The sequence below is a fragment of the Neolamprologus multifasciatus genome, chromosome 6, assembly GCF_963576455.1.
Source record: "Neolamprologus multifasciatus chromosome 6, fNeoMul1.2, whole genome shotgun sequence".
Classification (NCBI taxonomy): domain Eukaryota; kingdom Metazoa; phylum Chordata; class Actinopteri; order Cichliformes; family Cichlidae; genus Neolamprologus; species Neolamprologus multifasciatus.
In genome coordinates, this window is record NC_140444.1 from 37,413,703 (window position 1) to 37,700,142 (window position 286,440).

General features: G+C 44.3%; 15 protein-coding genes, 5 long non-coding RNA genes and 1 pseudogene across 31 annotated transcripts in view; 8 read left to right on the top strand and 13 right to left on the bottom strand.

Annotated features, from left to right (window-relative positions):
- Positions 1-29,535, bottom strand: part of LOC146517622 (glycine receptor subunit beta-like) — a 60,025-nt gene extending 30,490 nt beyond the window's left edge. Inside the window, exons 1-4 of one of the 2 annotated variants that reach the window (XM_085164031.1) lie at positions 27,672-29,534; positions 23,622-23,804; positions 18,080-18,209; positions 9,033-9,139 (exon numbers count right to left, since the gene is read on the bottom strand). In XM_085164031.1, the coding sequence (XP_085020157.1) occupies positions 9,033-9,139; positions 18,080-18,209; positions 23,622-23,640 (256 nt within the window). In that variant the 5' untranslated portion in view covers positions 23,641-23,804; positions 27,672-29,534. Of the gene's footprint in view, positions 1-9,032; positions 9,140-18,079; positions 18,210-23,621; positions 23,805-27,671 lie in introns of both variants that reach the window. The other variant, XM_085164033.1, reaches the window with a different exon arrangement.
- On the top strand, positions 5,769-7,313 carry LOC146517623 (uncharacterized). Its single transcript, XR_014874732.1, has 2 exons — positions 5,769-5,861; positions 5,918-7,313. It is a non-coding gene; the product is annotated as an uncharacterized LOC146517623 (long non-coding RNA).
- LOC146517624 (uncharacterized) lies at positions 9,148-11,933 on the bottom strand (annotated as a pseudogene).
- Positions 29,536-31,459: 1,924 nt separating the features above from the next.
- On the bottom strand, positions 31,460-49,644 carry ndufs8a (NADH:ubiquinone oxidoreductase core subunit S8a). The gene is made up of 8 exons (XM_085164070.1): positions 49,515-49,644; positions 48,870-48,924; positions 47,680-47,745; positions 46,253-46,342; positions 44,593-44,701; positions 42,242-42,305; positions 40,861-40,989; positions 31,460-32,063 (listed from the first exon to the last, which is right to left on the bottom strand). The coding sequence occupies exons 2-8, from the start codon at positions 48,910-48,912 to the stop codon at positions 31,932-31,934; spliced, it is 633 nt and encodes a 210-aa protein (XP_085020196.1). The 5' UTR covers positions 48,913-48,924; positions 49,515-49,644; the 3' UTR covers positions 31,460-31,931.
- A 35,153-nt stretch (positions 49,645-84,797) lies between these two features.
- Positions 84,798-88,633, top strand: LOC146517626 (uncharacterized). Its single transcript, XM_085164067.1, has 2 exons — positions 84,798-85,226; positions 87,595-88,633. Coding segments are annotated over exons 1-2 (858 nt in total). The 5' UTR covers positions 84,798-85,225; the 3' UTR covers positions 88,452-88,633.
- A 2,074-nt stretch (positions 88,634-90,707) lies between these two features.
- Positions 90,708-108,423, bottom strand: pex6 (peroxisomal biogenesis factor 6). Of its 3 annotated transcripts, none has more exons than XM_085163997.1 (18): positions 107,805-108,423; positions 106,707-107,312; positions 105,584-105,753; positions 105,412-105,495; positions 104,619-104,724; positions 102,871-102,992; positions 102,617-102,719; positions 102,275-102,477; positions 101,926-102,112; positions 101,654-101,730; positions 100,863-100,980; positions 100,145-100,350; positions 99,953-100,014; positions 99,439-99,547; positions 98,161-98,277; positions 94,273-94,350; positions 93,860-93,999; positions 90,708-91,005 (listed from the first exon to the last, which is right to left on the bottom strand). In XM_085163997.1, the coding sequence occupies exons 1-18, from the start codon at positions 108,324-108,326 to the stop codon at positions 90,869-90,871; spliced, it is 3,147 nt and encodes a 1,048-aa protein (XP_085020123.1). In that variant the 5' UTR covers positions 108,327-108,423; the 3' UTR covers positions 90,708-90,868. The 3 variants fall into 3 exon arrangements, with proteins under 3 accessions (XP_085020123.1, XP_085020121.1, XP_085020124.1); XM_085163995.1 differs by having other exon boundaries at positions 102,617-102,722; positions 107,805-108,420; XM_085163998.1 differs by lacking the exon at positions 106,707-107,312 and having other exon boundaries at positions 102,617-102,722; positions 107,805-108,422.
- Positions 91,464-93,853, bottom strand: LOC146517628 (uncharacterized). The gene is made up of 2 exons (XR_014874733.1): positions 92,914-93,853; positions 91,464-92,882 (listed from the first exon to the last, which is right to left on the bottom strand). It is a non-coding gene; the product is annotated as an uncharacterized LOC146517628 (long non-coding RNA).
- Positions 108,424-115,264: 6,841 nt separating the features above from the next.
- Positions 115,265-131,625, bottom strand: galnt7 (UDP-N-acetyl-alpha-D-galactosamine: polypeptide N-acetylgalactosaminyltransferase 7). 2 transcript variants are annotated; one of them, XM_085164013.1, is made up of 15 exons: positions 131,215-131,625; positions 128,205-128,316; positions 127,786-128,104; positions 125,984-126,150; positions 124,117-124,247; positions 123,035-123,114; positions 121,874-122,056; positions 120,884-121,001; positions 120,673-120,795; positions 120,346-120,461; positions 119,815-119,917; positions 119,264-119,362; positions 118,924-119,052; positions 118,751-118,781; positions 115,265-116,471 (listed from the first exon to the last, which is right to left on the bottom strand). In XM_085164013.1, the coding sequence occupies exons 1-15, from the start codon at positions 131,335-131,337 to the stop codon at positions 116,365-116,367; spliced, it is 1,941 nt and encodes a 646-aa protein (XP_085020139.1). In that variant the 5' UTR covers positions 131,338-131,625; the 3' UTR covers positions 115,265-116,364. The 2 variants fall into 2 exon arrangements, with proteins under 2 accessions (XP_085020139.1, XP_085020138.1); XM_085164012.1 differs by lacking the exon at positions 121,874-122,056 and adding an exon at positions 121,536-121,718 and having other exon boundaries at positions 131,215-131,624.
- LOC146517630 (uncharacterized) lies at positions 122,477-123,027 on the bottom strand. The gene is made up of 2 exons (XR_014874728.1): positions 122,864-123,027; positions 122,477-122,819 (listed from the first exon to the last, which is right to left on the bottom strand). It is a non-coding gene; the product is annotated as an uncharacterized LOC146517630 (long non-coding RNA).
- Positions 131,626-131,838: 213 nt separating the features above from the next.
- Positions 131,839-134,680, top strand: LOC146517631 (uncharacterized). Its single transcript, XR_014874731.1, has 2 exons — positions 131,839-132,467; positions 132,511-134,680. It is a non-coding gene; the product is annotated as an uncharacterized LOC146517631 (long non-coding RNA).
- Positions 132,093-140,968, bottom strand: LOC146517632 (ankyrin repeat and SOCS box protein 5-like). Of its 3 annotated transcripts, none has more exons than XM_085164055.1 (7): positions 140,675-140,957; positions 135,868-135,947; positions 135,673-135,780; positions 135,444-135,597; positions 135,225-135,359; positions 133,029-133,220; positions 132,093-132,940 (listed from the first exon to the last, which is right to left on the bottom strand). In XM_085164055.1, the coding sequence occupies exons 1-7, from the start codon at positions 140,916-140,918 to the stop codon at positions 132,801-132,803; spliced, it is 1,053 nt and encodes a 350-aa protein (XP_085020181.1). In that variant the 5' UTR covers positions 140,919-140,957; the 3' UTR covers positions 132,093-132,800. The 3 variants fall into 3 exon arrangements, with proteins under 3 accessions (XP_085020181.1, XP_085020182.1, XP_085020179.1); XM_085164056.1 differs by adding an exon at positions 138,076-138,170 and having other exon boundaries at positions 135,444-135,780; positions 140,675-140,813; XM_085164053.1 differs by having other exon boundaries at positions 135,444-135,780; positions 140,675-140,968.
- Positions 140,969-148,957: 7,989 nt separating this feature from the next.
- Positions 148,958-158,204, top strand: spcs3 (signal peptidase complex subunit 3). The gene is made up of 5 exons (XM_085164091.1): positions 148,958-149,209; positions 149,577-149,650; positions 150,121-150,197; positions 154,364-154,479; positions 157,992-158,204. Exons 1-5 carry the CDS (start codon positions 149,067-149,069, stop codon positions 158,122-158,124), a joined length of 543 nt encoding a protein of 180 aa, XP_085020217.1. The 5' UTR covers positions 148,958-149,066; the 3' UTR covers positions 158,125-158,204.
- A 2,271-nt stretch (positions 158,205-160,475) lies between these two features.
- kdm2aa (lysine (K)-specific demethylase 2Aa) lies at positions 160,476-178,556 on the bottom strand. 3 transcript variants are annotated; one of them, XM_085163993.1, is made up of 26 exons: positions 177,605-178,403; positions 175,078-175,216; positions 173,978-174,056; positions 173,844-173,890; positions 173,276-173,454; positions 173,075-173,181; positions 172,912-173,005; positions 172,611-172,764; positions 172,425-172,540; positions 172,207-172,333; positions 171,872-172,101; positions 171,713-171,790; positions 168,141-168,268; positions 167,811-167,934; positions 167,586-167,714; positions 166,582-166,665; positions 166,156-166,404; positions 165,426-165,458; positions 165,228-165,333; positions 164,528-165,151; positions 163,800-163,953; positions 162,075-162,326; positions 161,826-161,989; positions 161,614-161,760; positions 161,283-161,501; positions 160,476-161,072 (listed from the first exon to the last, which is right to left on the bottom strand). In XM_085163993.1, the coding sequence occupies exons 1-26, from the start codon at positions 177,644-177,646 to the stop codon at positions 160,891-160,893; spliced, it is 3,987 nt and encodes a 1,328-aa protein (XP_085020119.1). In that variant the 5' UTR covers positions 177,647-178,403; the 3' UTR covers positions 160,476-160,890. The 3 variants fall into 3 exon arrangements, with proteins under 3 accessions (XP_085020119.1, XP_085020118.1, XP_085020117.1); XM_085163992.1 differs by lacking the exons at positions 166,156-166,404; positions 177,605-178,403 and adding an exon at positions 178,415-178,556 and having other exon boundaries at positions 165,426-165,461; XM_085163991.1 differs by lacking the exon at positions 166,156-166,404 and having other exon boundaries at positions 165,426-165,461; positions 177,605-178,402.
- Positions 178,557-178,735: 179 nt separating this feature from the next.
- Positions 178,736-185,837, bottom strand: stx3a (syntaxin 3a). The gene is made up of 10 exons (XM_085164066.1): positions 185,523-185,837; positions 185,017-185,091; positions 184,814-184,913; positions 184,665-184,739; positions 184,502-184,572; positions 184,158-184,266; positions 183,543-183,616; positions 182,326-182,460; positions 181,754-181,864; positions 178,736-180,352 (listed from the first exon to the last, which is right to left on the bottom strand). The coding sequence occupies exons 1-10, from the start codon at positions 185,550-185,552 to the stop codon at positions 180,275-180,277; spliced, it is 858 nt and encodes a 285-aa protein (XP_085020192.1). The 5' UTR covers positions 185,553-185,837; the 3' UTR covers positions 178,736-180,274.
- A 2,275-nt stretch (positions 185,838-188,112) lies between these two features.
- Positions 188,113-191,226, bottom strand: tmem109 (transmembrane protein 109). Of its 2 annotated transcripts, none has more exons than XM_085164075.1 (3): positions 190,954-191,226; positions 190,680-190,770; positions 188,113-189,818 (listed from the first exon to the last, which is right to left on the bottom strand). In XM_085164075.1, exons 1-3 carry the CDS (start codon positions 191,050-191,052, stop codon positions 189,445-189,447), a joined length of 564 nt encoding a protein of 187 aa, XP_085020201.1. In that variant the 5' UTR covers positions 191,053-191,226; the 3' UTR covers positions 188,113-189,444. The 2 variants fall into 2 exon arrangements, with proteins under 2 accessions (XP_085020201.1, XP_085020200.1); XM_085164074.1 differs by having other exon boundaries at positions 190,680-190,782; positions 190,954-191,222.
- Positions 191,227-191,320: 94 nt separating this feature from the next.
- LOC146517637 (uncharacterized) lies at positions 191,321-194,294 on the top strand. 2 transcript variants are annotated; one of them, XR_014874725.1, is made up of 4 exons: positions 191,321-192,459; positions 192,560-192,740; positions 192,873-193,003; positions 193,349-194,294. It is a non-coding gene; the product is annotated as an uncharacterized LOC146517637 (long non-coding RNA). The 2 variants fall into 2 exon arrangements; XR_014874726.1 differs by having other exon boundaries at positions 193,410-194,294.
- An 890-nt stretch (positions 194,295-195,184) lies between these two features.
- Positions 195,185-212,708, bottom strand: tmem176 (transmembrane protein 176). Its single transcript, XM_085164071.1, has 7 exons — positions 212,559-212,708; positions 199,212-199,340; positions 198,655-198,765; positions 198,519-198,575; positions 198,261-198,404; positions 196,362-196,478; positions 195,185-195,917 (listed from the first exon to the last, which is right to left on the bottom strand). The coding sequence occupies exons 2-7, from the start codon at positions 199,335-199,337 to the stop codon at positions 195,858-195,860; spliced, it is 615 nt and encodes a 204-aa protein (XP_085020197.1). The 5' UTR covers positions 199,338-199,340; positions 212,559-212,708; the 3' UTR covers positions 195,185-195,857.
- A 9-nt stretch (positions 212,709-212,717) lies between these two features.
- Positions 212,718-223,290, top strand: LOC146517639 (uncharacterized). Its single transcript, XM_085164080.1, has 6 exons — positions 212,718-212,827; positions 217,758-217,824; positions 217,918-218,028; positions 221,634-221,690; positions 222,695-222,844; positions 222,971-223,290. The coding sequence occupies exons 2-6, from the start codon at positions 217,762-217,764 to the stop codon at positions 223,076-223,078; spliced, it is 489 nt and encodes a 162-aa protein (XP_085020206.1). The 5' UTR covers positions 212,718-212,827; positions 217,758-217,761; the 3' UTR covers positions 223,079-223,290.
- A 1,801-nt stretch (positions 223,291-225,091) lies between these two features.
- Positions 225,092-240,911, bottom strand: LOC146517640 (uncharacterized). Its single transcript, XM_085163844.1, has 4 exons — positions 239,386-240,911; positions 239,224-239,286; positions 234,510-239,124; positions 225,092-225,232 (listed from the first exon to the last, which is right to left on the bottom strand). The coding sequence occupies exons 3-4, from the start codon at positions 238,410-238,412 to the stop codon at positions 225,092-225,094; spliced, it is 4,044 nt and encodes a 1,347-aa protein (XP_085019970.1). The 5' UTR covers positions 238,413-239,124; positions 239,224-239,286; positions 239,386-240,911.
- A 7,912-nt stretch (positions 240,912-248,823) lies between these two features.
- vps37c (VPS37C subunit of ESCRT-I) lies at positions 248,824-259,764 on the top strand. Of its 2 annotated transcripts, none has more exons than XM_085164059.1 (5): positions 248,824-249,152; positions 249,752-249,861; positions 251,806-251,977; positions 253,615-253,697; positions 255,799-259,764. In XM_085164059.1, exons 2-5 carry the CDS (start codon positions 249,769-249,771, stop codon positions 256,513-256,515), a joined length of 1,065 nt encoding a protein of 354 aa, XP_085020185.1. In that variant the 5' UTR covers positions 248,824-249,152; positions 249,752-249,768; the 3' UTR covers positions 256,516-259,764. The 2 variants fall into 2 exon arrangements, with proteins under 2 accessions (XP_085020185.1, XP_085020184.1); XM_085164058.1 differs by having other exon boundaries at positions 248,828-249,362.
- A 2,167-nt stretch (positions 259,765-261,931) lies between these two features.
- On the top strand, positions 261,932-275,205 carry cd5 (CD5 molecule). The gene is made up of 6 exons (XM_085164079.1): positions 261,932-263,422; positions 269,103-269,258; positions 271,204-271,326; positions 271,951-272,001; positions 274,253-274,318; positions 275,082-275,205. The coding sequence occupies exons 1-6, from the start codon at positions 263,371-263,373 to the stop codon at positions 275,150-275,152; spliced, it is 519 nt and encodes a 172-aa protein (XP_085020205.1). The 5' UTR covers positions 261,932-263,370; the 3' UTR covers positions 275,153-275,205.
- Positions 275,206-286,440: the final 11,235 nt, after the last annotated feature.

Here is a 286,440-nt window from a genome sequence, read left to right on the forward strand (position 1 = left end):
CATCCTCTCGAGCTCTTCTCTGAGCCCTTGGTATTTCTCCAGCTTCTCGTGTTCCTTCTTCCTGATATTGCTGTCATTCGGAACCGCTACATCGATCACTACGGCCGTCTTCTTCTGTTTGTCTACTACCAATATGTCCGGTTGGTTAGCCACCACCATTTTGTCCGTCTGTATCTGGAAGTCCCACAGGATCTTAGCTCGGTCATTCTCCACCACCTTTGGGGGCATTTCCCATTTTGACCTCGGGACTTCCAGGTTATACTCAGCACAGATGTTCCTGTACACTATGCCGGCCACTTGGTTATGGCATTCCATGTATGCCTTGCCTGCTAGCATCTTGCACCCTGCTGTTATGTGCTGGATTGTCTCTGGGGCATCTTTACACAGCCTGCACCTGGGGTCTTGCCTGGTGTGATAGACCCCAGCCTCTATGGATCTTGTACTCAGAGCTTGTTCTTGTGCTGCCATGATTAGTGCCTCTGTGCTATCTTTCAGTCCAGCCTTGTCCAGCCACTGGTAGGATTTCTGGATATCAGCCACCTCCTCTATCTGCCAGTGGTACATACCGTGCAGGGGCCTGTCCTTCCATGATGGTTCCTCGTCTCCCTCCTCTTTCTTGGGTTTCTGCTGCCTGAGGTATTCACTGAGCACGCTGTCAGTTGGGGCCATCTTCGTGATGTATTCTTGGATGTTCGTTGTCTCATCCTGGACTATGGTGCTGACACTCACCAGTCCCCGGCCCCCTTCCTTCCGCTTAGCGTACAGCCTCAGGGTGCTGGACTTGGGGTGAAACCCTCCATGCATGGTAAGGAGCTTTCTTGTCTTTATGTCAGTGGCTTCTATCTCCTCCTTTGGCCAACTTATTACCCCAGCAGGGTACCTGATCACGGGCAGGGCGTACGTGTTGATGGCCCGGATCTTGTTCTTACCGTTCAACTGACTCCTCAGGACTTGCCTGACCCTCTGCAGGTACTTGGTGGTTGCAGCTTTCCTAGCGGCCTCTTCATGGTTCCCATTCGCCTGCGGGATCCCCAGGTACTTGTAACTGTCCTCTATGTCTGCAATGTTGCCTTCTGGTAGTTCAATCCCCTCAGTTCTGACTACCTTCCCTCTCTTTGTTACCATCCGACTACACTTCTCCAGCCCGAACGACATTCCAATGTCATTGCTGTATATCCTGGTAGTGTGGATCAGTGAATCGGTGTCTCGTTCACTCTTGGCATACAGCTTGATGTCATCCATGTACAGGAGGTGGCTGACAACTGCTCCGTTCCGTAGTCGGTATCCGTAGCCAGTCTTGTTAATGATCTCACTGAGGGAGTTCAGGCCTATGCAGAACAGCAGTGGGGACAGAGCATCTCCCTGGTAGATCCCGCACTTGATGGTGACTTGTGCTATGGGCTTGGAGTTGGCCTCTAGTGTTGTACGCCACATCCCCATTGAGTTCCTGATGAAGGCTCTTAGGGTCCCATTGATCTTGTACAATTCTAGGCATTCCAGTATCCAGCTGTGGGGCATTGAGTCATAGGCCTTCTTGTAATCAATCCAGGCAGTGCACAGGTTGGTTAGTCTGGTCTTGCAGTCTCGGCTGACTGTTCTGTCTACCAGTAGCTGGTGTTTTGTGCCTCTGGTATTCTTGCCAATTCCTTTCTGTGTCCCGCTCATGTATTGACCCATGTGCCTGTTCATCTTAGCCGACATGATGCCTGACAGGAGCTTCCATGTAGTACTGAGGCAGGTTATTGGTCGGTAGTTGGAGGGGACTGGTCCCTTCTTGGGGTCCTTGGGGATCAGGATCGTCCGACCTTCGGTTAGCCATTCCGGGTGTCTCTCATCAACTAGCAGCTGGTTCATTTGTGCTGCCAGACGCTCGTGGAGTGCAGTCAGCTTCTTCAGCCAGTAGGCGTGAACCATGTCGGGCCCTGGTGCTGTCCAACTCTTCATACTGGAGACCCTTTCTTGGATATCTGCCACTGTGATGGTTACTGGACCCTGTTCAGGGAGGTCGCTATGGTCTGCCCTCAGATCCACTAGCCACTGAGCATTGCCGTTATGGGTTGCGTCCTTCTCCCATATGCTCTTCCAGTATTGCTCCGTCTCCAGCCTTGGTGGTGCTGTTCTCTTATTATTGTTCCCTTGCCACTGAGAGTACACCTTTGCTGGTTCTGTGGAGAACAGCTGGTTTATTCTCCTGCCTTCTATCTCTCTGGTGTACCTCCTCAAGCGGCTGGCCAAGGCTGTGAGTCTTTGCTTGGCAGTTTCCAAGGCCTCAGGTATGGACAGCTTGCTGTATTTCTTATGCACCTTCTTTGTCGCACCTTTCTGCAACTCCGTTAGTTGGCTAACCTCCCTCCGTGCTACTTTAATCTTGCCCTCTAGCCTCCTTCTCCATGGAGGGTACTGCCCCTTGTGGCTGTTCAACTTGTAGTCAAGCATCTCACTGATCACTGCTGCCGTATTGTAGATCAGCTTGTTAGTGTCGGTAATCGTGGCTGTAGGTATCGTCCGTAGTGCTGCATTAACATCATCATGTGTATATGTATGTGTATATATGTATGTGTATACATGTGTATATATATGTGTGTATATGTGTATGTATATGTGTGTATATGTGTGTGTATATATATATATACACACATATATATATATATATGCGTGTATATATATATATATATATATGTATATATATATATATATATATACATATATACACACACACACACACACACACACACTAGGGATGCAACGATACCAATTTTTTCAAACCGATACGATACCGATACTTGGATCTGAGTACTTGCCGATACAGAGTACAAAAACCGATACTTCTACCACACACAAATGCAATGAATTGGAAGACAGGTTTTATTTTATTCGCTGCCGATAAAAAATAAAATCTTAATAAAAATGACCACAAAAAATTTTGAAGTGAAAAATAAGCACTTCTGTTAAATTATTGCAGAGTCTCCTCATTGTAATTTAACAAAATATCACTGAACTATTGGCACTGTCCCGAGCTTTCACAATAATAAATAAACACTTCTGTTGAGAATAAAATAAATTAAATTAGGTTTGAGAATAAAATAAACTTTTAAATTATTGCAGAGTGTCCATATTGTAAACAAACAAACAAAATAACGAAAGTATTTGGCATTGACAAACAAACTCCTCATCTGCCCGTGGATCATCAGTCCACTGTGCCGTTAAATCAAGGACTAATATCGTGCACACACTGCTTGTCTTTACCTCTTCAGTAAGTTTTCGCACCATTATCTCCCTGATGTATAGGCGGTTGGGAATTTCATATCGCAGCTCGAGTATGCTGAGAAGAATCCTATGTTTTCTACGACCGGCATTGGCTGGTCATCCAGAGCGATAAAATGAGTCAGAGCCTCTGTTATTTTAACTGCCCGTGGATTTTCTCTTGACATTTTCATCGCTTTTCCAAAACCTGAGTTAAAGTTGGCTGTTCCACACTGCTGACATTTTGTTTAGCCTAGCTACAGCAGCCTCCAGTTTCTCTTTTTTATCTGGAGCCGCCAGTCTCACTCGCCTAACCCTGTGCCTTTTTAGCGCGGGATGTCCCCCTAGTGGCCAATCTAAAAAACTACAACAGAAATGACAAGCCACCCTCTAATTAATGAAATAAGTTAGTATCGGTTCATGGTATCGGTTAACTTTTACGAGTATGAGTACACACACATTTTACAGTATCGGCCCCAATACCCGATACCAGTATCGGTGCATCCCTTATATATATATATATATATATATATATATATATATATATATATATATATATATATATATATATATATATGTGTGTGTGTGTGTGTGTGTGTGTATATGTGTGTGTGTGTGTATTATTTGTTCATGCAATTTGTACTAATCTCTTGCACAATCTCAGTCGCACTTTTACCTCTTTAACTTAAAAAATAAAAATTAGGTTATCATTCTCAGGGGGAAAAGCAAACAAAACACAACCCACATGTATTTAATGAAATTGGCAGACTTAACAATAGCAATTATGATGGACATGTGCATACTAATGTACTCATATAAAACTATTTGTATTATAAACCAATAAACTTTTTCACTAAAAATTGTGATTGAAAACACCCATCTACCTGTGCAGTAAGTAATATGTGAGAGGTATATGTAGTACTTAGTACTATAGTGTTATAATGACCACTGGTGTGTGTTTTATGTTATTATTTAGAAATCACTCTATACACTTTGACTGCCATAAGAAGCATTGATGGGACCATGTTAAACAAATGGCCCTGACTGCCTTCTTTCACTTAATCATCACTAAATTTAGAAATATCCTGACTCCGTGATGCTGACAAATTAGTTCATGCATTTGTTTCTTACTGAATTATTGTGATTCCTTACTATCTAGCACTTGTATTAATGAGGACTCAAAAGTCTTCAAGTATTATATCATCTCAATATATCATCCTGCTGTCAGACTAAATCAGGGATTATACTTTCTGTCTCCACTAAGGTCCGCTTGAGTTCCAGTGACGTAAATTATCATCATAAGACGATAAGTATGAGGATCCATGCAAACACAACTGCCTGTTTTTTGTGACCATGTGAACTCCTCCACAGAAAATTTACATTTCAGTAATTATGCATTCACTCAAAAGCAACTTACGACTGCTGGCAACTTTTAAGGTGGGATGTTTTGATGCATATCAATACAAGAGTTGTGATTGTTCAGTTGGCCTTAATCATTGTATTAGTGTTGTGTAAATGATGACAGGAGACATCAAAATGACAGAGCAAGCTGTGTTTTGGGATTTTTCTTTTGAAGACTTTGAAATTCATCCTCATGGCAAAAGTCTTTCTTTACATTTAATGAAATTTAGATTGAAAAATCTATATAACATTTGCATAAGATGATACTTGTCAAGATGTTGTTGGTGTGTAGAGAATGCTGATTGGACTGAAAGACAATAACCTTTTCTTCCTCCACTGACGGTGACATATGACTTTATTCAACAGAAGATCAAGGAAGTTATGAAACTAGTTATAAAACAGCTAAAGCCTTCCTTCTCTTTGCTTATGTTTCACAGTCTTGCCCACCCCACCCAGATCACAACGTTTTCTACATGCTGTCTACCAAAAGACACAACTCAGCAAGAAACTTGTATATTCCTCCCACTGACCTGCCCAACTCTATCCATTATCAGTATAATATTTTACTGCCAAAAAACAGTAAAACAATCTCGTGAGCAATGTCATATCTAGATAACTAGATTAGAAATTGCCAGGCTGTAAATACTGTTGAACAGCTAGCAATGCATACACGTATTCTAGAGTACTTTAGGTATAAGTAGTTTGATAGCATCTCTTCTTTTCTGTATCCATCTTTCAAAGCTTGTCTTTAGCCTCCCTCCTCTTCTGGCCCTATTTAATGATTTGCTTGCACGAACAGAGCTGCTAATGTTAAAGTCATATCCTGCATTCTTCACTGGCTCGTGTCTTTATCAGTAGTGGCTTTCAAAGGGTAGACTTACTCATAGCAGTGACAGGACATTCGCTCTCCCTACCCCCACCCCTTTTCAGTGAGTGCTTGAATTACAGTGCCTGATAGGAAAGCTGTCACTCGAGCAAGGATTTTCTTTTTAGCCACTATTTCATTTTCTCCCACTCTGAAATGGATTCCTTATCGCTAGTAATGGTGTTTGGCGGTTGATTTTATACACCTGTGGCAATGTGGCTACACCATCTCTGAATCGAGGAGGGGGTCAAAGGGTACATCTGTCACCATCTCACAATGGTGTGATTGCAGCCATTCCCCAACTCTCTGTGAATGGTACTCATGGCCATTGATCAGTGGTCTTTGATCAATGGTCATGACAATTTCCATATTAATGAAGAAACTGACCTCAAACCCATTGTTTGCCAGTGGTGGTAGTTTCAGTCATTGTGCAAATGTACTGTTTATAAGGTTGGAAACCTGCAGTCAGCTGAGACTGAAGAAGTCAGTTGGATGAGTGACGAAACGTTTCTCCCACTAAAAAATCCATGCCCATGTGAACAGAATCAACTTTTTGGGATTTACTTACCTGATTGAGCATGCATCAAGACAAGGCTGACATGGTTTGGGCATGTACAGAGAAGAGATAGTGGATGGAAGGAAGGAACAAAAGAAAGAGACCTCAGAGGAGGCTCATGGATACATACAGAGGGCTGATGTGACAGAGGAAGATGCAGAGATAGGATAAAATGCAAGATGATCTGCAGTGGTGACCCCTACAGGAAAAAGCTGAAAGATGTTTGTACTATGAATAGTTGAAAGTGTTGGATTTTTTCCTTTTTTGATACTTTATTTTTATGGGTTTTTTTAAACATTATACAAGGGAGATAGAGAGTATCAACAAAACAGAACATAAAAAGAAAAAAATGAATAAAATAAAATAATAATTTAAAAAAACTGGACTGGAAAAAAATGGACTTTTTCCTATAAATTAAAGTAAAACTTTTTTTCACAGAACTGTCGGACATAATAACAATTTAAGTTCAATGGTAAATTTCATATCCAGCTTTTTTTCTGCTTTGTTTTTTAATCTACAGGGTGGGCCATTTATATGGATACACCGTAATAACATGGGAATGGTTGGTGATATTAAAGTCCTGTTTGTGGCACATTAGTATATGTGAGGGGGCAAACTCCTCAAGATGGGTGGTGACCATGGTGGCCATTTAGAAGTCGGCCATCTTGGATACAACTTTTGTTTTTTCAATAGGAAGAGGGCCATGTGACACATCAAACTTATTGGTAATGGCACAAGAAAAACAATGGTGTGCTTGGTTTCAACGTAACTTTATTCTTTCATGAGTTATTTACAAGTTTCTCTTTGTTCACAGTCGTCGAAGAGGTTAACACGTGAGGAGCGGATCTAAATTGTGTTGATATCTGGTGAACGCAGTAACCGGGTCATTGCAGCAGATTTCAATGCAAGACACTCTACGCGACCACCCATCTCCCATGCTACAGTTAGCAAACTGCTTGCTAAGTGTCGTGAAACTGGTTCAGTGTTGGATTTTCCAAAATGTGGACGCAAGAAAACTGTCACTAATGAAGAAACATCAGTGGTTGTCCTAGCTTCATTTAGCAAGAGCCCACAGCGTAGCACTCGCCGCATGTCACTGGAGAGTGGCATTAGTTGAACATCCCTTCGGCGGATATTAGCTACTCACAAATGGCACCCTTACAAACTCCAGCTACTGCAGCATCTCAACGAGGATGACCCAGATCGGCGCACAGAATTTGCAGAATGGGCAAAACAAAAATTGGAACAGGACCCTCAGTTCACGCAGAAGATTTTGTTCAGTGATGAGGCAAACCTTTATGTAAATGGTGAAGTTAACAAACAAAACCACCGCTATTGGTCTGACACTAACCCCAAGACTGTTGGAAGAACAAAAGTGATGGTTTGGTGTGGTATATGGAGTACAACGATAGTGGGTCCATTCTTCATCAATGGAAACCTCAAGGCCACTGGATATTTGAAATTGCTACATGATGATGTGTTTCCTCTTTATGCACTGAAGCTGGCATGTTCCCTGAGTTTTTCCAGAAAGATGGTGAACCACCACATTATGGGTGCCAGGTCCAAGCATTCCTAGATTAACAGTTTCCTGGAAAGTGGATTGGTCACCGTGGGCCAGTTGAATGGCCCCCAAGGTCTCCCGATCTGACCCCCTTAGACTTTTATCTTTGGGGTCATCTGAAGGCAATTGTCTATGGTGTGAAAATACGAGATGTGCAGCACCTGAAACTACGGATACTGGATGCCTGTGCTGGCATTTCTCCTGCGGTGTTGCTATCAGTGTGTGAAGAGTGAGAGAAGAGGGTTGCATTGACAATCCAACACAATGGGCAGCACATTGAACACATTTTATAAGTGGTCAGAAACTTGTAAATAACTCATGAAAGAATAAAGTTACGTTGAAACCAAGCACACCATTGTTTTTCTTGTGCCATTACCAATAAGTTTGATGTGTCACATGGCCCTCTTCCTATTGAAAAAACAAAAGTTGTATCCAAGATGGCTGACTTCTAAATGGCCACCATGGTCACCACCCATCTTGAGGAGTTTGCCCCCTCACATATACTAATGTGCCACAAACAGGACTTTAATATGTATCCATAGAAATGGCCCACCCTGTACTTTGAAAGCTAGGGTTTGTTTTTTTACTTGTTATCTTGTTAGGTGCTATAATCTGTTGTAACCTCTGCTGCCCTCTTGCTCACGTTTCTCTTCAAAAAATAGTTTTTAATCTCAATGTGTTATATAAGTGAATAAATAAATGAAGAATATATACAAACAAAATTCACTCAAATTCATGATTATTTTATGGCATATCATAAGACATAAACCACACTAATGGTAGTTATCAGACATAAGAGAGTCAAAAAATGTAAAGTATTTACCTGAACTTTCATAAAGAGATTTATAACGATAGATTTGTATGTGTTATTTATCATATATTTAACATACTTTCCAGATTCTGTCCAGTCTGCATTCAGCTTTCTTTTCATGATACCTGTTTGAAAAATGGGGTCCTTTAGCTAAAGGTATCCCATTCAATAATCATTTTATAATCAATATATAGTATTACACAATGGGACACTGTCTGTACTGACAAACTGTTTGAAATCCCTACACTTTTCATATATGGAAGGAAAAGCATGATTCCAATTTACTATAATAGAGGCTTATACAATCGTGCCACAATCAATAGAGGAGCTATTATTAACAGGTGGGATTGATAGGATTTGACCAATGTCACCATGCACATCTGCAATAGAATGTTGAAAAGATTTATGGTATGTATTATGCATGTGTTATATGTCAGGAATGTCAGTGTCATGACCATTTCAACATATTTAAACCAAAGTTTGTCTAAACAAAAGTCATGAGTGCAGACTTTGCATGTATTTTGGGAAATGTGTTTTGACTTGATGAAAAGACAAATGTAATTCTGCATGGTGGTTGTATACACTGGAACTTTACCTTGAAAGTTAGGTCTTATTCTTGGGTCATAACTGACCATCAGACGATTCAAAATGTTGGAGGTAGAGTTAGCTGGAACCTGTGCCAAATCTTCTGGAGACAACTGCCTGTTAAAAGAGGATGATATTGGAGAATAATTAATATGATTTGAGCAGATGATAGATAAAAGTAATGTAAATAAAATAATTTAAATCTAAAATACTAAAAGTGTTAGAAATGATGGTTTCTTGATGGATACATATGACTTCATACTTCTGGGGGTGCCACAAGCAGGCAGCGGCTGATAGTGCTCCGGCTAATTCAGTGTCCTTGTAATCTGTAAGCTGAGGACCACCAGGTTCAGTATTTTAAAGTTACATATAACACATTCACTCATCGATTCAGACAAGTACTTTTTCTGTGCTTAAATGCTTTCTAGCTAACATTCATACTCTGATTAATGCATTGTGACGCAACTTGGGGTTAGTATTTACCAGACAAAAAAACAGTCAGGGATTAAACCACCAACATTCCAATTAGTGGATGACCTGCTCTGCCATCTGAGCTACAGCCACCCCTGTCCTAATGGTCTGAGTGCATGTGATATACACTGTGAAAACCCAGACAGAGCATACTGCATCCTGGCAGTGAGCTACCTCCTGGTCTAAGCCACCAGTGGGAAGTGACTGTAGCTCCATAAACTGAGATAAGTTGAAGTCAGATAGAGTCTTTGACAGAATGCAGGGTTAGAAGAGGCTCTTTGGAACTGAGAACTCTGCCACCTTGCAGAAGAAGGGAGATCCTAGGCTCCCCTGGACCCGACCATTCTTGAGCCCCTAGTACATCTGGACAGGCTACTTTACATCTCCTCTGTCAAGTCTTCCAAGTCTGCTGCAATAGTTGGCCTCCTAGTGGGCCAAAATATCTGAAGGGTTAACTGGCAGTTCAGCATTAGTTAGAAAGCCATCTATAACCTTGCAGTTCCTGCTGCTGCGGGTGGCTTTGCTGAGACAGGCTGAGAAATGTTCTTGGTCGTGCATGTTAGCAAACCTCTCCTACATAGAGAGGACCATCTGTGCAAAACAGCGGGTGATTCATATTGTCTTCACACCAGGTCTTTTAAGTCAGGCAGAGGCTGCAACTCCATCTGCAAGGGTCGACACTGTGTGGGTTCCTCAAACTCAGATGCGAATGCCACAGGGTTCTCAGGTTAAAATCCAGGGCCCTGGTTGCCCTACCATTAACCTCAGAGACAACTGCGAGGTGAGCGTGTGAGCATATATATATATATATCTGCAAGCAATGCACTGGCTAGGGATCACAACCAGAATCAGAACAGAAAAAAAAATGGAATAGTAATCTTGGATGCAGATTCATTAAGTATTGTGATGAATCTAAATACAGATGTGGAGTTGGAGCACTGGTCCTGTGATGCAGTCAAAACAACATGGACCTGAATACTCTCAAAAGCCCAGATAGGTTTGCAGAAAACATCATTAGTGCCGACTTGCTCTCGATTCAGGATTTGTAGAAATCTGAAGTCAGGAAACGACAAGACAACAGTGCAGACCCATCACACCCTGGTCACAGACTCCAATTTTTCTCCTATGCTAGGCGCTGTTGAAGCACTGTATGCCAATACAGACAGACAAGCAGATATCTGTACAGGCCATACTCACATAATATCTGTACTGAAATAACATCCATGATGCTAACCAAAGCATGCTGTTTGTTCACACACACACACACACACACACACACACACACATATATATCAGAGGCTTGGGAGCTTGAGAGTCCTACGCAGTATCGCTGCTGTTCCTAGGACTGCGCTGTTCTGGACAGAGATCTTGGATGTGGTTCATCTATCACTATGGCTGTCTTCCTCTGCTTGTCCACCACTACTATGTCCGGTTGGTTAACCATCAACAGGTTGTCTGTCTGTATCTGTGAGGAAACAGTTTAAGAGCCTGAATGCTCGTAAAGCTCCCGGCCCAGACGGTGTGTCTCCTGCCACTCTCAGACACTGTGCAAACGAGCTGCCCCCAGTGTTTTCTGGCATTTTCAAATCCTCACTGCAGGCATGTTATGTGCCTGCCTGCTTCAAGTCCTCCACCATAGTCCCTGTCCCCAAGAAGCCAAGGATCACTGGACTAAATGACTACAGACCTGTGGCTCTGGTCATAAAGTCTTTTGAGCGCCTGGTTCTCTCCTATCTCAAGACACTCAAGGGCCCCTCCTGGACCCTCTGCAGTTTGCATACAGAGCAAACAGGTCTGCAGATGATGCTATCAACATGGCTCTACATTTCATCCTGCAGCATCTGGACTCCCCGGGAACCTACGCCAGGATCCTGTTTGTGGACTTCAGCTCTGCCTTCAACACCATCATTCCAGACCTTCTCCAAGGGAATATGCCTGATCCCATCTGCCGGTGGATCACTGACTTCCTGACGGACAGGAAGCAACATGTGAGGCTGGGGAAGAATGTCCCGGATTCCCGGGCAATCAGCACCGGCTCACCTCAGAGCTGTGTTCTTTCTCCTCTGCTCTTCTCCCTGTACACCAACTAGTGCACCTCCAACCACCAGTCTGTCAAGATAATTAAGTTTGCAGATGACACCACAGTTATCAGACTCATCTCGGACGGGGATGAGTCTGCCTACAGGATGGAGGCTGAACTCGGGTGTCCTGGTGCAGCCGCAACAACCTGGTGCTGAATGCCAAGAAGACAGTGGAGATTATTGTGGACTTCAGGAAGCAAACATCCCGACTCCTCCTCATCATCCTGACTGACACCCTCATCACCACTGTGGACACATTCTGCTTTGTGGGTACCATCATCACCCAGGACCTCAAGTGGGAGCCCACCATTCCCTCCGTCATAAAGAAGGCCCAGCAGAGGATGTATGTCCTGAGGCTGTCAGGGTCCTGGGTCTCCTGACCCAGCATGTTTAGTTCTTTGTGATTTTTGTATTATTGTACTTGTGTGAGTTATTCTATGGTTTCTAGTTTCGATCCCTTGCCCTAAATGTTTCTCTGTGTCCCCTCTGTTCTCTGTAAGTCTGTGTCTGCATGTTTGAGTTTCCCTCTGTGTCTTTCGGTTGTTAGAGTCCTCTTCCTTATGGTTTATGTCTCTGTGTTTCTTAGTTGCTGTCTCCACCGTGTCAAGTTCGCGTCTCTGTGTGATACTTCCGTTTTACTTTGATGGTCCGTGAATGCGTCCTGCTTTGCTTGTCTCGTCAGTCCTGATTTCTCCAAGCTGTGCCCTCCTTCTGTGTCTCATTCCCCTCGTTACTTCCCAGTGTATTTAAACCCTGTGTTTCTCTGAGTCAGTGGCGCGTCATCCCTCATGCTGTGTGGAGCTCCCTGAGTCTCACTGTGAGTTTCCAGGTTAGTTTAGTTTGCTTTTGTATGACTTTCTCCTGCCAGCAAATAAAGCTGAGTTCTTTGTGTTTAAACCTCGTGCCTGAGTGCCTGCATTTTGGGTCCAACTCCTGCCTGCCATAAGAACAGTCTCTTCCCCTCTGCTGTTGGACTCATGAACAATAACCATAAGACTGTTCCCACCACTTGCTCAAACACATGACCCTGTATTGTGTTCTCTGTACCTGTTCCATTTTTGCACTGATCATCACCTGCATTCATGTATATATCAATCTGCTTAGCACTTTTTATTTTTATTTAAATATTTCTTTTATCATATGTCTCGCACAAAGTACCGCAGCAATTTCCTAATGTTGTAAATCTGCTCAGATCTACTCACTCAGTTCAATTCACTTCAATTCAATTCAATTTTATTTATAGAGCATGAAATCACAACAACAGTCAGCTCGAGGTGCCTTATATAGTAAGGTAGATGCTACAATAATACATACAGAGAAAAACCCAATAATCATAAGACCTCCAATGAGCATCCGCTTTGGCTTGTGTGCATTATATATATATATATATATATATATATAAATATATACATATATATATATATATATATATATAAATATATATATATATATACACATATATGTATATGTATGTATATGTATATATATGTATATGTATGTATATGTATATGTATGTATATGTATATATATGTATATATACAAGCCTGGGAGCTTGAGGGTCCTGCGCAGTATCTTAGCTGTTCCCAGGACTGCGCTCTTCTGGACAGAGATCTCCGATGTTATTCCCGGGATCTGCTGGAGCCACTCGCCTAGCTTGGGAGTCACCGCACCTAGTGCTCCGATTACCACGGGGACCACCGTTACCTTCACCCTCCACATCCTCTCGAGCTCTTCTCTGAGCCCTTGGTATTTCTCCAGCTTCTCGTGTTCCTTCTTCCTGATATTGCTGTCATTCGGAACCGCTACATCGATCACTACGGCCGTCTTCTTCTGTTTGTCTACCACCACTATGTCCGGTTGGTTAGCCACCACCATTTTGTCCGTCTGTATCTGGAAGTCCCACAGGATCTTAGCTCGGTCATTCTCCACCACCTTTGGGGGCATTTCCCATTTTGACCTCGGGACTTCCAGGTTATACTCGGCACAGATGTTCCTGTACACTATGCCGGCCACTTGGTTATGGCGTTCCATGTATGCCTTGCCTGCTAGCATCTTGCACCCTGCTGTTATGTGCTGGATTGTCTCTGGGGCATCTTTACACAGCCTGCACCTGGGGTCTTGCCTGGTGTGATAGACCCCAGCCTCTATGGATCTTGTACTCAGAGCTTGTTTTCTTGTGCTGCCATGATTAGTGCCTCTGTGCTATCTTTCAATCCAGCCTTGTCCAGCCACTGGTAGGATTTCTGGATATCAGCCACCTCCTCTATCTGCCGGTGGTACATACCGTGCAGGGGCCTGTCCTTCCATGATGGTTCCTCGTCTCCCTCCTCTTTCTTGGGTTTCTGCTGCCTGAGGTATTCACTGAGCACGCTGTCAGTTGGGGCCATCTTCGTGATGTATTCTTGGATGTTTGTTGTCTCATCCTGGACTATGGTGCTGACACTCACCAGTCCCCGACCCCCTTCCTTCCGCTTAGCGTACAGCCTCAGGGTGCTGGACTTGGGGTGAAACCCTCCATGCATGGTAAGGAGCTTTCTTGTCTTTATGTCAGTGGCTTCTATCTCCTCCTTTGGCCAACTTATTACCCCAGCAGGGTACCTGATCACGGGCAGGGCGTAGGTGTTGATGGCCCGGATCTTGTTCTTACCGTTCAACTGACTCCTCAGGACTTGCCTGACCCTCTGCAGGTACTTGGTGGTTGCAGCTTTCCTAGCGGCCTCTTCATGGTTCCCATTCACCTGTGGGATCCCCAGGTACTTGTAACTGTCCTCTATGTCTGCAATGTTGCCTTCTGGTAGTTCAATCCCCTCAGTTCTGACTACCTTCCCTCTCTTTGTTACCATCCGACTACACTTCTCCAGCCCAAACGACATTCCAATGTCATTGCTGTATAGCCTGGTAGTGTGGATCAGTGAATCGATGTCTCGTTCACTCTTGGCATACAGCTTGATGTCATCCATGTAGAGGAGGTGGCTGACAACTGCTCCGTTCCGTAGTCGGTATCCGTAGCCAGTCTTGTTAATGATCTCACTGAGGGGGTTCAGGCCTATGCAGAAGAGCAGTGGGGACAGAGCATCTCCTTGGTAGATCCCGCACTTGATGGTGACTTGTGCTATGGGCTTGGAGTTGGCCTCTAGTGTTGTACGCCACATCCCCATTGAGTTCCTGATGAAGGCTCTTAGGATCCCATTGATCTTGTACAATTCTAGGCATTCCAGTATCCAGCTGTGGGGCATTGAGTCATAGGCCTTCTTGTAATCAATCCAGGCAGTGCACAGGTTGGTCAGTCTGGTCCTGCAGTCTCGGCTGACTGTTCTGTCTACCAGTAGCTGGTGTTTTGCGCCTCTGGTATTCTTGCCAATTCCTTTCTGTGTCCCGCTCATGTATTGACCCATGTGCCTGTTCATCTTAGCCGATATGATGCCTGACAGGAGCTTCCATGTAGTACTGAGGCAGGTTATTGGTCGGTAGTTGGAGGGGACCGGTCCCTTCTTGGGGTCCTTGGGGATCAGGACCATCCGACCTTCGGTTAGCCATTCTGGGTGTCCCTTGTTAACTAGCAGCTGGTTCATTTGTGCTACCAGACGCTCGTGGAGTGCAGTCAGCTTCTTTAGCCAGTAGGCGTGAACCATGTCGGGCTGGTGCTGTCCAACTCTTCATACTGGAGACCCTTTCTTGGATATCTGCCACTGTGATGGTTATTGGACCCTGTTCAGGGAGGTCGCTATGGTCTGCCCTCAGATCCACTAGCCACTGAGCATTGCCGTTATGGCTTGCGTCCTTCTCCCATATGCTCTTCCAGTATTGCTCCGTCTCCAGCCTTGGTGGTGCTGTTCTCTTATTATTGTTCCCTTGCCACTGAGAGTACACCTTTGCTGGTTCTGTGGAGAACAGCTGGTTTATTCTCCTGCCTTCTATCTCTCTGGTGTACCTCCTCAAGCGGCTGGCCAAGGCTGTGAGTCTTTGCTTGGCAGTTTCCAAGGCCTCAGGTATGGACAGCTTGCTGTATTTCTTATGCACCTTCTTTGTTGCACCTTTCTGCAACTCCGATAGTTGGCTAACCTCCCTCCGTGCTACTTTGATCTTGCCCTCTAGCCACAAGGGGTACTGCCCCTTGTGGCTGTTCAACTTGTAGCCAAGCATCTCACTGATCACTGCTGCCGTATTGTAGATCAGTTTGTTAGTGTCGGTAATCGTGGTTGTAGGTATTGTCCGTAGTGCTGCATTAACATCCTCTAGCAGACCTTCTGAGGGTACTTCACGTAATCTTGGTAACCGGCTTCGGGGGATCCAGGTTTCAAGCTTGGCCATGATCCTATATTTCAGGTCAGTTCCTCTCGCACTCAACGATCCTTCTCCTGTCGCACTTGGGGCTATGTACCCAATCTCGGGTGGGGGTGATGATATCTCCCCCCTGACCTGGTGTCCTGACTCCTTCTTGCCGTAGCATTTATGTTGTACCTCGTCAATCTCTAGCTGTGAAAGCAGTCCCTTCTTTCGAATGTTGGAACACTGAGCTACTAGCTGTTTCACCGTCATTGTGGATGTTTTCATGTGACGTATGACCCTGAAGGTAAGCGCGTCATGGACAAAAGTAAAACAGTATGTTGGATGTGCCACTAGTGATGGGATTTCCGGCTCTTTTTAGAGAACCGGCTCTTTCAGTTCGGCTCACTAAAAAGATCCGGATCTTTCGGCTCCGAACCGGCTCTTCAGGTTGTTTTGTTGCTTTAATTAATTTATTATTAACAATAATATAAAATTATGCACAAAAGGAATTACTAATGTAAAAAAAAAAAAGTGGTTTTATTTATATATGTTTATATATAAATATATGCGGTGGCCCCTAGAGACAAAACACATACAAACTCCAAAACACATTTCTAGCATGAACTGAACTTCCAAACTTCCAAAACAGGGCTACCTAGATCACTTTAATTACACAATTGAAAGCATGAAAGCATATGTGTATTGTTTGTGTATTTATACACAAGCATTCATATATAGTCAAATAATTTAAAAAAAACACATTAATTTACCTGTTACTACCACACACCAAATCCGGTCGTTGGTACTTGCTGGCTTGTGTAGCCACTAGGTAACAAAAGCTCAACACTGCCCCTAGCATCCTGGAGCACTTCTGTTGTCTTTTGTACATGCTTTGAGTTTTTATGTGCTTTTGAGTTTTTACGTGTTTTGGAGTTTGTACGTGATTTGAAGTTTGTATGTGCTTTGTCTGTAGGGGCCACCGTAAATATACTTTTATTTATTCACTCCACATAAAATGTAATAAATAAATCATATAATACAAAAATCAACTATTCACATTTCAACTTTTAACTATTTTAATTTTCAGCTTTTTCCTTTTACAAATTTAAAGTGAAACAACACAAAACACTGCAAACCACAACACAATTAAATATAAATTATAATATGAAAACAAAAAGAAGATGCATATTCTCTGTCATATGGACCTGCATGAATAAACTTTCTGAATCCTTTATCATCTGCAACTGAAAATAGTTGTGGATGATTACTATACCTTTCTAATGTGACATTGTTGTCCCTGGCTCTTTCTCTGTCCCTCCCTCCCGCTCTGTTCCTGTGCTACTGACTGTAACTACCACCCCTCCCCCCTCTTCCCAGCGTAAAGCACAAGGCTCGCATGCTGAGTGAAGCGAAAAAAAGTGCGAGAGAGAGGGTGAGAGAAAGAAAAAAAAAACCCACAGCTCGCGATAAGGAGCCGGCTTGCGTCGTTCACGTCAAAGATCCGGCTCTAAGAGCCATTTTGTTCGCGACTGACCCATCACTATGTGCCACGCAATGCTCAATTGGTGGGAATTAGTGCGTTAGCGCAGTTTGCGGGGCGATCCACGGTAGCTCGTTAACGGAGATTTGCTGTGTTGTGGCGTTAACGTCATTTCCGATTAACGCTGACAGCACTAGTGGGAACACAACGAATATGACTGCACATTTACTCCGACAGCATCCTAGAGCAAAGACAAGTGGAAGCAGACAAAAACAACAAGCACGCATGCTACAAACTTTACCCGAGTCATTTAGACAGCCGTTAGCACATGATTCTCCTTATGGGGACCTGATATGTTTAATATGCTGCTGAGAATATAGCCCAGAAGAAGAGTATAGTATAGCTTTTATTTTGGAAAGAGACATTTCTCTGTAATAAACTCTCTTTTCCAAAGATGAGTGATTTCTCCATCAGATAGATTTATTTTTTTATTACTTTGTTGTTTCAGCAACATTAAATTTAAAAACTGTACTTTTGAGTTATATTTATCATTTTAATAAATGACAAATTAAAAAGGCATGAACATTTTTTTTTGTATCGAAAAAATATCGAACTGTGACACCATAGTATCGAACCGAACCGTGAATTTTGTGTATCGTTGCACCCCAATATATATATGTGTGTGTGTGTGTGTATATATATATATATATATATATATATATATATATATATATATGACAACTGTATGTTACTCACGATGGACAGACAACTTGCTTTCCTTTTTTTCCTTTCTTTGTGGATTTTCCTTCTTTACTTGAGGCAAGTTGCCAACAGCAGAGCAGCAAAAGCAGCAAAATCACTGGCCTCAATCCAACAGCCATGGTGCCTGAAACAGAGTTTAATACTGGCCTCAGTACATACAACATATAGCTTAAAAAAAGAACAATATTGTTGCAAACTTAGCACAAGATTTCACCACATGTAGGAATCCACTAGAATTTATTTTTTATGCATATCATAATAGATGTGATTACGTTTTGGAAATACATCACTTTGTTTGAGACTCTTTACAGTATTTATCTGTGACTATGCTATCACATTCAGCTTAAAGCTTGAAAAATACTTCACTGAAATTTGTCCTAGAAATGTTCACTGAGTATAAAACAGAAAGGAAATAATAATAATAAAGCCAGACAGAAATAATAATGAAAATAAATAATAATAATGATCTATTATTGCTGTGTCCCTTATACACCTAGGAGTGGCAGCACCATTTATATTCGCCTCATCTCAATTGGATATAGTTATTCAATTCCTTAATCCATATATCTACGGTCAAGGATATTTTTTAAAAGCAGGATGCCACTTTCTACATGAAAATGGTATATGTAGGTTTTTGAGATGCCTCACTTGTAGTATTTTACCATTATATTTTATCAAGATATTTAATGTGACAAAAAATCATGTTAAGAAGAAATAAATTCATAGCTACATAAATCGCTTTTTACATTCTTTGGTTTTATACATGTAGCTTAAAGTATATGTACTAAAAGTCTGTATACTCAGTAATGCAGCATTGGTACGTTTTGGTAGGATGGCCGTGATTGTCTATGAGTAACAATAATAATGACATGTTCAGTGACCTTTCTGACACAGTTTGTGCACAGTTGCACAAACTGTGTCAGAGGTGCACAGTTTGCAGCCAATCAAAAATGTTCAGTGTGATTGCCCTTCCTGATCTGTAGGTGTCACTGGCTCTGATGCTCCCTGAGCTGACCACATCAAAATACAACATCCTCTTCACTATAAACTGAAGAATTTTGTGGCACATGTTGAAAGACCTCAGCTTCCTCGGAAAATAGAGCCTGTCCATAGAATGTTTTTTTGTGGGATAGTAATGCTAATTCCAACATTTCAAATTTATGAATGTTTTTGCTATTGCTATATAAACAATTAATATTTGGTTAAAGTTTAACTTTCATTCAAAGGTTTTCGGAAAATATTTTGCAACTTTTTGGAAAATTATTTAATTAATAATAGCCCTTATACATCCTCCTCATTCCATCTGAAGTTGATCACCATTTCTTTGTCTTTGGCCTTATTAAAATTCAGAAGATGATGAGTCAATAAAATGAACAAGATTTCTGTACTCCTTGCCCTTGCCCATCACTTTAAAAGAGCTATCCAAGCACAAGCAAAATACCCAAATTAAACACTCTGTTGTTGTTTACTTCTGACCAGTTACTGGGATCGAAGATTCTCTTGCCCTTTCTACCAGCAATGTGAATGTTTGTCTTTAATAAAAAACATGAATACAATAAATATATAAATAATCACAAATCAAAAGGAAAGGTTCTTTTATTCAGAAGCATTATATGCTGTACATCAAAATTCTCCTCTTTTTTATAATGATAGACTGACAGATAATTGAGGAAATATTTTAAATTTCTCCAAACTCCTCTGATACATCGAACATGCAGACCCAAGCTTGTTTCACCATTGGCATTTATTATCAGTGGAGTGATTGTAATAGCACCGGATGGCTTATATAACTGTTTTATTACACCAATCTCATCACTGCCAATAACAAGCTAAGTAACTGGATGCTGCCTTAATTTACCTAGTCATAGTGGCTTATAGGAGCGTGTGTGTTTGTGTGTCATAGTTTTTTAAACATGCATCCATCCATCCATTCATCCATCCATCCATCCATCCATTCATTCATTCATTCATCCATTTTCTTCCAGGGCCTGGTCACGGGGCGGTAGCCTAAGTATAGAAGCCTAGACTTCCCTCTCCCCAGCCACCTCCTATAGCTTATCCGGGGAGAACACCAAGGCATTCCCAGATCAAGCGAGAGAATTAACCTCCTGGGTCGGCTTCCTCCTGGTGGGCCATGTCAGAAGACTTCACCCTCACTAAGATTATGCCAGTGAGGATGACTACTACCACTCAGCGTCCTCCTCAATTTTGCATTTTTCTTGTGTTGTAAGTGCTATTTTCTAGTTTTTTGGCAACAACTAACCACCTATGACAGACAGACTCTTTTAGACATCCTACAACATTCATAATCTGGGACCACACTGGTAGCTTAACTTGGAAACAGACAACACTTTCCCCTTTTTCCAAGATTCTTCTAGCTAACATCCAAATTTTGGAAAAAAAATGGATGAACTGCTTTCCACAGCATATTATGGACTGCAATGTCTTTATTTTTACGGAGGCATGGTTGGATGCCTCAATCCCTGAATCGGCTATTCTTCCTTCTCCATTCATCGTCAGGACTGGACAAAGGAGGTGGGTAAGTTGAGGAGAGGTGGCGTGTCTATAATGACTAACAAGCAATGGCGTGTTTCATCAAAGTGCTCCCCTGATGTTGAACACCTCATGATCAAATGTGTTCTGTACCGCTGTTTATATTTTTTCCCCCTACGCTGACGCTGTGTGGGTGCTGCCCAAGCTGTATGATGTCAACCACTGGCAAGAAGTACTACACCCCAAAGCGACAAAGCCAGCCTGAAGAAAGTTCTGCCATGTAAGCTTTCCAACATGAATTAGAATAGAATTCAACTTTATTGTCATTGCACATGTCACAAGTACAAGGCAACGATATGCAGTTTGCATCCATCCAGAAAGTGCTTTAGCAATAGATATATTACAAAATATATATTAGCACTAAAATCGATATATATATATATATATATATACACACACTACAAAAATGGGTCTATTATGGGTATGTTACAATGTACATGGTATGAAGGTATGTTATGAATATGCTATAACTATAAGTATGTACAGGCTGTACAGAGTGTACAGGCTATGAACAGGATATAAATATGAAAACTATACAGAGATATGAAATACGAAACTATACAGAAATATGAAATATGTTATAAAAGTTGAAGAACTATAATTATTGTATTGTACAGAATGATTGCCTATAAAGCATTTACAGTAGTGCAGTTTAGATCAGTGAGATATGTGGCTGATTTAAACAGTGGTTCTACAGTGGCTATAACATCCTGGATCACCTTTAGACCCCTTTCACATGTGCCTATAAAGCCCACCTTTCAGCAAATCAGATTACTCCTCAGTCCTGCTGCTACCAGCCAATAGGCAGAGGCTGAAGCACGAGCAACCAGCAACAATGAAATGATCGGGTTCAATGCTGAACCAACTAATCACACATGGTCCTGCATCACTGCTTCCACACTATGTACTGGGAAGTTTTTCAAACTGCTGCCAACAATAACGTAAATAACCACACAAACTGCTTACTGGATACATCCACAAATGAATCTGTGTGGTTGACGTTGTCTCAAACATCAGGCGCATGTGGAGTGGGCTAAAAACCATAACACATTTCAAGGGGAAGAGCTACAGCACAGTGGAGATGACTGGTTCCCTACCTGAGGAGCTGAATGACCTTATAAACAGTACCGTCTGTGAAGGTTCTCAGTCATCCAGGTCATTGTAGTCAAAGGAGCTTGCAAAGAAAAGCGTCTGGACTTCTTTAAGTTGCTTAAAGACATTTCACCTCTCATCCAAGAAGTTTCTTCAGTCCTAAGGTCAAATGGTGGAGAGTCCCAGATATAAACCCACTAGGTTTAAATCTGGGACTCCCCACCATTTGACCTTAGGACTGAAGAAGCTTCTCGGATGAGAGGTGAAACGTCTTTAAGACATTCCTACAGTTTAACTAATTGGTGTGTTTTATCTGGCTTCGTGAATAGATAAAGTTGTCGTCTGCATAGCAGTGACAATGCGTTCTATCCCTTATGATACTGCCTAAGGCAGTGGTTCCCAAACTTAACTTAAAATACTGTATAAAGCACCTTGAGACGACTGTTGTTGTGATATGGTGAGTATAAATAAAATTGAATTGAACTGAGTATTTTTTTTCCTCTTCAATGGTTAAAATTTTATTTGTGAAGAAATTCATAAAGTAATTATTAGTTAAGGTTAAACAAATGCTTATCTTAATAGAGCTCTGACTTTGTGTCAGTCTCAGGATCTGAACTGTCACATCTTTCCAGATCTTTTAGACCTATTTTATAACTACAAGACTTTTATTCTCTGTAGCTGTTTTATAAGGTTTAGGCAAGAAATTCTGACTTTAATTTTCATGGTTTGATTAGGTTTGAACAACACAACTATTTGGCACCTAAAGTACACAATGGCTGCACAGTGGAACTGCAGTTAACATTGGTAACATTACTGCAAGTTGGTTTCTTGTTCAGACCACACATGGCCTCTGTGTGGAGGTTGTACGTAATAGGTTTCCTTTAGCCATTCTAGTTTCCTCCCACAGTCCATAGACATGCATGTTAGATGACCGGTGATTCTAAATTACTCATGGAATTGTAAAATGTTTCAAATGTACAGAATAAAAGCAAAACAGCAATAGATTTGTATTAAAAGTTAGAGCTGGTTAGTTAAAATGTTACTTCCATTCAATCTGCAAAAAGCTTTTTCATCCACTGTTACTATGGTGACAACTCCCACCCCCGGTGGTGATATCAGACTTTGTCTCAAATTTTTCAGGGCTTGGTTGGATCACTTTTGTTTAGCAATGTGACTCCTATTCTTTTATTGTTTTAAGAAAAGTTATTTTCTTCAAGAACTTTTGGAAAGAGATTTTTCTGGTTATATTGCAAGACTGACACTGAAGGTGACAAACACCTTGTTCATCAGCAAATATAGCAAAAACAGTAAATAGGTTCATGGTAAAATATATCACCCCCCTCCCCTTTTGTCATCTGTTTGCCCATCTAGATTGAATAGATGCCCTTTCCATCTATAAGATCATCCATCAAAGTAATATATCATTTATTTACAGCAGAACTATATCTATTGGTGACCCAGCCCTCTGCATCTGACATTGAGAAGATTAAGTTAGAAGAATAATCATTCAGATAAACTAGTGGAACAGAGAAAGGGGAAGTGACAGAGAGAAGCATAGCATGTAGGGGAGGTGGGGGGTGGGTACTGCGGCGTTAGATCACACTGTCGAGATGCAATGACACAGCTCACTGATGCTGCTGTAGTTTTACATAGGAATTGCTCTCCGGTGCAAGAAAACTGCAAGTGTAGCAAAAACTCATACATCACAGGTACAAAATGTACAGGGTCTCAAGGACAGGACAGTACTAAAGCCTTTTGGTATAATATGATTTACAACTATCTGTTATGTTCTCTCTTCTCTTTTTCTGTCTCGACTATGCGCATGCAATCTGCCCTACAACTGCAGCCACAGAAAACAGTCAGAGATATTCAGCATTCCTTTGATTCTTACCTTTCTTTAGTTGGGCCATTGATTCTGCTGCATTACTGAGATTCAGCGGTTAGTCAGGGTGATGCTGCTCTGGCTAGAGCTAGGCTACATCCTCTCTCCCTCTCCTTCTCTGCTGCACTCTCTGGTGCATGTTCCTTTATCTGCACTGCTCTTGTCGTCTATTCCAAGTTCCTGTCTGTCTGGCTAGAGGAAGTAGCACAGTAATGTCACTGATTAACAGCTCATGAGTAGGGAATTTTATACATATTATATTACTTGTGTGCTAATTGCTTATTTATTTATTCCCTTTTTTAAAACATATTTAACAAATGGAGAAGAAAAGAGGAAGCAAGAAGTCTAAAATCTATCTACAACAGATTAACAGTATTTGAAAGTTATACCCCTAAAAACAGAAAGAAAACCCAGCAAAGACCTGACACAGCACCTGAGAGATGCATCTGGACAGTCAGATGGGAGCGTGGTTGTCAAGAAATCATTTTTAAGGAAAGACATAGGGTGAAAAGGTTAAGGTAAACACAACAACAACAAAAAACTTTGTCAAAATGTTTGATGCCGTGATGAATCCAAATGTGAAAATTTTGGTTCAGATTGTTGGTAATATATATGGATTATGAATGGGGGAGGTTGTCAGCAAGGAACAACAGTCACTGTCTACAGCCAAAACGTTTTGGATGCTTGGGTTGGTTCCTGCATTTCTTCCTATGCTTATATAAAAGAGGGATGGCCTGGCTCCACTTCCTCCCTCTGTACTAATGTGAAGAAAACTGCCATCTTGCATTTTTACTGCCACAGTATGTGTAGTAGTGATTTGGGGTGGAGTTGCTGCAACAAACCCCGCCCACACATCTGACCACAAACACACCCCTTGCACTTCTTATGTTGTCAAGCTGCTTGAGTTTTAACACCCAGAACTGTCACCAGGGAAAAGCTACTCCACGTGTATTTAAGCCCTGTTTTCCTTCATTCTTTGTCATGTTGTCCGATTACGTTATCCATATCCATGCTTCTTTGCCAGTGAGTCTTTTCCTGATATCTTTAGTTATTTTGTTTTTTTCCAGCAATAAAGCTGCATTTTGAGTCTAACGTCTGTGTGCCAAGTATTGTATTTTGGTCCTACACTGCCCACCACACAGCCTACCCCATGACTAGAGAGAGACCAGGAAACTCACGGTGAGCATGGATTAGAGAGGAAGTGTCAGAGGCTGAAGATGGCATGGAATATAATCCATGCAACCGAGACCAAGAAAAAACTGATGAGGACAAATTCAGTGATGAAGAGGATTGCCATGATGAGACTGTTGTCACGTCAACAAGTCAAAGAATGGGAACTTATCCCCACCTGAGAATCAACTTGGGCTTTTAGCTGAAACTCTAATTTGAAAATAATGGTAAACTATAGTGGTAAACATGGAGGTAAGCCAGAAAGACATCAAAGCATACATGAGGGGGTTTTTTTTATTTTCAGTGGAGATCCGAGAATGAATCTACCAACAGTTTATGGATGTAGAGTTCAGTCGGACAATTGTTTGGGCCACCATGTTACTCTATAAATTTTACATGTTGACAGGTTTGTGGAGCGCCAGCCACTCATCTATATCCCATCTTTCAGGAACCCATAGATAGTGTTCCTGAAAAGAGGTAATTTTAGTGTAATGTTGGAATCATTTGGTCCATACACAGCTAAAATATTCCTGGTCACTTTGACAGCTGTGATAAACAGTATACTATGTTTGATCTGGTTATTATAGTCAAAATAGAAATGATGTGTTTCGACTCAAATATAAGGCATATAAAGTCATATTAATGAGACATACGGGGTCATAAATAACAGAAGTTCAAAAACTTTAGTTGATAAAACAATCTAACACGACAAGAAGGGAAATATATCTATTATTATAGCTTTTATGATGAGTCGTAATGAAACAGTCATTTTTAACTGTGAACACAAAATAGTTTAACATAAAACGAACACAAGGGTTAATTAAAGTAGTACTGCACACAATTAGAAAGATTCAGTTGTCCCTTATTATCCCAGCAGGGCATCCAACAGCCATCAGAGGGTAGGTGTTGTGATGGAAAGTTTCTAGTTCATTCTTATATTTATTAGTAGGTGCTTAGAACTTCTTGTATTTCTTAGGTGAGTCTGTGTGTCAATATGACCTGGTGTAACTATGCTTAACTACTTTTTACTATGTTATCTGCTGACTGTTAGGGCATAGAAGGATGAAATTCCCAGGGAAACCAGTGCCAGGTGCTTCCTGGAATATGGATAGCAGGAGTTGCTCCCTGCCCAGCAACAGCGGGGGTTGAGACAAGAAGCTGTTGTAACTGTAGTGATGCACCAGGAGTTGTGTGTGAAGGTATAAAAGAGGCGGCGTGACGTCTCAAGGGCAGAGCTATCCTGACTGCATAACTGTGATGTTTGCAGTCTGTTTGCTCTCTTGCATCCTGTAATTAAAAAGCTTTGGCCACAGCTGGCCGCGTTGCAGACTTTACTAACAGGAAATTCCAAGACAGTGTTCATTTCCCAGATCTTGTTCTTCAGATTTACCTCAATGTTTGCAATGTTGCCTTCTGCTAGTGCAGTCCCCTCAGTTGTGACTACCTTCCCTCTCTTTGTTACCATCCAAATACACTTCTCCAATCTGAATGACATTCCAGTGTCATTGTTGTAGATCAGGGGTGTCAAACTCATTTTAGTTCATGGGCCACATGGAGAAAAGTCTATTCTCAAGTGGGCCGGACTGGTAAAATCATTGTATATATAACTTAAAAACAACAACTTCAGCATAACATAGCTATTAATCATAAAACATCTCAAGTTATTTGAAAATTCTGAGGACAACGAACACACAAACACACAGTGCCTCAGTGATTCACAGAACTGTTTCACAGATCACAGAACTATATCAGGGTGTCACTTTGCAGGCAGCAATGTAGATAAAAATAATGAAATCCTGTTCCTCAAACAAGTACAAGAACCACAGAACAGGTTAAATATATAAATCAAATATAATCAATTAGAAACAGTAGCACATCAACATAAAAGTATATAAACATAAAGCTGGAGCCTGAGGACAGTGTGTCCAAAAGCACAACATAGCTATTAATTACAAAACATCTCAAGTTATTTGAAAATTCTGAGGACAAAGAACACACAAGCACACAGTGCCTCAGTGATTCACAGAAGTATATCACAGATCACAGAACTACATCAGGGTGTCTCATGCAGCACTTTCAGTGGGGTTGCATAGTTTATTTGACTCCTGATACCTGGCATCTTTTAGCTTTCACCAGCTCATCAATATCAGGCTTCACATCCTGAGCGGCAGCTAACTTCAGGATGTGATTCAAGTGCCTGTGCGTGAGCCTTGAGCGCAGTTTTGTTTTATTTATGCTCATTACAGAGAAAACCTGCTCACAAAGATACGTGGTTCCGAACATGCACAACAGTTTTGCTGCGAGGGCTGTCAAGTTGGGGTAACCTGGCAAGAGATTCTGATAGAATGTGTTCAAGCCAGCTGCGGCAAATTTGCCCTTCAAATCCGAGTCACACTACAAGTCTATTATTTCAAGTTGGATCCTGACGGGCAGATCAAAGGGATTCACGGTGAACGGCGAGCAAAAAACGTTGAAGTCTTTCTCCAGTTCACCAAAAATCTGAAATCGTTGCTCAAACTCTAGTAACAGTCCCGTTAGTTTATCTTTAAACCGCTTCATATCTGCCACACTTTGGATCGTGCACACATTTTTCAGACAGGGGAAGTGAGCTGCATCACCACCAGCGAGCTGCGTCTCCCACAACAACAGCTTCAACTTAAAAGAACGTATGCTGTCATAATTTTGCGTGACAACTTTGTTGCGTCCTTGCAGCTGTTTGTTCAAATTATTCAGGTGCTCTGTAACATCCACCATAAATGCAAGGTCCTGCATCCATTCTGCAGAATGAAATTCTAACACTGATTTGCCCTTTTCTTCCATAAACTGTTCAATTTCTTCTCGTAAATCAAAGAAACGCCTCAGCACAGCACCTCGGCTCAACCATCTTACCTCAGTGTGGTATGGCAGGCCATAGATGTGGTCTTTCTCTCTGAGAAGACTGTCAAACTGACGGTGATTGAGACCTCTGGATCGGATGAAATTAACAGTTTGGATGACCACCTTCATGACGTTATCCATTTTCAGTGACTTGCAACACAAAGCCTCCTGGTGCAAAATACAGTGAAAAGTCCAGAAATCACGTCCTCCATTTGCAGATTGCACTTTATCTCTGAACTTTTTTACAACGCCTGCTTTCTTCCCGATCATTGAGGACGCACCATCTGTAGCCAGGCTGACAGCGCAGGACCAGTCCACTCCGACCCTGTCCAGCGCGCCGACGAGTGCGGTGAAAATATCAGCTGCGGTCGTTGTATCTGTTATCGGTACCAACTCCACGAACTCCTTGGTGACGGTCAATGTATCAACAACTCCGCGGATGAAAATTGCCAGTTGTGCAACATCTGTAATGTCCGTGCCTTCATCAATTGCAACTGAAAACACAATAAATGACTATTTTTTTTTTTGCTTCAACTGGCTGTCCAAATCCGCTGAAAGATCAGAAATCCTGTCGGCAACTGTGTTTCTTGTCAGACTGATATTTGCAAAGGCCTGGCGCTTTTCAGGGCACACAATCTCCGATGCCTTCATCATACATGATTTTACAAATTCACCTTCACTAAATGGTTTTGAAGCTAGTGCAATTTCGTTAGCAATGAGGTAGCTAGCTTTCACTGCAGCATCACTGATGTCTGGGCTGTGAGTAAACACAGACTGCTGTTTCTTCAGACCCGCCAACAGTTCATTCACCTTCTCTCTTCTCCGCTGTCCTTGGAAGTTGTCATATTTGTCGGCATGAAGACTCACATAGTGGCGACAGAGGTTATATTCTTTCAGCACTGCAACATGCTAGGAACACACCAAACATACAGCTTTCCCATTCACTTCCGTGAATAAATAGGAGGATGACCATTTTTCTTGGAACACTCTGCACTCTGCATCCACTTTTCTCTTTTTTGACAGAGACATATTGGGGCAATGAGGGTGCCAAGCACATCAGGTTTAAATTTCGTGGGCAAAATAAAGTAGCTCACAATTGCTATTGCGCCATCCAATGGACACAATTGGAACAGCAGTTTCTTTATTTAAAAATTGCTGCTCATTTTTATACTTTACAAAATCATCTCACGGGCCAGATTAAACCCGTTTGCGGGCCGTACGTTTGACACCCCTGTTGTAGATCCTAGTCGTGTCAGTCAATATATATCTCGTTCACTCGTGGCATAATGCTTGATGTCGTCCGTTCTGCAGTTGGTAACCACAGCCAGTTTTGTTAATGCTTCTAATCTGGGCTCAATCAGGTGATTATTTATGCTGCAGTAGATCAAGGCTGCTGGGGGATTCCCAGGGGATGGATGGACTACTTCTTCTTCACTCACCTTTTTTTTCACACTGTGTGTATACACTACTGTTCATTTAATCAGTTATTTTTAATCTCTGGCTGTTTTCCACAGTGTTTTTTTGTCCCATCTCCTCTGCCCTCATTCCTAGCTGATCGCAGCAGATGGCCGGCCTCCACTGAGCCTGGTTTTGCCAGAGTTTTCCTTCTAAGGCTACGTTCACACTGCAGGTCTTAATGCTCAATTCCGATTTTTTGATCAAATCCGATTTTTTTGTCTGCTTGTTCACACTACAGATAAAATGCGACATCAAACGTGCTCTAGTGTGAACGCTCAAAGCGGCCCGCATGCGCAAAAGAAGACGTCACACACAACGCGCTCTGTTTAGACCCAGAGCAAACAGTATTGTTTAACTGATGGCCCTTAATATAAAGACTTCGGACTTCACGTTTCCCAATTTTTGCTCTAAGTTATTTTGTTATTTACATAATAATGTAAATAACATTATTTACATTATTATTATTTACATTTACATAATAATGTAAATAACCTAATAATGATCCTTATTGCTGTTTTAGAGAGGAGCGGTACTTCAAAGGATAGTTGCAGATTTCTGTCAGAATCTGCAGATTATACAGTACAAATAAAATGTTCACGTTTCTCCAACGTTGTCTTCCCAGCAGTTTCACTGGATGGCCAGGAAGCGTTCGCGATGTCTTCTCCGGAGCTGATAATTGGCGTCTGTCTTGTGTCAGTGACGTAAAAGACGGATTTAATGCGACCTGACCATTCAAACAGCGGTCGCTTTCTAAAACATCAGATATGTATCGGATTCAGTACCACATACGAAAGTGACCCAGATCACTTTTATGAGAGCATGAGGGTGGGAATGGATGTTTGTATCTGTGTGTGCCTGTATGTCTGTGTCTATATGTCAGGTTGGGTATCAGACGCCACCTCTCTGAGGACATCTCAGGCACTCCAAGGTTTGGAGGTCTATCTCCCCCCACCACTTCCCCTGCTGGGGGCGGACTCCCTCAGACATCGGTGCGTTGGTGGTTCTTTGTGTCCGGGGATGGGCGTCCCAGGTACACACCGGCTCACTCCTTGGCGGCTGCTTATCGGGGCCTGGAGCCTGGGGCTCGCTCGGGCCACTTCGGAGGTGGGGTGCCCCCGGCCTCTCGGCCTGGGGCTCGGTCACTCAGGCACAGCTGGCTTCCGGCGGAGCTCACGGGCACGTCACTGCAACCCCCCCTGGCTTCTGCTCCGTGGCTGCTGAATGACCCCTCATCTGGGACTCTCCTCAGCTCTTTCTGGGACAGTGGCACGGTTGCCCCTCTGTTGGTCTTCCTTGGTCTCTTGTGTTCTGAGGGCCTCTGGATGTCTGGAGTTCTGATCTCCTCCATACCTGCTTCATGCCCTGGAGGACGGGGCTGTGGCCCCCCCACACCCTCTAGCAGATCATTACATGAAGGAACCTTTTTAAAAACAAACAAACAAGCGCGTCCATGCTCAGAGGTGCACACACGGGTGATCACACACACAAACTACACCCTTTTTGGCTCCTACCTCAATGCACACTGTGTGCTGTCGATCTTACGTGCTGCACAATAATGTTTAATATTTAGTATTTACTGTCATATTCCCATATATCATTGTGATGTTATTTATTCTATTACTCTCGTTTTCTTCTGCTTGTTTTCTTTCTCAACAGGTGATCCAGGTGATCGATATATGTATTTTTTTCTTCTGCTTATTCTGTTGGTTTTTGTTTTTTGCCCTTCTCCCCCGTTCCTCTTCTCAGCTGTTTTTCTTTCCCTCTTTCTTTCTCCCTTTTCTTTCCCCCAGTCAAGTCTGTCCCGTATTCAGCAAGTGAAAATAAAATAAATAATAAAAGGTGAATCAAATGGACCATCACGGCAAAGCAGGGATGGTCAATTTGGTAAAGTAAATCCGTTGGGCATCTTTCTTCGCCTTTAGACAATAATTCTGATGGCAAAAGAGCCAAACGGGACAGGCAAAAAATAAAAAAAAATAATAAAATAAAATTAAAAAAAGAGAAAGAAAGTGACCCAGATCGGATTTGAAAATATCGGATTTGGCCGTTCACACTGTCATACCATGATCGGATATGGGTCGCATAGGGTCAAAAAAAATCGGATTTGATGCGCTTTCGCCTGCAGTGTGAACGTAGCCTAAAAGGAAGCTTTTAACATAAAGCTAGTCACCAAGTGCTTGCTTGGAGGTCGTCTGATTGCTGGGGTTTTCTCTGCAATATTGTAGGGTCTTTACCTTGCAATATAAAGCACCTTGAGGCGGCTGTTGTTGTATTTGGCATTATATAAATAAAAATTGCATTGAAACATTTTCTGTACATCGTTTTTCCACACTTGAAACAACTTTCTCCCAGAAGGTTCTTTATTTGCTTGAAAGTGGAAGCAGCATGATGAACATACAACTCACTAGATGATAATCCATACACCCTTACACTGACAGTGAATATGAAATCCAGATTGCAGTCTACCCTCGGGGTACATGCTCACACTGTCATAGCTTGACTCAGTCTACATGTTATTCAATTCAATTTCCACACAAAGTATAGTCTTCATTGAACGATAATATACTAGACCAGGCTGTGATAGCTTTAGACTCCTTACACAAATAGTCAGTGAGGTATTGATCGTTCTACAATAAATATCGAATAATATGATACTGAGGATATTTATGTTATGTTTAAAATAAGAATGGACAACAAAACGAAATCTAAACTGACCATCCATTTCCTCTGCGTTTGAGTCAAAATGTGTGTGGGGCGCAAAAGATGGTTCGTGTATACTGTACATTTGTACACCTGCATGTCTGTGTGTGATGTCTATCGATATAGGTAATCAGCTTGTATGTTGGCAGCAATCTCTGCTTCCCACTTGTCTCCATTGTTGAGGAGTTTTTCCTTGTTGTAGAGCAGTTCTTCATGAGTTTCAGTAGAAAATTCAAAGTTAGGACCCTGAAAAAAAAGAAAAAAATGGATTACAACAGGTCTGCAAACACGAGGAGAGGAACAGAAGAAAATAACAGAAACAAAATGCAGAGAAAAGAGACTGCAAAGAATAAAAATAATGAAAGCACAAACAAAAAGATAAAGATCTTTGCAATAAAAATTACTGCCAACTTTTATTATGACTCTGCCCGTATTTCAGCCCTTTTCAGAAAGTGTAACTAATTAAAAAATTTTTTTTTTGGGGGGGTTGAGACTTTAGTCGATAGACACAGTGACGAGAGGACAGGAAAGTAGGGGTAGAGGGAAGGGAAGACCTGGGCCGGCCGCTCCCAGAATATATTTCTAAAGGTGATACTGACATGAAATACTCATTAGATATCAGTACCAACCCATCCCAATCTGCAAACGCAAAAAACTCAAACCACAGATGTTCATATATTACGTGTAATAATGAAAAAAGTATTAAACATGCTTTACTGAAATTTGTTTTAACACTTTGTGCAAAAGCCTTTGTTGGTAAAACAGCTTCAAGGCTCCTTCTGTATGGAGAAACTAGTCGCAGGCATTGCAAAGATGATTTTGGCCCATTTTTTATATCCTGACGGTTCTGTGGGCCCATTCTATGAATTCTTCTTTCCATAGACTTTCAGTTTGATTTAGGTCATGTGATTGGCTGGGCCATTCAATTCAATTCAATTCAATTTTATTTATATAGCGCCAAATCACAACAACAGTTGCCTCAAGGCGCTTTATATTGCACAGTAGATCGTACAATAATAAATACAGAGAAAAACCCAACAATCATATGACCCCCTATGAGCAAACACTTCGGCGACAGTGAGAAGGAAAAACTCCCTTTTAACAGGAAGTAACCTCCAACAGAACCAGGCTCAGGGAGGGGCGGGGCCATCTGCTGCGATCAGTTGGGGTGAGAGAAGGAAAACAGGATAAATACATGCTGTGGAAGAGAGAGCGATTAATAACAAGTATGATTGAGTGCAGAGAGGTCTGTTAACACATAGTGAGTGAGACAGGTGACTGGAAAGGAAAAACTCAATGCATCATGGGAATCCCCCGGTAGCGTACGTCTATTGCAGCATAACTAAGGGAGGATTCAGGGTCACCTGGTCCAGCCCTAACTATATGCTTTAGCAAAAAGGAAAGTTTTAAGCCTAATCTTAAAAGTAGAGATAGTGTCTGTTTCCCGAATCCAAACTGGAAGCTGGTTCCACAGAAGAGGGGCCTGAAAACTGAAGGCTCTCCCTCCCATTCTACTTTTAAATACTCTAGGAACAACAAGTAGGCCTGCAGTGTGAGAGGGAAGTGCTCTAATAGGGTGATATGGTACTACAAGGTCATTAAGATAAGATGGGGCCTGATTATTTAAGACCTTGTATGTGAGGAGCAGGATTTTGAATTCAATTCTGGATTTAACAGGGAGCCAATGAAGGGAAGCCAAAACAGGAGAAATATGCTCTCTCTTTCTAGCAGCTTTATTTTCTTCCTGTGCAACTGGCTCGGCTGTGTTTGGGATCATTGTCCTGCTATAGCTTCCACCCTACGTTCATCTTCATCATTCTGGTAAATAGCAGCAGATTTTTATCAAGAATGTCTCTGTACATTTTTCCATTAATTGCATCCATTCAGTACTGTATGCTGAACACAGGCCCACATCATGACGTTCCCATCTCCAAACGTCACTGTGGGTACGTTGTTTTTGGGGGTGATATGCAGTACCTTTTAACTTCCAAACAGGGTTATGGCATCCAAAGAGTTCAGTTTTGGACTGTTTTCCCCCAGTATTTCACAAGCCTGTCTGAATGTTGTTCAGCAAACTTTAAGTACTCTCCAACATGCATTTTCTTAAGCAATAGATACTTGCATAGTGAGTATTCATACAGGCCATGGCAGTTAAGTGCATTGCTTATTGTTTTCTTTGAAACAAGTGTACCTGCTGATGCCAGGTCTTATTGTAGCTCTTCACAAGTGGTCCTTGGCTCTTGCACAACAATTACTGAGAATTCTTTTCACTTCTCTGTCTGAAGTATTGCAGTGAGCACCTGGTTGTGGTTGCTTTACAGTGAAATTATGTTGTCTCCACTTCTGGATTATGGGCCAGTGGTCACTGGAACCTTCAGGACTTTAGAAATTCTTCTGTAACATGACATCAGTATGTTTTGCAACAATAATCTTGTAAAGGTCTTGAGAAAGCTCATTGGTTTGATCTATCATGAGCTATTTCTTGTGTAAATCACTGGTAATGAGACACTTTTTTTAGGCCATCAGTTGGGACCGAACCAGCTGACATTATTTGGCCCTATTGTCTTTCTTCTTGTGTTCAGTATTTTTCCCTGTGTCATTTCTCATTATTACACATAATTTATGGACAACTAAGGTTTCTTGGTATATGTGGATTGGATGGATCGTTATCGACATCTGATGAGAATTTCATGTCAATAGTACCTTTAGAAGTATATGTGACGTGTTCATGTTACTTATACATGAATGATAGAGAGAGACAGATATATAGATAGAGATGGGTAGATATAGATATACAGATAATATTTGTGTTTGTTTGAATAGTTCTTAGTTGTAACAATGTTTTTCAGCAATAACTTGTATACCATTGGACAACCTGTTTTTCCCTTTAAATACTGCAGACACAATTGACTAATGTGCAGGGTCTATGCTTACTAGTTGGTTTTTCATGGGTACAACCCATATACTCAACTCTGCAGCTGAACCCACAAATGCAATTGTTTACAAATGTGACAAATTTAAGAGGAAATAAACAGGCTTTCCAACCAGACATGATGTATTCCCAAGAAACATTTTTAAATCCCAGAAATAATCAACCAAATTTCCTCATTTTTTGTGCCTGGTTTATATAACAGTATGTTTGCTGTCCCATTACAGACAGCACAGTATTAGAGCTACTCCATGCCAATTAAAACTGCCTAACTGCTGCTGACCCTCTACCGCTCGTCCATTGAGAGCCTGCTAACCTACTGCATCACGGTATGGTACGGCAGCTGCACCAAGGCGGATAGAGTGAGGCTTCAGAGTAGGGCTGGGCGATATATCGAGTTTTTTTAAAATATTGATATATTTTCATACGAGATATAAGATGTGACAATATTGTTTATATCGATATAGTATATGTTACGTTATAATTATACTTGTGGAGCCGCAAGTTTGCCTCTCTTTCGTCCACTTTTGTCTCTACGCTGTGTTACTCTGCCTCGCCTCTCCTTCACTGAACACAACTCCCCCTCCTCCCCCATAGCTTCACCTGCAGGAAACAACAAGACGAACACGGCAAATCTCCGTTAACGAGTTACCACGGATCACCCCGTGCATGGGGCTGGATGGCGTCAACGTGTTAGCGAGCTAACCGCGCTAACGACATGCAGCCCACAGTGGCTGCATGACCTAAAATCCTTTCATTTTCTCAAAAATCGACAGCGCGCCTTATGTATGAATTTTGGTTGTGCTTACTGACCGCGAACCGATTTTATGTGGTACACAGCGCTCAGCAATCTGTCAAAAAATGTTTAGTTCGACTTTGGTGAGCTGCACCGCTTGATGGATTGTCGGAGCATTACGGCTACCGTAGTCCGGAGCCACGCGGAGTGATACGTACTGTGCTTCAACGTAATATTACCATATTTTGTGTGTGTGTGTGTGTGTGTGTGTGTGTGTGTGTGTGTGTGTGTGTGTGTGTATGTATATATATATACATACATACATACATATATACACATATATATATATATATACATATACATATATCCTTTTCCCTATGTTAATACTGTCCATATGTACTCCATTTTTTTAACCACATCTAATGCCTAATGACATTTTTGGCTCAGCCCAAAACAGCAATAACATGCACATAAGCCTAACTACCTAACTGAAGTTCCCATCATACACTCCCTTTCTTTTTCCTTCACATAAGAACAAGAACAAGACCTTGAGATCCTTGAACACCCCCCTTTTGAGGCAGCAACTCATTCCCAGCTAGAGTGGGCACTAATTGCCTTGCTGGCTGAAAACCACGGCCTCATATTTTGAGGTCCTAATTTCATCCCAGCCATCATTTGATAAAGCCAACAGAACCACATCACTTGCAAAAGACAAAAGACCCTGAGACCACACAACCTAACACCTTCTGCACCTGGTGTGTAAGAATTATAGACTGAATTGATGTCAATGAGCAGCCTCTGCAGAATCCAAAAACCACTGTGAACAAGTTTGACTCACCACAGTTGTAGGGGGTCTAAATGGACTATCATTATGGGCACCTAATGCCTTGCATTCCCCACAGAGGAAGTTGTATTTTTATTCGTAAAGGACTTTATTAAAAGTGCTCCCTATCAAATATTTTTGTGCCTGAATGTTTCTGGTAGAATACAGTTTTTTAATTATTTTAGAGACAATGATCATACAACAATATAGATACATCTTGGATTTAACTTCCTAGTAGTTTGAAAAAAGACAAAAGATAAAAACATAATTAGTTGAATCTCTGTCTACAGCACAGCAAACTGCACTTTGTACTGTTTGACTTTGTCAAAATGGTGACATTGCTCGCCATATTCCCCCGAGCTTATACTCGCTAGCGAGCAGAAACAAATTAATAAATAAATGTTTAAATACCTATGAAATGTAAGATATGAAAATTGCATAGACGATTAGACAAATTCTTAAATAAATATAAATTACTCTCTGACAGTCAATATGGATTCAGATCAAAAAGATCAACATCTCTGGCATAAATTGTACTGCACTGGGTGAAAAATTATTTAAGTGACAGGAAACAATTTGTGAAGCTGGGTGTCCATTCCTCATCATGCTTGGACATTGCTTGTGGTGTTCCACAAGGCTCTGTACTGGGTCCAAAATTATTTATTATTTATATAAATGATATTTGCGAGGTATCTGATATATTAAAATTAGTATTATTTGCAGACAACACAAATATTTTTTGTTCTGGGGGGAATCTAAAGGAGCTGCTGGATACAATTACTTCAGAAATGTGCAAAATTAAAAAAATGGTTTAACAGGAACAAAGTATCGCTAAACCTTAGTAAAACTAAAATAATCTTATTTGGGAATTCCCTTAGAAATGCACAAGTGCAGATTCATATAGATGGTGTGGAAATTGAAAGAGTACTTGAACATATGTTTCTAGGTGTGATTATAGATGATAAATTAAACTGGAAGTCTCATATAAATCATATACATAACAAAATTTCACATTCTGGACCACAAATCACTCCACATTCTCCATTGTTCCCACCGTATTTACATTACTGTGCAGATGTTTGGGGCAATACTTACAAATGTTTGCTACCATTAATCTTTATATTACATAAAAAGGGCCATAAGGATAATCCATAAAACTGGTGTGTGTGTGTGTGTGTGTGTGTGTGTGTCTGTGTGTATCTACAAGGTACACACCTGGATCTACAAGGTCCGTGTCAGGTGTTGAGGAACCAGGACACCCTGACGAGAAGTGGGCTACTGGAGCAAGAAGGTATCGGTGGGCAAGAGACGAAAACAGGGCGTTGTTGGAATGCTATTACGCAAGTAACCCTGGCGGAAGGGGTTACATGAATAGGATGAGGGACCTATGGATTCTTCGATACCCAACATCCACAATGACGGAACTAGTAGCTCAGTGTTCCAACATTCGAAAGAAGGGACTGCTCTCACAGCTAGAGATTGACGAGGTACAACATAAATGCTACGGCAAGGGGGAGCCAGGACGCCAGGTCAGGGGGGAAATATCATCACCCCCACCTGAGATTGGGTACCAAGCCCCAAGTGCGATAGGAGAAGGATCGTTGAGTGCGAGAGAAACTGACCTGAAAGATAGGATCATGGCCAAGCTTGAAACCTGGACCCCCCGTAGGCGGTTACCAAGATTACGTGAAGTAACCATCACGGTGGCAGACATCCAAGCAAGGGTCTCTAGTATGAAGAGTTGGACAGCACCAGGCCCCGACATGGTTCACGCCTACTGGCTGAAGAAGCTGACTGCACTCCACGAGCGTCTGGCAGCACAAATGAACCAGCTGCTAGTTGACGAGAGACACCCGGAATGACTAACCGAAGGTCGGACGGTCCTGATGCAGGCAAATGGGAACCATGAAGAGGCAGCTAGGAAAGCTGCAACCACCAAGTACCTGCAGAGGGTCAGGCAAGTCCTGAGGAGTCAGCTGAACGGTAAGAACAAGATCCGGGCTATCAACACCTACGCCCTGCCCGTGATCAGGTACCCTGCTGGTATAATAAGTTGGCCAAAGGAGGAGATAGAAGCCACTGACATAAAGACAAGAAAGCTCCTTACCATGCATGGAGGGTTTCACCCCAAGTCCAGCACCCTGAGGCTGTACGCTAAGTTTAAGGAAGGAGGCCAGGGACTGGTGAGTGTCAGCACCACAGTCCAGAATGAGACAACGAACATCCAAGAACACATTGGGAAGATGGCCCCAACTGACCGAGTGCTCAGTGAATACCTCAGGCAGCAGAAACCCAAGAAAGAGGAGGGAGATGAGGAACCATCATGGAAGGACAGGCCCCTGCACGGTATGTACCACCGGCAGATAGAGGAGGTGGCTGATATCCAGAAATCCTACCAGTGGCTGGACAAAGCTGGACTGAAGGACAGCACAGAGGCACTAATCATGGCAGCACAAGAACAAGCTCTGAGTACAAGATCCATAGAGGCTGGGGTCTATCACACCAGGCAAGACCCCAGGTGCAGGCTGTGTAAAGATGCCCCTGAGACAATCCAGCACACAACAGCAGGGTGCAAGATGCTAGTAGGCAGGGCATACATGGAACGCCATAACCAAGTGGCCGGCATAGTATACAGAAACATCTGTGCCGAATATGGCCTGGAAGTTCCGAGGTCAAAATGGGAGACGCCCCCAAGGGTGGTGGAGAATGACCGAGCTAAGATCCTGTGGGACTTCCAGATACAGACGGACAAAATGGTGGTGGCTAACCAACGACATAGTGGTGGTAGACAAACAGACGGCCGTAGTGATCGATGTAGCGGTTACGAATGACAGCAACATCAGAAAGAAGGAACACGAGAAGCTGGAGAAATACCATGGGCTCATTGAGTGCTGCACGGAGAAGATCTTGGAGAACGCACGGCTGCCGTGAATACTCAGAACAAGACCTCTGAGGGAAAAACTCGATTACATCTGGAGGGGCTAGCTCGAATAACACCTTTGAGCGCAAATTCGATCACATCTTGGGGAAGTGCACTGCGGTCGTGAGTTCTCAGAACCTGCTCTTTAACAAAAAGAACGACAACATCACGGAGCGTAAGTTTGGATAACATCATAGAAAGCTCACGGCTCTCCAACGGGAGATTGAGAGACCAGTGTTAGACTGTTAGAATAGCTTTGAAATTCATATGAGTTGTTCGCACTAAAGTAAAAACCATCATCACTTCATGCGGAGACCCCTTCGGCGCCAGCTGCGGCCTCAAGGCTGGAGCTGAACAAAACACCCTGACAACGACTGTGTTTAGACTGTCCCCCCCATTCCATGCAAGGCCACCTTGGTTGGCTGGAAGACTGTTTACTTAGCCTGGCAGGATTAAGGACACTGTCTCAGCTGAACTCTGGAGACACACACACACACACACACACACACACGCACACACACACACACGCACACACACACACAGCTGATCCCCCCTCCCTTTCCAAACGCCTTCGATGCTTGTGCCCTACCGGGGAAGATGGCAGTCGACTGGACCAGCGCAGACATGCTGCAGGACCGGATGCCCTGTCTACACCGGCTCTCTCTTACCCTTTACCCACCCCTGTTGCTTGTCTTGTGTTTCTATGGTGTATTGATAGTCATGTGCTTTTTGTGCTGAGGTGTTTTTTCTGTTATCAAACTGTTCTGTTATCAAACACTAGGAGCTCAGTCTGAGTGGAGTTTTTTTTTCTCCTCCTCTTACCTCATGTTATATATTTTCGTTGTTTTTTTCCTATCAGCCGACCTTTCTGACATGTCTCCCGAATGTGATGTTTGTGTAAAGTTGGTCAGAAGGTTCCTTTGTAAGTGCGCATGCGCCATTAGCGTGCTGCCTGCTGTAACCCTAATTTCCTTCGGGATTAAAAAAGTATTCTGATTCTGATTAGCTCGAGAGGATGTGGAGGGTGAAGGTAACGGTGGTCCCCGTGGTAATCGGAGCACTAGGTGCGGTGACTCCCAAGCTAGGCGAGTGGCTCCAGCTGATCCCGGGAACAACAATACATGACATCGGAGATCTCTGTCCAGATATATATATATATATATATATATATATATATATATATATTTTTTTTTTTTTTTTTTTTTTTTAAATACACGTAACTCATAATGTAATTGACCTTAGAACTGAAGAAGCTTCTCGGATGAGAGGTGAAACGTCTTCAAGCAACTTAAAGAAGTCCAGACGCTTTTCTTTGCAAACTCCTTTGACTAATTGCAAGGAGGTACTTCTGTAGTCTATTGATTACTAGATAGTGGAAAAGGGGTGGGATTAAATAAGCTTATGCTTCTTCCTGCTCCTTTTTGAACATCAAAGTTATTTGTAGTTGTGGTTGCTCGTTTTCCTTTTGTTTTGCTTTGTTTATTTATCTCTTTTTAATTCTATGTTGTTGTACTTTTTCAATATGTTCAAAATAAAGATTCAATCATTCAAACAATTAATCAATCAGTCAATCAAACATGCAGTGGGGCTACCCACACTATCCAAGACTGTGCTATGCTGTGGAAAAAGACACACCTCTACAATGGCATCCACAGGACATGCCTCCTGACAGAAACCGCAGTAGATACATTTGGTCATGTCAATGTCGTAGCGAGTTGTCCTCCTGCTGCCATCAGCACGCGTCTCTGCCTCTATGGTGATGGCCTGGAAAGGAAAATTGTTAGCGATGATATCAACAGCGCTATCTGGTATTTGTACTAATAATGAATACAAACATTCATTCCCCAGTATACAGTACTGTGCAAACGTCTTGACCCTCCTATCTTTTCTTTTGTTTGTTTTTTTGCTTCCATGGAGCGATACATTCAAATCAAGGCTCTACTCTGATTGCATCCTTAATGAGTGGTCTTGAGTAATAGTTCTCCAGGGTTTCTTTGGACATTACCGTTAGTTTCGGGGTATAAGCCGCTACTTTTTGCACAAGCTTTTGTGCAAAAAGCTCGTTTATAAAGCACAGTACATGTTTCGTACTTGTAATTACCGGTACTTGTGCATATACGTAAAAAGTTATGCAAATATGTACCGGTAACTTGTTTTTCAAAATATTAATAAAAGGGATGTGGTCCCAAACAGCCATCTCTTTCCTGACAATCCCCTTTGTGCATATTCTCTTACATATGGTAAGTAAACATTAAAACACCTGCTGCTTTTAGTCAGGTGCGGCTAATCTATGTACAAAACAGGAGTTTTCCCTAATTTTAGCTTGTGCAGCTAATATTCAGGTGTGCTTTTTCAGTCCAGTCCTTGACTGAAAATGACTTTCAGAGGACAAAGGTTTTTTAAGACACTTTTAACACTGATTTTTGAATCATTCAAGCAATAAAAAAGCACCTAACTCCGGGGATGAACCAGTGTTGTGTCTACACATAACAGACAACTTAGCAACAAAACAATTTGAGATTGCATCCTTTCAGCCTGTCACATAAATCCATTATTTAGTCCTATATTTCAAAGACAACAGTTTGAGAGGCGTGAAATACGATTTTTACAGCAACAAGATTAGTTCTAAGAACTGCTAACCAAGAACCTGGCATATCTCAGCTAAGTGGGCTAATTTGAGGAAATTGGACAATTAGGGAACAAAAAAAAAGTGGCAGGTATCTGAAAGTCATATAAAAAAAATCCAGCATAGACCTGACACATGAAATGACAGATGCATCTGGCTCCCATGGTTCACCTATCTACTGTTCGCCAAAGCCTCAGAATTGCTCTCAGTCTAGGGTGGCAAAATACAAAGAAATGATAGGTGGCTCAAGACTTTTGCACTGTATCATATACATGTTCAGTTATACAGTTGAGGTCCTGTGAGGACAGTTATGCTGCAAACATATCTATAGCCAAAGTTGTTTTTATCTCATTCATATTTGTTCACATAGGTATGACTATTTGTTTATACCTGGGCAGGACAGATTGCTTCACACAGCTTGCAAGCAATGCAACGCTCTTCTCCTGAGGGATACCTGTTTTGACACATTCCAAAAACTAGGTGAGGTTTGATTACTAATACAGTGTTATCTCAGAGCCTCCTATAAAAACTCAGATGTATGGAGGTGTTTTCAGATACTATTCAAAGATGCTAATAGTTTAGAAAAAAAGTTAAATCTAAAAAGTTACAATGTTTTTCTTGCATTGCATATGATCCTCCTTATATAAGAAGTTACTGGTAATTTGTTAAACAGACACAAACACACTGTATTGTGTGTGTGTGTATATATATATATATATATATATATATATATATATATATATATATATACACATACACACACACACACACACATATATATATGGGGTGCAACGATGCAATGTTCATGCCTTTTTATTAATTTGTCATTTATTAAATTTTCACGGCACATTCTGCACCACCTCTCTGTGCGTTCATCATTTGTTTGAAGCCAGCTCACCTCCTGCAACCACTTTTCCGAGAATACGCGCTTCTTTTGTGGTTCGAACTCCTTCTGACATTTCTTTGGAGGTGGAGGAGCACCACAGTAATTGCTTAAAGGAGCTTCTTCGACATCTTTAACAGTTCTAAACAAATGTCTGTCCTCCTCCAGAAAATCTTATGTACGCAAACACGCGTTGCAACTTCTTATCTTGTGCGCGTTTTTTATTTTGACAGCGAATGCGCACCTGCGGACCACTTATGTGCAGCCCTGGTTATTTAGCTCGTCATATTGCAGCCACAGAAATTCTTTTGTCCATGAAACCATAAAGCTGCACTTTCTTTTTGCCTTATAGTCTGATTTGTCATAACTTTTCCGTTTTGTCCCTTCTTCACCCTGACCTGTCTTATTTGGCTCAGCAGGACTAAAATATATATCCTGCTGCTTTTACACACGCACTCACACAACGCTCAGCGATTCTCTGCGCGATCAACCTCTCACATGTTTAAGCTGCGGGAGATTTCACTTGTCATGTTTGCATAGTAAGCTAACGATTGATAAGATGATGTCAGAGGAATTGGTGCGCAAATTATCATCACTCACCAATCAGTGCTGTCGCTCTCTATACACAGTTCGCGCGATTGCAAAGTGAAAGCAAAAAACAAGCGCAAATTCAAACGCGATTTCAATATGTCACATATTGACAGTGGCCGATGCCAATGACATAATTACCCAGCTACATTTCCGAAAGAATGCAAAAGCTTGACATATATTTTTCCTTCCTACAATAGGCCGACGGGCAGGGCAGGGCAGCCCGACTGGAAAAATCGCTAGCCTCGGGACGTCGGGCTAGCGATTTTGCGAGCTCTGTACCTGATTGAGGAATCACTCATCTTTGGAAAAGAGAGTTTATTACAGAGAAATGTCTCTTTCCAAAATAAAAGCTATACTATACTCTTCTTCTGGGCTATATTCTCAGCAGCAAATTAAACATATCAGGTCCCCATAAGGAGAATCATGTGCTAACGGCTGTCTAAATGACTCGGGTAAAGTTTGTATGCGTGCTTGTTGTTTTTGTCTGCTTCCACTTGTCTTTGCACTAGGATGATGTCGGCGTAAATATGCAGTCATATTCGTTGTGTTCCCACTAGTGCTGTCAGCGTTAATCTGAAATGAAGTTAACGCCACAACACGGCAAATCTCCGTTAACGAGCTACCGCGGATCGCCCCGTGTGTGGGGCTGGACGGCCAACACGTTAACGAGCTAACTGCGCTAACACACTAGTTCCCACCCATGTAATTGAGCATTGCTGGCACATCCAACATACTGTTTTACTTTAGTCTATGACGCGCTTACCTTCAGGGTCATACCTCACATGAAAACCAAAATAGTTCCAAACGCCAGATCTGAATGAGGGTGGGGGAGGTTCAATTTGCCATGTTGCACCTAGCCTAGCTTCTGTCTCGCTAGCTTGCCCTGCGCTCAGTGAATCTGCGTTCGACTGATCGGCAGATCCACTGAGCGCTCAACACAGACAGCATCGTCAGAAGGAAAGTTGATAAAATAAATTACAATGTTGTATTGTTCGATACATATGCGTACCGAACCGAAAGCACTATATCGAACGGTTCAATATCGATACGAGTATCGTTGCACCCCTAATATATATACACACACACACACACACACACACACAAACACACACACATATATATATATATATATATATATATATATATATATATATATATATATATCTCAAAGCACCAATCAATGACTATCAAATTTATTATTCTGACATCTTATCATTGCTACGAATCATATTACACTGACTGGTGTTTGTCAAATAATCATCCTCACCTGCGCAACGCATGTTCTCCTCTGAAGCGTGGTGACAGAGGTCCTTTTTCAAACGGGTAGTTAATGGTGGCAGGCTCTCTGAACAGGTAGCTCATTGTCATGCCTAGACCTGGCATTACAATAAAACCGCATTTTCAAATGAGAACACTTACAATTATTAACACCTCCATGAAAATTTTATGCATCTGTATCAAAAAAATTCCCCATCTTTTATCTCTCAAGCTCAGGTCCCCTGCCAGTGGCCTTGGAACTTGAAGGTCATGCACCTTTGCTGTTCCTAGGACGGCGCTCTTCTGGACAGAGATCTCAGATGTTGTTCCTGGGATCTGCTGGAGACACTCGCCTAGTTTGGGGTCATTGCACCGAGTGCTCCAGTTACCACTGGGACCACTGTTACCTTCACCCTCCACATCTTCTCGAGCTCTTTTCTGAGCCCTTGGTATTTGCCCAGCTTCTCGTGTTCCTTCTTCCTGATTTGCTGTCATTTGGTATCACTACATCTATCAGTACGGCTGTCTTCCTCTGTTTCCCTACCACTACTACGTCCAGTTGGTTAGCTATCACCAGGTTATCCGTTTGTATCTGGAAGTCCTACAGGACCACCATTTTGACCTCGGGACTTCCAGGTCATACTCGGCACAGTATACTATGCCGGCCACTTGGTTATGGCGTTCAATGTGTGCCCTGCCTGCCAGCATCTTGCACCCTACTTATGTGCTGGATTGTCTCAGGGGCATCTTTACACTGTGCTGTCTTTCGGTCCAGTTTGCATCTCCTCCTTTGGCCAGCTTATTATCCCAGCAGGGTACCCGATCATGGGCAGGGCGTAGGTGTTGATAACCCGGATCTTGTTATTACCGTTCACCTCACTCCTCAGGACTTGCTGTCCTCAATGTCTGCAAAGTTGCCTTCTGGTAGTTTGATCCCCTCAGTTCTGACTACCTTCCCTCTCTTTTCTGTTACCATCCGACTACACTTCTCCAATCCGAATGACATTCCGATGTCACTGTTGTAAATCTTGGTGGTGAATCAGTGAATCAATGTCTCACTCACTCTTGGCAAACAGCTTGATGTCATCCATGTAGAGAAGGTGGCTGACAATTGCTCCATTCCGTAGTCAGTCAGACACCACATCTCCATTGCGTTCCTGATGAAGGCTCTTAGGGTCCTGTTGATCTTGTACAGATTGAGGCATTCCAGGATCCAAGTGTGGGGAATGGAGTCATGGGCCTTCTTGTAGTCAATCCAGGCCAGTGCACAGGTTGGTGAGCCCTGTCTTGCAGTCTCGGGAGACTGCTCTGTCTACCAGCAGCTGGTTTTTCGCTCCTCTGGTATTCCTGCCAATTATTATTTTGAATTATGTTTTAGGTCGGTGACGTATTGGAAGATAAATTGACGTTCCAGACCCAGTTTTGCTGCTAACTGCTTGAGGTTTTATTTCAAACCATTTACCATTGAAATATAACATCCAGATGCACAGAATCAACTTACTGGGACAAAAACATTAAAATATCATGGGGGACTAATGTTATCTTCATCTGTAAGATAACAAATACAAAGAACATTTTCCATGAAGTGACAGTACCCCAACTACTTCCACTGGTAAAGGAAAACACAAACATCCAATTATTTGTACAGGACAGAGAAACATTCAACTGACCTCTGAAGAGCTCTGTCCACAGCAGTGTTTGTGCTGCTCTGTCTGTGATGGACTTCATGTCGACAGGGATCTCCTGAGCATTCACATACTCTTATGTAGAGAAAGAAAGGAACACACACACACACACACAGCCGAAACAAAATAATGGTAATACGCCCAATTTACATGAGTGTAAACTGTAAAATATCAGTGTAATTCATAAATCTTTTTTGTTTTTTTGTCAAGTGCAGGCTGTTCTGTTCCTCATATACCAATTTGTGGCATATTTGGGCTTTAGGTATCATATCAAAATTAAAATGACAGGTCCAACAACTAAAGCTCCTAAAAGTCACCAAAGCTGTTTTCAAAGGCAGTGCAGGCTTGAACTTTTTTTGGACCTGACATGACAGCAGTACCTGTGAGAATGACAGTATTTACCTCTCAGTGAGATTGGACTTTAAATGTTCTTTAATCCTGACTAGGGCTGTGCGATATGACCAAAATCTCATATCCCGATATAAGACATCTATCGTCCCGATAACGATATAAATCACAAAAACTTAACATTTTCTGTAAACTCTGTGAATCTTGGGCAGCTCGACTTGTGTGAAGTGTTTCCAGCTGGGTGTCGTGTACCTGGAGTCGAGTGTTTTAACCAATGCATGAAACGATACATTTTTAGACACAAGTTGTAACGGACGCCGTTTTCTTTGTGAGTATTTATTACACGGCGTGCTGTGGGGAAAAGCCTGTTCTAACGTTTGAGTCTAAGGTTTATTTTTTAGCACCTGACGGCTCTTTGTTGCTTCTCATCTGTAAATACTCTACATACTCTTTCATGTGATTCAGTTTATTTTGAAAAGTCTCAACAGGATCTTGACCTTTATTGTGAAAGGTTTATGTAGAAAATAAACAAGCGGACACACAATGGTTTTACCGTCATTGTTGCTAATGACAACGCATAAAAACAGGCGCTTGTCTGTCCGTAGTGTGGTTATATTAAATATAAGAGAAAGAGAGAACTTTAAGAAATTAATGTAGCCACTACAGTGACCATCAAAACCATGAAAAAAATATTGCCGTAAACAGTTTATTTTGCGATACCATGAAACAAACAATAGTGTAAAAAGAAACGATAGACGTTTTTATATTGTCATCCGATATATATTGTTATATCGAACAGCCCTAATCCTGACCCTACTAAAGAAATCTGTGTGATGTCGGCTTTTGCTGAAAGAACACATAAACACACAGAGTATTTCCAGTAGTCCAAGCTTTTCTAAAGCTGAGTACATCCTTCTTCAGGATGTAAGAATGTGAGGAAAGCCCAACTAAGGAAAACATCCTGAACTAAATTCTAAAACTGTCTGAAGTCCATGTGTGAATGAAAATATCGTGGTACAGCCTCTGAAAGCCCTTGAATTGAGTTGTGTTGTAGCAGCACTTACTGAATCCGTCCCTTTGTGCCGACAGACTGAAGGACCTTGCTAGATTCTGGCTGGCCACAAAAAAACCTGAAGGTAAAAACATTTCAGAAAAGATAAACAGTAAACCTACTACAATGCAGTCAACTTGACACTACAGGAACCAGTCTAGAGTGGAGTAATACAATATAACTTTCCATCAACACACAGTATAAATCTTTCTCACTTTTAGCTTCTGTCCAGAAAAATTTAAAACTCTTGTGATGGTAAATGAACTGCTAATCATATTGCTGTTTTCTATTCTTGCCTTACTACTGAGCACTAAAAGCACTTTAAGCTTGTACTGTTTGCTTTAAATATCAGCATTAAACAACAACTAACTAGCTTTTATTGTCTCTTCACTGAACCTAGCAATAGTTATGGATATCACAACCTAATCTACACCAGTCAAATATAATCCCTTACATTAAATAATACAACAAGACTACAAACAAACCAACTTAGTCTACATTCCAATAAAGTGAACAGCCTATTGTTGTCATACAACACTGACTTTGAATAATGAAATGTTTATAAATCACTTTGCTTTTCAAGACATCTCTTTATGGTAAATACCCAGATGACATCAGCAACAGAATAATGTTTCCTTTCCTGTCACCTCTTTCTTACATCTCTCTCTACTTGTAAGAATGAATTTATCACACAATAACTTCCTTGTAAAAACAGAAACGTTACCTTTAGGTAGCAGAAATATTGTGTTAGAGTTAAACTTCAAAACTACAGTTTCCTTATTGAGGTGTTTGACATTACCTGCTACTTCTAAAGCTTAAAAAAGCATTTAATGTGATAATGCTCACTCTCATTCTGTGCTAGGGCTAGGCTGCAACTTTACCGACATCTGTATACATCAAGGGTCCCCAACTCCAGGCCTCGAGGGCCGGTGTCCTGCAGGTTTTAGAGTTCACTCTGGGTCTACACACCTGAATCAAATGATTAGTTCATTATCAGGCCTTTGGAGAATGGCAAGACATGTTGAGGAGGTAATTTAGCCATTTGAATCAGCTGTGTTGGATCGCGGACACCGGCCCTCGAGGCCTGGAGTTGGGGACCCCTGGTATACATAAATGCATGACAGGGGTGAGAAGTAAGAAAGGATATGTGGCAAACAAGGCTCTCTGAATTGTTGAGTGTATAAGAATGTAAGGCCGTCATACCTGGCCTTGATGCAGAGTAAAGTACACGCAGTGTTGCAGCCATCACGTCTTAAATCTGAAACCAGACATCAAAGTTTATGCATTAAGTGTAATAGTTGAAAGAGAACACAACGTGGATAATATTAACAGATTAAAGTTCATTTTTATTTATTTTTTTTATGGGAAGGGGGCACAGGTAAGTTATGCCATATGAAACAATATGCATGCAAACGTTTATTAATCCTGTATTGTTACTTTCTAATATTAGATGTAATGTACAATGCAACATATCCTTTCTAGATTATATAACAATATCAACATTTGGAAATAAAAGTACTTCGGCAGAACTCGATAGTGACGGTGATTACTAAAACACACACGTCATGACAAATTGACAACCAACTGCCCATCATTTAATACACAATAAATACTAGCAGAGTTTAGTTTGCCTTCCAAACGGAACGTAAGCGATTCTTGCTAAGCTCACCTGTTTCTTAAACTAAGCTAGCACTGAATAGCAGCCGATTTGGAGCGCACATTGTCAAGGACTTTTGCACATTTCAATTTAGCTAAATTGCTGTATCTATATCCCATCCTATATAAACCGAGCATGACGCCAAATCAACAATTCACTGTCATAAAATAACTTGGAAATTGTTTCTCTACCTTTAAGGTTTTTGAAATGACCGACACGTCGGTACTTGGCCTTCTGAACCACAACAGCGGAGGATTTGAGGAACGGACCCGAGATTACAGGAAGTTACACGGGATGACGTCACAAATACGTTCGCAAAGACGAATTGCTGCCCTCATGAGGCGCTAGAGTGTCGGTGCACCTGACATTAACTAACGTTCCGGTTAGATGACCTGCTCTTGCTCTACCACCTAAGCTACGACCACCCCTGTAATAATGGAAACAGAGTTGTGTTCCAGAGGATTACACTTGGCTGCCGTTATTATCATTACTTTATTTTATTTATTTAGAGGAAATAAATTATTTACAGCTTAAGTGGTTGAAATTCTGTTGTTCCCTTGGGACTATGTCATAAAGCTAATAAAGACAAAGTTTGTGGTAAAAACTATTGTGATAATTAGGTTTAGATTCAGTAATAATAACTTTGGTTAACTTACCTACTGAAAAAAACATGACAGCTAAGATAAATTAATAGTTCTAAAAGGTTTCTATAAGGTGAAGTCATCTGTTTGCTGGGAATACTGTGAGGTTCTGTGGACTGAGACTCAGATGGAGCAGAGGATTTATCCAGAGCAGCTCGCATAATTACAAACTTTTCCACCATAAGACCCTGAACTCTGTAAGTAACAGCTCATCTGTTGAGATGTATACAAACACCAACATTCAGATGAGCTTTGAATGAACCTTGTGTGATATGTGGTTCTTTACAAAAGAAAAAGAAAAAGAATTCAGGCTTAAAATGTGCCATCTCATCAAGATCAAGTTTTTCAACATGTTACAGGAGTATATGTACTGGAAAAATCAATTAACACATCATCATGGACACAGTGTCTTGGATCATTGACTTAAATATTTCATTTCATTTGTTAATTGCTATGTGTAAAAAATTACATGAAAATAATTCAGTGAAATTTTGAGAAAATTTCAAAGACTACTAAATGAAATGCAGTCTTCTGTCTCCCTCTAGTGGTGGTTAATCCACTCATGACCAAGGCAATTTGGAAATCTAAAGCTAACATTTTAATGTCATGTCAGACTAACATGTAGCGTGAGCAGCAGAGATATTGGAAAACTAGAAGTTACTATATATTCTTATTGTATTTATATAAAGATGCATATATTATATATACTGTAAATACCAAATATTCAATTTTCTGTATTGCTATTTTTTTGCACCATATCATCGAGAAAAAAATCCTCATCTGTGTAAAAACTTGGCAATAAACATAATTCTGATTTTGGTTCTGATTATGCATAGTATCCCATTTTCAAAGGCTCAAATGTAATTGAGAGAGAACCAAGCCTGTTCCTATGTGATATCATGAATCATTGAGAAGATCTGGAGCCCAAGATTTAATTCCAAATGTTGAACTTTCACTGAATTCTCAATATGAGATTGTTGCAGGTTAAGGAGCGTTAAGGCGGATCTCCAACCTCAAAACTCATAATAAACCCAAAACATCTTGTGAAGAACTGTGTTCAGTAAGTCGGTGTATCATTGCCAAGTCTACAGTCAAGAGATACCTTCATGATGAGAGGGGTTTACAAAGATATTCAAAACAGTGGTTACACAAGAACACGATTTCAGGAAAAATCTCAATAAAACAAAAGAATAGAAAAAAAAAAGGGAAATAATTTCTTTGGACTTATGAAAACAACATTAACTTGCTAAGTTCATGATCCGAAGCATACCAAATCACTGTCTGGAGGCAATGTTGTGGTGTGGATGTTTAGGTGCTAATACAACAGTGTCAGTGTTTATTGATGGGGTTGTTGCAAAGCAAACAGTCCCACTATATGTTTTGTAGGACAAAAAGTTTCTTATCGTGAATGCCAATTTAATATTCACAGTATTGAGATCCAAATCTATTATTGTGAATGCTGATTAAAGATTCACATATTGTCATGTGATTCCAGGTGTGGCAGACAGGGGTGGAGCCTCAGCAGACTCCCCCTGGGAGTAATCAATATACTCCCAGGTAAGCGCCCAGGGTGTGATGTGAGTGAAGTTGCCGCCCCCCCCCCCCCCCTCTTCAAATCCAACAAAAGTGGTATCAAACGTTTGTGCTACGTTTGTGCTACGTTTGTGCTGCAAAAATTTTCGTTTGTGCTGCTATAATTTTAAAGATATTAATAAAAATTTCTAGAGGTCATCAGAGGTCAACCAGCCCCCCCACATTAATTAAATCAAACAAAATGGGTGTCAATCAACTGTGCTACGTTTGTGCTGGTTTGTGCTGCTAAAATTGTTGTTTGTGCTGCTTCTGTTTTAAAGATATTAATGAAAATGTAAAGGTCAAAAGGTCAACCAGCCCCCCCACATTACCCAAATCAAACAAAATTGATGTCAAACGTTTGTGCTACGTTTGTGCTGGTTTGTGCTGCAAAAATTTTTGTTTGTGCTGCTATAATTTTAAAGATATTAATAAAAAATTTCTAGAGGTCATCACAGGTCAACCAGCCCCCCCACATTACCCAAATCCAAGAAAAGTGGTATCAAACGTTTGTGCTACGTTTGTGCTGCAAAAATTTTTGTTTGTGCTGCTATCATTTTAAAGATATTAATAAAATAACATCTTGATGCATGTTTAATCATCCAGGTAAGTAAGTCCCAAAAGGTTGATTCTGTTCATCTGGACATTTTCAGTTGGAGAAACGTTTCGTCACTCATCCAAGTGACTTCTTCAGTCTCAGCTGACTGCAGGTTTTCCCAACCTTATAAACACATGTGAGTGAAGTTGGCCCCCCTACCTTCTTCAAATCGAACAAAATTGATGTCAAAGACATGTCCTGCAAATTATTTTGTTTGTGCAGGTTATGTTTCTCTAATTTTATACACAGTACATGTACAGTGAGAGAGAGATGTTACATCTGTCTTCACTTGCATCCCAGTCACGGAAGCGTTGGAGGTAGTTCATAAGAGATTACAGGATCACCCCAACCTCAGCAACAGGACCACTCTCAGCACTAATCAGTTGTGTTTGCTTTTGGAACTGTGTCTTAATTCCACCTATTTTGCATAAGGGTCAGTACAGGCGGAAACCTAGGGTGCCATGGGTTCCCCCAGGCCCCTGGTCAAAGTCACCAAACCAGTTCGTAAGCAGGTACAGGTGTGGCCAGAAGGGTCCTCAGAGGCACTGCAAGACTGCTTTTCCACCACAGGTTGCCACACACGACAACACCACAGACTTTCAGACTATAGAAACTGTCATTGCCTACATCCCAAAATGCATCAATGATGTCACAGAGACCAGGACTATCACTGTCCGGGCCAATCAGAAACCATGGCTCACAGGTCAGGTTTAAATGCTCCAAAGGTTGAAAAATGCAAGCCTTCAGAGCTGGGAATTAGGTGAGCCTAAGAACAGCAAGGGCAAACCTGTCACGTGGCATAAGCTAGAGCAAAGCTTCAGCGACAGCAGAAATACTTGGAGGCAGTGGTAAGGAATACAAACCATCACAGACTACAAGCCCACTCTACAGACCGTGGTGACACAATCCCCAGACAGTGTGTGGAGATCCCTTGCCAAAATTAGTACACGCAAAGCTCCAGGTGCTGATAACATCCTTGGACGAGCACTGACGGACTATGCTGTGGAACTCACAAATGTCTTCACAGACATCTTTAACACATCACTAGGGTCAGGCCGTCGTTCCCACATGCCTCAAAGCCTCCACCATCATTACTGTACCCAAGAAGTCATCTACCTCCTGCTTTAAGGACTACCATCCTGTCAAACTCACCTCCATCATTATGAAGTGCTTTGAACGGTTAGTCATGCATCAAATCAAATTATCGCTTTCCCCCAACCTGGATCCCTTTGAGTTCGCATACGAACCAGTGGTGGTACAAAACGCTCAACTGATGATGGAATTTCAACTGCCCCTCACTCAGCCCTCACACATCTGAACACTAGAGACTCATATGTCAGAGTGCTGTTCATAGACTTCAGTTCAGCATTCAACACCATCATTCCCCAGCAACTCATTCACAAACTGGATCTGCTGGGGATCAGCACCTTGCTGTATAACGGGCTGCTAGATTTCTTGACAGGAAAACAGCAGACAGTACGGGTCGACAGCAACACCTCCAGCCCAAGAACACTGAATACGGGGGCTCCCCAAGGATGTGTGTTGAGCCCCCTTCTCTTCACTCTGCTGACCCACGACGAGATCTACTACAGGGGTGAAGTTAACCATCTGGTAGAGTAGTACAGCAACAACAACCTGTCCCTCAATGTGGAGAAGACCAACAGCAACTCTACTTCCTCTGCAAACTGAGAAGCACAAAAGATTCAACCCCCATTATGAGCACCTTCTACAGAGGCACAGTTGAGAGTATCCTCACCAGCTGCATCACTGTGTGGTATGACTCCTGCACTGGGTTCTGCAGGAAAAAATGACAACGGGTAGTGAGAGCAGCCGAGAGCAGCCGAGAGCATTGTGGGGACCTCTCTTGCCTCCCTCCCCAGGAGATCTACTGCACCTGCCTCATCTGGAAGGTCCTCTCTATTACAGGTGACTCCACTCATCCCTTCAGTTTGCTGCCATCAGGAAGGATACTGAAGAGCCTCCGGGCCAGAACACACAGACTGAGAGACAGCTTCGTCCATTGGGCTGTCAGGATGCTGACCATAGCTGTGTCCCAAAACGTCGGCTGCATCCTTCGGAGGACCCGGCCTTCGCGGTCTACGTGGGCCGGGTCCTTCAAAGACCGAGAAGGCCGGAAGTGTGAGGCTGTGAAATGGGACGGTCTAGCCTTCAGATTTGCGTCACCACTGTGTCGGTGGAGTTTAATAAACTCGGCCGTCTGCTCTTTGCTATCTAAAATATAACAGGACACTGGCGTAAATTCTCGACCGTCTCACACTTCTGTTTAATCAGTTTTCTGTTTAACGTTTATTCATCCATCCATCCATCCATCTTCATCCGCTTTATCCGGGGCCGGGTCGCGGGGGCAGCAGCCTAAGCAAAGAGGCCCAGACCTCCCTCTCCCCAGCCACCTCCTCCAGCTCATCCGGGGGAACACCAAGGCGTTCCCAGGCCAGCCGAGAGATATAATCTCTCCAGCGTGTCCTGGGTCTGCCCCGGGGCCTCCTCCCGGTGGGACATGCCTGGAACACCTCACCCAGGAGGCGCCCAGGGGGCATCCTTGTCAGATGCCCAAACCACCTCAGCTGGCTCCTTTCGATGTGGAGCAGCAGCGGCTCTACTCTGAGCCCCTCCCGGATGGCCGAACTTCTCACCCTATCTCTAAGGGAGATGCCAGCCACCCTTCGGAGGAAGCTCATTTCCGCCGCTTGTATCCGCGATCTCGTCCTTTCGGTCACTACCCACAGCTCGTGGGCACGTGCTTCTGGCACGTTTATTCAGCTGTGTGAAAATCCCACAGGAACCCACTCGAAGGATTAATAAAGTTTTATTTAATATAATAATCTAATAACTTTGATCTCAGCCAAACCGATTTACTCCGGAATGTAGAAATGTTTAGCTTATTTTAGAGTTTAGAAATGTGTTAACATAGAATGTAGAATTATTGTAGAGACACTGACACTGCCCTCAATGTAATAAAGGCCTGACTGTGTCATGAACTTAGGAGTAGATTGTAGAAGACCCCTCCCCCAGTTGAACTGTGAAAGGTCTCAACATTTGTAACTGGATAACTGTGGTCTGGAAGGGAAATGGGTTTTATGACCTCTAGGGAGTCACCTACACCCACAGTGTTTTAACTGTCACGCACACTCACTCACGTGCACACACATACACACAGGTATGCGTACACAGTCACACACGAGCACTCACATAGACACAGACACAGAGTTTGCAGCACACTGTGGGGGGGGGGGGGGGGGGGGGGGGCGCGTTTATGATGGGGTCGACTCTATAAAGCTGGCTGTAACTAACAAAGGGGTGAAGATTTTGCAGAGGGACACACCGGCCTCGTCTTCCCTTCTAGAAGTGCATGCTTAAATGAAGATGAATAAAGATGAATAAAAGTTTTGTGAAAATGACTAATGAGTCCGGTGCCGTCTCTGGATGCTCAAGGAATTAAAAAGAACTGGGGTAAAACTGATTTTGCAACAGGAACAAATAAAACAATTGCATTTTTAAGTTATCCGAGTGACTTATATCATGTTTAACCTGAGTAGCGAAAGAGCGGGGGTCTTTCGCTACATCTACACCACACTCAGGCCCTGATGTGGTGTAGATGGCCTCAGCAGGCCACCTACACCACACCAGGGCCTGTGGCTCTGGCTAAGGCCATCTACACACCACCAGGGCCTTAGTTGCCAGTTGAGGCCACCTACACCACAAAAGGGCCTGTGCTTCTGGCCGAGGCTATCTTCACCACACCAGAGCCCTGTGCTGCTAGCTGAGGCCACCTACAACCAGTGTTGGGACTAACGCGTTATTAAGTAACGCGTTACAGTAACTACGTTATTATTGTGGTAACGAGCACGGTAACTAGTTATTATGCCAAAATCAGGAACGCGTTAGTCGTTACTGGGATTTAGATAGGGTCGTTACTCGTTACTTCGTGTGGTGGCTATCGCGGAGCTTCCACAGATTCAATAACATTAGCAAGTGGTGGAGGCAGCAGGTGGAGGAGGGAAAGGGGACGCAGAAGGAAAAGAGACCCGAGGCGGCCGCCGGTCCAACTTCAGGTAAGAAGTTATGACCTGCAGTCTATCTGGGTCAGATATAAACCAAGTTTAGGTGGAGTTTATTTTCGTTATTCTGACTTTTTCCGTAGTGCGTACTAGCTAGCATGACGGCGTTTCTATACAGCTGGGTGGGTGCTATGAAGTTAATGATGTTGAACTTTATTTTGTTCATAAGTTCATAAGTTATTAGAGTTGCCAACCGTCGACGGTTGGCAACTCTAATAACTCGCGTAATATTTTCTCTGAATACCAGACGGGATCCCGTCTGGTATTCAGAGAAAATATTACGCGTTTCTTATTGAGGTGAAAAGGAACAGTTTGTCCCGGACCTACAATGAAAAAGACACAAAGCTGGAGTTATTCTGTGTCTTTGCTGCACAGCTGCCTCTTCTTCTTTCATTCTCCCCCCTCCCTCTCCCGTTTCTACTTCAATCATGAAAACTGATCAATGATCAGCTGATTGGCTCTCTTGTTTGTTTATCGCCCACTTTGCGCCAGAAAGAAACCACCGGATGTCGCGTTAAACAGCAGCAGCACGTTTAAGCTTGATCAGCTGTTGTTAAAATTTATTTAATATTAATTTCTAGTATCAGCTGATGTTTGCTGGAGCCACAGCTGCAAAAAAGCTGCTGGTCATGATATCGGTTTGGTTATCTGGTGAGAGGGAAACATGAAAATGAAACCAGGAGACGTCCTTACTGAATCATCAGAGCTGAACAGGTGATGGAGAAACAGGTTTACCTTTTAGGTGACATAAATGAGTTGAAGGGAAGTTATGAACTGTTTCTGAGAGACAGATAACCCCAGGATCCTTTTTTAGGTAGCTGACAGCTGGTAACTGTGCAGGTGCGGGTCTAGCAAAGTTTCGCCAGGGGGGCAGGTGGGGCATTAACAGGGAGAGGTGGGCACAAAGAAATACTTTTCTTTCTTATTCTCATTTAAAATGTCTAGCTTTTAAAAAATAATTATCTGAATCTTACAACAAACGATTGATAGATTGATGCATATATACCATCAAAACAATGTACATCACTGTCACAACAGTGTTTGTTTTCATTCAAAGGCTTTATGATTTTTCCTATAATGGTGGGCTGGTCTCTAGTCAAAATGCCCGGGCTGATTTTTTGTCCCAGTCCAGCCCTGTAAGCAGCTCATCTGCAGTCTGGTGTTACCTACATCTTCCTATTCAGGAGGCAGAATTTCCAAGTTCTGAGTACAATCAAAGCACCACGATTGCAGTTTTTGTGTTGGATGTAAAAGGCGCACATGACGCTGTGACGTAGGCTAGAATTATGGCAGCAGTCAATGACGGTCCAGGCGTGGGATTTCTCTCGTGGAAATATGCACATTATATTTTCCTTTCTATTGGTAGGTGGCACAGTGCACTTGTGGCAAGTAAGCAAGCTAGAAGACTGGCAAAGTTATGGAAGCAACACATTAACAAGATAATTCTGAGTAAAACCAAAGTTACTTTCCCTAGTAACTAGTTACTTTGAAAGTAACGAGTAACTTGAAGTAACTGAGTTACTTTTGATAGAAGTAACTAGTAATGTAACTAAGTTACTATTTTAAAGTAACTTACTCAACACTGCCTACAACACACCAGGGCCAGTGCTGCTGGCTGAGGCCACCTACACCACACCAGGGCCTGTGGCTCGGGCTTAGGCCACCTACACCACACCAGGGCCTGAGTTGCCGGCTGAGGAAACTTACACCACACCATGGCCTGTGGATCTGGCTGAGGCCATCTACACCACACCAGGGCCTGAGAAGCCGGCTTAGGCCACTTACACCACACCAGGGCCTGAGGCTCTGGCTGAGGCCATCTACACAACACCAGGGCCTTAGTTGCTTGGTGAGGCCATCTACACCACACCAGGGCCTTAGTTTCCAGCTGAGGCCACCTACACCACACCAGGGCCTGTGCTTCTGGCCGAGGCTATATTCACTACAGCAGGCCCTGTGCTGCTGGCTGAGGCCACCGACACCACACCAGGGCCTGTGGCTCTGGCTGAGGCCACCTACACCTCACCAGGGCCTGTGTTGCTGGCTGAGGCCAACTACATTTCACCAGGGCCTTTGTTGGTGGCTGATCCCATCCACAATACACAAAGGCCTGTGCTACTGGCTGATGCCATCCACGTTACACCAGGGCCAGTGCTACTCGTTGATGCCATGCACATTACACCAGGACCTGTGTTGCTGGCTGATGCCATCCACAATACACAAGGGCCTGTGCTACTGGCTGATGCAATCCACATTGCAGCAGGGCCAGTGTTGTTGGCTGTGGCCATCCACATTACACCAAGTCCAGTGCTCCCTGTGAGGCCATCTTCACAACACCAGGGCCTGTGCTTCTGGCTTAGGTCATCTTCACGACACCAGGGCCTGTGCTGCTGGCTGATGCCATCCACATTACACCAGGGCCTGTGCTACTCGTTGATACCATCCACATTTCACCAGGGCTTGCGTTGCTGGCTGATCCCATTCACAATACACAAAGGCCTGTGCTACTGGCTGATGCCATCCACGTTACACCAGGGCAAGTGCTCCCTGTGAGGCCATCTTCACCCCACCAGGGCCTCTGCTGCTCGTTGATGCCATCCACATTGGAGCCTGTGGTGCTGGCCGATATCATGCACATTTCACCAGGGCCAGTGGTGTTAGCTAAGGCCATCCACAATACAGAAGGGAGTGTGTTGATGGCTGTTGCCATCCACAATACACAAGGGAGTGTGTTGCTGCTAGTTGCTGATGCCATCCACATTTCACCACGGCCAGTGGTGTTGGCTGAAGGCATTCACATTACACCAGGGCCTTTGGTGCTGGTCAATACCATCCACATTTCACCAGGGCCACTTTGGTTGGCTGAGGCCATCCACATTACACCACTGACTGTGATGCCAGCTTCTACCATCCACATTACACCAGGGACAGTGCTTCCTGTGAGGCCATCGCTACCCAACCAGGGCCTCTGCTGCTCGTTGATGCCATCCACATTACACCTAAGCCTGTGGTGTTGACCAATATCATGCACATTACACCAGGGCCACTGCTCCCTGTGAGGCCATGTTCACCACACCAGGGCCTGTGTTGCTGGCTGATGCCATCCACATTAAACCAGGGCCTGTGCTACTGGCTGAGGCCAACTACAATTCACCAGGGCCTCTACTACTCGTTGATGCCATCCACATTACACCACGGCCTGTGCTACTGGCTGAGGCCAACTACAATTCACCAGGGCCTGTACTACTCGTTGATGTCATCCACATTACACCAGAGCCTGTAGTGCTGTCCGAAACCATTCAGATTTCACCAGGGCTTGTGTTGCTGGCTGATGCCATCCACAATACACAAGGGCCTGTGCTACTGGCTGAGGACATTCACATTACACCAGGGCCTGTGGTGATGGCCAATACCATCAACATTTCACCAGGGCCAGTGCTGCTGTCTGAGGCCGTCCACATTACACCAGGGTCTGTGATGCCGGCTTCTACCATCAACATTTCACCAGGGCCAGTGTTGTTGGCTGAGGCCATCAACATTACACCAGGGACAGTGCTTCCTGTGAGGTCATCGTCACCACACCAGGGCCTGTGCTTCTGGCTGATACCATCCACATTTCACCAGGGCCTGCGTTGCTGGCTGATGCCATCCACATTACACCAGGGCCTGTGCTACTGGCTGAGGCCAACTACATTTCACCAGGGCCTGTACTACTCGTTGATGCCATCCACATTACACCAGGGCAAATGGTGCTGACCGATATCATGCACATTACACCAGGGTGTGTGGTGCTGACCAATACCATCCATATTTCACCAGGGATAGTGTTGTTAGATGAGGCCATCTACATTACAACAGGGCCTGTGCTGCTGTCTGAGTCCATCTACATTTCACCAGGGCATGTGTTGCTGGCTGATTCCATCCACAATACACCAGGGCCTGTGTTGGTGGCTGATGCCATCCACAATACACCAGGGCCTCTGCTAGTTGCTGATGCCATCCACATTTCAACACGGCCAGTGCTCCTTGTGAGGCCATCTTCACCACACCAGGGTCTGTGCTGCTGGCTGATGCCATGCACATTAGACCAGGGCCTATGATTCCTGTGAGGCCATCTCCACCACACCAGGTACCATCCACATTTCACCAGGGCCAATGTTGTTGGCTTTGGCCATCCACATTAGACAAAGGCCTGTGCTGCTGGCCATCCACATTACCCCAGGGCCTGTGGTGCTGGCCGAAACCATCCACATTTCACCAGGGCCTGCGTTGCTGGCCAATACCATCCACATTTGACCAGGGTCTCTGCTACTGGCTGATGCCATCCACATTACACCAGGGCCTGTGCTACTTGTTGATGCCATGCACATTACACCAGGGCCTGTGGTGCTGGCCAATACCATCCACATTTCACCAGGGCCTGCGTTGCTGGCCAATACCATCCACATTTCACCAGGGTTTCTTCTACTGGCTGATGCCATCCACATTACACCAGGGCCTGCGGTGTTGGCTGAGGACATTCACATTACACCAGGGCCTGTGGTGCTGGCCAATATGATCCACATTTCACCAGGGCCACTTTGGTTGGCTGAGGCCATCCACATTACACAACGGACAGTGCTTCTTGTGAGGCCATAATCACCACACCAGGGCCTGTGGTGCTGGCTGAGACCATCTTCACCAGACAAGGGTCTGTGCTATTGGCTGATGCCATCCACATTACATCAAAGCCAGTGCTTCCTGTGAGGCCATCTACCCCACACCAGGGCCTGTGCTACTGGCTGATTCCATGCACATTACATAAGGGCCTGTGCACCCTGTGAGGCCATCTTCACCAAACCAGGGCCTGTGTTGCTGGCTGAGGCCATCTACATTTCACCAGGGCCAGTGTTGTTGGCTTTGGCCATCCACATTACACCAGACCCAGAACTCCCTGTGAGGCCATCTTCACCCCACCAGGGCATCTGCTGCTCATTGATGCCATCCACATTATGGCCTGTGGTGCTGGGCGATATCATGCACATTTCACCAGGGCCTGTGGTGTTGGCTGAGGACATTCACATTACACCAGTGCCTGTGGTGCTTACCAATACCATCCGTATTTCACCATGGCCAGTGTTGTTCGATTAGCCCATCCAAAGGGCCTGTGCTACATTTCACCAGTGCGTATGTTGCCGGCTGATGCCATCTACATTTCACCAGAGCCTGCATTGCTGGCCTATGCCATACACATTACACCAGGGCCTGTGCTCCCTGTGAGACCATCTTCACCACACCAGGGCCTGTACAGCAGTCTGAGGCCAACTACATTTCACCAGAACCTGTGTTACTGGCTGAGGCCAACTACATTTTACCAGGGTGTATGTTGCTGGCTAAGGCCATCTACATTTCACCAGGGCCTGTGGTGGTGAAATGTAGGTGGGCATAAGCCATTTATTGTGGCTAGACATGGTGTGTTGTAGATGGCCTCAGCCGACAGCACAGGCCCTGGTGTGTTCTAGTTGGCACCCGCCAGAAGCAAAAGCCCTCATGTGTTGTAGTTGGCCTATGCCAGGAGCAGAATGCCTGGTGTGGCTCAATTGTTTTTTCCTAGCAGTACAAGCCCTGGTGTGGTGGAGATGGCCTCAGAAGGTAGCACAAGCCCTGGTGTGTTATAGATGGCTTCAGCCACCAGCACAGGCCCTGGTGTGTTCTAGTTGGCATCAGCCAGAAGCAAAAGCCCTAGTGTGTTGTAGTTTGCCTATGTCACGAGCAGAAGGCCTGGTGTGGCTCAATTGGTTTTTGCTAGCAGTACAAGCCCTGGTGTGGTGGAGAGGCCTCAGCTGTCTGAGGCCAATTACATTTCACCAGAACCTGTGTTACTGGCTGAGGCCAACTACATTTTACCAGGGTGTATGTTGCTGGCTAAGGCCTTCTACACTTCACCAGGGCCTGTGGTGGTGAAATGTAGATTGGCATAAGCCATTTATTGTGGCTAGACCTGGTGTGTTGTAGATGGCCTCAGCCAACAGCACAGGCCCTGGTGTGTTCTAGCTGGCACCCGCCAGAAGCAAAAGCCCTGGTGTGTTGTAGTTGGCCTATGCCAGGAGCAGAATGCCTGGTGTGGCTCAATTGGTTTTTCCTAGCAGTACAAGCCCTGGTGTGGTGGAGATGGCCTCAGAAGGTAGCACAAGCCCTGGTGTGTTGTACTTGGAAAAAGCAAGCAGCACAGGCCCTGGTGTGGTGGCCAGTACCTGAAGATCGGAACACAACCCTACAATTGAACTACAGAGTTAACGATACCTGCATGCTTGCCTAATACCCTTACTCAAAGACTCAGATAAGACTTTAACTAGCAGCACATGCTCTGTATTTTTGAAGATGGCCTCAGGCACCAGCACAGGGCACATTACACCAGGGCCTGTGGTGCTGGCCAATACCATCCACATGTCACCAGGGCCACTGTTGTTGGCTGAGGCCAACCACATTACACCACTGCCAGTGGTGTTGGCTGAGGACATTCACATTACACCAGGGCCTGTGGTGCTGGCTAATTCAATCCACATTACACGAGGGACAGTGCATCCTGTGAGGCCATCTTCACCCCACCAGGGCATCTGCTGCTCATTGATGCCATCCACATTACCTGTGGTGCTGGACGATATCATGCACATTTCACCAGGGCCACTGTTGTTGGCTGAGAACATCCACATTTCACCAGGGACTGTGATGCCTGCTTCTACCATCCAGATTACACTAGGGACAGTACTTCCTGTGAGGCCATCTTAACCCCACCAGGGCATCTGCTGCTCATTGATGCCATCGACATTAGGGCCTGTGGTGCTGGCCGATATCATGCACATTTCACCAGGGCCAGTGGTGTTAGCTAAGGCCTATCCACATTACACCAGGGCCTTTGGTGTTGGCTGAGGACATTCACATTACACCAGTGCCTGTGGTGCTTACCAATACCATCCGTATTTCACCATGGCCAGTGTTGTTCGATTAGCCCATCCAAAGGGCCTGTGCTACATTTCACCAGTGCGTATGTTGCCGGCTGATGCCATCTACATTTCACCAGAGCCTGCATTGCTGGCCTATGCCATACACATTTCACCAGGGCCTGTGCTCCCTGTGAGACCATCTTCATCACACCAGGGCCTGTACAGCAGTGTGAGGCCAACTACATTTCACCAGAACCTGTGTTACTGGCTGAGGCCAACTAAATTTTTCCAGGGTGTATGTTGCTGGCTAAGGCCATCTACATTTCACCAGGGCCTGTGGTGGTGAAATGTAGATGGGCATAAGTCATTTATTGTGGCTAGACGTGGCGTGTTGTAGATGGCCTCAGCCAACAGCACAGGCCCTGGTGTGTTCTAGTTGGCACCCGCCAGAAGCAAGAGCCCTGGTGTGTTGTGGTTGGCCTATGACAGGAACAGAATGCCTGGTGTGGCTCAATTGGTTTTTCCTAGCAGTACAAGCCCTGGTGTGGTGGAGATGGCGTCAGCAGTCATCACAGGCCCTGGTGTGTTATAGATGGCTTCAGCCACCAGCACAGGCCCTGGTGTGTTCTAGTTTGCATCAGCCAGAAGCAAAAGCCCTAGTGTGTTGTAGTTTGCCTATGTCAGGAGCAGAAGGCCTGGTGTGGCTCAATTGGTTTTTCCTAGCAGTACAAGCCCTGGTGTGGTGGAGATGGCCTCAGAAGGTAGCACAAGCCCTGGTGTGTTGTACTTGGAAAAAGCAAGCAGCACAGGCCCTGGTGTGATGGCCAGTACCTGAAGATCCGAACACAACCCTACAATTGAACTACAGAGTTAACGATACCTGCATGCTTGCCTAATACCCTAACCCAAAGACTCAGATAAAACTTTAACTAGCAGCACATGCTCTGTATTTTTGAAGATGGCCTCAGGCACCAGCACAGAGCACATTACACCAGGGCCTGTGGTGCTGGCCAATACCATCCACATTTAACCAGGGCCACTGTTGTTGGCTGAGGCCATCCACATTACACCACTGCCAGTGGTGTTGGCTGAGGAATTTCACATTACACCAGGGCCTGTGGTGCTGGCTAATATAATCCACATTACACGAGGGACAGTGCTTCCTGTGAGGCCATCTTCACCCCACCAGGGCATCTGCTGCTCATTGATGCCATCCACATTACCTGTGGTGCTGGACGATATCATGCACATTTCACCAGGGCCACTGTTGTTGGCTGAGGCCATCCTCATTTCACCAGGGACTGTGATGCCTGCTTCTACCAACCACATTACACCAGGGACAGTACTTCCTGTGAGGCCATCTTAACCCCACCAGGGCATCTGCTGCTCATTGATGCCATCCACATTAGGGCCTGTGGCGCTGGCCGATATCATGCACATTTCACCAGGGCCACTGTTGTTGGCTGAGGCCATCCACATTTCACCAGGGACTGTGATGCCTGCTTCTACCATCCACATTACACCAGGGACAGTGCTTCCTGTGAGGCCATCTTCACCCCACCAGGGCATCTGCTGCTAATTGATGCCATCCACATTAGGGCCTGTGGTGCTGGCCGATATCATGCACATTTCACCTGGGCCAGTGGTGTTAGCTAAGGCCCATCCACATTACACCAGGGCCTGTGGTGTTGGCTGAGGACATTCACATTACACCAGTGCCTGTGGTGCTTACTAATACCATCCGTATTTCACCATGGCCAGTGTTGTTCGATTAGCCCATCCAAAGGGCCTGTGCTACATTTCACCAGTGCGTATGTTGCCGGCTGATGCCATCTACATTTCACCAGAGCCTGCATTGCTGGTCGTTGCCATACACATTACACCAGGGCCTGTGCTCCCTGTGAGACCATCTTCACCACACCAGGGCCTGTACAGCAGTCTGAGGCCAACTACATTTCACCAGAACCTGTCTTACTGGCTGAGGCCAACTACATTTGACCAGGGCCTGTGGTGGTGAAATGTAGATGGGCATAAGCCATTTATTGTGGCTAGACCTGGTGTGTTGTAGATGGCCTCAGCCAACAGCACAGGCCCTGGTGTGTTCTAGTTGGCACCCGCCAGAAGCAAAAGCCCTGGTGTGTTGTAGTTTGCCTATGTCAGGAGCAGAAGGTCTGGTGTGGCTCAATTGGTCTTTGGTAGCAGTACAAGCCCTGGTGTGGTGGAGATGGTCTCAGCTGTCTGAGGCCAACTACATTTCACCAGAACCTGTGTTACTGGCTGAGGCCAACTACATTTTACCAGGGTGTATGTTGCTGGCTAAGGCCATCTACATTTCACCAGGGCTTGTGGTGGTGAAATGTAGATGGGCATAAGCCATTTATTGTGGCTAGACCTGGTGTGTTGTAGATGATCTCAGCCAACAGCACAGGCCCTGGTGTGTTCTTGTTGGCACCCGCCAGAAGCAAAAGCCCTGGTGTGTTGTAGTTGGCCTATGCCAGGAGCAGAATGCCTGGTGTGGCTCTATTGGTTTTTCCTAGCAGTACGAGCCCTGGTGTGGTGGAGATGGCGTCAGCAGTCCGCACAGGCCCTGCTGTGTTATAGATGGCTTCAGCCACCAGCACAGGCCCTGGTGTGTTCTAGTTGGAATCAGCCAAAAGCAAAAGCCCTAGTGTGTTGTAGTTTGCCTATGTCAGGAGCAGAAGGCCTGGTGTGGCTCAATTGGTTTTTGCTAGCAGTACAAGCCCTGGTGTGGTGGAGATGGTCTCAGGTGTCTGAGGCCAACTACATTTCACCCAACCTGTGTTACTGGCTGAGGCCAACTACATTTTTCCTGGGTGTATGTTGCTGGCTAAGGCCATCTACATTTCACCAGGGCCTTTGGTGGTGAAATGTAGATGGGCATAAGCCATTTATTGTGGCTAGACCTGGTGTGTTGTAGATGGCCTCAGCCACCAGCACAGGCCCTGGTGTGTTGTAGTTGGCCTATGCCAGGAGCAGAATGCCTGGTGTGGCTCAATTGGTTTTTGCTAGCAGTACAAGCCCTGGTGTGGTGGAGATGGCGTCAGCCACCAGCACAGGCCCTGGTGTGTTCTTGTTGGCATCAGCCAGAAGCAAAAGCCCTAGTGTATTGTAGTTTGCCTATGTCAGGAGCAGAAGGCCTGGTGTGGCTCAATTGGTTTTTGCTAGCAGTACAAGCCCTGGTGTGGTGGCCAGTACCTGAAGATCCGAACACCTTGCCTAATACCCTAACCCAGGGGTCGGCAACCTGCCGCGCTGGAGCCGCATGCGGCTCTTTTGTCCTTATACTGCGGCTCTGCGTGGTTTGGGATAATAAATTAGAAGTATTTAGCTGAAGTGTATTTTATTTGTGTTTAGTTCTTTTTTTAACTTGTAGTTATAAATTCGAAAATTATGATTTTGAAATATAAAAATAAAATTATATTCTATTATTTTTTCATCGCTCAAAATAAGCGTCACACTCGCGGAAGACAGTATACCCGCCGAAACGCCGTGCATTTATCGAGACTTTCGACCCCAGGTAGGCCAGTTATGGATCTTCGGATCCACATTATGTCGGCAGCTGTTCTCCACCGTGAACTATGTTTAAAACAAACACCGCTCACGCCTCACAGAGGACAGCTTACAGTCCTGCGTAAAGATGAAAGCCCCGATTCGCGCTGCAGACCACGCCCCGCCACACACATTAACCAGGTAAAATACATATTTAGGCAGAATTTTGCAAATATCTATTTTTTTTTCTAACGGAATAGTGGTTTTTTTCCAATTACTTTTTAAAAGTCAGGTCAAGGCTCCAAAAGCCCAAAGGCAATATAAGGGTGGCGGCTCACAACAGTTTTTGTTTGCTGGATCATTTTAGTTCAGCTGGGTGTCTTTCTTTTTGTTATATTTCTTTAAGAGTTCAAAATATGTTAATTACATAAATAAAATATAATTTTCTCTGTAGCACTTCATGGATTTCATAAGCAACACACCTTAGTTGCTCTGTGGATTCTTTTAAAAAGCAGTTAAAAACTTTTCTGTTCAAACAAGCCTTTTGTTGATCTACGTATTTTATATTCTTTACATTATTTACATTTGATATTTTACATTGTGTATAATGTCTATTGATTGTATTGTTTATTTTAATATTTGTGTACAGCGCTTTGTGACTGCCTGTCTGTGAAAAGCGCTTAATAAATAAACTTTACTTACTTAATTTAGTTGTTCACACAAAGCATAAAGGTAAAAAAAAACCAAAAACACTATATACAGTGTTATCTTCATTTTAGATTTCAAAAATTATTTGCGGCTCCCAGTGTTTTCTTTTGCGTGGAAACCGGGTCCAAGTGGCTCTTTGGGTGTTAAAGGTTGCAGACCCCTGCCCTAACCCAAAGACCCCCCCCCCTCCCCCTCTTAATTCATCCTGACCAAACTGGTTTCATAAAAGTTAGGCACTGTGAGAGTAGGTTAAAGAACATGACCATCTTCGCAGTATATTTTTGTAGTATGTTAGACAAATGTTCCTGTATATCTTTGGGGATTAAAAGAATGTGACCATCTTTGGGTTCTGTTAGACAGGTGGGCGCCGCCATTTATCTGCTGTGAATGTTTTACACTGTTTTCTTGTCATGTCAGACTGCTTAAATCATTTCTGAGAATGTTGCGTGCGAAGGACCTTGTGCCGATAATAAGAAGAAACAGACAACATTCTGTGCCCCCACTCTTGTAGGAGGTAGAAAGACAGGGAGCCCGAGGTCATAACTTAGGCGCCATGACAGATAAGGGACTGTGAATGTTTAGGTTTACGACCAGGTGGGGGCCAGTAGAAAGTATAAAAAGCTGTGTAACACACCACCATTTTGAGACTTGCTGTGACCCTCTCATGCAACTCTCCCCATCCGGATGGTTGTTTTTATGCTCAATGTGTGAAAATTGTATGGAAATAAAGGATTGTTGATTGAGCATTTATACACCGAGTATTGTCCTTCCTTCAGCCCAAAGATTCAAAGAATTGGGAGATTTCAACAACTTGGTGCCGGTGACCCGGATCTTTGGTGTGCTGAGGAGGGGCAGATTTGGCCTGTGGTGAGATCGTGGGGCGAGGCGAACAGAGGACGGTCCAAACATAAAAAGGTAAGCACAACCTGTTGTATTATAAATACCAAATGTGCATATTGGGCTTTCCAAATTAATCTGTTCGCTGAGTTACACGTATTTTCACATTAAATTGTCGGTGTCTGGTTTTCGGCGCAAGATACTAACAACATAAGTTGAGGCTGAATTCAAGTGTGGTATAGGAATTTTCTAGCAAGATACTAAAACCATTCTATGTTGAGACTAGAATTCCAGTGTGTTATAGGAATTTTCTAGCAAGATACTAAAAATATTCTACGTTGAGACTAGAAATCAAGTGTGTTATAGGAACTGGCTCTAGCAAGATACTAATCACATTCTACGTTGAGACTAGGGTGCAGCCCACTTAACCCCACAAATTAATTTAGTCTATGACTGGCAAAACTGGAAAAACTTTCAAAAGGTGGCCAAAGGTTGGAATCCAAGATGGCTGCTAGGGTGCAGACACACAGCTTGGCAGGTCCTATGCGTTTGCCAAAAAACCCACCTAAAAACCCCTGGATCTTGACATCAACTTGTCTTTTGTTTTTATACATTTTTATCTTCTGTGGAGTTCGACATGTCCAAGAAAACTGGATAATTATACCACTTTCCCAGCCAAATGGAGTCAACATCTTTTGTTCACAAGATTCTTGGATTTTGGTCATGCTAGACCACCCCCAGGTAAACATGAACAATCAAATATACCACAACTGTCGCTGGAGATTCTGAAACTTGTTCTCATGCTACTTTTGGCTGGTGATATAGAACTAAATCCTGGACCTAATTCAAACATCAGTGATTTGGACTGGCTACAACTAATTAGCCTAGTTAGCCTAGGCCTGCTTGGGCCTACATCTCAGCTGCTCGGACCTCCACCTCAGCTGCTCGGGCCTCCACCTCAGCTGCCTGGGCTTTCACCTCAGCTGCTCGGGCCTCCACCTCAGCTGCTCGGGCCTCCACCTCGGCTGCCTGGGTCTCCACCTCGGCTGCCTGGGCCTCCACCTCGGCTGCCTGGGCCTCCACCTCGGCTGCCTGGGCCTCCACCTCAGCTGCCTGGGCCTCCACCTCAGCTGCCTGGGCTTCCACCTCGGCTGCCTGGGCCTCCACCTCAGCTGCCTGGGCCTCCACCTCAGCTGCCTGGGCCTCCACCTCAGCTGACTGGGTCTCCACCTCAGCTGACTGGGTTTCAATCTTGGCTGCCTGAGCCTACATCTCAGCTGCTCGGACCTCCATCTCAGCTGCTCGGACCTCCACCTCGGCTGCCTTGGCCCCCAACGCGGCTGCCTGGGCCCCCATCTCGGCTGCCTGGGCCCCCACCTGCTCTACCCAAATTACAGTCTCCAGTAAAGGGTTTCTCATCATTAAATGCTCATAGCATTGTCAACAAAAGGACAAGAAATCCTGCTATTAAAATTTACAGAGGAACAAAGATCTGCAAGACATTTAATCAGGCTAAAGTAATCTGGGACACTAAAAATAAACCAAAGGGGCTTCTATGTGGACACATTAACATTCGCAGTATGTTACCAAAGCATGAGCAACTGGAACATATTCTAAGCAATTCCAATATTTCTATTTTGGGTATCTCTGAATCTTGGCTCACAAGTTCTTCTCCTGAGTCTGCGGTTGTCTTTCCAGAGTACACAGTATTCAGAAGGGATAGAATTGGAACAAGAGGAGGAGGAATACTTGTGTATGTAAAAAAACACCTGGACTGCTCTTTACTTAGTTCACCAATAGATGTCGAAATAGAACATATTTCTGTTAAAATCACTCTTTCCCCAGAAATGTCATTTACGTTGATCTGTTTATATCGCCCTCCTTCCACAAAGAATATTTTTTATGAACAACTACAGAGATTACTTAAATATCATACTATAAATAATAAGTCTAATGTAATAATTGTAATGGGAGATTTTAATGTCAACTGGGACTGTGAAAAGAACAGAAAAACACTCAAGGACATAATGGAGACTTTGAACTTTACTCAACACATTGAACAACCCACAAGAATAACGAGACACTCTAAAACTAAAATAGATCTGGTTTTCAGTAATAAGCCCGAGCGAATTATTAAATCTTATAATTTTATCACTGGTATTTCAGACCACAATTTTATATTATTTTCTAGAAAACTTATAAAATCACGGGTTAAGAATGACTTTCAAAGTTGATCTAATAGGAGATCCTTTTATGAATTTATACCAAGAAGTCAGCGACAAAATGTAGCAGAAGCATTAGCATCAGTTAACTGGGAGCCTTTATTGTGTAGTGATGATCCACAATTCTGCAGCAGTCACTTCACTGACATTGTCAAGGATGTTATATCAACATACTCCATTAGAGGTTGACAAAAAATAAGGACAACATCTAATTTGCCCTGGTTAAACAAAGAGTGCAAGAATTTAATGAAAACAAGAGATCAATTACTAAAACAGTTCCTGAAAACAGGTCTAACTCTGGATAGACAGAGATTTACTTCAATGCGGAACAAAGTAACAAGAAGTTTGAGACAGGCCAAAGGAAATTTTTTTATAAATATAATTGAAAGAGCCAAAGGTAATGGTAAAATTATCTGGCAACACTTAAATAAATTACTTGGCCGTCATTCAAACAAAAGTAAAAATACAATTTGAACTTTATGTAAATAACTCTATTGTTAGAGAGCCTCTATCTATTGCCAGTAACTTAAACACTTTCTTTATTTCATCTGTTAAGGATATCAGTCAGAGCTTTGACTCAGTCGTATGCTCTGATAATGTGAATGATGTTGGTCAAAATTTGTTCACCATCACTCATATTTCAGACACTGAAGTTGCTAAACTAATTACAGGTTTAAAACAATCAAAAGCACTTGATGTATATGGTATTAACACAAATTTCCTAAAGGAACATATGGATTTGCTTGTACGTCCAACAACTCATGTTTTGAATATGTCTTTCGAACATTCCATTGTTCCAACAGATTGGAAAATTGCTGCAGTTACACCAATTTTCAAAGCAGGTGTGAAGACTGACATGGCTAATTATCGCCCCATAAGCATACTCCCGGTTGTATCTAAAATAGCTGAGAAGTGGGTGGTTAAACTCCTCACTGCTCACCTAGAAAACACCCAACCCTCATTACATCCATTGCAGTTTGGCTTTCGGGCACATCACTCCACAGATACTGCCCTGTGTATGTTAGTGGAGAACTTGAAGAGCTTGCTGGACAAGAGTCCCTGTGTTGGAGCTGTATTTTTAGATCTGAAGAAGGCTTTCGACTCTGTAAACCATCAGATATTGTTGTCCAGATTGACTCAGTTTAATATCTCCAGTCAGGCTCTTCAGTGGTTTGCCTCATATCTCTCACACAGGAAACAGTGTGTGGTGTTGGATGGGGTTCAATCTCCATATTTAGACTGTGATACAGGGGTTCCTCAAGGATCTGTTCTTGGGCCCTTATTGTTCTCTCTTTTTATCAATAACTTACCTGAAGTCTGTCCAAATATATTTGCTCAAATGTATGCAGATGATGCAGTTATATATACGCAAGCAAATAGTGTCCAGCAGGTGGCAAAAGATCTTACAGCTGCTTTAGCATTAATGCATAGCTGGCTGGAGGACTCATGCCTAATGTTGAACACCTCAAAAACTGTCTGTATGTATTTTTCAAAACGCCCCTTAAACTTGAAGCAGTCAAACATATTCCTGGATGGAGTAGAGCTTGAATTAGCTCCAGAATTTAAATATCTTGGGGTCATTCTAGACCCAACATTATCCTTCAAGAGTCACATAAATAAAGTGTCCCAGGTACTTAAATTTAATAATCGAAATTTTAATCATATATGTAATAATTTAAATATGAATGTTGCAAAAACGTATTTTTACTCAATGATCATCTCTCATATGGACTATTGTTTGACGTCCTGGTCACTTGCTTGTCCAACAACACTTAAAACTATTGAAAACATTTATAAAAGAAGTTTAAAACTACTTGACAAAAAACCGACTTCCCACCACCACTGTCATGTGTTTAAAAAAACATAAATTACTGAACTTCAATAACTTAGTGAAACTTAAAAGAGTGTGTTTAATATATAAAGTCTTACACTCCCTTGCTCCACCACCACTAAAGCAGTTTATTAGGCATAAAGAAAGCTCAGACAGGACCACTCGAGCTACAATCCGAGGAGACTTGTTTATACCCCACAGACGGACAGCATTTGGGCAGAACGTCCTCTCTGTTAAGGGTGGCCATCTGTGGAACAGTCTTCCTCAACCCATTAGAGAATGCTCGACATTCAATTTGTTTAAAGCAAAGGTTAAAAACTGGTTATGGACAAATCAAGTGTGTGATCATGTTGTATAGTTTTAATGTTTTATTTGGGAACAGAATGGTGTGTATGCGTAAGTTTGGTGATGGAGTTTTTATTATGAATGAATGATGATTTTTTTATGAATTATTGTCTATTTTTTTATGTTTAAGGACAACAGATGGAAATTAGCCTTTGGCTATAATCTGGCATGTTTACATTCATGTAATTTTTTTTTTTACATTTATGTTCATTAACATGCACTGTCCTGAATAAATAAATTAAAGTGTAGTATCTGAAATAGAGGTGAAATAGAATCTGGCTTGTGGTGCGCTTGCATTTTCAAAGGTGAGCTCAGAGGTTTCTGTGTGTGTTTCTGCTGGTGAGACACGCTTATGGTGTTTCTGTGTATTACTGCTGATGAGACGCGCTTGCTGTGTTTCTGTGTGTGAAATATGAACATGGTGACAGTGACGGTTGATGTGTGAATGGGAGGACATTAGAGCAAAGACACATTTTAGGATCAAAGGTTGATGCCTAGTGGACCTGTGGAAATTGGTTTTGTTCATGGTGTGGCAACCCCCCTGTCTGTGGACGCGCAGTCAGGTCCAGCGGCGTCTGGTTAGCTGAGGTGGTGACTTGGGAACTGAGGACTCCCGCATAGCTACAGAATAATACTGAAAACGTTTGTGTAATCACGGGTTTACATTTATTCTGGACTAGAACATAGAACAAGACACAATTTGCGAACAAAGGTTGAGTTCTAAGAATAGTAAGAGAAAAAGGTTAAATTAGGTTAAAAAGGTTGAAAAAGGTTGTATTCCTCGTTTCAGTGGTTGAAATTGTTGTTTGCCTGTCCCCTGACGAGTGTTAAATTAAATAAAGAGGGTATTTGGAGCCACATAGAGATAGACGGGCTGAATTGGGTTTATTACTCTGTGGTGTAATAAAAAAAAAAAAAAAAAGAGAGAAAGAAAGATAGTTAGAGGTGTGTAGTGTGTGTGAAAGCGCCGTTAGAGTCGGCGTCTCGTCTGAAGTACGGGAGTCAATTAAAGTAACAAAAATAATTTGTCTAAAAGTGTGTTTGTGGTGTGCAGAAATTGCAGCAGGAGGTCGTGTCACGAATTGTTGCAAGCTGTGAAGTCAAGTGGGGGGGGGGGGGAGGGGGGGTTAATTTGGTTTTATTTTTATGGGGAAGAGAAACTGCGGTATCCAGTCCGTGGCGCAGTTTGAATAAATCGTGAGGCAAATGTGGCGCAATCTGAAGATCGTGAGCCTAATTGTCCTAGTTAGGTTGAGGTGTATAAGAGCGGACGGCACCCGCTCTTTGTTTTGATTAGGGCGTTGTCCTGAATCAGCAGAAGTGTCTCGCAGAAAGTTTGTATGGGACTGCGAGAAGTATGAAGTGTGTGTGAGCCAGCCTCGAGGGGCGGGTTCACAGGCGGAACGAACGAAGAGTAAAATGTGCGTGTGTGTGAGAGAGAAAGAAAAGGTGGGGGCGAGTGACCAGCCCGCGAGTGTGTGTGAGAATTCCTTGATGACAAATAGGGAGACAAAGTAGATTAGTTGATTTTCTGTGAAATAATAATAGTCAAGAAATCATAGTGATCAAATAGGAGAAAATGAACTAAAGTAAATGAAGCAAATTAAAAGTGGATTAGCGTCAAAGTAATGATAAATAAATTGATCAAACTAATAGTGACATTAAAAGGTGATCAAGTACTCAAGGATGAATGGAGAATTTGATTACTGACCGTATGAGAGCTGTTGTGGATGAAAAGAATTAATAACAACATCAAGAAGATTTTTGTGTTTGCGGTTAAGATCAAATAAAAATTTCATTTTTGGGGTTTGAAGTCAGTAGAGGTCAAAACAAAATAAGTAGAGATGTGTTGCTTTAGGAGTGATGAAAACATCTGCAGTCACAGTGAATAATGAAAGTCTCTCAGTCTGTCGTTTACAGGTGGGGAACGGACCTGGATCAATTCTCCACGGGCAGCAGTCGGAAGAAAATTATAGGTTAAAATCATTAGAAAAATAAAATAAAATAGAAACACCCAGCCAGAATTTTTGGCTGAATTGTTTTGCAGCTTCCCGTCCTCATCCTGAACAAGCAAGCTCCAAGGAAGCTAATCTCTCCCTGAAGACAACGAGTGCACTTCCAGAAGCACGAGCATGAACATCAACAGTGGACAGAAGTCCGAGAGACAATACCAGAGTTATGAGCAGAGAGGTCCAGCAGCGCTGTGGGCAAACGGCATCAGAAAGAGAAGATCCACCATCTAGATTGGATGGATGGAGATGCGTTTCCAGCAAGCTGCAACCTCACTGTGTGTGAAGGACTTTTGAGAAGACTGTCTGAGTTTGACATTTGCCATGTTTGGAGCGAGATGGCAATGAAAGAGACAGTGGGACAAAGAGATACACGGGACAAAGCTGAAAAGAACTGACTGCCATTGGACAGAAAAGTGGGAGAGAAGAACGGAGAGAAAGGAGCAGAAGAGGACTGAGGCTGCTGTTTTAGTTTGGGGAATCAAATTGGGTTAAGGAATCCAGGGAGACAAACGACTGCCTGGGAGTGGAGGATTGACACAGTGTCCAGACCACAACAAAAGGGGGAGGAAGACAAGCACTGAGGTATGCAAGTGTACTGTTAGAAAAATGGAAAGTGACACCACACATGCACATGATATGCACTAGAGATAACACAAAATCATACACAAAGTCGCACACATCCAAAGAGGGTATTTGTAGAAGGGGTTAACAACACACAGTGTGGTTGCCGATGGTAACCTGCAAGCATTTGGGGTTTAGCTGTGCCTGACTATGTCAGAGTTTTTCATTTAGATGTTTCTGAAACAAAATTTGGAGTGAACAGAGTTTTGTTTCAGAAAAAAAGGGGGAAGGTACATAAAAGGATAAATAGAAATAGAAAATGTATTAACCCTACTAACACACACACACACACGTAATGAAGCTCATTAGGATCAAAAACAATTTTAAGAAGGTAATACTGTTATTATCATCCTGTCTGGTTTATTGAGTTGAGAAATGATACATAGACGACTTAATTAGTATTATTTTGGGGAACATGATAGCAGGGGTGAACAGAATCCTGCTGCCAGAGTTTAAAAGAGTAAAACTAGCAGATTTTTTGTTTTTGTTTTGTTTTTGTTTCTGAAGTATGGGGAACCAATTTTTAGATTTGGTGTTTTCTCACCTATAAGAAAAAGAATATTCTGTGACAAGTCCTAGGACCGGGCTTCTGTATTTTTATTTACTTTTGTTTTTCAGTTTTATCTTTTATTTTTCATTTAATTTTTATTTTTTGAACAGTGCACTGATTTTTGTTTGTGAATTTCTTTTCTTTAAGCAGATCTGCACGTCGGGAATTAAAAGCGCTACACGTCATCGAGAAAATTGTTGCAAGTGAGTTTCTCCACATTAAAATGGGCTCTGGAGAAAGCCACTTATTTGGGACAATTAGAAAATGAGAGTCGCTGCCTAAAAAGGATTCAGCTAGGTAATCCGACCTAAAGTTCTTCTTTTTCTTTTTGAAATGACGTCATTTTGCTGAGGGTGGAAATCAAATGCGGCGATGGTTTCCACTATCAGCAAAGAAAGAATGAATGAATGAATGAATGAATGAATGGAAATAAAAACAAACTGACTGACTGGTAAAAGCTGACAAGACTTGACCACGACTCAAAGTTTACCTCCACCTAGACAGGACAAAAGGGTGGATGAATTTATGTGTTTCTTTTTACAGGACCAGAAAGATGACAGCAACATTCGAGGTTGTGTGATGATTTAACCTTTTAAATGCCACTTTCTGTGTTTGTGAATCTACCAGGGGTGTGTTATTCATGGGCTTGTGTTGCTCACAGAGATTACTGTGAGAAAGGGTGTATACATCTGCGCAGCGCTAACATTTACATTCTCTTTTCTACAGCATTACAGTTCTTCATGTGATTTGATGATGTGATTTATAACAGAACAATTGGTTGATGTTTGTTTCTCTACTACAGGATTGATGATGCTGTTACACTGTGTTGTTGGGAAAATGTTGAAGGTTACTTTGACGATGTGAATAACGTGAGAAATTTCCTGTGTTGAAACCAGTGTCATTCTTTTTACAGCAGGCTTAATTTTATGGCCTTTTACGGCACCTCTGGAACCTATCAACCTGTGCCTGACCACCAGGATTGTCTATGTGTGCTCCTAATGTCTGTTTTTTTCTAAGAGTGGATGTAGAGGATTCAGCAGAAAACAGACAAGTGACATGAGGAAACAAATAAGAGATGCAGTGTTTATGGAATAGTTGAATATGAACTCATTAGCTAGCCACTACTGAGCTCATAGTGATAAAATGGGTGGAGTGACATTGTTTAAGGGAAGTCACAGATTAAATTGTGGAATAAATTGGGATGATTCATGATTTGGGACAAATTATGGTAATAATAGTGATTTAATGATTGGAGAAAACTTGCACATGATACTTGTCTTTTATGCTGAATACTTTATCACTCTTATGATCTACAGTTGGTTGCAAATGTGAAGTTTGATTTAACAGATTTGTCTTCCAGGATACAGGCTCCAGGTGGAGCTGGGAGTTAAATAAGCTGAACATGTAACTGCTGATTAATGTTTTTACACAGGGTTACAGGTTGGAGTATGGCTGCTCCAAGTGGGAAACCCTGGAGATTGTTTTAAAGAGAATGTGCAACATTCTTGTACATGTCTCATTGGGGAGTTGACACATGGTGGAAGCCATGTGGGGAGAGGAGTGTTATTTTTTAATCTGTAGATGTCGTGAGGTGCCATGACGAGAAGGAGTGGCTGAGAGGATCGTCCACAAGATGGGAGCTGAGGCCAGGAGAGAGGCTTCAGGAGGATCAGAGATCATCTTCAGCACAGCAGACATCACCACAGAGAGCTGTGCTACTGAGCTTCCAGGAGATTGAGAGGAGACTTCCCACAGCAGGATTTTAAATAAAATGAGAGATTCATCGTTGACATTGAGGAAGACAACTAAGGTGTACGACGTGCTCTGCCTTAAATCTTCAGCAGCGTTGGACGTGACAACTCGAGGGATGGAGAGAGCGTGCCAAGCTCCAAAAGTGACAGCGCAGAGGAAATCCAGCGATGGAATTGTGTTTCTGTGTGAAGCACAAATACTAGGAGACTGGGAAAGAGTTGACACCACATTGCAACCCTAGAATGTATGTTGTAAGTGATCTCTCTAAAGAGAGATCAAAGGGGGAATTGTGAGATTAGGTTAAAGAACATGACCATCTTCGCAGTATATTTTTGTAGTATGTTAGACAAATGTTCCAGTATATCTTTGGGGATTAAAAGAATGTGACCATCTTTGGGTTCTGTTAGACAGGTGGGCGCCGCCATTTATCTGCTGTGAATGTTTTACACTGTTTTCTTGTCATGTCAGACTGCTTAAATCATTTCTGAGAATGTTGCGTGCGAAGGACCTTGTGCCGATAATAAGAAGAAACAGACAACATTCTGTGCCCCCACTCTTGTAGGAGGTAGAAAGACAGGGAGCCCGAGGTCATAATTTAGGCGCCATGACAGATAAGGGACTGTGAATGTTTAGGTTTATGACCAGGTGGGGGCCAGTAGAAAGTATAAAAAGCTGTGTAACACACCACCATTTTGAGACTTGCTGTGACCCTCTCATGCAACTCTCCCCATCCGGATGGTTGTTTTTATGCTCATTGTGTGAAAATTGTATGGAAATAAAGGATTGTTGATTGAGCATTTATACACCGAGTATTGTCCTTCCTTCAGCCCAAAGATTCAAAGAATTGGGAGAACAGCACTCATCAACAAATACACGTAGATTACTTAATTTGATAGACTACTCATACAGTAAAAACCTTGAAACTACAATATTTTCCTTAGATGCAGAAAAAGCGTTTGACAGAGTTAACTGGAAATTTCTATTTGCAACTTTACACAAATTTGGTTTTGGATCTTCTTTCATCAACTGGTTAAAAATATTATATAATTCCCCAACAGCTTGTGTCAGAACAAATGACCAGACATCCTCCAGCTTATGTCTCCTGAGGGGCACCAGGCAGGGATGCCCACTCTCCCCTTCACTGTTTGCAATTTTTATCGAACCACTAGCAGCAGCAATTAGACAGAATTCAGCAATTAAGGGCATAAAATGCAAGAACGTGGAACATAAAATCAGCCTTTATGCTGATGATGTGTTACTCTTTCTCCAAAATTCACAAACCAATATCTCTGGGGTGATTGAATTGATAAACTCTTTTGCAAGAATATCAGATTACTCAATTAACTGGTCAAAATCTACAGTCCCTCCTATTAATTGCTGCTTCCATAATTCCTCTTCTACTCAACTGCAATCGGGAAATATAAAATATTTAGGTATTAATATTTCTCCCAAGCTTGCAGATCTAACTAAATTAAACCATACCCCACTTTTAAAGAAAGTAGAAGGTGATCTGGCTAGATGGAAATGTCTACCCATATCACTCATGGGAAGGGTTGCTGCTATAAAAATGATGGTATTACCAAAAATAAATTATTTATTCTCAATGATCCCAAATAAACCGCCGCAAGATTGGTTCAGATCTCTAGATTCATATATGTCCAAATTCCTTTGGAAAAATAAGCCCCCACGTATAAGCTTAAAAACACGACAAAAGACCAAGGATAAAGGAGGATTAGAACTACCTAACTTTCAGCACTACTTCTTAGCCAACAGGCTTCAGTTTATCTCAGGATGGCTAAAACATACCCTCTTAGATGAACCTTGGCTAGATGTAGAACAAGCACTTTGCAATAATCTAGAGATTTCAGATCTACCATTTATCAGCTCAAACATCCAACAACATGAATGCTTCAAAAGCATCAACATCAGCTCTTCTCTGACAGCATGGTGGGAGTTTCTGAAGTTGACAGAGTCTTCATTAATCCCATGCAAACGTACACCTATCTGGAACAACCCTGACATATTACAAAACAATAATATGATATACTTTTCAGATTGGAATGGTAAAGGAATCAAATATGTATAACATATACTAGAAGGAACAGAATTTATTTCATTTGACAGACTAGTTACACAATATGGGATCAACAAGAAAAGATTTTTAGAATATCAACAAATTAAATCCATAATAAAAAAGAAATTTAAACCGGGTCAAGTTGAACTACAAACACCACCAAGTGTGGTTCAATTTCTTACTCTTAAAACCCCCAAATTACTATCCAAAATATACAGAATGCTTTCTAAAACAGATGAATCAATATCACTTCCTATTGCAAAATGGGAAGCGGATTTATCAGTTAACTTAGACCAAAACTTCTGGTCTCAGATTTGCTTAAAAACCTTTCATCTAATCAGAAATCCCAGTCTTCAATTAATTCAATACAAAATACTACATAGAGTGCACTATACAGGTCATCGGATGTTCAAGATGGGCTTTGCATCTACCAACAACTGCTCACACTGCCAAACCAATTCACCGGACAATTATATCCACGCTCTTTGGTTCTGTCCACCAGTTCAGAAGTTTTGGCGCGAGATATGTGAAGACTTATCAAAGTGTCTGAAATGTAACATTCCAAACTTCCCCCTTAGTGTGTTTGTTGGGCAGCTTAGATAATGTCACTTCAGAAAAGAATATAGCCCATATGGTTTTCACTGCCCTATGCATAGCCAAGAAAACAGTCCTCATGAACTGGAAAAATAAAAACAATCTTAATTCTAACCAATATAGAAATTATCTATTAGATTACATTAGTCTTGATACAGCCTCTGCCACCACATCAGATCAATCACTCTGGGCTCCTCTGATCAGCTCCATCAACTAGTGGGGGTGGGGGGTCATATTTTGGTCTGGCCTTCACTGTTGTGATTGGTGTGGGGGTAGGGTCAGGCTTAGGGCGTCAGGGGGTTCCCCGGGAGCATCTTCCTTGGGGGGCTCAACCCGGGGTAGCGGTCATGGCCAATTAGGGGCTCTGTTGGCTCTTAGGTGACAGTTTCCTCGTGGCTACGTGCAGCAGGGCTAGGGGAGGGTCTGTGCTGACGGACGGGGGTTACTGACCTGGTAGCCTGGCTGCCCCTGGGTGGGTCCGGGACGGGCGTGAGGTTCTGGGGGCGCTCCGGCTCTGGCCTGGGGCCCTGGGTCCTGGTTGGTGTGTTGCGGGCGGGTGGGTGTATGGGGGCTCAGCCCTGGCGCAGGGTGCCGCCGGTGCGTCGAGCCACCTGGGGGGCTCTTCAACTGGGGGAGGGTTGTCACATCTTGCAGGAGCTTTCCCCTCTCAGGAACTCTCTCTGCAAGAGGGGGAGATACAGGAGAGGTGGAGGAAGATCACAGCCTGGGCGTCTATTGTCTTATGTAGTCTGGAAGATGAGTGGATGATGGGGTGGGTGCAGTTTTCTCTGTGGTGGGGTTGGATGGACTGCCCGGGGCTCTGTGGGGCCGGGCGGCGCCGCCGCACTGGGCCCCGGTTCGGATGGGCCTGGGCCCCCCTTCCCTGACGGGTCGCGGAGTATGGGGGTGCCTACTGGGGTCAGCGGGGGAGCTGGCCCCAGGGAGGGGTTACTTGCCCCTCCCTTCCTTCCCTCCCCATCTCCAGCTGCCTCCCTCTTCCCGCTCCACCACAACCAACCACACATGCAGGGCCTTGGAATAGGGGTCTGTCACCAGGGTGCAGAGGAGGTAACCCCCCCCTGTCCCCTTCTGGCTGCCTCTGCCTCAATTTTATCCCACAACTTAGACATTCACATTACTCACACTCTCATTACACATACATATAGGATCTTGGGGGTGGGCACGCTACACGGAATCCCAATTACCATCAGGGTGTACACCTCACCCCTGGCGTCGTTGTCCACCTCTCAATTTTAAATATACGTAGACATTGAGGGCTAGCAGGAGGGACTATGGTAAATGGACTGGTTCTTATATAGCGCTTTTCTACTCTGTCCAAGCACTCAAAGCGCTTTATACAGCTAATTCATTCACCCAATCACACCCATTCACACAAGCACTTCTAAGCTTAAGTGCTAAGTATCTAACATTCATACACATTCACACTCCGATGGATGCATCGGAGAGCAACATGGGGTTAGTATCTTGCCCAAGGATATTTGGCATGCAGACTGGAGCAGCCTGGGATTGAACCACCGACCTTCTGGTTAGTGGCTGATCCGCTCTGCCACCTGAGCTACAGCCACCCCAATATGCGCTTACCTGCTGCTCTCTGGCAGGTAGCTCCATGCCGTCCTGGGTTTTAAATGCACCTTAGAACACACATACATCAACACTACAATGAGCGGGTGGAGGGAGGTTAGGAGTCTTCTCTCACCCTCGTTCTCTGCGGCCTGCTGGAGCAGGGGGGCTAGGAGGAGGAGTTGGCCGTCCAACTGGGGTCCGGAATGTGGGGCCTCCCTGCTGCTGCGGAGTCGGGGCGGTCTGCTTCTCCCCACCGCAGGGAAAAGGGTAACGCAACCTGGGTCTGGGTGCAGTTCCCCCCTCCAGGGGCAAGGGTACCTAGACCCGGTTCGTAGAGTACGCTTGGGGAGTGTGATTGTGTGTATTTATGTCTGTCTCCACGTTGGTTGAGTGTGGAGTAAGTGCATATGAGAGCATGAGGGTGGGAATGGATGTTTGTATCTGTGTGTGCCTGTATGTCTGTGTATATATGTCAGGTTGGGTATCAGACGCCACCTCTCTGAGGACATCTCAGGCCCTCCAAGGTTTGGAGGCCTATCTGCCCCCACCACTTCCCCTGCCGGGGGCGGACTCCCTCAGACATCGGTGCGTTGGTGGTTCTTTGTGTCCGGGGGTGGGCGTCCAGGTACACACCGGCTCACTCCTTAGCGGCTGCTTATCGGGGCCTGGAGCCTGGGGCTCGCTTGGGCCACTTCGGAGGTCGGGTGCCCTCGGCCTCTCGGCCTGGGGCTCGGTCACTCTGGCACAGCTGGCTGCCGGCGGAGCTCACGGGCACGTCACTGCAACCTCCCCCTGGCTTCTGCTCCGTGGCTGCTGAGTGACCCCTCATCTGGGACTCTCCTCAGCTCTTTCTGGGACAGTGGCACGGCTGCCCCTCTGTTGGTCTTCCTTGGTCTCTTGTGTTCTGGGGACTCTGGATGTCTGGAGTTTTGATCTCCTCCATACCTGCTTCATTCCCTGGAGGACGGGGCAGTGGCCCCCCACACCCTCTAGCAGATCATTACATGAAGGAAAACAAGCACATCCATGCTCACAGGTGTACACACACACAAACTACACCCTTTTTGGCTCCTACCTCAAAGCACACTGTGCTGTCGATCTTACGTGCTGCACAATAATGTTTAATATTTAGTATTTACTGTCATATTCCCATATATCATTGTGATGTTGTTTATTCTATTACTCTCGTTTTCTTCTGCTTGTTTTCTTTTTTCTTTCTCAACAGGTGATCCAGGTGATTGATATATGTTTTGTTTTTTTTCTGCTTATTCTGTTGGTTTTTGTTTTTTGCCCTTCTCTGAGATCATCCACATTTCACAAGGGACTGTGATGCCTGCTTCTACCATCCACATTACACCAGGGACAGTGCTTCCTGTGAGGCCATCTTCGCCCCACCAGGGCATCTGCTGCTAATTGATGCCATCCACATTAGGGCCTGTGGTGCTGGCTGATATCATGCACATTTCACCAGGGCCAGTGGTGTTAGCTAAGGCCCATCCACATTACACCAGGGCCTGTGGTGTTGGCTGAGGACATTCACATTACACCAGTGCCTGTGGTGCTTACCAATACCATCCATATTTCACCATGGCCAGTGTTGTTCGATTAGCCCATCCCTTTCATTTCACCAGTGCGAATGGTACCGGCTGATGCCATCTAAATGGTAAATGGTAAATGGACTGGTTCTTATATAGCGCTTTTCTACTCTGTCCGAGCACTCAAAGCGCTTTATACAGCTAATTCATTCACCCAATCACACCCATTCACACAAGCACTTCTAAGCTTAAGTGCGCAGTATCTAACATTCATACACATTCACACTCCGATGGATGCATCGGAGAGCAACATGGGGTTAGTATCTTGCCCAAGGATATTTGGCATGCAGACTGGAGCAGACTGGGATTGAACCACCGACCTTCCGGTTGGTGGCTGATCCGCTCTGCCACCTGAGCTACAGCCACCCCAAACGCCTCCATAGTGCCACAAGATGTCAGCTCAGCTCACATGCAGAGAAAAGTCCTGCTCCACCTCTTGAACCTCTCTTGTGCATTTATGACAGTAGCAGGAGTACAGAGCACTAACAGTGTGGTTTGGGAGAAATCGTCTGCTTCTAAATATACATAAGACTTTCAGAGATGGTGAAAGAAGAGGATTTAAGTAGTATGTTTGGGTGTTTAGACTGACAACAAGCTTACAAAGGCTGGTCCTTCTCCTAGGACAGGGGTCGGCAACATGCGGCTCGTTAGTCTTTATACTGCGGCTTCACGTGGTTTGGAAAAAAATGATGTTTGCACGAACATGCTTTTTTCTTTATTGACCACTTTACACACATGGTTGCTGTCGCCACACAGCCGGCTGTAGTTTCCAGCTCACAGCCCACACACACCAACACAACAGCAGAGAGAGCGCAGACTTTAAGCCGGCGAGGCTTGATCGCAGATCGCTCAGGTGCCGCCCCTGCAGCGGCACTGCAGACCACGCCGCGCCACACACATTAACCACGTAAAATAAATATTTATCCAGATATTTCGCAAATATTTATTTTTCATTTTTTTAGCAGTTGATTTTTTCCAATTATTTTTAAAATTCAGGTTAAGGCTCCGCTACAGGCTGCAAAATCCCAAAGGTGATATAAGGATGACGGCTCACTACAGTTTTTGTTTGCTATATGAATAATTTAAGTTCAGCTTTTTAATTCACCTGGGTGTATCTCCTTTTTGTTATATTTTTTTAAGAGTTCAAAATGTGTTCATTACATAAATAAAATGTAATTTTCTCTGTAGCACTTCATGGATTTCATAAGCAACACAATTTAGTTGTTTATACAAAGCGTAAAGGTAAAAAACAATAACAGTGTTATCTTCATTTTATATGTCAAAAAGTATTTGCGGCTCCCAGAGTTTTCTTTTCTGTGGAAACTGGGTCCAAACGGACCCAGTTTCCGTTTGGACACTGGGAAACGGTGTTAAAGGTTGCTGACCCCTGTGTTAGGACATTAACATGACCTGTAGGGCTGTTTTATTCTAGGACATCACATTGTATTTCTCAGTTGTACATCATGTAATGTGTCCTAAACTTCACATGCTTTATAGGAATGGCTGCGTGCGTATAATCACCAACAGCTCGCCCAAGCTGTAGCTCCGCTCGAATGTAGCACATCTGCCCTCTCTGTTTGCAGCTTTAATTTCTGTCTTTAGCATTTTATATCTGCTGCATTTGAATGCTAGAAAAGGAAAGTTAGAGAAATGACTGCATGAGACCTGTGAGATGAGAGCATGTGGTAACCTATTTTCTGAAGCCTTCATCTTTGTTGTTCCCCCACCCACCCCCAGTGTCTTCTTTCTTTCCCTTCTCTAAGTCTCCTCACATACGTAGCTATAACTTTGCCTCCTTCACATCCTGTCTTTCTTGGGAGCTTGGCATTACTTCACTGAATTATTCATTTACTGAGTAAGTAAATACTTGCAGTTTTTAGTTTGGTTTGTTACGTTTCAATATTGTATCTTTCTGGTATTAGAGTTTACATTTATTTTAACTCATTTCTTTATTGGATATATTTATTCACCTCCTTGTCTTCTGCCTACCTGTTGTAAATGTTCTTCATTCACAAAGAACAAACGTTTCCTGTGTTACAGTATGAGAGAAATCAATCTGAATTGAAGGTAATAAAATGTGTAACATGTGGCTAGAATCAGCTTCAGTCCTGGGATGATTTAACTAACTAAACTAAAACTGAGTTTCCTTTTACAGAGATTCATAAGAGTTCAGCAGCTGTCATTATTCATGAGGAACTCTAATGTGGTCATTAGCTTCATTACAGGGACCACACTATAAATATTTAACATGGTGGGCCACGTGCAGATTTAGTCCTGTGTATAGAACAGTCAGAATTCACAGGTGCCAGTTAGAAAACCACCCGGTTACTGCAGTTGCTGTTGCAAAGTTGCAGATAGGTGCAAAATTGATTTCCTGTGTTTTCAGTGAAACACAGATGCAGAGTGCACAGAACTAACCACATCCTGAGCCTGAATGAGTGTGAGTCAGTGAACAGGGCAAATATAACCTTTTTACTTTAACATTTGGCATTCTCGTTATTAGTGGAGTGTTCTGTGCAAACTCAGTTTCCTGTTCTTTGCTAACAGGAGTGGAAGCCAGTGTGGTTTTCTGTCAGGGGTTAGTTCTGTTCTGCTTAAAGTTTCATGTGTTCTGCATCCCAAGCTGCTCTTTTTGAAATGCACAACGAAGAGTACACAACACAGATAGAGAAAGGTTATTACAGTTATCTTCCTGTCTGCTCAAAACAGGCATCAACGAGGCGTTCTCACACAGGGAGCTGCTGCTGCTCTATTTCTGACCAGTTTCTTTGTAGACTGTAGACATGGTTATATGGGAAAATCCCAGTAGATCAGCAGTTACTGAAATACTCAGATTCACTTAAATCACCTTTCTTCGCCGTTCTGACGTCATCTCGACCATGACTGCATTCCTACATGCATTTAGTTGCTGCCATGTGATTTGCTGATTTGCATTAACAAGCAGCTGACCAGGTGTACCTCGTGGAGTTTTCAGCGAGTGTCCGTGTGCTTTTCATCAGTCAGTCTTGTATTTTTAATTATCCTAAATGACTGATGACTGATTATCACTTCACACAGGTGTGTCTCATAATCATAGCTGAACATTTTTTTCAGATATCAATTTATAAAATATGATGTTAATAATGTCAATAGTTCAATTCTAAATAAAATGCAAGTGTTTGCCTGGCTTCTAGCTAAATCACAGCTGCTGTAACTGTACAGTGTGTTTATCATTTATGATGTTAAATATAGCAGATTTCTTGCTTCTTCTTCACCTTTGTACCTCTGCTAAAGTAGTTTCATCTCCAATCTGTCAGACTCTATGCGTCTGTTGTATACAGTGTAATGCAAAGTTCCCCTCTTAGCAAGCACTCAGTAACGTGGGAAAGAAAAACCTCTGAAAAACCAGAGCAAACTGGTGACGCTGTAACCACGAGACAGACACATGTTCAGAATGGTAATGCAATATGCAGGAGAAGAGATACGTAGCAGGAAAAAAGACCAGCTGCACAGACACTAAGGTCATATCATGGAAGAATGAAAATAAACCATCACATTATAAATCATTTTTTTAAATATTCAGGCAAATGTCTTGAGTCTATTGAGTTATTGAAGTTCTTTAAAACATTTAAAATATGTGCGTTAACAATATGTAACTATTTACCTGCTGGATGGAGCTATAGAGCAGTCACTGCTGATTCTACTGTATACAGTTCCAGATAGAGAGGAAGGTTGCTGGCAAATAATCACATCTGCACATTTACAGAAATTGTTTATTGCAAACAATGTGGGGTTTATGTATTTACACACACGTCTTCCTGTGTGTGCCTTTGTAGTGTCTACCTGTTGTTGCCGCTGCTTCTTTAGTAGGGGAGGCATAATTACCCACTGTTGACTGTCTCCCTCCCCACAGCCCCGACTGGTCACCTGGTTCTGCCAGATGTTTCTGACTGTTAAAGGGAGTTTTTCATTCCCACTGTCACCAAAGTGCTCAAAAAGGGTAGTGTCATTGTTGGGCTTTCTCTGTATTATTGTAGGGTCTTTACCTTACAATATTAAGCGCCTTGAGGCAACTGTTGTTGTGGTTTGGTGATATATAAATAAAACTAAATAATCATTTAGTGTTTAAAGAAACACTTCCTGACAAATCTGTTCACAGGTTGTTCATTGGGTTTAGAGCTACTCAGGTCATTTCTTGTGATTCACATCATTTTAACTGCAGTTTCTGCTTTTTGTCTTTTTAGTGATCTACAGAGTCACCATGAGGACCAAAGCCATCCTTCTTATGTCAGTGTTTATACTGATACTCTTGATTCCCGTATCTTTTGCTACCAGCACTCAAAACTATACTCTAGAGAACAATGTGACATCAACTCAAACTTTAGGCTATTCACACTCTCCCTCTGGAGCTACAAACGGCACAACAACATCCTCCCCAACATCCAGTTCAGTTACAGCTGTTGTTCCATCAGGCACAACTTCCTCACCCCCCACAACCGGAAAGGCAGTGAAGATTTGGCTTATTGTCATTCTGTTGGTCATCATGGTTTTGATGGTGCTTGTGGCATATCTCCATCACGTGTGCCAGCAGTCAGACCACAGCGGCTCTGTGCCCAGGTTCCTATTAGATGTGAGGGAGAGGCTGAGAACCTGGATCAGGAACCTGGAGGACCACCTGGGTGTTCAGCTTTGGCCAGGGGACAAGAGAACAGCAGAGGATGCCATGGAGGAGGATGCCGAGGAGGAGGATGCCGAGGAGGACACAGAAGGAGGACAGGCAGATGAGGGAGAGGGGTGGAGGGGTGGAGAAGGAGCTAATAATGAACTAAGCAACGAGGAAAAAGGAGAACACAAGGAGGAAGACAGCGACACCTCGGATGACTGCTCAAGTTTGGAGGGGGATGATCTGAGGGAGAGGGCACTAAACAGACAGAATGAAGAGGAGGGGAACCAGAGCAAGGGTGAGGATGAAACGAGTACCTCAAGTGAAGGGCAAAGTCATTCAGAAGGAATGAGTGGTGGAAATAAAGATGAAGATTCTGAAGAGACTGCACTTGTAATCGCCCCTCAGCAGGATTTATGTGATGTGACTGTTTTATAGTGAAATGATGCATTCTGACTGTTTTTAATGTTACAGAGTTTAGTTACTTTATCAACACCAAATCAATAAATCAATACATTTGCCTTTTTCATAGTTGTCTCTGTGCTCTACCACTGAAACTCCGATGTAAAAACAAACATTGTCAGTGTGTGATGATCTTCAAATAAACCTTTAAAAAAATCCTCCTCTGTCTGTAATTAACATGAAATTCAGATGGCACAAAGACGGCTTTTTTACTGATGAGTACATAAGTGAGGGGATACACCTTACAAAGTTATATTCAAAATACCTCTCTTCAAAAGCACTCCAGTATGATGAGCAGACACCGTCCATGGGTTTTTCCTCCAAACGCCCATGGACAGGTTTAAGAGAAAAGTGATGAGAAGCATCAACACCAACTAATTTAAAGACCTATTTGCCAGATATCAAATATTAAAATATTAAAACTGTTGCAGATTTATTATGTGAAAATGTCTTTATTCCCTTTTCTGAGTCACTTCCAGATCTCTTACAGGAAAAAGCTCCAGATTCTGAGGTCGTCTTCAGTTTTTTGGTTACCTGGTTGATGTTGAAGGGGTAAACTATGACAACCACCTTTTTATAACTAAAATGTGGAATTATATTTATTTCCAAAGCCATGTGCAAGAAAGAACATAATCATGTGCAACTAACTTCTTTCACAGGCACAGGTATTCAATGACACACGCATCTAAATTCAGCAACCTGCTTTGCAGGTGTGTTCAGTTCGTGATACTGATGGTTTCAATCTTGAAACCTCTTCTTTCTAAGCTGAGAAAATTTCGATTAACCTCCAAACCTCTTAGCAGCCTTTACAGATGCACAGCAAAGAGTATCCTGACAAACTCCATCACAGTGTGGTAATTCCAACGGCAGTGCCTGTGGAGTACCCCTCCCACCACTACAGATTTACATCATTAAGGACCGCACCCACCCACGGCACACAGATCACACTCCTGCCACCTGGCAGGTGCCTGCACCCTTTCCTCTGGTGAGCCAGCTGTTTCCCTTGTTTTCTGAAGGCTCACTTCAACCATCACTACTTCTGTCCCCTGCCTGGGAACTCGCAAAGTTATTCTGAGAATTTCATTGCTCAGAATAACCATTTGTGTTTTGCAGTGTACATGACAATAAACTTTAATCTATTACTGGAGAGAGCAATGTCATCTGCATACTGGGCTTTTTTTGACTTGGGCAATCAGAGAGACCACCACTGCAGTGCAAGTGCTCTTTTATACTGTAGTTTAAGTCGATTTAACTGTAAAAGCAGAGCTGCATCAAACCATTTACCTAATTTTGTGAACAATTCTGATGTGACTCCTATTTAAAGCTGAGTTTTGTGGAATATTTAATAATGCATTAGCTGTAAATTGGCAAATTTTGTTTTGAAATAGATGCTTCTGCAAATCTCATTCCAGATGTTGGCGTTAGTAGTGATGGAGTGATAGTAGTGATAGGTCTGATTCCCATTTTTCTTTTTTTTTGTAATTGTATTGTTGAGCAGTCCTGAAGTTGCCTGTGGAAAGACGATATTTATAGTATTAAGCTCAGTATTAAGTGAGTGGACAACAATAATGTCCGTATCCTGTACGTCTGCATCAAGTGAGAAAATAAGACCAGGATATTACTTTAAAATGTGCTGCAGGTGTGTGAAGCCTTTTCTTACTCGTATGCACAAGTACAGTGGTTTCATGTTAATTGAAAAGTCAGAATTGTTCGATATAGCACCATCCAAATAAACTTCTAAGGACACATTTGTTGAAACACTTCCACCAGCCTGTCAGACGGGCTGCTATTGTTAATGATTTCAAACAAAGACACAGACACCCCAGAGATCCCTGATAAATTTAAAGTATGTAATTAAATTGTTGCAGGATCACATCATGGCTTTGGACATGTGATACCAACAATAAAAACCCAGAGTGGATAAATTACATCTATTATAAACAGCCCCACAAAATGTGATCTGTTCATCTGGATAATCAAATAGAAAGATCTTAACAGCATTAAGCTGCCGCTCAGGTTTACTGAAGGTGCTGAAACACCACTCCAGATCTTTCCGACGCCCCACTTATGTGGCAATTACAAATGATGATGGCAGCTCCACCAAACACAGTGAAATTCTACACCAGTTTTCATCCACCCAGTCCAGGGTCACAGTGAGCCTACAGGCTGCGAGAGGCCGGCTACACCCGGGACAGACTGACGGTCCGTCACACGGCTAACACAGAGACAAACCACTTTTCATTAGTGTCTTTATTAATTAAATATATTACCAGCTTCTGTTTACATGATTTACATTGCCGTGCAGTGTTGTACAGCAGAGATTTGTCTGAGGTGATTTAAATGAAACTGTTGAACATCTGTCAGCTTCATGACGAACAGATGTCTGTGTGTTTCTACTTTGCTTCGAGTTTTTGTTGAATGTCTTTGTATCGCAGGAGCTCCTCATCAGAAACTGATGACTTGAAGTTTTCTAAAGCAGTGGAGAAATCCTCAGTGGAGAGGAGGACAGGAGAGTCTTCAGAGTCTAGACCTGACAGGGAGAGAAATGGAGAGGGTCAAAGGTTTGAAGGGGAACAGAGAAGAGCAGACAGGTAAGTCGATCTCACCGCCTGTTCAAAAGCGTAAAGATGTGGAACACGATCTTTTTGCATCATGTTTGTTAGACCAGCAGAATCAGCTGTTAACGGGCACAACTTTCAGCTGGCAGACTGCACTCAGACTTTTCTATACATGTAGTCCATCAGTGTTTACTACAAATAACAACAAGCACAGAAAGAGAAACAGGAAGTGTATCTTTTGTGATCACATTGTTGTTTTTACACAAATCAAATTGTTAAATGTTGTCATTGTGTTACTTAAATTTGTAAGTCATAGTTCAAGCAGCCTGATCAAAGACACTCTTTTGTTTCTGTTGACCTCCCCAGCCTGTTGGTGGGGGGGGGGGGCTGTAGTGTTTTAATATAGGGACACGTCCTATGTGAGGGTTCTGTTTCTTATTTAGTGAGGATGTTTTACTTCCTGCCTTTATGACCTCACCTGTGTTTGTGTTTGGTGAGACTGTTACAGGGGTTAAGCCATATACAGGGTGGGGGAGATGACCCTTTGGTGAGCAGGAAGTCACACAAACGCACCCCCCAAACACATACTCATATACACGTTTTACAATGGGTGGTGCTTGTGTGCACTGTAACTGTTTTCAATAAAAGGCGGCGAGAGGAGGTCGGCGTTGAAGTCGTCTGTGGTTGGATTCAGAGTGCTTCTCTGAGACACCGCCCGGGGCTTCCCAAAGAGCTCATCGCACAGTTAGGTGGTGTTTCGATGAGGTGTAGCGTACGGCGCAGTCCCTGCTTCACAGTCAGAAAGAGTAAAGCCTACGTGATTCACCTCAGAGATTTCGTGGAACAAACAACTAGACACAAAACTGAAGTCGATTCTTGAGTGGGATTTATGTCTTAATGATAGGTGGGTAAACACTAGGATTTAACAGGCAGCAGCTACTATTGCTATTGTTGTTTGACCAAGCTTGCAAAGACTTGATCTATACGGTGTATGATCCATCAGAGCACATATAACCAGTTTAAAGCCTGAGAGGCCCAGCAATACTAGCTGCCCATAAATCAGTTGCACAGCTATTCTACCACCGTGGTCAGCCCAACAATTTGAAGATTACAATGGAAAATCCTCACAACCCCATTACACTTATCAGCAGCAGAAGAATGAACAGTTAACTGGAAAACCTGTTAGATGGACAAGACCTGCAAAAACAATATAAATGTCAACATATTACAGACTATATACTTCTGGAGCAAAGAGAGAAACCAGCTTCAGACAAATCTGCTAATGCAGCTGTGCTAAAAGGGACTTTCCTTCCCTCGAGGTTAAAAAGTAACAGAGAAGGTCTGAGTAAACAAATCAACAGTAATAACGATAAAATCAGCATTATTCATTACTTTCCCAAAAATGAAAGTTAAGTTCATGGGTAAAGGCAACAACAGGTTAGAAGATATAATTAAAATAAAAATAATTATGGATAAATGAAATCAGAAAGAAAAGACCGTTACCACAGTGACAGACCAAACCAAAAGTTCAACAATCTTGGGAATAAACTTCCCCAAGAAAGTAATGGGGTCACTTCCCTCGACTGATTTAGGATCCTGACATTGTGTTGTCTTCATCAGCCCTCCAAATATATCACCGACCATTTGTTCAACCCTCTTGGTTTTCACTCGGGATAAACCTTTTTGATGATCTATTCAACGCCCAAGGCCTTCGTTCATTTCAGGACTTAAGGACACGTTTTTCTTCTTACTTTGTGTATCTGCAGCTCAGATCAGCTTTAAAAGCATATGGTGTCCCCTGGGACTCTCCTCTTCCCTCTCATCCCATGCTGGAATGGACCTTGCGTAACTCTGGCAGTCCCTCTGTTTCCAAAATCTACAACAAATTAGCTGAACATGGTATAAAGCCCCTGCCCATTGAATCTATTTGGGTCAGGGAACTGGGAGGACTACAGGTTAATGTAGACTGGGATACAGTGTGGTCTAATCTGAGTTTGACTTCTAAGAACCTGGCGCATCAATTGATTCATTTCAAAACCATACACAGAACATACATTACACCCTGTAGGAGGTTCCAGATTAAACTACAGGCTACGTATCACTGTCACGTCTGCAATGATTCGTCACCAGGCACGTTCTTGCGACTGTCCTGTTGTATCCAATTTTTGGGTCTTTGTGAACTCTGTTATCTGAGGTGCTGGAAGTTTTTTATGTTCCCAATCCTGGTCGTTGTCTCCTTTATGATACCTCTGAAATCTCCTTGAAACAAATACAATGCAAAATGTTGTTCACTGGATTCACATCTGCAAAGACTATTATGAAGCAATGGTTCAGTCCTGACATTTGTATGGAATCATTCTGGATACGATGTTGTGTTATAAATTTTGAACATACCACAGCAAAATTAAATAAAGCTCGACCCACGACTGTTGAAGCTTGGAAAATCCTCTCATCCAGAGTGATCTCCTGGAACAGGTGATAACTGGTTTTGCCTTGTGACCAATGTTTGCTTTGCTACTGCAGTTTACAGTTGTATATGTCTGTACCCCCCCTCCCTGTTTTAAATCAATAAAATGTTGATCACAAAAAAAATGTTAATAATTTAAATATTATACTCTAGATCAGATTTCTAATCCCTACACCGAACCAAGGAAGCTAAAAGTAAAATATTTGTGACAAAAGGCCGAAACACCCTGTGAGGCGCACAGCTGACAATGTGTCCCCCTGAAGAAGCTTCGGGCTGCCTTTCCTCACAGTAGTCATCGCCTAAGCAATGCATCATCATCTAGTCCTTTCAATGAATCAGAAAGAATCAGGTTTCCTCACCGTCATTGATGAGAGAGATCTTCCTCTTGATGGCTGCCATCGTGGCATCTGAACAAAGAGCGTATAGGTCAGCACCGGTCATGTGAGCAGGGCAGCAGTCAACCACCTCTCTGAGATTCACAGCAGGGTCCAACTGAAACCTGGAACCAAGAAAAAGCTCGTGTTTTAAAAGATGAAGTTAAAGTATAGTACTTACCATTTAAATGGACTGATGCTACGTAAACACAAATTTCTCATGCTCATATTTTTATTTTAATCCGATGACAGGTTCTCTGTACTGAAGCTGTGAAGACCAAAGTATTTTATGAATCATATCAGAATGAAATATGTCGGAGAAAAAAGGTCGTTTTTTGTGCCTAGCTTCTTTGCAGCTTGTGTAAAGGCCCGGCCTTCGCAGGAAGTGCTGTTCTTACTTTCTGAGGATGGCCTGAAAAACCTGCAGCTGGGAAACACGATCCTCATTGATTCCCATGTAGACCAGCTTATCAAACCTAAGAAGACAAAGGAGAGGTTCAGACACACTGAAATCAGAGAAATCTGTCTGATTGATTCCAAATGAAACAAAACGTTATATCTGTAACTTCTGTTCCCTGAAGGAGAGGAACGAGGTACAACATAGGGCTGTTCGATATAACGATACATATCTGATGACGATATAAAAACGTCTGTCGTTTCATTTTACGCTATCGTTTGGTTCGTGGTGTCGCAAAATAAACTGTTTACAGCAATATTTGTTCATGTTCTGATGTCACTGTAGTTATTATTAATTTCATAAAGTTCTCTCTTTCTTTCTATATTTAATATAACCACACTACGGATGGACAAGCGCCTGTTTTTATGCGTTGTCGTTAGCAACAACGGCGGTAAAATCATCGCGTGTCCGCTTGTTTATGGTCCACATAAACCTTTCACAATAAAGCTCGAGATCCTGTTGAGACTTCAAAATAAACTGAATCACGTGAAAGAGCAGATTATTTATGGATGAGAAGTAAAAAAGACGTCAGGCGCTAAAAAAATAAACCTCAGACTCAAACGTTAGAACAGGCTTTTCCCCGCAGCACGCCGTGTAATAAATACTCACAAAGAAAACGGCGCCGTTACAACTTATGTCTAAAAATGTGTCGTTTCATGCATCGGTTAAAACACTCGACTCCAGCTACATGACGCCCAGCTGGAAACACTTCACCCAAGTCGAGCTGATTCACAGACTTTACAGAAAATGTTACATTTTTGTGATTTATATCGTTATCGGACGATAGATGTCTTGTATCGGGATAAGAGATTTTGGTCATATCGCACAGCCCTAGCACAACACATAAGTATTTGATTTTACACTCCCACGTGCTCTGGCTGAAGAAACCTTTATTCACGCCTTTAAAGCGGTTGACCTGTGATGACATGCACACGGCCCCGCCTACATATATACCCCGTGTCATCACAGTCATCCCTCAGTTCGATAGTCGATCTTGACCCAGCTGTGCGGCAGGGCAACGTTGTGTTGTACCTCGTTCCTCTCCTTCAGGGAACAGGAGTTGCCCTAGGGTGATATCTAAAACTGCAGGACACCGGCCCTCAAGGCCTGATGTTGCCCACCCCTGGTTTAGACAGACCCCCCTCTGTGGCTGGATTAGCGAAGCAGACACTGGTGACACTGGTCACATAAACGCATGTTTTGAGTGGACTCAATGTAGGTACATAGCACACACACCGGACAAAAAGAAGGCATCCTTCTCTGCTCCTCAGACGCAAGAGGAGGGCAGCAAAAGCTCAGCCACTCAATGTCCACAGAGCTATAAGCTGCAGGAACGACCGTGGGAAAATGGGCAGCATTCGGGCACAAGGAGGAGAGAACTGTGTGCAGGAGGGATGCACAGACAGACGATGAAGGTCACCCGCTCGCTTTGCCAAAGCGAGAAGCATATTATATAATATTTCATATCCACAGACCTAATGGGTTCAAAAAAAGGGGGCGCCCCAGCACCAAGGACAAGTCCCCTGCAGGGACACTGTACTTAAACTTTATTGTCATGACACATGTACAAATACAGGGTATCGAAATAAATTTTGCATCTAATCAGAAGTGCAAGAGCAGATTAACCTAACCACGGAGAGTGTGGCAGTCTCAGCAACATCGCTCCAAGGCCTGCTATTTGTGAGGATACCAGCCTCTAGTGGATGCTGCGGTAGCAGCACCACAGATCCGGGTGAATCACGGGTGAGAGGAGGTCCCTGTGGAGAGGAAGCTGCCAAGGACTCACTGCTAGCAGACAAATTATCTCTGCATACCATGACCTTGTGGGCCACCAAGGGGCCACTAGAATCAGAGAAAGACACTGGTGAGGCTCTCTAGAACTGGAGATATCATTGCCACCGAGAGGAATGCATACAGGAGCACGTCCATGCCCAAGGGTGCAATGTGGTCAATTATGGAGAAGAACAGGGGCAGTGAGTGTTTACCCTGGAGGCAAAGTGATTGGTGCAATTTGCGCCTTGCCAAACAGATCCCAAATCTGGGCCACTATCAAAAGGGTGGAACCTCCATTCCCTCACCAGAGGACCCCCAGTGGAGAGAAGGTCTGGCCCCAGGCTCAAATGGCCCATAACATAAGTGGCTCTCAGAGACATAAAACGAACACTGCACCATAACAGAGAGTAAGACTGCTTCAACAGGGGAAGGGAGCGTCTTCCTCCCTCCCTGTTTATGTGAGAGACCTCTGTTGATTTGTCTGTACTGACTAGGACATGCTGGCCCCTCAGAACTGGACAGAAATGAGCTCCCATTTATGCATATCATCACCGGCCATCTGCCGGTCGCAGCAGGTGGCCCCGCCCCTCCCTGAGCCTGGTTCTGCTGGAGGTTTCTTCCTGTTAAAAGGGAGTTTTTCCTTCCCACTGTCGCCAAAGTGCTGCTCATAGGGGGTCATATGATTTTCGGGTTTTTCTCTGTATGTGTTATTGTAGGGTCGACCTTTCAATAGAAAGCGCCTTGAGGCGACTGTTGTTGTGATTTGGCGCTGGATAAATAAAATTGAATTAAAATGCTTGAGAGCCAAGAACACTGCTAGCAGCTCTAAGTGGTTGATGCACAGATCACACTGGGCTGTGGTCCAGATCCCTCTCACTGATGTGCCCTCACACAGTGCTCCCCCACCCCCTTAGGGAAGCATCTGTGGACACCACCTTGTGAAACAACACCCTGATGCAGCACCCGGCTCCCTACAGGACCAAGAGGTAGCATGCAAGATGCAGCACTCTCATCTTTAACAATTCAAGTGGCACTACAGTGATCATAGAGTAAATCAGCAATGAAATGCAGCTGACAGACGTGCGCAGCTGGAAAGCAAGCATATTTCCAAACCGAGGAAAGAAATGTGCTGACTCTGAACTAGCAAGCTCTTTGAAAGTTCACAGAGAAACCCAGTGCCTGAATATTTGACAGAACCAGTGACAGCTGTGTCACCACCTACTCTCTGGAGCAAGCTACAAGAGCCCAGTCAGCTACATAAGCTAAGATGCAAATGCTTCTCTCTCTGAGGAATGCCAATGCTGCCTCGGCACATTTTGCAAAGGTGCGAGGAGTGAGAGACGACCGGAATGGCAGCACCAGGTATTCGTAGGCTACGCCCTCGAATCCAACCTCAGAAGCTGCCTGTGGTTCGGGTGAATGATGAAGCTGGGGCCCCAGACTCAGATTGGAGAGGGTATGCAACCGTATGTCCCAGCACTTTCTCCACAAACACCACCCGTCTTTCCAGCCTCGAACGCCGGAGCTAGTGACAAAATAACAGGCTTCGGCTCCATCAGTGCTCTCATAGTGTGGACAATCTCAAGGCAGACGGGGCACGCATCGTGCAAAGAGAAACCGCACCCCTGAGGACAGGGGCAAACAGAAGATTTCTGCCTTGCTTGCTTTGGTGTCCATTCCAAAACGCTAAGGATAACTCGAACTTATCGCTCCACGGGCCTCCTATGCACCAACTGTGCATTGGAGGCTAACACCAACAGGGGCAGTTAAGCTAACTTCAAGTCGGCAGACAACAGAGCTAAATAGAAGGGGGAGGATGCTTATGTGTTGTACCGAGTGAAACGACTGAAAGGGAACCAGAATTGCTTTATTGAAGAAGTCTTGAGTCTAGGAATTGCAAACAAAAACTCATCAGGAAAAGTAATAAATCACATCATTCAACTAAGCAGCAGGGTCATTCTGTGGTTCATTAAGAACTGATTTGTTTTTGGAGCCAGCACAACACCCTGTGAAGTGATGCAAACATAACTGCGTGTGAGTGAGTGAGAGCGCTGACCTGCCAGGTCGGAGCAGTGACTGGTCCAGCAGGTCTGGACGATTTGTGGCTCCGATTACAAAAACCCCACCAGATGAGTGCAGCGCATCAAGCTCAGCCAACAGCTGAGACACAACTCTGTACAAAAAGGAAAATTTATTGATGGTACAAGAGCTGAGCACAGTAAATTATGTCTCTCAGTAGGGCTGCCACAAACGATTATTCTGAGAGTCGACTAATCAGATCATCATCCATTGGACGTAAAACGTACAGCTTATTGCACCAGCAGCATCTGCTCTTATATAACTATCATTAGCTTACAGCTTTAAGTGTTTAAGGTCTGTGCTAACTAAAAATAAAGACAAGATGACAGTTTATTAAATTTTAATGAAATTTGCAGATTGTTTCGGTGAAGTTTAATAAACTCCTTGCTATCTAAAATATAACAGGACACCGGAGTAAATTCTGGAGCATCTCACACTTCTGATAATCAGCTGTCTGCTTGACGTTTATTCAGCTGTGTAAAAACTATAACTTTAATCTCAGCCAAACCAATTTACTCAGGAACAAATAAAATACTGAAAAAAGCCAAACAATATTATTTTTAAGTTATCTAAGTGACTTATATATCATGTTTAACCTGAGTAGCGAAAGACGGCGGTGGGTTTGAAAACGATTAGCCGGGAGTCCGGTGTTCTCACGGCTCTAGTTAGCCTAGCCCCCGGCTAGCTATCTAGCTAGTGGCTAACAGACGTCTCTGAAAACGTTGGAGCGCTTTTGAAAATATGTGGTGTCTTGATAAACTGAGCAGATATTTGAGGTTTACACAGCTACATTCTCGCCTGAAAATATGTTAAACGTTTATTTTGTGACCCAGAAAGAATAATAAGAGTAATATTAAAACTAACTGGCTGCCGCCATTGTTGGAAACTGAGCTGGGCTGCACTATGAATTCTGGGACACAGCTTCTTCTTCTTCGGGGTTTAACGGCAGCTGGCATCCTTGTACATGCAGTGCTGCCATCTTCTGTTTCAGTCCGTTATTACACTCTTAAATCCTACTACTTATTCCTGCTTCTTTTGTGATCTTACAAAGCTTCAAACGACGCATCGACTATTAAATCAAAAATCGTCGACGTAATCGTGACTAGTCGACTAATCGTGGCAGCCCTATCTCTCGGTGCTTCCCAATAATGAAAAAGATTCATTTCTTTTGAAAAAGAAAAAAAAAAAAAAAAAAAAAAATCAGAAACAGCAAATATTATAAATAATCAAAATAAAAATGAAGGCGTGCACACACCTGTCCATCACCCCTCCAGAGTCTCCACTGCGCCCTCTGCTGGGAGCCAGAGAGTCTAGCTCATCAAAGAAGATGACGCAGGGAGCTGCTGAGCGTGCTCTGTGGAAAACTGATGACAATCACGTACATAAATATATAACATTTACTTAAAAATGTGTTCTAATTTAACTCTGGGTGATACGTTTCTGGGAACAAGAATATTATTCACTGTAAATGCAGCAAAACAAAACAGAACAAACAGGAAGAGATGACAGTTTGTTTGTATATTAAAGTGAGCCAAAAATAAACTTCAGTTTTTTTGGTAATGGCTTAAAGAAGCAGCGACAATCTGTCCAGGCACGCTGCAGTCCCCACAGGTCGGCTTTTTGTTTGAAGTCATGTTAAAATGAAACAATGTTCCAAGAAAAACAATAATGTGGCTTTACAGTAACTCAGTGAGTTTTCAGTCTCAGACGTTAGCTTGAAACTAACATTACCACAACAAAGATGGTTGAATGTAAAGACTAAGAAACACCTTCTCTGATGTTTTCTTCACTCTGACCCACGTACATGTTGATGAGCTCTGGACCTTTGACACTAAAAGACAGAAGTAACAGTGTCAGTGAGCACTTGGCCATCTCAGCAAACCTCAGCAAACACATGCTGATTCTTTTCAGCGTGACGCCTTTCTGCCCGCTTCCTTCCTATGAAGTGGAACTAAATGTACCTGAGGAAAGTCATGGAGCACTCAGTAGCCACAGCTTTGGCCAACAGAGTCTTTCCCGTCCCCGGTGGTCCACACAGCAGGATTCCAGTCCGGTTCAGATCCAGAGACAAGAGCTGAGGACACTGCAAAGGAAGCTGAACCGTGTCTAGGATCTCCTTCTTCACATGCTGGAGACCGCCGACATCCTCCCAGCGCACATTAGGTATCTACTCACAACATGGGACACAAAGGACAACAACGTGATGAAACAAACAGCTGCTTCTTTCCAAGGTATTAAGCTGCACCTGTGACACACACACACACACACACACACACACACACACACACACACACACCTCGTGCCTATGGTACGACAACTTTTCTCCGTGCCCCTGGTACACTGCGCAGAAGAACTGCCCCCCCCCACACACACACACCTCAGTGTATCTATACAACAGGAGTGACTTAAACACAAACAACCCGATGACACACAGAGTTTTACTGTTATATTCACTTTTTTTGTAAACAATGAATATTATGTTTACACAAACAAAGGTCACTGCCTGCTGTGTCAGTTAATTTTTCCAAACATGGATTTCTAAAAACGGAGTAAAGGTTATTCCGCTGCTTTGGTCAGCTCTGCCACAGACAACCATTCATGCACAACAAACCTGTGTGTGGCCTTATCAGGGGCGCTAACAAAAACGACAGTAAAAACGGTCTTTTAGTCTTTGGTCACCTTCGGGGCCCCGATGGCCTTGGACAGGGTGTCCTGCAGGATCTCCAGAGCAGAGGTGAAGTCCTGGTTCAGGATGGTCACTCCGCTGCAGCACAGATCCTCCTGCTGCCGAGCACCACTGCACAAACAACAATGAAGACTGAACTACGGGCTGTTCAGTGGGACACCGATCTTCCTTCTGTCACGATTAGGTATTCACACAACAACAGTAACCGACAGCATAGAACAGCAGTATTTAAGACAGACAACAGGATACGTAAGAGGCAAACGATTTACAAAGCAGCACCAACTGTTGTCTCCACAGTTCTTTAAGCACCAGGTTTGCAGGGGTGAGGTAGATATGGTGCTGTGGAGAAGAAGCTGTCTGTTCTACACCAGGGGAACTCCAGGCCTCGAGTGTCCTCAGCGTGTCCTCAAGTCCTCCAGAGGCCTGCCAATGAACTAATCATGTGATTCAGGTGTGTTGACCCAGGGTGAGATCTAAAACCTGCGGCCCTCGACGCCTGGAGTCCCCCACCCCTGGTCTACACCTTTTTCCAGGAGGCAGAAGGATGTTCAGTGGAGACCTGAGAGGGGAGCATTCAACCTTTCCATCCTGAATTAGAGCTTCAGACACAAAAACCAAGAAGCTGAGAGCACCGAGCGTCAGCGTTTAAGTACCCCACCACCTCGCTGTTTCCACGACCACAACATGTTTCAGAGACTCGGTTATGAACTACAGGTGATGACGTATGACACATTTGATCTGGACTAGAAGGTAATCTTGTCCTGTAAGACGTAGTTATTCTCACCAGCTGTGGATCAACCTCCTGCAGGCAGCTCTACCAACCTCAACCAGCAAAGCACTGAGATCCCCCAACACGAAACCCTGTGGAGCAGAGGAAGAACATGTGGATCCAACCAGCTGTGGCAACTCCTGAACACGGAGCAGCTAGAAGAAGCTTTTTGGCCTCATGGTTAGAAACAACCTGAAGCCAACATGCTTTCACCTGAACGCCTGAGCTTTAACAGTAATCATTCTGCCCCAGTGGTGGTGTGAAGTCGAGTCGATGTCATTACTCACTGTGGTGAGTCTGGAGAGGTTCTCCAAGTTGACATCCTTCCCTAAGTGCAGGTCTCTGCTCAGGCTGGAAAGCATGGCACGCCGCTGCTCTGCAGTCGGACTCTCTACTGCTACCTGATGGACAAACGCTGCCATGACGCCTGCAGGCAAATCTCGAGCTTTGCAGACAGTTGCCACCATCACCACACTGAAAGATAACCACAGATGCATTTGATTATATTCTGAGCCATGGCTCACACAGGAGACTGAAAACACTTGTGCACGCCTCTGCTGCATGCTCTGCGCTCCTGTAGTGGTTTACAATGAGCTAGACCAGTGTATTGAATGAGGGTTAGAGGCAGTCACTGACCTGGTGGGGGCGCAGCTGAGCAGCTGGCAGAGCTTTGCCTGGACCCTGCAGTCGCTCTCGGCAGCCCCTCGTGATTTGAGGACGAGCTGCAGGTTCCTGAGCAGCAGAACGCAGGGCTGCAGGGCCTCGGCCCTCTGAAACACTGACGCCAGCTTTACCTCAGCGGCTGCAGGACTGTCAGCGCACAGGCTCACACAGTCTACCTGCAAACGAGGAACAGCAGCCAAACAACACGTTGCCTTTTATTTAAAGACAAAATATTCTCCTGCAGAGAGGAATCATGAAGAATGTGCTGATGTCTAATCATCTTATCACTCTGAAACTTGAGCACAGCTGTTGTACCTTCAGCAGGTGGAGGTTTAGTCTGCCACTTGCTGCCCTCACTGCTGCCATCTTTCCACTTCCTGCTGCACCGTGAAGGAGGACAGTGCAACCAGACAGAGAGCTGCTGCGAGCACACATGCAGCCAACATCAGCAGCGTGCCATCATGCATCCCTCTGTTACTGAACTAGGTTTGTTTATGTGAACTTCAAGCTCAGGTCCTATTCAGTTTTCACTGCCTGCTGTTGTAAATCTGAGCAGACGGGGCGGTTACCTGTGCTGCAGGTGAGGCAGGATGGTGTCGATGAGGAGCTCCACAGTCTCGTTAAGGCCTGGAGGAGACAGAGCTGCTCCCTCCACGAGAGAACATGGGACGGGGCTGTTTACAGATGTTCCCTGAGGAGGTGGGGGAAGCTGTCAGAGCAACGACGCTGACTAACAACAGCTTAGATTAAGAAAAGACTGCACTGTGAGCAGGATCCCTGCAAACAAACAGTCTCATTTACTCGCTGTGATAAATCAACAGTGCCTGCAGCCCTGTTAGCCCGAGATAAGGCAAACCAGGCAGAATATAAGAAGTGCAGGCACAGAGGACGTGAAACATGAACGAGGGGCAACAATAACAAAACTGAGAAGGAAAGAAAAACTACAAAGACAGGAAACATGAGAACAAAACACTGAAGATGGAGATCAAATAAAGAAAAAACAAAGATGTAGAAAAATGATCAAGGGAAAAAAGACTTTCGGTGCATTTTATAACAAAATACACACAACTCACGTTTCATCAGTGCATCTACTGTGAGTCAGGGCTCCCCTGAGCTAGCACCCCACACAGCTACGCTGCTGTCTGACACTTTGGGAAAAGAGCCTTTGTTGGACAGACAGGAGGGCAGGGACAGCATTGAGATCAGCTGGCTGACATGGTCACTAAACCATATCAGAAGAAAGCTTTTACAGGATGTGTCACACTGAGGTATTTACAGCATCCAGCTGCATCTGAGCAGACAGTCCAACCCTGTACACTTCAAAATGAACAGACTGAGTCTTATATAACGCTTTTCTACTCTCCCGGAGTCCTCTAAGCGCTCTAGACAACACGCCACATTCACACAATCACACTGAGTGCTTTCTAAATACATCCACACTCCAATCATCGGGGAGCAACTTGGGGTTAGTATCTTGCCCGAGGACACTTGGTGGAGCCGGGGATTGAACCACCAACTTTCCGATCCGTAGGCGACCTGCCTGCCTCCTGAGCTACAGCCACCCATGAATGCTACTTGGACCAGTAGTCACACAGTCATTCATGAACACCAGTAACCCAGTTTCACTGGCAGCCGTATCCAAAGTGTTGAACACATCACCAACTAAACGATGTGTAGAAGTGCTGCTGCAGGAACTTTTCAACAACGAATTAAATCCACACATGCAAAGAAATCCAACCATGATGTCCATAAATGATGAAATGACACAGGGACACATGAAGGAAGGGAGCTGCAAACAGGCGCCAGCTGAACCCAATCAGTAATCAGAAAGCAACACTCAGTGCACATATCAGCGGGTTCAGGCCCAACTGATGGCCTATAACAAGGTGTGTCATTACCAAAGTGTCACACAGGAAACGATCGTACTTCACAGCCTTATTGTTGCAAACATACTGATGACATCGCTTACAGAAGAATTTCTAAACTGCTGGAGAGCAGAACATCAGCTCCCCATAAACTGGCCTCGAATTACTGAGAGTTGTCCGAGGGGCCGACATGCTACAGAAAGGCTTAGGACCAGCAGGAGCATCAGTGCACTCAACCACCCTGACCTGCATGCGTGCTTACCACGCAGGACTCCATAGCTGCAGACAAAGCGTGTTTTAAGTTTGCTGAAGGACATTCAGACGAGTCTGTGAAACACTGGTCTGGTCAGATGAGGCCAAAATCAAAGTCTCTGGATCCAACAACAGACCGCATGTTTGCAGCGCACAGAGGAAATAAAGAAGAATGACTGAGGTTAGCGGTCACTGTTCACCATATAGAGCGAGGTACGCTGTCTGCTGGCCAAGTAAGCTCCTCCTCCTTCTTCTCTTCCTGCAGACGAGCATACCTTCTGCACCCTGAAGAACAGCACCGGACACCTGAAGACGTTCAGAGGACATTTTTCACTGAACAGTCACAGACAGAGTGATGCGTTAGCTACGTCAGTCTGAGGTCAGTAAACAGTTTCTAACTGCTGGTGGCCTCCACAGAACAGCATCCTCCATGCACCAAAGAATAAAACAGTTAAATGTGGATTTTTAAACGTTTTCTCTCTTCTGATTTACTCTTACAGAAATCTGATGATCATGATGGCCTAAATGAATCCACACATTAACTGTCTGGGTCTTTGGTTGCTTAATAAGCTGTAGTGGGAGATTGCAGCCACTCCTGCTCCTCAGCCTGTGTGTCGACGAGAATTCAGAATTCATTTGAATTTATCTAATTTCTCAGGATTTCTCGGCCTATTGTTTAGAGCTCAGCTCAGACTAAATGGTTATTGTGCATGATTTCAACATTAATTTAGAAACTTGCAGCCTCAAAGTGGTTTTTGATCTATTAGGCTCAATTTGCTTCTCTCCAAATGTAAATGACCCCACCCACCAATGTTGTTCTGGCATTTAACAGCATTCTCTGAGAAACCTCGTCTGATAGTTCATTTATTAAAATGTTTGAATTATTTTTTCAAAAGTTTTTATCTTGAACAAAGCAAGTGCTCCTAAGAAACGGTGATCTGATTTAGGTAAAGAGCATAAAGACTTGTCTCATTAACCAGTAATAAGCGGCACCTGTGGATCCCTTCAGCGGGGGTCTCGAGCAGGTCTGGATGGTTTCCAGCTGGAACAGTCAGAACGTCTCCTGGTGACACCAGCCTGAAACGAGCCCAGACAAACTGCTGGAGTAAAACAGCGCTGCTTTCTTTCTACATGTTAAGGACACTGTTTGGATGCATCCGTCAACCTGGGCGTGCAGAAATGTTGAGCCAGCAGGTTGTCATAGCAGCCCCGGTTGTTGTAGAATGGAGAGGTGACCAGCTGGATGTGGAGCTCGCTGGCATACGGTGGAGACGCCGAGCGGCAGAACGTGTCGGAGCGACAACCACTGGTTTGTGGAGGAGGGGGGTCCCACCTCTGAGACCAGACGAGAGACAGAAACAAAAAACAAACACTGAAGATTTGCTGATGGGATGAAACTTCACAGCGAGAAGGTCCTGGGTTCAAATTCAGGATATTTATGGTGTGACGGGAACAACCCTGGATAACTTTAAGAAGAAGGATCAAAATCGTTTAACTGATCAAAAATGAGTCTTCAACAAATAGAAAATGCCTGCTGGGGACAGTTTCCTGTTACACTGACACTTGATTTGAATGGATTTGGAAACCTGGAATAGAATAAACTTCCAGATTAACGGATCATCAGACAATCAGACCTGTGCAAAAAGAGCGACTGGTGAACATTGGCACTAATGCAGTCGATCCGACAGCTGATTCCTCTGTGAGCACCCGCTGAGCGCTGAAAATGTAAAGTCCTTTAAAAACCCGATAATGTATCTGAAGAAACAGACTTGCTCACAGCTGTGCAGGAATTTATTTATCCGACTCTGCTGGATCCAGCTGGTGCTTATAGTTTTCCAAACACATGTTTCCAAGTTGAACATACTGTTTGTGGCCCATGTCTGGTAAGGATGAGCAAAAGGTTAATGACAGGAAGCAAACCCTGATTGGTTCATACTCTTACCTACTTTTTTTTAAAGTGCGGACCAATTCGAGAACAACGGGCCCGTGGGCACAGACGAGTGACGGTGTGACGGTGTTAACTGTTTAGGTGTTGTGTTCCTGACATGATTTAACTACCTCCTCACAGCTGTGCGCTCCTTGGCTGCAGCTGGTTTCTTCTGCTCTGAAGACTCGCTGTGAGCTGGTGAGCTACTCTACATTCAACTAGTTTGCTCATCGAGGCTACAGAGCAGAGCAAGGACGACTGCCACCAGGTGCAGTCCACCCACAGCACAAACGCCCACTGTGCAGATGGCTAGCTAATCTGTTATCTTGTCTACTGAAATGTTTGCAGAGTGTTGAAGCACCTTCATCCTGAGCATGAAGCTGTTTACAGGGATCACTTCTCCTCCAGTCATGTTGAACCACAGAGTAGGTGATATGAGGCCCAGGTTGTCACGGCTCTGTAGTTCTGGACTTGGTGGCAGATCCATCACCACCACAGAGACCAGCCTCTCTCTGCAGACGCCCCCCGTGACATCGCCCTCTCCTGTGGGGCCTCTGGATTCGCCGAGCTTCGACAGCCGTACCCACTCCTGGTTGAAAAGCCCCAGTCTGAGAAGCAGCTGTTTGGTCACAAACACACAGCTGTGCAGGTCCACGGCTACCCCACATTGTTCTTTGAGCTCGAGCCATCGCTGGGTGTCCATTACCCGAACTTCCACTCTGCATAGCAGTGGACACGGGACACCTGGGAACCCAGAATCCAGCACGCTCCTGTTATCAAGCAGACATGGGCCAGCAGAAAGGCCGTCAGCGTAATGAGCAAAGTCTGACACACAGAGTCTGAGTGGCCTGCAGGGTGGGGGGGTGACTGAGTCCCAGCAATCTGTCAGAACCAGAGAGGTATCAGCTGTGATCCTCCCCTGTTTTACAGGACTGCACTCCAGCACCAGCAGCTCCAACAGCTGATGCTGCACCATGAACAGAAAACAGAAGACAATCAGTCTGTATTCTCATATCTAGAGCTGTAACAAGAAGCTGCTCAGTGCAAAATGATTCACGATTATTAGAATCAGTGAATCGCTGAATTCACAGCTTTGAACAAAACAAATAACATGCGTTTAAGTACTCAATCAGTCAGCTGCCACATAAACATCAGACTAAGATCCAAATGAGCGCATTGTGTTTAAAATATTAAAGGGCCTCAAAATGATTTCACCATAATTCTAACATTTACAAGTGTAAGTAAATAAAGGGCCTTTTCCATCCTCTTCTTACTAATATGACGCGTGAATCTAAAGCAACAAGCATCACAACATGAGTCAACTATAAGTAAAACACGTGTGGAAGTAACATAAACACAGGAACTTTTGTTGCTCGTTAAAACAAACGTTATCAGTTGAAAACAGAAATGATTTTACAGCATTTCTTTCATTCTAAATCAGTCTGACTCTGAACATCACCTGTCCTGGGTCTTCTCCCAGGATCGTATGTCGGGGGAGCAGCAGCGGGTCTCCTTGCCGAGCCAGCAGCCAGTGTCCCGGGCGGCAGAGTTCCAGCAACCTGTCGGTGAACTGCTCCGATCCAGCCAGGCGGAGGCTCTGCCTGCCGCGGGCTCCAACTACGACTCTGTCCAGGCTGACGGGCTCCACGGCTCGGACGGTTCCGGTACCTCTGAACTGCTGGAGCCCGTGGTGCCGCAGGAAGAGCCGGCTGGTAAAGAGCCGGACCCGTGGCGCTGACTCGGTGTTGGCTGTAGGACAGGTCACTCCGTCGGCCGTCTCTTCCTCGGTAGTTTGGTGAACACGCAGTAAAATGCCCGTCCTGCCGGAGCTCTGAGGCCCCTGAGGAGTGAAGAGGACGGTCGGCGGGTCCGTGTCATTTAGGAAGACACGGTCCAAGTGTGGTTGTAACATCAAAACATCCAGAGGACTGAGGTGAGACGGGAAAGTCTCCAAATAACTCAGCTCAACCTGAACCGCCATAACTAATCTTCTTCGGTGCCTCTGCTTCTTCTTCGTTCCTTCTTAATACTGCGACCTAGCGGACGAGTAGAGGAACTACAAGAGGACCCGAGGACGAGCTCGATGCTTTTCATTACATCTAACGATATACTGCCCAGTGTTGGGCAAGTTACTTTGAAAAACTAATTAATTATAGTTACTAGTTACTTCTTCAAATAAGTAACTGAGTTAGTAACTGAGTTACAAGATTCTAAAAGTAATTAATTACTTGAAAAGTAACTATTGTGTTACTTTAAAAAAGTGTTTAACCCTCTGGGGTCCAGGGTATAATTGGCCATTTTTAACTACTTCTGATGTTTCCTCTACGTTTCACCTTCACTAGTTACTTTGCCATGTTTGGTGTCATTCTTTTCAGCACAACCTCACATGTCTGAATTTACAGTCATGTTTTCATTTTGACAGACTGTGTTAACATAATTGATCTAAACTCAGACAAGAAACAAAGACATGAGTAGAAAAAGTTATATTTGTTACTGTAACAACCACAAACATGTTTTTCATAACTTTAAATGCAAATATAAATTGTCAGTTTTAAAATCATATGCACAAGTTTTGCAAACAACAAAGTGATTTGCAGCCATTTACCTTTTACCCTTTTTTAACCATGTCAAACTATTTACAGAACAATCAGCTGTTCTGCATTAAATAAGACGCCACACAAATTATTTGTGCCAAATATTTCTGTCCACTATAAAGGAAACATCACAGCCTGATACCTGCAGGTCTGACAGCAGCAGGTGTGTCACTGCTGTTTCTACCTGGAGACAGCAGTCGCCTCATTGTTCTGACACAACACAAAACTATCCTCAACACTACACACTAACTACACAAGACAACACATGAACTACACACTAACTACACAAGACAACACACTAACTACACACTAACTACACAAGACAACACATTAACTACACACTAACTACACAAGACAACACACTAACTACACGCTAACTACACAAGACAACACATTAACTACACACTAACTACACAAGACAACACATGAACTACACACTAACTACACACTAACTACACAAGACAACACATTAACTACACACTAACTACACAAGACAACACATTAACTACACACTAACTACACAAGACGACACACTAACTACACACTAACTACACAAGACAACACATTAACTACACACTAACTACACAAGACAACACATGAACTACACACTAACTACACACTAACTACACATTAACTACACAAGACAACACATTAACTACACACTAACTACACAACACTACACATTAACTACACAAGACGACACACTAACTACACACTAACTACACAAGACAACACATTAACTACACACTAACTACACAAGACAACACATGAACTACACACTAACTACACACTAACTACACATTAACTACACATTAACTACACAAGACAACACATTAACTACACACTAACTACACAACACTACACATTAACTACACAAGACGACACACTAACTACACAAGACAACACATGAACTACACACTAACTACACATTAACTACACACTAACTACACATTAACTACACACTAACTACACAAGACAACACATGAACTACACACTAACTACACACTAACTACACATTAACTACACAAGACAACACATTAACTACACACTAACTACACATTAACTACACAAGACAACACATTAACTACACACTAACTACACAACACTACACATTAACTACACAAGACGACACACTAACTACACACTAACTACACAAGACAACACATTAACTACACACTAACTACACAAGACAACACATTAACTACACACTAACTACACAAGACAACACATGAACTACACACTAACTACACAACACTACACATTAACTACACAAGACGACACACTAACTACACACTAACTACACAAGACAACACATTAACTACACACTAACTACACAAGACAACACATGAACTACACACTAACTACACATTAACTACACAAGACAACACATTAACTACACACTAACTACACAAGACAACACATGAACTACACACTAACTACACACTAACTACACATTAACTACACAAGACAACACATTAACTACACACTAACTACACAACACTACACATTAACTACACAAGACGACACACTAACTACACACTAACTACACAAGACGACACACTAACTACACACTAACTACACAAGACAACACATTAACTACACACTAACTACACAAGACAACACATGAACTACACACTAACTACACACTAACTACACATTAACTACACATTAACTAAACAAGACAACACATTAACTACACACTAACTACACAACACTACACATTAACTACACAAGACGACACACTAACTACACACTAACTACACAAGACAACACATGAACTACACACTAACTACACACTAACTACACACTAACTACACATTAACTACACAAGACAACACATTAACTACACACTAACTACACAACACTACACATTAACTACACAAGACGACACACTAACTACACACTAACTACACAAGACAACACATTAACTACACACTAACTACACAAGACAACACATGAACTACACACTAACTACACAACACTACACATTAACTACACAAGACGACACACTAACTACACACTAACTACACAAGACAACACATTAACTACACACTAACTACACAAGACAACACATGAACTACACACTAACTACACATTAACTACACAAGACAACACATTAACTACACACTAACTACACAAGACAACACATGAACTACACACTAACTACACACTAACTACACATTAACTACACAAGACAACACATTAACTACACACTAACTACACAACACTACACATTAACTACACAAGACGACACACTAACTACACACTAACTACACAAGACAACACATTAACTACACACTAACTACACAAGACAACACATGAACTACACACTAACTACACACTAACTACACATTAACTACACATTAACTACACAAGACAACACATTAACTACACACTAACTACACAACACTACACATTAACTACACAAGACGACACACTAACTACACACTAACTACACAAGACAACACATGAACTACACACTAACTACACAAGACAACACATGAACTACACACTAACTACACACTAACTACACATTAACTACACAAGACAACACATTAACTACACACTAACTACACAACACTACACATTAACTACACAAGACGACACACTAACTACACACTAACTACACAAGACAACACATTAACTACACACTAACTACACAAGACAACACATGAACTACACACTAACTACACATTAACTACACAAGACAACACATTAACTACACATTAACTACACAAGACAACACATGAACTACACACTAACTACACATTAACTACACACTAACTACACAACACTACACATTAACTACACAAGACGACACACTAACTACACACTAACTACACAAGACAACACATTAACTACACACTAACTACACAAGACAACACATGAACTACACACTAACTACACATTAACTACACAAGACAACACATTAACTACACATTAACTACACAAGACAACACATGAACTACACACTAACTACACATTAACTACACACTAACTACACAAGACAACACATGAACTACACACTAACTACACACTAACTACACAAGACAACACATTAACTACACACTAACTACACAAGACAACACATGAACTACACACTAACTACATACTAACTACACATTAACTACACAAGACAACACATTAACTACACACTAACTACACAAGACAACACATGAACTACACACTAACTACACACTAACTACACACTAACTACACACTAACTACACAAGACAACACATTAACTACACACTAACTACACAACACTACACATTAACTACACAAGACGACACACTAACTACACACTAACTACACAAGACAACACATTAACTACACACTAACTACACAAGACAACACATGAACTACACACTAACTACACATTAACTACACAAGACAACACATTAACTACACACTAACTACACAACACTACACATTAACTACACAAGACGACACACTAACTACACACTAACTACACAAGACAACACATTAACTACACACTAACTACACAAGACAACACATGAACTACACACTAACTACACATTAACTACACATTAACTACACAAGACAACACATTAACTACACACTAACTACACAACACTACACATTAACTACACAAGACGACACACTAACTACACACTAACTACACAAGACAACACATGAACTACACACTAACTACACATTAACTACACACTAACTACACAAGACAACACATGAACTACACACTAACTACACACTAACTACACACTAACTACACACTAACTACACATTAACTACACAAGACAACACATTAACTACACACTAACTACACAACACTACACATTAACTACACAAGACGACACACTAACTACACACTAACTACACAAGACAACACATTAACTACACACTAACTACACAAGACAACACATGAACTACACACTAACTACACATTAACTACACAAGACAACACATTAACTACACACTAACTACACAACACTACACATTAACTACACAACACTACACATTAACTACACAAGACAACACATGAACTACACAAGACAACACATGAACTACACAAGACAACACATGAACTACACACTCCAAACATGCTAAACGTCACAAATCTCTCACATCTCAAAACTCTCTCTCACTCTCTCGCCGTCACTCCTAAATCTTCCCCCTCTTCCAAACCAACCAGATGTCATGTTGCCATATCATTGTTCTGATTGGTCGACATGGTGCATATCCACCAACATGAACGGGCTGATTTTGGTTTGATTTTTATTGTTTGCTCATGAGCAGAGAGGTGTCGCTGCGCTGTCCTCAGACAGTAAACATGAAACTATTGAGGAACAAACACACGTAGATTTTGTTTATCATGACTCTGGTTTTACTGGCCTATCAGCACAATTTATAAACTGCCACCTTGTTGCTTTGTCATCTTGAAGTGGTCATGTGGTCATTACCACGACTACTTTATTCTTCCTCAGTCAAACAGCAGCACTCATGCCATTGTTTTGCCCCCTGAGCTCCAGGTGTTGTGCCAAAAAGTGATCGTCAGGCAGAAAGTGATCGTCAGGCAGAAAGTGATCATCAGGCAGAAAGTGATCATCAGGCAGAAAGTGATCGCCGCCCGCAGGAGCGCACAGCTGCTTAAAGCTGCAGCGTCCAGATTACTTACAGCTACTTCTGTGCAGCTGATATAAGATGCTGTAAACTACAGACAGCATCAACCGTCTGTTTGCTGAAAAATAGTAACGCGACCGCAGTTTCCTGTTAGTAACGGTAACGGCGTTGTAACGATAGGAATAGTAATTAGATTACTCGTTACTAGACTTGTAGTCAAGACCGCCTAAACCAAGACCAAGACAATACCAAGACCAGAGGGTATCGAGACCAAGACCGAGACAAAAAAGTCTTTAAACCTCAGCCAGGTGCTGCTTCGTTTACGGGTCTCAGGCATATTTATGTGTTTTTGCGATGCACTCGCACAGCCCTCCTCACAGCTGTCTACTGTCTCACTCACTGGGAGGACAGATCCTTGACTGTCGCGTCTCTCACCCTCTCTGTTTTTCACATAATGATATTATCCTATATCCTCACATGTGATTGGCCACAGTATGGAGGGATTGGACCATAGCTGAGCCACTGTGTGAGAGCTGAGCAGTGAAAGGAACTTAAGTGAGGAGCGGCTCTCGCTCAATGGGAGTCGACTCTGACTCACTACAAAGCACTCTCTAAGCACGGCACTTACAGCTGACGCTTCTGAAATGACGCATTATTGAACGTTGCGTCGTGTGTCATGGATACTGGGGGGGGGGGGGGGGGGGGGAGGAGAAATGACTGAAAGATTTATTAGGCTGTGTTTTGAGTTTTGTTCAAAAAAGAATGACTTCATATAGGAAAAATATATATATCACATGTGCAGGACACCTTAAACTAGTTTAACTAAAAACTAAAAAGTTACACTAGGTACTGGATACATGTTCTGATGAGTTTTGGCAAACAACCATTTGACTAACATGTGTGTCTCACCTGCTCTTGTTCCACCTCTGCTCCTCTCTCTGTTCCAAGACCAAGACGGTCTCGAGACCTCCAACTCTACTCGTTACTGAAAAAAGTGACGCCGTTACTCCCATCACTGATGTTGCCTACCACAAATTTACATTACACTGAAAAAATAATTGATTTCCTTTTTATGATTTTATGATTATTTGTAAATTAGTTATGTGAAAATGTAAATCCGTGTCAAACTGTAAGAAATTCTTGTGGGTAAAAGTACATGAATATTATCAGCACAATGTTCATGGAGGGGTACAGCAGAACACAGCATGCTGTGTCTCAAGGTTTTAAATACTTCATATGAAGATCGTTCAGCTCAGTGGTGTCACCAGACACATCTGGCAAAATGGAGAAAAGCCCAGCAGCCAACAATGGGACGGAAAACTCCCTTTAATCAGGAAGAAACTGCAGCTAACTCAACCAATTTAATGTTGTTTAATGGGCCAAGTTTCTCATCACTGTTTCATCTTAATGACACAGGAGCATTTACGATTGTCTGTTCGTGTATTTTAGGTTTTTCCTCTCAATCCTTTTTCTGTTTGTAACCTTTTCACCAAAAGAAACGATTCTTGTTCTTTAAACAGAAACGAGAGCACAGAAGTGAAGCCCACTGTGGACACATCCACCTGCAGCTCCACCCCTCTCGCCTTTTCTGCTCGGCCTGCTTTAGACTGCAGGCTGTGTCGCCGCTCGCGTCCATACCGCTGCACATCTTTGGCCTGTGGGAGGGGTCGTATCCATAGCAACCTTGCACAGTTTCTGATGTTTCACTTCAGTCACACAGTCATAGTTGTAAAAATCAGCTCATTTATTTCCTCAGCCCATATTATGAAATCTCTGCTATAAGTTAGCTATTTACACGATCACTCAAGCCTCCACAAATCATCACGATCATCTTTAGAAATGATTATTTACACAGTACAAAACATTGCATACATGATCATCCAAACACCAAAGCCCCCCCTGCTGCACACAAAACAAAAACATCTTTTTTTAACCACAATAATTGTGCATTTTTTACATGTTAATAATCCTCCAACCACACCCCGATTATTAATGAGTCACAGTACTGGTCAGCTACTAATCTATACTTCTCATCCAGACTGTCGGTAAGACGGCGGCCCACACATCCTTTAGAGTATCCCAGTGTATGTCAGAGTGAATGAAGACTGAGGAGCAAAGCAGTAAAGTTCAGGAGTTCACGCTGAAAGCTCAGCACAGAGGGAGGAAACGCTGCCGCGGCTCAGGGACGCGAAGGGGAGGAAATCCTGGGTTTTTTTGCCTTTTTAACATTTTGGTAAATGAAAATAAAATCACCAATTAGCCAAACTGAGCCTGTGCAATCAGAATCACACTGAGGCCAGACGAGGGTTTGTTTGTGACGACTCCAATAAAACCAAATCAAAGCAAACAACAGCAGCGAGTCACCGCGTCCAAATATTCTTCAACATGTGCTGCTGGTCGCTCTTTTCCTCAGATAAACTGAGGACCTTCTTCATCCTGGTCTTTTTTCAGCAGCAGACTAAAAACCACACCGATGATGATGATGATGATGATGAAGTCTAAACTCTTTGGTAAGCCAGCTCATCAGTTTGGCCGAGGACTAAACAGACCTAATAATCTTAAGATGGGATTCATTTCACAGATGCAATGAGAAAATTAGAAAAGCCCTGAGAGCCTGAGAGGACAGAGACAGTGTAAACAACCACCGGGGACAGCTTCCTGTTCATCCAGCAGCTCTGGATCAAACTCTTCTTCTGTCAGAACAACCTTCACATTTGGGCCGATGTCAACAGTTAAACCATTTGGGCTTCATTTTGTTGGAGGTACACCAACACCTGGGTGTCAGGTACTTTTCCTTTAAGCAGATCGCAGGGACAGATGTCCTCACACAGCCACGATGTTATTCATCTCCCATTTCTGAGTGGTTTTACTGGTGTCACAGTCTGATACGAACACTTTGTGAAGCAGGTCGGAGCGGTCCAGACATTTTCCTATAAGGAGAATACAGCAGCGGGATTACTGACGGACGCTCACAGGCCACCTACAAAACACACAGCAGGGGTGGGGACCTCCAGGCCCTGCAGGTTTTAGACATGTCTTGAAGTTCTCCACCCCTGGTCTACACACTAGTGCTGTCCACATGCACTGAGGACAACTGTGGGAAGGCTGCCCTTCAGACTTTAACAGTGATTGTTGTGGACACGATTATTACTGCTGTGAGCGTGCAGGGTGTCACTCCTGCAGAGTGACCCCCTGCAGAGTGTCACACTGCAGGGGGTCACTCTGCAGGGGGTCACTCTGCAGGGTAATGAAAAACAAACCAGGACCTTCTGTGCTGGTCTGGTCTACATCCTGCCCAACACTCACACTGCAGGATGTAGGGTGTTGTAGGGATCGAACATGTAGGGTGTTCGATCCCTGGCTTCCCCAGTCTGCATGCCAAATATCCTTGGGCAAGATACTAACCCCAAATTGCTCTCCGATGCATCCATCGGAGTATGAATGTGTGTGAATGTTACTTAGAAAGCACTTAGGAAAAATGTGCTTGTGCGAATGGGTCTGAATGGGTGAATGTACAAGTTGTGTACAGCACTTTGAGTGCTCAGAAAGAGTAGAAAAGCGCTATATAAGAACCAGTCCATTTACCATTTACCATAGACCAGCCCAGAGCATGGGCAAAACATGAATGGTGTGTGTGTTCCTGTTTAGCTATCTTTGTGAGGACCGAGAGCTGCATCCTACTATACTTGTGAGAACCAACAGTCACTTGTGAGGACACACTCACCGGTCCTCACAAGTTTGAAGCCTTTTTGAGGCTCAAAATGTGGTTTTAGTGTCAGGGTTAAAATTAGGTTATGGTTTAGGATGAGCGTTTGGGCCCCTCCTCCAATTGGAGCACGTGCACGGGCCATCCCTCTGTAGGGCGTCTGGGTCCTGGATTGTCCACGGCGTCTGCCATGGCGCACCAGGGTCCAGTCAGAAGTCCATCCAACCATGATGAGTTTTTTGGGTTTTTTTACCAAATGAAAATAAATTTTTAACTTAAATTTTTAATAAGTTTTTAAAGAAATAAAAGAAAGAAAATGAATTGTTTTTGAAAATAACCTTTTAGTTTTTTAAAGAGAAAAGAAATCAAATTAAATGATAACAAATGAACATGAATTTGTGCGCCTATGTGGCGGCGTTTCGACCCGTGAAGGTCTTCTTCAGGTCTAGTTACACACAGTGAAAAGAGGAAAACAGGCTCTCAGCGACCTGCTCTGTGCGATGGAGTGCAGTGAGCACAGAGTGCCTTCCTCTTCTGTTTATACCCACTTTTACACGTTTGTGTTTCAGCTCGAATTTTGTTTCAGAAAGTCAAATTAGTTTTTTGGGTAGAATTTCTCCAAATGTATTTTCTGATCACTCCTCACTATCAACATGTTTTTAGAAAGATTGTCATTTTTTAATCATGTCTATAGTATTTTTTAACCGTGTACGTAGTATGTTTAACCACAACTGTATATTTAATTTATGTTTTATTATTCCATCCATCCATCATCATCCGCTTTATCCGGGGCCGGGTCGCGGGGGCAGCAGCCTAAGCAGAGGAGCCCAGACCTCCCTCTCCCCAGCCACCTCCTCCAGCTTATCCGGGGGAACACCAAGGCGTTCCCAGGCCAGCCGAGAGATATAATCTCTCCAGCGTGTCCTGGGTCTGCCCCGGGGCCTCCTCGTGGTGGGACATGCCTGGAACACCTCACCAAGGAGGCGCCCAGGAGGCATCCTTGTCAGAGGCCGAACCTCCTCAGCTGGCTCCTTTCGATGTGGAGAAACAGCGTTGTTTTATTATTCTTAAATGTAATTAATAAATTGAGTTTGTAACTGAAACGTTGTAATACTGTACCAATTAGGATTAAAGCCAAATGGAAATTGTAATTAATTGTTATGCAATGATTGGGTTTAGGGCCAAATTAAAAAAAGAATTAATTATTGGTCCAATTAATTAGGTTTAAGACCAGAATGTTGAAATGGTTCAGGTTCATCATGTGGGTGGGGCCAGATTAGGGTCAGGGGTCAGGGAAACCATTATGTCAATGACGGTCCTCACTAAGATAGCTGAACGGGCTTGTGTGTGTGTGTGTCTGTGTGTGTGTGTGTGTGTGTGTGTGTGTGTGTGTGTGTGTGTGTATAAAACTGGGACCAAAAGCACTTCTGAAGTAAATGTGAACAGCAGCTGACTGCATGTGTGATAAAGTGGTTAAATGATGAGGTCAGTGCAGTGCTGTACCTGTTGGCACATGAGTGAATCGATGCAGATCCTGCAGACACAGAAGGAGAGAAAAGGCAGTAAATTCAGTTTGTGTTCTGCCTCCTACATGTTGGTGTGATCTCAGTGCTTCAGTCTCCACACGCTGCTGAGCAAACAAACACTACATCCATGTTTCCTCATGTGTGTCTCACCTTGAAGTACTTCCACTCCATGTGCTGGTTGGTTTCACAGTGTGTGATGATGATGGCAGACTTGTCGCCTCCTATGGTCAGGCACTGATCATACTGCATCAGCTGGTTGGCTTCATTGATGCGGAACAGCTGAAAACCAGAGTCAGGATGTTGGTGAGAGACTGGACACGTAAAGCCTGCCTCATCCTGTCTGTGACACGAGGCAGGAGAGCACACTCGTGGGGAGGAACCCGAGCTTTCATCTACAGAAGCAGCCGGCTGTCACTTTAACTGATCACAGTAACACTGGCTCCTGTCGTCACACCAGATGAAAACAAAGAGCCACGTCACGTTTGATTACCTGGTTTCCACCCATCCTGTGGCACGGGCCCAGCTCCACGTTCCCTCCGTTAGTGTGTCCCATGCTGTCGATGCAGTAGCTGGTGTCGAAGCCCCGGATCTGCAGTCACAGCGACAATGAAGCATGTGTGTGTGAAACATGTTTATACTGGCAGGCCTGTGGGGACCAGCAGCCCTCATGGCAGTGGTGTCCAAACTCCAGGCCTCTGGCTGGTGTCCTGCAGATGTGTCCTTAATGCAACACAGCTGATTTAAAGGCTGAATGATGTCAACGTTTCCTGCAGTTCTCCAGAGGCCTGGTAATGAACTCATCCTGTGATTCAGGTGTGCTGACCCAGGGTGAGATCTAAAACCTGCAGGACACCGGCCCTCGAGGCCTGGAGCTGGCCAAGCGTGCCTTACGGGGGCTAAACGCCCGTCCACACGAGTGGGAGACTCAAACTCAAACTGTGGTTTTAGGGCCACAGACAGGGTTATGCCTTCATCTTTAATGGTTAGGGTGAGCGGCTAGAGACAGCATTATGACGAGAGTGTGTGTGTGAGCGCGCCTACCTCCCCCCACTCTACATTTTTAGGAGGAAGTGGGTAGTGCAGTGGGATGTCGTATGCTATCTCCTCCATGAACCACTTGAAACTTTTGCATCGATGTTCCTCCCTGCAACAAGCACACATGAGATCAGCTGTGAGGTCTGCAGCTGAAGATGAATCCAGAAAAACGCTTCATCCTCAGCTCACATAATCGACATGTTAGTGCAGACTGGATGTTTACTGCACACCTGCAACACACAACGTTTACGCTGCAGCATGATAAAGGGTGCGCAGGTCAGTGTTTGACGTTTCCACAGCGATGGAGTCACAAACCTTTATGATGTGATCGTACCCACTACAGTTTACAAAGTGTACAGCCATGTCTGTGCGAGCTGTGACCACTGACTCTGTGTTCCTTCACATTAAACTGTTTTTCCCTAAATGAAGACGACCCGTCGGCTGTAAATCAGACAATCACACTGCACAGCTGAAGGAAAACATCCTGTCAGTGCTACACTATGTCCTGAGTGGGCGTTCACTCAGGCTTTTGTGCACCTGAATCGTTTAAGGTCACTGATGTCTCCGTAGGCCAGAGTCAGAGTTTCAGGGCGGCTGGCGTAGAAGTAGTCCTTATAGTCGTCCCACCAAACCTCCACAACACGAACGTAGTTCTGCAAACACAAATACAACACATGCAGATGAAGGAACATCAGGTGCAGCGGTGACTGTGGGCAGGATGGCAAAAGCATCTGCTATTGAACCTGGCTCCATGCATGCAGATGGCAGCAACACCTTTCTGTAGACAGAGACTCTGTGGAAACTAGAAACAGAAGATGTGCGCTGTACAAGTTTCAATGCATTCACACGTTTGTCTGCTTTTACCTTGAGAGTCGGCGAGGATCCAACATGTGCTGGCGGAGGGTTGCCCTGCCATCCCTGAAGTCTGTAGATGTGGCCGATGCGAGAACAGGGCACAAAGAGCAGCTGGCCCCCACACTGCCAGATCTGGACCAGCACACAGAGTCACAGTAACCATGTTTAAACCGTGCAGGGATCCATCAGCCATGAACATGAACGGACAAACAAAGTCTACCTTGTAAGATATCTCAAAGTTCTCGCCTCCCCATATCTGTAGTCCAGGGTCGTACAGTCCCAGCTCAAAGAAAAAGTCTCTCTCTATAGCAAAGAGACCTCCTGCCATGGCTGGAGACCTGCAGGGACAAAGACACACAGTCCTCAGCCCGAAACAACCTTCGTTGTAATCATGTGACTACGTGGTCAGGCCCTGCTGACGTAATAATGAACACTGACAGAGACAAGAGTGAAAGACAGGAGGACGGATGGAAATGTGAAGACAGAAAAAAGGAGTGATGGTGCCCCAGTCCGAGCCCAGTTCACACCAGAAGCTCACCCACAGACCCCACAAAGTCCCACGGCCTGCAGGTCGGGACTCAGCCCACCTTAGGCAACGCAGCTCGCCGCCAAGACCACTTAAAGGAAAGAAGGAGTCCTTTCAGACAGACTCAGAGACACCTGAGAGGAAGCTAACTGAACAAAGAGTGGAGTCGACAACCAGCTCCTCCCCTCCAGGGGTGGAAGAGAGACGTGTGCAGCGATTCCCCAAAAGCAGACAGCTGAACAACGAATCACATCATGACCGTCACCTCGACACACGCACGGCTGACATGACTTTACGATTAGCGTTTTCTGTTAAGGCTGCACTGCTGTGAGGAGTGACTGTGTACCTATATGGCTCAGTCTGAGTTTTTCTCTGTGCATGCTCCCTGGATCCCAGAGGGACTCTCTTCCACAGCATGCTCCAATCCCAGGCGCCTCTAGCAAAACCATTGCTGTCGCCTCCACCCTGGGCCTCAAAGGTGAACGTCTCGCCGTGGACAGAGTCGATCAGAGGCACCGTACACACCGTTCTGACAGAGGCCACGCATACAGCACACGTGGAGAGGGGGGGTGTACATGAAGGGGACAACAGCAGGAAAGACAGACACAGGGAAAGGTGCCAGCGGGGTGGGGGTGGAGACAAACAGAACAGAGGTCAGTGTTAACGAGCGGCTGTTGTGTGTACCGGTAAGGCTGCGTGGTGTGCGCTCTCTTGGCCTTCTCTCTCTGGCTAAGCGGCACTCTCTTCCAGAGCAGGCTCCAGTCCCACGCTCCCCGAGCCAGGCCGTCCTCGTCTCCACCTTGCTGGGGCTCCATACTGTACTCGTTACCATCTATATAGTCTATCAGCGGCACTGTGCACACTGTCCTACATACACATAAACACACAAGCTTTGGATGTGCCGCTTTTCAATAACAGCGCTGTGAAAGTGAAGGAGTGTGTGGCTCAGAGTGCAGAAGTGATGCAGCAGACGAGCTGCAGTCAGCAGCCGCGGCGGCACGACGACGCGTCCTTGGACCGCCGTCAGACCTTTCTGATACAAACTGATTAAAGAGCATAAAATGTCAAAGGACTGGTGGAGGGTAGCTAACTCACCGAGGTCCATGAATACAGCTCCAGGTACTCAGCCGCTGATCGGCCATGAGATTAAAACCGTCTGTGTCACATTGTTGAGCCATTTTAACGTTAAACAGTTGGATCCATGTTATTCTGATGTGTTTTGAATCAGAGCCGTCTTATATCCAGATTATATGTAGATTATATCGCAGAGTCACAGACGGCTTCGCGGTTAGCGAGTTCGCTCATCTGTCCGAGACACAGACCTGAGGTTCATCACATTTCATATCTTTGTCTTACTTTAAAAATAAATCTTAAATTTGACTTGATGATAGTTCAGTCGGTGACTTTTGAGCCTCTAAAGTGCGTCTGTTTTGTGTCTTTGTGTGAATCTGCTGCTGCAATAACAAACTTTGGGGATTAACAAAGATGGCCGACTAAATTACTCAAAGCCGTCGAATTAAAGCTGAAAGTCTGAACATCGTGATTTAACATCAATCTGGAGCAACATTACAAATAATGTCGTAATAATAACGTCTGTAAATCTGAAGTCAGAGAAACTGAAACAGAGAAACTGAAACTGTCACATCAGTAAAACAACAAGCTGCAGGTTAACACACAGCTTCACAGCCATGACAGCTGTTATAACATGAGGCTACACTGTGTGTCTGTGTGGGTGGCAAGGTTGTTCTGCGCAGTGTACCAGGGGCACGGAGAAAAGCTGTCGTACCATAGGCACGAGGAGTGTGTGTGTGTCTGTGTGTGTGTGTGTGTCTGTGTGCGTACTACCTGTCCTTTGAAATGGGAGCGATCAGTGGAGTGTACCAGTTGATCCCGACCTCACAGTGAGCATCCAGGTAAACCAGCACCTTTAAAAAGGAAACCATTGAAATGTTGCTAATCTGAGCCTCTAAATGTTGCTCAGTCAGCAACGACAGCTCCACGCGCCCACTGACATCCTGACATCTGTACGACAGCAGCTCCGGGGTCATGAAATCTGCCGACTCGTGATATTCTTCCTTTTCTTGCTCAGAAACAGAAGGACCAGTTCATTGATGTCAGCAGCAAAAACACACAACGCCTTCAGTGTGTGTACACGACACAGAACAAGTTTGCATCTGCAAATCTGGCAGTGTGTTCGGTGTCACACGACGCAAACGAGGGTTTAACTGCAGGCGTGGACCGATGAAGTGCCGTGTCTGTGTCCACTCTCACTGGCTGTATGCTCGGAGTCACACTGTGACAAACCTCAGTGGTTTTTCTCCAGCATGTTTAAACTTCACGTCACAAAGACGACGCCTGCCTCCTGTTATCTGCAGTTTGAAAAGGAGAAACTAAAAGTTCTCACTCTGCTGATAAATGAGTCGTGTGTGTTCCAGAACGACTGAGCCTCTGTTTGTGGACGCTCCTCTGCACTGTGCCCGTGTCCTCTACATGCTTTTCTCTGTCAGCTGATCTCCCATCAGCTCGTCGGACTGTCGGCGATGCAGAGGATCACTGACAGGACTGCTGGCTGCCAGTCGGCACTTTTACAAGTCAGTTATTGACACTTATTTAAAGATGGGAGCCCAGTTTACTTTCTTACTATATGAAATTGGTTCTGCAGTAATAAAGTGCACATACAAAACAAAACACAGTTACATCACATGGAACCAACTGCAGCAGTGCCAGAACGTGAGAACCTTCTACAACAGAGCGCCATCAGCTGAGCTGGAACAGTTTCCTGTTTGCAGCGGCCGCACGTTCTCTTCGACGTTGTAAATTTAACACAGAGTACTCTTACACACAGTACTGCACTGTATTTATTTTAAATTCAGATCTGTTTGCTAATTAAAAGTCTAACAGACATCATCAGCATCATCACGTGGTACCTGTCCTTTGGTGGCCTTCTTGGCTCCGATGCTCCTGGCCTGGATTAATCCTTCCCTCTTCTCGTTCCTGAAGAGTTTGACGAGGCCGTTCCACTGCTTGATGTACTCCTCCAGACGCTCCTTCAGATGGACTGCAAGTGCAATGGTTAGCCAGCATTAGCACACGCGTTGGGACCAATGAGCATTTGCTAAAACAGTTCTGGTTTGCTGACAGACGAATGCTGGAGCAAAGACACGAGTTGGTGATCGTTAGATTTGTATTGTTGATTGTCATTTATGCTTAGAGCTGTATAATCAATACATGTTGGTAGAGGATTGATCCTTAGGAGTCTGCAAAGACTTCGTGAGCGTTCCTCTGGCATTCACACCTGGCAGCGCGGGAGAGGGCGTAGCTTCTCTTATTGTTTTATGGTAGAATAAACGTAACTATGTCAGTTTTAGTCTAAGTGCCACACACACACACACATCTCTTTGTGTGTATGAATACGTCATATGTTAATGCACCTCTGTATATTCATGTAACCACAATAAAAGAGCAGTGTTACGGGGGAGCGGACGAGAGCGACTGGGGTCAAGCGAAGGAACGACGCTTGTCCAGTTCTCTCCCTCATGCATGAGTAACACGAAGAACTTTGGTGACTTGTGTCTTGCTTTTGCTGTGTAGTTGAATTGTCCTGAACGTTCCAGCGAATGGTTTTAAGCTACAAACCTGTCAGTGATGTGTTCCCACAGCTGCACAGCACCAGCTGACATGTTCAGTGCCACATGACTGTTAGCAGCTGATCACACAGACGTTTAGCACTCCAGCCTAGTCAGACAACATTAGCTAACTTAGCTAGCATGAGTCAGCAGTACAGCTCGTCTGGTCCTCTCACTTTCTTTTCTCTCTTTGATGCTCCACAGGCTCAGAGCTGAGTGCAGCGTGCTGTAGCAAATACACTGACATGTGTCCGTGCTTCATTTCTCTGAAACAGAAGATGGCAGCACTGCATGTACAAGGATGCCAGCTGCTGTTAAACCCCGAAGAAGAAGAAGCTGTGTCCCAGAATTCATAGCGCAGCCCAGCTCAGTTTCCAACAATGGCGGCAGCTAGTTAGTTTTAATATTACTCTTATTGTTCTTTCTGGGTCACAAAATAAATGTTTAACATATTTTCAGGCGAGAATGTAGCTGTGTAAACCTCAAATATCTGCTCAGTTTATCAAGACACCACATATTTTCAAAAGCGCTCCGACGTTTTCGGAGACGTCTGTTACCCACCAGCTCGATAGCTAGCCGGGGGCTAGGCTAACTAGAGCCGTGAGAACACCGGACTCCCGGCAAATCGTTTTCAAACCCACCGCCGTCTTTCGCTACTCAGGTTAAACATGATATATAAGTCACTTAGATAACTTAAAAATGTTATTGTTTGGCTTTTTTTAGTATTTTATTTGTTCCTGAGTGAATCGGTTTGGCTGAGATTAAAGTTATAGTTTTTACACAGCTGAATAAACGTCAAGCAGACAACTGATTATCAGAAGTGTGAGATGCTCCAGAATTTACTCCGGTGTCCTGTTATATTTTAGATAGCAAGGAGTTTATTAAACTTCACCGAAACAATCTGCAGATTTCATTTAAATTTAATAAACTATCATCTTGTCTTTATTTTTAGTTAGCACAGACCTTAAACACTTAAAGCTGTAAGCTAATGATAGTTATATAAGAGCAGATGCTGCTGGTGCAATAAGCTGTACGTTTTACGTCCAATGGATGATGATCTGATTAGTTGACTATCAGAATAATCGTTTGTGGCAGCCCTGGTTCACAGTGGAACCAACATGCATCTAAAATGATGTTTTTATTCCTGGAGGGAGGAAAACAGACCCACCTTTGTTACTGAAGTCATCTATCAGGACAATCTCAGCCAGGTACCTGCGAGGAGTCCTCTTGATGACACTGTGCACAGTCCTCATCAGCGTTGACCAGCCTTCGTTATGGAAGACTATGACCACGCTGGATGTGAGCAGTCTGTCGTCGTAGTGCCAGTACTTACACCTGCACAGAGGACACGGTGTGCCATGAGAAACCTTGTTGCTGCACAGCGTAGTTCAGTCTCGCTGCACCAACGCAACTCCTACACGGTAAAACTTGTTTAAACGGTGCATCGACACTGTGACACAGGCGCCATCTAATAGTCGGCCGCTTCAGCGCTGCGTCCATCAGAGCGCGAGTGTGTAAGCGTCAGGTTAAAGTTCGAAGGCACAGAGAAAGCATGTGCACAATGTGTGTGTGAGAACGAGGCTCACGGTGCATTTCAGGGCAGCAGGACCCACAGCCTGACTCGTACGTGCAGAAACAAACACGAACATAATTCACCTGATTAGTTTGCAGCCTGTACGAGGATCTGAGTGGAAACATATATGTTCTCACTTCACCTGAGCGATAAAGTCAGCTGTAAGGCAGCACCTGTGTCACTCTACACTCTGCTCGTGTTAGAAATCAGCCACAGTGATTTGGTCATCGCGCCCATTTCTGCACTCAGAACACAGGATACGGTGTACTTAATGATGTGTCGCTTTTCTGTTTATGAGAAACACGTGTGTGCACACTCGCCATGATTCAGTATCATTTCCTGATTGATTAAACGTGTTTTTCCCTGAGTGAGGTTACAGGAGGACGATCGCTGTTTCCTGTGGCTATTAACCCTTTAAGACCTACCATAGAACCAAGTCCACCAGAGCTTATATTATATGTTTACATGCTGTGGAGCCATTTTTGGGAGCATTTCAAGTTGATATACATCAATACAACCATTATAGCCTAAATGTTAATAATATGTCTGCATTAAGTGCATAGTGATTACATAAATTGCAAAAAAGTGCAATAAACTACAAAAAAATAGAAAATCGTTTTTGTTTTTTTAACATATATTTCTAGTTAGAGAAATTTAAGAGGCTTATCCCTCAAAACTGTAAATACAAAAAAGTTGCACAAAATAGTTTCCCACCACAGGAAATTTATTTTCAGTGTCTTCATAGTTTTATTTTTGAAATACACCAATTTTTATATACTGCAGGAAAAACTAAAATAAATATTATATTGCAAATTTGCAAAAAAGCAGCATGTGCATCAAAATAAACTATTTCCAGCAGTGCAATATGAGTCCTAAGCATCCCAGAAACCACACAGAAAGTCATAAAGTCAAACATAACTTTTAAAAACACCAGTATAGGCTCATGAGGCCCTGAAGGTAAAAAACTACATTTCCGCAAAAATGATGTCACTTCCGGTTTCGGGCAGGTCATGGCGGACATGTGATAGTTCGCGCTGATGGATGCAGGAAGTGTTACAAACAGCTGATCGGATCGGCAAAGCGTGTTTCTGGAATATTATGTTTTTGTTGCTGCAAGTGCTTTTTATGCAGTTTTTGCAAAGCTACATGTGGAAGGAAACTGTGACCAAGGACAAGCTGATGGCATAAGATGTAAGTACAACTCCTCCGGTTTCATATGAAAAAACAATTATTGCGCTAGCTCACGTGGTTGCAGAGCTACAGGGATTTAAAAATAGTTACGCAAAACAGAGCGTGCTGCTCTGACCGGCTTTAAAGGGTTAAAGTTTATCTCCTGTAATATTAATCAGGTTCATGTGACTGCAGCACAAAAGATGGCAGACATAAGCAGTACTTACTCTTCGTGGCGTATGTCATTGATTGTTCTGTCCAGTGAAATCATATCACTGGCAACCATGTTGAAGCCAAACTCTTTGATGGAGGCCTGAACCGAGTCTTTGTACTCTGCACCCAGGACGAACGGCTTGGCACCCTCTCCGGGTCCCCCGGGGACCCCTGGAGGTTCAGGCTCCTTAGGCTCAAAATTTCCCAGGATACCTTTCTTCAGGACGGGGCTAGTGTAGGCGTGTGTGTGAGGTCTGAATGTCACGTACTGCTGTTGAATCACCTGCTTCTGGTTGGGTTGCTCCTTTAAATCCTTGGGAAGGTCGGCCCCCCCTGAACACAAACCAAGAGATGACACAGGACCACAGCAGACAAGTGCTAATAAAGTTAGACTTTAAGTCTTTGGCAGGAGAAAACAAAAGTCAGTCGTCACCGTGTTTCAGTCTGATGGAGTCGAGGTCGACCTCCACCCCCTCCACATGAGGCCAGGGCATCACAGGCTTAAACTGCTCTGCAAGCTCACCTTTGGGCAACAAGCTGTCATCCTGCAAACACAACAGACATGGATATTAAACACGTGTCCTATACTGAAACACATTCAGAGAGTTAAAGCAGCCGAGACACTTAAATCCAGCGATTCTGTCTGCGCGCCCTGCGGGTCACAAACACGAGCGAATCAAAACCAAACAAACTCGAAAGGTTCTGCAGAGAAAAGCACATCAATATCATCACTGTGCTGTTCCAGATGTTAAATTCTGATAATCAAACGTGATTCAAACATATGGTTAGTGCACCAGATCAGAAATAATGCTGCTCCACCACAAGGGGGGGCTGTGCTTCCAAATGTGCAGACTTCAGCTCGTCTGTCATAATGTGAACAAATGGATTGTCAGCATTAATCATTAATCATTTTGTTTTGTGCTTTATGGATTTATATGTTTATTATTCTGATATATCTGTTAGTGTGTGTTGATTTAAACTGTAGCTTTTCCTTTTGTGTCCCTGAAACCAAATCAAAAGAAACACAACTACACAAACACAATGAGGTGTGACTGCGTCGACTCTGTGACAGCAGGCTCCAGCATCCCCGGGGCCGGACTGGGTGACTGGACTAAATACAGCTGCTCACAGGCTCGGGGACTCACCTGCTCCAGCAGGAACAAAGCTGCTCTTTAGCACCGTTAGCCTAACATGATGACAGCCTGGTACGACTCGCTCAGCGAATCTGCAGCTCCGCATGTGTAAAACTGGCGGAGTGCGAGCAGCTCTCAAACCTCAGCACGCCAACAAATAAAAACAAGTTGGTAATAAATGTGTGTGAGCATGTGTTGGTCAGCCTGCTTCAGTCTTCCCTCATTCACAGAAGTCAGCGATGGATGTTTGCAGCTTCCCGTCTGTCTAAATTGACAACGCAGAATAAACCCCGCCTCCCCTTGTTCGATGATCTGGTCTGGTCCAGGTTCAGCCCCTCCAAGCTGACGTCAAACAGCCGAGCAGACGGTGGGTTTCAGAAAAAGACACAGCGGTGGAAACTAAACTCCCAGTGAAGGAAGCTGCTGGACTCCCTCAGTGTGAGCCAGGTTACCTTATTAGAAGAATAATGTTTTGTGTTTAGCCAACACTTAGTGGGTGCAGGCACACTCTTCGTGCATGTGTGTACTAAATCATGTATCTGCCTCACCGCTGCCAGGACACACATCAAACCTCAGACTCACTCCCAACACTGAAGGAGCACAGGAGCTCATTGTTCTTCTATGCACTGTTTATTTAGTAATAACACGTTGTGGTTACAGCCCACATAAACACGTTGTGCACGCTGCCTGTGACCGCTGCTTCCAGTAAGATAAATCAGATGAAACCCTGTTAGAGTTGGCCACGAAGGTCCGATCAGCAATGACGTCGTGAACCGCTCTGAGGGGTCACGGTTCATGGAGAGAGAGGCTCTCTCACCCTCAGTACAAACCACCAGGGGGCGCATTACCCAGTGTTGAAGGTTGGTGGCCCAGACGACACACCACAGCAGGTACACGACTACAGGTGGGTTTCATAAGCAGCTCGTGTTAAAAATTAAATATCACCAGTAGCTGCAAACAGCTGTGATCGCTCCGTTGATTCTTCACCAGCAAACTGTGACACAAGCTGGCAGAGAGGCAGCAGTCTGAAGCTCGCAGGACAACCTCAGCACACCGAAGACCACAGCACGGAGTCTGTGATGGTGCTGCCTGTTAGCTGTCTAACATCACACTGTTCAAGAGACTCGGTGTGATGTTGATACCAACAAGAAACAACAACAGAGTTGAATCCATGTTCAGAGAGAGGCCCAGCACCCACACAGCCTCTCTGCACCAGGCTGGTGTCTGTCAGCCGTGGCAGAAAGACTCATTTACTGCCCTAAAATTGCTAATACACTAACACTCCACCAGTCCAGCATTCAAAAACATCCTACAGTAACTGTAAGTATGGATGGATTATCAGCAAACTATCAAAAATAACTCCTTTTTAGTACTTTGAGCATTTGTAGGGAAAATCCCTGGAAATGGTCCGACCCCCCATCCATCCACCACCACAGCAACTGTCATCATATGTACCAATATACACTAATGTGACAAAAACAACTGGGATACGTCTTTCGTCCATATAGCCCGGCCCTGTGGAGGTGACACCATTTCTGTGGCAGCCTCCTTACACCAGATCCAATAACGGTGTGAAACCCTGCACCAGGCCCTCCACCTCCACCTGCCTCCAGCCAAAGAGGCCTGAACGTCCTGAAGACGTGACAACAGTGCAGATGGTGCCGCCTGTCTGTCTCCTGTGTTGGACAGCGCTGTAAGGTCAGGGCTTCACCTGTTCTGGCACCAATAAAGAGGACGTGCTGGACACTTGTCCTCTGACCACACCAGCGTGACTGCAGAGCTGGCTACACCATTAAACAGCTGACACGGACAGGTGTCCCACTGTGGGCTGCGGCGTGCACTGCTCCTGTAGGGACAAAAGCCTCTGAGGTGTGACTGAGGCACCGGGAGCTGCTGAAGTGCCAGAACACGTCCTCGGGACCGGGTCCACGCAATCTCCACACGGGTGCCCTTTCTTACATAACCCAAAAAGGATCTGCGTTTCCGGCTGTTATTGAACCAACAACCTCCCGCTGGCCATGACCGTGTGGCTCAGTGGCACACTGGTCATATGTTTACATGCAATCATTTGAATACCTTGCAGAAAAACCGCAATACCGGAACAACTTTTACAGCCCACTTCCGCCTTTGACTCCAACATGGTGACATATGCGGATATGAATGCTGGGAGCCGCGGTGCTGTTAGCAGCAGCGACTGTACAGCAGCTAGAGTCCAGACCACAGCGTCGCTGACTGCCCAACACACAGTGCAACAGCGTGTGTGTCATAACTGCTCACACTGGTGTGGCTCAGAGCCTGCTGTGTACTCACCCTTTTCTCAAACGGGTTGTCTCTGTTGTCTTTGGGGGTCAGGCTGGACCAGAGCACCAACAGGCCCAGAAACGTGCCGATGACCAGCAGGCTCCGCAGAATGAATCCCACTTTGAGCCTCATGTTAGCAGCAGCCGCTACGCTGCGTTAGCTTCAGGTTAGCACTAAGCAGCTAACAGGTCGCTAGCTTGTGCTGAACGTTGAACAGGCTCCTGCTGACGCAGCGACCTCCGCCTCCCCTACACCGACACGCCGTGCCTCTCCATGCTAGCAACAGTTTCTTCTTCTTCGGTCGTTTCTCGGTCGCGTCCGGCTCTGCCGCTCTCTGAGGCGCCGTGTAGATGTAGACGCAGTACCACCACCTGTGGGGCTGTGCTGCTGCACGGAGGACAGTGCTGGTCTCCACTGCTGACAGGCTCACGCACGGGCTTAAAAGCAGGTATTACTGGGTGTGGAGACAACAGGTCGGTCCTGTCTGGTTTGGTCGTCATTAGGAGGGATGTGGCTCATTGTCCACGTCATATATAATTGTAAAGAGTGCGTCCAATGGAGCAGTAGGCATTGGTAGCATTCACACGGAGTTCATATGAAAGCATTCAGAATAAAGGAGCGGGGTGATAATAAGTCAGAATGATTCGTCCCACCTCTTGGTACCAAGAGAATGAGCTGAATCACAGGTGTGTACAGGTAACTGTACAACAGCTCAACGTGCCTGGCCTAATTTAAGCCACATAAAGACGAGGACAACACACTGAAAAGCACTCAACTAACCCATTAAACGCCTGCATGTTTCGTACAACCACACACCTCGCTGAGGTATTTCCACACCCGACCTTCAAATAAATAACTTTTCCAAGGAAATAAGAAATTGAAGAGGATTAGATATGACACACTTTATTCCTCCCAAACGTTGGGAAATGATCACATTACAGCAGTCACAACATGAAAACAAAATAAATATGACATCACAAAACAAGCAGCTCAGAAAGATTAAAAAGCTGCCTTCACGAAGCTGAAGTGAAATGAATAAATACAAGTGAAATCATCATCATCAGTAAGTCATGAAGGGTTATCCAGTATTGTTGGACTGAATTCAGACGGTAACAGCAATGATGGAGGACGGGACCATCACACTGGGGACATTTCCATGAAATATATTCATCCAGTCCCCAGGATGACCCTGATGTCGGTCACCCTGGAGTCTTCACGTCATCACATCTTTGTCTTCTCCGTGACCCTTGGAAGCAGGTGAAGTTGAACAATGAAACTACAATGATGGCTGAAACAGGCGCTCAGCTCAATCACAGTGAAGACTGTCCATCGCCAAGCTAAGGCGAGACCTACACACTGAGACCTGATACGACCAGCAGAGCGAACAGCGGTCGTTTCAGCACCTACAGTTCACGAGGAGTCATTAGGAAAGTTAAATAAAGGAAGACAAACATAGTGAAAAAAACAGAGATGGCGATGAAAGTAATCTGCTGTGCAGAGCGAGTACAGCATGCAGCAGGTCTGCGTGTTCTCGTGTGAAATGTCGGCGGACTCGGTGTAACCACAGAGCGGTGATATCGGCGTGCACGGTGGCGTCACTGCTCGTTGCTTCTGTAGTCCAGGTAGTGAGTGAGCAGGCCGGGCAGAGGAAGCACGGGGAGCAAGTTCAGTCTGGATCGCCCAATCAGCTTTCTGATCTGAAGACGACACAACTGGCAGAGACTCCTTGGAGAAGCTAGAAGGAGACAGAGACAGAGCTGCTGTGACTTGGTTTCATCTGGTTCTGCACAATAACAGTCCCCACAGCAGCACGTGACCGGTACCTTCAAAGGCCAGCAGCAGCTGCTGTGTTTTCCCACCAGGGGGCGCCAGCTCCACCGGCCGCTGATTGTTGCTGTCTCGGAAGTTGGTATTCGCCCCGTAGTCGAGCAACAGTGACACCTGATCGGCGCTGTCCTGTCTGACCGCCGCATGCAGAGGGCTGTCGCAGCCTCTGCCCACACTCACATCTGCACCTAGATCAGACACACCCACAGCGCCATGAGACGTGACCACGGACAGTCGACACACATTTAGAAAGACCTGCTCTTGTCTGACAGACCACCTCTACTCACACACAAGGACAGGTTAACCAAAGAAACCCTTCATACATGCATTTGGACTGTGGGTGTGGAGAACACTCCACACAAAGACCAGAACCATCAAACCCAGATCCTTCCTGCTGTGAGAGCGCAGTGCTCACCACCATGCGGACTGTCCTCGTTTATTTTTTTAGGACGTGGCCTGTTAAACAAATTTCCCAGGTGTGGGACTAACAAAGGTTTATTTTTCCTTATCTTTCCTTATCTTTCCATACCTTATCTTATCTTATCGAACACGCCCGGGAGGAAGCCGCACTCTTGTGTTCACACTGACATGACCGTGACTCTAACCCTGACCTAACACACTCCTCTTTGCAGTGCATCTACATCTCCCCACAGTCTGTCCTCGAGTTAATCATAATAATAATATTTTATTTGAGGGCGCCTTACAAAAAGAAAAAACATATCAATAAAAAATTGATTTAAATACATTTAATAGAAAAACAACAAACAAGATTTGACAACAAGTAAGATCTGTGTTAAAGTGAGTTTAACAGGCTTTGAGCTGTGACGTAAATACAGGAATCTATATTTCCTATGAGTAGGGATGGGCATCGAAACCTGGTTCTTATTGAGAACCGGTTCCCACCGTTTCAATTCCTTGGAATTGTTTGCCATGTTTGCAAACGATTCCCTTATCGATTCCAGTCGCCCCGAATGACGTCACCACGTCGCGGAGCGTCATTTACCTGGCAGGAAACACGGCGCGTAATCGACTCAAAGGCTCAAAAGTTTGATCATACTTTACGAGAACGGATGACAACAGGACAACTTGCAATACTCGCAAAGTAGATATTTCATTTAAGGGAGGAAACACTACGAATATGCAAAAGCTCACAAACATACGATGACCTTAAATGAATGTCGTGTTTTTAACTCCAGACTCGTGAATCTCAACCCAGCAGCAGCGGTAACGTTTGCACGTCCTCTCCCGTTAATGCGGCAGGTAAATAATCAACAACAGTGCAGATTATGTTAGCGCGATCTGCCTTATTACAAACCTGCCATTACTGTGCGTTTAGGTGACCATGATGAGAGAGTCTGGCTCAGATGCTGGCAGTTCTCGCTGCAGTCTACCGTAGCGTCTCCTTTCAGGCAGGATAGACGAATGTCACCGAGCAGTGACTCAGTTTGTGGTCAAAGGCTTGAACCCGTTTGCCACAGCAGATGATTTTGTTTTCCTGGGGACCCTGTGACACCCCATTGAAGAGCTGTAGGCTGTGGCTCTCTTAAGATCTCACTGTTGGGTTTGTAAGGCCATGTTACTCCTAAATTTCTATCTTGTTCAAAGAGAAGATATAAAACAAAGTTCTAAGCTAATCGACCTTAGTGTTCTCCTTTTTTAAAAGAATCGATAAAGAATCGAATCGTTAAACAGAATCGAAAATGGAATCAGAATCGTGAAAATCTTATCAATACCCATCCCTACCTATGAGTGGAGGAAGTGAGTCAAAGCTCTGCTCTCCACAGTGAGGAGACAACAAGGAACAACAAGACGAGTGGCAGATCTGAGAGAGCGGGAAACAGTGGAGATATGAAGCAGATAAGGAGGGCCAAGGTTAGGGACGCACTCAAACGTGGGAACCAAGATTTTTACGCTTATCTTGGCTTCTGTGGGCAACCAGCTGTTGAAGAACTGGGGTAATATGGTCTCTGAAAGGAGTACGAGTTATGACCCCAGCTGCTGGTTAAGAGACGTTAGTGACTTCATGTTTTCACTTTTTCCACCTTCAGATGTATTTCCACGGTTACGGGAGCTTTCATTTTAGCACGAGCGTCTGAGAGCTGATTGTTCAGAGGAAAGCTTGAAGCATCAGTCACAGCCCTGCAGACACATCAGGTAAAGCTACTCAGCTTTGCAGTGAAGGAGACTCACACCTCTGTGCAGCAGCACCTTCGAGCAGGCCGTGTGTCGGTGCAGACAGCTCACATACAGAGGAGAGCCCAGGTGGGAAACTTCATGATCTGGATCTGCTCCATGAGACAGCAGGGCCTCCACACAGTGGCTGTTACCTGCACGTGTGCACACACAGCACAAAGCTCACACAGTTGTAGTTAACACGTGTCAGCCACAAACAGAGCGCTGGCTGTATTTACCTCTCTTGCAGGCTTCGTGCAGAGCTGAGGGGAAGTGTGTGTGACGCGTACGTGTGTGAGCGCCGCTCTGCAGGAGCAGTTCCACACAGCCGACGCTCCCCGACGTGCAGCAGTTGTACAGAGGAGTGACGCCATCGATGGTAGCAGCGTTCACCTGGACACACAAACAGCTGCTGGACACAAACACACGGGGCGTCCACACAGATGTAAGGATGCTGCTGATACTCACGTTAGCTCCAGCATTCAGTAACGCTCTGACACAGGCCACGTGTCCTGATAGACAGGCTTCGTGAAGAGGAGTCACATGATCGATGGTGACGATGTTGGCGTGATAGCCCTGAAAAACAGATGTGAATAACGGCACGTGTGTCGGCTTTATTCAAACTGGTGAGCGGTTACCGGAGCCGCACATCGACGTCGTTACCTGGGCCAGCAGAGTGCGCAGGGCGAGCAGCCGACCCTGAGAAGCTGCTTCATGGAGAGGAGACCGATCTGCCCAGGACCCTGAAAACACACACAGACAAAATGCAGACATGAAAGTGGAAAACAGAGCACCAGCCTGAGCTCAGCAATGACTGATGTGCTTTCAAACTGTCAGGCTGAAGATAAGCACGATGACACAGTAACATGTTTGTCCATGTGAGGACTTCTGTGACGACACCCTGCTGTTGTGTTGGTGAACACTGAGCAGTAGAGCATCTCCCTTCTCTGCGACCCATGAACACACATCACATGTGCACGTGCGGCCTGACACTGAACCACAGCAGGAAAGCTTTGAATCCCACACACACTGGAGGCACGTGGCTCCATGCTCCACTATAGTGTAAGGATCTTCTTGTGGCAGGGCTGCCACAAACTATTATTTTGATAGTCGACTAATCAGATCATCATCCATTGGATGTAAAACTGCGCACTTATATAACTATCATTAGCTTACAGCTTTAAGTGTTTAAGGTCTGTGCTAACTAAAAATAAAGACAAGATGATAGTTTATTAAATTTTAATGACATTTGCAGATTGTTTCAGTGAAGTTTAATAAACTCCTTGCTATCTAAAATATAACAGGACACCGGAGTAAATTCTCGAGCATCTCACACTTCTGATAATCAGCTGTCTGCTTGACGTTTATTCAGCTGTGTAAAAACTATAACTTTAATCTCAGCCAAACTGATTTACTCAGGAACAAATAAAATACTGAAAAAAGCCAAACAATAACATTTTTAAGTTATCTAAGTGACTTATATATGGTAAATGGACTGGTTCTTATATAGCGCTTTTCTACTCATCTGAGCACTCAAAGCGCTTTACACAACTTGTGCATTCGCACAAGCACATCTCTCTTAGTGCTTTATAGCTAACATTCACACACATTCATACTCCGATGGATGCATCGGAGAGCAATTTGGGGTTAGTATCTTGCCCAAGGATACTTGGCATGCAGACTAGGCGAAGCCAGGAATCGAACCACCAACCTTCCGATCAGTAGATGACCTGCTCTACCACCTGAGCTACAGTCACCCCTTCTTCATATATCATGTTTAACCCAAATAGCGAAAGTCCACGGGGGGTTTGAAAACGATTTGACGGGCGTCTGCAATCCTCGTCGGCTCGAGTGATCATTGAACCCCCCGGCTAGCTATCGAGCTAGTGGGTAACAGACGTCTCCGAAAACGTCGGAGCACTTTTGAAAATATGTGGTGTCTTGATAAACTGAGCAGATATTTGAGGTTTACACAGCTACATTCTCGCCTGAAAATATGTTAAACGTTTATTTTGTGACACAGAAAGATTAAGAAGAGTAATATTAAAACCATTGTTGGAAACTGGAATTGGCTGGGCCGTGCTAAATCTGGGGAAAAGTAGGACGCATTTGTCGGCTGCATTTGCATAAGTCTTTGAATTTGGAAAGCCTTCGTCACATCGCTGTAACGTAATCGGCCTTCAAAGGATGCGGCCTGAATTTGGACATATCGACGATACCGGAGTTGCTTCTTCTTCGGGGTTTAACGGCAGCTGGCATCCTTGTACATGCAGTGCTGCCATCTTCTGTTTCAGTCCGTTATTACACTCTTAAATCCTACTACTTATTCCTGCGTCTTTTGGGATCTTACAAAGCTTCAAATGACGCGTCGACTATTAAATCAGTCGTCGACAATTTTGATAGTCGACATAATCGTGGCTTAAATCGCTCTTATAGAACATTTCACTCGCTCGGCCCACGTCCTCACTTTATGTTTGACAGCATTTTAGTAGGTAAAGGTGATGCTTGGACATGAGCTGTGGTTTGGGGAAGGCGTCGAAGGGGATCGGCGACAGCTCCCGGGCTGACAGATCCCCGTGTACTTAATAGAAGAAGTTAAAGAATTGAAAAGGGTGGGTGGGGCACGTAAACGAGAATGAACAGCTTGCAGAACTGGGGGAGCCTATATAGGAAGGAGCGTGTTTGGAGGCGTGGTCCTGCTCCTGAAATTGCTGCTTAATCTGCAATTAAGGTAGAAAACAGGACGAATCACAAAGAACTGCACTTAACGAGAAACGTGATGTTTACTTGTTGTGTAGCAGGGCGTCAGCACGTCCAGCTGTCACTGCAGCACACACCACAGACCCACACACAGTCTCACGTCCAACATACCCATATCTCCGTCTCCCCACGGCACATCCAGCCACTGGTAGATATAGGACATTTTGACTTAAGCAGAATCCCTCCACTCCTCCTGTTTGTCCTTCCTGTGTGCGGGACACGTCAGACTAAGAATCACCTCGCCATCGAAACACCAACAACACACTGAGAACGATCAGATGTAATGAGCTGGATCACTGACAGGCTCCTCCTGTGGCAGAGCACTGAGCAGTCTCCAGATCATGATAACGCTCTGATCAAAGAGCTGAGCCCACTCTGTCAGTGAGTCACTGATTCAATGAGTCTGCCTGCAGCCGCAGAGAAATGTTTCTGCTCAGAGTGCAGTTCATGCTCAGTCCAGGTCAGGACATCCCAAAAGGTTGGTTCTGTTCATCTGTTTCAGTGGGAGAAACGTTTGGTCATCATCCAGGTGACAGTACACAGATAAGTGCAGCCTTGCTCCAGTGAGTCTGCTGCTGGCGTCCTGTGGACGGTACGACACAGCTTTAACTGGGCTACATTTAAACAAGCTTTCTGCAGGTTCTGTGTCAGAAACATGTCCACAGGGCTGACTTTAGGGTAATGTTATCATCGTTTTCTATTTTCTAACTTGTTTTATTTCATTTGGACTTTTTGCTTTTGATTCAGTTTAGTTTGAGTCGTTTTCCAGAAAGAGCTTCTTTGTTCAGTTTAGTCGTTATTGTTTGAAAATGTTTCGTTTTATGTTATGAACTAAAAAGTCTTGTAGTTAACTGTAATAACCCTGCATGGCCCACATTAACACTAACTAACCAATTTAGAACCATTCATTAACCAAAGGTTGAACCTTCAAACTGCACGTGTGACGTGTTCACAGCATTAATCATTATTTATTATTATTATTATTATTATTATTATTATTATTAATCACCTCCAGCCTCGGTAACTCCTGAAAACAGACTCGTGCTGCTGCACTGGAGTCTTCCTCACTCTTAGAATGAAGCGTTGCAGGAATCTTTCAGAACATAACAGGATACAATCACAAGTCCCTAAAATGTTTCACTTGGAACAGCCCCCTTTCCCTCACGCTCCACCTTATGTAGGAACATTTCATTCACACGTCTTTTGAAAATAACTTTTAGTAACATCTGTAGCTCTGTGCTAGCTGTGTCAGCTGGTTGGTAACATTTGTCAGCAGTGCCAGACTTGGGTATCCTGACTATTTGAAACTGGCTTTCTAAAACAGGACACTGGAGGGTGTAGTAAGCAAGTCTGATATGGGCAGGCTATCTTTAGTTAGCGGGTTTGAAAAAAAGTCAAGTCCGAGATAGAGACAGAGATCACGACAGACGTCTGTCAAAAATAGAAGAAAAATAAATGCAAAGCTCGTTTGCAAGCACAAAGAAACTTCCTATGAAGGTCGTAAACAGCTGGAGCCGCTCTCAGCTCTGCGAGGCACAGAGGGCAGCCCCACTCACATTCACTGTGGCCAGTGTAGACTCACCAGTTAACAAGCGTGTCTGTGGACTGTGGGAGGACAAGAATATCATTCTGTTCATCACGGCATAGACCTTAGTGCCGCCTCCATTAGGGCCACAACATTAGAGACGTTGCCTTTGGTGACTGAACAACAGCTCACAAATACACTGAGCAGCTCTCTGTGTTTGGCTAATTATGACCCAGCATTAAAGCACATGTATGCATTTCTGTATCAATAACTGAATGTATGATCAATTCCTCTAACACAGAAGTTTTACTTAACTTTGTTTACCGACATTATTCAAACATAGCATAGCAGGCTGCATGTCTGAACCACGCCCAGTGACTGTACAGCTGAAAATGGAGGTGTATGCTGAGGTCTGTGAACCTCCATTGTTTCTAACAGCCAGCAGGGATGACATGTCCACTTATGATTAAAAAAATCAGATTTCAAAGAAACCTTCATGACATTGTTTTCTCCCTAAACCTCCGACGCCCGAGGATAAATGGCCCTCCCTGAGCCTGGTTCTGTTGGAGGTCTCTTCCCGTTAAAGGGGAGTTCTTCCTCCCTTCTGTTACCAGGTGCTTGAAGGCGATGGGCACGTTGTTGGATTTTCTGTGTAATGTGGTCAGATCTGTACTTCACGACACAAAGTGCCTGTTGTAAACACAGAAGCGAGTGCTCTGTGCTTGTAATAACGAGATTATTGTGTTCTTCTCATTTAAATGTAGGCCTTACTGCAGTTTCACGTGGTAAAGTTCAAACACAGTTATTTTGGACAGGTATACTGATGCTGTGCCATTAATCGGGAGTTTTGCGTGGGTATTTTCACATTAGTGCTGCTGATTTAGCTTAAGGATCTTCAATCCAGCTGCTTCACAGAGCAGCAGCTCTTCAGTGCAAACCCCGTTTAAATGTACCACCTTAGTATGAAAGCACCCGGCAGGCAGTGTTTCCATACGCCTGCTCAGCTCCAGTCAAACTGCCCCGCTTGGCCCTGGAGCAGGGCTGTTCCAAACACGCTCAAATTCCACCTGACAGCCACACACTTGTAGAAAGTGTGTTATTTACACTGACGCTCTGACAGGGACTATTTACAGAAATCCCCCCGCCGCCAATGTGCTTCCACCCAAAACACATCAATGCGCCCACCTTGGCTGGTCAGAATTCCCCAGCAGGCTCGCTTCCTCTCCGAGACGTGCCTCGGCAGCAGGCCCGGCTCAGCACCTCTTTTCCGGGACACTTCGGTAGCTCCACACGGCCCCGGCAGCATGTTCCGACAACTCCGAACTCCGCTGCAATACAGCAGGCAGCAGCAGTTCGGAGAGGAGGAGGGCGAGCTGGGAGTCTTATGATTGGCTGAAGAGGTTTGTTTGCGTTCGGGGCACATGGCCATCTCACATGTGCGCCCACGTGTGGAGCATAGATACAGAGCGCTCCACAGTCGGACCCACTCCAGACTAGTGATGGGATTTCCGGCTCTTTTTAGAGAACCGACTCTTTCGGCTCGACTCACTAAAAAGAACCGACTCTTTCGGCTCCGAACCGGATCTTCAGGTTGTTTTGTTGCTTTAATTAATCTATTATTAACAATAATATAACATTATGCACAAAATGAATTACTAATGTAAAATAAGTGTTTTTATTTATATATGTTTATATATAAATATAGAGACAGAGCACGTACAAACTCCAAAACACATTTCTAGCGTTAACTGAACTTCCAAAACAGAGCTACCTAGATCATTTAAATTACACAATTGAAAGCATATGTGTATTGTTTGTGTATTTATACACAAGCTGTATTTACCACGGCTCCCAATAAGTAGCCGGCTCGCGTCGTTCACGTCAAAGAATCGGCTCTGAGAGCCGTTTCATTCGTGACCGACACATCACTACTCCAGACTGAACTGACTGAAAGGCCATGAGCTCCAGCCTTGGTGTCGTTTGTTTCTCTCTAATTCCACTTTCACAGTGTGCGCATTTTTTCACCCACTGTGTCATTATTGCTTGGTCACAGTCACAATACTGTATTAATCCCTAAAGAAATGATGTGGTAACAGTGGCTCCGAGACAATAAGAACAGTAACAGACTGAACTAAAGTAAACAATACAATATATTACAGTGTTACAACAAGTGTTGGGAAGGTTACTTTTAAAATGTATTCCATTACACATTACAGATTACATGCCCCAAAATGTATTCTGTAACGTATTCCGTTACGTTACTCAATGAGAGTAATGTATTCTGAATACTTTGGATTACTTAATATATTGTCATGTTTTTACAACTACATGAATGTACTATTGCTGTGTGATTTATTACTATTACTGAAGGTCCGCGGCTCCGAACCGTAGTAAAGGGACCTCTGGCTAATACGTCGGGTTCGTGGCCAAAAAATAGCTTTACTTTGTTGTCTGGGTCAACTTTGCTTGCGAGAGACAGAGGCTACGTCCACACGTACCCGGGTATTTTTGAAAACGCAGATTTTTCTATGCGTTTGCACCTTTCGTCCACACGTAAATGGCGTTGTCGGTCACTGAAAACTGAGATTTTTAAAAACTCCGGCCAGGGTGGATATTTTTGAAAACTCAGTTTTTGCATTTACGTGTGGACGAGAAAAACGCAGAAAATGCAGTGTCAAAGGTGTGCGCCATATGTGACGTCACACTGTGCGCTACGTTATTGTTTCGGTGAAATGAATTTCTACAACACTGTTACTGTTAATTGTCTCTGCAGTGTTTACATGCTTACATATACACACAGTTACTGTCCCTCCACACATACGACTCGGTTCTGCTTCTACGCCCCAGCTTTGTTTACTATTCCCGCCGAGGCTTCTAGACTTCTGATTGGCCAACATTTCTGCACGGTTAGGAATATATCGCCACCTGCTGCTTTGGCATGTTCCTAGCAGCGTTTTCCTTCATTTCTGCCTTTACGTGTGGACGGGATTATTTTTTAAAACGAAAACGGAAAATCTCAGTTTTCAAAAATACCCGTGTACGTGTGGACGTAGCCAGAGAGAGGTGAAAGACAGAGAGAGGCGTTGAAGGGCTGCTCCAACGGAACTTATTGTTTCGGAGGAAATCACGAACACGGTGTACAGTCGAGTCTTAATAGCTTACTTACAACTGGGCTCGTCAGGCTCTCTTCTTGGCTGCAGTGGTTATTATTATATTTACATGCTTCCAGCTCCTCTTTCTCAGTGACAGCTCGTACTTTTCCACTCTCCTTTTTCTCCCTCCTCGCTCACAGACAAATAACTGGTATGGCAGTCCCTGCAGCTCGGACTACACTGCCCGTGAGGCTACATTTTTTAGGGTAGTGTTCTGCCTATTGCCTTCATATTAAATCATTTTTAAAAATATTTCTTCACGTCATTATGAGACGCAAGATTGAGACACAGTTTTAGATGGGTTTATTTGAGGTGTATATAAAGTTTCGTAGAAATCCCTAAAAAAATTTGTTTATTTTTTTAAGATCATATATTGTATTCCCAGATAAATCTTTAACAGCACATATAGTTGTTTTTTCTTTATTTATTTTTAACTGGTTAGCAAGAAATTGTCCAGATTTGTTACCGTGTTCATAATTTTGCAGGCGAAGTCTTTGTACTAAGAATTTAGTCTTTTTATTAATAATTTTATTTAATTCTAGTTTTGTCTTACGTATTTTGATTTCCTGATCTTGGTGTGACACATAGGCTTTTTCTAAGAATTTGATGTTTTTTCTAGTTCCTGAATTTTTTTGTTTTCTTCTTTCTTCTTATGTGATGAGAAAGAAATTATTTTACCTCTCATCACGGCTTTCCCTGCTTCCCAGAGGACAGATGCTGATGTTCCAGGAATGTCATTAAAGCCTAAATATAGAGTCCATTCTTTTTTAAAGTATTTGATAAACTCTTCGTCTTTGAGTAGTGATGTATTAAATCTCCAGTTTTTACTTGGTGTAGTATTATTCTTGTGCATTAGTGTTAAAGATACAGGAGCATGATCGCTGACAGCTATAGGGTGAATCTCAGTGTCTGAAATGTCACTCAGCAGTGAGCTGCTGACCAAAAAATAATCCAGACGAGAGTAGGAGTGATGGACATGTGAGAAAAAAGTATATTCCTTACTGGTGGGGTGAAGGGAGCGCCATGCATCGCAAAGACCAAAGTTGCTCATATACTGTTTGATTATATTTGTGGACTGCCCATTACGCTGATTTCCTGCTGTGTTGAGCCTATCATTTCTTCATTTTGTCCAAGGTTGAGGTCGCCTCCAAGAACAAGTGTGCCATCTAAGTGTTCAGAGAGTGCACTGAAAAAAACGTAGAAGAATGATGGGTCATCAACATTTGGACCATATACACTTACAATACATAGCTTTTTATCAAGTATAGATAGTTTAATGATTAAGAATCTGCCCTTTGGATCTATAACTGTATCAAGTACTGTGAAATTAATATTTTTATGTATTAGGATTGCTACTCCCCTTTGTCTAGAATTATAACAGGCTGAGAACACATTATACCACCTTTTTAAACGGTAACTGTAACGGAATACAGTTACTCATATTTTGTATTTTAAATACGTAACAGCGGTACATGTATTCCGTTACTCCCCAACAATGGTTACAACATACTAAAAAACTTTGGTGTTTTCACTGTGGAGCGCGTGCAGAAGGTTGTGACTGCTGCACTGCGTACTGTGCATTAGATGGAGGAGTGGTACAGAGATGTGTCTTGATGCATCTCAATCATCCAGGAAAGTAAATCTCCAAAAGTTGATTCTGTTCATCTGGACGTAGCGTTTTCTGGGAGAAACGTTTCGTCATCATCACGTCTTCAGTCTCAGCTGACTGCAGGTTTCAATCTTATAAACATACATTTGCATAATAACTGAAACCAGCCCACTGAAGGAACAATGGGCTGGGAGGTCAGTTTCTTAATCTTAATTATGCAAATTCTCATGACCATTGATCAACAACCATTGATCAAAGCTCATTGATCAAAGACCACTGATCAATGTCCACGAGTCCCATTCACAGAGTTGGGGAATGGCTGCAATCACAGCATGTAAGATGGTGACAGATGTACCCTTAGGCCCCCTCCTCGATTCAGAGATGGTCTTTCCCTCCTTGACTCCGCCCTCAAACCAGCGTCCCTCCCTGTCCAGGATGTTACATCCTCATCACTGAAAGAGTGTCCACTGGCCTGCAGGTGTAAATAGACTGCAGAGTCCTGGCCTGACGAGGTGGCTCTTCTGTGTTGAGACGCGGTGTTTAGAAAAAATGTGTCTCAGCTGCTCTGTGATGATCGGAGGCAATAAGACGCAGGGTTCTCTTACAAACCGCTTTTATTGAATCGTAGCAGCAGTGTACGTGGCTACATCGATTTCAGAAGAACACATATACACACCAGTATTATAGCGACCTCTAGTGGCTGCAACCATGGTAGCCTTACTAGGACAACATAAACAGATTTCACAACATGCTCCGATACTCCTGACACATACGGGATCACTACAGGTTTTCTCTTGGGCAGCGGTTGTCCTTCTCTCCTGGATCGGCTGCAGCTTTCTTTAGGAGCCTTTCCAGCTTTGACAAAAGTCCAGCTGGGATAACCACATTTACTCAGGGCCTTGATGTTCTTCTGCCTCCCTGGCTGCTGTGTCAGTGGGGATGGTGTTCGCTCTGTGTTGTAGCGTCCTGATAACACCCAGTTTGTGCTCCAGTGGATGATGAGAGTCAAACCTTAAATACTGATCCGTATGTGTAGGTTTACGGTACACGCCAGCTTTTAGATGTCCCCCATTACTGTTTATAAGATTGAAACCTGCAGTCAGCTGAGACTGAAGAAGTCACCTGGATGAGTGACGAAACGTTTCTCCCACAAAACGCTACGTCCAGATGAACAGAATCAACTTTTGGAGAGGTACAGCGATATCCACAGGAATGATTTCCTGTCAATCAGTGGTGCATTATGGGTAATCTCAGTCTCTCACTGAGCGTGTCCTGTGGCCAGGACCTCATGGAGTGGGTGGGAGTCTAACATTGTCCTTATCTTGGACAACATCCCCACAACATTACTGGAGTTGCAGATCTTTATTGAGTCTGTTGGCGTCTGCGACCCTTAACCTGCTGCCCCAGAATGCACCAGCATAGAGGACCTTTTTAAAGATATGCAGCACTAAAATATTGTCTCAGTCCAGAATTCCTCAAGACAATACACTATATTACCAAAAGTATTCATTTAGCCAGCCACATCATTGAATTCAGGTGTTCCATCACTTCCATGACCACAGGTGTATAAAATCAGGCATCTGTGCATGCAGACTGCTTCTACCAACATTTGTGAAAGAATGAGTCACTCTCAGGAGCTCAGTGAAGTTCCAGCGCGGTGCTGTGAGAGGACAAAGTGGACGTGAACGACAGCAACTCAGCCACAGAGTGGTAGGCATAAAGGTAGATATCTTCAGCGTCCTCGATCGACAGTCCCGCCAGGCACACGACCCTCCATGTCTGCCACCCGTCCATCGTGTATCCAGCAGGGAAAGTCCCTCCAGGGTACTCGGGCTCTCCTGAGCCCAGACTTCTCGTTGAGAAGAGGGTGTCAATAGCATTCAGAGACCAGTTGATCAAATCCATAATTCTCTTTTAGGTTTTAGAAACAGTCAGTGAGAGAATGTTCCAGGGAAAGTAATACAAAAAAACACGAGACTAGACAAGGACATGAGCAGGGAAGATAAGGGAGAGGAGAAAAAGTGCGTCCGCCTCCTCCGAGAGCCAAAAGTAGAAAACTGATATTGATACTGATAAACACTCACTGACGCATCACCCTCCCTACCCCGGATCCAACGCCACCTCCAACGCTTACCTCCCCTCTGATGTGGACATCGGGTCAGTTGGAGGCGCAGTCGAAGATTGCAGCGGTCCCAGATCAGATGTACACACTGGAACTCTTTCCCATGTTGCTGTCTGTGTTTATTGTGCTGTGGTGTGTTGATATCTGTGCATTCCTGTATTATCCTTCTGTGTTACACATTTCGATGTTTTTTTCCTCGTTACCTAGCCTGACCTGTCTCCCCAATGTGATGTTTGTATTGTATGTACGGTCGGCAAGGTCTGTCATCTCGGTTGTGGGCAAAAGACCTGCAACTGACAAATAAAGGCTATCTCATCTCATCATCAAAATCACAGTGGAGTCAGTGGATGCTGAGGCGCACATTGTGCAAAGTTCATCAACTTTGTGCAGAGTCAGTCACTACAGATCTCCACACTTCATCTTCAGATTACCTTAGGAACAGTGCACACTGATCCAAGCCATGCATCACCGAGTAGAATCAAAATATCAGAGGCAGTGGTGTAAGCAACGCTGTCAGTAACAGTGACAGCAACAGAGGCAGATATGTTCTCTAGAGAGAAAGACATGACTGCGCAGAAAGCAAGCTCTATAAAGTGAGTACTTTTGCCAGTATAGCATATGGCCCTACTCTCACTAACAGTCACGAGCACTGGGTAGTGAGTTGTCTCTGAAGGGAGGCTCTCCCTTCGGGATTGGATGAGGAGTTCTGTCTTCCACACAGCTGCTACGCTTCCACATTAAAAGGAGCCAGTTGAGGTAGTTCCTACATCTGATTAGGAGTTTAGGTGTTCTGGGCGTGTCCGACTGGAAGGAGGCCCCACCTGAAGTCCAACACACCGAAGCTCTACGAGGAGGAAATGGGGATGGCGAGGATTGGTGAGTGTTACAGCCAAGATCCTGGACAAAACACGGCATATCCACGAGTGTATCAGGAATATGCCCCCCTCCCAGAGTGCCTCAGGCAGCTGAGGACTACTACTGCTACTGTAATAATGAATAAGACAAGGAACTGTCATGGATGACCGAGCCCATGCATGTGATGCACCATGACAGATACAGGAAGTGGATGGCAACAAGGAAGTGGCTATAAAGGCCAAGCACAGAGGCGCTGATCATGGCAGACAGAACCCAAGCTGCAGGCTGTGCAAAAGTGCCTTGGAAACTATCTAATACATAGCAGCAGGATGTAAGAGGCATGCTAGCACAGTGTACACTCAGAAGTTGCTGGGACAGTGTGCAGGAACATCTGTGCTCATGTGGACTTGAAGTCCCAGTGGGAGACACCTCAGAAGCATTTGACTCTTTGACTCTTCTCTTGCTTACTCACTGAGCAGTGTACATTACTCGGAGCTGAGGGTGTGAAAGGCAAAAACAATATTTATTTGAGATTGTCCTTCCTTGCACACAGATTTATTCTTGCATTGTAGGACGGGATTGTCTGATGGGGTAGATGGGAAAGACCAGACCTTACTATTGCCAAAAAGTTCACATTTTGATGTTGTAAATCAAAAACAAGTATAAATGTTGTACAATGGAAGAACCTTCTTATAGATCGTAGGTCTGCAAAAAAATGTCTGCCTCCTTTCACATGAAAACCCTGTGAATTTAACCACATCAGAAATGAGAATGATTGATGTGATTATAAACATCCACATCAATCATTTCAATCAAGGTTTAAGAGAATGGAAAAGAGGAAAAAAGTTATTTTCTTTGTTGAAAGTCTGTCTTTGTATTGTATGTGGTGTGTGTGTGTGTGTGTGTGTGTGTGTGTACATGTTGAGACATCTTTGTGAGGGGACAGAAAAAATTGGCATGCTACTATAGTTGTGCGGACCAACAGCCCTTAAGGGGACAAGATGTCCATCCCCACGAGCCTGAAGACAGTTTTGAGGCTCAAAGTGTGGTTTCGTTATCAGGGTTAATAGTTATGGTTGGGTTTAGGCTGATGGTTGAGGTTAGGCATTGTCAATGAAATGTCCCCACTGAGATATGAAAACGAATGCGTGTGTTAGCGATGGCCCGCTTGAAGCTGACGCTCCGGTGCGTGTCACAAAAATGAACACACTGCATCAGAAGCGCTGTGTCGAAGCTTGATTCGTTTGGCCAGAGTCACGTGATCAGTGACGTCCGACGCTTCGTTTAGAGCCTAACTGCTCCGGTGTCTGATGGTTTATAAGGAAGTGAATCATTCGCGGGATTTGTGTTTTGATGGTGACAGATAGCGAACCACTGATGTTTCTACTGAGAGATTTGGAGCCAGCGAGGAATATGTTACAGAGGTTACAGTTCATCTGCCTCATTTTAAACCGACGGAACGTTTTGAATGAGGAAGTGAGAGCTTCCGCTTACTCATCCTTCCAAAGCTCCTTCCGGTTCCTGCCGCCGCGCGGTGAGCGAGCACAGATGTGCACATGTTTAAACCCGGCCGAGAGTCACAAACACTGATCCATGTTTAATGTAGTCATGTTGGACTACACACCTATGCTGCTTCACTTAGACTGTGATTATTTTAAAATGGTCTTCTGGCCGTAAACGCTTCAAATTTGCTTTATTTTGAAAGGCCTTAACCGGAAGTATGTGTTTATTCCACGCAACTTCACGTTTCCGGTTTGCGCTAACTGTACATCCGCTGCAGGGCTTGGAACAAGGCTGTCGTTTGAATTAGTGTCCGTGTGGTACTTGCTGAATCCCAATATGAACACGGTCCTGTCGAGAGCTAACTCGCTGTTTGCCTTCTCCCTGAGCGTCATGGCGGCTCTGACTTTCGGCTGCTTCATCACCACAGCGTTTAAAGACAGGAGAGTTCCCGTGGACATCCACGTCTCTAAAGTCATGCTGTAAGTCTCTGCTTTCAACAGCTGTCTATCGTGTCTTTGTTCCGTGTAGCGGAGGCTGCTGGCTGGTTTACATGCCGCTCTGTGGCCTGCGGTCCTGAGCCTGGACAGCATCCTCAGCCTCGGGATACTCACTGTGCCAGGAAGGGATGCAGAGCGGTAGTTCAGAGCTGTGGTACAGTACAGAGCTGTACAGATCTGTACTATAGTACACAGCTGTGGTACAGATCTGTACAGAGCTGTACTGTACACATATCTGTAGTACAGAGGTAAACACAGAAGCATTTAGGGTCATGTGAGGAACAGCAGTCGTTTCCTTCACCTTTGCATGCCTCCGTCCCAACGTTTGTAACTTCTCTCTCTCACACAGGAAGAACGTTGATGACTTCACTGGACCCCGAGAACGAAGTGACCTGGGTTTCATCACCTTTGACCTTTCAGCTGATATCCTTCCTGTTAAAGCATTGCTGTGTTTGATCTTTTCTTCTTGCCATGTGTTGCAGCTGCTTCAGATAATCTTTGCAATAAGAGTGCACTGTGTGGCTGCTCATGATTGTGCATTCATTCAGTTCTCTGTAGACTTGTCGTCTTCTTTAAAAACGACATCCTGAGACCAAAGAACAGTTTGAAGCAGCTGTGTGTGTTGGGCGTTACTAAATGAATGCCAGCAGGTCTGACAGATTCCAGCCAAAGGCTTGTAATTATACAGTCATTACACTGATTAAACCAAAATAACCCTGCACGCTCTCTGCTGAATCATTCACATTTGAGTTCAAGTCGCGTTACACCAGATTATCCCTGGTTACCATGGCGATGTACACCATTGTTTTAGGCACTGACAATGCAGTGAAGATGCTCGGATTCATTTTTGTTTTCCTGTCTCGGTTCTGTTGATGGTCCTTAACTTTTCCTACATTTGCAGCCAATTTTTGATTGGAACGTGAAGCAGCTGTTTCTCTATCTGTCTGCTGAGTATGGCACAAAGAGCAATGTAAGTCCTAATGCACACACACGGCCACCTTTCAGTAAGAAGCAGGCAAGAAGCACGCTACATATGCTCATCAGAGCATCACATTGTGTCTGTGCGCAGGTCTGATGTGTGAATGCACGCCAGCACTCTGATGGATCACTTTAAGCATTCAGTCACTCGTCTTCATCATCATCACGTTGTTATGAGAATGCTGAACATGAGGCTTTTTGCACAAGTCAGTGACAGCGGTCCATACAGATCACCGACGGTGGTTTCAGGGCGCGCAAAATTTCTAAATCCCTGGTAGCCCCTCAGGCAGGGACTCTTCAGTTTTTGGTAGCCCAAAATAAATTTAAGTAGCCCGAATTAAAAAAAGAGCAATTTTTTGATTGATGTTTTGTTTCCTTTACAATATTATACATTAAAGTATAATATTGTAAAGGAAACAAAACATTAATCAAAAAATAGTTGAAACACAAATTACAACATTGTATAAAAATTACAATCATCAACTCAAATATTTGGTTCTAATTGAACAGAAATCTCTATGAACTTGTAAGAACTGTGAACATGAATCAGTCTGTGTCAGATCCTCAATCTGAAATTTCCACTGAAGTCACGGGTAAGAGGCAAGTGGAACCAAGATCGAGGCCATTTGCTTTTTGAAGTTTGCAAAGACTGCTACATTGTGCCAGTGTTAGTTCACTCTTTGCAACATAGTAGCTGTTCTAAACAGATTTTCAGGTTTATTTTTAGTTTGTTATTTGCAATTGGTGTTTGTTCTGGGAAAGATATTGCAGACTGAGCAATAATGCATTTCCTGCATTTCTCATGGATTCCAATGGGGGCATTTCTTAAAATGACTGGTCCCAGTAACAAAGGTCGACTCAGAAATCGAGGGAAAACCAACAACACACCCGAACATTATGTTATTTACACGGGTGCACATAAGTGGTCCGCAGGTGCACATTCGCTGTCAAAATAAAAGACACCAGATAAGAAGTTGCAGCGCGCGTTTGCGTCCATATAAAAGGCTGTTTTTGTCCACTAGAGTGGGATTTTCACGGCACATTCTGCACCACATCTCTGTGCGTTCACCATTTGTTTGAAGCCAGCTCACCTCCTGCAACCACTTTTCCGAGAAAACGCGCTTCTTTTGTGGTTCGGACTCCTGACATTTCTTTGGAGGTGGAGGAACATCACAGTAATTGCTTAAAGGAGCTTCTTCGACATCTTTAAGAGTTCTATACAAATGTCTGTCCTCCTCCAGAAAATCTTATGTACGCAAACACGCGTTGCAACTTCTTATCTTGTGCGCGTTTTTTATTTTGACAGCGAATGCGCACCTGCGGACCACTTATGTGCAGCCCTGGTTATTTAGCTCGTCATATTGCAGCCACAGAAATTCTTTTGTCCATGAAACCATAAAGCTGCACTTTCTTTTTGCCTTATAGTCTGATTTGTCATAACTTTTCCGTTTTGTGGTAAGCTTTTCTTTGGCTGTCACTTCTTCACCCTGACCTGTCTTATTTGGCTCAGCAGGACTAAAATATATATCCTGCTGCTTTTACACACACACTCACGTAACGCTCAGCGATTCTCTGCGCGATCAACCTCTCACATGTTTAAGCTGCGGGAGATTTAACTTGTCATGTTTACATAGTAAGCTAACGATTGATAAGACCATGTCAGAGGAATTGGTGCTCATATTATCATCACTCACCAATCAGTGCTGTCACTCTCTATACACAGTTCCTGCGATTGCAAAGTGAAAGCAAAAAACAAGCACAAATTCAAACGATTTCAATATGTCACATATTGACAGTGGCTCACCGATGCCAATGACATACAGTGGGGCAAAAAAGTATTTAGTCAGCCACCGATTGTGCAAGTTCCCCCACTTAAAATGATGACAGAGGTCAGTAATTTGCACCAGAGGTACACTTCAACTGTGAGAGACAGAATGTGAAAAAAAAATCCATGAATTCACATGGTAGGATTTGTAAAGAATTTATTCGTAAATCAGGGTGGAAAATAAGTATTTGGTCAATAACAAAAATACAACTCAATACTTTGTAACATAACCTTTGTTGGCAATAACAGAGGTCAAACGTTTACTATAGGTCTTTACCAGGTTTGCACACACAGTAGCTGGTATTTTGGCCCATTCCTCCATGCAGATCTTCTCAAGAGCAGTGATGTTTTGGGGCTGTCGCCGAGCAACACGGACTTTCAACTCCCGCCACAGATTTTCTATGGGGTTGAGGTCTGGAGACTGGCTAGGCCACTCCAGGACTTTCAAATGCTTCTTACGAAGCCACTCCACAGAAGGAGGTTTTGGCGCAAAATCTCACGATACTTGGCCCCATTCATTCTGTCCTTAACACGGATCAGTCGTCCTGTCCCCTTGGCAGAAAAACAGCCCCATAGCATGATGTTTCCACCCCCATGCTTCACAGTAGGTATGGTGTTCTTGGGATGCAACTCAGTATTCTTCTTCCTCCAAACACGACGAGTTGAGTTTATACCAAAAGGTTCTACTTTGGTTTCATCTGACCACATGACATTCTCCCAATCCTCTGCTGTATCATCCATGTGCTCTCTGGCAAACTTCAGACGGGCCTGGACATGCACTGGCTTCAGCAGCGGAACACGTCTGGCACTGCGGGATTTGATTCCCTGCCGTTGTAGTGTGTTACTGATGGTGACCTTTGTTACTTTGGTCCCAGCTCTCTGCAGGTCATTCACCAGGTCCCCCCGTGTGGTTCTGGGATCTTTGCTCACCGTTCTCATGATCATTTTGACCCCACGGGATGAGATCTTGCGTGGAGCCCCAGATCGAGGGAGATTATCAGTGGTCTTGTATGTCTTCCATTTTCTGATGATTGCTCCCACAGTTGATTTTTTCACACCAAGCTGCTTGCCTATTGTAGATTCACTCTTCCCAGTCTGGTGCATGTCTACAATTCTTTTCCTGGTGTCCTTCGAAAGCTCTTTGGTCTTGGCCATGGCGGAGTTTGGAGTCTGACTGGTTGAGGCTGTGGACAGGTGTCTTTTATACAGATGATGAGGTCAAACAGGTGCCATCCATACAGGTAACGAGTGGGGGACAGAAAAGCTTCTTACAGAAGACGTTACAGGTCTGTGAGAGCCAGGGATTTTCCTTGTTTGAGGTGACCAAATACTTATTTTCCACCCTGATTTACGAATAAATTCTTTACAAATCCTACCATGTGAATTCATGGATTTTTTTTTCACATTCTGTCTCTCACAGTTGAAGTGTACCTCTGGTGCAAATTACTGACCTCTGTCATCATTTTAAGTGGGGGAACTTGCACAATCGGTGGCTGACTAAATACTTTTTTGCCCCACTGTAATTACCCAGCTACATTTCCGAAAGAATGCAAAAGCATTGACATATATTTTTCCTTCCTACGATAGGCCGACGGGCAGGGCAGAGATAGATTTTGGTAGCCCGACTGGAAAAATCGCTAGCCCCGGGATGTCAGGCTAGCGATTTTGCGAGCCCTGAGTTTGATACGTAACAGTGAGCAAGAGAGCACGTGAAAGGTGTTTGCAGAGTGTGTGTGTAACAACATCAGTAGTTCATCTAATCAGAGACAGGATTAGGATGAGCCCAAGTCTGCCAGCTGTTTCCAGAAGTTCCCTGAAGGTGTGTAACTGCAAACAGCAGCAGGATCTGTGTGTAAGCGTGTGTGTGCAGCTCAGTCTCCTAACAACTGTAATAGGATCGGCTGGTGTGTCTGTAACAGTGTAACCACAACATTGTCATATGTCAGTGGAAATTTGTGACTGTATCAATCAATCTTTATTTATAAAGCACTTTTCATACAAAGATGTAGCACAAAGTGCTTTACATGGTTAGCTGTAGCTGTGAGCAACACTGTAAAGACATTCAGTTAAATGAGACTTTGATTCAGTGATTCAGAGGAGATTCAGCATTCATCTCACAGGCTGCTTTATGTCCTCGTACATGCATGAGAGAAAGTGACCCTAACAATCATCATCGTGCTCGTTAACTACAGGCTACATTCACACAAAGGACATTTTAGCCCGGAGGAGGCGGGGATCTAACCACCAGCCTTCTGATTGGTAGATGAACCGCTGCCTGACCATGGATGGAGGTCCTGCAGTATAATTAATCTGTGTGTGTGTGTGTGTGTCAGTCTCTGAACCAGGTCGTCCTGTGGGATAAGATCGTTCTTCGAGGTGAGAACACCAAGCTGAACCTCAGAGACATGAAGTCCAAGTACTTCTTCTTCGACGATGGAAACGGACTGAGGTGAGATACCAGATGTTCTGCACTACTAAAATCAATAACATCCACCAGCAACTCAGTTCAAATGTATCTACGTCCTCTCCAGAACCTTTTCTCTATTTTGAGCTGTTTCCCACTCTTCATCTTCCTGATTTATCTGATATTTCTGAGTTTATTTGTAGATCAAAGCCTGCCACGTGTCATCTTGACCCCATGCCCACAGGGCTTGTGAAATCCTGCCTCTCTTCTTTACTCCCACTCATCTCTGCTATATTTACTCTTCACTCACCACCGGTATCGTTCCCTCCTTATTGAAGACTGCTCTAGTCACTCCTATACTGAAAATACCTTCTTTAGAGCCTAACAACTTTAACAACCTCCGTCTGCTTTCTAACCTGCCCTTTGTCTCTAAAATACTCAAAAAAGTGGTTTCAGCTCAACTTCATTCACACCTGGTTAATAATAACATCTACGAGAGATTTCAGTCTGGTTTTCGTTCATGTCACAGCACAGAAACTGCTTTACTTAAAGTCACTAACGATCTTCTAATCGGAGCTGACTCTGGTCTTGTCACCATTCTCGTCCTTTTGGATCTGAGCTCAGCCTTCAGTGATGTTTCGGTCGCGAACGAAACGGCTCTTAGAGCCGGATCTTTGACGTGAACGACACGAGCCGGCTCCTTATTGCGAGCCGTGGGTTGTTTTTTCTCTCTCTCTCTCTCGCACTTTTTTCTGCTTCACTCCGCACGAGCCTTGTGCTTTACGCTGGGCAGAGGGGGGAGGGGCGGTAGTTACGCAGTAGCACAGGAACAGAGCGGGAGGGAGAGAGAGAGAGAGAGAGCCAGGGACAACAATGTCACATTAGAAAGGTAAAGTAATCATCCACAACTATTTTCAGTTGCAGATGATAAAGGATTCAGAAAGTTTATTCATGCGGGTCCATATGACAGAGAATATGCATCTTCTTTTTGTTTTGATATTTTAATTTATATTTAATTGTGTTGTGGTTTGCAGTGTTTTGTGTTGTTTCATTTTAAATTTGTTTAAAAGGAAAAAGCTGAAAATGTAAATAGTCTTTTTAGTGAGCCGAGCCGAAAGAGCCGGTTCTCTAAAAAGAGCCGGAAATCCCATCACTATCCGCCTCGACACATCTCTCACTCTGTACTTCTAAGCAGACTCTCCTCTCTCGGCATCTCTGACACACCCCTCGCCTGGTTTCAATCATATCTCCTCAAACCGCTCCCGATTTATTCAACTATCAACTCGTTATTCAACTCGTCTATTCCCTGTCACCTCTGGTGTACCCCAAGGCTCAGTTTTAGGCCCTCTTCTCTTTATAATATACATCCTCCTTGCTGATGACACCCGTGTATCTCTCTTGCAGACCTGATTCCTCCCTCCCACCTTCCTCCCTCACAGAATGTCTATCCGAGTTAAAATCCTGGTTTCCCTCTAATTTTCTGAAGCTCAATGAGGATAAAACTGAGATCCTCCTTATTGGCACCAAATCCAACCTTTTGAAGGTGAACCATTTCTCACTCACCATCGATAACTCCACAGTTTTCCCTTCTCCTCAGGTTAAGAGCCTTGGTGTCATCCTAGACAGTTCACTTTCCTATAAATCTCACATCAGTAATCTCACCCGTTCTGCCTACTTCCATCTACGTAACATTAACAGATTGCTTCCTTCTCTTTCCACCCAGTCTACGTCCATTCTTGTCTGCAGTCTTGTTACCTCCCGTATTGACTACAGCAACTCTCTTGCATGGTCTCCCCCAAAAATCCCTCCATAAGCTTCAGCTGGTTCAAAGCTCTGCTGCCCGCCCTATCACCAGATCCCCTCCTACCAGCACATCACTCCTGTTCTTCAGGAACTTCACTGGCTCCCTGTGAAATTCTGGATAATATTCAAACTTCTTCTGCTCACCTTCAAGGCCATTCATAACCTCGCTCCTCCTTACCTTTCTGACCTGTTAAGCACCACCTGTTCTGCCCGCTCACTTCGTTCTTCTTCTATCCAGCTTTCTGTGCCTTCTTTCCGCCTCACCACCATGGGAAGCAGAGCTTTCAGCTGCTCTGCCCCCAGATATAACAAACACTGGTTCTCCCCCAGTTTAAATCCCAACTCTAAACCCATCTGTTCAAATCTGCATGTCCACTGTGAACCCACTGTTTGTTTTTATCTTGTGCTTTTGTGTCATTGTTCTATCATGTGTTTTTATCTATTGTACAGTGTCCTCGGGTGTCTTGAAAGGCGCTTTATAAATAAAATTTATTATTATTATTAACTGTTCATTACACTGGCCTCTATTTGTCTCTCTGAGCACAATTGTAACCAGTGTTTCCTGATGCTAAACACGTCATCATATCACTTAGTCTTTGGTAGTAGGTGGGCCTCATTAAATACCAACAGGGGTTAGGGGGCCAGGTCTGCTTGTTCTCGGCTCCACACGGTCACAAAGAGCAGGCCTGAACCTCCGATGACACGTTCATCACTCAGACCTAAGTGGACTCACGGACTCTGTCCTCGTTAGCTGCAGCTGTACCATCAGAGGAGATCCAGCATTAAACCATCAGCATTGAGCTCTGAAGACATGAACATTAACGGGCTTAGATCTTAGGACCTGTTCCTCATCTTTCTCCTGAATGTTCTGGTTGGGAATGTGAGCCCATACTTACTTTAACTTGGACTTCCATTCATGTTTTCCTGCCACCTTCAGCGGACACACACAGTCCCTCACACATGTTCTTTTATGATAAAGCAGGGCTGGATACGGCGACCCTCAGTCCTCCCTTACTTACTAATAGGCCTCAGCTGCTGGGGGATTCCCATGATGCACTGCTTCTTCTTCACTCACTATGTGTTAATACATCTCTGCATTTAATCCGTAGTTATTATTAATCTCTGGCTCTCGTCCACAGCGTGACTTTGTTCTGTCTTCCTTCTCTCACTCACAGCAGATGGCCCCGCCCCTCCCCGAGCCTGATTCTGTCAGAGGTTTCTTCCTGTTAAAAGGGAGTTTTTCCTTCCTACTGTCACCAAAGGGCTTGCTCATAGGGGCTCATATGATTGTTGTTGTTTTTCTGTATTATTGTAGAGTCTTTAACTTGTAATATAAAGCACGTTGAGGCGACAGCTGTGATGTTGTTTGGCACTAAATAAATAAAACTGAACTGAATCAAAGGTAGCGTTTAGCAGCAATGGCTCATAATAAAGCTGTAATGTTGGAGCTTTAAGAAAAAACATTTGAACCCAAAATGTTACAGACGGTAGGACTGATCATGTTTAAAGTCCCTGACTGATGTAGAGACAGATCTACCAGCTAGTGATGGAAACTGTCTCAGAGTCGAGTCCCAGTCTTGAGTTTAGAAAAATGATACGTATGAAACTTGAAACATCCTGAGTATTCTGACAAGGAGCTTTATGTTTCCCATAATGCAGTTCAGTTTTCCCGGAGCCTTTGTCGGCTCTTATTTCACATGCTCTTCACACACGTTGAACATGATTGGCTGATTGTCATTGTTTCTCGTCGTCAGGGCCAATAAGAACATCACCCTGACATTGTCCTGGAATGTAGTTCCCAACGCTGGAATCCTGCCCCTGGTGGCTGGAAGTGGACACGTCAGCATACCTTTCCCAGAGACCTACGAGACCACCAAGAGCTATTAGAGATGCACACACCCAGCATTGACCGCTGAAACGAGATGTAACTGTTTTTGGTTTGTAATAAAAGTTGAAGTTGGACCGTGTGTGTTTGTGAAGAACTCTTCTGTGTTCTGACGAGAAAACAGTGTCAGCATCCGTGTGTTCATGTACCTCCGTCTGGTCTGAGGGAGCAGCTCTGGCTCATACAGTGGATGTGTGTATTTAAAGCTGCTAGCTCATAGCCGACTCGTTAGCACCATGGCTACTTCACCTGTCCCTCCTGCACTTTCCTGCTCATTGTGTCAGATGTGTAGTTACTCCTCGGCCTCCTTTAGCAGTAATGATATCTGTAACAAATGTAGCATATTTGCAGCTCTGGAGGCCAGGATTACTGAACTGGAGACTCGGCTTCGCACCCGTCATTCACCTGTAGCTAGCCAGGCCCCTGTAGCTGGTGCAGCCGAAGATAGCGTAGGCCCCGCTAGCTGTTCCCCGGCAGATCCCAAGCAGCTGGGGAAAGAGGGCGGCTGGGTGACGGTGAGGAGGAAGCATAGTCCTAAACAGAAGCCCCAGGTACACCACCAACCCGTTCATTTGTCTAACCGTTTTTCCCCACTCGGTGACACACCCGCCGGGGGTCAAACTCTGGTAACTGGTGATTCTGTTCTCAGACATGTGAAGCTAGAGACACCGGCACCTAGGGGTGGGTTTTGATGATCGTTTTATCGTTTGAAATCGATTCTGGCTTGGATAACGTGATATCGATTCATTAAAATCCTCAATCGATTTTTTAATTTAATTTATTTTGCCCGAAACTCCGCCGACGGATCGAATCAGCACAAAAAGGACGTAAACACAAAGCTCGACCCGCCGACGGATCAGAATCAGTGAGATGTGACTTTCTCACCGACGGCACGGACACGGTCGGCTGAAAGCCGACAGCTCGCTGATGCTGATGTATCGCGGGTCCGCGCTTTGTGTTTACGTCCTTTTTGCGCTGATTCTGAAGCTGCAGGTTTTTATCTCTCTCCAAACAATATTGACCGAACCAGCAGCAAAAGAAGATCCAAACTGCGCTTCACACAAACATCGTCATGAATTCACTCTGACTTTTGCTGTTTTGCTTCCACCAGGATAAAATCACACTTCATGCACAGCTCTCTCTCTCAGTTTCCCGTCTAAAAATCTGTTTTCTGCATTATTCTCTTGCTTGTTACGCACAAGTCTACGTTGTTTACAGGCTGTCAGCCGATGTTTTTTCCCTTTACTTACTTCTGAAAAGAAAACCTAATTTCTGCCGTTCAACACTGAACAAATGTAAACTTTTTAAAATTATACAAAATTGCCAAACGCTCAGCTGTGTCTCTAAAACCTCTGTAACTTTGCTGTTTCACTTCAGCAGCATCAGGTCATGTTCAGATGTTGATTCATGGTTTTCTTTCGTTTTCGATCTACTGCAGAATATTTTTATAAAATCCAGAGCAGGAAAATCTCCTCCATGTTTCTGTTTTATCCTCAGTTACTTTGACACAAAGGCCTCTGCTGTGACGCTCACACCTTTGATAAAGTCTCACAAGTGTCAGCTTTCTTTTTATAGATATAAAAATATGGTAATGTAGTGATGCATGATCTGACTTATAATATTTCTGAAAACCCTCTCCTGTCTGATCATTTCCTGATAACATTTACAATAATTGATTACACAGCAGTGGAGAGTAGACTTTATCACAGTAGATGTCTCTCTGAAAGCGCTGTAACTAAAGCTGTGTCCAAATTCATGGGCTGCTTCCTCCTGAGGCCGCATTTGGCCGATCACGTCACAGCGACGTGCCGAAGGCTGTCCAAATTCGTAGACTCCTCCGAATGCAGCCGACAAATGCGTCCTCCTTTTCCCCGAATTTGAAGGATGGGTCGGGTGTGTCCTTCGTTCTGCTGGAGGTTTCTTCCTGTTAAAAGAGAGTTTTTCCTTCCCACTGTCACCAAAGAGCTGCTCATAGGGGGGTCATATGATTGTTGGGTTTTCTCTGTATCTATGATTCTACAATATACTGTACAATATAAAGCACCTTGAGGCGACTGTTTTTGTGATTTTGCGCTATATAAATAAAATTGAATTGTAAAGCTATTTTACATTAGTTTTATGTGAAAAGTGTCACTTTTCATAATCTCTAAAGAGCTTTACAGGTAACCAAACATTCATTTAACACTCTTTGTAATCAAGTTAGTCTGGCAGACTGTCAGTGGGTGGGTGCTGGAGGCGCTGAGCTGGTGGCCACGCTGCAGCTCCGTGATACAATGTTTCCATACGTGGGACAATTCATCAGGTTGTTTGGGCACATCTGTAAACACAGTGCTTAAGAAACGGGCACAGAAACTTGGACGCTTAAAGTTTTATATGCTACACTGTCATATATGAAACAAACAACATATGTACACAGGGACTCAGTGTGAAGACGCAGAAGAGCAAAACACTGAACACCAAGACTTCCCCTGAACAAAAAACAGGGCTTCTACGTTAGGTGAACATTTTAGACATGAAGGAAAAGCAAACGTAACAGCTTCGTGTTCAGGCAGTAACTCGAGGGAACAATCTGACCTCCTGCTAATAGTTTGGCAGCATTTGCAGAGAACACAAGTGTTTGTTGCAGACCAGAGACCAACAGAAACGCTTCAACAATGACATCAGACGACACGATGACGTCAGCCTTTTTGGCAGCTTCACTGCTTCAGTCCAACGTTGGCAGCTTGTGTGATCATAAATAAAATGTTTGTGTTTAGTGTGTGCTCGTGTTAATCCAGGCGCTGGATGAGCTTCTCCTCCATCATGCAGTAGACCGCTACGTGGAACAGGTCGGAGATGAAGGCGTCGCAGGCTCGTCTGCTGACGCCTTTACAGCCTCTGAGGTCGAGCAGGGTCAGCGAGGAGAGACGCTTCAGATAGGACAGGCAGCCATCGGTCAGCTCGTTGCAGCCTTCAAACACACAGACACACATTTAATGTCTTCATATGATTGTCAGGCTTTGGGTCAAGAAAGGAGAGCAACTTTGAACGACCACGTGTCATCATTAGTGGCCAACAGAAGGTGTTTCCTGCAGGAATCAAAGGGCTGAGGGTCTGCCAATGGGACAGAAGCCTTCCTATACTGTGTGAAAAGCCAACAGTGATCAGTGTGTGTTCAAACCTGCCAGCGTGAGCTCGGTGAGGTTATTGCGTGTGTGAGTCCCAGCTGCTGCCAGCAGGGCGACCGAGGAGTCCGTTAAGTCCTTGCAGTGAGCCAGGTCCAGCCTCTCCAGCTGCGGCATGTGGCGCTGCAGGAGCCTCAGCGTGGACTCAGTGATGTCCAGACCGGACAGGCGGAGCGTCACCATGTTCCTCAGCCTGCTGCGGGACGACTCCAAACCTGCGTGCACACACACAGACACACACAGCAGATTATGGCTTGTATTCTGATCACACAGCATCCCATGAGCTGTACTACTACTACTTTTGATTTGGTTGCCTGTGCCACTGACCGGGCAGCGTGACGATCTCTTTAATCTGGGCGTCTGTGACGCCGTCGCACCAGCGCAGGTCTAGCAGCCGTAGATGGGGCAGAGTGGGAGAAACCATTGCCGACAGACAGGACCAGGGCAGACCAGTCACACTCAGCTCTCTCAGACCTGAACACAAACAAAGGTTTAATAAGACTCCAGGACAGGAGACATTTGGGACACCGCGCTCGTACCTGGGAGCCTCGTTAGCAGGCAGTTCAGCTGCCTCTTGGCCATGGGCGTCCAGGAAAGGTCCAGAGAGGTGGGCTGTCGTTTGATAATGCCTGCGAGGGCCTGATTGCTGAGCGGGCTGCACCGACTCACATCCAAGTGGCTCCACAGACGTTTGTCACAGCTCCTGCACCGGGGAGGAAGCGGTGGTCGTTTCATGAGCAGCGCGGAGCTTTGCACGTACAGAAGAAGGTGAGGCGAGTGTAACGTACCACTTGTACCAGGCCTTACAGACAGTCATGCAGGCCAGCAGCTCGGCTCTGTTCAAGTATCTGAACACAGACACCCAGACCTCCTTCTCCCCGCCTCGCTCATTGCCCACATCCTTAAAGGAGAGCAGAGATGGCAACGACGGAGACGACAGGGTGGAGGACGCCGGGTGAGCAGCAGCTTCCTCTTCCTCTGAAGAAGACGCGGAGCGAGTTCGAGCGCCTCTCTCACCACGGCTACCACGCAGGCGAGGCCTACGACAACACAGCACAACGCAGTTCTTATGTGCTACACAATCACGCACATTTGACACAGGCAGGAAAAAGCTGAACCACCTTATGGAGCGAGTCTGGTCCTCTGATGTTCACCATACATCCACACAGCCTTATGAGACCCAATAAGATCTCCACTCTGGCCTCTGCTACTGTAAGTTTTCTGTGCTTTTATCCAGTTACTGTGGTTTAATATTTTAACCCTTTAAGACCGACCACAGAACCAAGTCTGCCAGAGCTTATATTATATGTTTACATGCTGTGGAGCCATTTTTGGGAGCATTTCAAGTTGCTATACATCAATACAACCATTACAGCCTAAATGTTAATAATATGTCTGCATTAAGTGCATAGTGATTACATAAATTGCAAAAAAGTGCAATAAACTACAAAAAAATTGAAAATCGTTTTTGTTTTTTTAACATATATTTCTAGTTAGAGAAATTTAAGAGGCTTATCCCTCAAAACTGTAAATACAAAAAAGTTGCACAAAATAGTTTCCCACCACAGGAAATTTATTTTGAGTGTCTTCATAGTTTTATTTTTGAAATACACCAATTTTTATACACTGCAGGAAAAACTAAAATAAATATTATAATGCAAATTTGCAAAAAAGCAGCATATGCATCAAAATAAACTATTTCCAGCAGTGCAATATGAGTCCTAAGCATCCCAGAAACGACACAGAAAGTCAGAAAGTCAAACATAACTTTTAAAAACACCAGTATAGGCTCATGAGGCCCTGATGGTAAAAAACTACATTTCCGCGAAAATGACGTCACTTCCGGTTTCGGGCAGGTCATGGCGGACATGCGATAGTTCACGCTGATGGACGTAGGAAGTGTTACAAACAGCTGATCGGATCAGCAAAGCGTGTTTCTGGAATATTATGTTTTTGTTGCTGCAAGTGCTTTTTATGCAGTTTTTGCAAAGCTATATGTGGAAGGAAACTGTGACCGAGGACAAGCTGATGGCAGAAGATGTAAGTACAACTCCTCCGGTTTCATATGCAAAAAAAATCATTGCGCTAATTTATGTGGTTGCAGAGCTACCGGGATTTAAAAATAGTTACACAAAACAGAGCGTGCCCGCTCCGACCGGCTTTAAAGGGTTAAACAGTGGATTGTGCAGAGCTGGCCAACAGCAGCTGGTTCTTATACAGCGCTTTATATTCCTTCACCCATTCACACAAGCACTTATTCTAAACGGGTCAGTGTACTGTCTAACATTCACACACATTCACACTCTGATGGATGCATCAGAGCAACATGGTTAGTATCTTGCCCGAGGTTATTTGGCGTGCAGACTGGAGCAGCCTGGGATCGAACGCCGACCTGCTCTACCACAGGAGCACAGCAGCTGACTGTCCCAGGACTGCTCAGAGGTATCGGGCATCACTGAATCATGGATGGAACACCGACACGTGACATGAAAGCTCAATGTGCTCAAGTCTACCTGCCGGGTCCTCGTGGGGTTACGCTGTCAGCCGTGGCGTCTGTGCACCGGAGCCGTGCAGGTTTGGACAGAGCGCCCTTCCTCTGGATGAAGCCCTGCTGCCCTGCAGCCGTCCTCGGGCCCATGGCTGCTTCCAGCTTTGGAACGATGGAGCCTGAGGTATGAAAAGAGCTGCAGTTACTCGCGCTGCGCCTGCAGTTACTCGCGCTGCGCCTGCAGTTACTCGCGCTGCGCCTGCTGTTACTCGCGCTGCGCCTGCAGTTACTCGCGCTGCGCCTGCAGTTACTCGCGCTGCGCCTGCTGTTACTCGCGCTGCGCCTGCAGTTACTCGCGCTGCGCCTGCTGTTACTCGCGCTGCGCCTGCTGTTACTCGCGCTGCGCCTGCAGTTACTCGCGCTGCGCCTGCAGTTACTCGCGCTGCGCCTGCTGTTACTCGCGCTGCGCCTGCAGTTACTCGCGCTGCGCCTGCAGTTACTCGCGCTGCGCCTGCAGTTACTCGCGCTGCGCCTGCAGTTACTCGCGCTGCGCCTGCTGTTACTCGCGCTGCGCCTGCAGTTACTCGCGCTGCGCCTGCTGTTACTCGCGCTGCGCCTGCAGTTACTCGCGCTGCGCCTGCTGTTACTCGCGCTGCGCCTGCTGTTACTCGCGCTGCGCCTGCTGTTACTCGCGCTGCGCCTGCTGTTACTCGCGCTGCGCCTGCATCCTGAGTGGCTGTGCTGGTTTCTTACCACACTGTCTCTTGGCCTTGTTGGGGCGCTGCAGCGTCACCGTCAGGTAGGAGCCGCTCAGCAGGTCGTCGCTCAGATCAGACACCAGCAGGACCGGAGGTTCCGGGTCCGAATCCCAGCGCCCTTCCTCCTCCACCTCTTCTTCCTCATCATCCTCCAGAGTGTCCATCTCCTCCTCTTCGGGGTCAAACTGCCCCTCGCTGTCTACGTCTTCATCCTCGTCATCGTCGGTCCTGCGCCGTCTCCTGTGTCGACGATGCTGTTCTTTATCTCCGTCCTCGCTGTCCTCCTCTTCCTCGTCCTCTTCATCATCCTCGTCGTCCTCGTCGTCGTCATCATCGTCATCCTCGTCATCGTCATCCTCGTCCGATTCGTCGGACTCGTCTCCTCTTCGTTGCATTCTGGACCCTCCGCGCAGCCTGACCCCTCGCCCTCGGCGCCCAGCGTCCCTCATGCCGACACCTCGCTTGAGCTTGAGGACAGAAGACGATCCCGGACTCACGAGTCTGCTGCCTCTGTGGGCGGAGCCTCCTCTCAGCAGGCCTCTCCTGTTAGCGCCGAAGGCCCTCTTGGAGGAGTGAGTCCCGCCCCGAGCGTGAAGCGCCATCTTTCTCCTCTGAGAGGCTGCACGTGGAAGAACAAATCAACTGTGTTCTTGACGCTGTCGTCAACTGAATCGATGATTTTAACAGCCACAAACCTTCATCGTCATCGTCGCTGACGGAGTCTTCTCCATCGCGGCTGTGGCGCTGGCGTCTGTAGATCTTCGCCATACGAGCGTCAAGCAGAGAGGACGACTTCCTTTTCTGGAACAATCAAAGTGACGGGACACATAAGAAAGGAAAGAGGAGGAATACGGTTGTTCCCAATCTTGAGTGGGGACCTGAGGAACACTCACCAGTGGGAGGCTGTCACCTCGGTCACCTTTAGACTGCTGCAACGACAAAAGGGATTCTTTTAGAGTAGAAACGACCAACAGCTCAAACATCAGATACGTGTTTTCCCCGTCCACACATCAGCATGCTTCTACACGGACCAATCAGTGCTCACGGTGTGCACACCATCAGACGTTTACATGAAACCCTGTCACAGTCGGCGTTTATCGAGCGGAGAGCGACCTCCAGCACAGCGCTGAAGATCAGACACGTTTAACTCAGTACCTATCGAGCTTCAGAGAAACTTATCACTGAACACAAGCGCAATGAGACGATGCAGAGGTACTCGTGTTTGTTCACTGCTCTCCGATGCTGGCAGCAGAATGATCAGCACACTCACAGGAAATGGTTCAAATGTCCATTTCCTGTTCACAGAACGTCAGTCAGTGATTCAGCAGGTCCACAGAGCACCAACAACCACATGTTTGTGTTTATATAAAACACCTCAGCGTGTCATGTTAATTATACAGACCCTGCAGTATAACATGTGTGCAGCCATAAATGGATATTTGCTGCTACAGCTGAAGCCAGGATGAGACCCTCGCTGCGTCTAAGCCCAGGAAACTGACTCGCTGACATCCTTAGACCAAGCTTTGTGTCTCTTAGGAAAGAAAGGAAAAAGATGGCAAAGAAAAAGGAGCGATGTAAGCGACAGACGGGTGGATTTATGCACAAACAGGCGGCACCTCTCACCAGTCTCGAGCTGATTGGCTGAGAAGGCAGAGGGGCCGCCACCAAGAGAAGTGACGCTGAGGAGGAAGAGCAGGAGGGAAGAGAAGGAGCAGGGAAGAAACCACAGCGGACAACCTCCCCGTCCTGATGGGGGCCCACGGGACCCCCCACGCTAGGAGAGGGCCCCGGACCCAGCCTGAGGACCAGGGGGCCGTGGGGACGGACACGCTGTTGGTGGCCAGCAGCCAGCGACTCATCACTGCCTGATGACTGTGACGGAGTCAAAAATAAATAATAATAATGAAAAACAAACAGGAGACATAAGCCCATTAGATGTGTGTGTGTGTGTGTGTGTGTGTGTGTGTGTGTGTGTGTGTGTGTGTGTGTGTGTGTGTGTGTGTGTGTGTACCCAGGCTGGTAACAGTGGCTAACTAATGCATTGTGTACCTCTGGATCAGTGATGCCCTGCACACACTTGGGGCACTCCCAGCAGCTTGGGAGGTCTTTATTCACCACGCCTTCCCCCTGAACCTGCAGACAAACATGCAGACAGTTACTCGTGCGAGCACACAGGATTGATGAGAAGATAAGTTTGTGCCTGAGTCACAATCAACCTCTGGCTAACACGTCGGGTTCCGCGTCGGGCTCGTGGCCGAAAAATAGCTTCACTTTGTTGTCTGGGTCAACTTTGCTTGCGAGAGACAGAGGCTACGTCCACACGTACCCGGGTATTTTTGAAAACGCAGATTTTTCTATGTGTTTGCACCTTTCGTCCACACGTAAACGGCGTTTTCGGTCACTGAAAACTGAGATTTCTAAGAACTCCGGCCAGGGTGGATATTTTTGAAAACTCAGTTTTTGCATTTACGTGTGGACGAGAAAAACGGAGAAAACGCAGAAAATGCAGCGTCAAAGATGTGCGCCTTTTGTGACGTCACACTGTGCGCCACGTTATTGTTTCGGTGAAATGAATTTCTACAACACTGTTACTGTTAATTGTTCTCTCTGCAGTGTTTAAATGCTTACATATACACACACAGTTACTGTCCCTCCACACATACGACTCGGTTCTGCTTCTACGCCCCAGCTTTGTTTACTTTTTCCCACCGAGGCTTCTAGACTTCTGATTGGCCAACATTTCTACACGGTTAGGAATATATCGCCACCTGCTGCTTTGGCATGTTCCTAGCAGCGTTTTCCTTCATTTCTGCCTTTACGTGTGGACGGGATTATTTTTTAAAACAAAAACGGAAAATCTCCGTTTTCACAAATACCCGTGTACGTGTGGACGTAGCCTTAATGCAACCTGGAACCTTCGTGTTTGTGCCTTCAGACATGTTGTCATAGTTACTAAGGATCCAGCTTCTATCTAAGATGCAGCGAGGCTACGAGCGCTGAACTGTCAACAACAAGAGTACATTAAGTTGCTATATGCTCCGTGTGTGTCGTACTGTGAGGCAGGCGGGGTGGACGATCTGGGCACAGTTGGAGCACTCCATCAGCGTGAGGGAGGGGTCTCCGGTTTCCTCCTGATTGGGCTCTTTGCAGATCTCACACACCGCAGACAGAGGCAGGCCCGGCTGGAAGAGACGGGTCGTCAAGTATCTCACACACATACGTGTTGCTAATTACAAAGACAACGACTCTACTAATAAAGAGGAGGACGAGTTACTAACAGAGAGACACTGTCGTAGGACACAGGTCTGCTTCAACTTCCCCGGGCCTCCAAACTTCTTCATGTCTCTGCAGAAGTTGCAGTCGCCACACTCAGGTCTCATACAGGCTTCACAGCGTTTACACCTGCGCACACACACACACACACACACGCGCGCACACACACACACAACAGGATGGCTTAAAACGCAGCTGTGGGACAGAACGATCTCACTGCTCTGTAAACAGTTAAAACATTTGGTCTTAAATATGAAGTTTAATGAATTGTGAAAAACTGCATCGTGTTTTTATATAAAGTAACAAAAGGTTTGATACGGGTACGACTTCTTTACCTGACCCTGCGTCGTCTCAGCACGGACATGGAAGACGCTGGTTTTTGAGGTCGTGGCGTGATGGGAGTGGAGGACAGTTTAGGGCGAGGTGGTGGTGGGGGAGGGGGAGGCGGTTGGTACCATGATGGCTGGAAGCATAAGAGAAAAACACTTTAACCCTCGCGTTGTCCTCGGGACATTTGTCCTCTAAAGAAATCTTTTACCATCAAAAACGTTTTTTTATTCATCAAATGGTCTGAAAATAACAGAAGTTATTCAGTACGACTGGAATAAGTTTTAATTTGATTTATTTATGGGGTTTTATAACACCTGTGGTCCTCGGGGACAAAAATGACCCCAGTACAAAGTGTACTGGGGTCAAAGTACAAAGTGTTGCAAAGAGCCGTATTTTCACAACATACTGCTTTCAAACACCTTTGATCACTGATGTGTGGGGTCAAGCAAAGGTCACAACAACCACAACATTCAATTCAGTTTTATTCACACAGCGCCAAATCACAACAACAGTCGCATCAAGGTGCTTCATATTGTAAGGTCGACCCTACAATAATACGTACACACAAAGTAGCTCACAAGCCTCCACTGCACTGGAGGATTGTGAGCTACTTTTTTTTTACCATGTTGTGCAAAGCAATGAGCAGCAGGACAAAACAGATATTGTCTTTAATATAAGGAGGAGGGAGAATCAATGTTCAGGAAGATCCAGGGTTAGAAAATATTGTCAATATTTAGAGCACATGTTACCCTTTCTCTGAAAAAGCACATCACCCACCTGCAGAAGAGGAAGAAGGCTATGAAGTGAAGAAAAGTGATGAAGAATCTGAACTATGTTCAAGTAGGTTCTCAGGCCTCCAGGACATGGTAGTCTGAGGAGCTTGGAAAGAAAGTGACTGGGCTTCTTGAAGTTTCTTGAATTGTCAGAATGTGAAACTGAAATAGAAGATGTGTCAGAGGACTGCACATCTTCTATTTCAATTATGATGAAGACAAAGAATCAGGAAACAGGAAAGAGGAGTCAGCTGAGACAGAGGAATATTTACAGTAATGTGAGGAAACATTGATCTGGTCTTCTATCCTTCCCAGTGTCAGACGATGCATGACTCTCTCATGTGCCTCAGAGAAAGACGATCTACCAGAGTCCAAGCACATGTGCCAGGTCCCATACTCCTTCAGCTGCTTTTCTACTCGAGTACTGAAAGCATTACACACAGTGTATTCTGCTTGTTTTATGCTTTTTAACGTTCACATGCCAATGGATGCATCAGAGACCAAGTTGGGGTTCAGTAACTTGCCCAAGGACACCTTGGTAAGAACTCCAGACTAGAGCACACAGAGACTGAACCAACAACCATCCAATTAGCAGATGAGCTGCTCTGCAGCCAACTCAATGACAAAAAAGGAGGGACAACAAGAGAGGAAGAAAAATGGATCGAATGCAGCTGTAGGCGTATGTGGGTGTGTTGATTCTTACTGCCGAGCATCCAGTAGAGTCGCTACGGCCAGTTTATGACATCCTGAGTCTGGTAGAGAAGTTTTAAAGGTGACACAAGATTAATCATAGAAGCACAAAAAGGTTTTAATTTCTTGATAAAGACACAATAGATGATCATCGTTCATGACACAAACGTGCTCCCATTAGTGGGTGTTTCTCCTGCTGTGATGTCAGATCCTGGTACTGATGTGACTGTATGAGCACCAAGTCCCCTTCAGAGGACTCTGTCCAACAGAACATCCAAGTAAACCGGGGATGAGATAAAAACATGGGCAGCATGTGATGCAGGTCCAGCTGTACATGGAACATGCTAGTGTACGATGGCAAACCGTCTGTCCTGCAGTCAGGACACGCCAGTTGTCCCTAACATTGCAGAAGGTTTCCAAAAGAAAACAATCACCTGTAACAACTTGTTTACTGTATATGACCCTTGGCCTGCAAGTGCAGAAAGAAAGCTGTCCATGATGGGACCAGTGCAGAGGAATAAACCTGAGCTTCCTCCTGATGGGACCAGTGCAGAGGAATGAACCTGAGCTTCCTCCTGCACTTGTGTCAAATATGGACACGCCTTTGTCCTCATGAAAGTTTGCCTTCACTCAGACCCCATGCCCTGGTGTTCCCACCATGCCAAAATATAGAAAACTGTCAGGTAATGAGTTGGAATAAAGATGAATAAAACCTTGAAACACAGAGATGGATGATATTTTATACTTCTTGCTTTATAAACAGTCAAAGCAAATGGGGTCATTTTTGAGCCCAGAGGACAACAGATGTGATTATTTGCTGCCAGTAGTTTAAAAACAGCTTTTTAAATTAACTTTGACATAAACCCGTCTGTGATCATCTGTTAAAGCAGCCGACTCTGGTTGTGAAACGATAATCACGATAACTGATGATTTAATTTATTTTTTACCCGAAAACAAAGAAAAAATTCATTTTATGAGGATTTTATAAGACTTAATTTTGAAATGGAATAAAAAATTGTGTCAAAATGTTTGAATTAAGTTTGAATTAAAAGTGGGGAAAATCCACTTCATAGTAATTAAGTATCAAACCAGATGTGGACATTTTGACCCCTGAGGACCACAGCTGTGATTATGTGCTGCCATTTAACATTTATAAATCATTCAAAAACAACAACAACAACAACTCCATTTTCACTAAAGTTCAACATACAGCACTCTGTGGTGAGTCAACTAGTCAAAATTATCTAAACAATTAAATTTATTTTATTGTGTTATTTCCACTCAAAAACAGACGATACTTCATGTAAACAAAGTCTGGTGGCCCTAAAATGTTGGGTACATGTTGTGTTAACGTGTTGGTCTTAAGTAAAACTAAGGTGTAACATTGAATTGATTGACAATTTATACTTTAAAAACAAACACACAGGTGTGTGGAAATTGAGGACATTATGTTGATTATTCACACTAGAAAATGTCTTTGATCACTTGGACTTGATGTTCAAATTCAGTTAGCAGCAGTCGAGCGCACTGGGACGGACATTAGCAGTGGAAACTGGTACGATGACACAGGAAGTAAATATGCTGCCTTCAGAAGCCGCCACAGCGGACCATCAGCCCCCATCTCACCCTGTCCCAGCCCCCCTGCATGTCCTCCTTCACTACATCCATGAACCTCCTCTGAGGCGTGTTTCCCTGCTGCTTCATCATCCTGCACTCTTCTTATCCTAGCTTATGCACCATCAATGCTAAAGGTCAGCACAGAACAAGTGTGCGACAACTAAACAGCTGGTTTTCATCCTGCCCTGTCCCAGTTTGGCTGTATAAGGAAGCACATTTAGCTCCGGGTGACGTGGGTGACCCCCCCGTGAAGCATAAGAAAACAAATGGGGGAAAGAAAAATTTAGGGTTTGCTTTATGTGCATGTTATTGTTATATAAATATGTTATTGTTATATAAATATGTTGCTGTTGTGATCCGTTTGCACGGCTGGTCACAGGGACTTTCACGACTGTTCTGTGACTCCGTCTCTCTCTGCAACGACGGCGTGGTCCACGGAGCAGAGGCAGGGCTACCATGACAAGTGTGCAGTCTGTTGGTGAGTAAAGACGGCTTACCCTCTTTGGCCACCTGACGATGGGCCGTCCCGTGTACGACATGCTGGGACTGTCGTTGGCGTGCTCCTTCAGCAGCGCCTGCAGGACAGCAGAGACATGAGCGTGACAAAGAGCAGCGAGGCTCACGTGGAGCTCCACGCCGACACAGAGGAGCGATACCTTGATGTGCGTGATGAGCGCCGGGGCGTTGTGTATCCCTGCTGGGACACACTTCTTGTTAGAGGGCAGAGCTTCCAGTTTACCCAGCAGGTTCCAGAGTCCCTCCAGTTCAAGCGGGGTCAGGTGGACCTTAAGTGGAAGCTTCTCAGAGTCTTCCTCGCTGCCAACACCCTCCCCCTCCGCCTTCAGCTGCTCACTGACTGGATCTGAGCCACACTGATTCTTCAGACCTTCATGAAGGAAACAAAGACTCAGAGCTGACCAGTATGGCGCACTCAACACGGGTGCGTGTCCCAGTGGGCTGTGACTGCGAGAAGGCAGAGCTGTGTACATACCAATGCCCAGCGAGTGTTTCTGAAACTCTGGGGTGAGGTAGGAGGTCTTGGTCAGGCTGAAGACGTAGCGCTCCAGCACGTACCAGCACATCTCGTAGTAGAAGGGGTAACGAAACTTCACTGGGACCTGCAGAGGTTAAAAGAGTCAAGTCTATTCACTTCCCTCCGTCGTTCAGCCGCTCGCGCAGAGCCCGCTCGCGCAGAGCCCGCTCACCTACCCGCGTTCGGTCCTCGATGCTGCAGATGTTGAGCTGCATGGGGATGTTAAAGCTGTGCAGGAAGTTTCCTCCAAAGACCATCGAGTCCACCGGGGTGTAGACGGCGTGGATCCAACCTGCAGCACACGGGTGGTTATAACACCACAGGAAGGCTTCTGCAGGTAGTGCGTGCACGTCAGTGTGTACCTGAGGGTATGATGAAGGTGCAGCCCTGCTTCAGCTCAATCCTCTGGCAGTCGGACGCTCGGTCGCCCAAGAACACGTCTCCTTGTTTCCCTGACAGCACCCAGTTCTCGTACAGCTCCAGGTTCTGAGGAGTCGGAGGAATCAGCCAAAACACCTGAAAACAAACGTGTAAGTCGCTCTGCTCTGGGACAAACACTCTTTCAGGAGGCCCCTCCCCTTCTGTTCTTTATACTTGACAGCAGGACTCGTGTGTTGACCCGAAGCTGTAACGGGAAAGATCGTCTCCCTGACTTAGCCTCACCTTGCTCCCTCTCAGTATGTGGTACCACACTGAAGTCCCACCGAAGTCGATGTGGAAGTCCGTGTAGCAGCCCTCAACACTCATCAGACAGTATCTGTGGAGACACGTCAGCGTCATCGCGGCTCACAGCCGACCGCCACGCTTGCTGCAGCAGGACACTTACTTCTGGACTTTGGGGTACTGCATGTCGTTGATGGAGTTAGTCGAGTCTCTCTGTCGCTCTTTCAGGTGCCGAGGCCACATGTTGTCCACCCAGTCGATCAGATCGACCTGCACGTGCAAACGTGAGACGAAACAAACAGATTAAAATCACTTTAAAGGTTTTTATTTCCTGTTCCAGTCAGACAGGCCTGCAGGTACATACTGTGGCAGGTCTCTTGACCCAGTTCTCCAGTTTGGTGTGGCTGAACTCCAGGCTGATAACATTATAGAGCTTCTCTCTCTGACACGGGGGCGTCTCATAGTAACGTGTCCACTGGGCCATGGACATCTCGGTCCCCTTCTGAGTGCTCACATCCATCACGTCGATCATGCGTCTGCTACCTGAGAGGGGAGCGTCTGTTAGACACAGCGTGACAGAAGAGCTGGGCGGACGTCGAGCTTCTCCAGAAACCGAGTGAGGAACACAACGTTCAAAGTGATGACTTTATTAGTTTGTCCTTAATCAGCAGTGAGTGTGTTTCACATGCAGGCTCATTGGCTAAAATTCAGTTTGTGCTAATCTGAAGCTAACGGTACACCTATGTACATGATTCAGTTAGAAATCACCACCAATCATTACTGACAGTTACTTTCAACAATTAGGTTCAATCTCTTCTTTGTTTTTAATAGAAAACCCGTATTTTAAATAAGTGTAATTACAGCATTTATTACTAAATAACTGCGTCTGTACAGCGAGGCAAACAGCGAGTGTGTAACTGAACGAGCCTTACCCACAAACATCTTGACGTCGTTGACACTGAAGTCAGGATCGGGCATCCTGCAGAACCAGAGGACAACGTTATTACATCAGCTCGTTTATAGACGCTGACGTGTTTAATAACACTGAGGTCACACAGGGACCTACTTGATTCCCAGTCCATCAGGCTTCTCAAAAACGACGGGGTCCCTCAGACCACCTCTCTGAATGAACGCATATGTAAAGTCTGCAGAGAAACACACAAGCGTCATTCAATACAGGACTAATCCACAGGACAACAAGTTCTGTTATGGATAATTAGGACAGTGTTGTTGTTTCTTATATCAGGACAGCTTCCATCCTGTCACCAGATCAAACCTCCACAAACGCCTGGTTGACACCAGTTCATTTCTACGCTCTGTGACTGCTGTGGTAAGTTTGTTGGGATTTGCAGATTTCATGGGGGCGGTGATGTCAGAGTCACATGTGTGAGCTCACAGATCACAGTGAACACCACGTGCACTGTCCAGGGTCCTGAAAACACATCTTTGTGTGGCATTCCTAATAAACTGGCGTATCTCACTCTTCAAGCACCATCTCTCTCTGTGACACCACCTCAGTGCAGCGACGACTGCTGCTTCATAACACGTTTTCTTATTTCAATATTCCCTCGCTAGAAGATTCTAAGAAGCAAAGAAAAAAGCGTCAGGCTCTGAAAAATAAAAACTCAAAGCTTAAAGCCCATATAAGAAACACAAAGACACTATATCTATGAATGAGTGTCTTTGTACACGCCCAGACACAACAATAAAAGTCATTTTGTCTGATTTGACAAGGGGAGTGGCCTCGTTTATATTACGAGTATCGAGCCGATCTGCAACGCTGTATGTGGACCTGTCCACAGGTATGTGGTAGGTAGGTATGTGGACGGGCCGAACGACGCACCTGGTAAGAGCTTAACAGTGCACAGACTCTGCAGACAGGATGGTTTCTGACGACCGCAGTGATGAGGCCTCAGGGAAGCTGCAGGGGTCTCCTAGTGTGAGCTGCTACAGGCAGAAATGATGGGTAGTATCATCTGTAGCGCTTTTACCATTTGATACGACCTTGACCCGGTTAAATCAGCTGACAGTTAAATCAGCTGATGTCTACTGTCACACGAACGGTGAACAGAATATGGTGATGTGGGTGTGGCTGCTGGACGGACAGAACCCAGGACATACTCCCTCCCTTTGGGAGAGGACGATGGAGACCGTGTTCACACCAACCTTTTCCATCCATGCGAAGCACTCTGTCAGAGCTGAACCTCTCACTGTTCACCTTCTCCTCCAGGTCAAACATCCTCCTCCCATCAATCTCCTCATCCGAGATGCCATCGTCATGGTAACGCTGCTGGTTACGAGCACGCTAGAGAGGAGAACAAAGTAAGAGGGATGGTAACAGACAGGACTGAAGTCCTTTGGATGGACATTAACCCAGACTGGACAGTCCTTATCAAAGTCCACTTCACAGAGTGGCAGCTGAAAGGATCATAAGTAACCGTCTCTACAGCCTCGTGTCAAATATCTGAGAACTCTAATAATGGTTCGTGAGGATTCGGTTCTGTGGGGGAACCTTCCCAGCACTGCCAAGTGTTCCCTCACAGGGATGTCCCCCGTCGTATCGTAGGCCTGACAGAGCAGCTACTGAGTACTGAATGGGTATAAATGAAATGGGCTTGAGTGGCGGTCCACGTTAGGGCCCACCTCAATTCTTTTTAACCAAGAAGATGAAAACGGCTTCATCGTGAAGCACTGGGAACTAGAACATCAGCACTTTAATAGATTCATTTTCCTCAAAACGATCCAACTTTGGGCCCGAGGCTGCAGCCTCCCACAGCAGACACCGAGAGGACACCAGCGCGCCATGGGGCCGACACACGGGGACACACAGAAGTTATTCAGATTCACGTGCACAGATGTGAACTCCAGCAGAGGGAGGAAGAGGCATGTGTGATCATCATCATCATCATGTTAGTCCAGGATCGAGACTGCAACTGACCATCACACTGTTGTGATTAGGGCTGGGCCATATCGTTCATGGTAATACAGGTGTCATGTTGGGCAATAATAGGAAAATGAAACATGGCGATAGAATATGGGTTAAACGTGCAGGCGCAGTGCCTTTGTTTACATACGCACATGGAGGAAAAATCATGGCGGAGAACGAGAAGAGTGAAAGTGGATCATTGAATGAAACGATGAACCAGAACTGGTTTAGCTTTCATCCGTCAGATACACAACAAAGCACTATTTTTGGTAGCGCATGCTAGCGGGCCGTCGTTATTACCGAACTGATTTCATGTGGTACACGGCGCTCAAGAATCTATCAAAGTACGACTAAACTATGAAGCCGCAGCACTTGATGGATTGTCCTGCTGACAGATTGGTTAAACTGTCAGCGAGGAATTTGCATTTGCACGGTTACATTTTTATACAACTTTAATGTGCATAAAAAAACAAAAAAAACAAAAACAAACAAACAAACAAAAAAACAGCTGCTTGTTTAAGTGAAATTTTTGCACTAATAAAGTTGGGATGTAAAGTATTTTGTCTCGTGTCAGTTCTATTGTTATCACAAATGTTTAAATATATATGGTGATAAGTATTTTTGGCCATATTGCCCTGCCCCAGTTGTGATGTCATAGTTGTTTATATCAGTCTTCTGGAGCAAACCACGAGCTCTAAGTGTTAATAAACAAGTTATCAACATAAATTAGGCTAACAGCCAACTTATGTCACTCGTGTTGGTTTGCTAGTGTTACTCTTTTTAAACACCTGCTGACTTCTTTTATAAACTGAAAGCTCCGGCGACGTCATTGGCTGGCTGCAACATTTACCCTGGCCCTGCATCGTTATGATGATGACGTCAAACAGATACTGATAACACACGTGCACTGAACCCGCGTGTGAAACGTGCGTCCATCACATCTTTCACCTTATTAGGTCCTTTTAAAGAAAAGAAACAGGACTACTGTGGAGTATTCTGGAGTTGAGAATGATGGGAAAGGCGCTCGGTGCCATCTTATCCTAACCCCTCATACTAACACACACACTCTTCATTAACTGATGCCTCAGGCACAGAGTCATTAGTACTTTGGGCTGTTGGTCATTATAAGTCATTCAACATTTTCCTTTGTATAATGTACACGTAGTAAAAGGTTAACTATATAGTTTCCCTCAGTTACGTCCTTATTAGCTGCATTTTCATAGTAAATAAAGTTCCTGTATATGAATTTGCCTACGATTTCAAAACACGTCCTACGAACATGAACAGTAATTCTGCAGGTACACAAAACTGCAAGCAGCAGGTGTGTCTGTTTACTCAAAAACAGAAGAAAAAATTTGGACATGAAAGCAAAGTGCTGGTTATCTCCACACCTGCTGCCATGTGTTGGACAGAGAGAGGACCAACGTGTTTAGATCAATGAAAGGATCCAGTTACTTAAGAGGCAGTTGCCCACAGCTCTCTTCAGTTTGACACCCCTGCTCTACAGCAGATCTTCCAACAATACCACCCTCTGTGCTTCCCCCTCACAGACCCGGGACTGTGATGCAGCTTTGTGAGATATGGTACTGCACAGGACGCACGTGAACCTGAAGCTCGGAGATAAAGTTGCAGTGATTTGACTGAAGCAGACCCTGAGCGTTGAGACTGCTCTGTCCCTGCATCCCGCAGTGGTCTCCCGCTGTAACAGAAAACAGGGCTCATGCTGAGGCAGCAGAACCAGCGTGTTGGGACCTGCCCCACACTCACCAGTCTTTTGCTGTAGCGCGGTTTGGGATCATCCATTTTCATTCATGGAACCAAAAGCGCGTCCTGAGTGCCACTACAGACACCAGTGGGCAGTGATGGTCCCACAGGAGCCGTCACTGGGCTGTCCTGGCAGGGCTCTCTGCCTACCTCTAATTCACCGACTTCTTACAGTTTAGTCGGCTACAGAGCCGGAGTCGCTGGCTTTTAGAAAATCCGACAGGACCGTTTAATGTTCGAGCTTCTTTATCTGTTTTTAACAGCCACACTCCTCTCTAGCTCATGTAGCTGCCCTGTCACTGCCCTACAGAGACAAAACGTCATGACTCCGAAACGGTTACTAACATTAAAAAAACAACAACAAGCTGGCTCTATTACTTGCTTTAGTCATAGCATGGTAATAAAGTTAGTTCCTTCTCCGAACAGCCGCCATTTTCACTATACCCCGCCCACAAACGGACACTGGACCATTCACGCTCATGCCCACGACCCTTTCATTGGACTACAGCTGTGCCACTGACGCGAAAGAGCTGTAATTTCTGATTGGATAAGGCCAGCCAATCAACATATAAAGAAATTGGGAAGCAACCAATAACAGCACACTTCCGAAACAAACTCCCATCTAATTGGTTGATATAGTCAAAACAGGTCGACTAGTGGACAAATGCGTAATCAGTCAAAAGAACTAGCCAATCGCGCTAACAGTTATCGCGCTAACAGTTATCACAATAACCACCGCCTATCACTCAATACAACTAGTCATTACTTTCAAATAACACGATTACACGAAAACAATGCGTTTTAAATGCCTACCCCCATCGCAGCGGAGATCCGTCCACCTACAAACGCCTGCCGTAACCGGAGACGTATTACGCCCTCTGTGGCCTGTTTTCTTCTCTCAGAGGCACACGGCGGACGGACACGTTTTGTAGCCTTCAACCCAACAAGGAAGTGCCCGCAGCCCCATAAATGGAAGTGCACTTTGAACAGCTTACTGTTGATTGGCTGGAGAATGTTGCGTAGCGCTCGTGATTGGTGGCAGGGACTGTTTGTCAAACGCGTACCGCTTGAGTACGGCGAGCGAGAGGAAAACGTCGGCAAACGCTAAGGTGAAATAAAATGGAAGTGTAGTAACTGACAGATTGATTTTTATTCAAAAAGTGAAGAAAACTACAAACGATGCACTTTTACAAATAGTTCGCCGCGCTCAGAGCCACGGCCTTCAGTCAGCAGCAGACACAAACACGCAGCGTGTACAAAGAAGCTAACGATGAAGCGCTGGAAGCATCGGCAGACCTTACAGCGTGTGAATGCACACCTCAATCCCCGGAATTTGATATTTAGCGGTCAAAGGATCAAATTTGAAGATGAATAAAATCTGCGATAGTTCATTGTCACACAACAGCTGCCTGTCGACTATCGATGACATGACAAATCTTCCAGGTTATTTTTCTGAACACTGCGCAACTAAAGAGTCTGCCATCAGTTTGTTTAGATGCCTCAGAAAACGTCCAATTGGAATTTTATTGGAATACACATTTTCAAAAATATTGATATAGGAGAGCAGGCTCTCAGTTCACGAGTGGGCTGCACTGCATCCAACACCACGGTGTGGGTCAGAGCAAGTGCCAGAATAACAAGCATAAACAGTCCACACACACAAGCACATTGTACAAATATGAGAGTTCAGTCGTAATAAACACACAAACAACAAAGATCTAAACCAAATACCTGAATCATCAAATGATGTGTGTTTCTAATCTTACACATTTAAAACGAACATCAATTCCTGAGTCACACCATCTAAGATCAGCCATTTTTAATCACTTCAAGGTTAAAAGCTCACTACGTGGATTTTTCTGTGAATCCTAAAGGCCTCTGACAGGCCTGCTGTGGACACGGGGCAGGATGCAGCACAGGTGTGTCAGGTACCTGCACCTGCTGTACTCACTTCACTCTAATATTAATGGACACGCTCTGCTGTTTATTCCTTACACAGCAACACAACAGCTAATCTTCTATCTAATAAAAGCTTTTCATGGCTGCATTATTCAAAAGCTGTTTACCAATCAGGTGCACTTTCCTGAATATGGATATGATAAGGGTTAGGGTTAGGGTTATGATAAGTGGACAAATCAGTGAATGAAAATGAAATGTGCTAGCAGTCACACTCAGTAATTCACAGGGCTCGGCCCTGATTGGTGGTGACCTTTCATACTGCACATTTTCAAATTCCAAGTTTGGTTCTGAAAAGTCGCTCCACAGCCGAACAACTGCAGCAGGGTCAGGGTAAGACGTGTCACACACATGTGCACTTCTCTGAGCAGAGCTAAGTAATGATGAGCTGATGCAAACACATTAAACGTGCATGCAGCCCTGTAATCTGGACATTCTTGGTGGGATTATTGACGTGTCGCTGCACTGAAAGGTCTCCAGCATCTCTCTTCTGTTTTGTGCACACAGTCATATCCAGTGTGTTATTGGACAGGTTAGGAACACAGACTGGAGCGAGACCATGAAGAAGAAAGCTGTCGTCATGTTTTTCTGATTGAACTGATCATAAATGTGGCGCTTTGTTCCTGATATGTAATGAAATTAGAGCAAACTGAGTGCAGACGTGTCCCGCGGCCTCCCGTGGCCTCAGATGGTGGGAGACTTTCTTCATTAGGGTCTCTATTTGATGAAGCTGTAGACAAATGAACCGAGGATGACAGCCAAAATCACGCAGCAGCAGAAGATCATCATTTGTTTCTGCAGAGACAAGTTGGTTCGGGGAGGGAGGAGGGAGGAGGGAGGAGACAGAAGGTGGTGTTAAACGAGATGACTCCCGGTCAGGCCGAGCCAGACTAAAGCACACCCTACATCTACAGCCCCCAGGGTCTGAAAAGTCCCCTAAAGTGCCCAAAACACAACAGTCTCAAAGTAACCGGAGCACACAAGTAACATGCTGTAACACGCGGTAACATGCTGTAACACGCGGTAACACGCTGTAACACGCTGTAACACGCTGTAACACGCTGTAACATTGATAACATGCTGTAACACGCGGTAACATGCTGTAACACGCGGTAACACGCTGTAACATGCTGTAACACGCGGTAACATGCTGTAACACGCGGTAACACGCTGTAACACGCTGTAACATGCTGTAACACGCGGTAACACGCTGTAAAACGCTGTAACACGCGGTAACACGCTGTAACACGCTGTAACACGCTGTAACACGCTGTAACACGCGGTAACATGCTGTAACACGCGGTAACATGCTGTAACACGCGGTAACATGCTGTAACACGCTGTAACACGCTGTAACACGCTGTAACATGCTGTAACACGCGGTAACATGCTGTAACACGCGGTAACACGCTGTAACACGCGGTAACACGCTGTAACATGCTGTAACACGCGGTAACACGCTGTAACATGCTGTAACACGCTGTAACATGCTGTAACACGCGGTAACACGCTGTAACATGCTGTAACACGCTGTAACACGCGGTAACACGCGGTAACACGCTGTAACACGCGGTAACATGCTGTAACACGCTGTAACACGCGGTAACATGCTGTAACATGCTGTAACACGCTGTAACACGCGGTAACATGCTGTAACACGCGGTAACACGCTGTAACACGCTGTAACACGCTGTAACACGCTGTAACACGCGGTAACACGCGGTAACATGCTGTAACACGCGGTAACACGCTGTAACACGCTGTAACATGCTGTAACACGCTGTAACACGCTGTAACACGCGGTAACACGCGGTAACACGCTGTAACACGCGGTAACACGCTGTAACATGCTGTAACACGCGGTAACACGCTGTAACACGCGGTAACACGCGGTAACACGCGGTAACACGCTGTAACATGCTGTAACACGCTGTAACATGCTGTAACACGCGGTAACATGCTGTAACACGCGGTCACATGCTGTAACACGCTGTAACACGCTGCAGCAGCAACATGGCTCAGATGGTAAACTGCTCAGAGACGCACTGCAGCAGGTGTTTCTGACTCACATGTACAGTCAGCGTGTGCAACTTCAGCATCCAACCTTCACCAGTGGTTTGTCTGCTCGAGGACAGGCCGATGCATCATTACAGGAAGCACGGACCCAGAGCACTAACAGTCTCTCTCTGCACTCACCCTGCGTGCCTCCTGCTGGAATTTGGCAGCCTTCTTGGTGTCGGCCACGGCTCTCTCTACAAAGCCCACCGACTGGTCCATGTTGCTTTCGATCCTGTCAATCATCCCACCCTAGCAGGGCACACAACACAAAGTTAATGAAAGTAAGATTTGTGCCTGTCTGCTGTTTACACAGGAAGTGGGAGCGTACCCCACTGTGTCAGAAACACGGCACGTGTTTTATTACACATGACTTTTCTTATCGGCTGCACACTGAAGCTTCAGTCATGAAAGGGCTTAGTCACAGTTAAACAGTTAAACAAGCTCTGTGGGCTTTTTGGGGAAACAGGGCGAGAGTTACTGTTGAGTAACTTGTGCTGTGCACGACTGTAGAACTAAACAGAGCTACTATTCAATTTTACAAACCATGCAAGTCAGCAGGAAGTGGAAGGCACAGTTCCTTTACAGCCTGCATGTTTTATAACGGCTAAAATGGAAGAAGTGCAGCTCAGAGGCTGAGAATAGTCTGTGTCACCACAAAAGTTAATACTGTGAATGCTCGAGAACACTTTGGGCTGCAGCGTCTCACAAACCTGGTTCTCAACCAGCATGGCAATATCAACAAACATGTCGTGGAGTTCTTTGATGCTGCTCTCCAGCCTCATGATGTCTTTGTGACGAGCCTCGATCTCATTCAGGGCCTGCTGGTTGATCTTAGAGTCCATGATCTGTGGGGGAGGGAGTGTGAGGTGACAGAGACGCACAACTTAAAACACCACAAACAAGTGCATGTTCACAAACAGAGGGTCTGCTAGTGCCGAACTACAGGTTAAATGGGCGACCGTGGCTCAGGGGGTTGGGAAGCGTATCTGTCACCGGTTCGATCCCGGGGCTCTCTGTCCTGGTCGTTGTGTCCTTGGGCAAGACACTTTACCCTACCACCTACTGGTGTTGGCCAGAGGGCCCGATATGGCAGCCTCGCCTCTGTCAGTCTGTCCCAGGGCAGCTGTGGCTACAACCGTAGCTGCCTCCACCAGTGTGTGGATGTGAGAGTGAATGAATAATGGCATTGTAAAGCGCTTTGGGTGCCTTGAAAAGCGCTATATAAATCCAATCCATTATTATTATTATTAAATCACATCTACCTGTAAGTCCAGCTAACATCTCCCAGTTTGGTGTAACGACACTAAACAGTAAGAGACGTGCCTACATAACAAACACACACGAGACAAGCAGAACACCACTGCCGATCAAATACACAACAATTTGTTTTCTGTTGATTAGCTGATTGAATTATTTCTCCTTATAATTAAAATAGTTGTGAAATGAAAGTTGTGCTGACCCGTGTGCTAGAACAGTCTACAGCTCCAAATCACAACAACAGTCACCTCAACGTGCTGTAAAGTAGAATTCCTACAATAACAGACAGGAAACTGCCACAGTCATGTGACCCCCTATGAGCAGCACCTGGCGACAGTGGGAAGGAAAAACTCCCTTTTAACAGGAAGAAACCTCCAGCAGAACCAGGCTCAGGGAAGGGCGGCCACGGCTGGGGGTGAGGGGACATTTCCCTGACAAGTTTTCATGTAACACACAGAGAGGATCATATGGAGATGCCATTAAATGACAGTGGAGATCACAGTGACACCATCGAACACAAACCAGGACTGTGACAATAGTTCCTGGTTATAACAGCCTCTGCGCTCCACAACCCACTGAGAGTTCGTGCCTCTGGCCAAAGACGCTGGTTTGCTGCAGGTGTTTGTGTGCACATGCACATGCACATGCACATGCATGCATGCAGGCTTACCCCTGCTGTGAAGACTGCAGAGTTTCCTCCCTCCAGCATCTCATCCAGCTCCTCATCAGTCGTTGTTTTTCCAGCTGAACAGAGACAAGAACTTGTTCGTGCAACAGCCAGTAAAAGCATCACTGTACACACAACAGTGATTACACTGAGAATACTACCAGGTGCCTGTTGTACTAATACTTTGATTGATGTAAAAGGTGATTGTTGACCTTTAGGGCTGACGTGGTGACACAGTAAAAGCATAAAAACACTATTTTTACACACACGGCTCTTTGGACTCAGATATTTGTCATTTTATTTAAAAACTAAAACATGTATCTGAGCACAGTACACAACAATAAGTTGGCACATAAATATGTTGAAAGCGTAGCAGCTGTCAGTGCTTAAAGAAAGTCGAATTCTCTTTAGTCTGAAACTGATCAAACCTACGATAGAGGACAGGAGAAGCATTAACGCCGTGACGAGGGTGCAGGGAAACAACTGTGAGGAGCATTTAGATCATTTATGCTGTGAATCTCTTCACATACTGTAAAAAAAGGGAAATATAACGGATCCTGAAGCTGTGGTTTCCTCCACATCAAGCTTAAACACAACCACATCATCAGCAGCACTCACTGATCTCCAGCTGGCGGGCGATCCGTCCCTTGCTCTTGTCTCTGAAGTCCACCTGAGCCTCGTTGTACTTCGTCATCACCTCCACAAACTTTTTGGCCAGAATTGCGTGCTGGGGAGACAAGAACAGACACTCCAATGACAGGCTCTCACACACGGTAGTGAAGTTTACAGTCGAGGACAGACGACTGCACTGACTCGTTTCACACGCGAGTGAGACTCTGAATGTAAAAGGATGTGTGTGTGCAGCCTGCTGCACTCGGTGAATCTGAACATGACGTGTGGATGTTTTAGGCATCGTCTGTCGTTGGGTCGGGGGAATCAGAGCTACTGCACGACTGCCTGACCTGTGACTTGCGTATCCTGAGGTCGGCCGACGCCCTCTCATCGGTGTTTGACTCCAGCTGGCGCTCGATACCTGACACACACACAGAGACAACGTTCACCACTGTGATCACACGTATGTTTGTACAAATGGGAACCAGAGAGTGAAACCAAACCAATACCGACTCTTCAGTTTGTTTCTTGCGTTGTTGGCCGACTTTTTAATCTCGTTGGTGAGGGCCTCGACATCATCCTGTGTTTCTGCAAGAGGTGGAAGTGAAGCATCACACACTGAGAATCACAGGCAGCACATCTGAACATGTTATCAGCATTACTCTGGTCGGAGGTCGGGGCCGACAGGATGGTGGAGTAGAGCTTCTTGATCTCTGTGACACTCTCGTCAATCTTGTCAATACTGCTGCGGATGTCTTCAATCTGAAAGACGCACACACACACACACACACACACACACACAGAGGCATCAAAGAGTAGAAATGCATTTTGTGTTACGATGCATGTGGACAGACACGCTGCATACCTGAGCAAAGAAATCATCCATGAAAGCCTCACTCTCCACAGGAACCTCAATGTCATCACCACCTGCATCGCTCTTCTGTTACACACACACACACACACAGACACACACACAGACACACACACACACATTATTAACTGACGGTTTCTGTCTCTGTGATAAGAACATTTGTACTGAGCCTGAAACGAGTCACATGACACCAGCTGCACTTTGAATCAGTGACACTAAAACAAACTATGACTCTTTGGTGTGATCAGCACCTCTTCACATGAAATAAAGATTAATGAGGACTTTCAGTCAGAATAGAAAAGAGAAGAAAGCCGTTTCTGTATCTTTTTGAAATGAGTTTGAGTTTCACGTCTGCGGGCTGACTTCTCTGACATTGAGTGGAGCTCCACAGTGGGGCGGTCGCCGTGCACCGTGACATCTACAGTACAGACTAGTCAGGCCCGTGCGAACGACACAGGCGCCATAGACGAGGAGGAAAACAGCGGCACGGTCCTGCTTACCTCCTTCAGCTGAGCCAGTCGGTCTTTCATCGTCAGTCTTGGTTGAATTAAAGAAACACAAAGAAAGAGCTAGTGTGTAGCTGGAGTGTGGCAGGTGTGTCTGAGGTCCACAGAGCTGCTGAAACAGCCTCTGCCCACACAAATGTTGGCTTCAGTGAATCCGGCAGAACTAAGAGAACAGACTTCTGAGGGTGAGGTGAAATCACTCATGCGTGCACACCAATGAATGCCTTGCTCGTGTGGATGGTTGTGTCTGAGACGAGTTGTGATCAACCTAACCTGAGGTCCCACTAAGCCTCTATCCCCTAAGAGCGGATTAGGACGAGTGTTGACCACGATAAACCTCTTCCTGGTCCCTCCCACACGGCAGCCTGTGGATTTTCTCTTTGGAAAGGAAAGCAGAAGTTGGCCTTTGTCTGAGGATGTTACTGTCTTATTATTTGTATTGATAAGAAAGCCCATGAATAAGGTTGATGTCTGTGATGGAGGCCTGAGTGATCAGAGCAGTCTCCTGTGAAGAACGTGCAGCGACCCTGTGACCTGCTGATGCATGAACATGTCACAGCTGACCGACCTCGCAGCACCGCGAAGCACGTGCTCAGCGGTGGAGGAAGGGGCACGCTCCCCACCCAGCACTCCATCACAGGCCAGGCTACCCAGCCTACTCCACCAGGTCTCTGCTTCATCACTGCCAGGACAACCCCACCCTCATGGAGGACGACTGTCCCCGACTCTCCAGCAGGGACTGCTTGGACCAGGGCCGATTCTAGGATCAGAGCTTTGGGGGTGCTGAGCACCCAGAGAGCTGCCCAGCCAGCCAAGATAAACCTGTCTCTGTCAGTCCCTGTTCCTCCCTGTCCTCGTCGTCTGCTGTCTTCATCTCCGTTATCAGTCATCATAATTTTACCATCTCTGTGCAAGTCTGCAAATTTCTTTATTAAATCGTACGATTCTTAAATTCATCACGTCTCTCTGTGCCTGGGTCACAAAACATGACATCACTGTTTTGTACATTTTAACACAATTTAATCCCACATTTGTGAAGGAAAAGCAAAACACTTTTTTAAAGTCTGTAATAAAACCATCAAATCTGATAAATGTTATTTAAACGCTGCTAAAGAAGAATGGACTGGAATAAAAAAAAATACATATCCTAACCTTAATTACTGGGAGAATAATGAATGATGCTCATAGTGAGTGAAAAGTAAACAGTGCATTTTTTGGACAGAGATTCACTTTTAATGTGTGTGTTTAATATAATACAGATACATAAAAAACACTCCCAAAACAGAATAAATTATTACAAAATATTAGTATATATATATATATTAATTAATATATAAATAAATATAAATATATATATAAAAATGGAGGCAACTTTGCCTGTGGTAGACTGTATACAATGTATGAAAAAATCTTTACTGCAGACACTAATTTTACTAATTTAATAATAATAATTTTGTGTTGTAAGATTTCATAGTGGTCCTTGGGAGAGCTTGACATTTTATCAGGTGGTCCACACTGTAAAAAGTGTGAGAAACACTGATAAGTGTCTGTGTGCTTTTGGAAAACATTTAAAGCTGCAGTACAGAATCTTTGAAACAAGCTTAAAACATGTGTAGAAACAGAGCATCTGCTTCTCTTTACAGCTCCTCACTCCACCAGGCTGTTTGGCACTGACAGTGTGCAAATGTGATGTACGTACTGCGGCAGTCATACAGACAACTGGACAGTCCAAACATTGGCCGACCTGTTACTGGCTGAGGTTTCAGTAGAGTTGTGGCTGAACCACATAAAAATATATCATAATTTTAATCTCCCTGATCAATGATAATGTTATGTTGGGATGTTGTTAAAGAGGGTCAAAGTGTTTCAACCCAGTTTGTTTAGCAGATTCTGGACAGCAGCTTTAATATAGGGAGGACACAACTTCCAGATTGTGAGTAAAATCAGGTTTTTTCTTTGTCAGTTTAACAGTTTCTGCCTGTCACTGTTCCCTGTCTGTTTTCTTACCTGCTTCTTCCTGACCTTGTACTTTCTCCTCACATTCCCTCTTTCCTCTCTCCCTCTTTGGACTGACAATCATACACAAATAGATTCAATTAGATGAAAAATTACATTAATATGAAAAAAATTATATTAAGATCACTAACAAAAAGTCTTCTCAGTGTACTTTCAACCAAAAGGCAAATAACCAAACCACATAAAAGATATAAACACTGAAACACTGATCCAACATTATTCTTGATTGACAGATCATTTGATTTTACACTTTTACCTGAATGTAATGTTTTCATGGTCTGACTCCTACCAACTATATAAAGAGTAACTGGAGGTTAAATGTAGCTAGTATGTCCTGTTTTAAGACAGACACTTACACCTCCGCTCAGCTGAGCCACCATCGCTCTGGCAGCAACGGCGCTAGAGCCAGAGTAGGGGAGAGGCGAGCTGGAACAAACCATTATGGGAGGGGGGGTATCTATACTTTTGTTGTTAAAATGTTACGTCTCAACCAAGTACTGAATGCTTTTTATATTTTTAGTAGTGTTTCACACAAACAGCAAATATTGTCAAAAAAAGTAAGAAATCTTTGGGGGTGATTTGATTCAGTTTTGGGGGTGCTGAAGCACCTCCAAAAATGAATCAAATCACCCCTGGCTTGGACCCAAAATATATCTGAGTCTGCTTATTTAAGCCGTTTGTTCCACGTCTGTAACCAACGAGTTTATTCTCATGTCAAAGACGGCAGTGTGACTGAGCCACACCTGTCCTGCAGCATTTATCATTGTTTGCTTTGATTACAACATTTCCACGTTTGTGATGAAGCTACAAAACAACTGGAGCTGTTTACTGATTATTTACTTCTTCCCATCACAAGAACTGTGGAGCATTTGTGACGTGGAGGAAAAACTCAGTACGTGAATGTTGTCTGTGAGACAGTCAAGAGGTGCAGGTCCCATCTGCTCCTGAGCAAATGAGTCAGAAGAGCCTACGCTGATTAAAAGATGAATACAAATGACAGACTGTAGTCCTGCAGCAGATCAGACGTCCTGTCCACGCTACCTGCACAGCTTGGATTTGAGCTGGGAGACTCAGCAGCAGACCTTACATCTGCATCAGTCCAGCACCGTTTATCACCTTCATCTGTTTCCTTGTTAAAGCTGCAGGTTCAACATCCCCATTTTTAAATATAGTTAAAGTTCAAGTAGACATGCAGCAGTCCAACCAGGACCGACACTGAGCGAGAGACTGTGACACGACGCCATGCTCAAACCTGTTTTTTTACTCGGTAAAAAGAAAAAGGAGCGCGTGTTTTTGAAAAGTTGTTTATTAGTGAAATGACTGAAAACAGGCCTGAGATCAGCAGTTCATCAGCTGATCGATCTGTCAGTTTGTCCTGCACCTCCTGCTGATTCACTGCAGCTGAAGTGCAGCACGAAAACCTGTGAAGCTCTTTGTGACGTCGCTGTGACCTGACAGGAGCACACAGAGGAGCCAGTCGATGCAGCTGCTGGTGTAACGAGCGCCGGAGCTCCTCCACCAGCTGCTGGTGTAACGAGCGCCGGAGCTCCTCCACCAGCTGCTGGTGTAACGAGCGCCGGAGCTCCTCCACCAGCTGCTGGTGTAACGAGCGCCGGAGCTCCTCCACCAGCTGCTGCTCGCAGGGCAAATCTAACAGAAGGTGGAGAGGCGTTGGCTCTGGGAGAGCACTGTGTTTAGGGAGAGGGATGGTGGAAGAGGAGAAAGTGTTTTTCATTAAGCTTCATCCATGTGGGCGTATCTGGGAGGAGCTGCATCCATTCAACTTGTCGACGAGTTCGATCTGCTCAGCAGTCTGTTTGTGCTTCCTGTGAATTTGAAGAACAGACACGCAGAGATCCTCGAGCGACTGTCGTTTGACTTGGATGTCAGCAGATCTCCGTCAGTCTTCTGTCCTCGTCCACCGCTCCATCTCCCTCAGCCGTCTCTCCAGGATCTTCACCTGCTCCTCGAGGCGAGCGGTTTGATTCGCCGCGCTGGAACTTCCCCGAGTCCCGATGTCCAGCAGCACGCAGACACACAGCAGGACAGCCAGTCGGACGGCCATCACCTCCGTGCCCACGCCGTAGTCGCTCAGGATGAGCACAAAACAGGTCAAAGCGACTCCGACTTTCAGAAACCACAGGGCGCACATCAGAGTGGAGGCAACCAATCGGAAGGCAAGAGAAATCAGCCAGTAGCAGATGAGAGCTGCGAGGACCCACTGAAGGACGAAGATCAGGCCCTCTGGGGTCACTTTGTTGGTAGGAAGGCTGACTGTGGAAAAAGCACCAGAAATTACATTTCATACAAAACTGCTCATTTCCACTGTGGAGCTATCACTGGGCTCTGATTGGCTCTGCTGTGAGAGGCTCCACCCTCTCTAACAGCACCAAAGACATCACATCATTAACTACACGCTGTGTGGTCAAATGTTTGTGCTGAAAGGGTTTCCTTGTTGAGTTATTACTCTACAAAGTTACACTAATGTCACTCTTTTCCTGAAGTACAACACAATGACCTGAAACTCACCGTCTCATTTAACAACACAAAGCCAGCTGCTGGTTTGAGGACACACACGTGTGATCTGTGTCTCACATTCAGGTCTGAGCACAGAGCAAACATGGTGTTAGCATGCTGTCTGTTAGCAGCATGATGCAGCTGTTTGTCCAGGTTACACGTTACCATCACGCTCTCGTCCTCAATAATAATAAAAGTAACATCCATGCTCACGCTGCAGACGGAGCTGTTATCTTCCTCCTGCTGCACACCAACTGAGATCATCATTGGAGAACCAATGACCAGGATCAATAAGCAGCCAGAATAACAAGCCAAGGAGTTAAACTACTGGGAAGAACCGGTTCTTGTACGGAGCCGCTCATATTGAGATTCTCGCCTCTATATGAAGCAAACTCGATTCTAATAAAGTCAGCTGATCCATCCACAGGTCAAAGGGTCCGTGGATCTCTGATTAAAACTTTATTATTGGCAGGTTAAAAACCTACAAACATTTTTATGCAAAAGAAGAGTCAAGGAAAAACAAGGCTCTTTGCCCACAGTCTGGCTTTGATGGCACCACCAGGTGGCAGCACGCACTCCTGCTACATTTGAACTTGTGTTGAAACAAACGATGCTCACCTTGGATCCCGGAGGCCTGCAGGACCTGTGAGACGTAGCGCAGCAGGACATTGAAAGCAGCGGCCACACTGCCCGCGCCCACAGCGAGGACCTGAGAGAAAGCCTGCAGAGGCGGGTTTGTTTCAGACAACAGTGACAAAGTTCACTGATGTGACAGCGAACAGCTCCCCTCTCTGAACCTAAACTGGTTATTATTATCATTTCTAATCAGGGCTAATAAAACCTGATCGTGTGCAAGTTCAACACTGGAAACCGGACTACTTCCGTTTCTCACCTTCTGCACCGACAGCAGCGTCTGTTCTCCGACCAGCCTGCCCAGGTAGGTCGTGCCCTGCTCGGCCAAGTCAGCCAGGGTGTCCCGGAGTTCCTGCATGGTCTCCGGTAGAGTCTCAAACTCCGTCTCCCCTAAACCGAAAGCACAAAGCCCGCCAAAAACGCTTCCGTGAGCACTGCTTCTTAATCACCCTGTCCACTCCGAAGAACTACAAAGTAACTACATCAAGCTACAAGTACACAGTCCCAAGTTTTTCCGACAGGATGTGGAAAAAGTCCGTATGAATGATGAAGGACGTCTGCCCCCTGCTGGGCCGAGTGTGCAGCTGCATGCAACAGTCTTATGCACCCGACAGTACAACACTACTCTATTACACGTCACAGTACTCTACTGTACATCGCAGTACTCCTGTACTCTATAGTACAACACAGTACGCTACTGCACACGGACTGAGCTGCGGTTGTTTGTTGCCGTTGTTCACCTGTGCAGGTGAACAGTCTGTTCTCTCTCATAGTGGTCATGTCAGGGTGTATTTAGAGAATATTTACAGGATGGTGCAGCAGCCCTCACAGGAACACTGTAAAAACCTCTGGCAGCTGACACAGTTTAATAAAACAGTTTAAAGAAACAGGAACGAGCAAAGGGAAGTATGTGCCGCTGTTTGTTCTTGTGTTTCGTTCTCATGCTCTCCTTTTCTCTCTTCTCTTTCTGCTCAGCCACAAACTGGTTGTGGCCCAATAGGCCAGTTTAGACCTTTTTGGAGGGGTGCCCGGACACCCCTAGATTTCATCACAGCAGCAATTATCTGCAATTATAATAGCAAATAATTTGATGTGATTCTCTAGTTCAAACAATTAGTGTGTGATTGTCAGTGCAAAGGAGGAGTAAGGAGAGAGAGACAGCAGAGAGTCTGTTTGAGAGCAGGAAGAACCAGGTGAGCTGTTATTCATCTGGTTCTTCCAGGTGAGTTGTTAGGTGTTTTTCCACCTAACTTCCCCAGTTAGGTGGAAAAACGATTTTTCTCAAAATAAACTGACATGATTTCATGGGAACATTTCAGTAGCTTATGATAGGAATGGCAGCATTTATGTTATTTGTCTGGAAAGGTAACAGGCTTTAACATGTAACACACATTTTGCCACATGGCAGTAAAATACCACAGAAAGGGTCGTGGACGTGTTCAGTGATATCTGTTGGCAGGACATCCAAAATCCTTCAGTGGGAACACGCTGGTTCTAATACAGCACTGACCAGAGCACTTTAATCACTTCATGCAACATCACTCATTCACTCATTCATACGAGTGTGGCCGGATGGGCTGCGTGTCTCTCTCTCTTGGTTGTTTGCTCGCTTCACCTTCTCCTTGTATCACGTGATTGGGTGATCAGGAGCCCACCTGCATATTGATCACAGGCTGGTGTCTGTCTGTATAAAGGGAAGCCGGTTCTTGTTGGTTCGTTCCTCCCGAGCTTCTGGCGCAACGCAGCAGTAACTGCTGGCCTATAGGTGGGTTTACCGAGGCGGCTCGTGTGACAGCTGCAGGTCGGCTTCCTTTGATTTCTCTCAGAAGTAGTGAAACTAGTAATATTTCTGCGGCTCGTTGTAGCGCGGCCGCTTTTCTTGACTCCAGCCGGCAGAAGCGTTTGAACTACGTCCACCGTGCAGCATAGCGCCTCCGCCTCCTCCGGTATTGCAGAACTGGTACCCCCCTCCCCGGTTGCTGCACGAGACTGAGTGGGGCTGCGGACAATCGGAAGCAGCACCAGCTGTGGGCTGGCTCGCAGAGTGCAAGTGTTTCCAATCTGTTCTGTTTGTTTTATTAAAGACTTCAGTTTTTCTTCTTTTTGGAGTTGTATAGAGAGCCTGTTATTTGGCGTCCCATGTTTTATCCTTTTAATATGCTTGTGCTTTTATTTCAGCGAACTGACGGTGTACCAGCGACCGTGGGACCTCAGGTGGCGGGTCGTTTTCCACACTTCGTTGTACAGCACCGGGTGAATAGACTACAGAGGGGTTTTTGTGTGGTTTTCTCTTTGGTCCACCGCTGCTGGTAAGTCCAGTTGTCTGTTTTATTTTTATTGTAATATGGGACACCGTTTTAGATGACACTACATTCAGTGCTGTCATTGTTGTTTTATCTTATTTTATATTAATAAATAAAACTTAATGTTTGAGCCGGCCTCAGTGTGCATCCCTGAACCTGTGCAAATGTTGTTGGGAATTTTATTCCCAAACCATTTTATTTCCTGGGGGTGAAATTCCCCTAGGTGGTGGTGTCATTGTATTACACTTGTTTTAAATTTAATTTTTATAATAAATAGCCTCGCCGACCACTTGGTCACACAAGCACTTGTGTTGTATGAAAAGTGCTTTCCATGTGACCTTCACACTGCAGTGAACACATCTGAGAACAACGTGGAGTTCAGAGTTTTGCCCAGAAATACTTTGGCTTGCAGAGTGGAGCAGCAAGGGATCACACCACCTACAGCCGGTGTGGATGGTTCTGGACGGCTCCGCCTGACCACACAGCCAGCTGGGTTAGAGTCTTGGTCTGTCAACCTTCTGAAGTGCTCGTCCTCCCAGAGACTGCTGACTGTTATCCTGAGGACTTCTTGTAATGCTGAGCATCAGATTAGTTTTTTCCTTTGCTGTGGAGGTTTGATCAATGTGTGGATACTTAAGCATACATACTGGCACCCAAAATAAACTACAAATGAAGCTCTCACGGGCAGTCAGGCCTCCTTTCTTTAGCTTTGTGACAAATATTGATGCGTCTGTCGAGCACAAACTCCTCGCTGGAACAATTTTACTAAAGCAAGACGCCACCAAAGTCCTTTGTGTTACTCGTGCACGAGGGAGAGAGCTGACAAGCGTGTTCCTGTCGCTCACCCCAGTCGCGCTCGTCTGCTCCCTCGTAGCACTGCTCTTTATTGAGGTGACATGACTATGCACAGGTTCATTAACATATCTTACTACGTGTGTGTGTGGTCAAGATGTGACCCTGTGAACAACTCTCCTAAATCTGCTGTCCTGGAAGTCCAGCAGTTCATCTAAACAAAAGGCACTTATACCCAAACAGACATGGATGTGTTTACCATAAAACAAGCTACGAACTCTCTCATGACCCCAGGATGTGCACGTATAACAGAGGGAGGCACAGTCTTTGCAGACTGTTAAGGATCAGACATCCTATCAATATGCAATCGATTATACACCTCTAAAAAATCTGGTTCTATTTCTAAGCATTAATGACAATCCACAATATAAACCTAACAGATATGGAGTCACTTTTTTGTCTTGTAATCTAAAGTTTGGTTCTAGTCTTTCACTGATTACTACTATAGACTACTGTTAAGAACCCAGTAAAGAATGGATATTCTTCCTAACAGCTCCAGGCAATAAAAACCAAACAAAAATATAAATACAGCAAATTTTATTCTAAAATGCTTTAGTTTTGTCCTGAAGATGGCAGCAGGAGGCCTGTAAGTGCCCTCATCATGTTTTTGATGTCTTTTTGTCATCTTATAAACTTTAATTCTCACTGTAGAAAGAGCTGCTTGTTCTTTAGTCACAAAGGCCTGCAGGTTGGTCATTTTTAATAGAACAGGAAATGCCAGCACTGCAGATTTGCAGTATATACAGCAAGATAAAATGGTTAACAGAGTAGCTGTCCTTCACAAACCACTGTGTAAGTGCCCCTCTGCTGCACACAGGTTTGAAAACATCTGTTGGCCCTGCGTCAGTCTAACCCAGACGACACCCTCATCAACCAAGCTGTATCAACAAACTCGACCAAACGAACAAATACTGAAACGATGATGCTGTAAAGTCTGTCTCCACAGAGATGAAGGTGAATAACAAAAGTGAAACTGAGAGAGCTCAAAAGGTGTGACAGAAACAACAGGATTCACAATGTGGCTCCTTCCCCTGTGCAGCTAACCTGCACGTTTGGGTTCTCCCATTATTCAAACTCCACTTTAATCTCTGGGCAAGTTGTTAAATTTACTTCAGTATCGAACACTTTCTGCTCTCTTTGACCACTCAGAGCACTTTACAGACCTGTGAGTCTCGAGTGAGAACGCTAACAGCTGACGACAGAGGTGCTTCATTTGTTGACAGTGGGCCTTCTTGTCTCACACAGTGGGTTTGATGTGTTTATTCATTTATGACGTTTTCAAATTTGACACAAAATACTGTCAAAGATGGCACGAACAACTCTTAACACAATCTCATCACAATAACATTTTTATTTGAAACATAGTCTGAACACTGCACACGATATTGTATCCTGTGTGCCACACCTACGTTTAAACCTGAAAAACCTGGACTGGACTGTGAAGAGGAAGTCAGGGTTGGTTTCTGACTGGGTGCAGCTACGTTTTTCTTTAGTGAAGTTTCTTGTTTATGTCATTTGAAAGTTGCAGAACCTTTTCTTGATTACAAAATCAGGATTTTCAGCTATGAAATTCTTCAGATACAAAAAACATTTTTTCTTTCAGGGCATATATATGGTGCCTGTTTGCTATCAGAAGGCTTTATTTATCCCCAAGGGGCAACTAACAAACAATGGCCACTTGGGCAACTATTCAGCAGATGTGACTGGACAAAGCCGAACGCTCCACATATGTGACATCATGTGCCACACATGTCTTAGAGGAGAATACCAGAATAAAAAGTCTTTAGTCTTGGATAAAAACGCCTCCCTGCACACGTGGCTGCACTGCCGTCCATGAACCATGAATCCAGTGTTGAACAGTTGTGTCTGTGTAAAAGGCCGTGACAGAACTGGCACACTCGTGTAAACATGCCGGGTAGCAGAGTAAATAAGTGGTAGATGTAAGGGGTCAGACAAATTCAAGACTTTCAATCATCAGGACACAGATGATCAATCAAAGGATAACTGATCAGTTCAGGTCGGGGGATGTGAGCAGTGTTGAAGTGGGTGGAGCTGCTTCACCGAGAGGCTGAAAAAGAAAGAGAGTCAGTGTTTCAGACATCTGTCCAAATCACAACCGCGTTGGCAAAAGTACAGATACTACTGTTAACAAATACTCCAGTAAAGGTTGAAGTACTGATTCAACTCATTTACTCGAGTAAAAGTAAATAGTACAGCTCCAACTCAAAGTAAGACAGCAAATAGTTCTTTGGAGGGCATTTCTATTTTTGTGCAAAGCATAAAGTTGATGTGAAGGTGGGATTCAGTCAGTGTGACCATGAACCCACAGCCACTGTGCACCAGTCACACACTGGTCTGTACTTTAAACCCAGTGAAGCAAACCAGCCTGTTTATCCTGCAGAGGATCGTCATGCAGCATACACAATGTTGAGGTGGGTATTGTAGCTGACATTGTTGCAGATTTGATCCAGGTGCACTTTGAGGATGAAGAGTGTGAGAGCTAGATACTTACAGTGTACGATACAAAGCTGCGCCTCTGCCTGAAGAGAAGGACACAGAGAATGGCGGCGATGACTGTCTGGGCCAGAGTGAAGACCAGGAGGGACGACTTCACTCCCCGGCTCAGCCTCTGTTGTGAAAAGTACATTTCACACAAATGCATTAATTATTGCACCATGCTGTTTTATCCATGCTCGGTGCCATTACTGATGCTTTTGCTGTATACAAGCAAAGTAATCCCTCCATCGATCTACTGAAACTAATGAATAAATGTCTGGATGGATCATTAACATGGATGATGAATTATTTTAAGTCTATATTTTATTGAAAAGAGTATGAAGACAAGTGGGAAATTCTTATTTTGAAATTCTTTATCATATTTCCTGTTTCATAATGGTCCAAACGTTTTCTGTGTGTGGTCTGCAGACAGGCTAGTGAAGCTGTGTCTTGGATATGTGCAGAATGGGTTCTGCTAAATAAGCATCATCTGTAAAAACCCCAAACAAACATCTGCACGACAGCATTTGTTGCTCCAAAACCTCGATGTTCAGAATGCGTTGGTCCTTACCTAACCTAAACCTAAACACAGATGCACTGTTGCACTGCTATACCATCAGAAACACTGTCTATAGTCTGTGTCCTCCAACAAGATAACTGCCCACTGAAGTTTTCCAGTTCTCACCAGTCCATCTTAAATCAGCTCACGTGCAGGGACGTTGGAGGAGTGCCTCGACTGTGTTTACATCTGTTTTTTCTTTGTGTTTGTGGCTACAGTGGACTGTGTTAGCTGCCAGCTGTTGCATGAATCTTTCTCACACAGTGATTTCCAACACAGGCTTGTATCTGTTTTTAATATCACCACTATTTCATACAGTAGTCAGCACTGTCCTGACAGAGATGTTTCAGTAAAACACTCCACAGAGCTGGCCCCCACTAACACTGAAGAAGGGCCTTGGTGGGAACCCTAAGGTCACGCTAACACAGCCCCTCACAGAAACGCTTGTGCTCCAGCTGCAGACATAGTCTCACCATCCCAGGGTTTTTTAGCATAGACACGTCCTAGATACTGGGTGGGAATCGAACGTGCGACTCCCGCTCCAAAGGTGTGTAGTCGTACCACTACACTAACCAGCTGCTTTTCTTGAGACACTCACACATCATAAACCCCTCACTCACACTTTGTACAGTGTAGTATTGTACAAATCATGGTGTCGTACAAGAGAAGGCCAATAAAATGCTTAAAACCTGGAATGTTTGTGGAAACTCAAAGAAGACTCAGCGCTCCAACTGCACTGAGGCTGTCACTTTAAATATTTCTGCAAATTAGAGATTTCAGTTTCTGCTTTTAGTGCTTAACATGCAGCCGCAACTGCAGCTCATCAAGCCATCACCAGCTGCACAGCTTCTCCATGAGTGTCCTGTTTAGCCGTGCGGCTGAGCTACAGTCAATGCTGGATTATTGAGTTCACCCTCGTCAGTATGGCCGTGTTCCTCTGTGTTTTTGAACCACACTTGTTGTGGATACCTTTGCCGACATGTGTGTTTGTTTTGTTACCAGGGAGCGTTTCTCTTCACTTGGACGGAGTCACAGATTAGGAGCACAAGAGGGAAGTGTGTGTTGGAGCTGTGGGTCGGAGCACGGATTGACTTTGTTTACGTATAGATCTAACTATACTGTAGAAGCACTTCATCTTAATAATTTATTTCTAATTATATGTTATATATTATGGGGATGGAGACAACAAAATAAATACAAAGTAACACAAAAATCTCTACAAAGAGAAAAAAACGAGTGTACAAAAAGACTACAGGGACACAAAAATGATAGACACAACAAAAATGTGCAAATTAAGTACAAAGAAATCCAGAATGACGGGTACTGAAAGACACCCGGACTACTTTAAGGACCAACCGTCTCGTAGTGCTTTTCGTCACATCTGTTGTCTGTTTTCATACAAGGCTCCTCAGGATTCTTGTTCATGTCCACAGAGTAGATGATCACAGCCACCACTGACAGCATAACAGACACCGTGCTTATCATGAGACACAGCTGCAGCTGAAACCCCCCCCAAAGACATTTTACTTTAGTATTTTAGCTTTTTCTAAATCATGTTGTTCAGTTATTTTCAACTTAGCTGAAACAATGTTTCAAGTTTTAGAGGAGACTCACAATCTTCATGGTGCAGTGTTTGTCCAGGAATATTGCGAATCCTCCTGCTGCGATGAACTGCGAGCAGGAAAATTCATTTATTAATATATCATTAACCCCCACACGCACACACACACACACAAACACACAAACTCACCATCAGGCCGCTCCACCAAGGAACTCCCAGGGCGACCACCTCTGTGAACTCAGTGAAGAGCAGAGGAATGGAGTAGGACATGACCATCAGTCCTAGCATCACCTGACTAACCTGGGATGCGTGCACGCACACACACACACACACACACACACACACACACACACACACACACACACACACACACACACACAGATTACTATCAAACAGCTCTCTGACAGAAGTTATGATGCAGGAACATGCATGGATGAGGATGCAGGAGGTGGTAATTCCATTGAATTCCATTGAATTCCATTTGTACACCAGTAATAACAAAGTAATAACTTCATATCGCAATGTAAAGACCCCACAGCATTGCAGAGACATCTCTAACAATCAGATGACCGCTGTGAACAAGCACTTAGCGAAGATGTAAAGAAAGGATTCCCTTTTAATAGGATGGAACCGCCACCAGAACTTCACCAATGGGGGGGGGGGGGGGGGGGGGGGGGGAGAAATCAAAATCCAGACGTTCTGTATCCACACATACACAAACACAACTACATAGAGGTCAAACTCACCCCCAGACATTTGGGTTCTCCTTTCTGGATGGCATTCTTCAGTGCCCGTTGTCTCTCAGCAAGCTTGACAGTATTCGGGTCTTCCAGCACCCGCACTGTGAGATCCCTGGAGACCGACACTGCCATCACCTGCAATGAGCAGCAAAGCACCCACTGCACTCATCTTGCAAATCAAATCACATGCTCTGCAGAATTGTGCAGGGAACACTGGGGGAGCTGCAGAACCTTCCTACATCACATATGCAGACTTTCAGTAGTTCCATTTAATTATCCCAACAAAGTGTGTAGATAGCAGAGATTTGTCTCTTTACTACCATCTCCTGGAAAAAAGGCAAAACAATGACTCACCATCATTTTTAAAACTGTGTACATGCTGTTGTAAAATGCAAGCACGGGGATGTAGCATAGTTGCATTTAGCATCGGGTTCACGAACACTGCAAGAAGCCTTACCTGCAGTTACTATAAGTACCAACATTGTGGAGAACTCCCTGTCCTCTGTGACTATTACAGACTTAAGACAGGAACACTGGTTTCGACTTTGAGGCTGCACAGTGCATGAAAAGTATTAAGATATTAGAAGCTACAGTCTGTGTTCCAGCGAGCCACCACCGTTGGCTCTGTACTAGTGGATCTCAAGACATTTGAATGATATGAAGAAGTTCATTTGTATGTGATTTTAATGATCATTGCTGATAGGAAACGAAAACAAGAATCGAATGTGTCAATTTATTCAAGCATGTTATGGTTTGATTGTCAGGTTTGGGGTTTTCGTTCTTGTCCTCTCTCTCATCCTAAGAGTCTGTCTCTGAGTCTGTCCAAAGAGTTTGAATCCCCGATCGGTAAAGAGAAGGACAATGCAGTAACGTACCTGCCTGCCCACTCTCTACCACTGTTTGTATCTGGAGTTTGCAAACCTGCCCACTCTTTGGTGACCTGTTCAAAGGGACGAGCCTGAGGCCCGTGAGGAACTATTTCACAGAACCTGGATGATTGAGGATGCGTCAAGATCATTTCACTGAGATTAAGAATTGATCATGAACTCTGTGAACATGCTAAAGAACTAGCCCTGACCTATTCTTCCATTCATTTTGCACTGTAAGCGTTGGATCCCTGATCATGGTTTTTAAGATATCGAATGCTTCCGCAGTCCTCCAGGCCCTAGTAACAATATGTATTACAGTCTCTTTGTGTTTGTATACCTTGATGATATTCTCATCTTCTCTAAGGAGCAGTATTGTGAGCATGTGAGGCTGGTTTGTATCAGCATGTGTGAAGGCAGAAATGGGTGTTTTCACACTGTTGCTTTGCATGAGCATCAGATGTAGACAATGCCTTCATGAAACTGAGACAGCTGCTCTCCTATTTTGATCCAACCTGACTCACACAGACAGTTTGTGGAGTTACACACTTGTGACTGTGGGGCAGTGCAATCCTTTCCCAGTGTGGTGACCCACATGGTCAGTGCCACCCATGTTCTTCCTTCTCCTATCATTTGTCCTCCACTGAGCAGAATTGTGACTCAGGTAAACTTAAGCTCCTGGCATTTACGTTAGCTGTGCAGACCCCATTTGGAGGGGGGCAAAGAGCCTTTTGTTTGTACAAATGATCAGTTATTTAATATTGAACACATTTTAAATGAATTTTATAACATTTGTACTGATCACCAAATCTATTGTATTTTTAACAAATTATTACATCTTAGAGTTTTTGTTATTTTTAACATCTTTGCATATTATTTTAGTTTGTTCTAGTTCATTTCCACTTGCATCAAAGGATTTAAATAAATGACAAACATGTTCCATGTACCTCAAAGTCACTAAATCTGTTCTCAAACTCCCAAAAATGGAGGAAACAGTTTCATGATCATTAATATGCAAACTGCCATGACTGTTGCTCAACAGCCACTGATCAACAACCACTGATCAATGTCCATGAGTCCCATTCACAGAGAGTTGAATGGCTGCAATCACAGCATTGTAAGATGGTGACAGATGTACCCTTAGGCCCCTCCTCGATTCAGAGATGGTCTTTCCCTCCTTGACTCCGCCCTCAAACCAGCATTCCTCCCTGTCCAGGATGTTACATCCTCATCATTGAAAGAGTGTCCACTGGCCTGTAGGTGTAAAAAGACTGCAGAGTCCTGGCCTGACGAGGCGGCTCTTCTGTGTTGTGTCATCCGCTTCACCAGAGGTTGTTTGGTTTCCTCGATGTATAAATCACAGCAATCCTCCAGTGTACACTGTGCTGTTTGTGCAGGCAATTCAATTCAATTCAATTTTATTTATATAGCGCCAAATCACAACAAATGTCGCCTCAAGGCGCTTCATAGATACAGAGAAAAGCCCAACAGGCAGACCCGATCCTTGGGGTCGAGGCCCCAAATGGGAGCATTGCCATGAAGAAGCACTATCATTCAGCACTGACTACATGGAGGGAAAGTGCAGGACTGTAAATGTACGGAAAAATGTTCTTCTGAGCTTCCAATGCATTTATGGTACTTATCATGTCAGCAACTGTCTTACCTTTTGACAATTCAAATGGATCAGGACCCAATGACATCAGTTAAAAATGCAAGGTCAAGCATCCACTCAGTGTCCTTGAGATGTCTTTCCCTTTGGTCTGCACGAACTGCATGAACTCCTTGATTTCACCCAAAAGTGACAAAAAATGACACACACCCATCCCCTGCTCACTCATCAGATCTCTCTGTGTAGTAACAGGTCGGCTGAAAGTTCCTCCAATAGGACGCCTGCTGGTGAATGGTGCATACCCCGTGAGTAGTCTCCGACACCAGCTTTTTAATGGTAGCTTGTTCTCCATGAAGAACCTCTTCACTGCATGCAGATGTCGACTCCCTCTGTTGTCTTTAGGGGCAGCAGTGTGAAATCATCAAGCACCATTTGACAGACATGATCATCTGCGATGTACTGCTGCTGTCCACTCATCGTGCTGGATGTTGAACTACTAACCAGATCCTGGTCAAGTTCTCAGATATAGCTGACACTCTTCTCACCACTGTGCTCGCCCCCAGTTACACATATTTATGTAATTGATATTAGGACCATTCTTCTCAAGTGTTTGAACAGAGTGTTTGCAATTATTATCACTGTGCCCTCCAAAATCTCTTTGCAGCTCTGAATGAAGCTTCAGTTGCTTTTGTGACTTTTCACCAGCCTTGAAAAAAAAAAAAGACTTCTGGTTGCCCAAAGCTGCCTTTAATTCGTCGACCGGCTCATGATGGTGGGTAGTTAGCATGGAGGCTTGCATGAAGTGCACTGAAGTGTCTCTCCACTTTGTGCCGCTTTGCCGTCGCCACAGTTGCCCCCAGTGCTGGGGAGTAATTGAATACATGTACCAGCGTTACGTATTTAAAATACGAGTAACTGTATTTTGTTACAGTTACCGTTTAAAAAGGTGGTATTCCGAATACAGTTACTTTGTTGGAATAAATGGATTACACGACGGTCTTTTCCTGTTTCATATGTTCGGCTATGGCCTCTCTATTTCTGGTAATTCCACGCCGGCGGAAACCCAAGCGAAATGCAGTAAGAGGCTCAATGCCTGTGTCTCAATGTCACGGCCCATGTCACCTCTACTTGCAGCCGCATAATGACGTGAAGAAATATTTTTAAAAAAATTATTATTCAAAAAATTATTTAATATGAAGGCATATTAAATGAGTGTTACAGGCATAGCCCTATACCCGTTATGTGCAAAAAAACGGAGAGTGGAAAAGTACGAGCTGTCACCGAGCAAAAACGGGAGCTGGAAGCATGTAAATATAATAATAATAATAATAATAATAACCACTGCAGCCAAGAAGAGAGCCTGACGAGCCCAGCTGTAAGTAAGCTATTAAGACTCGACTGTACACCGTGTTCGTGTTTTCCTCTGAAACAATAAGTTCTGTTGGAGCAGCCTTTCAACGCCTCTCTCTGTCTCTGCTAGCAAAGTGACCCAGACAACAAAGTAAAGCTAGTTTTCAGCTATGAGCTTGACACGAACCCACCGTATTAGCCAGAGGTCCCTTTACCACAGTTCCGAGCTGCGGACCTGAATAGTTTTCTATACGAGATCACTGCTAAAAGTGCAGTCCCACACCGGTTGCCCCGCAAATGAGACATACACACTTTTCTTTAACTGTTAGATTAAAGATTTTTGTTTTCCATGTTTTTCTGAAAGAGTGAAAGCCACATCCAGCTCCTCATTGGAGCTACGCCCGCTGTCTCATCTCAGCAAAGAGCAAGACGGCAGTTTGTCTTGATATTGAACCTCAGACCTCAGACAAGGTCCGAGATCATATATAGATACCGTTCTGTTTTAAATATGTTCATATGCTAATGAGACAAATAAGTGGAAATTGTATTTCTATTGTTATACATCAGAAAATTGTGAAGCTTTTATTTTGACATCCGGATAGACAGGAACAGTGGGTCAAGATTCCAGCATCACCTGACTGTCGGCCCAGGAACTGTGAGAGAGTAGCGGTGGGGAGGTGCGGGAAATTTGAAAGTGGACATCCCATACGGTTTGAGTGAATTTTTGGACTTTGGACTACGGATTTGGATCACAGAGTTTGGCATTTGGCATAAAGTGGTGTGTGACTGGCTGGAATGGTGTCTCTGGTAGATGAGGACGATGAAATGGATTTTGGTGAATGGACACTGGTTGCTGGAAGGAAGAGGGAGAAGCAGGGGAGAGGAGGCAAGTTTGGTTGGGTTGCAGACCAGTAAACGGAGTTTGGAAGAGAACAGCTCAAAAGAGTCCAGGGTCATGAGGAAGAAGATGGTGAGGGAGGAATTTAAGATAATTTTGAAATTCAGGAGGGAGGATGAGGAAGTGCAATTGAGCCCAATAGTGGTGTCTAGAGAATTGGAAAAGAAGTTTGGAGAGTTTTTTTTTTTAGCTAAGGGAATTATTGGTAGTGGTCAAGTCAGAAGAAAAGAAAAACAAGGTGTTGAGTGCTGAAAGCATCTGCAAAAGGACAGTACAAGCAAGAAGGACATTAAATGGGTGATTACAGGTATCCCGGTAGGATGCAGAGAAATTAAAGTGGTGTATTTAGGGAGGAGAGGTCAGCAGAGTAAAGAGACTGGGGAAATGGGGAAAGGGTTGGTAGTTAGTTGTCAGTCTTGTTGGAATTTGAAGGTACTGTAATGCCAGACAGGGTTAAAATAGGGTGCATGAGCTGTCCTGTGAGAGTATTCGTGCCACCGGTGCTATAAATGCCAGAGATATGGGCACATTGCTGTAGTCTGTAAGGGGAAGCAGAAGTGTCCCAAGTGTGGGGGTGAGCACAGATTTGAGGAGTGTGGAGATAATGTTCAGGATAAATGCAGTAACTGTGGGGGGCAGCATAGGGTGAGTTTTGGAGGCTGTGAAGTAAGGAAGAAGGCCGTGGAGGTTGGGCAGGTCAAGGTTACTCACAACATAAGTTACACTGAGGCAGTCAGGAGGGTTCAGAGGGGAAAAGATGGACTGGGAAAAGTTCAATCAGGGTTGCATGGAACTCACCCCGGTCTGACAGTAGAGAAGTTGATTTTGTTCATTGCATATGTCATAAACTGTTCAGATCAAGTGAAGCATAAGACAGAGAAAATAAAAATAATATTGAAGGGGGCAGAGAGGTTTTTCGGTATTAAAGACATATCTTGGAGAACATTAATAAAAGACTTGGAGGGGAAGGGGGAGCGGAAGGATCAGGGGAGAGGACAATATGATTATTTTAAAGTGGAATGCTAGAAGTTTGATTGCAAGCAGTCAAGAGTTTAAAGGATTTTTTTTAAGTGCAAAAGGAAACCACATATAATCTGTGTACAGGAGTCATGGCTGAAGCCTAATTTGGATTTTGTTATCAAAGGATATGATGGGGTTGGGAGGGAAGGAAGGAGGGTAATGGGGGAGGTTGTGTGACATTTGTGAAATGAGAGATTCAATATAGAGTGGTAGCTATTGGTAGACAGTTAGAATATATAGTATTGGAAATTTGGGGAGCAATTGGGAACGTTAGAGTGGTAAACTTTTATAATCCAGGTGGCAAATTAATAGAAGTGGAGGAACTGGATACATATTTAAGGGGGAGAGTAATCTGGTGTGGGGACTTTAATGCTCACAGTTCTTTATGGGCTATGGTAATGATCGTAATGGGGAAGTGATTGAGGAGTTGTTGGATTTGAAGAATTATGTGTGTTTGAATGATGGCAGTATACTCGGGTAAATGTTAGAACGGGGGTTGAATCAGCTATGACAACAATAGGAGTGATGATTATCCTATAATGACTGAGGTGAAGCTAAGCATTAAGAAACAGGTGCTTTAGTGAGGCTAATCGGGATGTATTTAGGGTAATTAGTGCACAAGAATTTCAAAAGATTGATATGGATGTAGGGGTGGACGATTTAAAGGATTCAATTTGTAAAGCCATTTTACAAGCGGTGAGCAGAGCGAGCGAGAGAACAGGGGGTAGTGGGAAAAGGAAGATTGTGCCATGGTGGACGAAGGAGTGTGATAAGGTGATTAAATATCGCAATATGATATTTAAGAAATTAAAGGGAAATCCTAGCTATCAGAATCTTGTTGAATTTAAGCAGTTACAAGCCAAGAGAAGAAGAACAATTAAGAATGCAAAGAGGGGTTTTTGGAGGGGTTTTTGTAATTCAATGGGGAGGGAGACAAAAATTCACAGCATATGGGCTATGATTAGTAGGATGAATGGTTTAAAAGGGGAGTATGGTTATCCAGTCTGGAAGGACGAAGAGGTGACAGGAGTAAAGGATGAAGAAAAGGCTAACATGTTGGCAAAAGCATTCGTTAAAATCCATAGCTCAGGAAATGTTAGTGAAGAAGAAAAAAAGGACAATTATAGAGAATAGAGATTTATTGGATATGGTGCAGGATATGGATGATCTGGTGAATATGCCTTTTACTAAGTTACACCGAGTGCTCCGGAAATATAAGTTATCAGAGCCAGGGAAAGATCAGCTGTGCTATATTATGATAGACCATCTTAGTGAGTCAGTCAAAGAGAAGTTAGTGGGATTGTATAATAGGGTTTGGGAAGGTGGGAAGCTGCCACAAAGTGGGAAAGAGGCTGTGGTGGTGCCTATACGTAAGCCAGGGAGGGATGGTACCAAGCCAGGTAATTATAGACCGATAGCTTTAACATCACATATTTGTAAAGTTATGGAGAGAATGATTAATGAGAGATTAATGTATTATGTAGAAAGCAGAGGGATTATCTAAATATCAAAGTGGATTTAGAAGAGGGAGAAGTACTATGGATCCAGTATTGTGTTTGGAGCATGAAATTAGGAAGGATCAAATAAAGAGTGGTGGCAGTGTTTTTCGATATAGAGAAAGCTTATGATATGATGTGGAGAGAAGGTTTGTTAATCAAAATCCGTAAATTGGGTATTAAGGGGTGGATGGATTTTGGATTTTTTAACGGGTAGGCAAATATGAGTGAGAATTGGAAAGAGTTATTCAGAGAGGTTTTCTGTAGAGAACGGGACTCGTCAGGGGAGCATAGTGAGTCCTTTGTTATTTTCTATAATGATTAATGATGTGTTTAATGACATAGAGGGTGGGGTGTTCACTTTTTGCTGATGACGGAGCCTTATGGAGGAGAGGGAGGAATGTTGGTTTTGTTGTAAAGAAGTTACAGGAAGCAGTTGGTAAAGTGGAAGAATGATGGTATAGGTGGGGATTCAAATTTTCAGTTGATAAGACTAAGACAATGTTTTGTTTTGTTTTTTACAAGGAAGAGGGTTAGTGAAGAAGTTAAGCTGAACCTATATGGTGTAGAATTAGAAAGAGTGAGGAAGTTTAAGTTTCTGGGTTTGTGGTTTGATGAGAGGGTAACTTGGGGTGCACACATTCAGGAATTGGTGGGTAAGTATAAAAAAGTTTTGAATATGTTGAGGTGTTTGGTTGGGAAGGATTGGGGAGTGGATAGGGAATCCCCGAGGGCCATATACACTGGGTTGGTGAGGTCAATGTTAGATTATGGTTGTGTGGCATATACAGTGGGGCAAAAAAGTATTTAGTCAGCCACCGATTGTGCAAGTTCCCCCACTTAAAATGATGACAGAGGTCAGTAATTTGCACCAGAGGTACACTTCAACTGTGAGAGACAGAATGTGAAAAAAAAATCCATGAATTCACATGGTAGGATTTGTAAAGAATTTATTCGTAAATCAGGGTGGAAAATAAGTATTTGGTCACCTCAAACAAGGAAAATCCCTGGCTCTCACAGACCTGTAACGTCTTCTGTAAGAAGCTTTTCTGTCCCCCACTCGTTACCTGTATGAATGGCACCTGTTTGACCTCATCATCTGTATAAAAGACACCTGTCCACAGCCTCAACCAGTCAGACTCCAAACTCCGCCATGGCCAAGACCAAAGAGCTTTCGAAGGACACCAGGAAAAGAATTGTAGACCTGCACCAGACTGGGAAGAGTGAATCTACAATAGGCAAGCAGCTTGGTGTGAAAAAATCAACTGTGGGAGCAATCATCAGAAAATGGAAGACATACAAGACCACTGATAATCTCCCTCGATCTGGGGCTCCACGCAAGATCTCATCCCGTGGGGTCAAAATGATCATGAGAACGGTGAGCAAAGATCCCAGAACCACACGGGGGGACCTGGTGAATGACCTGCAGAGAGCTGGGACCAAAGTAACAAAGGTCACCATCAGTAACACACTACAACGGCAGGGAATCAAATCCCGCAGTGCCAGACGTGTTCCGCTGCTGAAGCCAGTGCATGTCCAGGCCCGTCTGAAGTTTGCCAGAGAGCACATGGATGATACAGCAGAGGATTGGGAGAATGTCATGTGGTCAGATGAAACCAAAGTAGAACTTTTTGGTATAAACTCAACTCGTCGTGTTTGGAGGAAGAAGAATACTGAGTTGCATCCCAAGAACACCATACCTACTGTGAAGCATGGGGGTGGAAACATCATGCTATGGGGCTGTTTTTCTGCCAAGGGGACAGGACGACTGATCCGTGTTAAGGACAGAATGAATGGGGCCAAGTATCGTGAGATTTTGAGCCAAAACCTCCTTCCATCAGTGAGAACTTTGAAGATGAAACGAGGCTGGGTCTTCCAACATGACAATGATCCAAAACACACCGCCCGGGCAAAAAAGGAGTGGCTCCGTAAGAAGCATTTGAAAGTCCTGGAGTGGCCTAGCCAGTCTCCAGACCTCAACCCCATAGAAAATCTGTGGCGGGAGTTGAAAGTCCGTGTTGCTCGGCGACAGCCCCAAAACATCACTGCTCTTGAGAAGATCTGCATGGAGGAATGGGCCAAAATACCAGCTACTGTGTGTGCAAACCTGGTAAAGACCTATAGTAAACGTTTGACCTCTGTTATTGCCAACAAAGGTTATGTTACAAAGTATTGAGTTGTATTTTTGTTATTGACCAAATACTTATTTTCCACCCTGATTTACGAATAAATTCTTTACAAATCCTACCATGTGAATTCATGGATTTTTTTTTCACATTCTGTCTCTCACAGTTGAAGTGTACCTCTGGTGCAAATTACTGACCTCTGTCATCATTTTAAGTGGGGGAACTTGCACAATCGGTGGCTGACTAAATACTTTTTTGCCCCACTGTAATTTGGCAGCAGACACTACTCTTCGGAAGTTAGATTTTATTCAGTATCAGGTGTTGAGACTTTGTACAGGGGCATTTAAGACAACTCCTACTGTAGCCTTGCAGGTGGAGATGGGGGAAATGCCACTAGAGTTGAGGAGGGAACAGCTTAGATTGACTTATTGGGAAAACTTACAGGGTCAGGGGAAGGATCACCCTGCACTAGAAGTACTTAAACCTTACTGGGAGAAAGGCAGGAGGGAGTTAAAGAGCTTTGGATGGTGTTGCGCTGCTCTGCAGCCCCTAATCTCCTCAATGTGTTCAGCTGGTGCCAACTGGCCACACCTAGTCAGGTGTGGATAAAAGCATACCTGAGGTAGGCTTCCCAGAAGCTCACTAGTCTTTGCCTTGGTGGCACCAGCCATTTTAGCCAACCTGCAATGCCATTTTAAGATAAACCTCTTCTCACTAACGCTCTGGTATTCGTCTCCTTTTCTATGTTGCGGCTTTTGAGCAGGGTCGTAACATAAGTGGGGGCTCGTCCGGGATTGTCTGGACATTTTTTGGGACTGAAATCAGTTTTTTACTTTTAAGTGGGTGAGTGAAGGTGTTCACTGTGACTGAGCAATGTCCCTTTAGTAAGTGTGTTTCAGCTGGGTAGCTGTGCTGCTCTTCCTTCGCAGCACTTGTTTGTTGTTTTGCTTTGTTGTTGTTTTCATTTGTTGTTTGGTGGTACACCACTGAAGACTAGGTAGGTAAAGTTAGGGTTTTATTTTAGCGTTTTAGGTTGGTAGTTGCACAAAGTAAATCAGTGGCACCAAACTTGGCAGGAGGTTTGAGACCATTAATTCTGGTCTTGTAGCTGAGGCAGGTAGGCCGTTTTTACGTTGGCATCATGTGTGTGCATCTAATGTCAGTGTGGATGGATGCTAATGACATCCTCAAAGTGAGTGTTTTGTGCTGTGGCCTTTATTGTGGCAGAGCATGTGGCTACTTTGGTTAGATCACTTTTGAGCAATCATTGTGTGGCCATAGCTCTGTTTGTGGTTGGTCACTAGCATGCTTTCTTTACTGAACTGTGGAGTTTAAAGTGACTTGTTGTGGTATAGGGCCACTTGTATGTGACCATTTGTGTGGTGGAGACAACAGATCAGTTGGTTGTGATTATTTGTTGCTACTTTTGGTGACTGTTGTGCTCCTTGGTGTTGGTGACTGTAGTGGTCCTTTGTGTTGGTGACTGTAGCGCTCCTTTGTGTTGGTGACTGTTGCGCTCCTTTGTGTTGGTGACTGTAGCGCTCCTTTGTGTTGGTGACTGTTGCGCTCCTTTGTGTTGGTGACTGTTGTGCTCCTTTGTTGGTCACATGTTACTTTTTGTGCGTTCAGTGTGGTAACTTCAAAATCCTCATGCAGGGGCGTCCCTGTTTAAAAATGCCAGCTAAAGAAATGTGAGTATTTAGTTCTATGCTAGAGCTGGTAATAAAGTGCTTACGTTTGTGCTTTGGCTCAAGCTTATGTTTGAGGGATCAAGGTCCAGAGGGGCTTTTTAAAAATTTAGGGGTCCTAGAGGAACCCTTTTGAGGGAGGAGGTGTTACGCAACCAGCTCCTCTGCAGCCCCTAATCTCCTCAATGTGTTCAGCTGGTGCTATTCGTCTCCTTTCTTATGTTTCGACCCTGCTTAAAAGCCACAACATAGAAAAGGAGACGAATACCACAGTGTTAGTGAGAAGAGGGTTTTATCTTAAAATGGCATTGCAGGTTGGCTAAAATGGCTGGTGCCACCAAGGCAAAGACTAGTGAGCTTCTGGGAAGCCTACCTGAGGTATGCTTTTATCCACACCTGACTAGGTGTGGCCAGTTAGCACCAGCTGAACACATTGAGGAGATTAGGGGCTGCAGAGGGGCGTAACAGATGGGTGGTTGGGGGAAGAAAGAAGGAACTTTAATTGGATCAGTTAGACATCTGTCAACAAGCGCCGTGGCCTGTAATCCCTTCATGGATACTTCCTGAAGCAGCTGTAGGTTTTGCTTTATTGCACCAGAAGAGTAAGGACGGGGCAGGCGGTCTAGACTAACATCAGTTCAGGGTTACATTGAACAGTAATGTGGGTATCTGCAAGTATATGCGTGTGCTTCAAAGAATCCAGCCAGTCAAGTGGGGCTAGCACCAGTAATTATGGTAGAACTTGGGAAGAGGATTAATGATTATCTGTGTTTACAGGAGAAATGATAGCAATTCTATTAGCGGTTCCGTGGGTGGAAGATTTGAGGCCGCAATTATTTGTTCAGATTTAAGAGCAGCCTTGGTCAGTCTACAGAGCGGTCATTCGGAAAGTAGATCAGATATTTTAATAGAGATTCAGCAAACTCTTTTCAGAATACATGATGGGTCTGTCTGTGTTTGCATGGGTTCCCAGCTCACTATGGGGTGAGGGGGGATGAAGCAGTGGATGGGTTAGTAAAGGAAGCTACTAATTATAGGATAGTTGATCTGGCGGTGAGTTTTGGTAGATGGCAGAAACAGTGGGAAGAAGAAAGGAGGGGAAGGTGGGAGTAAGGAGAGCCACAAGGAAGGAGGAGGAGGAGGAGGTGGTGTCAAGACTGAGATTTGGACATACAGGATTGAATTCTACACTATTCTTTATAGGGAAACATAATTCAAGGACATGTAACTATTGTGGAGAGGAGGAAACTTTGGAGCATGTTATTTTATAGTGTCGGAAGTATAAAGTAGAGAGGAGACAACTGGTCCAAAGTCTCGGTAACATTAACGTGAAATTAGATCTTATTAAGTTATTGCAAAAGGAGTTGGGGAATAAAATCTATCAGGCTCTGTTTCAGTTTGTGAGAGAAGGTAGTTTGGAAGGATATGAAGTAGGTTGGTTTAGTTTGTTTTTGAGCGCGATTCCTGTCCACACTGCATATCAGTGGTGGCGGTAATGCACCATGCAGTTGTTTGCCAGTTCAGTCAGTTCTTTGTATATTAGACCATTAGTAACAGGCTGTTTGAGACATTATTTTGTACCTTCTTGAAGTGCAGTAGTTATCGGTCGTAGCTTCTGAGCTAATGACACAAGTGTACACTTGCCCACCTGCTTATTGTTCTTTGCACTAACATCAGATTGTATATCTACAGGATGCTTATCTTGTAGTCTCCTATGTTAGTGGCTAAATATACCTACCTGCTGATTATATGACAATCCATTAAGAGTTTAGTTTTATGTGTTTCTAGTTTCACTCCAATGATGTCAGTTCAACACTATGTTCGAAGTCATTAAAGGAGCAAGTACGCTCACCTTCCTGGCTCTTGAGTTTGGCTGGCTGTTCACGCTCAGGGAGTTCAACACACAGAGAGAACAGCACAGATACATTCAATCAATTTCAAATTTTAATTCAGTTTTGCCATGTTCAACTCTACATGAATAAAAAGGACAGGCACAGTATTAAATACAAAGCTTAGAAGGTGACTAGTGGAACCTACCTCTGTTATACAGCAACCCAACAGTTAAAACAGCGTGCACTCACATTCTACCATGAAGGAAGTGACCAGGTCAGACGCTAAAGGCTACTGTGCCATCCTGCCTAAGGTTGTTTCTTCCTCATTTTAATTTGTTTTAAGAGAAAACAGTTCTGTGCTCTGTTCGATCTACCAGTCATCTCCTATAAAACAAGCCTAACACCAAATACCTCTATTTTTAAGAAGCTCTGCAGTTATTAAAAAGCATCAAATTGTGTCATTCCTACCCTTTCTGCTGATCACTTTAGCCTTCAGTTGAATACTTCTTCTTTTAATGCGCCTCCTGTTTTTCAAACCAGTGTTTGAGGAGACGTTTATAAGAGCAAACAAGCTGGTGGGAGACAGGGAGGGGCAGAGGGAACTTGTTCTCCGTCTCTGGCTCCCATCCAGCAGAGCGCCTCCTTCGCTTCCTGTTCTGTTTTCCTACATTCCAGACAAGCAGCGATACACAGACCTTTGTGGAATAATCCTGAGACCCCTCAGACTTTTACAGGAGGTAAGGTTGGGCTGCTTTTTATTTTTGTTTTCATCTTTGACAGTTGAATAGGATACACAAGCCCACGCGCCTTTCACAGTCCACGTTCTGTTGTTTTGGCACTATTTATGTACATATTAGAAAGAATGTGCACACACACACAGTGAGTGTACAAAGTGCACTTTATTTGCACTAAATTTTTTATTTTTAGATATTTAAAGAGGGAAAAAAGCATAAAAATTGAAATAGACGCATTCATTTTGTAGTAAATTTTTTAGTGTTTGTGTTTTTATTCATACTTATTATAGTTGTTGTTGCTCTATAAAGCTCATTTATGTATATATATATATATATATATATATATATATATATATATATATATATATATATATAAATAAATAAATGAGTAGTTGTAGTCTGCAGTAGTTGCATCACAAGAAATTTTTTTTTTGTTTTGTTTTTGTAAATGGATTTCCATTTTTATAATGTAGGATGAGGATCTGCTTTGTCTGGTTGTGTAGAAGTGTATGGTAGCAGTTAGTAAGTACAAAAATGAAAAAGTTTACATTTATTTATATAGCGAGTTTTAAAAAATAAAAGTAAAATAAAACAGTCACAAAGTGGTTTGCAGAGGAAAAGCAGCTTGTGTAAAGTTAAACATGACACACATGGACCATTCAGACCCTGCCCAGGCACTGAGACAGTGTTTAAACCTGTTTAAGGTGTGAGGAGTGGGGGGTTTGTAGTGCACACTCTATAATAAGTGAGAATGCAGTAATGCCTTATAGCTCCACAAAACAAACAGCCCAGGATAATGACTTGAAATGGCTTCATGCAGCTGTTTACCCGAAACAGCAGTTTCCCCTGTCTGTACTGTGCTGTGGTTATATACTCTCGAGTACCTCTATGGCTCCAGGTTACAACTGTAAAATGTGGATCAGCCATTCACTCCTGTACAGGAAGTGTGGACCGACTTTCCATTTGAAGGGTTTGAGTTTCTGATTCCAAAGGGTGTATCCCAACAGCAAGTGCAGAAACTGGTGAGTAGATCCATCTAGATCACAGGCCTCGAGGGCCTGCAGGTTTTAGATGTGTCCTTGGTAATTTGGTCATTTAAACGGCTAAATTTCCTCCTCAACATGTCCTGAAGTTCTCCAGAGGCCTGGTAATGAACTAATCATTTGATTCAGGTGTGTTGACCCAGGGTGAGATCTAAAACCAGCAGGACAGCAGCCCTCGAGGCCTGGAGTTTGACACCCCTGATCTAGATGATGAAAATCTAGTCAAGTGCAAGTAGCCCTCCTGATTATAGAGCCTAAAAAGGCTAGGTTAAAGATTTACAAATGTCCACAAATTTAGACTTTAAAGTGCAAAATATTGTATTTAAGCAAATGATAGGAATCGTGTAATTAAATCACCTGATTGTATTCTAACTTAACTGCTCTACTTTATCCTGATGCTGATTTCTGAAACTGTTCTTGAGCTGAATGAAACAGAAGAGGAAGTATGCCCTAGCTGCTGATGAAATCCTTTCCTGCCATGCCTGAAAGTCCAAATGGGGAAGCAGTGACTCATTACCAGCTTCTCAGTTCCTTTCACACTTTAATGCAACTTGACGAAAAACAAGTAGAGAATGAGCCAGAAATTAAACAAATGTTGGGTAGTTGTTAATGCTGCTCACTGAGTCCAGTCTTCTTCTTCTGATGTGACTCTGCTCAGCTACAGGACACTAAAAGAAGAACCCGACCCTCCCTAAACAGCTCATATAACTACATGTCTATTCACAGACACACACAGACACACACAGACACACACACACACACACACACACACACACACGCACACACACACACACACTTGTACATTCAGCAGTTTCTCACACAGTACATCTCGACACTTCCTGCACTTCCTTCTCGTCAGCTCCACAAACACAGCTCATATCTTTGTACAGGCTGGGCCATTTACACGGATACACCGTAATAACATAGTAACTGTAGACTGGGCAGCACATTGAACACATTTGATAAGTGGTCAGAAACTTGTAAATAACTCATGAAACCAAGCACACCATTGTTTTTCTTGTGACATTACCAATAAGTTTGATGTGTCACATGGCCTTCTTCCTATTGAAAAAAAAAAAGTTGTATCCAAGATGGCCGACTTCTAAATGTCCACCGTGGTCACCACCCATCTTGAGGAGTTTGCCCCCTCACGTATACTAATGTGCCACAAACAGGACTTTAATATCACCAACCATTCCCATGTTATTACGGTGTATCCATATAAATGGCCCAGCCTGTACTTCACACTCATTCGTTACAGAGTGTTTGGCACAGCCGGCCAACACCACAGATATTCAAGAGCAGACAACGTAGAGTCCCCACAGAAGAAGAAGATTCTTGGAAATGGTCCAAATCAGGATTCAGTCACTGGCAGCAAATACGACAAGATGGCAGCTCCATCAGTGCTGTCATAGATTTGATGTTACACACGTTTCATTACATCAGTTCTTCTTTCCAAGGACCAACAGGGGGCCCACTCCTCTGGCTGGTATAAAGATCTGGTTGTATAGAAGTGTATGGTAAAATGTCTGTAAATGAAAAAGTTTACATTTATTTATATAGCGAGTTTAAGGATTTAAAAAATAAAAGTAAAATAAAACGGTCACAAAGTGGTTTACAGAGGAAAAGCAGCTTGTGTAAAGTTAAACATGACACACATGAACCATTCAGACCCTGCCCACTGAGGCAGTGTTTAAACCTGTACAAGGTGTGAGGAGTGGGGGGTTTGCTGCTCCACAGTTTTGGAGCTTCAGTAGATTAAAGCATATCTAAAGATGGACACTCACATCCAATCTGGTCTGAAGGATGAACATCGTGAGGTTCCACAGTCAAAGTCTACAAAACTCACATCGACCAAGAACACTAGAAACTTTATGCTTGACAGAGCTTTGTGTGTTCTGTCTGTAGCTGCCCATATTCACTATATTTTCCACTCGTCTCCATCGTCTGAACTGTAATACACGCTGTCTGTCAGTGGACACCACAGATACATGAATGACAGAGAATAAAGAACCATCCAATACACTTTTTATCACATGAAATGCTTACATTAGAACACCCTTTCACGCACTCTTTACCCCACAACATTCAGAACTTGTTCCAAATATCACCAAATCATCATGTTCAGCTCGCCGGCAGTAAGGACTAATGTGAAACATCAGAGCATCGCAGGTGTCAGAGAACGATTGTGTAGATGAAGTGAAAAGAAAATCAATACACAACTGTTTAAAAACATTGCATCCATACGGGAAATGCTGTTCTCAGTGATCGAGGTGTCTCACTGTATTTTAAGATCGAGGTCCAACATCTCTAAAGTTAGAAATATCCTGTCTCAGAGTGACGCTGAAAAACTAGTTCATGCATTTATTACTTCCAGGCTGGACGACTGTAATTCATTATTATCAGGATGTCCTAAAAACTCCCTGAAAAGCCTTCAGTTAATCCAAAATGCTGCAGCAAGAGTCCTGACAGGGACTAGAAAGAGAGAGCAGATTTCTCCTGTTTTGGCTTCCTGTTAAATCCAGAATTCAAAATCCTGCTCCTCACATACAAGGTCTTAAATAATCAGGCCCCATCTTATCTTAATGACCTTGTAGTACCATATCACCCTATTAGAGCACTTCGCTCCCGCTCTGCAGGCTCTGCTTTTGTTCACGATTTTTCAACATTAATACAAAGAATAAAACTACTTCTACTAAATGTAAATCTGGAATCCCATTTTCTCAAAGTTGCTTCTTTGGGATGCAAAACTGTGCTGTCTTCTAAACCTGTGCATATATGGGATCCCCACGTTGGTAAGAATCACATGAACAAAGGAGTGAATGTTTGCAGCATAGTGAAGGAGAAAACATTGTTGTAATGTATTTTATTAACCTGCCTATCAATCTGTTTTCCTCTTCATGCCTTTTCCTCTTTTTCCTTCCCTCTTCTCCTTCTTCTCACCATCTGTTTCTTGTCCTGCAGCATTCCTGTTCTTCCCAAGAGGATTCTGACATGTGGTTTTAATGAACTAACACACAGTTACTTTTATCTTTCCCTATCTCATTGTGTTCTCTGTTGCCCGATGCATGAGAGCCTTTCCAAACAAACAGCACACACACACATACGTATGTGGGTCTGTGCATAGCCTCTTTCTTTTTTAATCTGCTTTATCGTCCAGTTGGGTATGTTTTCATTTTTTATTTTAGCCGCACTTGGTTTATTTTTTTAGTGGGATTAAGAATAAATCTGACTCTGAGTTCTGACCAGAACAGAACTGATCTTTTTGTTTGTTTGAAATCGGGAAGAATAAATCCCAGAACAGCAAACGTACACTAACAACTGAACGTTTGGCAACATCATAGCGTGTTCCTATTGTTCTCCATTTGGCCTCCAGATTGTGCCCCATGTCTTGTAGACGGACCCACTTTGTGATTAGTAGACTTGACAAATTTGGCAATTAATGACTCATCATAGTTCTGATCTTCATATAAGACAGCATGCAGATGTCTCTGTGTAGCGTACTGAGGTAAGTGTGCAGGTTAAAGACTTTGTCTGCAAATGAAGTGGTATCCTGTTTACTCCCATGTATCCGAGGATTTCCTTTTCACAGTGGAAGAGTTTCCTTTTAATGTTTTGTAAAGATTTCAGGTGCATGTGTTTATAACAGTTTATCATATTTATCCTTAATCATACTGTTACACTAGTTTTATTGTTTCATATTTGAAACAAACATTCAGTCATCCACCCATTCTTACAGTGGTGTGATGTTTAGGTTAGTCTCCCACTTAGTGAAGCTCCTGGTCTCATTGTTATTTCTGAACTGTTTGAGAACTGATTCTCACCTGCCTGTGTCCACATTTGTGTGGATATCCATACTGCAGTTTGATACACTGTTTCCTGTTTTGCAGTAACATGGCTTCTGAGGGAGCAAGGTTACGTCGCCTCTTTGCCTGGTTTGACCCTGAAAGTGTTGCGGTGAGATTTAGACACAACTGCTTGACTGAAGCTCACTTGTAAGTTCATATATATTATTCAGTGGTTGTCTTTTGCACATCTTTGTTTGCACAGGTGCTCACCATCCTGTTGGGGCTGTTCCAGGTGCTGTTCTCTGCCCCGTTTGCTTACATTGACCAAAGTCTTCCAAAACTCTTCATACTGCCACTAGTCTTGGGAATTGTGGTATGTACTTCATGATTCCTCCACCAATTTGCAGCCATAACGTAACATTCACACACATTCACACTCTGATGGACGCTTCAGAGAACAACTCTGGGTTAGTATCTTGCCCAGGATCTTGACACTCAGAGGGGAGGAGCCAAACATTGAACCACCAACCGATGTGTAGATGTCCTGCTCTAGGGCGTAGGTCCAGAACCTGAGAGCAAAGCTACACCCATATGGGAGATTGTCCCGGGAAAATTTGCTTCAGGCCCAGGAACGTCAGCGGAGCTTGCACAACAGAGGGGCTCAGACAGTTTTTGATTGTATTGCTTCTTTCTTCTAGCTCAAGGATCCTTGCTAAGTGGCAAGGACCCTTTGTGGTCACATGGCGATTGGTAAGTAGTGCGACCGGACAGGGACACGCAGATATACCACTAAGTCAAAGCGTGTAGAGAGGCTGGAACAGCTTCTCAGATGAGACTGGTGAAGGAAAGATGAGTTGGTGCCAGATTCGACCATTCCTGTCTTCCTCCATCGTGATGACCATCTCACACATAGCAGATGTTGCTGTACTGCAGCAGCATTTTGCAGATGTGTTCTCGCCCTGCCTGGTTGTACTACACTCACAGAGCACTCTTGAAATGTGCTCTGGCGTGGCGGTGCAGTCATGCACCTATCGGTTACCTGAACATGTAAGACAAACTTATCAGAAGGAGGTGGCTTCTATGCTGTAGGTGGGAGTGATAATTCAATTCAATTCAATTTTATTTATATAGCGCCAAATCACAACAAATGTCGCCTCAAGGCGCTTCATAGATACAGAGAAAAGCCCAACAATCATATGATATGACCCCCTATGAGCAGCACTTTGGCGACAGTGGAAAGGAAAAACTCCCTTTTAACAGGAAGAAACCTCCGGCAGAACCAGGCTCAGGGAGGGGCGGCCATCTGCTGCGACCGGTTGGGGTGAGAGAAGGAAGACAGGATAAAGACATGCTGTGGAAGAGAGACAGAGATTAATAACAGATATGATTCAATACAGAGAGGTCTGTTAATACATAGTGAGTGAGAAAGGTGACTGGAAAGGAAAAACTCAATGCATCATGGGAATCCCCCGGCAGCCTACACCTATTGCAGCATAACTAAGGGAGGATTCAGGGTCACCTGGTCCAGCCCTAACTATATGCTTTAGCAAAAAGGAAGGTTTTAAGCCTAATCTTAAAAGTAGAGATAGTGTCTGTCTCCTGAATCCAAACTGGAAGCTGGTTCCACAGAAGAGGGGCCTGAAAACTGAAGGCTCTCCCTCCCATTCTACTTTTAAATACTCTAGGAACAACAAGTAGGCCTGCAGAGCGAGAGCGAAGTGCTCTAATAGGGTGATATGGTACTACAAGGTCATTAAGATAAGATGGGGCCTGATTATTTAAGACCTTGTATGTGAGGAGCAGGATTTTGAATTCAATTCTGGATTTAACAGGAAGCCAATGAAGGGAAGCCAAAACAGGAGAAATCTGCTCTCTCCTTCTAGTCCCTGTCAGGACTCTTGCTGCAGCATTTTGGATTAACTGAAGGCTTTTCAGTGAGTTTTTTGGACATCCTGATAATAATGAATTGCAGTAGTCCAGCCTGGAAGTAATAAATGCATGAACTAGTTTTTCAGCGTCACTCTGAGACAGGATATTTCTAATTTTAGAGATGTTGCGCAAATGGAAGAACGCAGTCTTACATATTTGTTTAATATGTGTGTTGAAGGACATATCCTGGTCAAAAATGACTCCAAGGTTCCTCACAGTGTTACTGGAGGCCAATAGAGCCCTATAGTTCCTGGTGTTGCCTCATAGGACTTGTGGTGAAGAGAAATGGGTCTTTATGGCTCTGTGTGGGATACCACAAGCTGTCAGGTTGATGTTTATTCCATGCCCCAGTTTGACAAGCTACTGGTCCAGTTAGGCACTGCTTGTTTTTTCACAACGCTGGATTTGACCAAGGGCTACTGTATCCGGGAGTCCCTGAGGCAGGAGGGCTCATAGCCAACCCAAAAAGAAGTGAGCACATTGATGGGGCACACTACCTGGGGCATCACCTGGGAGGCAGGTGCGCCTCCCCCTCTAACTCTTCTTGCTGTTGGGACTGCAATATAAATATCAGGATAAAACAAGTACGATCAAAACAACATAAACCATAAAATAAACACAAATTTCCACTTTGTGACAGATCCCACACAGTGGGGAACCCTTACTCCACACTGTGGAGTAAGGGTTCTTACTTACTCCACAGTGTGGAGTAAGTAAGAACCCTTACTCCACACCCTTTTCCTTCCCTTTTAATCTGCCTCGAACAGAAGCCTGGGGCCGTTTTGGGTCGACAGCCCTGTTGTCTACATTAGCCCAAAACTGTGTGTGAGAGAGGCCAGAGAAGGAGGAGTTCACCTCGACTGAAAAGTCACCGCAGTATAAAATCATAATTATTACTGTGGTTGTTGTCATTGAGGCTAATAGGAATAAATGGACGCTCACTTTTGTTGTGGAAGTTTTCCATTAAATAAAGCCTGCAGACGAGCGGTGAGCGGTAGCTAACATTCTTTAATCCAAACACACAAAGAACAGACAACCAAGCTTGATGAAGTCCCTGCATGACCGCAGGACAGACGGTCAGCAGAGTCTGAGCCTAGCATGGCTCTCAGTTAAATACCTTCTGCAGGAACAAAAGGCAGCACACAGCTGGTTCACACTCCCTCGCTACCTCCCAGAGTCCTCGAAGAGACAAAAGACTCTTCCTGTGGAGTCGTCTGCTTCCCCACCATCTGTCTTACTGTATGAGTGTGAGACATGTTAAAATCCAGTGGCACCAAGGCATCATACAATAAAATAATGTGATAAATACATAAGTAAAAGAAATTCCCATACACCCTCCACACACTGTGTGCATCGGGTCCTTGCCATAATGTAACCGACTTCATCATGGCAAGAATCAGATTGTTGCACTTGAGCATGAGACTGAACATCTTTTAATCTCAAAACGATCAATTTACTCCCTCATATCAGACCAGCTCTACTACTGACTGGAGAGTAGGTGCTTTGATTTCTCGTGGCTCCAGCCTGCAGCCTGATGGGAACGAACAGAGTGAACAATGTGTCCTTTGCAGTGGGTGTATGTTGTATATGAAGCACTTGGGAGAAAAAGCTACTTGTATGAATGAGGCATGTTGTATAAAGTGTTTTAAGTGATCAAGTACTGCATATACTCACAGTACGCATGTTGTCTTTGTTCAGGGAGGGCCTTGTGTGAATCCTGTGCTACATGTACTCCAAAAGCATGGTGCATCATAAGAGCTCATACAGTGAAGGAGGCCACAAACTGTAGAACAACTGGAATCTCTCATCATTCAAAATGGAAAAGCTTTTGATTTTAAAATATTTTTTAAATGATTTTGAATTAAACGTGTGCTGTGTGTACCCCCCCCCCCCCCGCCCCCCAACAAATGAAAGAATCACTTAGTTCGAGGATTTTGTTCTACTGTTTCATGTTTGACTTCTGCATCCTGTTTGATTTGTGCGCTGCTGCTATCATTTATCATTGAAGCAACATTAACCTTCCCGTTATATTTCTTGTGTGTGTTGCAGGTTATGGCAGGGGGGTCCTTCACAATGGCCAATGAGAAGAACCCAAGCAGACTCCTAGTGAGTTGGCATAAAATGCTAATGTGAAGGTCCGATTGGAAAAAAGGGAACAAAAAAACCAAACTCAAAAACTAAAATATCACATTAGACAGGTTTTCTAACAGTAAATACACTGTGTGTGTGTGTGTGTGTGTGTGTGTGTGTGTGGTTGTGTGTGTGTGTATGAGAATCCTTGGCATAACTGGGATTGAGCACTCTTCTTTTTGCGACGTAGCCTGAAAGACCTCAAAAAGTAACAGCAAGCAACGAACTAAAGAAACAGCTGAGACAATAGTCATCGATGTCTGTCGGTCTACACCAGGGGTGAGCAACTCCAGGCCGAGAGGGCCGGTGTCCTGCAGGTTTTAGATCTCACCCTTGGTCAACACACCTGAATCACATGATTAGTTCATTACCAGGCCTCTGGAGAACTTGAAGACATGTTGAGAAGGTCATTTTGCCATTTAAATCAGCTGTTTTGGATCAAGGACACGTCTACAACCTGCAGGACTCCGGCCCTCGAGGCCTGGAGTTCCCCACACCTTGTTTAGAAAGTGTTACGAAGACATTTCTAATGCTTTGGGACTCCAGTAAACAGTGAGAGCAAAATTACTCCAAGAAGCCAGAACATCATCTACAGACCTGCAGGCCTCACCTGCCTCAGTTATAAGACTGGGCAGAAATGCATGGGCTTAGGAGGAACCCAATGCTGACCACGAAGAACACAAAGGCACTCAGGTTTCCCCAAAAACATCCTGATGATGCCCATTCGATGAGGAAACAGCTGAAGTGTTTTAGTCCTGTTGCATGTGGTGTAAAATCATTTAAAAATACAGTTTTTAACGTAATGATGTGTAATCTTAAAATTAGTTCTGAAACGTGTAGAGTAAGTATGAGAAACATGCCAAAAGACTAAGACTGCTATCATGTCTCACAATGTCACAATACCTGATTACACTCCTGATAAAATGAACATCTTATATTACATAATCTCACATGATTAATAAAAGCTGTCTCCTCTGCAGCTTCAGGGTTGCGTCTGCAGCAATGTGGTTGGTCTGTTGGGGACGCTGCTTGCTTTCGGCCTGTATTACTACACCCTCCACACATCACACAGAGAAGTCACGTGCTCGGATGACTACTACTCGAGGGCTTGCCTCCCACAAGTACTGGCAGTCAGTGTCATCAGCTATGTTTTGCCCTTTCACTTATTCTGACACATTGATCTCTTTTCATTTTCCCTGTCTGATCCTAAAAGTCCTGTGGATTGTAGTACAGCCTGTCTCTCCTGTGCTCTGCAGGACTACTCCTGGAGTGTGACGCTGCTGCTGCTTCTCTTTGACACTGGTGCTGTGGTCATGCACGGTCTCCTCTCTATCTCCGCCTTCAAAACACTGAAGACAAACTAAGACACACGAACCAAAACCACTGTAGTAGTCCTTCTGCTTTGGTGTCCTGAGCTTGATTCCTGGTGTAAGAAAACTTTTCCTTTACTGACCAGTCAGAATATCTACTGATGCCACCCTCTGTACAAACAACTACTATCACTATATCTTATGTTTTGTAACCACTGTATAACAAAGACCCTCATTAATAAATGTGATTACTGGTTGTCACTGTATTATGTGGTCTTCACAGGTTTGACCTCTTTGTGGATGGTAGCTTGGTTGTTACCATCCAATTTTCTGTTGAGGTGATGGGGAGGCCTAGCTGCGAGTTTGTAAGTGCATGCATTGCACACACTGTTCCCTTTTCCCAGCTTCCAGTCTGCTTCCAGTAGACAGATGGCCTCACTGTTAGTCTTCAAACTTCTTTTGATAAAACCTTTAGTCAGGGCTGAGTCATGTGACCCTAACCCATACATCAGTTATGCTGTTACGTCTTTTAATTTTCAATATCTTTCCTGACTTATATTAAATAGTTATCTTTAGTAAATGAAGAATATATCCTTTTTAATAGCTTCTGCTGCATTTCTCAGTCATGTGTCAACTCTTCCATACCACACAGAGCCTGTTGCACTTTTGTTCCACACCTTCCCCAGTCCAGTTTAGATATCATGCATGACTTTTCTTCCGCCCCCAGGTTGAGATCTGATGCAGGGTTTTTTTTAATCTTTCTTGATATTTTTGAGCAGTGTTTATTCTGCAAAACACTGCAAAACAAGCTGAAAAACAATAGAGTACCCATTTCTTAAAAATACCATTTATATGTGGTATGGCCCACGACCAAATCAAGGTACCCCCCTTGTCACCTTTGCCCCATTATAATTGCATATTTCAGGGCACGAAGGGAAGACAGTGCTTCAAAGTATAGTTTACAAGAGTGAGCAGGACTTTATTCTAGAAGGCAAATTTCTTACATTTCACAAACTGTGAACAGACATTCCTGCTACACACCGCCAAAAGGTTGATTATGTTCATCTGGACGTTTTCAGAGGGAGAAACATTTCATCAACATCAAGTGACAACATCAATCTTATAAACAGGACATTTGCACAATGAAACTAGCACCACTGAATGAACAATGGGCTGGGAGGTCAGTTCCTTGACCAGGCGATTACTCACCTGAGTAAATGTGGTTATCCCAGCTGGACGTTTGTCAAAGCTGGAAAGGCTCCTAAGAAAGCTCCAGCCGATCCAGGAGAGAAGGACAACCACTGCCCAAGCGAAAACCTGTAGTGATCCCGTACGTGTCAGGAGTATCGGAGCAGTTGAAACACATTTTTATCTAAACCCCGCGTCTCTGTGACCTTTAAACCCCAAAACACGCTGCGCCAAAAACTGGTCCACCCCAAGGATCGGGTCCCCCGACACAAACAGAGTAACATAGTGTACGCTGTTAAGTGCAGGAGGATTGCTGTGATTTATACATCGAGGAAACCAAACAACCTCTGGCTGAGAGGATGACACAACACAGAAGAGCTACCTCGTCAGGCCAGGACTCTGCAGTCTATTCACACCTACAGGCCAGTGGACACTCTTTCAATGATGAGGATGTACACATCCTGGACAGGGAGGAACACTGGTTTGAGGGCGGAGTCAAGGAGGGAAAGACCATCTCTGAATGGAGGAGGGGGCCTAAGGGTACATCTGTCTCCATCTCCTCCTCCTCCATCCCAGACACCACAGATCCACAGAGGACGCCATCGCCCACGTCCTGCACACCACCCTCAGCCACGTGGACAAGAAACAGGGTAACTATGTGAGAATGCTGTTCGTTGATTACAGTTCAGCGTTTAACACAATAGTGCCCTGCAGACTGTTCACAAAGCTCAGGGATCTGGGACTCAACAGCCGTCTGTGTGCATGGGTGTTGGAGTTCCTCACTGGCAGAACTCAGGTGGTGAGGGTGGGTAGACGCGTCTCTAACAGCATCACCATCAACACAGGAGTGCCACAGGGATGTGTCCTCTCGCCACTGCTCTACTCCCACACGGCTCCAACACCGTTGTGAAGTTTGCTGATGACACAGTGGTGCTGGGCGCCATCTCCAACAACGATGAGGCGGCCTACATGGATGAAGTGAAGAATCTGGCATCGTGGTGCCAGGACAACCACCTCCAGCTGAACGTCGGCAAGACCAAGGAGCTGGTGGTGGACTTCAGAAGGAGTCAGCACAGAGACTACAAGCCCGTTATCATCCATGGAGCTCCAGTAGAGAGGGTGCAGTCCTTCAAGTATCTTGGTGTCCACATCTCCTCAGACCTGACATGGTCTGCCCACATTCAGGTCCAGGACACAAAGGCTAGGCAGTGCCTGTATCATCTACGACAACTGAGGAAGTTCAGGGTCTCTCCAGAGATCCTCAGGACTTTCTATACAGGCGCTGTGGAGAGCATCCTCACACAGAACATCCTGGTTTGGGAACAGCTGTGTGAAGGACCAAAAAGCTCTCCAGAGAGTGATCCATACAGCAGAACGCTGCTGCAGGATTGCTCTCCCCTGCTTCAGGACACCTACACCAGGAGATGCTAGAGCCGCGCAGATACTGAAGGACTCTCTTCTAGACACTAAACCAGAGGTCGGCAAACCTGGGCACAGCTGGCACGCAAAGGGTTAACTGACGGCATGACCATAGCTGGACTTTACTGGGCTGAGATTTTAGTGTTTTTATGGGCTGATGGGTTTGTTTCATGTTTCAGTCATATGGCACACTGCGTTCTATGTGAATGTGCAGTAGTATCATGCATGCAGCAAGCAGGTGAATTCTGTACATTAAGTGAATTAAATAAGAATGGACAATCTGAACGTTTTACAAAATAGACAATATGAACATATTTAAAAGTAAAGGAATTTGAAATGCACATTGTGCCGATGGGCTTAGAGCAGGAGTCGGCAACCTTTCTGATGATGAGTGCCATCTAAAATGTTCTCCCCCAAGGAAGACCAACAGAGGGGCAGCTGCGCCAGAGTGACCGAGCCCCAGGCTCCAGGCCCCAATAAGCAGCCACCAAGGAGTGAGCCGCTGTGTACCTGGGCGCCCATCCCCCGACACAAAGACCCACCAACGCACCGATGTCTGAGGGCAGTAGTAATACACCTGCACTTTTTTTGCCCCCCCCCCCCCCCCCCCCCACCCCCACCCCCCTCACCCCCCACCCCACACCTCCCACCCCGTTTGGTCGGATTCGTGCGTGTGCGCATGCGCGTTCAGATGTGCTCGGCGCATGCGCGTTCAGGTGTGAAAACACACCCTCTGGGCGGTATCGACTCCTCCTAGTGGGATGGCTTAGGTTATATAGGTATAAAAGTGATCCTTTCACATTCTAAGACCATCACCGCCACGGCCTAAGGAGCACAGACACATCGCGCTAAGGACCCCAACGACTCACCGACCTAAGGAGCACAGAATACCATCTGTATCAACCATGACACCCAGCCAGGACATCGCCCACGCCACAGCCGCTCTAGGTATGTCTACAGGAGTATGCAGCCGGGGTCCTCAACGTAAAAAGCAACGCTGTGAAAATGCCGTAGATGGGACTGTATTTAAGTTAGAATATCGCGGCGCTGAAGGGTATGTGTATACCATTAAATATACCGAAGGGACAGTTGTGCTTAGTGTAGATTGTGGCGAGGGATTGTTTTGGGGGGAACCCCAAAGCATCTCTACCAAAAACTGGAAGCTCTTCCGGACCGTAGTGTGTGCGGACCTGGACAATGTGGGCTTCCCAGAGGTGCTGTATGTTTCCCAGTGGAACAGTGCATCAGGCCCTGAGCTTTACAGGGTTGAGGCTGATCGTTTCAATCGCAACCCTGAAGACTTTATTTTTCTCAGTGCATGTGATGACAGGGATAGTCTTATTGCTTCCAGAGGGCTTGAAAACTGGAGGTTAAATCCTTACCCTCTAAACCTTGAAGAGCGCACAAGATGGTTTAAGGACTTGTTTTTTATACAGTGGTGCGACTGGAGAGGTTTGTCGCGTCTGTTTAGCCAGATTGACGACGCGATCAAGAGGGACAGACTCAACACTGCGTACGAGAGTATTAGAAAACGCCTTGTTTTTGACGATCTGGCGAGTTGTCCGAAGACTGGTTTGCCTGCTACCCTGTGCAAACCTAAAATCATAAGACCTTCCGACAACTAAACAATAAACTGGTAGGTTTAATGTGAGGGGTGTGTGTGGGGTTGCGTGTGTATCTATGTGACAAATTAAGAGCTTGTGGTTTTCATTTTACAGAGAATGACTCGCCGTCGTGGGACCTGTCAGAGTCACCATCAATAGGGCTGCTAATCCCGACCCCCCAGACTCCACCACCCTCACCATCATGCTCACAGGACCCCCTCATATCAGACCTGTGGGAGGAAACTGTAATCGACATCAAACTCGCAACTCTCCACCTGTTGATGTTGGCGCTGAATGAGTTTCTACAAGAGACATGTTACGGATGCCAAACAGGCCACCCCAGTCAGGTGCAACACAGCTGCTTGCAGGAATTGTCTGAGTATTTCTTCGACACCTACTATGACGATGTGATGATAAGGCTCAAGACTGACCGATTCATCCCAGCCATCCAGCTGTTTGTACGCTCAAACACCACAGATGGGACTGGAACACAAATCCGCAGAGTTGCAGAACACCTCATGTGTGAACTGAGATCAGAGCGAAATATAGTATGCGCCATTAATGACAACATTGTGGACCTGCTAGAAGCAAGTACTTGCGCCCGACGTGTTAAACCAGCCATGCTCCGCATGATTGGAAACTACTGGGGTGGGAGACACCTGGTTTAATGTGTGCTGTTCAAGTATCCATTGTCTGTGATTGTGTCTGTGTGAAAATTAAATAAAAAGACGTGTTAACACCAACTTCTTAGTCATTTGTGGTTTGTACAGTCATGGAAAGCACATTGCATAAAATATATCATGATCCAGCCCATCCTGCGGGGTTGGCCAGTTTAAATAAGCTACGTATAGCGGCAGGGGAGGCATCAGGTGTAACACCTCCAATATCTCAGGTCAAACATTATTTAGAACAAGACGACACTTACACACTCCATAAACCTGTGAGGATCCATTTCCCCAGAAATAGAGTATTGGTGACAGGGATCGACAAACAGTTTCAAGCCGATCTGGTTGACATGTGTGAATATGTGTCAGATAATGATAATGTGAGATATCTGCTAACATGTATAGATGTATTCTCAAAATACGCATGGGTTAGATGCCTAACAAACAAGACAGCGAATGTTGTATCAGCTGCTTTTGAGGATATACTTAGTGAGGGTAGGATCCCTGTGAAACTACAAACAGATGAAGGCAAAGAGTTTTATAATACAACCTTTAAACACCTAATGGAGCGATATAATATCAAGCATTTCTCAACAGCTAGCGAGGTTAAATGCAGTATTGTCGAGAGATTCAATCGTAGCTTCAAGGGTAGAATGTGGAAGTACTTAACATCAGCCAACTCCCGGAGATATGTAGATGTCATACCAGATCTCACACAAGCATATAACAATGCTTATCACAGATCTATCCAAATGGCTCCGGCAGAGGTGAATAAGGATAATGAGAAGTCGGTGTTTAACGCGCTGTACAAAACGAGGCCTCAGAGGGAACTGTGCTTTAAATTTAATATTGGCGACACTGTACGAATATCAAAACTGAGAGGAAAGTTTCGAAAAGGATACGAGCAGACCTACACCGATGAGATTTTCACAGTCAAGGAACGTATAGGGAGACAGCCCCCAGTGTACAGACTAGCGGATCTAGCAGGAGAGGTATTGAAAGGGTCATTTTATGAGCCTGAGATACAACGTGTGGTTGTTGATGAAAACAAAACATTTAAAATTGAAAACATATTGGCTAGAAAAAAAGTGGGTCGGAAAAAGCATGTGCTAGTGAAATGGCTAGGATGGCCCGACAGCTTTAATTCGTGGATTCCAGAAAAAGACATCGTTGAGGCGTAATTAACTCAGATGACGCAGCTCTACACACATTCATTCAACACTGAGCATAGACGGAGAAAGCATGAATAAAAAGAACAACAACAATGCAGGCTTCTATGTAAGCCTCTTCTCGAATGCTTCGGCGCATGTTTACCCGGGTAATAAGATATCTAATTTTAGAACAAAGCTAGCAAAACCTATCGTTTTGGATCAGCCGTATGAGGTTGCTGTTATAGAGATACAGTACCCACGCATATGGATGTCTTTTCCACAATCAGATTCGCAAGTGGAAATTCATGACCCAGTCAAAGATGGAACCATCGCCGTAACCATGATCGAACTGTCTGTGGGTCATTATGCATCTGTGGAACAGATAATAAAAGAATTTAATTTTAAATGTCAGCAGTACCAAACCACTGGAGACCTTAAAATGCAATACAACACAGTTACTAACCATGCCTGTGTTATGGGACCTAGGGGCACTATTCTCACATTTAGAGGGAGACTGGCGGAAATCCTAGGATTCGAAACAGGAGAGCCGTTTGTACTTCATTATAAAAACACATATGCCCCGCACCCCGCAGACATATACGGGGGAAAATATAACATCTTTATTTATGCAGATATCGTTGATTACCAGCTTGTGGGTGACGCCCACGCGAGGCTATTAAGAGCTATAAATATCACGGACGATGACCGCCGCTTGCCTATTCTACAATTTGACAGCCCACACTACACACCTGTGTCAAAGACATTGATCGACGACATAGAAATTGATTTGAAAGACGATCGAAATCAACACATACCCTTTTTATACGGCAAGGTGTTTGTCAAGTTACACTTCCGACCGATAACCCACCATTTTTGAAAAAAAGGATGGCCGTCTACAACACTGATGACTCAAAATATGTAAAATACTACTTATCACAGGCTGGTGGAGAGCTCGGAGGGTATGTTGGGACCAGTACGCAATATGGGTCAGGGCTGGGTGGTTTGTTCCGCAGCTTGTTTAGATTTGCTGTACCACTGTTTAAAAAAGGAGTTAGCATAGTCAAACCACACCTAAAAACAGCCGCATCGGGCATAGTGTCTGATGTCATAACCAACATAACCAGACCCTCAACCACTAAGCAGGACGGTAGCGGATTGTATGTGTATACGCCCAGACCATCTAAGACCCCACCCCCAGGGCAACCGTTGTCTAAAAAGCGTAAAACCACAAAACCTAGCAGGAGAGCTAGCAAACGGACACCGTCACGCAGAGTGAAAAGACCCAGAACCAGTCGTTCTAAAACTGCAGAGTTTGACATATTCTAAATGGCACTGTTACACAGTCATTCTGGAGAATGTGTAAAAACAGAGCTGGACCTGTTTACTGTTCCCTACACACAGACTAGCATTGAGAAAAGTACATTTATCGAAATCCCACCTGTATCTGCAATCACTGATGGAGGGCCGATCGAGTTTTACATCTCATCGTCCGGTGAAGATTACCTGGATCTAAATGACTCATATATCTACACACGTGTGAGAATCACAAACGCTGATGGCTCAAACCTGGCTAGGGACGCTAATGTAGGATTTATTAATTATCCTGGATGCAGCATATTTAGTCAAGTTGATGTTAATTTGGGAGACCGCCTCATTAGTCAATCATCCAACACATATCCATACAGAGGTGTGATAGAATGTCTTATCAATTATAATAAGGACACTTTAGACACACAGTTCAGCACCGGGTTATTCTGTAAGGATACATCATCACACATGAATGACACATCTATAGAAGGAGAGAACCAGGGCCTGGTGACCAGAGGTGGCTACACAGCAAATAGCAGTATTGTTGAATTGATTGCACCAGTACATGCAGACCTGTTTTTTCAAGAAAAACTGTTACTTAATGGAATCGACCTGTCACTGAAATTTGTGCGCTCTAAAGACGAATTTGCTCTCATGACAGCGGATGCCAATGCATACAGAGTTAAAATTGTCTCAGCCAGTCTCTTTGTCAAGAAAGTTAGTGTATCACCGACCGTCAGACTTGCACACAGCAAGGCATTGCACCATGCAAACGCAAAATACACGGTAGACAGAGTGTCTTTAAAGACCTTCTCCATACCTGCAGGGGCTAGAATATCAACAAATGACAATTTATTTATGGGTAGGATACCTAAATTTGTGATCATTGCATTTATAGACAATGAAGCATACACTGGCTCCTACCAGCGTAATCCATTTCATTTTGAAAACTGCGATATAGAATTTATGTCTTTATATGCTGATAGTCAGGCTTATCCTGCTAAACCATTCCAGCCCAATTTCCAGAGAAAACACTATACCAGAGAATTTTACCAGCTGATACAAACCACAGGAAGACATTTAAAGGATAGATCTTTAGCTATTACGCGTGCGGACTTTGGTAACGGCTACACTTTATTCTGTTTCAATCTGGAAGCTGACGAAGGACATTCAGGGAATGTGTCGTTAATTAAAACAGGGAACGTGAGATTGGAAACCCGTTTCAGAAATCCACTACCCCGTACAGTGAACCTCTTGTGTTATTCGGTATTTGATTCAGTCATTGAAATATCTAACATGAGACAGGTGCTCTTGGACTACTATTGAGACAAAAACGGTCATGAACACTATAGAACTATCAGCCGTGATCGGCAGCATTATCAATAAAAACACACATTTCCTAGGCGTGTTAGCCTATGATCAGCTAACCACTGAACGGCTTCAAAGACTCCCTGCTATGAGTATTGTAAACACCCACCCTTCTACGATGCCCGGGGAACATTGGCTTGCTGTTTATATTTCGAGAGACAGACGCGGTTATTTTTTTGATAGTTTTGGTCACTCGTTAGACAGTTTTCCCCCAGCAATAAAGATGTTTCTTCTAAAAAACTGTTCCACTGTTTTATATTCAGGAAAACAAGTGCAGAACGACTTCTCCATCACATGCGGTCAACACTGTGTATTTTTTTTATATCATGTGCAAAATGGTGTATCTTATGAGCGTGTGCTTAACATGTATGGGTCTGATTTAATTTGTAATGATGCTATGGTGTGTCGATTTGTCAACAACATACAACCTGTTACTGTATGCAGTGATTACGTGTGTGTGCAATGCGGATACTGACATGTACTAATGAGAATAATAAAAACAACATGAGAGCATGATAATCGAGTCAATGGTATTTATTATCAAATCTCGTATATAAATATATAGATTTACAACATACATTGTTTAAACATAAATAAAAGAAATCAAACATTAACCAGTAATAAAAAAGAAAAACATATATTTAACAGTAATAAAGACATAATATATTTAACAGTAATAAAATAAAACAAAACAAAACAATTTAGCAGCAATAAGTGAAAAAAACATTACAGTAGAAAAAACACCAAACAGCAAATATTTTTAGCAGAAAAACAATTTCAGGTGCAATAAGAAAAAACCTGAATTCAAAAATCCAACCACTCTACAGGACCCCCCTTTAATTTGTTTTTTTTATTCTTTATTTTTTTTAGTGTACTATGTCGCAGCGGTCCACCAGGGGTGATCTTTTTTGGTGTGTGTTTTAAAAAACCAGGGTCTTCAGACAGTGTGTGATCGGTTTTATACATGGCGACGGTCTTACGTATGCCTGTGTTAGATATGGCTGATAACGGTACGTTTAAATCTGAGACAGCTTTTAAAAACTCTGTCCAGCCGATAGGTCTCAAACCCTCAGAGGGTGTGTGTGTGGTTGTGACGCTTTTAATTAGATCATAAATGTGTGAACCAGGGATGGTGTGTTTATCAACAACAATTTCGCCTTTGTCGTTGTAAGAGATCAAGTGTGGCGAACGGCTCACCGCTGATAGAATAAGTTCTGCATTCCTCCTACACCTTTTAGGTATGTATGTTAAAACATTCTCCGCAACAAGATCCCTCACCCCTGCATCACCATGAACAGGCGATGTGTCCGTCGACTGGGGTTGCACATCCCTGTTAAATTGTTCAGGTAATGATAAAGACAATACATTCTTTTCACGGGCACCTTGTCTCACAAGGGTAAGGTATCTTTGGAGAATATCGCTGTATTTTTTAGCCTTCTCATACACATCTATGTCAGAATCTTGTAACACTTGTAACATCTCCTTGTCCAACTCGTTCTGAGACTGTTGTCTGATGCTGTCTGTTTGCTGCTGCTGCTGCTGCTGGTGTTGCTTTATTAAGTCCAACTGGTGTTGGGGTACCAAAAACATCTTTTGCACATGTTCCATTTTCACCTGTTTGCTATCAGACTGGTTATGAAAGGGATTGCAGCCCCTAATAGCGGCAGTAAAAACCCTCCAGATTGGTTGATTGTCTTTCTCTTTTTCAAAGTTTTTATTTTTTTGTCTGCAATCAGTCTGATTATTGATTTTTTCTTTTTCAGCTGTTTGTACTGCTGATTGGTCAGTGGTATGTTACCATGCAATACATTAAAGGCTATCTCACACAGCGCATTGATAAAATCTAAGTTTGAATTACTAATAATAACTCTGCGTAGAGTAGGAGGAGCCCTGTATATCATCTCCAACAGAGACAGATTCCTCCGCATGCGTGATGACATCCTTTCACCTCTTTGCTGATTTTTGTTTTGGAATGTAAACAACCGGACGCTCTGATAGTAAATTTGTTCTGAGTCTTAAATAGTCCGGGGTCTTAGCTTTATAGTCTATTAAAAGATACCCGTATGTTGTGGATGTGGCATCATTAAACGCTTCTATAAAATATTTAGTATTACCCGGAAACATTTGCCTACCTAAAAGCATAACCTGATATTTATCTCTCGGATTTTTAAACAATATTAGATAGTTAGTGTTCAAGGAAATGGTTCTACTGGATTTTCCTTGAATAAACAAATTCTGAACTAGATATATACAACTCAAATTCCTATGATGCACATACTTTGTGAACACATTTTGAACTTCTAAATTGTTAGCTGCATCGTTCATTACATCGTCTATAATTAACAAATTGTTCTTTTCTGCAGGAAGAAGGGTGTCATCAGCAAGAGATTCGGGTATACCGTTAACAAAGTTTATGTCTCTTATCTTAAGAAGCTGGTCATATAATGGCTGCCAGCATGAGTATATATATACAATATTGTCAATGCTGCATGATATAATCCTGGAAGAATTTTCAATTATGCTTTTAACAAAAAAAGTCTTGCCGCAGTTACTGGGACCGCTGACCACCATACTGAACGGGTGCTGCAACCGGGCGTCAAACCCCTGTTCTAATTTAAAATCCATAAGGTACAGTTGTATAGTCTGGGAGCACACGGCGCTTATTGTAAACAACTTTAACTTTTTTCACAATGGTTTTATTCTTCAAATGAAGCTTCTTTTTATCGCGTCTGATGCTATCAGACACGGCAACTAGGTGTGCGTCTGATGTCTGATTGGTTACAAACTTGTGGACTAAACCTTTCAAGGATTCATGGGTGACAACTTTTGAGTTTAGTGCGTTCAGTGTCACGCCTTTACATTTGACCTGGGTCTTGCCCAACGATGTGTGATACGCGTAGCATTTTGGCCCACCGGAAACAAATTCCGCTATGTAATCCTCCACACCACCCTCTCCACAGTCTAATTCGCTTGTGAGATCCCCCAGAAACGGACCTAGAGGAGGCATCCACTCGCCAGGGCGTGCCGTGAAAATGACACTGTCCGTGTCACAATACAGCACGCGCTGCTGCAAGTTGTCTAGCAAATCATACAGCATGAGTCTGGCGTGTGCAGTGGTCATGGCCCCGACAAAAACATTAACGTCCTTAACACGGGAAGCTCTACCATCAGCATGCCGCCACTGCACCATTGCGACGTCGTCAGAGATGAAACAAAACTGACGCACGTCGTACTGGTCGCTAAACATTAGCTGGCTAAATCTGGAAGGGTCTGTAATGAGCTCAGATGATGCCATATTTGACCTCATGCTGAAACGACCCCATAACGAGTTTAGCAACAGCTTGTTACAGTTACGAACAGCTTTATTTACACAAATCTTGGATGGGTCTAGCATTATTCCCTCCTTCTCATAATACTCGTCTATGTACTTCTTCTGTTCGTCAGGTGTCTTGACGTGTTCAGGATACCCCGAGGCCTCCTGTTTGAGTTTTAGGAAGGCTTTCACATAGTCTTTAAACAAGGTGTCGGTCTTATTGGGGAAATGCCACACCTCATCAATAGCAAGAACCCTGTATCCCTTCTCAACAGCTTTTTCAAGCTCAAATGAGACCCAAGTGCCTTTCAATACCCGCTCACTGTCCCTGTGTCCACATGCAGTATGCTGGTTTTGGTCTTCAGCACACATGCTGCAGAGTGGAAACATCAGTTTTCCGTGGCACCTGTAGGGAAGGACGGGGTGAAAAAGACCCTTAGGGGGGAGCACTGTGCATTTAACAAAGCCGAAATAATTTTCTAGCTTGTCAAAGTTGGTGTAAATGACTTGAGGGTGTCCTACAGGATAGTCTTTTTTAGACTGCACTGTGGGATAGAGACTGGTGAAGTCGTAGTAAAATATTTTTTCATCACAACCAGTCTTGTGGTACAGCTTTATAGCATTTGTGCGACCTCCAAAAAGAGCGTCTCGGGGATTCATGCGTTCTGGCTTTCTGTATGTGTGCATGAAAGCCACAACTGTAGGGTCTGTCTGCTTCAAGGCAGCCCATTCACATTCCCACATCACTATTACGTTCACACTGTGTTGTGATCTCAGTGCATCAACTTTGTCACAAAACATGCGATGCAGCAGTCCATAGGATGCTTTGCTGACAGGATTAACTTCGCTCTCGGGGTAACATTTAACACAGCCGTGGTGAAAACATCCTGCAAATTCATAAGCTGTATTACTTGTGGGGTCAAAACCGTCCACAAAATACGGTCCAACCCTCTGTTCGCCTCCTCTGAGAGCATGTTTTACCACTTTGTTGGTGGTGTGGGACACGTATTGAAGCCATTCGATAGAGACGTTAGAAAACGTCTTATTCTGCTCAACGTATGCCCCGTCATACGTGAGAGCGAGCGTGTCTCTAGGCAGAAACAGCGTTTTATACACACCCATACTAAATGCAGCCAAGGTGGTATACATGAATGGATCAACTTGTGTACAACCCAGTAACGTGTCACGATAAATGCTGCATGCTTTACGCAGGACATCAACATCGTTAACACAGTAACGCCTGAGTTCAGCCTGAAAATCAAAGGGATTCTGTGAGGCAACCTGGTACCATTCCATGAATCGCACCTTATCGCTTTCAGACATGTACTCATAGCCGTAGAAGGAGGGGTCTGGGTACGGGCCCACATAATGCTCATTATCCCTCGTATTAAACCTGTGTGGGAAATGGCCCTTCTGCAGATCTTGAAAACCTAAAGCAGAGGGTATTTTGGCAAGGCCCATGGGCAAAAAGCTGAACGAATCAATCCATCGCTGGTCATAGTCCCTGTCATACATCAAAATCACACGGCTGCCGCTCATTATGACACTAGGTGTTATGCACTGTCTGACAAAGTACTCGAGGAGTATGTAGTTGTCAAAGCCAGATGCATTATGTGCTATGAAAGTGTACCCACGAAACCTTGGGCGTCTGTAATGTTGCACAAACGCCTCCACACACTTTAATGTGTTAAATGTGAACTTATTGCCCTTCAGATCAGACGCACACACAAAGTTAGCCTCGTGTTTACCGTTGTGGTACCTAGTCTCGAAATCATATAAAATGTATTTATCGGTAGGCTTCTGTTTTTCAACAGGCTGTATGAAACACTGATGGTCGGAGTCTCCGGTTAATTTAGGCTCGCGGCAGTGCTCGCATCTAGGCTGGGCACATCTGTGTGGCGATTTCTTGGATTCTCTATATGTGGTGCCACAGTGCATGCAATGTTTCATATTATCACAGGGGATCATGTTGTGTTTTAATTCTGGTAATTTGTGTTGCTGGTAACAGTGTTGTGATTTGCAGATGCGGTTACAGTCGCTGCATTTCACTGTGGGACCCCTGTGGTGTTGACAGAGTGTATAACATGTGTTACATCTATGTTTACAGGAATGATGTAATGGTGAATTATATGTACTGTAACAGAAATTACACACATAGGATGCACCAAGAAAAGCGGTTGGGTTTAAAATCATGTGGTAATGTTGATTATGGAGATACATCATCAACGTGTTTGTGTTTGGCTCTTCATGTGTGAAAAAACATTCCAGGCGTTTACGCCCTTCTGTGTGGTAATAGATTACAATCTTAATGTTGAAGTGCTTCTCAAATTTACTGACATCTGTGAATGATACTTGCTGCTTGTCGCATAGACCTACTTCAGCATGCATCCGTTTAGCTGTAGCGAGTTTTTCTAGCTCAGAGGCTGATGAGTTTAATGAATGTGCTATACATAGGGAGAAGCACAAATTGTTGTGTGTGTTGTTTGGTGTGTATAAATGTCTGCCTTTCTTTGAGAGAATCTCATCATAAGGGATTTGTGCCAGTCTTAAGCGAGCCCCACCACTACTGTTCTGAGCTACCGTGACAATAAACTCTAATTCATCATCACCGATAGATTCATCATTACTCTGCATAACTTGTGCAATTCGATCGAGAAACAGCTCTGGATCATACCGATCATCAGCGTTTAAAACAGCCTGAACATCTGAAGCCAGCGAGGGGCCACGCAGGACTACGTTTAGAACGCTGCCCTGTTGAGATCCAGCCACAGCTCGGTCTACCACATTGGCTAAGCACTCGCGCACTCGCGCAGGTACTTGTTCTGGATGATCAAGACTTATACCCCTAAAATCAAGGCGCTCACGCAATTCGCGAGCATTAAAATTAGGTATCTCTCTAATGTGTGGCTGGGAGCGCCTGCCAGATCCAGATTGCACAACGGGCTCAATCACGATAGTATCACTTTGTGAGAAATTTACAATGACTGAGGGGGTGTGTGGTGTTGCAGCGGTGCCCGGACACGCATGTGCGTCTGTAGTACTAGTAGAAGCGGTAACAGACTCAATAACAGCAGCAGCAGCAGCAGCAATACGGTTAGCATCAGTAACAACAGTGGTCCGAGCATCACCTGATGTACTACCACTATTATTAACAACAACAATAGACCCATCAGCAATAGCAGGCGTAGGAACAGTCTGACGAGGATGTGTATCAGATGAGGCTGATGCAGGCACACTATTAAGTCTAGCTACAATATTGTCTAATTTGTTATCTGTTTCTTCAGCCCACTGCATAAAAGCCTCTAAGTCAAAACATCTAACAGGACTGGAGGTTCCGTTATTATGTTTAAATAATTTATTTGGAGGGTCCATGGTCTGGATTTTAAAAGTCAGGGACTTGAAATTTTGCTGCAGATGATGTCTAATGTACTACACACTTTGTTTATGAATTTGATAAACTGTTGGTTTTGTATCTGTGCTTCTTGGTGGTATTGATTGAGTCTAGCTTCAATCAAACATAATTTATCAACTAATGAAGCTATATGACTCTGTTCAACAGGTTGAGCGTCTGAAACCTTCATGTAAGCATCATACGCCTCTGATATTTGAGAGTCTGTTATACCGTCGTCTTCAAAATCTACGTGTGAATCAATGCTATTTCTGACACATTCTGGTGGGGTGGGTATATGAACAAGATCGAAATCTGATATACTGTATTCAAAAACATCAGAGAAATCACGAGGCAAGCACTCACTCGGGGGTGTTGCAGGACCGCTGATGAAGATCGCTTCTGATTCTCCACTGTTGCACAAAGCTCCAGGTTTTTGTTGTTCTGGGAGGTCGATACTGTTTAAACATTCCAAAAACGTCTGGAGTACGGTGTCCTGATCATTATGTGGAGGGGTACTGTGCTGCAGTCTGTGAAGATAGATATGTGTTAAAACATTTATACATGTACCCATTTCAAACAGAATAAGCGTGTCTCCCTCTCTATCTCTTTTTATCTAATTTATATATATACCTTGTAGTGTGCGTTATTCCTGACGGCCCTGGTTCTCCGCACATAAGGTTCTCTGGCGTGGCTCTGTATGTGTAAAACGGTCGGTTTTAGAACATTTGGAATTGTTTAAACCCATTTGCTGTTTTTTTAAATACACAATTATACACCCCGTTGTATACATACCTTTTGTAAGGATGGGCTCTGTGGTCGCGGTGTCTGAATGTTTTCCTGCTCAGTTTGTTAACCCTGGAACAAATCAAAGAAAAACTCTGTTATTATATAATTTAAAACAATCGCAAGCTTAAAACATACATACGATTAAAAATCGCGTAATTCTGTACACACCTTGTGCCTGTTAGAGATGTTGTTCCATCTTTAAAATCCCCCGTTTCTAAAGAAAAGGGTGCTGTGCCGTTCTCCCGAACTCCTGAAAATTAAGCTTTTGTTTTAGGAAAAAAGATAGTTTGAATATCCTATAATATGTTAACATAACACTTTTAAAAATACAATAATAGGTTTTGTTTTACTTACCGCTTAAGATGTCCATGTTATAAAGAACGATGATAGTTTTGATGGTCTCAAAGAAAGTGATGTTGTCGCGACGAATGCTGAGTTCACCCTGAGCTTCGCATAGGTCTCGGTTAAATACCTTCTCCAGGAACAATGCCAGTACACAACTGCTTCACACCTTAAGTTCACACTCCCATGCTACTTCCCAGAGTTCTCGAAGAGACAAAAGACACCTAGTCTGGAGGTCCTGTTTCCCACCATCAACCTTACTACACCCCACCCTCCCCCTACCATTTGTCTAGACAGGTTTGCCTTAGTTCAACATTGCGAAATCCCGATTTTTAAATAAAATGATCGCATCAACCCTGGAAAGAAAACTAGTTAAATTAAATAAAACGCTTGTGAACATGCCGACATTACCCATTCGGAAGAAATTCCCACTTGTGCCGTTTTCAAAATAAATTGCATGTATCGCAGCAAGCTGAGATATTGTCAGGTTTATAAAATTAGTCTAGCCTCAGTACACAACTGCTTCACACCTTAAGGTTCACACTCCCCAAGCTACTTCCCAGAGTTCTCGAAGAGACAAAAGACACCTAGTCTGGAGGTCCTGTTTCCCACCATCAACCTTACTACACCCCACCCCCTACCATTTGTCTAGACAGGTTTGCCTTAGTTCATCATTGCGAAATCCCGATTTTTAAATAAAATGATCGCATCAACCCTGGAAAGAAAACTAGTTAAATTAAATAAAACGCTTGTGAACATGCCGACATTACCCATTCGGAAGAAATTCCCACTTGTGCCGTTTTCAAAATAAATTGCATGTATCGCAGCAAGCTGAGATATTGTCAGGTTTATAAAATTAGTCTAGCCTCAGTACACAACTGCTTCACACCTTAAGGTTCACACTCCCCAAGCTACTTCCCAGAGTTCTCGAAGAGACAAAAGACACCTAGTCTGGAGGTCCTGTTTCCCACCATCAACCTTACTACACCCCACCCCCTACCATTTGTCTAGACAGGTTTGCCTTAGTTCAACATTGCGAAATCCCGATTTTTAAATAAAATGATCGCATCAACCCTGGAAAGAAAACTAGTTAAATTAAATAAAACGCTTGTGAACATGCCGACATTACCCATTCGGAAGAAATTCCCACTTGTGCCGTTTTCAAAATAAATTGCATGCATCGCAGCAAGCTGAGATATTGTCAGATTTATAAAATTAGTCTAGCCTCAGTACACAACTGCTTCACACCTTAAGGTTCACACTCCCCAAGCTACTTCCCAGAGTTCTCGAAGAGACAAAAGACACCTAGTCTGGAGGTCCTGTTTCCTCAATGTCTGGGAGGTGTGGGGTGGGAGGTGTGGGGTGGGGTGAGGGGGTGAGGGGGGTGAGGGGGTGGGGGGGGTGGGGGGGGGGTGGGGGGGGGGGGCAAAAAAAGTGCAGGTGTATTACTACTGAGGGCGTCTGCCACTGGCAGGGGAAGTGGTGGGGGGAGATAGGCCTCCAAACCTTGGAGGGCCTGAGATGTCCCCAGAGAGGTGGCGTCTGATTCCCAACCTGACATATGGACACAGACATACAGGGACACACAGATACAGACATCCATTCCCACCCTCATGCTCTCATATGCACTTACTCCACACTCACCCAACGTGGAGACAGACATAAAGAGACACTGTACACACAATCACACTCAAGCGTACTCTACGAACCGGGTCTAGGTACCCTTGCCACTGGAGGGGGGAAACTGCACCCAGACCCAGGTGGTGTTACCCTTTTCCCTGTGGTGGGGAGAAGCAGACCGCCCCGACTCCGCAGCAGCAGGGAGGCCCCACACTCCAGACCCCAGTCGGACGGCCAACTCCTCCTCCTGCCCCCCCTCCAGCAGGTCGCAGGTCTCTTGTGTTCTGGGGGCCTCTGGATGTCTGGAGTCTTGATCTCCTCCAGGGCATGAAGCAGGTCTGGAGGAGATCAAGACTCCAGACATCCAGAGGGCCGTGCCCCCCCCACCCCCCCCACCCTCTAGCAGATCATTACATGAAGGAACCTTTTAAATACAAACGCGTCCATGCTCACAGGTGTACACACGGGTGCTCACACACACAAACTACACCCTTTTTGGCTCCTACCTCAAAGCACACACAAAAGAACCAAACGGGACAGGCAAAAAAAAAAAAAGTCCCCCCACCCTTTTGCACAAGTCGACGAGCGTGTCAGGTTACATTTCACTGTGTGTTATAATTGTATAACTATGCATGTGACGAATAAAGAACCTTGAACCTTGAACCTTACAATGTTGTGATTGCAGCCATTCCCCAACTCTTTGTGAATGGTACTCATGACCATTGATCAGTGGTTGTTGATCAGTGGTCATGAGAATTTGAAAGGAGCTTGTTAGGGGAATTTAAACGGGTGGATTTAGTGGCAGAAACACACACGGGCACAGGATCGCGGTGAAGCAGAGTTATTTACAGTGATAGGGGAATATTTACAAGGGAAGGGGCTATATACAGTGGCCGGGTAAATGTGCGAGGAGACAGAGCCGAGGGGGATGAAACAGAGCCGAGGTATGCGGGAGGATAGATGGCGCACCGGAGCTACCTGAGGACGAGGGACAAAACAGAGTTAGGGGATAACGCCGAGAGTCGAGAGTAAAACTGAGGCGGACGGGGAGAGTTGGAGAGCTTACTTGAAACACCAAAATACAGGTAAGGCAGTCGTCACAGGTCGGCGCGAGGTAAGTCTCTGTCACAGATCCAAAGAGGGCCAGCACACAGGCAGGCGAGCAGGCGGCGAGACAGGCTGGTGCAGAGGGAAAGCAGGCAGGAGACGGATCTTAAAACATGCAGCTCAGTAGCGCGAAACCAACAGATTAATCTTGCAAAATCAAACATCTTAGTGGTGTGGCAGCCACGAGTGAGCCCTGCAAACCCTGTGGATGGATGATGCAGTGGACAGTGGGAGGATCCTAAAGCTCTCTGCAGACCACCCTGTGTGATTCTCCACTCGCCGACCAGAAAAGACAAACCGCAGGTCTCAGTTGCAGCACCATCCACGTCTGATCTTGCTCGGGCAGATTCAGCAACACTGCCAGAGACTTCCTGTAATCTATTACAGTTGTAAAAGAAACGGTCCAGGATCAGGTCACTCAGCTTAATCCTGTGTGAACAACTGTAAATATTGTTTTCTCATCTTTACTGTGTATTTGAAATATTCTTGTTTAATTGTTATTGTTATTTATTTATTGCTATCAAATAAATATCCATGTAATACTGTTCAAAGTTAGCGTTATGTTCATACATGTTAAAAATGCCTGTAAATCAAACTGAGTTCAGTGACAATTACTGTTTGTTTGAATCAATTTATTAATAACATAAACCTTTAAACTAATGCAACACATATAACAATGTAACAAATATATTCAAATAAATAAATTTCTCAGTACATAACTCATTTGGGAACGAATCTTTCTAGCAGTGAAAACAGTCGGTCCATCCTCTCCCTGCTCTCCTCTCAGCCTCTCTTTGCTGCCTCATGTCCTCTCTGATGAGGTCTAGCAGCTCATCATCTCTTCTCCTCTTCCCCCCTGTCGTAGGTGGCTGAGCCGCTTCGTCATCGCTGTCGTTTTGGTCACCCACTGCTGTGCTCGGCCCTGGAGTGTCCTCAGGGAGAGAGGACATTAGGACAGGAGGCTTAGTGGAAGGTCTCTGTCCTATCACCTCATCCATGAGGGCAAACCAGGGCCAAGCACAGCAGGGGGCTTCCCACTGACCCCCTCTCCTGAGCCTGGATACTTGCAATCCTAAAGGCAGAGGAAATCAAAGATGACAGCAGGCAAATAAAAACACCACAACGACTCTTAGTAATTGCACATTTATTAACTTGTGTTCTTAAGAATTATCTTCTTGATAACACACAGACGTACTTGGTATTCTCTAAAGTTATCTCATGTCTTCTGGCCTGCAAGGGGGTGACTTTCCCCTGCAGGCCCATCTTCTCCAGGATTGTCCTGATCACACAACAAATAAGAGAAGAGAGGAAACCATGGCAACTATGTTAATCCCTAAACCCAAACGTTTTCACAGCAGAACACCAGAGGAACACCAGAGGAACACCAGAGGAACGCCGTCTGGACATCACAGGTTCTGTACAGCAGCGGTCTGTGAGTTGTTTGGTACCGGGCCACGAGAGTTGAGGCTCCGCTGTGAAATTTATGTTTTTCAGGGTTTGTATCGTTAACTCGGTTTCCCTGGGACTTTTCCCTTGTTGTAGTTGTGCGTCTTATTTTGAAAGACAGATTTACACGTTACCATAGCGACCAGAGAGCATTAAGCGGCAGAGAGGAAGATGTTACTCTCAATGTTGTTGGTGTATTTCAGGAGGATGCTGCTAATAAAGTTACACAATCACACAGTACATTCACGTTTATTATTATATTTACAAAATACCAGTTCTTGTCTTGGTCATTTTATGTGGTTGTATTTATCCGTCCACCTTAAAGGCTCCGTGTCTGACATAAACCGGTCTGTGGCGCAACAAAGGGACCGCTGCTGTACAGCATGAGGGTTAATAGGACCGCACTCATATGAATATGATGTATAAACTGATTTATTCTTGTACCTCCACGCCGTAGCGGCCCAGTTCTTCACTCCAGTGAAGAGGTGATCGTTTTCTCCTCGTTTTCATAAATTAAGCCGTTTGGTCTTTGTTCCCCACAACATGTCACCAATTCAAAAAAATCAAAATCAGCTGTATGTAAGCGGCAATACATGGAAAACCGCGGGACCTCGCTTCCTTCCCCTGAATTCGGACACAGCCAGTGAATGAGAGACAGAAGGGAAACACAGCTGGGGCAAATCAGGGCTAACGAGACAGGGGAAGCAAAACCTGATACAATAACCTGAGACACGGACTTCAAAGTAAAACAGGAAACATAACACAGAGACGCGGACTTCAAAGTAAAACAGGAAACATAACACAGAGACTTGACAAGGGGACACAGCAGCCAGGGGAGAGAGTAACTATGGAGCACAGACAGAAACCAGAAGACAGAGCTCTAATAAAGAAACCAAAGACTAGAAATAATATCAACGTTCATAAATAACACAAAACTGAAAACCCGAACACCTCCCCCTGATTCCCAAACTACCTCAGCTGTTTTTTGGGCTCTACTCTGAGCACCTCTTGGATGATTCAAGGGTGGCTAGTCCTCTTTGGATGAGACCTGCCACCCTTTAGACAAAGCTCATTTCTGCTCTCTTTGTGATCTCATTCGTTCTTTCGTTCTGTCAGTTTTCCCACCTTCCAGGTTTCTTGTGGGTGCTGTTCTCGGGTGCAGCGATGTCCTGGGATGCTGCTGACACGGGCTCTGGCTTCTCTCTCAGTGGGTGGTAAATAGGAAATATGACTCTTTGTGCTGGCTCTCTCCTTCTGGAAGTCTTAAACATCCTGAACCCTTTCCTTTCCCCACTTCCTCTGAAAACACATCACTCACACACAAGGTATGAGCGGGAGGAGCTACGTAGGGCAATGCACATGGATTTGATGGCCATGCTGTGTGTCCATCTGTCCACATTTCCTATTTTTCAACCCTGTCTGGGACCAGGGTTGGTTGGAGCACCTGTCCATCCTCAAACCATAGGGTGTGGTGGATGTTTTTGTGCAGCTTCTGTGTGTCTGTAGCTGGGTTGGAGGCTCACTGAGCCTTGGTCCCTGTGAGAAACTGTCATTGAGAGTGGGGGTGGAGATTCACCTCCTACCGTTCCCCACTCCGTGTCGCTCGTTTTGGATGGTTGCTGGCCTGCTCTGCTGGGGGTTGTGGTCCGAGCCGAGGTGGCTTGGCCTTCTTCTTTGCCTGGACAGTCACACAGATAATAATGTGAATAATAAAGTAAAATAAATAAATAAAACAGAGATGGTTAGACAGAGCTGTGTTTAAGGATTAAAGGATATGACTTCTATACCAAACACCAAAGGAAACAAACAGAAAAATCACATAAAACAGAAACATTGCGATAGCTTCGCGGTGCAAAAATGCAAAGTGCCTAAAGTGCCTATTCTGTACTGATGCTATGTTTCACAATGGGAGATTATATTTGTCATGGTCTGCAGTGGGTGGCTGGAATTTCCATGAGGCTCCTGAACCTACCTGGGATCCGCCCCTGGGCAGGGCCAACTCCTCCAGCTCCTGCACACCTGGAGCCTATTGCAGGCAATCAAGCCAGAGGGATTTAAGCCACACGTTGATGTTCATTCACTGCCAGTTCGTCATCAACACATGTTGGTAACAGGCCTTATACTTCAGGTTCTTGCTGTGATTTATCTTGTTAACCAGACTCTCTTGTGCTGCAGTTGCTGTTTTAACCTTGGCTCACGCTCCACCTCCAGACTCAGGATACCAAGCAATCATTTTGAAAATCTCTCTGTGCCTCACCTGCCTGCCCTCCTGCCATCACACTCCATCTGAAGCCCTGGATCTCAGGTCAGCCTTTCCACGCCACTCAGCCGCCCCTGGATTCTCTCACCCCCCTGTCAACACTCCATGTCCCCTACTGCAATGTGACTGTTCCCTGCTCAGCTCCACTCTGCATCTCAGGCCTCATTCTCTCGCCCTAGCCACGTTTCCCAGGCCACGCCTCGTCAAACTCCACGTCTTATTGTTTTTTTGTCTTTGCTACGTTTTTTGCACTTACGCCTAATAAATTGTCACATCATCTGCTGTCTCTGCTCTGGGTTTCTGCACCCGAGTCCTGTTCAGTACAGGCCACTCGGCCCTGTGACAGTATTACATTATATTACACAAACTGAATTTCCCGGAGGAACCCACCTGAGGGATGAATAAAGTTTCATCTAATCTGATCTAGACTGAGGATTTATGACTGACAGGTCATCAGGAAATGGGCAAACAGCTTAAAACAGGACTAATAGATGATGTCGCAGTAGCTTTCTCTGCAGGAAAGTACTCATAAAATAATACAGAAAAATCCTTCATATGTACACTTTACATTGAACTAGAATTTCCCTGCATGTATTCCTGTAAGTCGGAGAGTAAACATTTAGTACTGTTACTAATTTATATTTTACTTCTACAGCTTCATGTGAAACCGTGTCTGCAACTTCATAACCACATATTGGATCGGCTGTTAAAAGATGGATGTATTTTTACTTTAATCCATTATGTTGGAAGTGGCTTGATCCTCTGAAGTCGCCCAGGGATTAGCAGTTTCACTGATGGTCTTTTCCTTTACGTCTGCCAGCTGTGTGTAGAGTAACCTGTACAGTTTTGTGGTAACGTTGCAAAACTGGTTTTACAGACATGATTAAGTTGTAACACTCCAGTGTTACCAGTGTTGGTTATCCTTTGAATCAGCACGTCTCTAGCCACAGCAACCTTTCTGAATAGCCCCAGATCTTTATCAAAGGACAGAATCCATTTATCTCTGGTTATCACGGGCAAAGTCACATTTGAAACACATAGCACACAGCACAGTGTTGTAACATTGTAACATTAACAACACTGACACTTTCAACAAGCTTGTCTCTGATTCCAGAGGAAACAACGTGTGCACCGTGTCACTGCTGTTATTTCAGTTTTGCAGTTTTCCTCTTTACGTTTTATTTAATGTGTCCAAAGTTATTCTTCCTGTTGAAACAAACTTTTCCCTTCCCATTGTCACCGAGCGCTTTCTCAGTTCAACATAATTCATTTAAGTTGAATATCATTAAACTGTATGTAACATAGAAACGTACAGTTTCACTCAGCAATCTGTAGAAGGGAGAGTTTCTGTAAAGCTAACCACACAGCAAAATATCAGCTGTCAACCAGTAACAGAGCATGTGTTTGGGGTGTGGTGGGATGGGACATTTTGCTTGCGCCTAACAAAGAAGGACAAAAGTGTCATTGAGTTCAATTATTCATTCTAATGAGGTTTTATTTGGTTTTATTTAAGAAGGTATGTTCAGTCTGGTTTTTTTCTTTTGCCAAGTTCAGTGTTCAACAAATAGTTTCAGAAATGCAAATGAAGATATTGCTTGAAGACGTTTCACCTTCATCCGAGAAGCTTCTTCAGTTCTAAGGTCAAATGGTGGAGAGTCCCAGATATAAACCTAGTGGGAGTTTCCCCCCACAGAGGGACAAAAGGACCCCCTGATGATCCTCTAATCGCCTGAGCCAAGGTGTGAAACTGGGTGTGGGTCACAATCAGCCAGAGTTTCAGGTGAGTTCATTGTGAAACCTGGCCCCACCTTATCATGTGATTTCCTGAGGTCAGATGGCCCAGGATGTGAGTGGGCGTTAAGGCGTCTGGGGAGGGAACTCGAAACTGGATTATAGATGGCAGAGAGTTGGTGTCGTAAACCACCGCCCCTGTTCAAAGATGGTTGCTCACAGTGGACATAGATGCTTCTTTCACTCCTCTTTCAAACCATCTGTCCTCTCTGTCCAAAATGTGAACATTGGCATCCTCAAAAGAGTGACCTTTGACCTTAAGATGCAGATGGGCTGCTGAGTCTTGCAGTTGCCTGATGAACTCTGTATTCCTCGTCCACAGTAAACGCAAAAAATGAGTTTTTAAAAAATCTGTTTTCAGTGATTCAAAACGCCGTTTACGTGGACGAAACAGCTGCGTGTTCAAAATCACCCGTGTAGGTGCGGACGCAGCGTAAAAGAGTTAGTAGTTTATTTTCTTACTACCTGTAATTTATTGCAGATTACCTGTATTTAGTTAATTGTTTACTAAATGTTTGAGGTGTGAAATAAACCGCAATGGAGCAAAATATGGGTGTGTGTGGTTGGAGGATGTTTGCGCGTGCATGCGCGGGGGTGGCGCGAACATTTTTCTTGTAAAACAAAGGGGGGCCTGGCAAAAAAGTTTGGGAACCACTGAGTTAGGAAAACATAACATTTGAAGACAAGTCTCGGAAAAGTACTACAACACGTTATTATTAGTATTAATAGCTATTACTGCTCACAAACCCGCCTGCTCGAGTCAAATACTGCTGCTGTTATGGATTCAGCGGTGTTTTTGCCGCTGTGGAAAGTGGACATCACGGCAGAGGACGGAACATTACCGTCACGCAGGGGTTTCCCTTATATCAGCTGAGCACCGGACTGTACCATTACCCTGCCTTATGGGGGACACACTAGGGAAAACGGACACAGTTAAAATAATTACATCCAAGTGTGCCCAGAAATAATAATTATCGGGAAGCATTTATACATACAAACTTCGATGTAATTAAAGTTCACAAGCGCTGTATTCAGAATGTTTGGGATTTGTCCGAATACCACCCGCAATTCGTGTAGGCTTCCAAAAATGGCGGCGGTTTCTGTCAGTGTGGAGTGAAACTTTCCTATTTTTAGCGAAATTCTTCCTCCATTCTAGCATTTTGTCGACTGTAGTCGAGTGTTTATTAAAGTAGGCATCTTCGGAAGACACCGGCGTTTGACAGTCGTCGTCAGGACTGAGGGGGTGACTCTAAGCTCCGGTTTTGAGCACCAAATCGCTGAGCTTCCTTCGAAGTTGACGGTAGCTGAGTGCCTGACATTGCGATCATAGCGACTGTTGTCATCGTATCGCTTAGCACCGAGCCGTCAGGTGAGATTGGACGTCGGTCGATTAGCAGTAGATAGCTTTGCGGCCAAAGGGCGTCGGAAACAAAGCGGTTGGTGTTTGTGTGTGTGGATCGAGCCGGGGCAGATTACAGATCCTGAGGACGTGTCACGTCACCTGTCAGTTGGAATAAATAGGTGCTGTTGGATGTCACCGCCACTCTGTGCCGCACTGAATTTGGTTTGCTAGCGTCGTGTAAGTACCGGCTCATTTTCACCCGTGTTCTGGCTTCACTGTGCGCCCAGACAGCTTGTTGTGTTTTGGGGCCTACAGTCACTTGCCTCCATATGTTTGTACTGCGCTTTTATTATGCTAGCTAGCTGTTAGCCGTCATTGGCTAATTTGTTGTGTTATAATTTGTCTAATGGGATATTGCGGGAAAATAACTAAGTGCAGTTTTCATATATCGCCTACATCGTGGTGACTTTGTTTAGGGAACAGCAGCGAGGGACGTGGTTAGTGTTTTCTTGATTTTCCGGGCTGCCTCACAGCGGCTCATGGCTGCTCGGAGATTGTAAATGTCAACTTTCTGTCTCTAACGAGCGTTTTTAATGTCTCTTTCCTGATTTGTTTATGTGCGACAGCCATCCTGGCAAATCAAATGGAGAAGCTTCAGGACCTCAGCCAATCAGAGCTACAGGAGCTCCTGGACAGTCCGGAGAGGGTGGAATCGATGGCTCTGGAGTCCGATGAGGTGAAACTGGTGCTTCATTCTTCTTCCCCTCTCGCCGATTAAACTCCCTTAATGAGAAGTCAGGAATTAGATTATGTGGCATTGCAGTGACCCAACAACTGGTTTCTAATTTAAATCTCAAACTGTCTATAAAGTCTTTCTGCCAAGGTGAAAAGTGACAAAGACGAGGCGGTCAGTGGGAAGGATTTTAGTTTTAAATGTTCAGTAGTTGTGTGATATTTTTCTTCTTCATAATAATAAAGTTAGGAGTTGTTATAACTGTCCTAGAAGTGAGCAAATAGGGATTTGCCTGTAACCTTTGCTTTGTTTGCAGTCATGCAAAATTGTAGAGTTGAGTTGTACCGAGGGACTTCCTGTCCTTCATCACCTTCTATTTCAAATGACTGACTCATGTCCCCTTATCTCTGAGCTGGTTCGAGTCCAGAATACTTCAGGTGTTTTTTTTATGAAAGTGTTCTGATGATTTAAAATGATGGCAGATCTCCTGAAATCATTAGGTTAGATACTGACATTGAACTGCTGATTTGACACAAGCTCGCAGAAACCTGAGCTACTCGAGCTGAACAGAGACAGCACAGTCACCTGTGAGAGGAGCACGTGCAGAACTTTGCAAAAGTCTCAGCGGTTTATCTGCTATTTCTTCATTTGTCATCCAGTTTAATCAGATTTTAAGGACTGAGTGCACGCCAAGACAGGCAGGGTTTCAGGTTGAAGCCTGTAGAGAATCACTTTGTCTGTTGTCACGCTGTGTTAAGTTTTCATAACTTCAACTGGGAGGAATGGGAACAAATGATGTGCTTTGTGGCATGCTGCCAGCAACAAAGTGCCTGAAGATGACATTTCTAACTTTGCTAAGCTGCCTGTTATGTGCAGACACAATACTGGTTCATCCCTTGAGTTAGCCGATTTTTCTGCTTGAGTGATTTATAGGTCAGAGTTAGGTGGCTTAACAAACCAAATAATATCCCTCTGAACATGATCAGGTACAAGTACTGAAAACAGCCGGTGTCCAAAGAAAAGCCTGAGAACTGTTGCTCAACGACACGTCTGACTGCGTGGAAGCAGAATGGAAAGAGGCGAAGGCTTTTTGGACAACACTTTATGCCAGCCTGACTGCACTGACACTTTCAAACATGCTGCTAATCCCAGAGGCCAACAGACGTTTTCCACTGACGAATGTGTAATATTGAGTCAGTAAATAACGACGCTGCGACACAGTTTCCTTTCAGTTCTAGTCGTCTCATATTAAGACTGTTGTGAAAGTCGTGTGATGTTTTTGGGGTCGTAATCGTGGAAAAAATGTCCCCATAGCTGTATATGTGCGTCACAAAATAATAAACATGTACTCACGCATGAAAAACAGCAGTCAGATAAAACTGATGAGCTGTGCAGAGAGCGGACAGGCAGCTGTCAGATCCTACTGACGCCACCAAAGTCCAGTCCAGGCCTGGATCCTGGTCTTGACTTTACTGAACGCAGCTGTTTCACATCACAGGGCTGTACACACAAAGACTCGTGTTAAACTGTAAAGACATCCCTCAGCTGTGCACCTCTGTGTGCTCGGCTGTGATGCGTACTCTGCCACACAGTACAGGAACAGGACACGCACAGACGTATGTCAGCCTAACAAACTTATTTACTGCAGTTATTTTACAAGATGGAGACTCCGGCTCGTTTCCAGCAAACACGAGGCTCCTGTGTTAGTCCCTGTGGTTGCAGTAGTACTTTTGATATGACTCTGTATTCTACACGAGGAGAATCGGCTGACATCCTTCCACCAAGTCAGTCCATCGTTTGCTCTTTTAGAGAAGAGTCTTAGAGAAGAGTCTTACTAAATGCCACATTTCAGTACTTGTACATGTGGTGATGCAGACACACTGAAGGATCTACATAGACATGTGTTTAAAGTTATAATTCCCGTTGGATTACATGCTTTTGTTTCAGATCCAGAACATCCAGCTGGAGAGAGAAATGGCTTTGGCATCAAATCGCAGCCTGGCTGAGCAAAACCTGGACATGAAGCCTCGCTTGGAGTCGCAGAAGGAGCTGCTGGTGGAGAGATATTCTCAACTAGAGGCAGTCAGAGAAACCTATAGACAGCACTGCTCCCTGAAAGGTAGGGGAGGGATGAACACTGTGCACTACTGACTGCACCTGACTCACTGTGTCACCGAGTGTTTCCATCACGTCCGATGATCACATAAAAGTTAAAGTACATTTGTCTTTTTGAAGTTGACTATAAATGTCTAAAATGGACTGATTCACGTGCAGCACTTTTCTACTCTCTGAGCTCTTAATACAACATTCACACACATTCACACTCTGATGGATGAACTTGAACCTGGTTGAGTATGTTGGCGTGCAGACTGGAGGAGGCAGCGATCGACCTTCTGGTTAGTAAGTGACCTGAAGTGTCACTCAGAAGTGTTTCTGTGTTGTTGTCAAACTGTTCCTATTTTTCCGTCTGTTATACGACTTTCTTTCTTTTCTTTTTTACACTTGGTGTCATTTTACACATTTATTTCTGAAAATTTCAGAGTCGTGCATCATTTACTACAGCAGCGTTTCTTTATCATTTAATGTGTAGTTAAACACACAAAGGGGAGTGTCACTGGTCGGGGTCAGGCGATGATGTAAAGTCAGTTTGACATCTACTAAAATTAAAGTCTCAGATGACTCTGAATCCCGGTGACCTTGACCTCAACATGAGAGGTCAGCCTTTCTGAAAATCACCAGAGTTTCACATTTATACCACAGGTGCTCCTGGTGTAGTAGTAGTACACAGAGTGTGGGCACTGGACCCATCCCTCACCGCGGCCCCTGAAAGCCTCAGGATTTTATTATTGATGCATTTCTCTTCTGCATCTGTATGTTTGAAGAGAAGATACCCCAGGTACTCTTTCATGCATCCATCTAGGTTTGCATGTGAGGGAGTTAAATGTTCATGGATGCAGCTCAAAGTTCAGATGTCCTTGAAGTGTTAGGTGAACGATAAACGACGGTCCACGTACCGTGGGCTAAACTAGGACTGGGTGGGACGAACCTTATGGACCTGATAGTGTAGTCACTATCACTTGAGTTACAAGAGTGAGTCAGTGATAAACACCTCAGTGAAGGAAGGTTCCCAGTTCCTGTTGAAAAACCTGCTTGGCAGCTAACGTGTGATTTGAAAGCGGCTCATTGTGCGGCACTACATGGTTATCTGTGTCTGTGTTTAAGCAGGGAGCGCCAGCTTCAGACAGCTGAGTCAAGGGCAAAGCAGTCTTTATGTGCATATACATACAAATCCTAATAAACTGGCACCAGATGAATGTGCAGTGTTGTAGTGAGTCGTCGTTCTTCCTCCACAGTGCAGGTGGAGCTGCCAGATACATGGATCAATACATGAGGGGACGTGTCCAGTCCACGGTGCCTCTTTAGTATTGAGTCTGTGCACAGCCACCGAGCCAGAGTGAGCGAGGCGCTGTGTGTAACATGGTTCATTCAGAATTTGTCAAACCCTCTTGATTCAAAGCTGAAAGTGTGAAATGTTTGTTTGCAAACAGTCTGCAGAGTCTCTGTCTTCAACAGCTGCACTTGTACCTGTGCAGGTAAAGTCTATCTGTGGGACACACGGGTTTGCCTGTGTTTTTAATCTCTCACCATTATAATACTGTGACGCCACAGCTCTCATCAGTCTGAGCGTTTAATGTTTCCATCATCAGACACGCCCAGCCTCATACTCAGTCTCTTTCTAACTCTTGCTCCCCTCAGATGGCATGGCAGGTCAGGTGTCTCCAGAAGCGCTGTTCTCCAGACTACAGACAGAGGGCAGCAAAACAGAAGAAGAGTCAGAGGTCAGTGATCGACTGTCACACATGTTGCAGGTGCATCATTTAACGTAAAGGCGACGCTTCGATGTTTGTAACGTGGGGTCAGCGTGTTCAGGTAATATGAGCGAAAGGCAGCAGTTTAAAGTTCGCTTCTAAATGACGACGATCACAAATCGATTAAAGAGTTTCCTGAAGATGGGATGTGTTGTTTCTCATGAGTCTCTGCATGCATGCAGACATGACAGTGTGCTGGAAGTCAGTGTGTGGGCTCAGGGCAGCGTTTCCTGCTTCACCCACTAATGCATGCACCATTCAATGTGATGAGTTTTAACTTGGATCTTTGAGGCTGTTTCAGATTAACTGAACTGTTCTGTGGTCTGACCAATCAAAATGATTTTTGATGCCAGCAGACAGACAACCTGGTATGACATCATTACCCGATGCATTCTGTAGCCATGATTGGCTGTGCGTTAGATGCTACGGTGAATTTGCTCCTGAGGGAAGAGCCCATTAATGCTGACACATAAATGCAGGAATCACACAAACCACCATCAGATGACGTCTTTGGTTCAGACGGTCTCAGCCTGTGAGCATCTACGCCAATGTAAACATAGTTTCTGTTCATAAAAATACATTCACGCTCCGCATCAGAAAGCAACGTGGAGTTAGAATCTCTCCCAAGGATACTTGGCATGCAGACTGGGATCAAACCACCAACCATCTGGTTAGCAGGTGACCTGCTCTGCCAGCTGAGCTGCAGCCACAGGTGTCAGGATGTGGTCAGCTTTCACTGAAGTGATCAGACAACAGCTGGCTTGGGAACGCTTTGTTGTCCCCGTGGAAGAGCATCTGAGCTGCTGCCTATGGTGCCCACCCCCTGAAAAGCAGCGATGGATGGGTGACCTGGGATTATACTTCCCACGAGCTCCAGTCAGGTGTGAATGACGTAAACGTCACCATCAGGCAGCGAGCGTGAGGGTCCACGTGACCTCCTGATGACTGTGTGCCACATGAACTCTGCTCCTCCTCTTTACTCAGCCACACCCACTGATGCCTGTGAATGTGTGACCCACCTGTTTGTGATGGTGCAGACTAGGGTTGGGCGATATATTTACGCATGCGCAGGCTTTTTGATGGGCGGAGCAATGTCATTATGCACGGACTGATTTGCGTCCAAACATGGACGAACTCATTTCCAAAAACAATTAGGGGTGTCAGCGTTAACGCTGCATTAACGTGATTAACGCCATTAAAATCTGGAGCGCAGAACGAACGAACTTTGGACAAACGGCCCAAAATACGCTGACAGAGACATTTCAGAGATTTTGACTCAGTCTGTCATGCAATCGTGTTTGTCGTGATGATGCCTCATTAACTCACCAATTTGGGATGAAAAAGGTAAACCTAAGGATGTGACCAAAGCGGTGTGTCACTCATGCAGACGTATAGAGTGAGCAAAGTACTCAAACACGGCTAACTTACATGAGCACGTACGCGTCCACCATCCAGCTGAGGATGTTAGGCCATCACCAGCTTCTGCAGCTCCAACAAGCAGCTGAGTGCACTCTGAGGGGGCGTTTGCTCGCAGATGGAAGAGGCTGCTGTTAAAACAGCGCTATTATTTTTTTTCTGTTGACTGCTTCTATTAGCTACATTATTATTAGCAAACCTACTCATGGGCTCAGCCTGTCGGCGATAGTCGGTATATTCGTCCAATCTCCCAACCGTAGCGGAGACCTGCGGTGAGTTTGAACAGCTCGTGTTTTGGATCAGTTGCTTCATTCATCAGGACATCAACTAAAGACTAGCTGGACCAAGTGCGCCCCTGGACACACTGTGTTATCTAGTTGGGCAGCTCAGCAGTGCAGACCTATCTGAACTAGAAATGCTTTTACTTTGAAGGATTTTGCACTTCCTTTAACAGCGGCTGCTGTTTCTCTGGGCTGTGGCAGGCTTGTTTTCAGGGTGCCGTCACATTGTTTCGATGTGCAGGTGAAGCAGTGCCCCCCCCCCCCCCCCGCAGCCCATCATTAGTCTGTGGCTACTACAAGTGATTTGACCTCAGAGGTAGTGTGATACCTGCTCAGTAAGCACCGCTCATTGTCTTACCTGTCTCGTCCCGCAGGCTCTAGCAGATGAGTTTCTGGAGGGATCTCTTCCGCTGGACTCCTTCCTCGACCGATTCCTCTCCCTACGCTCACTCGCTCACAAAAGACGCGTACGGATAGAGAAACTCCAGGAAATCCTGCGACAGAGGAGCGAGGGCAACACCCCCGCCATGACGTCGTCAGCATGCCTGAAAGAGGACTCTGCCGCCCCGCTGACACCGTGGGATCAACAGACAACAACAGCAACGACGACGAATCAACAGCAGCCGAGTTCCAAACCTCAGAACGCCTCTCAGCCCGCGTCCTCGTCTGCGGGGGGCTCCTCCGGGCTCCCCTACAGTCCGTACCCCGTGTCGGGCCCTACTCCTCCTGCTGTCGTGGCAGCAGCAGGCTCTGTTCCAGCCAATGCCCCGTCACAGTTCCCTCCTTACCCAGGTCCCACTTCACCTTTCCCTCCGGCAGGGAGCTACTCTGGCCCTAGCCCCCCTTTTGGGCCTCCAGCTTCGGCCAGCTGCCCTTACCCGGCCCAGCCCTCCTTTCCTTCGCCACATCCAGGCTCGGCGTTTGGCCAGTACACCCCGAGCCACGCTCAGAGTGGCCCCGCGCCCTACCCGGCCTCCTACAGCTATGGGGGCTACAGCTACCCGTCCGGGCCGGCCTATTCCAATTCTCAGTCAGCAACAGGGAGACCCATGTACAGACCGGGATATGGAGTTCCTCAGCCGTACTCCTGAAAGCACTACTGCTCCACTGTCTCTTCTTCAATCTTTCCTCCTTTGCTGTCTCACATGTTCTCTTCCCTCACTCCTGCTCTCCTCCCCGTCCTTTCTCCGACGCTCCCAGACTCAAGAGGTCTCTCGCTTTACTTTGTTGCACTATTTCTCTAATATCTGTTTCTTTGCCCTTCCTTTGTCGACCCACCAACTCCCCCTACTCTGGTCTCAGGTTGTTGCGTTTGTGTTTAAGCGTTCAAACACTGTCTCTGGTTCACTCACATTCTTCCTTCTGCACATCGTTGTCTCCTCCCTCCTCTTCCATGTCATTTGTGTGTGTGTGTGTGTGTGTGTGTGTGTGTTGCTGTTTGGCAATCAGAAAGTCCTTATAGACACAAGTGCACTCCCCTTATGACAAATACATGGCAAGAATCACACTCTGTGACAGTGTCCCCTCCCCTGCCATAATCTGTGTGGTTCACATTGTTTTCTGTGAGCGCCGACGAGATGTGGAAGCTTTATGTTCTGCTTCGATGACCTCTGGGCTTAAACGATGCCATTAAAAAGGAGAAGGCCGGTACGCCGTACGATTCTTACGTGAAGTTAAAGCGCAGGGTTTGAAGTTCCCATATTCTTATCTGTAGCTGCCCGGATATTCAGCTCTTCCAGTTGCAAGCGAATGTGAATGCGGCCACTTTGTTTCCTTTAACCAAAGAAACTTCTGCTGATGACAGTGCTTTCATTCCTCTTCCTGTCATTAGTGTTGGACAGAGGAAGCAAACTGCAGCAAGAGACGTCTCAGTACTGCGTTTGTAGTAGCGCACACCAGTGCCAGTAGCTCCAGATACCAGAGCAGAAACAGCAGCAGTGTGTGCACAGCGAGAGCACTGCTCAGCGTGCACTGCCCCTTTAAAACCAGAGCCCACAGTGTGTCACCTCCAGTACACTACATAGAAAATACCAAGTGTACATGTGCAGCATTCGGTGTGGAAGCTACTGTCAGCGTCGGTGCTGCGACGTCCTCAGCTGCAGCTGCGTCAGCAGCTTCTCCTCTCAGCCCTGCGTAAAACACTCGAAGAGGAAACAGGCAGACTTGGGAAAATTCTTCAGATTCCTGATCCCGACTGTGATGTCCTTTCCTACTTTTCTGTAAAGTCAACAAACGTGTGTTTCTGTGAGTGGAGGCCGAGCTGGAGATGACTCACAGGGCTGGTTTGTGCAGCACTAGCTGGAGACGCTGTAGGCAGGTTTCTGGTTTTCTCCACACAGCTTCATCTTTTGTTTTGTATTTTTCCAATAAGTAATTCAAAGGGAAACCCAGGAAGGGTCAGAACGGTCACAATCTTAAGTTCCTTATAAGCATGTATTGTCGTGGAGAAGCTGACACAAAGGGATTAGCTGGTGTCACTCATGTTGCTGTGTTCTCCCTGCACCTCTCTGATTGGTCCATGGAGGCTCTCCAAAGTCAAGCTTTGTGTTGGCTTCAAACACTTTGGCACTGCAGACCATCGTAGGTGAGGTGGAGGTGTTGAAGGGAATTTAGTGTGTGTGTATTTTAAACTGAAGTGCCAACATCGTGACAGACGCGTAAATCTCACATGTGACGAGCTGTACCTCACATCCCTCGAAGTGATTGAACTGAATCTAAAGCGATCTGGGAAACACTGCACCGCTAGTAACACTCCAGAAAGCTGCATTAGTGAAGCGAGCTCAGAGTTTAGGCGACTGCATGATGATGATGTTAAAGAGGGGGAGGAAGCCCGGTGTGGTTGTGCAGCGGAGTATGCAGAAATCCTTTTTGTTTCAGTGCATGTCAGACACAAGCAAAGGTGAAGCTGCTGGATTATTTGGTAGAGATGCAGCTGTTAATCAAAACACAGTAAATCTGTACCTCTGCAGGCTTCAGCTGAGAGCTGAGAGCTGGCTAATGCTAGGGCGAGCACTGTGGACACATTCAGTCATTATCGTAGGAGCCAGTGTGAGCCACGCTTCAGATGTCACATGATTTAGAAGAAGTTGGATATCAGCTGACTTCCCTGCCAAGGTCAAAGATCACTGTTCATTCTTCCTGGTTTAAGAGCTGTCGCTAAGACTGCTAGCACAAAGGCTTTCACTCATCACACAGAGGTTTCTATGGTGTTTGGTCATTTATGTTTTATTTAACCAGGTTAGTATAACCATCCTCTGTTGCTCCGCCTGTCTGAAAGAGCCTGTGATGGACGGCTGACTGTCAGAAAGTCTCGCTGTGGTGAAGGAGAACATGCTCCACCACAGAGCGTCAGACTCGCTGTAAGGTCTGCTGGAAACAAAGAAGGTTCGCTCTCCTGAACGAGGAGTCTGAAACTGTCACTCGTGCACTGTCTGCACATAGAAAACACTTTGAGGCACAGCTACAGTCAGCTGTTGACTGTGACCTGTCTGTCTGTCACTAGCCACAGAGCGCTAACCTGGCAGTAAGGTTCTCTTTATAAACCGCTCGCTCACCATGCTGATGTCACAGAGCAAAGACCAGCATGAGCTCCTCTGCAGCAGTGACTGCAGATGTATTTGAACGTTTCGTGGCAGTAGCAGATGTAATTGGCAGTTTGTTTCTCCTGGTTTACGATTACTGCCAACTCTGAATTTATAGAAACTAACATATAAACCAATATTTCAGCATCAGGTGAGTTTGTCTTTTATAAAGGGTGCCTTACTCCTCACAGGTAAACATGGGCTGTAGCTTACAGAGTGCATGTGATGGCTCACCTGAATCCAGCTCTCAGTACCTCAGATGTCCACACAGTGGCGCCAGCTGACAGACTGGCGCCGTCTGATTGGATGAGAGCTGACGATGTTGCACCTCTCTTGGTGCTAACGTCGCCCTCTGGTGTTACCTGTGGAGCTACTGCACACACACAGCAGATGTCTCACTGGTTGGTTTTACGTGAACACGAGTAGGTGACGACGTCACACAGAGATGCTGCAATAACCCGAGCATGACGAGCTTTCATACACAATAAAGACATGATGGTGGTGGATCTGTCCCGAGGACTTCAGTGTTGTTAAAAATGACAACAACAATAATAATAGTTTTACAGTGTTTTAGAAAAAGCACAAGGCAGATGTCTTAATATAGTTAGCATTAATATTCTGGAGGGAAATATCAGATTGATTTAATGGTTCTGACGTGGAGGAGTTCTATATTACTGATGATGTAGATGGAAAAAGAGAAACAATGTTTTCTTTCTTGTTTTGGTTGTGAATAATTAAACAAGTTGATTTGAAGTAAAATGCTCAGAGTCTTTATTACGTCAGGATTCACATAACAATGATTTCTGTGAGGTGCATCGAGTCTGACTCGCTGATAACACATGTTATCAGAACAAAGTTAGGTGTGTAAAGTTCTCTAATACCAAGAAAACCCTGTTTTAACTGGATCACTGAGGAGCCACTGATATCAAGACGAGGAAGCTCCTTACCACGAGTGGAGGTCTTCACACCAGGACCACGAGACTGCACGCGAAGTGGAAGGAAGGAGGCCGAGGACTGGAGAGCATCCTGGATGGAAACACAAACACAGGAAGACGGCGTCCAATGAGAGGAGCCATCGTGGAAGGACGTACGACTCCACAGCACCGCTCACTGACAGCGGCTGGACTTCACAAGTTTCCCTTTTTAGGATTCACCTGTTGGTGTAAAGTTATTATTTTATGGCTGTCAAAGTGTTTTCTTTCATTTCTCACAGACTCGAGTACAGAAACGGGAACAAAGTTACTAAAGATACATTTAAAAATGATACATGGTGCAATTTTCATGCTTGAATGATTCATAGATCAAAAAAACATTCTTCTGATCATGTCTGAGGAACTAATATGTCAATGATGTCACGTCTTTACTTCAGTAGTCCACGTGCTGCACTCGTTACCATGATATCGATTTGAGATGTTACGGTTTTTCAAAGACTTTTTCATTTACGATTCCTCTGAGATGGAAGTGAGTTTGTTGTACACGCTGCAAACACTCTTCCCGAACATCGCGTTCTTGCCTAAGAGAGTGATGCGAGCTCGTGGATGTGCTGTGGTTATGAAGCTCATGACGCCAGCTGCTGTGAGGGGAAAACGCTCAGACATTTGGGAAATTCAGTGCAGCGAGGAGTAGGAGTTGAAAGTTGTGGGGGTTTTGTCGTATCTACGGCGCCGTAAACCAGAGGTGGAGAATGAGAGAAAACGAGAGTGACGAAGGTGACGGAGGAAAGTAGTGTGCAAAGTCCACGCCGAAATGAATCAACACACAAGATATTTTTGTTTGTCACAGCCAAAGGATGATGTGTGAGTTCATGTAGTCACATTTCCTGCACAAACTTGTCATCTTGTCGTGTCGTAGTTGATGCTCGGATCTTTGCACATGTTGAAGTCTAAGGAAACGCTGATCTGCTAACATGACAGCACACAGGCCTCCAGATGCTGCTGTGGGACAGTCACTGCTCACGTTTAGGCTGTGTGATGTTTTTGTCACAACAACACCTCATTGTTTAAAAAGGGATTATAGCACGTTACCACGTCTCACTATGTGAATCTAACATCCACACACTGATGAAATCATCTTAGCGTGCAGGCGCAGCAGTCGGGATCAAACCACCAACCGTCCCAGTAGCAGATGAGGAGCTCGAGCTGCTGAGCTACAGCCTCCCGTCCCTCCCTGTACTATTTAAATTATATGAATCTTTACTTTGCAACATTGTAACTGCCTTCATGTCTCATACTAAAAAGATCTCTGATAATGTGCCTGATATTTACGCTCTGCAGCTGCAGCTCGCTGTGAGCAGCACAGTTCATGTGTTTCTCCAGTGCAGCAGATTACAGCGTGTACTCTGAGAGCTCACTGTTATTAATGTATATATATATATATATATATATATATATATATATATATATATATATATATAAAACACATAATATTTATTATAACCTGGTATAAACATCTTAATTTGTCGTGTCTGAAAACGTTTACATTCATGACCACAAACAGGCAGCTCGATGCTCGGCTCTGTTCACCCCCAGTCTGAGTGTGCTGACACCTGACACAGTCTGAGTGCCGTACAGTGAGCACTTTGTACTTTGTGTTAAAACTTTGTATTAATTTTTATGTCTTTACGTTTTGCTAATAACATGGCTGTACTGCTTTTATTCTTCTTCCTGCTGCAGCGACGATGAACGACTCAGCACCACCTTTATTTATAAAGCACTTTAAAATCAAACGCTGTGCTAAAGATAGACAAATAACAAACAGAAAATAAAATCAAACATGTTAAAAATAGAGAATTAAAAAAAGCCAACATTTGACTCTAATATACATTTTTATTATTGTCAGATTTATTTATATAGCACATCACCAACAGCACAAACTGCTTTACAGTGTGTTTTAAACTTAAGACTCATTTATTTAGACTTTTAATTAGATTTGTGCTGTGTTTTATTATTAATGTATTTTATGTATTTCTGTTTTATATTACTGTGAAGCACTTTGTGGTTTTTGTCCTGTGAAAAGTGCTATATAAATAAATTGATTTGATTTGATTTTTGAAATACCACTAAAATAAATAAATGCACAATAAAGATGCAGAGAAGAAAAAATAAAAATGAATAAATATGCTGTGTGAATGTTAGAGGTCATCTGTGTTATAAGAATTTAAATTGATCTGAAAACTGCTGTGAGCCTGTTATACATCAGATTATCATGTATAATACGATATTGATTTTATTTTGAGCATCGTTTAATGTGGGAGGTGCAGAAACGCAGCCGTCCTGCAGAGAGGAAACCGGTGATAATCCCACATATTCAGGAATAATGTTGTATAAATTTGACTTCTACACGCGTGCTGTGTGCATGGATTTCTTTCCAAGAATAAAGATGCAGACTCGGTCTGAATGCAGACGTTGTTTTATAAACTGTGTTTATATGTGAATCAGTCAGTCAGCCACAGGAACAACAGTTTCATTTCAAAGCTCAACACAAATCCTTTTCTGGAATTGCCTTCCCAAAGCCGGCTCTGTGCCGGGAAGCCCGCCACTTTAAAAGAGCTCTGCTTGATGTCAGGCGGGTTGTTGATGACTACAAAAATGTCCGTCAAGTTATGACCGTCTGAGAGACCCTTCACCAAACGTTAGTGGGGTTTATAAATATGTACTCCTGAAACAGTTCATGTAGTTTGGATGATCCCAAATAAACTCTGTAAAGCTGAACAGTTGTTCCACCCGGGAAAAAGAAAAGCCCCAAATTAACATGACATCGACCACGAGTGGATGTAAACGTCTGACCACGACTGTAAATGTACTTTATGTGTGTTTACATGTAGATGCTAACACGCTCGTCAGGCCTCCACCTGAGTCAGGTGTCCGAGGACAGCGTGTGTGTGTCTCCATGAACAGCAGAGCGACACACTAGTGTTTCAGCCTCAGAGCTAAAGCTTGAAGCGACAGAGAGCGACGCCACCTGAAAACAGTTCGTGTTGCTGCCGTCGGACTCGGCACAGACTTGTGAGTCAGAACGAAGTGAAAACGAATACACACATGCACGTAAGTCTTCCCTCCACCTCTTCCTCCTACCCCTTCCTTCTTCCTCGCTTCTTATCGTGCTACTCTCCCCACCCCTTTCTGCCGTTCTTCACTCAGCTCGCTTTGAAGGGAGGAAATTTGCACTTTTGCACAAGCACGAGCAGCAGCAGCAGCAGGCTGGGGATGAAGTGATTCACAGCAGGGAGAAGGGGGAGGGAGGGAGGGCAGAGGAGTTTGACACTTCACTTCCTTTCACATCAGGTTGACTGTTGTTGCTGCCTTGATCTGATTTGTGTCGTCTGGCTGCTTCTCACTGAGCTTCTGGTGGCTCGTGGATACTGTGATGGATCTGAGGGCTCTTGTGATCATCTCTGCGCTCTTACTCGTGACTAACGGTAAGTCTGCTTTATTGTGGGGCAAACTGGATACTAAAAGCAGAGCAGGCCTCTCAGTCAGTTTGTCTTTGCTGTAACTGTGTTGTAGACGCTCAGGGGCACAAGATCAACTCCTCACTTTGTAAAGTGGGCAGGAAAGTCCGTCCTTTAACTTTGCTTTCATCAGACAAACTTTGATGACGAGCAACAATCGAGAGCTTAGAGCTGCGATGTGGAGCTGTGGTTTGAACGACATGTTGTTCACCATGAGGATGAATGAACACTCGGTTTCATGCTAACAAACATCAGGTAAAGCGTGAGGATGACTGTGATCAGTGCATCACACTACAGCACTGAACCGTATAACAACACGACCATCTCACAGTATCAGCCTGTTGTTGTGTCACTGCTGAAGCTGAGCTGCTTTGTAACCTTCAGATCCACTTCTTAAATGACTATAAAGGTGGCGGTCACTGAAGCATGGCTCCTGCACTAACACGTCCGTGTCACCGATAATTAACGTGGATATTTTACAGTCCGGAGAGTCTGCTGCATCTCATCGTGTTGGTTTCACCTAACTGGCAGCGTCTCCTCTACCACCAACAATGAGCTAAATACCGTCACGAAGAACTCAAAGCTTGGAGCAGCAGCGTCCTGCTCCTCTGCCGAAGGCCTCTCTGTGGAGCAGGTGCTTCCTCCGCAGCAGCAAACACTTATTTTCACCCCACAAACTTAAAATAGTAAAGATAATGTGAATACTGGCCTCCCACTCCTATTTGTTCACCGAGGTTAACGTGTGCACTGTGGGCTTCAGTGTCTCCCAGCAGCACAAAGCTGTGTCCACGGACCCTAAACACTCACAGACACTTTAGACGTGGAAACAAAAGGAACAGCAGGAAATGAAATGAAGCGCCTTGAGGCGACATTTGTTGTGATTTGGCGCTATATAAATAAAATTGAATTGAAATTGAATTGAATTGAAACGAGCACTGAGCGCGTTTACTCTGTTTTCAACAACAAAGTCATTTGAACATATCGTCAGGTTTGGAGAGGATTCGCCATCAGTAGTGAAAACACGCAGGAGCGTCAAAGATCGGCCCAGTCAGCTTCACGATGCTCTCCAACAAAAATAAAACACAGACACAGCAGCGTGGTGTCCGTGGGTCGTCCTGCCAGTGTCGGTCCGTTTGCTGCTCCATCGTTGGTGTCTGACCCGCTCTCTATCCAGGTGATTTTGTGGCGACTGTGGCCACAGCCTGACACGTCTGATCGGCCTCTCATCTTTCCATCACCTGAAATCTTGTTTTCAATGAGAAGCTGTTACTGACCGTAACCTGCTGACAGAAGCGTCAATTTGAATTCAAGCATCGCAAAGTCGTAAACCTGAGAAATTCATTATTGTTCTTATAAAGCCTCGATAACACCAAGACAAGAAAATTACTGTTAAACACTCGAACATTAAAATAAATTTAAATATATATTTTAGCCTCTTATTAAACATTGAATTCTCATCTGTTTTGCATCATCATTGCTCACACGACTGTAAAATAATGAAAACTATCAATGTGGGATGTTTACATCTGATTTGCTTTACGGTCGTTCAGGTTCTGTGAACATCACGCAGCAACAATATAAGTTACAGGAGACACACACACTGCATGCAGGAAGTTTTCAAGCATAGTTTTTACACTTTTAATGTTTTATTTTGTGTGTTTGCACCAAGCAAGCGTGACTGCAACACGGTTTTAAACTTGTTTTAAAGGGGAAAGAAGTAAGAAACCGATAGAATAAAACCTCAAAACCAGACTGAAGATACAAATAACATGATAATAAACCAGATGCAGATTATTTACATCCATTAAAATAAGAGATTTCAAAGTTTAAATGTTGATGCTTCGTCTGCTGCACATTATTTCATGCAGTACGTGATGATGCAAACAGAGCACAGCTAAATAAAAAGGCCACTGACACAAATCCTCCCTGCAGTTACAATCCTGCTGGTTTTACTCAGCGTCCAAACCTTCGTCATTAGTGAACGAGGAAGCTGTTAACATCGCACAAATCATTTTTGTTCATCTTTCTTTTATTTTGGACTTTAATCTGAGCACAGGAAAAATATTCCTGGTGCGACTCGTCATTAACGTCTCTTTTGTCTTCACCAACATGCTGATATTGAGATTTTCCAGCAGCCGGGCCGATAGCGTTTATCCACCGCTGACTGTTCAGGGTGGTGCGCACTCTTGTGTCGATCACTAGTCTGGATAGTGATGAGAAAAAGCTGTTTTTCTAACCAAAATAAAAAATGCTGTCATAACACCAAGGCAACAAATTAATGGTGAACTGCTGTGAACTGTAAAACTCATTTTTATTACAACCAGCTGAGCATCACCAACGCTCGCAGCGCAGTTACAGCCCGTGTGTTGTAGCTGCATCAGTGCATAGAAACAACCGTCAGCTGGAGTTTGGATCTTATTTAATCTACAAATCTTTATGAGTTTAGTTACTAAAGTAAATATAGAGATAACGATGTGCTGTGAGTCATTTTTACAGGTAACAATTTACCTGGACTGACATCAGTGAGTCTGAAACCTGCTTAACTGACAGAGAAAAGCTTATTAAACACTGGTTTTACTGGCAGTTTCAGCACAGCGTTCGTCGCTAATCTGAGTATCGCTGCCCGGTTTCTGCATATCTTTGAGCAAGTTACTGAACTGTTGGTGCGAGTGTGTGTAGTAAAGCTAACAGAAGAAGAAGCACTGTATAAATGTACATGTGTGATTGTAAATGCTGGAAAAGTAGAACGTACTTAAATATTCAATATCGGCGCGTTACTTAAGCAGCACACTGATCGATGGATCGATAACATGAGACGATGAGTTCGAGATACTAACAAAGACTCATTTTGAACAGGAAGAGGGAATAAATTCAAGGTGAATTCAAGATGTGATGTTAGTTTAGACCGTCACAAAGGTCACCTGTGGTGCTTTCAGGGTCACAGCAGGCCTCGGATGGTCGCTGCCCGAGTGGCCGTCAGCCTCGTGGGCCATTTTTGATCTGCTGGTCGTAGCGCGAACAGTCGTCGTTATCCAAACATGACCACACAATAGAGTTCGTACTCGTACTGAATTCTGCTTCAGGAGTAGCACCCGATGACCTGATGCTGTTCATGATATACTCAAAGGGTGATTTTACTGGTCTGATACGTCGGGGACATTTAACGGTACATTTACTCTTTCTGCTCTGACGCTGCCGAGAGGCTCCCAGAGCTTCTTCCACCTAAACATGATCTTTAAAGCTTCCTGTTCATTCTGATCCACACAGACCTCGACGGTGACACCAGCCAAATAAGAAAATAAATAAGAAAAAATACCAGTAAAAGTAAATTAAAAATAACACACATATGAAATGTTTTGTGTGTATTCCAGATAAAATTAGTATATTTTATTAGAAAGATAAGTTTGAAATGTGGGTCAGTCTGTTCTGCTCGTCTTTATATAAAAAGCTCTGTTTCAGCGGTTTAGTCGTGCACATAGTTTCACTTCTGTTTGCAGAGGCTTTGATGCCGCTGAAACTTGTCACCACTACAGCTCAGCGGCACCAAATCGAAGATGGTTTCTGGTGTTTCGAGAATAAGAAGGTGAAATCCAAAAACACATCAGAGCTCACGCACCCCTGCTGTTTACCAAGGAAGTCATCGCTGATTAAACACTAAATATCCATCAATGAACTTTGATGTCATTTTTTACAGTTTGTTACGGCTCTAAAAAATAACATTTCCAACATGCGGGACGAAATTCACAAAACTTTACATTTGTAGCATCTTTTCTTCTGGTTTCACCAATTTCCAAAGTGCTTTGAGCACACTGTTAAAAAAAAACATCTTTAAAAAATGGTAAAATCCAGCTCGGGCCAAAATACGACCGTAAAATATCAGAAAATAACTTTCTCATAAAAATACGGTTATTGCGCTAATTTCACATGGGATCCTGCCTTTTCAAGTGCTTTTAAACATTAAATCAGGAACATTTTAATGTGATTAAACAATGAAATTACCTATAAACAAGGTCAATGAATGTGGCAATATGAACATTCATACATTCATACATCTGTACATTTAATGTACAGAAATATACAGTTAACTTCAATAATAATGGGTTGCCCTGGGACAGAGGCGAGGCTGCTGTATCGCACCATCGGCCCCTCTGGCCAACACCAGCAGGTGAAGAGTCTTGACCACGGACACAACACCGAGAGTGTCCGAGCCGGGGCTCGAACCAGCAACCTTCTGATCACAAGGCGAGCTGCCAACTCTTGAGCCACGATCGCCCTAAATAGCAACGATAATAATACTTATGTGATGTAACACAAGCTCATAATCATGTTATCTTCCATAGCATCACATTTGAATTTAACAGCTCAATCTTTCAAATAACGGACAGATATTTGTGAAATCATGTGAATTATTTTAACAATCTAAATATGCTCATGTACAGACAGATACATTTAATAATCATGACAATTATGTTTTATTACATTACAGTGATTTAATGTTAATTTACATTTGAAATGTGAAATCAGTCTATTTATGTAACTTTAATGATGTTCTAGAAGAACAAAACTGTAAAATGCAGTAAAATACTTTTATGTTAGGACGTTTTCCTACAGTGCAGCCAAACCCGCGACCGTGTGGTTGTTAGTTCACATTCATTGGCCGATGCTTAGCGTCGTGTTGTTATGTGTCCCAACATCCACATGTCACATTGTTTTCATGGCCACGCCCTCCCCCAGGTGCAGAGGCCTGTTTCTGTTCAGGAATGTTGGGAATACTTTGAGATTTATATTAATTGCAATTCCTACCTCTACATTTATTTTTTAAAATATATAATTAGCGCAGCGTGGCCGTGCAATGTTTAAATGTTTTATGTTTTTATTCCTATTAATTATATTTTCACTTGTTACCTCTGAATTATTGAATCAGACCCAGATGACATGAAATTTTCAGCACAATTATAATTCAAATACTCCTTTAATTATTGATTATTCTCATTAATTTTCAATCATTTTATATATTTTTCCATAGTATTATTTGAATTTAATAGATCGTTCTCTCACATAACAAATATTTGTGGAGTTATGATACATTTCTGATTCTGTATTTTTACAATCTAAATATGTACAAAAAAAAATATTTAAAAAACAAGTAAATTGTGTTTTACTATATTTACAGTGATGTTATGTTATTTTACCTTTGACATGTAAAATCACAGTCTACTTATGTAAATGCAATGATATTCTAGAAGACAAAACTGTAAAATATGCAGTAAGATACGCTGACATTACATCCTGAATGTGCGTCTGCAGTTGTTGAGGATCAAAGGTTTATATGCTGCAAGCTGCAGGAGCTTAGCTGGGTCATAGTCGGCTTCACAGCAACGACCGTCCAGTGGAAGATAAACTTTAAGGATGCTGTTCCTTTGAAAGTCTTTTCGTTTGTTGTTTTTTATTTTCTCACAAACATCATCTTAAAGAATATCTTTGTTTCTCTTTTGTTCCCTGTTTCTTGTAACTTTATTCTTCCCTGCAGGTCGTCTTCATAAGGTTTGATTCACAGCGTCTCTGGTCCACACACTGAAGTCCACAACAGAGGGATACATTCATTATTGTTGTACCTTTGTTATACTAACTGATATGTGTCCTCCAGGAAATAGCCAGACTCCAAATTATACCCAAACTGGAAACTACACTGTCAGCTCCATCTCCCTGACTAGCAGTCCTGTGACGACTGCCACCACCTCTAAAACTACAAACTCTGAGAATAAAGCGCCCGATGCCGTCACTTCTTCAACCAAATGTAAAGGTAATGTTGTGGTAATCCTGCATCCACCGCTTCCTGTTTGGTCAAAAAACAAAAACAAACACAATTCATTTGAAAGCTGTGTGTCAGATCAGAGCCACAGCTGGATCACACTGAAGGCAGAGATCATCGAGGTGACAGCGTTACTGAGAGAGTAGCAAACAACAGCCTGTGCTGTGGGTCAAAGGCTGCTCTGCTGTCTGTCTGCAGATCTTTGTAGATGTTCAACGCTGACAATTTCATGTCGGGTGGTTTGACTTGTTTTTTCTCTGCAGACTTTAAGTTGTGCATTTAAGAACACATGTGATTTAAATTTATGATCGACAAACCAGTTGTGATCTTGGAGTGTAGACAGCACTGAGGGAAAATAAATACATGATTCTGTATTGGTAATGTATGCCAGGCCTCAGAAACACTAACAAACATTACCTGTGAACATGGGTCGTCACTGCACTCACAAACACATTTAGGGTGGAAATGATGCTGTGGTTTCATTGGATGGAAACCATGAATGCCATGACCTCTGACCCGAGGAGACGAGGCACCCTCTCTGTTATGGTATAAGCACTGATGCAGCTGACAACTTGTCTTCTATAAATATGCTGAAAAAAAATCAAAGGAAGTCTTGAATCTCAGTGGGGAAACAAACCAAGCTGGATATCTAAACTGATATGGCCCGGGGCGTGAGAAGATCCCACACTGTTTGATGGAAATGTAAAGTATCACCCTACAGAGGGCTGAATTCAAAGACAGGTGCTAGTCCATTTTACCTAAATTTCTTTGCAGCAATAGAGCATGCACACAAGCCCCCATGTGTTTGTATGCATGCCTGACAACATCGGGACATGCTCCTAACGAGGAGGAATGTGTACCAGTGTAGGATCCAAGGGTGCAGGCATTTCATCCTGAAAGCTCATGGCAGTCAGGGTGCTGTTGCCTGCAGAGGCCTGTGACATCATGTAGATGTGTCCCATCACTGATGCAGCATCCACAAGAATGTTACAGCAGCGTGCTTCTCTAGACCCTCTCACGTCGGTCACGTGTGCTCAGTCAACATGCTCTCATCTGTGAAAAGCACATTGTGCCAGTTCTGGTGTTCTATGGCAAACACCAGTCCAACTCCATGGTGCCAGGCAGTGAGCACAGAGCCCACTCGAGGATGTTGCCTGCTCAGGCCACCCTCATGAAGTCTGTTTCTGATTGTTTGGTCAGAACAATCAGAATCGGTTACCTGCCAAAGGATCTTTTGCAGCTCTGGAAATGCTCATCTTGTTGCTCCTTGCACAAAGGAGCAGATCCCAGTCCTCCTGATTGACCTTCTACGGCCCTATCTGCCTTTCTCTTGGACTGTGCTGGGACACAGCAAACCTTTTGGCAATAGCACTTATTGATGTTCCATTCTGGAGGAGTGGGACTACCTGCACCACCTCTGTGGGGTCCAAGCATCACCTCATGCTGCCGGTAGTGACACTAACCTCAGCCAAACGCAAAACTAGTGAAAAAACAGTCAGAAAAGACGAGGAAGGAAAAATATTGGCCTCCACCTGTAAAACCATTCATGTTTTGGAGGTTGTCTCATTGTTGTTCCTGAACATGTTGGTACTTTCGTGAACACAATAGCAGCTGAAACTAATCACTGACAGCCTCTGCTACTTAACTGATCAGAGCAACTTCCCAAAGTCTAACTGGCTTCATGCTGTACTCTGATAAAAACGTGGAGCGGTCTGTGTAAAACCACATTAATGCTAAATATGCAGGTTCTTCACAAAAATGTTAGTTATTTCAAAAAGATGATGCCAAACCTTTGTACTATTATCAAATAAATAAATTATCTGTATATTATTGCGTTAAACTATTATTTGTACTTTACACAGAATACCAGCTTTCATACATACAGTATATGTGCTATTCAGATAATATGTGTGTTTGCATGTTTGTGTGTGTCCAGCTGAGAAGGACACGGCACAGCTGAAGACCTACAAAGTGATGACAGCGTTGCTCTTCTGCATATTGCTCATCCTTTTCCTGATGCGCTTCACCAGACCGACTGTAAAAGCCCTGCAGAAGAGATGTGAGTGCACACACGGTCCACAGGCTTTTGTCAGAATAAAATAGAATAGATGACGTGCTGTTGGAAGACTTCAGATTCAAACTGATGCATACTCAGTGATTCAGTGAAATCCAAGAAAGTTCATTCTGCACATCTGGAAATGGCGTTTTCAATGAGGGGACCATTTCGTTAATACAAGTGACTTCTTTAGTCCCAGGTTTCCCCAACATTATAAACAGTACATTTGCACAATGACCAATAGGATCAGCTCCATTGGCACAAACAGAGTAACATAGTGTTCACTGGTAAGTGCCAGGAGGATCGAGGAGTCAAGGAGACCAACTCTGAATCGAGGAGGGGGCCTAAGGGTACATCTGTCACCATCTTACAATGATGTGATTGCAGCCATTCCCCATCTCTCTGTGGATGGTACTCATGGTATTGATCAGTGGTCATGTGACAATTTGCATATTAATGATCAGGAAACTGACCTCACAGCCCATTGTTAGCCCGTGGTGCTAGATTTGGTCACTTTGTCAATGAACCGATGAATAGAATCATGTGGGAGTGTTTTTAATTGGTACACAACAGAGAAACCAGAGTGTGGCTAACGTGCTGACACACATGTTAACTGTTGATTTCCAGTTTCAGACAGGAGGCAGAATCGTTGGATAGGACCAACACAGAGTCACAGCGGTAAGTCATGAACTCTCAGCTCTAATATCATTGATCACATACTGTATTTCAAAATAGTGCCCTGTTTGATATATGGTCATGTAAGAAGTGTTTCACAGGACTCGATGGCTCGATGGACTCGTGGAACTCCTGTTTGTAACAATGTTGCTTTAGATTGTTTCCAGACATTTGCTGTGTTTGGTTTTTACCAAATATGGAATTGTGCATTATGGCCACGGATTTCATTTTTGGTCTCATTGATCCGAATACTGTTCCAGAAGTCTTGTGTTTGGTTCAAATGCAACTTTAAGTTGTGCTCCCATGTTCTTTTTTTAAGAAAAGAGGTTTTACCTGGAAATCCTTCCAAAGAACCTGTACTTGTTGAGTCTTTTTCATATTGTACTATAATCAGCCTTCACAAGCCTGTAGATTAAACTGAGATGTTGCTCCTGGGTGTTTTGACATTACTTTGAGCAAACCCAGACATCTTGCAGTCCTCGAGTGGACCATGAACTATCTAAGCCATATCTATCCATCCATCCAAATCAGGGGCTTATCCCATTGGTCACAGGGCAAGAGGATGGGAACATGTATATGACTGATTGTAATATATAGAGACAGACAACCATTCAGCAAGTAAATTATAACTTAGGGCCTTCTTGCTATGAGACAACAATGGAAACAATCACATCGCCACGCCATAACCTCCTCTGTGCAGCATAATACTCTAGAGTCACATGTGAGGCCATCTGAATGACAGGTAAGGCTTGACTCAGATTGGGTCAAATATGAGGAAAAAAGAGAATCTGAAAGGTCGACCATGACAAGAATCAAGGTGTTGCAATGGCACAAAGTCCAGACTTCAAAGCGTTTGAAGAGGTCTCTCTCCTCCAAGTCTCTGTTAGTACACAACTTATTAATTGATCAACAGATCGATTAACTCTGCCTTACAGAAACCTGGTTGCAGCAGGATGATTGTGTTAGTTTAAATGAATCAACACCCCCGAGTCATTCTAACTACCAGAAACCTCGAAGCACAGGTCGAGGGGGCGGTATTTAAAAGTAGAATGGGAGGCAGCGTCACGTTCAGTTAACGGACTGATGCACAGACCAGAAATCCTTGTAGAGAAGAGTTTATTGATACAGACAACACCAGGTGATACTATATACAATGTGCTGGAGGGAAAGGAAGGGGATCAGACGCGCTCCAAAGAATCACTCTCCTCTCTCCACAACTGGGTTACACGAATCCACACACTCGTCCACGAGATGACAGGCAGGGAAAGATCTGTACACAGAAACTTTAGCTAGAGGTGAACAGACGGAAACAACTCACAGATTCTCAAACTACTGAGCGACTGACGCTGATAGCTCAACGATCCAGCGACGAGTAGCACAGTGCTGCTATCTTAAGTAGGGCTCACGATTATGCAGATAGGCAGCAGGTGTGGAGATGGCAGGTGCGTGGGCCAGGGGAGGGAGCCCGTAATGAGCATCGCCCCAGCAGGAGAGAGAAAGAGCAAAATCAACAAAAACACATGTTGCCTAATGCAGGATCAGCTGGTGAGCCACAGGCACCATGACAGGCAGAGCCTTCAGTTTTCAGGCCCCTCTTCTGTGGGACCAGCTTCCAGTTTGATTCAGGAGACAGACACTATCTCTACTTTCAAGATTGCCCAATGCAGTCACGTCTGCCGGGGATTCCCATGATGCATTGAGTTTTTCCTTTCAGTCACCCTTTTCACTCTCTATGTGTTAACAGACCTCTCTGCACTGAATCCTACTTGTTATTAATCTCTGGCTCTCTTCCTTCTCTCACCCCAATTACCAACAACTGCCGGATGTTTCTTCCTGTTAAAAGGGAGGTTTTCCTTCCCACTGTCGCCAAAGTGCTGCTCATAGGGGGTCACATGATTGTTGGCTTTTTCTCTGTATGTATTATTGTAGGGTCTATTGTACAGTATTAAGCACCTTGAGGTGACTGTTGTTGTCATTTGGTGCTATATAAATAAAGTTGAATTGAATTGAATTTTAAATTCTGTGACAGGCAGAATAAGGATCTGCAAGAGACAGTCATACACAATATGATTACTTAAGGTTATTGCTGCTAAAGGTGGTTCCACAAGCTATTGACTCAAAAGTTTATGTAATTGTCTTCTTCACAGGACTGCACTCATAAATGTGGTCTGTGTGCTTTGTTGATGATCAGAAAAATAAAGGAAAAACATGTAGACATATAAAAAAGTAATGGATCTCTTTATGTCTGTTTCAGTGTCTTATCATCGAGGGAAAACTGCGGTTACAAATAATGATGGCGATAAGAGACACTCCTACCCTGGTAACACACAAAGTCAAAGAATATGTATAATTATTTCCTCCTTTAATTCTTTACAATATTTGAGAAAAATGCATTTCAAATTTAGAATTTAATTGTTACATACATGTACATATTTTTACAAGTGCAAAAGTAATAGGACGAGTCACTGATAAGGTCATAAAAGAGGTCATAATTAGGCTAAACAGAGGAAAACATCACAGGTAGAGGAAACTTTAGGACTGTCCAAATCAGTTATTGGTCCCGTCTGTAAAAGAGGAGTACTGAACAGACCACGGGAGGTAAACGACGTGGAAAACATTTTTATCCCTGATTTAACAAAAACTTCAGCATCTAGCAACATCAATAATATTCTCAAAGACCCGGCATGTTGTTATGAAAAGTATATGAAATATATATAATATATAAATCCAGACAGTGTGTGTGTGTGTGTGTGTGTGTAGACGGGTATTAACATCTTTGTGAGGACCATAATCCAGGTCCCCACGAGTCTGAAGGCCTTGTTGAGAGTCAAAATGTAGTTTTAGTGTCAGGATTACAATTAGGTTAGGGTGGGTTTAGGATAAGGGTCAGGCATCATTTTTAATGGTTAGGGTTAGCACCGAGGGAAAGCATTGTGTCAACGAGATGTCCCCACAAGGCCATAAATACACACACGTGTGTGTGTGTGTGTGTGTGTGTGTGTGTGTGTGTGTGTGTGTGTGTGTGTGTACACAGGAGTTCATGTTGTTGCTTTAAATCTGACGTCTCTCCCGTGTGCCGACAGCTCTGGATCGTCTGGTAATCTCTGACAGCAGAGAGCCTTCATCCAATAGGAACAGTGACTACAACCTCTGACTTGCATCTTCCTCCATCATCTTCCTCCGTCATCTTCCTCCGTCATCTTCCTCCGTCATCTTCCTCCGTCATCTTCCTCCATCATCTTCCTCCATCATCTTCCTCCGTCATCTTCCTCCGTCATAATCACTGTCATCATTGTCTTATGTGAGCTGGAAATGTAGTATATTTTCATTTGTAACTATATTTCACCTATTTTGTCACAAATTTAGGTTCAAAGTTATGTAAAAGTGAGTTTCACTGTGCCTCACCACTGTGAGAGATCCACTGTGAGAGATCCACTGTGAGAGATCCACTGTGAGAGATCCACTGTGAGAGAACAAAAACGTTGCACAGGGTCTCATCCCTGCCTTCCAGACGGCAGCTACAACACCAACCCAAAAACTGCAGACCACACACACACACACACACACACACACACACACACGCACACACACACACACACACACACGCACACACGCGCACACACGCACACACGCGCACACACGCACACACACGCACACACGCACACACACACTCACACGCACACACACACACGCACACACACACGCACACGCACACGCACGCACACGCATACACACACACACACACACACGCACACACACACGCACACGCACACACACACACGCACACACACACACACACACACACACGCACACAATTTTGTAGTAGATAAAATCCAAATCAATTCACCCAATTCTTGTTTTGAAAGTGATGTCATTGCTGTGCCTTAACCCACCCTGGAAAAGAACAAAGAAGTCATTAAAGGAGCTTCATCAAATCAGACATCTGTTTATAGTTTGTTGTGCCAATCATGTTTATATCAATAAAACATACAGGATGTAGCACACACACCTAGATCTCCAAGTTTACATTAATGTAGTTGAGTTTTTTCTCCATCACACAGCTATAAAATCACAGTCATATATAACCTTAGTGCAAAGCTGCCCATGTTTCTGCGTCTGAATGTAACTCTTTGTTTCTTTTTGCAGCTTTGTCCAAATTACTCTCGACACTGAAACATTTTTTACATTACAAAGCCTGTAACTTAACCATGAATAAATATACAACACAGACAGGACCATTTAAATCATTTCTACATCTCTGACCTAAGCTGTCGCCCTCATCCTCTCAAACTTTAACAAAATCCTTTGTCCTGAGCCTTATCTCCATCACAGTTTAGTTTTAGTTCAGCTTAATCTATTAATATCTCACACACATTTTAATTAGGGTCTCTGCCTTACAGTGTGAAGCACCTTGAGACAACTTCTGTGTTTAAATATAACTGAATTGAATAAAGTTTTGAATTCATCACATTCTGACGTGTTCATGAACAACAAACTCCTGGGTGGAGTTCGGCTCACATCACCCAATAATTCAGAAGAATCCACCGAGCAATTAGAAATGTCTAAAGTTGTTTTTTGTTTTTTTATTTATTGTTTAATATGAAAGTTAGTCATCAAGAAGGATTGAAAACAGAAAAGCACTCCAGTTTTTTAAATGGTGACCTGCAGATAAATGTTTTTCTGTGCTTTATTCTATTAAATGTTGTGTCTGATTGAGTATAACTTTAGTGTTCGTGCAGTTAGTGGCCTCAGCGGCTTCACAGTACTTTTCACTTTACTTTGCTTGCTTACAAGTTTCACAACCTGAACTCTTTGTGCATGAATAACCAACGATGACCCTGAGAACTGCAGGAACAATCTTCAACATGTTGTAAATATTCTCCTCATCAAAAGATGAAAAAGAACAGTTGGAGTGTAACATGGTAATATAGCACTGTTTGTCACAAGTAAAATGATTCAAGTTGACCTGATTGTTTCTTTGAACACTTTGTTGATTTTAAAGACAGAAAGACAAAGAAAATGGGGAAAGCAGGGATGAAGGTGGTTACCGAGTGCAGAGATGTGGTTTCCTTTGCCGTTGACACCAGCTTCCTGTTTGTGTTATTTCTGGTGCAATCTGTACGTCTTCCCTCTTGTCTTTCATTACCTCTCTCTCATGTTCTCTTCTCATTTCTATCAGCCCTTCCTTGTTCATTATGCTCATTTTTCCATCTCCTGTGTGGTGAAGTGAGGGTTGAGCTGCTCGTCGTCACACACTGTCTCGACTACCACTGAAAGGATTTGAACCAAAAGCTTCTTCCTGATGAAAACTTCAGTGATGTCACTGTAGAGGAGTCCTTTCTACAATCACCATTTCTACACACTCTCTGTTGCAGATTTTAAATAGAGTTTTTTAAATGCCATTTTGTGATGTGGTCTTAAAGAGCTAACCAATGATGTACCAACTAAAAGCTTTATAAGAATAAAAGTCTTCCAATGAGGAATTTGTATATTGAACAAGAGAACTCCACATACATTGTGGCTACTGTGAGTATTGTAATACAACCAGTAATGGTAATACATTGTGCATTATTTCTTTTTCCATAATTTATAATGTGGTGTCGCGGGGACGGTAACTAAGATATTGACAACGCCACCTGGGGGAGGGCGTTACACCCCAGGAAAGATTTCTCTAGCCAAGTACGTGTTGCACTGGCTACCAAAGCCCACAGACTCGTTTTTAACGGCAGAGATGAGACAAAGGAAGTTTACAAATCAGAATTTATTAAGAACTACTACTAAAAACATAACTATAAAATCAGGAAGGCACCTAAGGTAGCAGGGTTGAGAGGGCAAAAGAGTTAATTAAAACACTTTATTAACAAACGATGATTAAAACGACCCGACTCCCTACCACGATGCTACCCTAAAACAATCACAGCATGATAAAAGAATAACTAAAAATAGTGGAGACCGGCCAGTTGAGGAGGCAACCTACAGGGAGGAGTGCCCAAGGGTGCCACCAATTACTCACCCGTGTGATTCACGGGGGCGATCGTGGGCTCAAGAGTTGGGAGTTCGCCTTGTAATCTGAAGGTTGCCGGTTCGAGCCCCGGCTTGGACAGTCTCGGTCGTTGTGTCCTTGGGCAAGACACTTCACCCGTTGCCTACTGGTGGTGGTCAGAGGGCCCGGTGGTGCCAGTGTCCGGCAGCCTCGCCTCTGTCAGTGCTCCCCAGGCAGCTGTGGCTACAATGTAGCTGCCATCACCAGTGTGTGAATGTGTGTGTGTGAATGACTGGATATGTAAAGCGCTTTGGGGTTCTTAGGGACTAGTAAAGCGCTGTATAAATACAGGCCATTTACCATTTACCATTTCACTGGAGACCTCACTCACACTAAACTCTAAATGGTGCAATCTACCTATGCCCGGTGTGTACACCCGCATGCATCGGGGAGGGGATTCCACCTCACGTGCCTAGCCCCTCAACAAGCGGCCGCACCTCCACTAAAACAATAAAACAAAGCATAAAATGTTACACACATTAATAAAAGATCTACAAAACAAATACACCCCAAAGTACTGTTCGTTATAAAAGCCTCACATAACAAACAAAACAGCATGTGACAAGACAGCAGCAGTATAGTGCAAACCTGCAACAAAGGAGGGAAACAGTTGTCAAAGTCCACCCTACTATATGCCACGTTATGATGAACACAAGAGTCCCACTTACCACTCTAAAGGGCAATACTGAACTGAGTAGCTTTCCTTGAGAGATCTGCAGCGCTAAACTGCCTAATGCTCTCAGCCACCTTGGATGGACAAGACTGCCAAATGCCTCCTTGTGGTCGTGAAGCGCAGCTGATTCTTATAAGCCTGTAACTGTATCAACCACATTTTCAACAATAAACTGATGCATGAGCACACGGGGGGTAGGGGAGGGGCTGGTTGTGTTAAGAGATTTGGATAATCCAGTGTCAGAAAAATGAACGAATGGGCTGCTGTCAGTGGTTGTAGGGTTGGTGCACAGCACTACCTAGCCTGCTATAAAACTATATTGACCCATTGCCCCACATGCTCTTCATGCCACCTGGCAAATACCTGGCATGTCAGATTACCATTTCAGGCCTGGTGGCAGCCAATGGCAACACGAGTTGAACAGGCAAGTTTGTAGCAACTAATCCATCTTTCATATAATCACTCAAACCATGTAGGAACGCTCCAGACAGAGCCTTGTCCTCCCTGCTAGCCAAAACAGCCTGGCTCTGACACCATCCCTCTTTCTGTGAATGGAAACTGTAAATGAGCTGGAAAGCAAACAGAAGGCAGCCATGCTCACTGGCACAGTTCAGCAGAACTGAAACAAAAAGGAACAGACCATGGCTGTGTGTTGGCTTTGTCACAAGAAACTGGAATATAACCAGTCGAAGTCAGTAACCATGTAACCATGTTAACATTATATATCGCACAAACTGGAGCACACAGTGGAGTGAAAAAGGGTTTGCCTCCTTCTTGATTTCCTATTTTTCTTTATGTTCGTCACACTTAAACATTGCAGATCATCAAACAAATGTAACTATTAGACAACAATAACACAAGTAAACATAAAATGCACTTTCTAAATGAAGGCATTTATTGGTAAGGGGAAAAATCCAAACCTACATGGGCCTGTGTGAAATGTCTTTGCCCCCTATCCTAAAAAATGTAATTTAGGCTCGCTCATCTTTGACCCCCCCCCCCCCCCCCCCCCCCACTCCAAAGTCCTCATCTTGTTTTTCCTAAGCCATGCAGAGGTAGATATCCTGGTGTGTTTTGGATCATTGGCCTGCTGCAGAACCAGGTGAGCTTCAGCTTGAGGTCATGAACAGATGTTCGGACATTCTCCATCATGTTTTGGTAAACAGCAGAACTTGTGCTTCCATTTACCACAGCAAATCTTCCAGGTGCTGATGCAGCAAAACAGCCCCAGACCATCAGCTAACACCAACATATGTTACTGTGGTATGATGTTTGCTGAAATGCTGTTACTTTTACTCCAGAGTGTTTTTTCAGAAATCTTGGAGATCATCAAGATGTTTTCTGGTAAACGAGCCCTTATCTTCCTTTTGCTCTGCAGTGGCTTTCGTCTTGAACTCTGCCATGTAGGCCATTGTTGCCCAGTGTCTTTCTTTCGTATTTCTTACATATATGTATATATATATATATATATATATATATATATATATATATAGGTAAGTTACTGCCTCATCTTCATTATCTATATTATTACTGAAGAATGTTATTTCATAAGTACTAACTGAGTTATTAAACTTTCTTCATACAACAATAACTCCTCGATGCACTTTTGGCCCATGTTGCACGAAGAAACAAAAAGATCTTGTTTCTCAACACATCCAGCTCCAACATCTGTTCGGAGGACATGGACACACTCGTGATCTTCTATCCTGTCTTCCTTCTCTCACCCCAACCGGTCCCAGCAGATGGCCTCGCCCCTCCCTGAGCCTGGTTCTGCTGGAGGTTTCTTCCTGTTTAAAGGGAGTTTTTCCTTCCCACTGTCACCAAAGTCCTGCTCATAGGGGGTCATATGCTGGCCATCTACTGAGACCGGTTGGGGTGAGAGAAGGAAGACAGGATAAAGACATGCTGTGGAAGAGAGACAGAGATTAATAACAAGTACGATTTAGTGCAGAGAGGTCTGTTAACACATAGTGAAACACCCAGTGCATCATGGGAATCCCCGGCAGCCTACACCTGTTGCAGCATAAACAGTGTTGGGGAGTAACGGCATGTACTGGCATTGCGTATTTAAAATACAAAATGTGAGTAACTGTATTCTGTCACAGTTACCTTTTCGTTGGTAATCAGAATACAGTTGCTTTGTTGAAATAAATAGAATACATGGCGGTCATTTCCGATTTCATATGTTTGGCTATCCCCTCTCTGTGCCTTCTCCAATTTTGGTGATTGAACACAGTTGGGCGCAGGTTCAGCTCAGCTGGATGGGGATGTATCATATATTGCAGGCCGGTTCGACTACGACATGTCCTTTTAAAAATCATTTTATACTCAATTTCCATCTGGGATGTATAGTTTCTCTGATTGCTGGAAACCCAAACAAAACATGTAAGAAGAGGTTCTAATGTAAGCGACCTGTTAATGTTAGTGGTGTCAGATATAAATGGACCTGGAGCCAGCGGTGCACGGGCAGGAATGCATTTCTTACTTGGAAATGGGATGGGCGACGTACTATTGCTGTGTGATTTTTGTTACTGTAGACTACTCAGCACCGAGCTAACATTGTTAGCTGGTGTTAGCTGGTGTTAGTTCATAGACTGCAGACTGTTAGGCTGTTTCTAAATACTCATGTACGCCGTCTGTACTCGCGTTTTTGCCAGTCTGGACTTCGTAAATTCACGGAGTCCGGTGTCGAGAATGCAGAGCATGATGACATCGCACCTCTGGAGTTTTTGTAGCCATCCCCTTGTAATTTCATTGTGTTTAATATTTGACGTTTTAACATGCTGTTTTTAGACTTGATGGATAGCATTAACAACCTGCTAGCTGCAAATAATCATGTGCAGTTTCACATGATTATTAACAGACAGAAAGAAAACATATGACTGATACAGAAATAGTTTTCTATACAAGATCGCAGCAAAAAGTGCAGCCTTACCTAATGTCCACCTACTGTTACTCATTTCATTTTAGGATTTAAAAATCGAGTTGGTATTGATATGGCGACTATCCTTCAGTAATAGTAATAAATCACACAGCAACAGTACATTCATGTAGTTGTAAAAAATATGATAATATATTATCCATCCAAAATATTCAGAATACATTACTCTCATTGAGTAACGTAACGGAATACGTTACAAAATAGATTTTGGGGCATGTAATCTGTAATCTGTAATCTGTAGTGGAGTGGAATACATTTTGAAAGTAACCTTCCCAACACTGAACATAACTAAGGGAGGATTCAGGGTCACCTGGTCCAGCCCTAACTATATGCTTTAGCAAAAAGGAAAGTTTGAAGCCTAATCTTAAAAGTAGAGATAGTGTCTGTCTCCTGAATCCAAACTGGAAGCTGGTTCCACAGAAGAGGGGCCTGAAAACTGAAGGCTCTGCCTCCCATTCTACTTTTAAATACTCTAGGAACAACAAGTAGGCCTGCAGAGCGAGAGCGAAGTGCTCTAATAGGGTGATATGGTACTACAAGGTCATTAAGATAAGATGGGGCCTGATTATTTAAGACCTTGTATGTGAGGAGCAGGATTTTCGAGTTTCGACTCATGGGACTGGGATCTTAAGGCAAGTTTATTTATATAGCACAATTCAACAACAAGGTGATTCAAAGTGTTTTACAGAGACATTAAAAAACAAAAACGATATGAAGCATGATTTAAAATTGATTAAAAAAAACAGTAGATAAAATCAGTAGTTAAAATATTTTTAAATTTAAGCTTAAGTGTGGATTTGGTGCTTTATTCAAATGCAGCTGAGAACAGGTGAGTCTTCAACCTGGATTTAAATAAACTGACTGTTTCAGCTGATCTGAGGCTTTCTGGGAGTTTGTTCCAGATATAAGGAGCATAAAAGCTGAATGCAGCTTCTCCGTGTCTGGTTCTGACTCTGGGAACTGAAAAGACCGGATCCAGATGACCTGAGGGATCTGGAAGGTTCATACTGGGTCAGGAGGTCACTGATGTATTTTGGTCCTAAACCATTCAGAGCTTTATAGACCAGCATCAGAACTTTAAAGTCTATCCTCTGACGGACAGGCAGCCAGTGTAAAGACCTCAGAGCTGGACTGATGTGGTCCACTTTTTTGGTCTTAGTGAGGACTCGAGCAGCAGAGTTCTGAATGAGCTGTAGATGTCTGATTTTTTAGGTAGACCTGTAAAGATGCTGTTACAGTAATCAAGCCTGCTAAAGATGGATGCATGGACGAGGTTTTCCAGTTGAGACATCAGATCTTTTATCCTTGAAATATTCTTGAGGTGATAGTAAGCTGATTTTGTTATTGTCTTAATGTGTTTTTCTAAGTTTAGGTCTGCATCCATCACTACACCCAGATTTCTCACCTGGTTTGTGGTTTTTAGGTGTATAGACTGAAGTTCTCTGGTGACCTGTAATCGTTTTTCTTTGGCACCAAAGACTATTACCTCAGTTTGTTTTTGTTTAGCTGGAGAAAATTGTGGCACAACCAGTCATTAATTTCCTCAATGCATTTACCAAGAGCCTGTACAGGGCCTCGGTCTCCTGCTGACATTGTGATATATATTTGTGTGTCATCTGCATAGCTATGATGGTTAATTTTGTTGTTCTTTATAATCTGTGCCAGTCAGAGCATGTAAACAAACAGACAAAAACTTCCTGAAACTGGGGTTCTCAGGAAAAGACAAATTGCATGATTAATTTTGTGATGACTTTCTGTCTTCAATGATTATTGTGGTAATACTAGCGTCATACAGCAGGATACTCCGCCGCTGGTCTGCCTTTTGCCAACACACCTGCTGACAATCAGCCACCTGCGACTCATGAACTCATCATCGCAGCCATTAGCAGAAGTTGGAGAGGAACAATATGAGGGAGGTCTGGAATGGTGTGAAAACCATCACAGGCCACAACACCAAGAACAGCACAGTGGGGGGGACTGTGGAGAAGGCAAACGAACTCAACAACTTCTTCAACAGGTTTGACCAGCCCACAACCCCCCCACCCTCACCCTCACCTTTACTACAGAGCCCTCCCCCCACTCTCCTACCTCCCTTGCTTCCCCCCCTTCCTGACACTATGATGACACCCCCCTCCTCCAATCCCTCTCTCAGCAGCAGGACATCTTCCCCCCCCTCCTTCCAATCATCTCCCAGTGTCACAGTGGATCAGGTCAGGAGACAACTGAGGAAGCTTCGCCCCAGAAAGGCAGCAGGTCCAGACAAGGTGTGTCCAAGGATGCTAAAGGCGTGTGCTGCTGAACTTGGGGAGCCGCTACAATGAGTCTTCAATCTCAGTCTGCGACTGGGGAGAGTGCCCGCCCTATGGAAGACATCCTGCATCGTCCCGGTCCCCAAAAGGAACCGGCCCAATGAGCTGAATGACTTCCGACCGGTGGCACTGACATCACATCTTATGACGACTCTAGAGCGGCTCTTCCTCAACCTCCTCCGACCACAGGTACAACATGCCCAGGACCCACTACAGTTCACCTACAAGGCGGGTGTCAGAGTGGAGGATGCCATCCTGTACCTCCTGCATAGAGCCCACTCACACCTCGATGGGGGAAAAGGCACGGTCAGGATCCTGTTTCTGGACTTTTCCAGTGCCTTTAATACCATCCGGCCCTGTCTGCTCCAGGAGAAACTGAACAGGATGGAGGTGGACCCCTGCCTGGTGGCTTGGATCTCCGACTACCTCACTGACAGGCCACAGTACGACAGGCTGAAGGACATCACGTCTGACACTGTGGTCAGCAGCACAGGAGCACCACAGGGAACTGTGCTGTCCCCTCTTCTCTTCACCCTGTACACCTCTGACTTCTGCTACAACTCTGAATTATGCCACATTCAGAAGTTTGCAGACGACATCATGGGGTGTATCTGGGATGACCAGGAAGAGGAGTACAGAAGTCTGGTGAGGAACTTCGTCGCATGGAGTCACACAAACCACCTGCAACTCAACACCTCAAAGACTAAGGAACTGGTTGTGGACTTTGGGAGGTCCAGAGCAGGTCCACTGCCGGTTCAGATAGAGGGGAAGGAGGTGGAGGTGGTCAACAAGTACAAGTACCTCCGGCTGTGGGTGGACAATAAACTGGACTGGTCATGCAACACAGAGCACCTGTACAAAAAAGCCCAAAGCCGACTGTACTTCCTCAGGAGGCTGAGGTCTTTTAACATCTGCAGGAAGCTCCTGAGGATGTTTTACCAGTCGGTGGTTGCTGGAGTACTTCTCTATGCTGTGGTGTGCTGGGGGAGCAGCACAGCAAAGAAGGACTCATCCAGGCTGGAAAAACTGATCAGGAAGGCTGGCTCTGTGGTCGGCATGAAGCTGGACACTCTGGTGTCAGTGGCAGAGAAAAGGACACTAAAGAAACTGCTGGACATTATGGACAATGCTGGGCATCCTCTGCACACGGCCATAAACAACCAGAAGAGTCTGTTCAGTGACAGGTTGCTTCTCCCAAAGACAAGAACCAACAGACTTAAAAACTCCTTTGTCCCACACGCCATCAAACTGTTTAACTCCTCTCTGGAGGGGAGAGGGAGGGGAAACAGGAGGACAAAGGAGGGGGGAACAACTGAGCTGTAGTGCCTCTTCACTTCACTGTGCAATTACCTTTTGTGCAATACTTTTTGTTAATAGTCAACGGTGCAATAGACCTCAATACTTGAAATGTGCAATTCACTTGTATTTTTATTTTTATTTTTATTCCTATTTATTCTATTTATCCCCTTTGTATATTTTATCTATATATGTCTTTGTATTTATATATGTGTGTATATATATATATAATATTCTTAACTCTGTAACTTCTGTCGGTGCTGTGCTTTTGGAAACCAAATTTCCCAGAGGAACCCACCCGAGGGGTTAATAAAGTTTTATCTATCTATCTATTACTCACGATGGTGGCTGAACTGCAGTCTTCGCTAGATCGTTAAACTCTCTCCAGTTACTGTGGCTACTGACCATCGTCTGCTCTAGTTGTCTTGCCTCTGAATGCTAACATGTTCCCAGTCTACCTGTGCAGAGCTCCCTGGATTTCCCTCCTGGACTTTGGTGAGCCTGTGGCTGCCAGTGAAGAGTGTGTGAAGACTGGATGTTTCTTACATCTCCCTGGATCCCTGGAGTCTCCCCACCTGCACCACTGTATATAGCACTTTGTGATTGCACTGTAAATAAATGCACACCTAAATGTGATAACCTTGAGTCCTAGAATCTATGACGGTCATTTCAGTCTTTCAGTAATGTTTCCTGCACTATTCGTGCCATTAAGACTTAAGAGAGCTTCCAGGCATAAGGGATTTAACCCAGTACAAGCAGGTTGAACCTAATGAAGTGGCTGGTGACTGTAATATCAATACATTTCATGGTAGTACTGCACTAAAGTCATTCTCTAGCTTCTCAACAGCCACTGAGACCATATCTGATGAGGCTTCAGTGAACAGTCCTACACCAGGTTCATGCTCCTTTTCATAGATTCAACTAAAGAAATGGGAACTTTTTCTGTTGTAGGCTGCTAGTAACAAAGTGCCTAACATGTCCTTGAGAGTGACTGAAACATGACTCTATGTTTGTGGCTATCTGTATATGAGTGGGCGTATTTTGCCCTGTCCTCCCTGCTCAGGTCACAGCATGGGATGTTAATCTGGCCTTGCTGCAAATGTTCCATCCAGAGAAACAATGACAGATGATGGTAGATTACAGCTGCAGATTATCCTGTGGAGGTGGGGGCTGGGGGGGA

What these genes read in the sequence shown, in the direction of transcription:
- ndufs8a (XM_085164070.1), bottom strand. Translation starts at nt 48,912, where the DNA reads ATGGCTGCAACACTGCGTGTACTTTACTCTGCATCAAGGCCAG. An exon ending in GGCACAAAGGGACGGATTCA is followed by an intron (nt 46,343 to 47,679) that starts GTAAGTGCTGCT and finishes TCTCTACATAAG; the next exon opens with AGTATGTGAATGCTCAGGAG. An exon ending in GTGGACAGAGCTCTTCAGAG is followed by an intron (nt 44,702 to 46,252) that starts GTCAGTTGAATG and finishes TTGTAATGCCAG; the next exon opens with GTCTAGGCATGACAATGAGC.
- pex6 (XM_085163995.1), bottom strand. Translation starts at nt 108,326, where the DNA reads ATGGCGGTTCAGGTTGAGCTGAGTTATTTGGAGACTTTCCCGTCTCAC. An exon ending in CCCGCTGAAGGGATCCACAG is followed by an intron (nt 104,725 to 105,411) that starts GTGCCGCTTATT and finishes GAACGTCTTCAG; the next exon opens with GTGTCCGGTGCTGTTCTTCA. An exon ending in ACCTCTCCAGACTCACCACA is followed by an intron (nt 101,731 to 101,925) that starts GTGAGTAATGAC and finishes TCTGCTCCACAG; the next exon opens with GGTTTCGTGTTGGGGGATCT.
- galnt7 (XM_085164013.1), bottom strand. Translation starts at nt 131,337, where the DNA reads ATGAGGCTCAAAGTGGGATTCATTCTGCGGAGCCTGCTGGTCATCGGC. An exon ending in GCTCCCATTTCAAAGGACAG is followed by an intron (nt 122,057 to 123,034) that starts GTAGTACGCACA and finishes ATGTGTATGTAG; the next exon opens with GACAGTGTGCACAGTGCCGC. An exon ending in ATTCACTCATGTGCCAACAG is followed by an intron (nt 116,472 to 118,750) that starts GTACAGCACTGC and finishes TTCTCCTTATAG; the next exon opens with GAAAATGTCTGGACCGCTCC.
- LOC146517632 (XM_085164053.1), bottom strand. Translation starts at nt 140,918, where the DNA reads ATGGCCATGTGCCCCGAACGCAAACAAACCTCTTCAGCCAATCATAAG. An exon ending in GGGAATTCTGACCAGCCAAG is followed by an intron (nt 135,948 to 140,674) that starts GTGGGCGCATTG and finishes GTGTGTTTTCAG; the next exon opens with GGTCCTGGGCAGATCGGTCT. An exon ending in GCACGAAGCCTGCAAGAGAG is followed by an intron (nt 135,360 to 135,443) that starts GTAAATACAGCC and finishes GCACACGTGCAG; the next exon opens with GTAACAGCCACTGTGTGGAG.
- spcs3 (XM_085164091.1), top strand. Translation starts at nt 149,067, where the DNA reads ATGAACACGGTCCTGTCGAGAGCTAACTCGCTGTTTGCCTTCTCCCTG. An exon ending in CACGTCTCTAAAGTCATGCT is followed by an intron (nt 149,210 to 149,576) that starts GTAAGTCTCTGC and finishes TCTCTCACACAG; the next exon opens with GAAGAACGTTGATGACTTCA. An exon ending in AGTATGGCACAAAGAGCAAT is followed by an intron (nt 150,198 to 154,363) that starts GTAAGTCCTAAT and finishes TGTGTGTGTCAG; the next exon opens with TCTCTGAACCAGGTCGTCCT.
- kdm2aa (XM_085163993.1), bottom strand. Translation starts at nt 177,646, where the DNA reads ATGAAAATGGATGATCCCAAACCGCGCTACAGCAAAAGACTG. An exon ending in GCTTCGCATGGATGGAAAAG is followed by an intron (nt 174,057 to 175,077) that starts GTTGGTGTGAAC and finishes GTTTCTCTGCAG; the next exon opens with ACTTTACATATGCGTTCATT. An exon ending in CACCGAGCTCACGCTGGCAG is followed by an intron (nt 161,073 to 161,282) that starts GTTTGAACACAC and finishes GTGTGTTTGAAG; the next exon opens with GCTGCAACGAGCTGACCGAT.
- stx3a (XM_085164066.1), bottom strand. Translation starts at nt 185,552, where the DNA reads ATGAAAGACCGACTGGCTCAGCTGAAGGAG. An exon ending in GGCCCCGACCTCCGACCAGA is followed by an intron (nt 184,740 to 184,813) that starts GTAATGCTGATA and finishes CACCTCTTGCAG; the next exon opens with AAACACAGGATGATGTCGAG. An exon ending in TCAGGATACGCAAGTCACAG is followed by an intron (nt 184,267 to 184,501) that starts GTCAGGCAGTCG and finishes TTGTCTCCCCAG; the next exon opens with CACGCAATTCTGGCCAAAAA.
- tmem109 (XM_085164074.1), bottom strand. Translation starts at nt 191,052, where the DNA reads ATGCAGGAACTCCGGGACACCCTGGCTGACTTGGCCGAGCAGGGCACG. An exon ending in CGCTGCTGTCGGTGCAGAAG is followed by an intron (nt 190,783 to 190,953) that starts GTGAGAAACGGA and finishes CCGCCTCTGCAG; the next exon opens with GCTTTCTCTCAGGTCCTCGC. An exon ending in GCAGGCCTCCGGGATCCAAG is followed by an intron (nt 189,819 to 190,679) that starts GTGAGCATCGTT and finishes CTTTTTCCACAG; the next exon opens with TCAGCCTTCCTACCAACAAA.
- tmem176 (XM_085164071.1), bottom strand. Translation starts at nt 199,337, where the DNA reads ATGGCAGTGTCGGTCTCCAGGGATCTCACAGTGCGGGTGCTGGAAGAC. An exon ending in GAGAACCCAAATGTCTGGGG is followed by an intron (nt 198,766 to 199,211) that starts GTGAGTTTGACC and finishes CACGCATCCCAG; the next exon opens with GTTAGTCAGGTGATGCTAGG. An exon ending in AACACTGCACCATGAAGATT is followed by an intron (nt 198,405 to 198,518) that starts GTGAGTCTCCTC and finishes GGGGGGTTTCAG; the next exon opens with CTGCAGCTGTGTCTCATGAT.
- LOC146517639 (XM_085164080.1), top strand. Translation starts at nt 217,762, where the DNA reads ATGGCTTCTGAGGGAGCAAGGTTACGTCGCCTCTTTGCCTGGTTTGAC. An exon ending in CACTAGTCTTGGGAATTGTG is followed by an intron (nt 218,029 to 221,633) that starts GTATGTACTTCA and finishes TGTGTGTTGCAG; the next exon opens with GTTATGGCAGGGGGGTCCTT. An exon ending in AGAACCCAAGCAGACTCCTA is followed by an intron (nt 221,691 to 222,694) that starts GTGAGTTGGCAT and finishes TCTCCTCTGCAG; the next exon opens with CTTCAGGGTTGCGTCTGCAG.
- LOC146517640 (XM_085163844.1), bottom strand. Translation starts at nt 238,412, where the DNA reads ATGGACCCTCCAAATAAATTATTTAAACATAATAACGGAACCTCCAGT. An exon ending in AAGGTTTAGTCCACAAGTTT is followed by an intron (nt 225,233 to 234,509) that starts GTAACCAATCAG and finishes GCCGACGTTCAG; the next exon opens with CTGGAGGTGGTTGTCCTGGC.
- vps37c (XM_085164059.1), top strand. Translation starts at nt 249,769, where the DNA reads ATGGAGAAGCTTCAGGACCTCAGCCAATCAGAGCTACAGGAGCTCCTG. An exon ending in ACAGCACTGCTCCCTGAAAG is followed by an intron (nt 251,978 to 253,614) that starts GTAGGGGAGGGA and finishes TGCTCCCCTCAG; the next exon opens with ATGGCATGGCAGGTCAGGTG. An exon ending in AAACAGAAGAAGAGTCAGAG is followed by an intron (nt 253,698 to 255,798) that starts GTCAGTGATCGA and finishes CTCGTCCCGCAG; the next exon opens with GCTCTAGCAGATGAGTTTCT.
- cd5 (XM_085164079.1), top strand. Translation starts at nt 263,371, where the DNA reads ATGGATCTGAGGGCTCTTGTGATCATCTCTGCGCTCTTACTCGTGACT. An exon ending in TTCTTCAACCAAATGTAAAG is followed by an intron (nt 269,259 to 271,203) that starts GTAATGTTGTGG and finishes GTGTGTGTCCAG; the next exon opens with CTGAGAAGGACACGGCACAG. An exon ending in ACCAACACAGAGTCACAGCG is followed by an intron (nt 272,002 to 274,252) that starts GTAAGTCATGAA and finishes TGTCTGTTTCAG; the next exon opens with TGTCTTATCATCGAGGGAAA.